At 35.9% G+C, this 284756-nt stretch overlaps 4 protein-coding genes across 10 annotated transcripts; 3 read left to right on the forward strand and 1 right to left on the reverse strand.

Annotated features, from left to right (window-relative positions):
* The first annotated feature begins 30118 nt into the window (after positions 1–30118).
* On the forward strand, positions 30119–111705 carry drpr (multiple EGF like domains draper). 3 transcript variants are annotated; one of them, XM_081749260.1, is made up of 20 exons: positions 30119–30238; positions 44219–44345; positions 48801–48969; positions 51428–51674; positions 56231–56351; positions 57284–57421; positions 61953–62164; positions 63432–63598; positions 66536–66664; positions 72102–72209; positions 76141–76305; positions 78777–78983; positions 86858–87013; positions 90213–90389; positions 92000–92110; positions 92506–92712; positions 93498–93674; positions 96817–96873; positions 104485–104655; positions 108896–111705. In XM_081749260.1, the coding sequence occupies exons 1-20, from the start codon at positions 30147–30149 to the stop codon at positions 109036–109038; spliced, it is 3081 nt and encodes a 1026-aa protein (XP_081605386.1). In that variant the 5' UTR covers positions 30119–30146; the 3' UTR covers positions 109039–111705. The 3 variants fall into 3 exon arrangements, with proteins under 3 accessions (XP_081605386.1, XP_081605387.1, XP_081605388.1); XM_081749261.1 differs by lacking the exon at positions 96817–96873; XM_081749262.1 differs by lacking the exon at positions 78777–78983.
* A 5588-nt stretch (positions 111706–117293) lies between these two features.
* On the reverse strand, positions 117294–185065 carry TBC1D5 (TBC1 domain family member 5). 4 transcript variants are annotated; one of them, XM_081749263.1, is made up of 17 exons: positions 184948–185065; positions 173846–173952; positions 170358–170475; positions 165568–165829; positions 161125–161295; positions 156939–157027; positions 153722–153772; positions 148703–148811; positions 145722–145855; positions 144103–144245; positions 142845–142951; positions 136943–137074; positions 133370–133445; positions 130836–130932; positions 128168–128255; positions 125536–125685; positions 117294–118171 (listed from the first exon to the last, which is right to left on the reverse strand). In XM_081749263.1, exons 2-17 carry the CDS (start codon positions 173895–173897, stop codon positions 117902–117904), a joined length of 2049 nt encoding a protein of 682 aa, XP_081605389.1. In that variant the 5' UTR covers positions 173898–173952; positions 184948–185065; the 3' UTR covers positions 117294–117901. The 4 variants fall into 4 exon arrangements, 3 of the variants coding, with proteins under 3 accessions (XP_081605389.1, XP_081605390.1, XP_081605391.1); XM_081749264.1 differs by having other exon boundaries at positions 184912–185023; XM_081749265.1 differs by lacking the exon at positions 125536–125685.
* Positions 185066–185951: 886 nt separating this feature from the next.
* On the forward strand, positions 185952–220263 carry LOC145678770 (uncharacterized). 2 transcript variants are annotated; one of them, XM_081749268.1, is made up of 4 exons: positions 185952–186088; positions 196778–196967; positions 200021–200163; positions 214545–220263. In XM_081749268.1, the coding sequence occupies exons 2-4, from the start codon at positions 196781–196783 to the stop codon at positions 215070–215072; spliced, it is 858 nt and encodes a 285-aa protein (XP_081605394.1). In that variant the 5' UTR covers positions 185952–186088; positions 196778–196780; the 3' UTR covers positions 215073–220263. The 2 variants fall into 2 exon arrangements, with proteins under 2 accessions (XP_081605394.1, XP_081605392.1); XM_081749266.1 differs by lacking the exon at positions 185952–186088 and adding an exon at positions 186116–186270.
* Positions 220264–225166: 4903 nt separating this feature from the next.
* On the forward strand, positions 225167–225721 carry LOC145679580 (uncharacterized). The gene has a single exon (XM_081750157.1). The coding sequence runs from the start codon at positions 225167–225169 to the stop codon at positions 225719–225721; it is 555 nt and encodes a 184-aa protein (XP_081606283.1).
* Positions 225722–284756: the final 59035 nt, after the last annotated feature.

The following is a 284756-nucleotide window of genomic DNA, read 5'->3' on the forward strand; positions in this document are numbered from 1 at the left end:
GAGCCTGTCAAGTGCTTATTTGATATCGCTGCACAAATAATCACATGCAGAGGAAGGAAGTGTGCTCTAGTTCTTCGTAATAGTGGAGATTTTCTGTCTCCAGACGTAAATATTCCTGGCCCGTTCAGTCCGGTAAATTACACATATATCGGAGAAAAAAAAATCCACGTTGTTGGATTCTCTGAAACACATCAAGCAAGAAGCAGCCACCATTTTTCATGTCATTATTACTTAGCCCTTACAAATATTGGCTTAAACGATTTCAATTAAACAAACCTTGTCATGTGTTTTTGGAAATCATAGTTCAGAAGACAGTTTTCGAGATGGTTTCTTCGGTGATCGTAGCACTGATGCCTCCCCTTTCACACACACGCCCGTTCGCGTTTAAGTTCGTCCTATCGTTGATTTGTTCTTTATTGATCCTGTCAGAAACAGTTCGTTCTTATGGCAGTAATTTCCTCTTTGGAAGTTCTAGTTTACCTTATCGTGCAGTAAAATAATGTCGCATATTCTCTAGGCTTTTGCCAGACTGCACACGTTCGTGTGTCCATACACTTGCAATCGGCATCTCTTGTAAACTGTATTAGCTCATGACAGCTATCAAATAGAAAGAGGGTATTCTTTGAAACAGCATGGCTGCTACAATTTCTATAATTTTGAGTTCTTAACGTAAATTTTCAACACTTTTATAGAGATGACATTTGTACTACTCTGTAACATGTGAACAATATGGATGTTGGCCAGTGTTGACTTCACGGCTAGCGCTGGAGGAATCCGGCTTGAATGGAAATAATCACTGATGTTGACTCAGGCCTGTAGCCTGAACGATAGACGAGGGAAGAGGAGAGAATTAGAGTGTTCACCTTAGACTCGTGTCCAAGAGGTGTCTAGGGGGGGCCGGTCCCCCCTAAATTTTTGCCGGTTCCCCATAAGTTTTCACGTTAGGCTTGCAAATGAACTATAATATGGTTGGATCGGCCACCCCTAACTTCTACCGCCCCCCCTACATTTTTGGGCTGGCTATCGGCCTGGTTCACTTTATATTACATTCATAGTTTCATAAATTATGAAAGTTTTCCTTAATGATTTACGAAAAAAAAAAAAAGAGAGAGAGAGAGAGAGAGAAACATTTTAAAATACACTGAGCAGTCTGTGATCTCAGCAGCTCTAAAATTCCTTCCTAGAAAACTCTTGAATTTCTGAAATAAGAAAAAAAAAAAAAAGACTAAATCCATTTCTACGTACACTATGCAAGGGATCGTTGTCAAGTCAACAAAGGTAGAAACCTTTCGAATAACAGAGACGCCCACATCGCAATCGGAACTTTGTTTTGAACATATGTTTATTATTGCAGGGGAGTGTTCACATGATGTAGGTAAACAGCTGAAAATTTCAGGAGGGCGCAAGGGCTCAGCTCCTTTAAGGGCACATACACGGGCGTCTACCGGTTCCCGACTTCTCAAATTTCGTAACTTGACTGACATTCAAGGGCGCCGATCCTGCCCCCCTTCCCGAAGCTCATGTGGGCCCCCTATTATATTTATGAATATACAATATTTGGCATAATTTGAGTGCAATTTGTCTTAAAATCTTCATACATACATACATACATACATACATACATACATATATACCCACCTTCTGCATCTGAATGGGCCCACCAAATTTACAGAGAAATCGGCGCCCTTGCTGACATTTGTAAGCTTTCTTAACAGAACTATGCTTGGTTAACAGAGAAAAGATTGATGTAGGTCAAATATTTGATTTTACGCTTCATCTGTACTCTTTTCTTATAAAAATAATCTAGTTCTACCATTTTTTTTTTCAAAAAAAATATAGGTCGCTGTAATTAACATTTACTTATCGTCTTTTTGGGTACAGAATAAAACTGGTTCAATATTACATAGGCGTATTGGACGCTTCCAAAACTACTTCGGACCCCTCACAGCAAATATTTCTGGGTGCGCGCCTGGCTCTTGTACACTCATGTCCAAAATTATTGTCGCATGCCTTTAAATATGTTGTTGCGAGAATATAATTTGATAACTAATTCGTCCGGTATTTCTTATAATGTAAGTATGTATATAATCGGCAAGGACATGTATGTGGTAGATTTCATGTCAAAAGAGCAGTAAATAAAAACAATAAAACGAAAATAAAACTTTCTCTGCCCATTTAGGAACATTGTGTTTTACTCATTCAAATTTTCTTATTTATAATTCTTTTTCTATGAAATTTACCACAAATATACATTTCCCTATTATACACATAGTATCAGTATTAAAAGTGCCCTGCAAAATCATTATCAAACTACATTCTTACAAGAGGACAGTTATAGATATGCGACAATCATTTTGGACATGAGTGTATCTACGGACCTATGTTGATTGAATTTGAAAAGGGTATAATCTTGTTGAAGTCCCCGATTTCTAAAAATAAATTTACCGGATACTTTATTAAAGTTTTTTAAGAGTAACAGTGAGATAAAAGAGCTGGAAAAGAAGCAAGCAATTGCTACCCAGTCATGAGATTGTAATTCTAGACTTCCAGAATACGAAATGTTAACTTTTTTTTTTTTTTTTTTAACTCGCGTAATTCTCTTTCAAATATAAAAGTACACCACGCATCTGTAAATATGGCATAAGATGTCACTAATTTCACTTTCTCCTTCCGTTCATCAAAGACCTATACAATCTTCGGTAAACAAAACACATTTGAACAATATTAGCATAGTTTTGAATTACATAATGAGGATAGTTTCATAATATATGTTGACGTGGGAGGTTAAAAGGTCATGTAGTGAAAAAGCGAGCGACGGAGTGTTTCTGCATTTTCTTTTCTTTTTGTTTTGAAGGCGTTCCTTGTTATTCATCATTTTATTGCAATACTAGATGTTTCGCCCTAGCCTTCAGCCCGCTGTGCACTATAGATTAAAAGCATGCTTGATTAAAAACTCTATTATTGTTATTAAGTTTGTTCAACAATCGACATGCAGTTACAGAAATACTAAAGCTCAAGCTAGGGCGGATCCGAGGGGGGGGGGCGATCGGGGTGATCGCCCCACCCCCAGAACAGGAAACTTTCTAATATATATATATATATATATATATATATATATATATATATAATCCATTATGGAGTTTGGAGCCCTTAAAAGTTGTATTATGACAACCCACCGCCCCCCCCAGAAGTCGGTCCTGGATCCGCCCCTGGCTCAAACCCAAACACTGTTATACGGCCCTTGTCCTAATAATAAACACCAAAGCACGTACATGTTCAGCTTCATCACTGCCCATTATCAAATCAGGCCCGTATCCACGGGGGGCAAGGGGGGCTGGTCCCTCCCTAAACTTTGGTTGGCCCCCATAAAATTTCACGGTAGGCTTGCAAAGGAACTATAATATGGTGGTGAAGTATAATATGATTGGGTCGGGCCCCCCTAACTTCTACCGCCCCCCCTAAATTTTTGGGTTGGCAACGGGTCTGTGTCAAATAGTAGTTAAGTTTAGGCAATACAGTTTCAATTGCAATTAAATCGTCACAATATATAACTGTAACAATACACAAATACTAATGCTCAAATCTACATATGATTATGGTCCTTTATCTTACTTTGAAATAAATTGCAGTCTGTGGCGGATGTACCTCAGGGCCGGAGGGCATAGGACCCAGTTTTTTGAATAACAAAAATAATTTAAGCTATTATTTATATATATATTTTTTGAAAGTTTATAGTAAACTCATGATAAGCCTATACCTTTTACAGCTTGGGTTCTGGCTGTACGCCACTGGTTACAGTAACTCTACATCAGGGATGCAAATAAGCAACAAAATTTTATTAGCCGAAGAGAAAACCTACTACCCGACATCCCACAATACATATAATGTATTTACCTTCGATATTTTAATATTGATATTAATAACTCCCCTGCACCAATGAACCGGGGCGAGTGGTTACTAGCACAGTATTAGTGTCGGATAGGCAAATGATAGCGCACATTCCGACGTCTCTTTGACGTCATCATTATTCTTAGGAATTAGCATGAGGCGTTTGGTGCTTCTAAATAGGATGAAATGCTATATTATTAAAAGCAGTTATAAAAGTGTTCGTATCTAGGCCTATATGCAAATCGGCGAAGCAGTTAGAATCTCGTCGCTTCTTAACAGGTCTAAACGTGTAGGTCCCATATTATCCTTTAAAAGCCAGCCAGGGATTTTAACAAAATCGTAGACTCTCACGTTGGGGGCTCTGGTAACCCCCCCCCCTAGTTATCAAAGATTCATGATTCATACACCGTTAGAAAGGTAATAAATGGACCACAGATTCCGACGAGGTAATATTCCTAGAATTCTCGCCATATTCGTAGAAGAAGAAACACAAAATCATAAATATGAAAAAAAAATAGACTTTGCGGGGCCTTGACAAGGCAGTTAGCGTACGCGCCTTTTGCTGCGGGAGACTCGGGTTCGATTCCCAGCGGGAACTCAAGTGGTTCGGAGTCCACGTTAATCAGTAGGTCCACGTCTCATATATCCTCTCTGCTGAACGGGACTTTAAACTCAAAATCAACTAAACTCAACTCAACCTTGCAGTTACCCTACGCTGCAACGGCGCCGACTTCCCAAAATTTTTGTGGGTGCATATCAATGGCGGAAATTGTTATATCTTTTCAGGGGAGTCTTGATATTCTTTGATTTCCTTATAGTTTTAAAATATTTTATAAACACTGTCATAAAGAATCTGTTCACAATACAGTTCCATTTTTTTTTTATTGTAGGGACTGTCTTTAACTAGGCCAGAGACAAACAGGGAAGGGGGGAGTGTGTTGTTTCGTTGCCTGTGCACAAACACGTTTGAAACAAACAATTATGTTTTAGAAGTTAGGAATTTTAATTTCCATCTTAATGTTTTAATTACTTATTATTTTTTGATAATGGTAAGTCAGAAATATTTATTTTATTTTGTTTTTATCAAACTCAAAATCTTGTGGGTGCTGGAGTCCCGGAGCACCCGCGTAGTCGGCGCCTATGCTACGCTGACAAAAAGGTTTTAGTGTATAGGCCACATACTTGCGATAATAATATTAAAAAATAGTTGCTTCTGCTGCAGTACAAAACATTAAAAATTTCATAACGAAATTCCTATAAAAACGTCCTGTGGATCATGAAAAAATAAACTAACTTTACCCTCCCCTCAGCCGTAGTATCTCCCACATACATAAAATGACAGATGTCATATGTGATTTCGAGTGTCACGTGTAAAACTGCTTGGGATTGGAGCGTGCGATGTACTGGTTTCGATTCCCAGTAGACTCAACGTTGTGATATAATCACATGGCTGCTTAAATTAAGAAATAGTTAACCATGGGTAATAATTGTCCTTACAAAGTAAGGAGTTGGGCAAGAATACCAATGTGTCGAAAATTTCGATAACGTAAGAGGTACTTTTCAATGTATTAATTTTAAATATTTTCTACATAATTGCAATTCTCATTTTAATGAAGAGCTGTAAGACAAAGGTGTTAATTAAAAAAAAAAAAATCCAAGTACAAGTGTCTAATTCAAAATGGCTAGAAGGACCTTACTGATATTGTGAATTGCACTGCACCAGCGGAAGTGATTGATTATAAGTACGTGTGTATAGCAAAACGTGGACCGCAAGTGTGAAGGGAGAGAGAAAACTCAATATAGAATGTCTCATAGATGAATCATAATTATTATGACAGAATTACTGTGTATTTTTCTTTTTACAAATGTCTGTCACGAAGTTTTTGTTTGCGATGGAACTCAGCGTCACATGCAGGAATGCACATTTTAAAGGCATAAACAAGCAGTATGTGTACTTTAACAGCTGCACTTATGCTATCCGGCAGCGCAATCATGTGTCGTGACTTTAAAATGCAAGTTCTTTTTTTAATTTATAAAGCTACTATGTCGCCTACCAGCATCACCATAGAGCAGAAGTTTTCTTTATTACGTTTGTTCAGAAATGTAGAGATGGATGCATGGTCTGCATGCTTTGAAGAGCATTAATTTAGCGAGATGGATTGGGACATTTTCTGAGTGCGTAGCGGAAGTAATTCGAGATAAAAGTTCTTTCACTTTTAATAATATAGCTTATATTCGATACAGCTTCACTACTTTATGAATTCATGGACCTATGAAGGTCTCGTTAAATTCAATGAATCATTGCATTAGATCGGGATCAGTAAAGGCTCTCAGCGCCCGCCCGATGTCTGCAATGAACAGTGTTTCTTTCCTCTGAAGCAGGGTTTCTCAACCTGGTGGTCGCGACCCCTAGGGGAGTCTCTAGTGCATTGATGGAAATAACTACTCGCCCGGGGCTAGTGGTTTATCGATGCGGGCGACTATTTAATATCATACCGAAGGTAAGTAAATGATTTCTATTGTGAGATGTGGGTTAGTAGCATTTTTTTTTGGGGGGGGGGGGCTAGTAAAATGTTGTTGCTTATTTGCATCCCTGCTCTAGAGGGTTTCATGGGGGTCCGCGAAGATAAGCGGAAGAGATAGATATAATTAGAATCTAATACCGGAAAATATTGTAAATATTGTTTTGAATTTTGTTCTGTTACACATTTTTATTTTTATACACCACTGTTAACAACAGAAAAATAGGTTTGTTAAACATTTTCAGCACGTGCAGAGTTGTTTAAAAATCAACTTAAATGTAAGAGGTACGACATGAAACTAATGAGAACTGCATATTGAAATACCAGAAAAGTACAGATGGAGCAAAACCTGCATATTGAAATACAATTAAAATTAAAAGCTAATGAGATACCTGAACATGGTGTGATTTCACTAGTGTGGCAATGTCCGGTCCAACCTTCGTGCCGCACATTATTCAGTCATTTAAAATACCCAATAACTTTTTAAATAATTGTCCAAGTTTTTAAAACCAAAATTAGAAATCAATCTTTTTTTTTTCTATCATACGACTCAAAATTAAGGGAGTTATGAAGTTTTAAAATTTTCGAGCGGTTTCCATTTTGAAACAGTATGACGGATCGGATTCGATATTTGTAATATGAACGAACTGACCAAATTTGATTTTAATACATTCGCTTTTAGGAAAGTTACTTATCCACTATATACAAGAAACTGATTCTACTATTATAGAAATAGATTGATATCGTGAGGTCTCCGCAATAGGTATATTAAAAATCTCACACAAGCTTATTACAAACCAGAAATTATAAAGGGGTCGCTGGCAACAGGATGTGATAAAATGGGGTCGTGGTAGGAATTAGGTTGAGAACCACTGCTCTAATAGGGCCGCGGTGGCTCAGTGGTAGAGCGTTCACCTCTGGTGCTCGGGGTCCCGGGTTCGATCCCAGCCCCCGCCAAGTGAACTTTGTGATGGACAAACACCGTGTGCGTGGGTTTTCTCGGGGTTCTCCCGTTTCCTCCCACTTTCTTCATTCCACCATTTCACTCATTACTCATCATCACCGTCTCCTTTAGCCTAACCGGCATAGTCGTGGGACTTAAAACTCAAAGATTTCATTCCATTTCCAAAGATTATGTTGAAGAAATAGAAATTGAAGAGGGTTGAAAGCAGTGTCATTTCTGACTTGTCTGTTTTTAAAATAAAAAAAATGGTTTCGATTTTAAATCGTATTGGAAAAGAAATGTTTTATTATCTTTTAGTGTTAGTGTGTTTGTCTTTTTGAAAAATTCTTCTTTTCTTGGAACAGCTATAAGGGGGGAGGGCATATGACTCATCGGTAAAGTGCATACTTTTGGTGCGAGGTTTCTTGAATTCGATCCCTGGCCACACGAGTTTCTGGTGGTCAAAATCGTGTTCGTGGGGGAACGTAAAACTAGAAATTTCATTTCACTTAATTTCATTTTGGTCCGCCAATTCTCAATTGCTTTGACGTACTTAGCTTTATAAACTTCTCTATTCTGAACCAAACTTTTAAAATTTTGATGTAGTTTTTCTTTTCTACATCTTGTATTATTTCGCTCGTATATTTCAATCTCAGTCTTACTGTGGACATTTTTCCTTCTTTCATACCTTTCATAGGCAATAGCATGATTTTTCCATGTCGCATAGGGTAACCGATCATTCTCTTTCTTTTCTTTCTCTCTCTCTCTCTCTCTCTCTCTCTCTCTGGCCCCCCTTTTTTTTTCGAATGCATCCTCTTGACCGAGTAGACAACACTTTATCTGGTCCCGCCTTTGATGCGAAACCAAGTAGTGGGTTGGACTCCACTAAAACAACACGTCCTGTCTTATTATGATTATCACACATCCTCTTTTTTTTCGAGCTTTAAAAATGGTCCGGCTAAGCTTTACGGAAAATGGAAATAATGTCCTCTTTGCTGGCAGTACGATCAACTGCTTTAACTTCAAGATTCGTATATGTATTACTTCATTCGTCGTTACTTGTGGCCTGGTCCAACTCACTTGTTTACCCTCGCTGACCTGGAAGCACGTGTAGTTAATGCTGTGTTGCAATTTAACGAACTCTCCAATAAGTTACGATTGTACGGCTTTGGCTTATTGGCGCAATGTAGCAACAACTGAAGGATTTCAAGAACATCGAGTAATCAACAGCCAACAACAAACGCGCCGTCTAGCGTTTGTCTTCAGCTTGAGACAGTAGTATCATGTGATTGTAGGACGGTTTATATAGCAACAAGACTATATCTGTAAGTAATTGTTAAACCCATCTCACTATAAGTGCGAAGGAAAAAAATATTTCTGTAATTCGTATTGTAAAATTTTAGTTGTGTACGTTACATGTCACTAAAGACAATGAGAGTAATAAAAATCTTTCGTGAAATGTAAAAAACGTCCTTTTCTTAATATGTCGTATTATAACCCTACATCTTATAGTCTTGGTTCTGAAATAATATTTTAAAGGCCAATCAAACTAAATTAGTCTTCTTTAGAAGTGCTCTTAAGCAGTAGTGACTTAAAACTTCCTCTGGGGAAGGGGTATTTTCAGCACTCGGGATGAAAAGTAGTAGTATAAAATACAGGTAAAGCACATTGAGCTCGATTCAAGATATGGCTTGGGAGCGCGGTGGCTCAGTGGTAGAGCGTTCACCTCCGGTCCCTGGTTCGATCCCAGCTCGCACCGTGTGGTCTTTGTGGTGGACAAACATCATGCTCGTGGGTTTTCTCGGGGTTCTCCCATTTCCTCCCACTTTTTCATTCCACTATTTCATTTCTCGTAATCTCCTTTACCCTAGCCGGTATAACCGTGGGACGTAAAACTTAAAGATTTCATTTTTGCAAGATATGGCTTAAGGGGAATTTTCTCCGTGACCTCTCATGAAATCATTTCTGCTGTTGAGTGTACTCCTTTCTACAATTTCCATCACATTTTCATTGGGTACTCGGTCCACCCATTTTCAATATACTTCTACAGCAACACAGTTCAAAGGCCTCTATTAGTTGTACTACATCTAAAGCCAGTCAGTGCTTCATATCAATATAACGTCACATTCCAAACTTTCGGTCAGTGTGGATGTTTCTCGTCAGAAACTTTTGTTCTTCTTCAAGTGCCATATCTGGAAATAAAACTGACCTAAATTGGAAACTTGAAAGAAGCCCTCACAGATTTCAGTCTATTCTGTTCTTTTCACCTGTATTATTCCTCAAATCTCCCTCCAGCATATTATTCACACAAAAAGCACCGGTGCATGTAATGACGTCAGTTGTGATGAGATTTAAATGAGTGGTTAGATAAGCAATAAGATGAGTAATACAGATTTGGTTTTTGCTAGTTTCCGTATCTTATCACTGAGTATCGCTTTGTGTCTCACATAGATCTTCTAAGCACAACTAATTGGCAGACTTCCGTCTTGAAGGTTGTATTATCTGTTAGCAACCTCTGAGTCCAGAAATTCCGTTCATAGTAATGAGCAGATTTGGCTTTTGTTTAGGATGACCTAACGTCTGACGAAAATACGAGGATGATTCAGAAAATAATGCCTCCAAGCTAATATCTTTATTTCTATTTGAAAGAGCAGCGATACAGGTATCAGTAGAAAGCCTGCAAGATCAGCTACAAATGGTGGCATCATTTTTCAACATAGTCCCCATTTACGGGCAACACACTTGCACCAACTCGGAACAAAGTTTTTCATGCCGTCGAAGAATAATTGTGGTGGCTACTGACAACACCATTGCAGAACTGCTGGTTCCATCTCCGCGTCACAAGTGTAGCGTTGGCCCTTAAGAGGCCTCATCCCGGCGAAATTAAAATACCGCTAATTTTACGGTAATCATGTGATATCTTCAAATAGATAAAATATAATTGAAATATGGAACAAGAGCGCCCTAGACAATATTATTTTGCATGAGGTACCGTTATCACAAGTCACCTAGTGGCTTTCCGTTTACAGCCATTTAGAAACGCGAAAATAAATGCCGATTTTCAAAATGGCTCAAAATCGAAAGCAGATAAGTGAATCGTGATAACGGTATTTCATGTAAAATGATATTGTCTAGGACGCTCTTGTTCCACATTTCGATTATCTTTTATCTGTTTGAAGATATCACATGATTACCGTAAAATTAGCGGTTTTTTAATTTCGCCGGGATGAGGCCTATTAAGGCTATCTTTGGGGAAGAGCCAAAAGTCGCAGGCGCAAAATCCGGACTATAGGAGGATGAGGCAGAATGTCAACACTTCACCAGCAGATGGGACATTTTGAATTCTTTGGCGGAGGAGAGGATGTATGGCTCCCATCGACTGACGCTTCGTTTCCGGGTCCTGGTCCTAATAGTGTATCTACGATTCGTTGCTGGCGATGAATGTTCTGAGCGCACTATCTGTCGTAGTCAGAAATTCAGTGACAGCCCGCTGTTTCAACCGGACGTCATCACTGGATTCCATAGATTACTCCATTACTCTGGAACAAGAAGAGAGAGGAAAGTGAAACAAGTGACATCCTACAGCTTAAATATCAGTGGATTAATGATAACATATCAGAATGTTAGCGGTACTATTGGCCAAGTAGTGGACTTGGAGGCATTACTTTCCGAACCACTCTCGTACATGGCCCTAGATTTTTGAATATTGTGAATAAAGTTTAAGATAAGTCTAACTAGGATCCTGATAAAGAAATAGTCTTCAACAGGCATTGCTTGAACAATAGAATTCACATTAGTTTATCACAAAGTGATTGGTAAAAATAGGACAGGATCTTCTTATAGTACTATGATGTCATTGTCGTTTAGCCAACCACATTTTGCATTCAAAGTCTTAAACTGTATAGTTGCTGAAACTGTATAAAATTCAATAGTTCTTTTGATTTGTTCAAGTTTAGCATCCCTCTTCGGCACCGACACTGTACGCACTGGCGCAAGTTCTGGGGGATGGGGTCATGTCCCTCTAATCTTGAAACTGGGGGACTGTCCCCCCAATATTCCGATTTGATTTTTTTTGAGGAGGACGTGTCCGACTGTCACAAAGGAAAGGGAGATGAAATTGATGACCCTTGGCTTGCTCTCCTGACACCTCCACAGCATTGTTCTAAAGTCCATAAATATTTTGGACATTGCTTAAAAAGAAAACAGATTATTATAACTGTCTCCCTCCCCCTTCCCCAATGTTGAAGACAGATTTGCACCGATGAGTACGATACATGCAATTATACAGTTTCAGGTGGAGTCCTAACCTTCGTAATGCGCTCAAATTTCAAGGCGCTCCAACTAGGAATCGAACCCGTGACCCCATGCACGAAAGATGCGCACGCGCTAGCCAGCTTGAATTGAGTTTTAATTACCATACCTAAAGCGTGGACAGTTTTAACATGGATTCCGCAGATGATGAAATTTAGAAACATAAGCACCTCATGTAGAACATGTGAAAATCTGATGATGTAAAAAAATATTCGTGGTTTGAAGTCTCCACAGTTATGTAAATTAACAACATATTTACTACTATTGTCTAATTGTAAAACGTATTAGAAAAATAATTCAAGGCATCAGCGTATGTTGTGCTTGTATAAGCAATATATTTAGCAATTTTTGTCTAGTTAATTTTTAAGACGTCAAGTGCAACTACAGTACATTTAAATCCTTTCGAAATTGTTTTCAATGACGCTGTAATGGATACTGTATTTTTGTCTTCCTAAGCAGCCTGGTCTTTTTTTTTTTTCACTTTATTTACTTATTTATTTACGTAGCAGCATAACCATTTATGCAAGAAGTTCCAAAATTCAATACATGGTGGTAAATCTACACGTGGAAATGGAATCAGGGGTTTCAGTGCAGCGTTCACAAAAACTCTCCATTGACTTTTATCTTTAGCCAACTGGATCCAGGTTATTATTTCTACAAGATCCATCTTAATGTTGTCCTCCCATCTGTGCCTAGGTCTTCCTAATGGTCGTTTTCCCGATTGGACTTCCAGTTAAAACTTTGAAAACGACCCTACTTTCTTCCATTCTGACTACATGACCTGCCCACCTGAGTCTCTTATATTTGATGATCCTAACAATGTTTGGTAAACCATATAAATTATGTAGTTCGTCGTGATGAAGTTTGTCATTCCCCATTCCCGTTTCTCTTGAGTCCGAATATTCGTCTCAGGATCTTGTTCTCAAGTACTTTGTCTATGTTCTACCCTCAGAGTATGCGACCATGTTTCGCAACCATACAGAAGAACAGGCATGAGTATTGTTTCATATTTTAATCTCTAAATTTCTCGATAGAACTTGTGACGACAAAAGATTTTAAACTAAATAACAAGAATTCCCTGCATTCAGTTGACATTTAATTTCTTCGTGGTGGAAATAATTTTTTAGAAAAATGCAAAAAGAAAATAATGGAACAATTGACAAGCAGAAAATAATGTATTACCATTAACCATATTTTTTGGTTTAAATCGTGCCAAACCGAACATATTCTCTAATACTGTATAATATTTTGATGGTGATTTTGTAATGAGATTTTATTAATATGTTTGATTTGGCATGTCCTGAAAACAAAATGGTAATAAATTACTTTGTTTTTAAGCGCTTATTATGCTTTTTAATGTTTTTTAAAAGTTGTTCATATAATTTTTTTTATTTTCTGGTTTTTTAGTGCGTTTTGAAGTACGTTTAACGTTTTCACTTTCGATGTTCAAGACTCTTCTTACAGTGGGCGACCAAACCTAAAAAGTTGGTAATATTCTGGCAAAAGTCAAACAAGACCGATGTGTAAGCAGTCATGTCTCGCCAATGACCTAACAGTGTTAAAGTATTTGAAGAACGCTGACTACGACGATGTTCCTAATAACTTGTTTGTATGCAACCCGTCTTACGTTATTGGTTATGTGGTTGCTGCATACTCTAGGATATATTTTTTTTTTAAATACGCGTTGCCGGAATCATACTTGGTTTTTAAATTGATTACCAAAATGAATTTTCCGGGCCCTTTCATGTTATTCATGTTTTTGTCGATATTTTTTCCTACCTCACCATACCTTTGTTTGACGAGCCCCGTTTGATATTGCTGTTGACTGCAAACCATATATCACTACCGTTTCTAATTTCTTCGATATTTCAGGTGGTACTTTTAGTTACCTCACCCTGTATATGTGTGTTGTGTTATCAGCTCCGCATAGGAAGGAGTCTGCTAGAGCCACCAAATTTTCTACGCAGATAATCTTCACCAAATCTAATCGCTTATGAAAGTTTTTTTTTTTCGATTTTCGACTCGGACAGGGGGTTCAAAATGTATAAAAGTTTATTGCGGTTTCTATGAAAGCTTTACCTGTATGCAACCAACATTAAATCTTGAATATGCAGGCTTACATAACATGCAAGGATAAATACCCGAACAATGGAATAATGACATTTCTCCTTTTTATCCAAGTTCTGAAATGGCCTGACAATAACTAGTCCTTACAGCTAGTTTATATAAGTCTATTGCACGTGAGCCGGTTCGATTCCCAGTGGTAGCGTACTGAAATTTCAACGCATTACAATCTTTAGGACTCTACCCTAAATTGAGGTCCACGTCTCATAGCGTCGGTGCTGAAAGGGGAATCTAAAATTTAATAATTAGCAAAGACCAATAGGCAGGGGCGCCCGAAGAAAATTTTCTAGGGGGGCAACTCCATGTGGTTGCTATATTACGTCTGGTATTTAATATACCGTACGTGGTTTGCCATATTACGGTATGTATACTTTCTCGTGAGGCAGGGGGGGGGGGATCGGGCCTTCCTGGCCCCCTTTCGGGCTCCCATGCCAATAGGGACTATTGTCTGTCATTATTGAAACTAAATCATGCATAAAAAAACAGATACAATTTAATGTCACATACAAAAATGTATCTGTACTGTATGCTGAATTCACTAATAGTTTCCATTTCTAATTATGCACTGCTAACCGAAGTAAGTCCATTTCGAAGAGCCGCAGCCGGCTGATTTTATACTTACGAAAATGACCCCTTTCACAAATTGCGAAACATAGTAAGATGCAATTTCGTTTTCTCCTAGGCTACTTGCGTACATTTTTCGTTTCTGCTAATAAATTTATTTATATCAATTTTATCAGAGATTCTCCCACGCAATTTGACCAGAATAGCTAATTAGAAACAAAATTAGGTTGAACTTGTTTGTCAACAAAATTGCTCAAATGTTGTAAGAAATTTTATTGTGATATTTATATCATTCCAAGATGCTTTATGTTAATGTTATGTTATGTAAGATTCACTATCATTTACTATCTGCAATACTTTTATTAAAATAATAAAAAGAAATCAGACTGTCTTTGAAGTAAATATGCATATTTTTATGGTTCCCACAGTTTATAGCGTTGCATTGAGTTTCAAATTGGAATTGGGAAAGTTTTCAATGTTGCCTCACGCATAATATAAATTAAGCGTACGGAAAAGTGTTGTTGTTGTTTCTGTATTTCTCAAATATTTGTTGCATTGCAATTTCGTGCGCGGTTTGTAGTATAATGAACCCCGTATTTCCAGTTTACAGTTTATCAACAATAATTTCTTAACTTGTATTCCGAAAGAACTAAATAGAGTTTTATTCTACTCAGAATAATTTATATTGAGCTAATCGAGGTTATGAAAGATACTTTCAAATTTACTACTAACGCAAGCAAAATTATTCTTAAAATTATGCAATCTACGTAATTTTACACGCACTAAAACGACTTGAAACATAGTAACATATAAAGATAAGACTTCGAAATTGCCAAAAACCAAGTCCGGGACCTTATCTTGCGTGAATGAACAATTTTGTATGTAAAAAAAAAAAAAAAAAAAAATGTTTGTACTTATTAGATAAAATAGTTATCTGGTTCATGTTAGCTGTGCTTTAGTTATCCAAAATGGAAATAATACGCAGCGTCGAAGCAAAGCACTTTTAAAAAAATATATATCGACGTGTAACAGTTCGCCGCGAAACTGTTACACATCGATATTTTAATAAATATTATTTGCTTTAATAAATATTGTTTTTATATTTTGAATTACTAAATACAATATTTGAACATCTGTGACAAATGGCCAGCCACATTTCCTGTTACGCATGGAGTTTTGAAGAAAGAAAGGAACCAAGAAAGAAAAAAAAAGGAACAAATTACTCATTTTTATTCATAGATGTCCACTTTTCTATCCGAACACGCAAACTATGATAGTGTTATTGCTCTGGTGGATGCCCATCGTGAATAAGGTTTTCCCAAAATTTTCCTTAAATTTTGGCAGACAAATGCTGTGGTAGTATCTTCAAATGTATAGCCTGTCCAACTATAGGGGACGCAGTGGCTCAGTGGTAGAGCGTTCACCTCCGGTGCTTTTGAGGTCCCTGCTCGCGCCGTGTGGACTTTGTAGTGGACAAATACAGTGCTCGGGATTCTCCCATTCCCTCCCACTTTCTTCATTCCACCATTTCACTCATCTCTCATCACCGTCTCCTTTAGCCTAATCGGCATAACCGTGGTACGTAAAACTTAACTTCATTTTCCTGTCCAACTATAGCGTCGTGTCCATTTTTGTTGCTGCTAAGTATTCCAAAGTTGCTGTATCTGAAATACGGATGGTAGCGAGAGCAGCCTCGTCTCGAAGCAGCAAGACGAGACAGACTAAACCTATAAAGACTTAGCAGAGACGAGACCAAAAAAGACACTTGTGTTTCGAGATTGTACCAACACGAGACCAAACCCGATGTCGAAAGTCTCGTTCTTGTCTAGAATATTAACAGAAATTACTGAAACTACTTAAAATTAATTGCAAGTTATGTTACATGTAATGTCATGGAATGATTGCCCTTGGATGGTCACTGTCATAGGCGTACGTATACACATGAAAAAGACGGACAAGTTCCACCTTGATCTCTTAGTATCTAGGAATCCCGAAAACTTTTTAAACAACACATGATTTTGAGTTCGGCTATTTCATTGTTTTCAATCATTTAAATGACTCAATGTTGAAAAAAAAAGTTCCGAAATTTAATTTTGTAAATGCTTTGTAAATTTTGTAATAATGCTTTATTCTACCCAATGTTATTTTTCCACACAGTTTACGAGTTTTCCTAGGTAAGACAACGTTTAAAATGTTTTGTTGCTTTACTGCAATTACTCGTGTAAATACGTAATAGTACATACAAACTTTGTTCTGAAAGTGAGGATGCTATTGCAAGGCTGAGAACTATTCGAGGATAGGGTAGAAAAAGATAATGGAAAGAGGAAAAGCATAAGATTAAACCAGAGAATTAGCCAGAACTATCAAGATGCAAAGTAGTGTAAAATTCGTTGCTTAGTTCGATTGAAATGTAGCGTCCCTTTCGTGGCTATAAGAGTCGTGGACGTATAGTTTTAAGGTGAAATCTGAACCACCTTATGCGTTGTTCAATGCACTCTCATCGGAAATAGAAGACGGCTGAGGATTTACGTACTTAGCCATATTTTTTTTATTCAGTTCGATAAGGTCTATCGATTTGTGGATATTTCATCTTCAGACTTTCTTTTTCCCCCCATTAAATGCTAATAAGATTGTAGTTTTTTTTTTATAGTAGTTGGCGGAAAATGCAAATATTGGCTTGGTAGACCGAAAAAAGCGAATGTCTTAGCCACATCAGAATACCGCTTCTTGTGAGATCAGCCGAGTTTTGGTCAGAGGAAAGATGGGCTCGTAAAACTCACCAGATGGTATTGTCACTGCGGGGTCCACCCACCGTCTAGAGGCCAGAGGAAAGATGAGTTCGTACAACTCACTAGACGGTATTGTCAATGCGGCGTCCACCCAGCGTGGTGTGTCGAAAGGAAACATAGGTTGGTAAGACTCACCAGATACGTGCGGCAACCACATAGTGTCGTGTGGCCAGAGGAAACATGGGTTGGTAAGGCTCACCAGATACATTGCGGCAACCACCTAGTGTCGTGTGGCCAGAGGAAACATGGGTTGGTAAGACTCACCAGATAGCATGCGGCAACCACCTAGCGTCGTGTGGCCAGGGGAAACATGGGTTGGTAAGACTCACCAGATACATTGCGGCAACCACCTAGTGTCGTGTGGCCAGAGGAAACATGGGTTGGTAAGACTCACCAGATAGCATTGCGGCAACCACCTAGCGTCGTGTGGCCAGAGGAAACATGGGTTGGTAAGACTCACCAGATAGCATTGCGGCAACCACATAGTGTCGTGTGGCCAGAGGAAACATGGGTTGGTAAGACTCACCAGATACATTGCGGCAACCACCTAGTGTCGTGTGGCCAGAGGAAACATGGGTTGGTAAGACTCACCAGATAGCATTGCGGCAACCACCTAGCGTCGTGTGGCCAGAGGAAACATGGGTTGGTAAGACTCACCAGATAGCATTGCGGCAACCACCTAGCGTCGTGTGGCCAGAGGAAACATGGGTTGGTAAGACTCACCAGATAGCATTGTGGCCACCACCTAGCGTCGTGAGCTCAATTTGGAAACTACTTGAAACAGAGAAGTTTTCACATTCATGTCTAGAAAAGCCAGCAGTAACGGCGAGGTGAGCCAATATGCTGACCACACATCAATCCAAAGGTGTGAGTGGCACTAGCCGGCAATGGGTCCCAACCGATGTGTTGCGACACACAGTCCCATATAGTGTATCGTAAACATTTTTCATTTTAAAAGTTGTCGGCTTCTGCAGCAGCAACAATGTTCAATACTACATAATCACTATTTTATAGAAAATGATAGTTTTATATTATTACAATTTATATTAAATCCCTATAATATAAAATCAAGCAAGTATATCTTGATGCTGTGGCAGTTCACTTAACTGTTGTCAGTAAAAAGAAGGTTGAGAACCACTGTTGTAAGGGCTATTCCATCATTTGTGTGTGTGTGTGTGTGTGTGTGTCATGCAATTTGCTTGCAACCAAACGTAAAGAAAAGTAAAAAAAACTGTAGGATTTACCTTAAGAGCCTTCATCCCGGCGAAATTAAAATACCGGTAATTTTACAGTAATTATGTGATATCTTCAAATAGATAAAAGATAATTGAAATATGGAACAAGAGCGCCCTAGACAATATTTTGCGTGAGGTATCGTTATCACAAGTCACCTAGTGGCTTTCCGTTTTCAGGTGTTTAGAAACGCGAAAATAAATTGCCGATTTTCAAAATGGCTCGAAATCGAAAGCAGATAAGTGAGTCGTGATAACGGTTTTTCATGTAAAATGATATTGTCTAGGGCGCTCTTGTTCCACATTTTGATTGTCTTTTATCTATTTCAAGATATCACATAATTACTGTAAAATTAGCGGTATTTTAATTTCGCCGGGATGAAGACTTTTAATACTTTTGATAGAATGTACGACACTTGATGAGTAAGAAAAGGAATGACGAAATGAGAAGTAAACGAGAAACACTTTAAGTAGTTCTGATAAATGTAATGATGCTATTAACGCATTCGCCTTGTCATGAGATGTTAGTGAAGATGAGACTGTTTCCTTTTCTTTTCTTTTTTTTTTTTTAGCTACTGTCATGAGTGGGACTGACCTTCCACTTGGCATATTGACCTTATCTTTACAAACATTCAAATAACTAACTATACATTTCACGTCAATCACGTCCTCTCCTGTTTAGTAAGAGAGGACGAAAAATAAGATAGTATTCTTTTTATCAAATCCGTGGGGCAACAGCAATTAAGATCTATAGCCGGCCAGATAGTGCAAATTAATCAGCTGTGTAATGTGTGATTAGTACAACCTATTTCAACGTTATTTGCTTCTGGCTTTTCAAACCGGATACGACTACCTTGTAATTCCCGTAGCTTCTAGACAGTGATGATTTCATCGGGTAGTATATCGTTCCTTTAATAGGAAAGGGATATAACTCAAGAATAATTTTTATTCGCATATGGCAGGGGTGGCCAAAGCGTTGACCGGGAAGTCGTGAAAGGTAGGCTACGAATTTGTGTAGTACTGTTTGAATCAATTATTATTACTCTGATACCTTTTAGCGGGCTATTGAACGGGTAAGTACCAAATGAAAAGTAGTTCTCAAGCAAAATAGTAATAATAATAATAATAATAATAATATAATAATAATAATAATAATAATAATAATAATAATAATAATAATAATAATATAATAATAATAATAATAATAATAATAATAATAATAATAATAAATAAATAAATAAATAAATAAATAAATAAAAAGTAAAATAAATAAAAAAATAAAAAAAAGGTTGCCCACTCCTGAGCTACGGTATTGAAAATGACTGTAAAGGCTAGGAGAGTTTTGTGTAAAAACATTAAGATCAGTGATAGACAAACTTTTTAGGAGGGGAAAGGACAAGGAATAAGAAGGAAACTTTAGACGGAGCAATGTAGTTGGTTTAAAATATCATCACATTTTACAAATATATTGTAATACTAAGCGCTATTAACAATGAAAAAATTATGAATGAAAATGTGATAAATGAAATTGTGAGTCATTTCTAAAAGTTTGTCATAATGGTTGGAACTGGGATACCCTAAAACTCTGTCCCGGGTGGGTTAAGAACCTTTCAGGGGCCCGGATGTGGTTCGCAAGCCTGTCCTAGGTGAAGGTACACAATCTCCCTTAAGAGGCCTCATCCGGCGAAATTAAAATACCGCTAATTTTACAGTAATTATGTGATATCTTGAAATAGATAAAAGATAATTGAAATATGGAACAAGAGCGCCCTAGACAATATTATTTTGCGTGAGGTACCGTTAACACAAGTCACCTAGTGGCTTTATGTTTTCAGCTGTTTAGAAACGCGAAAATAAATGCCGATTTTCAAAATGGCTCGAAATCGAAAGCAGATAAGTCGTGATAACGGTATCTCATGTAAAATGAAATTGTCTAGGGCGCTCTTGTTTCCCATTTCGATTATCTTTGATCTATTTAAAGATACCACGTAATTATTGTAAAATTAGTGGTATTTTAATTTCGCCGGGATGAGGCCTCTTAAGGAATCAGTTGCCCTTTCTCCGCTCATATTAATCTGCAGAAATGCCAATCTTAACTCCGTCACCTAAAAAAAGTTGATTTTTGATTTAAACTACTCGCTGGGCAAAACAATACGTGTATTATAACAATTAACGTGTAATAGTTTCGCCAACTATCCACTTGGGTTCATCTGATCATTAGTGTCTGATGAAGCCAAGTGATAGTTGGCGAAACTACTAGATCTTAATTTTTACAATGAACGTTTTGTTTTGCTCAACAAGTAGTTTAAACTAAATTTAAGTCAATAAAAGACAAAAGCAGTGTAAAAGGTTGATGGTTTTGAATTGTCTTTTTACTATTAAAGATATATCTCCGATCTTGCTCAGCATGAGTTACCAGTAATTTCACAGTTGAAAGCTCCTCTTCCCCGGAAAAAAATAAACAGCACTTCCAGTTGCCACACGATATTAGGTTAACACACACAAAAAAATATGCCTCCGCCAAGGATTCCACTTGATCATTTCCAAATGCTCATACACTAACTATTCATTCTGCTTTCTCGCCCCCCCCCCTTTTTTTTAAAAAAAATAAAATTAGGAATACAGGAGTAGAGTAAACCACTCTACTGTATTATAAGAATTAACAGCCAAAATTATATATATAACTTTCTTGTGCTTTACGTATAGTTGTCTCACCTACGTAACAAGATTGTCGTTACTGTATTACATTACATCTTACTGCGTCAGTGTAGGCATATTTTCCATTTGTTAATTCTTCGTTGTAACCTTCACGAGGAAAAAGGGCATTTGACCGGATACGTGATACACAAGTGGCGAGTTAGATTCTGCTTATTCTGCCTAATGACATCAAAGTTACCGGATGCTACTGTAGTGCAAAAGACGTATGGAGCCGAGAGTTGATTTCACAAACAAACGCATCCTTTTATTTCAGTGCTTAGTATAGCAATGTTTGGAGAGGCATTTTCCTGATAGGTTTGGTATGCAAATATACGTGATAATTAATCTTTATGGAGTAACTGTTATGTTTAGTAACTACTGTATTTTTTCTATTGTTGCAATTGTAGTAGTGTACTGACTTTGGCAATGGTTTGTTTTAAGAGTCTTCATCCCGGCGAAATTAAAATACCGCTAATTTTACATTAATTATGTGATATCTTCAAATAAATAAAAGATAATCGAAGTGTGGAGCAAGAGCGCCCTAGACAATATCATTTTACATGAGAAACCGTTATCACGACTCAGTTATCTGCTTTTGATTTCGAGCCATTTTGAAAATCGGAATTTATTTTCGCGTTTCTAAACAGCTGAAAACATAAAGCCACTAGGTGACTTGTGATAACGGTGCCTCACGCAAAACAATATTGTCTAGGGCGCTCTTGTTCCATATTGCAATTATATTTTATCTATTTGAAGATATCACATAATTACTGTAAAATTAGCGGTATTTTAATTTCGCCGGGATGAAGACTCTTAAGCAAAAGTGACGAGCTTAATGGTATTGTATTGTATTGTAACGTATTATATAGTAGTGTAGGTAATTTTATGAGGCATTAGCGTAACTAGGATATTTGCAATTGAGGCATGGCCTTTACGCATGCGAGATCAGTTTCAGCTTGTAGTCAAAGGGTATTCAAGGGGGAGGGGCAACAGTGTTCTAGTAAGTTTGGCTCTTTCTAGTTTGTACCTAAGGTAGGAAGATTACCTTGTCGAAGTTGAATTCTGCTTTCAAATCACATTTTCGTGCTTTAATACTGAGGTAAAGGGGGAACATGGCAAGTCAGTTGTAAAGGTTCACTTTGTGTAAGAGGTCTGTGATTCGATCTCACTCTGTGTTGTGGTGGACAACATAGTCTCCTTGGGATTTCTCGTGGTAGGACGAGACCTACGGTTTAAAGTGTGTGTGGTGTTCTTCCAACGAGAATCGAACTCCAGAACTCGTGGACCTAAGATATTGAGCTACCCACTAGGCAAACGAGGAAGGCAATTTAATTAGCTTTTAATGATTGAAAATCATTTTTCCTATATCTCTCTACTTTTTGATCCACAGAAAAGAAAGCTGACCTCCAATACCTCTGGCCACTACTTTAGGTGCCAAAAAGTCTAGAACCCATCTTTGAGCATAATACTTACAAAAACAAATACGTATTTAACTTGACCCAGAGTATTTGTGGATTATAGAGTTGTTTTTGTTTATTTGGTTTCAAACCCAGGAAATAAGATGTAAAGTTAACGCTCTGTTGCGCGGTTCTGAAGTAAATAAGGCTCGTACACTTAATTAACAAATTCGTTTGCATGAGTGTGTTAATAACGGCATTTGTGAGTGTTTTCAGCTGAAACAAACTTGCACGCTAACGTTATATTTAGTGTTCGAAAAAAAAAAAAAAACTGGAGGTGTAGGGCTACGCTAAAGAAACATAACATAGAGAAAAATACATTAAGATTTATCTGGGAGTGAAAACTGAACTAACTTGTTGATAAACAGTGAACTTGATGCAGAGGCGGATCCAGGGGGCGGCAATTGCCCCTCCCAGAAGAGGAAACTTTCTTATTTTATATATAAATAAACCCATGCATAAAAAGTTTGGAGCTCTTAAAAGTTGCTCTAAGTAGCAGTATTACTACCGATCGCCCCCCCCTTAAAGTCCGTTCTGGATCCGCCCCTGACTTGATGTAAAAATTTCCTGTGGAAGCTTACCTAGGTATAAAATTCTGACGTGAATCAGGGACGGTAATTTTCTCTGAACCACACTTAGCCTTAATTAAGAGAACTTGATATCACGTTGGTCCTTATCGTCAACCTCCATAGTAACATGGTTAGCATACATGTCTTTGGGACTCGATACTCGGGTTCGATCCCCAGTTGGGGCTCATCAAGTCTGGATTCGATGTTAAACTGTAGATCGTATAGTTCCATATCCCTTGGCACTGAAAAGGTACGCTAAATTCAAACAAACCAGATAACCAATTCAGGTAATTCGGATAGGTTTTATTAGAAGTGAGTAGGATTCACGTATCAGGGGCGGATCCAGGACGGACTCCCGCGGGGGGGGGGCGGAGGGGTTGTAATACTGCAACTTAGAGCTAGTTTTAAGAGCTCCAAGCTCTGGGATGGGTTTTACTTATACAGTATATAAAATAAGAAAGTTTCCTCATCTAGGGGGGGGGGGGCGAGTGCCCCCTCTGAAACCGCTCCTGTCATGTATATACAAGAGACGTCATCGGTTCTCAGATTCATTTAACTATCATTCACTCCTAGTTATCTTCAGTTCCTTTCAGTATCCAAAGTTATATTGTTACAATTTGAGTGCGTCAGAACACTCACTTCTTGTTCGAGAGACCTTGGTTCGACTGCAAACCATATGAGCTTGTGGTGGGCACCATGTATCCGTGGGTTTTCTTCCTGTTTCTTCCCCCTTTCTTAATTCTACCGTCTACTTTATCCTACACGGCATAAACGTGGGACGTAAAACTGAAAGATTTCATTTTTTTCGAATAATTTGAAAATTCCTACCGCATGTGATTTTAAATATTTGAACAACTTACTATTTATGTATACGGATAATCTCTTTATTGAGTAGCTGTTTGGTGTATGTTGACCCGGGTTCGATCCCCATGGAGATGTTAGTCTGAAATAAAACACCGACGGCCTCATCAGTTATGGTTTGCTTCAACGCAACACGAGATTTTCATTTAAGTTAGCGATAATTGGCATAGGAATTATAATTGCTTACATTGCGTTGAGATCCGCAAATTTTTCGAAGATCGTTACGGAATGAGATCTCGAGTAGTTCGGTTCCTACTGGAAATATTACCCCTGTCTCATATAGCCTTGATTCTGAAAAGGGACATTAAAAACTGCACTCAGCCAATCGATCATATATTCTTTGAACATTCAATCTATTTTTTTTAAAATAATAATTGGATAAGGTACAGGTTCAATACTCGAACGCTAGTATTGAATATTCAATCAATCTGCTTCATGAGTACTCCTTGACGATGTGTTTTCTGTGGACATGGTCCCGACTTGGATTATCATTGCGGATACTTGGCTGTTACTCATAAAATATATTTCGGTGCTTAAAATGAGTGTTAAACAACAATCAAACAATAAAAGTATATATATTATTTGAATATTCAAGCGCTGTACTTTGTGAATATTCGAAAATAATGTACTTTGCGAATATTCTGAGAAATGTACTTTGTAAATATTCTAACAATATACGGTACTTCGTGTGGGGCCAGCAGTAGCAGTAGTGGTAAAGCTCTCCCCTCTGTTGGCTGGGGTCCTTGGTTCAATTGCACTCGTGCCAAATGGTCTTTGTGGTGGTAAAGAGGCTGTGTCGATTTTCTTGTGCTTCTCCCGTTTCCTCCCACTTTTTCATTTCATTCATTATCATCATAGCCTCTCAGACTCGGTGTACAATTGGGCGAACTAATTTCAGTTTGCGTTATGAACAATCGAATAATGTATTTCGTGAATATTCGAACATAGTACTGTGTGAATATTCGTACCTCTTTTGTTATAGTACAAATGTAAGTTCATTCCTATTAGGTACTGCTGGGTGAACATAACTTTACTAATATAGTATTTTCTTCAAGTAATAAAAAAAATACATATAATAAAAATGTTACTATTAGTAATGGAATTCCGAAGTAATTCGGAATTTAGGAAAAAACTGGATAAGTAATTGTATACGCAATAAACTTGGTAGTGCGATACCCATTGAAACAGTTACATTTTAGCTACTGCATGCTAGTTTCTCTCTACCAACATCCGTATCGATTGGGAAGTTCCTATGGACCAGTGATCTTTCTCTCTGCTTCTGTCGCGCGCCCCGAGGATTCCAAACATTATTTCATTCCCCAAAAACCAAGCCACGTCATAATCATGACGTCAACGGAAACCACGATTGTGATAGGAAAGCGAGTAGTGTATCTGTGTTCGAATAATACAACTCTCATTTCATTCCACTTCACTCCAGTTCAGTTGCACTCTTCCCCTTGAAGTGCTCGCTTGAGTTTTGCTTCGTTCTTGTGTGAAGTAATTGGATAGATCCGTTCAGAGAAGCACTCGAGCGTTTTGGTCTCTGTAGTGAAAGACAAAAAAAGTGTGCGTGGAAGTGTAGTTTTATGTCAGTGTAATAATGTTTTAAATGGAAACAGTGCGATAATGGATAAAAGTTTCTTTGAAGTGTTGTAGTGGAAGTGCGAGAACAAAATACTTTCACCTACCGCACAAAGGGTAATTATGCATATTTCCCGTTTTTTATAATATTTAGACTAACTGCACTAATTTAATATTCTTTTTCCTTATTTGGTGTGAATACATTACTAGTAGTATTTTTCTTTCTTTCTCTCTCTCTCTCTTTATTATTATTATTCCTACTTCTTGAATTAGCAACCAAAGATTTGACTTGTTAAAATTTAGGAAGTTCCCAGTTAGAAGGCAATGACATAATGTCACGAGTTGATAGTACTTAATTCAAGAGATGATCAAAAGATAAGCGTAATGATTGATCTTGTTTGGTTTTAAAATGTAGTAGGTAGTTGATATTCATTCAGTTTTAAATACCATTTGGTTGATATTCCTTCAGTTCAAAAGCGCAATGGTTGATTTGTTTGATTTAAAAAGTATTGGTCGGTATTATTTGTTTTTAAAGCGCAGTGGTTGCTATTGTTTGACTTTGAAGTGCGGGGTTAATGTCGTTTGGTTACAAAACGTAGTGGTCAATACTTGTTCTGTTTTAAAGCGTTCATATTGTTCAGGCCAGAAACTAGAAAAAATGAAATGAAATCTTTCAGTCTAACGTCGCACGATTACGCTCTTTTGGTTAATGAAGGCGATAATAAAACTTGTGAATGATGATTAAAGAACTGGTGGAATGAGAAAATGGGAGGAAACTGCCCGAGAAAACCCACGGACACGATGTTGTCCACCATAAATTAACTTGTACGGGGATCGAACCAGGGATCCCACACACCAGAGGTAAGCGCTCTGCCACCGAAGCACCGTGCTGCCCCTCTATTCAGAACCTAGGGATGAATGATTGTACTTTTTTTTTTTAATTCATGGCTATTTGATGTTGGTCGATTATAAACGATAGCCTGTTACCCTGTTGTTCCATAAAACATAGTCTGTAAAGCAGAACAGGAAAAGAGAGCATTAATTTTGATTTTCATACAGCATTTACTATCATATGGTGTAGAATAATGAAGCTTGTGCCCTCAAAGAAATCGAACGCAGGACCTCATGCACCAAAGACGAACTCAGTCGGTTAATTTTTAATGAAAGGCAATGTCCTAGTGTTCCTCTTGTTACTGAGAGCTATTCTGAGAAACGTACTAGCTGACAATATGTGCTTTGTGTTCTGTAATCTAGGGTTTAATCATTATTTAGAGATAGAATTAACGTATTATTTTATTCAATATGAAGACAAGAGTTACTAGATGTCCATTCGTTAAACATAGCCATGGTCTTTTTATGTTCGCAGTTATTATTGGAGAGTACTGGTAATTTCCACTTCTCTGATTTATTTTGTTTACGAAACCTTAAAACCAGGCGTTCTCACAGTATTTCCCGATGAGTGCTTTGTATAATCTGTCCGTGAGAGAATCTTCACAATCTTTCACAAATGGGTGAACGCGTGGGTGGATTTCGTCTTTTAGCTCTCATGGTAGTACACTGCAACGAAGTCCACTCTCCTGCTGGTACCAGATGCGGAAGAAAACGATAACATTTTCGGAATTAATTTTTACGCTTCTTGCGCAAGAGTTAAGAGGAAGCTTTTATGTAAAGATGTTAGGATTTCTTGTTTCCGTAAAACATTTTCCACATAACTGCATTTACTACTTTATTGTATTAGGGCGAAATCACTCAGGACAAAGGGAGTTATGTCCATCTCGTTTATAGGTCGGTGAAAATTTTTCTCACTATAGTTTAATGGTAGTTCAGAAGGATTTTGTAATTTTAATTCCAACCAACTAATAGTGGGATAAGATGGGTCAACCACCCCTTTCTAGAATTCTTCTTGGCTCGATATTATCTTCCAGATTAATAGTATTTCTATATTACTATACAAATTGATAGAATTGGTATATACAGTAATATAATGATTATTAGTGGCCTGAGATCGTATAAACGAGAAAAAGTTACAAATGTAAAAGATTTAGGGGTGACATTTGACGAAAACTTAACTATTGAATGAGCATGTAAAGGTAAGATTCCACGAAATTTTAAAACATTTTATTAACTAATTTATTGATAATGACGCATATATTTCACTGTATAAGATTTTTTAAGTAAGAACAAAATTATAAAAAAATGAAATGAAATCTTTGAGTTTTACGTCCCACAGTTATGCCGGTTAGGGTAAAGGAGACTATGATGATGAGAAATGAATGAAATGGTGGAATGAAGAAAGTGGGAGGAAACGGGAGAACCCCGAGAAAACCCACGAGCACAGTGTTTGTCCACCACAAAGTTCACACGGCGCGAGCTGGGATCGAACCAGGGACCCCAAGCACCGGAGGTGAACGCTCTACCACTGAGCCACCGCGTCTCCCAGAAGAAAATTAGAGTATGGATGTCTAGTATAGAACTCCGTAGCTAAAGTTCATTCTTAGGAACTAGAACGAATACGAAAGAGACCTATGAAATCCTTGTTTTAAAACCAAATATGGTTTTATTGCTTAGTTAAAAATAATTAAGGGAAAATACGAGGGCGAGTCAAAAATTATCTACACTTTTCATTCTACACTTTATATGAAGCTAGGGTTATACTATGCACATCATTTTTCTACGTAATCTCCCTCCTTATCAATACACTTGGTCCAACGGTCAACGAGCTTACGTATTCCTTCCAAATAAAAGGTTTTCGTTTGGTCGTGAAGCCACTTTTGCACCACATTTTGCAGTCTAAATCTGACTTTACGAGTATGAAAACCGAGCTCGTCGTGGATGATTTGATTGGCAGAGCCATGACTGATGTTCAAAGCAGCTGCTACCTCATCGATAGTGATTCACCAGAACAATCTCCCGCGCTTGCTGAATGTTGTAATCTGTAGTGGAGGTTGATGGCCGTCCTGCTCCCTCTTCATGCGCTACACTTGTTCGACCACTTTTAAAACTTCTCGAGCCACAAAAACACAGTTCTCTCGTATTGCGATGAATGTCTGACCCTTTGACACCCTGCGACCAGAGGAATCGGATCACTGCTCGTTGTTCCTCTTTGGTGCAAACTTCTAATGGAACAGCCATGATACATCTGCAACAGAAGGAAGAAAAATGGAGGAATTAGGATCACACTTTCACAGCATTACCACAACAGTATAACAATAAAATATGCGAGGACAGAAGACAAAGTGTGTAATGTAAAAGTTATGACAAAAGTGTAGATAATTTTTGACTTGCCCTCGTATTTTAAATTGACTTATCGAAAAAAATAGAGGTACGTTACATAATCAGACACTAGTACAAAGCTATAATAATAATAATAATAATAATAATAATACAGTAATAATTTATTTAGCATTTACTTTAAAATATTTTTATTGAAAGTTTCTAATGTTAGGACTGGACACGGTATGACATTTGTTAATAGGTATGATAGGTCTATTTTTGGTAGTTTACTAAGAAAATATACTTAAAAAAAATAAAAATAAAATTACAAGATAATACAATTGTTTGCTTAAGTTTTAAATAAAACAATATGGTGTGATTTAATACGAAAAGTCAAGGTGTAAATTTGATTCAAAATTGTGGTAAGTAAACACACGTATTTATTGATTTGTTTTGAATCATTTGTTCTTCTGAATTACTGATTTCTGAATTCAACGGTGCGGATTTGGCTGATCACTCTTTCTAGCACTACTAATGAACCTATTATTATTATTATTTCATGCAAGACTGTGGCCCAAATTAATACAAATGAAACTTACTCCAGTCCAGAGCCGTGCCGTGGAAAATCAGCGCCCGCGGCGAAAGTATACGACGGCGCACCCATACATATATTCCAAGCAATTTTCCTATCTTTTTTTTCCTTTTTTCTATCGAATTTTTCGCCCCCTTACTTCGGCGCCCGGGGCCATCGCCCCCCTCGCTCCCCCCACGACACGGCCCTGCTCCTGTCCATTTGGAGTCTCGAAATCTAAAGTTCAAACAGTTTTGTTCGAACAAATAAGCGAGTTTTTCAAAATAATTTTAACTACACCCAGAGAACATTTGAAACTTAAATATCACAATACTGTATTAATCAACTTTTTCTATACATATACATACATGTATTTGTTCTTTAGAACCATACTTAAATACAGGGATGTAATGGGGCGTATACCCACCTAAAATTTTTGTAGCCCAGCGTATACTAACCTTAAATTTACAAAAGAAGGAGAGTATATTGGGGTGCGTATATGCCAACTAATCTTGCGTATACGTATACGCTATATTTTTGAAACCGATCGAGCGTATACTTACCAAAAATTCTAGTATTACATCACTGCTTAAATAATATTCGTTGTTTGTATAATTTTCCCCCAGGTGCACTGAGTGCTTCTCTCCAATTTACTGGAATTATGTGGAATACTTGCTTAAAGTTTGTAAAAAAGATCTGAATTATGTATTAAATTTTGATTCTGTTTAATTTTTATGTATACAATGTCTAGAAAATGATTTATTTATATATTTTTATTTTTTGCTTGCAGGTGACATGGTGAGGAGTTGATAGATAGCACAGCCATGACAGTTCTCAGGTGGTGTGTGGTGGTAGTCTTTCTAGGGACGCAAGTCCTCGCTCTTGAAGGTCCTAACATATGCTTAAGACAAGAAACGTAAGTACATTTTTAACTTGTAACAATTAATTTCTGGTAAGTAGTATAGTCTTAAAATAAGGATATTTTTCCTTTAATAAACATATAATAAGGTATTTAATTTTATGCAGAACTTATTGTAGTAACGCTGGTTTAGATTATGTGGAATTTTAAATAAGAATTGTGTTAACATGTTATAGTATATCGATGGTAGATGTCTTCTTAGCTCCCAGCGTAAGCATACGGGAACTTAGTTTTACTACAAGTAGGTGTGTGTGTGTGTGTGTGTGAAAGGAAGGTTCGGGATAAATTTGACACTTTTGGATGATTGGAAAAAACAGGGAATATTATCCTCAAACAAATTGCATTGAACTCATGGAAATCGTACAGTAGAACAAAAGAAAGCAAAATCACTCAAAAACTTATGCGGCTACAACTGCCTCGAGGCGACTCCTGAATCTGGAGCATGCAGCCTTCACAGTCTCCCTAGGGAGAGCTGGAAATGAATGGCACCTGAATCCAGTCGATGAGCTCGGTCTTTGTTGCAGACAGTGTTGTTGGTGTGTTACTCCACCACGTTCCACACATAATAATCCATAGGATTGCAATCAGGGGAGTTAGGGGGCCAGATGTCGGGACTGGTGAAGTCGTACAAATTGTCACGCATCCACTTCAGCGTCTTCCCAGCAGTATAGTAAGGAGCAGAGTCACCGTTGTATTTCTGTGTTTCGCTTCGTATCGCTCTGATTGTTCAAGGAGCACTGAGCAGCTGTCTTGATTGCAGAATTTGGTTGGCCGGCACGAATCATGAAGCTGCAGATAACTCTTTTCCAATGTTCTGGTAGCTTCCACTTGTCCATTACTATTGTTTGACTTCACAGCTGAATCTGAAATCAAAGAGAAGTAATATGTGAGAACACTGGCAATATCTTCTGACAACTCATACCTACATGCAATAAAACCAACCGCCAGATTTACCCCGAACACCCGTAAGTGGTAACCACAAGCCGGATACGAACCAAATTTAGGTGAGTAGCCCATTGCCAAATGAATAAAAAAAGAAGCTATATTTGGTGAACGGACACAGCCAGGAACAGGCTTGCTTAAGGTGGCTCGGATCGTCTCGTCTCGACTCGCCTTCTATGTGGTACTTTATCTCTTGGTAAGTGCCGATCAGGTCTAAAACAAATTTTATAGGAAAATAGCCCATGGTCTAGGGAATAGAAAGTGCGTTCGTTGGTGGCCGGGGCCGGCCAGGGACCGACTCGACAACAACTGAATTATTCCACAGTTTTACACCCCGGGAGTGTTTTAGTTAGGTTCACCTCGGTTTGTTATGAATGGATTGGCATAAAATAGAATGGCTATAGGCTGTTTCATGGCAATTTATTCTTAAAGCAAGTTTTGGAGTAGATTGGTTAATTTCAATATTACCAGTGTCTATAGTAACGAGCAAAGGGACGCATTTATAAAAACAAAAATAAAACTTTCTATAGACATTACAGTTCAAGAAACAGGAGTTAAATCAATATATTATACAGTATATCTCGAGTTTACTTTTTTACGATCACAAGACATTATTCCGTATGGATGATTATGGATTAATATGAGAATAAAAAAAAAAGTTATATAACATGAATTGGTTTGAATACTTTGTAACAGTGTGGTCTCTACGCGTGAATAATGCATAGATTACAAGTAATATGTGTAAAAGAAGCATAGGGTAGGGAAACACAAATAAATTAAAATTTGAGTTAACGATAATTTAAAGCTAGATCTTCGTGACCATATGATGTGTTTCCTCGCTGGTGACATCATCAGGTATACTTCAGCATTAGTTTCATCTCATACAGCGTCCATTTTCAAACACTACGCAAGAATCTTCATACTCAGGGGTGCCCACAAAGGGGGGCTATGACGCCAATTGCGTCATTGAAATATTTGGGGGGGTTAAAATCTATATAAATACCGGTATGTTTGAGGGGGAGGGTAAAAATTAATCGAAAAGATTTTTTCATTGAAGAACAGCTACGGATAGACAATTGGGGGGGTGCGTCATGGACATAAGGGGGGTGGGCACCACTGTCATTCTTGCTACAATTTGGTTCAGTAATAAGAACTATTGATTTGTGTGTGTCCTATCTTCAACCATGTCAATCTTCGGTTAAAAGCTAATATTGTAGAATTTTACGGTCAGAATATTTCTATATCGTCTTTCGAAAGTAAAAGACAAACCCAGTAGCGATTAAGTGCTTAGTAGTTTGCTCTTAATGGAAATAAGCAATAAAAAGTTCGAAGTAACTTTACTTCCCGTTGTTCTGGAAAATAAATAAATTCAAATTGTCCTGAAACAAATTTTTATTGCATGCTTAGATCGATAATGCGATTAAAAATTAATTTTTCGCTATTGTTACTAGATTTATCAATTGAGCAGCATAAAATTAATTTTTAATCGCATTAGTACATGAAGTTGCATATCTAATGAAAATATTTAAGAAACTCTATAACAGTAATAATTAAAATAGTATAATTAGCCCTCATATCTTAATTATGAATGTTAATGCACAAACACAACATTAAAAAAAAAAAAAAGTTTTAAAGCTTATGAGAGCATATGAAAACGAAAATGCATCTATGACATCAGCGTTTTAAACTGTTGGGCAGAGTCCAAATTCTGTATCGACCTTGGCGCTTGTTCCGCAATTTTACAGCATTTCAATTAAAACCTTGGCATCAGTGTGTGTTTAAAGAGTATGTAATGCTAATCTGTAAAGGAAGAGTTTCAACAGGCTAAAAATTAATCGCTTTTGTTATTGCGTGCAAATTGGTAATTTGGACGTTGACGTTTTGGAAGTAGCATGTTAGATGACCGTGTGGAAAGCATAAAACCATTTCATTTTAGTTCCAGTTTTTTGGGTATTATAGGGCATAAAATATTTTTAAAAAAATGTTTATTAGAGTTTGGACAAATAAAGCCCTTATCCAAAATTTTAATAGCTTAGTTCAGGTGTGAATTATTATTTACAGCGATTTCATAGTATTTGGACATGGTCAGCAAATTTGTAAATATGGTATTTAATGTTTGTTACAACAGGGGCGTCATTTCAGACTTCGCTTGAGGGGGGGCAAGACCACCACCGATATAAGACTTTCACGTTTTGTACTAGTATATTAGTAGACACTTTATTAAAGTATATGTATTCCTCAAACTCTTGGGGGGGGCAATTGCCCCCTCCTGCCCCTCCTAAATGACGCCCCTGGTTACAAATATATACTAATTTCAGCTTCACGTATTAAAGAAACTTTATTTACTTCAATAAAATTTTAGAACTGTTTTTAAAGCTAATTTTTTTTTCCGTGGCTATAATCTAAAGGAGACAAGTATTAATCAAAGTGAATGATTATGGAAACATTGGTAGACTGTGTGGAAAGGAAAATCCTGACAAAACTTCACGGACGCTGTTATTCACAATAAATTCATATGGTTTGGGATCGAACGTGGGACAGTTGGCACCTTAGATGAAGGCTTTACCACTGAGCCACCATGCGCCCCAACATACGTTAAATCAGATAGATGATGCTTTTTCAAAGGAAGCCTCATGTAGTTTATCTATTGTCGAATAAGAGCTAGAGTAGGAGTTATCGAAAGAAGTTTTGTAAGAAGAAAAGCCTTATTTTGTGGCTTTTTATTTTATAAAAATAAAGAGTTAAGGGACACTCCTAAATATGGATGACACACAAAAATGCGAAGAAGCGTCTGGACGATTTTCAAATATAGGTGTGGAGAAGAATTGAGTAAATTATCTGAGTCCAACAGAAAAAAACTAATATGTAATGGGAAAGTTTCATGGGTAGTCCGGGAAGAAAGAACCGTTTTAGGTATGTTAGATATAATTTTGGATACAACAAGAGGACGAGAAACTGATTTGGACATGATCTGAGAAGTAACTTAATGATGTAATAGGTACAGGGGAAGGAAAAAGAGGGAGGAGACGAAAGAACTTACAGTTGTAGGACGATGTTAAAACCGGAAATCGTTACGTGAAAACGAAGGTGTTAGCTGAAGATCGCGGTACCTGGAAGTTTCTCGGTTTGATAAATGACTTGTCAGTGATGATAAAGTACTATGACTGTTATGATTACGTTGTTTTGTTTTTAAAATGCTAGATTCAGGGGCGTCATTTTGGGGGAGGACAAGGCGCAGTTGTCCTGAGTTCCAAATGTATATTTTTAAATCAAAGGTACACAGATGTGTAGGTCACATAATCTGCTTCAGTGGATGTTAACAAGTTTGTTTTCTTGGGGGGGGGGTCTCTTTCCTACTTCTATTCTCCATTAATCTCTTAGGATAACTACGAGCAGTCGTTCTTTCAGAAAGTGTTCCGGGGGGGCACTGCTGGTAATATTTTATTTATTATTATATTATAGACTTATTATTTTGGTCTCGTCTGGGGGGACACTCTTAGAGCTCCAGGGGCCATGCCCCTCAAAAAAACATGTCTGGAAGAAACACTGACTACGAGACACGAAGAATTACTGTGGTCAGTTCTTTTCTGTTTGTCTTTATACTAACTTTGATTTCTTTTTTTGTATGTTCGTTATTGTTGCTTAGCAAATTGTTGCAATTAAGGTAATTTGGTCCTTAACATCATATTAAAGTGCTACCTACAGTAGCACAATGATCTGTTCAGTAATACCCATTACATACATAGTCTGTACGTGCGCGTTCCGAACACGTAGCATGTATAAGTTGACATAATCGTGCATACTGGTGGCCCCGCGTAGCGTAGTCGCTAACGCTCTCGCCTCCGGTGCGAGCGGTCCCGGGTTCGATTTCCGGTGGGGGCACTCGGTCGAAAAAGTGTAAAACGCTTTTTCAGGCCAGCCACCCTGAATGAGGTTTTCCTGGGTTTTCCTCATTCACACCAGGCAAATACCGGGGTGGTACCTAACTTATAGGTCCCAGGCCGCTTCCTTCCTTCCCCAATCCTTTCTTCCTTCCCTTTCCCCGGATTGTGTGCTCGCCGAGGGACGTCATCTCTCAAAAACGTGAAGGGCAAAATGGCCTTAGATGCCGAAAGCCCAGAAATCTAAATCCCATCCCCCCAATCGTGCATACTGCTCCTGGTGCACATTATATGATTATCTATGCTTCCGCCACTGTTATTCCCGGCCTGGTTCAACCCACTTGTTTACCTTCGCTGACGTGGGAGCACGTGGAGTTAATGCTGTGTTGCAATTCAGCGTACAATCCTGAACTTCCTTAGCTATGCAGCTTTTGCTTATCGGGATGATGTGGCAACAGCCGAGTGCTTTCAAGGCCACGAAAGCATCAGCTCCCAACGACAAGCGCGCTTACTGATGCTGCCTTAGTGCTACGTGAATTGAGGACTGTTCATACTGCGACATGACTATAGGATTCTTTCTTTTGTGAATCAACATGGACGAGATCGTAACTAGAATAGTAGCTCTTTCTTATCTATAAAAAAGAAAAGTGTTTGGTTCACAGACTCTTATGTTACTATACGTTAGTTTAAAGACAAGTTTTGTTGAACGCTATGTAGGCTTGCGAATGCGAAAATATGAAAAGTGCATTTTTTGTGTTTATTCAATCGTACGATAAATGAATAAATTTTAAAAAATTCAATTCCATCCATTGTAAGACACTCCATATTGTAAAGAACAACTTGCTCTAACCATAATGTATGTTGCGGAGGAACAGTGGCTTAGTAGTAGGACGCGTACCTCTCGTGCGTGAGGTCCCTGGTTCGATCCCCGTCCAAGTAAGTGTGTGTTGGACAACATGGTGTTCGTTGGATTTCTCGGGATACTCCCGTCTCCTCCCAATTTCTCATTCCACCAATTCTTCCATCATTTACTTGCTTTAATCATAGTCTTTCTTACCCTAAAGGCCTTAATCGTGGGACGTTAAACTCAGATTTAACTTTTACTATAATGTGTGTTTAAAAGGGAGTGATTAGTATAGGCGTTGAAACCTACGTATTGTCCAATGGAATTAACTTTAGCTACCTTGGTCTAAGGGCCGCACGTATTGGTTAGTACTTCATACACGCGCACATGCATACGCGAAATTTTCTAAGTTCTCATCAGAGCATGGTAATTATATAGGGACCCAGTATTGCAACTTAAGGATGACTATGCAATGCGTAAGGCGTTCTGTGACCATCCGAGAGGAAACAATTATATAAACGAACGAAATGATAACTCATAGAATAAAGAAAAGACTTGTATAGAGTTGAAACTTCACTCTTCCCCCACAAGAGGACAAATAAAAATTTTGCTGGGTCCTGCGTTCTCAATTTCTCCTGGTGTATGAAGTTAATAATACATATTGTAGCTACTTTCTGTTGTCAAATGTCATCAATGCATGGGATTCTGTGTTGCATGTTTTCCAAGCCCATTTCTTTGGCCAACCCATGCAATACTTTTCTTTCTTTCATTTTTTTCACTAGCTAAGATTGTCGCTGATCTAAACAACTACAGTGAAACCTCTACTAACGGACACCTCTATAAAGCGGACACCTCCCGTAACGGACATATTTTGTGATCCCCAAACACTGTAATAGGATGAAACATATTGGCAAACCTCTCTAAAGCGGACACTCTGTAGTACGGACACGGACAGTCTTTTCTGTCCTTTATAGGTATTATTTACCTCCGTATTACGGACACTTTCTCTATAAATAAGTTGAAAAGTATTGTAAAAATACATTTTTAGTAATTCATTCATGTGTCACCAAGAAAGCATTGTGACATTTTGTCTCCTCAACTGTCTACTCAGCAATCCAGACGAAGAGTCTCTGTTTAACAACACTCTCATGTCCTTTGCTTGCATTCCACTCCCACTCAAGCTGTTTTAGACACAAAAGTGATTGACAGTTGCCCGCCGTTTAGAATAACACGTTATTCTACTGTCCTGCTGGAATCTTTAACCAAACAGAAGACAAGTTCGGTAGTTTTTGCCCGCGGGTACGCATATTGTCACAAAAAAGACACTACTGGACTGCAATTAACCCACAAATTAAAGCGACATACTGAAAACGTAAGTGTAAAGTGCAGAGAACTATAACATCTTATTTCCATCTTGTGCCTCGAACATAGAGTATTGGACAGCAGAGGACAACACAGGTACAGTAACATTTTGGTAATATTCGTGAATACATGATTCATCCATGAGTACATGAATACATGAAAAATATTGTTGCTAATTGCATATTACCTTGTTTATTAATTTACCTAAGAAAATATCAAAACCTCTCTAAGGCGGACACCTCTCTATAGCGGACAATTATTGATTCCCCACGGCTGTCCGCTTTAGAGAGGTTTCACTGTAGTTGTTAATTCATTGACATGTTAGTCACATTCAGAAAACCGGTTGAATGACATCGCTTTGGACAATCCTGCGTGCACATAATGATTTTATCTAGTCCTAAGCCTGTTAATAATCAACGAAAATGTATACTTTATTCACAGAAATAAATGCTATAAAGCACTTTGGAATAAGGAAATTGCACGGAAGTCGTTCTTTTTTTTTTTTTTTTTTAAAAAAAAAATAAACTGTGTAATTAAAGTATGTTTTGCCAGTTGACTTCAGATGCATTTTTGAGTGCAGTCATCAGCAAAAGTGCATATTTTTGTTTTGAAATTATTTTTGTAAAAAATGGCGTAGGGAGAATTCAGTTTTCAAATATGTGAAAGTATAGTTAAATAGTCTGTTCATTCCGAAGTTATTAACAGAGTGTAATGGGTTGTGTTGGAATACAATTTTACAAAAATATATAATTGAGAAAAAAGGTGTTAATTTGTATTTAAATATACAGAATAGGGCCAAATGACCTCTGGTAGATAGGATTACGCGCTAGAAGTTTCAATTTCGTCCGGTAAATGTCAACCGCTGAAGGACATTTGCTGGCATCTAATGGCGAGATGTGTAACTTCTAATTGCAGAAAACACACACACACACACACACACACACACACACAAAAACTCATTCCAGAATTATTCTGTGAAGTAGCGGACCGACGTGTCATCGTTACCCGTTAAAATGGTAACGGATTGGCTCAATTAACGAGTCAGCCGAGATAATCGCTCTAGTTATCTTTTTCTTTCCAGGGTTATTGTGTGAAGTAATTGACCAACGTAAGACACCGTTACCCATTAAGAAGTTAACGGATTGACTCCATTAACAAACTCAGCCGAGATAATCGCTCTAGGTATCTTTTCTTCTAGGGTTATTGTGTGAAGTAATTGACCAACGTAAGACACCGTTACCCATTAAGAAGTTAACGGATTGACTCCATTAACAAACTCAGCCGAGATAATCGCTCTAGGTATCTTTTCTTCTAGGGTTATTGTGTGAAGTAATTGACCAACGTAAGACACAGTTACCCATTAAGATATTAATAGATTGGCTCCATTAACGAGCTCAGCTGAGTCGCTGTAGGCATGTGTTGCAGAAAACACAATTCAAAAATTCGCTTCCGTTCACGAGTTGTTATAAGGAGTAACACACGTACGCCGTCTCTTTTAGCCTAAAAGGCATAGCTGTTAGATATTTCATTTTTATTTCTTTTTGGTCGTTTATGGTTTCTTTTAAATGTAAATTTTGTAAAGAAAATTATATTCAATCCTAATAATGAGTGGAGCACAATCAGTCCTTTAAAACCATTGAAACATTACAATCCAGGGACGTACACAGGGGGTGTGGGTCGTGGGTCTGGACACCTCCCTCCAAAAAAAATCCCTACTTTTCTGTAAATTTAGTTTTAATTATAGTAATTTTAATATAACTTATCCTAATTGAATGTGATATTCCCAAAATCTTTGAACTACTCCCGAAATAAATTCCTACATAGGCTACGTGCCTGACTACTACCTTGAAATCACTAATAACTAACTAACTCTATGGCATATGAAACTCGAAGGTTCAATGCTGCGTTTACAAAATCTCTCCACTGACTTATGTCCGTAGCCAACTGGATCCACTTCCCCTTCTGCCAGATCCATCTTAATATTGTCCTTTCATCTATGCCTAGGTCTTCCTAATGGTCATTTTCTGATTGGATTTACAGTTAAGACTTTGAAAGCATTCCTGCTTTCTTCCATTCTGGCTACATGACCTGCCCACCTGAGTCTAGATTTGATAGTCCTAATAAAAAATGAAATGCAATCTTTGTTTTACATCCCATGATTATGCCGGCTAGGCTAAAGGAGACGGTGATAGTGAGAAATAAAGGAAATGGTGGAATGAATAAAGTGGGAGGAAACGGGAGAACCCGTGAAAACCCACGCACACGGTGGTTGTTCACCACAAAGTTCACGTTGCGCGAGCTGGGATCGAACCAAGGACTTCATGCACCAGAGGCGAACAGTCTACCACTGAGCCTCCGCGGTTCGTCTCTAACAATGTTTGGTGAATTGTTTTTCTTCTATTATTATTATTATTATTATTATTATTATTATTATTATTATTATTATTATTATTATTATTATTATTATTATTATTAACTTATTACGTGTTGCCTTTCGTTACGTCTCTGATTCCCATTTCTTTCCAAACTGTACAAGGACGTTCGTACGTAATACAAAGCGAGTTAACTGTATAATAGCAATTAAAAAATCAGCGAATATAATAGTACTGAATTATATGTGCAATCAAATATAAACAAAAACAACACAATGAGCAAGCCGACCTTTCCTTGAACTTCCGGATGAATCATGGCGTAATTAAATATAAATTATGAATGATAAATTATAGTATACTATATTTAACTTTTAATATAAAAATGATTCAGCAATGTTTTTTCTGAGAGGTTTTTAAATATTAATGTACAGTATTTACGAAGTATTTTGTTTGCGAAGTTGGCAGATCAGATGATGAGTATAGATACAGGCTGCATCGAGAGGAAATTGCTCCTAAGTTTCCCGGTTAAATTGCAGAGTGTCCCAAAAGCTTTGTTTAACTGTACACCTTATTTTGTAGAAAAAAGAAAAGTTTTTCTTTTTTGACTTAGCACGTGAACATCTACATTAATTTCATGAATCTTTTATTTTTTACTTGTAGATTCATCTTTATCGCTTCCAGTATGACTACGACTTAAGAAATAGCTAGACAGTAGTCTCTCAAAGTTTCGTTACTTCCACTCACTCCCAAGCCCTGAGAACGATTGTAAAGCTCCCATTTTTAAGCTGGTTGTTGTAGGTTTTAGACCTAAGTTTCTTTTCAACATAAGGCCTTATTCTGTCCCAGCCTTCGCAAAACTTGCATTGCGTTACGTAACGCAAAATAATGCGAAAATCAATTACAGCTGCTAGGTCAATTATCGGAAACTAAAACTCAGATTTTGCGTTGTGTTGGCGCAGTTACGGAATGAAGGCCACGTAGTGCTGCATTATTCGGAAATGTGTCGCACCTTTAAAATTCATGGACAAATAGGAAACTTAGTTATACACCTGATTCAATCAATTCTTGAGTAAATCTTATGATGGTTATATAGTAGGTCCTAATGGCTTACACGCGCCGGTCTTGGGCGACCCAGCTCCGCTATTTCTTTGGGCAAGGCGGGCCGACATTGCTTTTTTTTTTTTTTTTTTAAGCTCGGGCCGATAAATTATTGAGCTTCATTAAACGATAATTGGAATAAAGCTAAACTTTGTGCACTCAGAGTGAAAGGTTGCGATATGTATAGTTCGTGTTGCTTAGCGGCAGTTTGCTTATCAGGCTAGGCCGAGCTCGGGCTAATAATTTTTGAAACTTTTTCGGACCGGGTCAGGTTCGGGCCAAAATACGTCCAAAACTCTCCGGACCCGGCCTGGACTGGGTCTACATAAATTCGGGCTGTATTGGGCTTGGGCTGGAAAATTCGGCCTGTGCAGGTCTCTTGTAAGAAAGCTATCTATTTTAGATCTTAATGATTCGACAAGATTAATATATATATATATATATATATATATATATATATATATATATATATATATATATATATATATATATATATATATATATATATATATATATACAGTGGAGTCTCGTTAATTCGAACTTGGATAATTCGAAAATTCGAAATATTGGATAATTCGAACAGAAGTCCATTCCCCTTGAAAACTGTATTGAAAACAATAGTAAAAAATCGTGGATAAATCGAACTTTTGAACCTATGTTTTGGATAATTCGAAGTAAATACAGTTCAAAATTTTTAATGTTGGACAGATGTAAATAGAGAAATACAGTTTTAACATGTTTGCAGTTATCCAGATGCAGCCATAGGGAAGAGTAATACAAAAGATAAATAGAAAATCTATGTAATGATAAAGATGAAGATGAGTTGGGGAAGAAGTAAAGATAGAGAACGTGTGCCAATCTCATCTTGTTTCAGAATTGGTTGAAAATTTAAGATGAATTATTGATAAAGTCAACCAAATGTTATCAATATCGTATTCCACGCAATACATGAAATTCAAGATTTATTGACCGTTCAAATCAAATTTAAGCAAATGAGGTTTACGACTTCTTAAAAGTGAGAACAGAATATTCAAATTGTTACTGGTGTTTAATTATTTGGGCTATTCAATGTATGTTGTAGTGTTGTACGTAAATATATTTTCTATTGTACACGTAGTTTGAGTTATGTGGAGTCAATGTCGTTTGTTAGTTTGCGGTATTCGATCACGCAAATAATAAGCTGCTTTAAAGATAAAGTCTACACCATATGAATGTGTTTTAGATGCACAGTACTTTGGTTTGTTTGTTGTTATATATGTGAAAATGAATGTTATTGGATAATTCGAATTTTGGATAATTCGAAGTTTTTTCGTGTCCCCTTGGACTTCGAATTAAACAGAGTCCACTGTATAGTGGAAGGTAATATTTCTCAAGTTTATCGTTAGAGGCTTCATGAAAATCTCAAACGAGCGCCGAATCACCCCCTTCTATTATTTTTCCTGTTAAGTTAACCGAACGCCTAGTAGTCTGCAGCCAACCAAACTTCTGTTCGAGTTGGGTAGTATAAGCATCAGGCGTTCGTTAACTATTCTAAATAATTTTGCAGTAAAATAATAAACGAAGAAAGAAAAATAAGTGAAAATATATAGTCATGGGTTTGAGTATCCACCCGGTCAGAAAAGCTAGTTGGTATGTAATTGCGTGAAATTTAAATTGGAAGAATTTACCCAAACAAAGTGAATAGCAACGTAATGAAAGCATTGTAAAGAGAGAATTCTCTAGTATAAGGACGGCTGCTTCAAAATTTGAGGCAAAAGAAAGATTTTTAGATTTACAAACAAATTACGTAATTTTCTTTCGAAAACTTCGCATGAGGTTGTACTGACCCATATGATTATGTTCGGGGCAACCAGATCGATTGATATGTCTCATTTTCGGACTTTTTTCGTTAAAAACTGAGCTTCTACATCATTAGCTAGAAATAGATTAAGGTTGAAATTAATATTGCACAAAATCATAGTCTCTATGTAAGATCAGGTTTCTCCAAATGTAAGCCTGCTGCACTTATATTCTTTAGTTGTCTAATTCCAAATAAATTAACCATCTTACGCTGAAATAACAGTAGTTCTTAACAAATGTACTGCATGTTGGTGGCGTACGCAAAAGGGGGGTGGGGTGGCTGTTTTCAATCTCTTTTCAACAAAATATCATGAAAAAATTAACGTTTACCATATTAACGTACTGTTAACGGCATTTCCGACATAATGAGCAGAATTCAAACTGAAGAATTCTTGCACGGCTAAACATATTTGATAGATGAGTCTCGAATTTAGTGCGAAGCCCGTACATGAGGTATATTAGTTCTGGTTTAGAGTTCGAAATATACAGTACAATAAGCTTATTGTGACAACGAGTGCTCAGAAATTCAGTATGGAAGACAGAAAATGGCAGTTAACTTATCGTTTACAGTTTTAAATATGTTTTTTTTTTTTTTAGCAACTAATACTGTATGATGCTATACTAAGTATTTTCATAATAATTTCATTTCTTGAGCTGCGAAGGTCGGGAGTTCTGCAATTCTCATTTTAACAAATTTATTCATCAATAGCAGAAGCGGTAATCCACAGTGCATAGTGTATCGCTTTTTACCTACAATATCATAAATTGGTAGTTCACTCATGTTTAAAAAAAAGAAAAAAACTAGAATTTCTTCTGTCCAGGCATGGCATTAGTGATATGCAGTGGCGTATTTAGGGGGGGCTTCCGGGTTTAAGCCCCCCCCCCCGAAATTTTACTTACTACAGTAAAGTATATGAAATATCTTGCAGAATTTTCACATTTTCAAGCAACGCCCCGCCCCCGAAAGTTAGCAAAGCCCTCCCCGAAACAAAATCATAAATACGCTACTGGTGATATGCATACCTTGAGTTAGTTACCTCAAGGGTCGCACCCATGGGGAAGGTCCACCAGGTACGGACAATCCACAAAACTTCGTAACTCAACATAAATTTGTACACTTTCTCAATAAAACAATACGTGTTTAACATTGATGTAGCATGAAACTTCAACCCTGCAATTCATTTGTATTCTTTCTCTTAACAAAAACAATCTAGTTGTATATTTTTTTCTAAAAATAGAGGTGGAAGTATTTTACAATTAGTCAGTCTTTTCGGGTGCAAAATAATACTTACTCAATACTACATAGACGTAGTGGCTTGTAGCATTGCCCCCCCTCTCCATCAAAAATCTCGGGGGCGCGCCTGGCCTGCTCTGACTTATATGAGAAATCTTTTATACATAATCGGTGTTTTCTGAGTAGCAAGGTGAGTAGACATCAATAACGTAAGGAAAGGAAGACTCCTCTAATATCAAAGTTCCAAGTAATTACAAAGAACTTAATCACTGAGGCGTTCATAGTATTTGTCATTTTATAAATTACGCGATCGAAGTTCATTAACATGATACTTTGTAATAGAAACTCTTGTGTTTTTTTTTCTATCATAGTTTATGATATTAATATATTCCCTGTTTTTTTCAGATTTACAACTACAATTAGAGTATCAGAACAAAAACCTTATCAGGTTAGAGAATACACATGGTGCCTAGATATACCACCGCGGTGTTCCAAGTACAAGATAAACTTCAAAACAGTGTACAAAGTACAGGTAAGTAAAGATAATGGTAGTTTGTCAAATGCGTTGCAATAGTTTGTGTTATAATCTTATCTGCAAAATACAAGTCATTCGGTCAATTTTGTGGAATTTTAAGTGTATGAACGTGTTGGGGAATTTCAACTTGCTATTCATTCAATTAATATTTCAACTTGCAAAATATGTCTCGTCTTGTCTTTTTTTTTTTTCCACAGTGCTGAACATATTGCAGTGTACGATAAAAAAAAATAAAAATAAAAAACCTTGAAGCCTGATTTCCATACAATTAGGGAGAATCCTAGGCACAGCGGCCATCTTGTTAACAGTAAATTTGAATTTGGCCAAAGATTATAATTTGAGAGTTGCAATTTTACAAGATTCTGGAAAACTGTTTCCGGTTTCAGTTGGCGGTTAGAATCAAATTCCGCTAGCGCACATAACATGAATATGTTAACGTAGCCCTGCGTAGCGTAGTCGCTAACGCTCTCGCCTTTGGTGCGGGCGGTTTCGGGTTTGATTCCTGGTGAGGATACTCGGTCGAAGAAGTTAAAAGCTTTTTCAGGCCAACCTTCTTCGTTCACACCAGGCAAATGCCGGATGGTACCTAACATATGAACCCAGGCCGTTTCCTTCTTTCCCCATTCCTTTCGTCCTTGCCAATTCCACGGGCAGTGGGACCGCCGAGAGTCTTCATTCTTCATATATGGCGAGATAACATGGCCATAGATGCCGAAATCCCAGAAATCGAATTTCTAATCCTAATCCTGATGAATATGGTAACTTTATAAAACTGAACAAGAATGAACAGAACCAAATCTTCAATTCTGTAACTTTGTCTCATTTTAGTGGAAACGTAATGACACAGTATGCAGTAAAAATCTTCGTTTCGCACACTGAAGGATACGATGGACACTGTATTTGACATGCAATACAGCAGTGTATATATATATATATATATATATATATATATATATATATATATATATATATTGCTTATTTCCTTTAGTTCCGTTGGTTCCTCAAACTAACCCGTAATACTTAAAATTTAGTACCAGAAACAATTTCTCTAAAATAGTTTTTGGAATATGTCGAAAATTATCATGGCTTTCAGCATTATTCTTACAGTACATTTTCGTATAAACTGGTAATTTATCGTAATTCAAACAAGTGATAAATAAAAGTAAATAAAAGTTGTGATAATATAATTTATTTAAGGGGACAGACTACTAAATATTTTTCAAAAGCTAACAATTTTTTTTTGCCTTTTTTTTGTAAGTGAAAAGAGATAATGAAAGGTAACTTACCACAGTAATAGATAATGTTATTCTACACCTGAAAATACGAATCGGAAGAATAATCAATGTTGCCATCCATAGAAAAAACAGTGTGGCCAAAATTTGAATTACCCAAAAATCTTGGTTAAGTCAGAGACTAGAAAAATAAACTTTAGGGTAATTGATGACTTATGATATCTGTGTTCCTTATTAACTACTTTTTAAATAATAATTGTATTCATTTTGTAATAACTTAACATAAGTTTTTACAAAATAAATAAGTTATTACAAAATAAATACAAATAATATTTAAAAAGTAGTTAACAAGAGACACAGATATCATGATAAGTCATCAATTACCGTTGAGTTTATTTTTCTAGTCTCTGACTTAACCAAGATTTTTGGGTAATTTAAATTGTGGCCACACTGTTATTTCTATGGAACAACAACACTGATTATTCTTCCGATTCGTATTTTCAGGTGTAGAATAACATTATCTATTATTGTGGTAAGTTACCTTTCATTATCTCTTTTCACCTACGAAAAACAGGCAAAAGAAAAATTGTCAGCTTTTGAAAAATATTTAGTAGTCGGCCCCCTTAATACCTCTCACCAGTGGCGGCTTTAGCGGGTAAGTCGGGGCCTACCTAAAAAATTTTGAAAAATATATAAACGCGAAAAGATACAATAAAGAGTTAATATATTTTCTACTGTTTATATTAATGGTAGATAATTATTTAACAAATAGCATCAACAACTACAGTAAAATTAATTTTCTACTGTCATTAATCAAATGTGTATAAATTCATAAGCGATGAAGCGGGCCTACCCAAAATTAAAATCCTAAAGCCTCTCTTGCCTCTCGTAGTTGTTGAAATACTGACTTCACTTCAAACAGGGATAGCTTCAAATGTATTGAGAAGTGATTGTAAGATCAACATAAGTCAGTGGCGGCCTCTATATAGAGTTTTCGTACTTTTTACGGAATAAGCACATCATACTGAGTTAAGTGATAGTTTGAGTTTGTCTACACTATATGTAGTTTTCCAGATATATAAGGCGTACAAGAAAATGTTTGATTGAATGAGATGTATTGAATTTTTTCGATCAGGAGCAGCATTTTTTTTTTTTTTTTGAAACAGGCATATCATACTGAATAAATTGTAAGTTTTGGTGTGGCTACACTATATGTAGTACTCGAGATATAAGGCCTACAAGAAAATTTTTGCCTGAAATATATTGGATCTTTAGATCCAAAAATAAATAAATGTCCCTTGATTTGTGAAAACAAAATTATGCGATGTATAATTTTAATACTGTATTTTACCCTAATATAAATATCCCTCGAATAATAATCAACCCCTCCCTCAAAAAAAAAAAAAAAATCCCCTTGAGAATCCCTTTATTATGCGGATACAAACATCTATAAGATCACTACAGAAAAAAAATCACGTAACTACCAAACTCACAGCTCATCGGCTGCGAAACAAATGAGTAGTTAGAGAATGTCTTTTCCAGATAGTTACTGATACTACCTCTATACATTCTGAAATATATCAATACTATGCAGTATTATAAATTGGAAAATAAATCAATTGAACTTTACATTGTCAAAATTCTCAAAGCATTATTATTGTTTACAATATTATAAAAAAAATCAATCAAAATGTATCTACCGGTATCTCTACCACATGTCTAAAAACACAAAATGGGATTACAAGTCCTCCCTCAAGAATTTTAGACATGAGGTGCTTATGTTCGAGTAAATACGGTATTTTAAAATCGAATTTGAGTAATATTAAATTTATGTATGACGTGAATACATTTTGACAAAGCAAAGGACATTTAACTATACTTGAAAAAGAAATCAGCAATATCAGATCATTAAAAATCCCTGTTTGTTTCAAATAAATAATCGGGAAATGCCATTTTTCGGGCGCTAAAAATTATCTGGATAACACACTCATCAAGCAGTAAGCACGAAGGAAAGAAACTTAATATTTACGTTATTATTGTTTCCTCACGAGACCAGAATTGTGGCAATCTCGTCTCTAAAATGTAACTGGTCCTTAATAAGTATTTCTTGAGCCACAATATCTATAACAGAACTTTGAAATGTAAATATCATTTATTTATACCTTCGTTTAATATTCCTATTACAAACCATTAACTTCTTGGATATCAATTCTTCATAAAACTTACTAATCTTTTTACTTAACAACCTCTCTTATTTATATTTCAATTTTGGTAACTAAGGAGCACTAATAATCTTTACAATACCATTTTTCTTCTTCTTTACAAAATATGCTCCGTTGTCGCACCTCTGATCGTCTTTCTAATAGTGGTGCAGGTAAATAATAGTACAACAGTGCAACCCTAGTACAACCCTATACAACATATCGTTGTAAAAAGATGTAAAAGGACTACCTAGTCTCGAAAAGTCAATTGTGAAAGTTGTCTAGTTTCCTCTTGCTTGCAACAGTAATTGTAATCGCTATTGTAAAAGTTTAGGTGTAGAACTTCGCTATGCCATTAAAAGATAATATAATCTTATTGTGTTATTGTGAAATCTAACATTGCCCTCTTTTTAAACGTTCGTTACGTGGTAACTCTAATTTCAAGTCTTTCTGATGGTTCTGATGAAACTGTGTTCTCGTGTTTATTAACAAGAACGATCAACAATGATACTCCTATATCCAAAATCGAAATTACAGAACAGGAGCTTCAACGAACTATTATAATTATTATCAGAAAATAAGTTATTTGACAATGTGATTTTATACTTACCTATGGTTTGGTGGACATAAATAAATAAATAAATAAATAAATATTATTATTGTTGAAAAATGGTTAAGTGTATAAACCAAGGATATTATAAATAGAAGATCTGCCCATATGTATCTCCATCCTATTAAATCGGTGAAGCCAAAAAGCAACAGAGCATCGGCACGTCTAATTGGCTACTCTCGTTTCTGCCATCGTCCGATTGACTACTTTCGTTTCAGCCATGATTGTTGGCTCAAAACATTGCGATCCTATTGGGCGGAGTGGGCAGAGTAGGGGTGGCGAAACTGTGACGTATGGCTTCAAGATTTTGTTGTAAGGGCAGATTCTCTATTTTATGATCCTTGGTATAAACAGCAATTATGTTACTTATTTTTCAATTTGTTAATTTAATTTGTTTTGTGTATTCTAGACGTTAGCGAAAACCCGTCCTGTGGAAGAATGTTGTAAAGGATACGCCGAAGATAAAAATCAAGAGCACTGTGTTCCTATTTGCTCCGATAGCTGTGTTCATGGTACCTGCATTGCGCCTGAAGTTTGCAAATGTGAAAAGGGCTACGGAGGTCCTACGTGTAATGTTTGTAAGTATCTTGTAGTGTATATGACCTTTATGGAGCTTTACTCGTATAATAATAATAATAATAATAATAATAATAATAATAATAATAATAATAATAATAATAATAATAATAATAATAATAATTATTATTATTATTATTATTATTATTATTATTATTATTATTATTATTATACTAGTTCAACAGGAAGAGAGACATTTGTGAAAAAAAATTACATATAGATACCAATGGATTTTAACTGCCGATCCGCGTTAACGGGTGATCAGCTTTGGCCTATTACATGATGCAGTGTCAACCTATCAAATCCAGATTCAAAAATAAGTCACTAAAATCAGTTTTGGTTATCTGTGAGTGAAAAATATTCCAATCTGGGCAGAAAAACTTTGAATTTATTAATGACATCGTAACCTACATATTTATGTAAAACAGTTAATTTTTCAGTCTGTGCAATTAAGACAGAATGCAGGAACCAACTAGACATTGATCCCGTTCTGTGTTTTCACTTTCAATATTAGATCCATGAGCCGAGAAGATCTTTTGGCAAATAAATAAGAGCATATGTCGCATCGAGTCCATAAAAATGACTTAGAAAAAATATATTGCATATAATAGTTGTGTGCTCATAAAATTTCTAGTCTGAAAGTAAAATGCAGTTGTGGCTCAAAAAATTGTATATTTTGTATTAAGTATTAGCTAAAAATTACAAGTAATATTAATAATAAATACTAGAGACGTCTAAGTGTAGTGTAGTGCTTTCTACGTTGTCGATCCCAAACATTTGTCCCTGTCCTTTGTCGGTCCACGGATATCGAAAGGTTGTAAACCACTGGCATAAACAATTTAAAAATTGATGTATTTTCTTAATTTACTGTCTTTATTTATATGTTAGCTGTATGCTTTATGAAGTACTTCATTCGTTTTACCCGTTGCATGTAACTATTTCAGAATTTTTTTCCTTTGAAATTTTCCTCTACTTGGCAAATTCCTTGTTACTCGGGTTTCATAACTTCCTTAACAAATATTATTATTATTATTATTATTATTATTATTATAATAGAAAATATGGCTGTTATTTGTGACTGCTAGTGTTGTGTACGATTCGAGACGAGCGTCTTGTTTTGTACGCGTGCAAAAATTTCGTTTAGAAGTGGTTAGGATCCTTGCACGTCACGAGAGGTCCTGAAAGGTGTGATATAATAACATTTAAATTTATTATTGAAGTATATTTCTAATGACGCCTATTTTTTAACGTTGATAAATATTTTTATTGTGTTCTTATAATCACTTTATAGTTTTTATACTATGAATGAAGTAACACTAAAACAGTATTTGAGATCAAAGACTTGCGTGAAATAGTGTTGTTACCCACAAGAGTCGTTAAATTTCTCACATTACCTGGAAAACTAGACAACAGCTGTCATGTTTCTCATTCTATCTCGAATTTAAAAGGTCACTTCTCGTCTTGACTATAGTCTGGTTTTTGAGACGAGATGAGAAATTTCTCGTCTCCTGGACAACACTAATGACTATAGGAACTTTTCAATGTTTAAAATAATCTGGAAAATAGTAATGTGCTTAAAAACGTTAACGAAGTTTGTCCGTAATGCGTTAGCACATGGGCTCCCGGGTTCGATTTCAGTAGATACGCACACTGTTAATGGTGTAGAATACCAGTGCCATCTTATTTTTTTTTTAGCTCATTGATTTACATGGCAATTTTTTATTTTCTTTGAAATTAAATGTAATTTTAATAATTTGATTTAACGGATTTGTACTGCGTCGTGAAAAGTAAATTTTATGTAAAATTTTATAGTCAAATTTAGTTAATGTGATCTTAAAGTTGTATACAGTGCTAATTCATTTTGAAAACGCAAGGGACAATTTTGACAATTTGCTAGACTTGAAGAAATCAAGTGAAATTACATAATAAAAATCTAGTTAAGAAAAAAAATAATTACCCATGTTAAGTCAGTAGGCTAATGAACAAAGTTAGGTGTACATACTCAAGACCTTGAATCCAGCTTTCTGAGGAAGAGAGAGATTACGATAAATGTCACAGTGAACTTCCAGGAAGTCAAAGTGCCTAGTTTGATATGCCGACTACTCGTTTGATCGGAAATATCGCGCCATGTACTATCAAGAAGCTATGTATCAACAATTGTGAATGTACTGGTTATAGCATTTTCCTTTTATTTCCCTCTCACTTTGAGTTTTCCCTTCAGTCTAGTAAGCTAGTTGTTGCTGTTAAATATTTCAGTGTTATTTTCTTATTTGAGTACATTTTAAAATACTCAAAATGTACAACCAATATGCAATTAGGAGTGTTTTAACAATTTCTTTGGAATTATTCGGCCATTTTATTAGGATAAAGAAAAGTTGCAACATCTAAAATTTCTAGCTTTATTATAGATATTATACATTAAGATTTTTTTTCTAATACCAGGAACTTAAATCTTTTCAGCGTGCGAGGCGGGTCGCTGGGGAAACAGCTGCCAAAACCGATGCCAGTGTGTAAATGGAGCCACGTGTGATCCAGTGACTGGGAAGTGTCACTGCACTCGAGGATGGACTGGAGAGCATTGTAATCTCGAGTGCCCGCCAAATAGCTACGGACAGGATTGCTTGGAAGAATGTCGCTGTAAAAATGGTGGATCTTGTCATCACATATCGGGCGAATGCCATTGTGCGCCTGGATGGACTGGTCCTCTGTAAGTGGAAATTGTATTGTGTGATTTTTTTCCTTTCTTTCGTTAATCTTAAAAGTGGAACAATCTTGTCCTTATTGTGATACTGATTTTGGTTCCAGTAATCAGTAGCTAACCCCTCCTCTTTAATTCCATCATACCTTCTATCAAATTATTTTTCTGGTAGGTAGCTTTCTCAAGTTATTTTTTCTTTGGATTGGTTTTTATCTTTTCAGTTATCCCCAATATTGTCGTTCACCTCCAGTTTATTTCAGTAACCTAAAATTGTCGTTTTTTAACCCTTTTAAATTTTGGCTTTAAGGTAAGTTATAGACTTTCAGTCAAGCAGCTACAGCATCATCCTTATTTATCCTAGGATCATGATTCGTAGCTCATTCTCTTCAGAATAGAATAGCCTTTCAAACGGTACCATTCACATTTCCCTATCATTCCCTAAGGAGGGAAATTTTGAGAAAAATTGAATTTTTCTGATTCTTTTTCAAGTTTTGAGCCTCTCTGGACCCCCTGCCCCCTGTGTTAACGCACAGATCTCAAAATCAACTAAAAAATACTAAGGGGTGTACTAAATGTGTGTTCAAAGTTTCAAGCTTCTGTCTTGAATAGTAAGGAGAGAAAAATATTTACCAATGAGCCCCACAATGCCTCAGATTAGCCCCCCAAAAAAACCCGGATGTAATATAAACATTTCTGAGATATCTATATCTCCTAGGGTTACGATTTGTACCTCATTCTCTTCAGAATAGAATAACCTTTTAAACGGTACAATTCTCATGTCTCCATCTTGTCTCTGAGACGGGAAAACCGCGAAAAAAGGATTTTTTGTTAAATATCTTTCTTTTCTTTAATCTTTTCGCCTCTCTGGACCCTCCCTGTGTTTTCGCGGAGATCTGAAAAAATCTGAAAAATACTAAGGGATACATGAATGTGTGTGCAAAATTTCAATCTTCTAGATGCAAAAGTAACCCCCGCCAAAAAGTAATAAAAATAGGCATAACAATTTTTTTAATTTGACGTCATCATCCTTCATCTCGACGCAGAAAGGCGTGAAACCATACGTACAATATTCTACAATACCAACAGGTTTGAAAATAAAATAAAATAAAATAAAGGAACGAAGTAGAAAGCTTTATTGGTACTTTTTTTTGACCTGAAGACTCTACCCTATCACCTAAAAATAGGTGATAAAATTTGAAAGGATTAAATATCCCCAGTATCGTTGATCTCTCCAGTTTACATTTCATTATTAATTTTTAAGCTTTCAGATACTGTATTACTTAATAGTTGAACGAATACCGGCGGCCAGGTTTGTAAATAAAATGTAAAACAGCAGTTACTAACCCGTTATATTGTAATCAATCTGTCATATTAGATTTGTCATCTTTTTCGTTATAAACTACCTCACACACATGTTCAAGTTGAGACAAAATTTCAAAGGACTCGGATATTATTTTCAGAACATTATAATCATCCTGTCACTTACAAAAAATGTAGGCTCTACACAATTTACACAGACTCTATATTTGTGAGCAACTTCCGAACGAGTCGAGTTGACTTCATTGTTATACAGAGAATCAGATTCTTTGTGACACACAAAACTGGACTAAAATTGGTCGATTCTACTCGTTCCGAAGTTACTGAAAGGATACGTAACGTATGTGTATTCATTTTCCCTGATGACTGCGTAGTATCCTTGGGTCTAAAGAATATACACAGCAGGCACGTAGAGGTGGGTCTGGGGGATCCGGACTCCCCCCTTCGAAACCATAAATGAAAAAAAATTAAGGAGCTTTGTGTGGAGGAAACGGAAGGGGTTCAAGTTTAAAATGGACATTATTGGAACCGAGCATTCCGAATTCCATCTATCTCCATGCTAATCCTATGGACTACAAATGACAATCGATAAACCGGTTTGATCAGATGGACTCTCAGGTAGAACTTAAGAAATACTAACAATCACCAATAATATAAGCCTGGGAACAGATTCCAGTTACATTTGTTAATGATTTCGCGGCAACACTAATCCATTTTATACATACGTTGTCTTTATTGCCGAAGGAGATCTCGTTGCTATCCCTGACGGCATTAAACGAAGATAAAAAGGAAGAAAGAAGAAAAGACAAGACGAACTGAGTTCGAATAACCTCGGAAGACTATATCTTTTTTCAATATTTTTAAAAAAAATATTGTTTTAGTCGAGATTTCTTCATAGTTATTAAAATACTTACTAACATATCTTCATTTTATTGTCCTAATAAACCAATATGGGTATGTTGCCAGTAAAATAGTTTAGATTGATCGAGCCCCGGCTGTGTAACCACAATATTTCATGCCACGACCCCCTCCCCATTACGAAATCATGGCTAAACGAACTAATATATGTTGCCAGTAAAATAGTTTAGAACGATCCAGCCGTTGGTGTTGATAACCACAGTGTTTAGTCACGGACTCCCTTATTACGAAATCCTGGCTACGTGCCTGTACACAGGGACAAGTTAAGACAGACCGAGAAAAATTTTTCATCGGAGAAAATTAATTATAGAATACTTATAGGAAAAATATTTCCTTCCTTTGAAGGATTCAGATTCCGCCACTGAAAATGTCTGAATTCACTACTAAATAGGCATTAACTGCATATGCAAAGCTTCTATAATATAACACATATTTGTCACATAACCCTTAATTCAGTCTAAGCTGCAATTGAACGCACACCAAACTTCCCTAGGAGAAAAATTCGATGAGAAAGCAAGTTAGGAATGAAGGGAGTACAATCGATCTTTTCCTTTCATGGGTCCGTAAAAGTGCATTAATAGGCTACGAGGGGGTGCTGATAAAAGATTGAGCCTTACCAAGAAAAAATTGAGCTGAGAGCTGAAACTGCTACACTATTCCACATATTTTCCTGGTAGGTCAATGCATTTGAGACCTCTGTCCTGCAACTTTTTAAGTTCTTGTAAATAGAAGTCTTTTGTCTGCTACTGTAACCTCTCATCTGTAGCATCAGTTGCAGCTTGAACACTGTGAAAACGGTGATCTTTGAGGTTTATTCTTCTTCTTCTTCTTCTTCTTCTTCTTCTTCTTATTATTATTATTATTATTATTATTATTATTATTATTATTATTATTATTATTATTATTATTATTATTCGGGAACAGATAATCGGATGGAGCTAGGTCAGGCGAATAAGGAGGATGAGACAACACTAAGCCTAGGTGGCCAGTGTGTCCTGTTTCAGATGCCATGTGTGAAGAGGCATTGTTGTGCAAAAGCAGAACATCTTTGGAGATCTTACCACAACGTTTGTCCTTGATGTTTTCGCGCAACTTCAAGAGACCACAGTAATATACTGCATTAATGGTCACACCCACTGGAAGATAGTCCACTAACAGAACTCCGTCCTTGTCCCAAAAGATTGTTGCCATTTGTTTCTGTGCAGACCTATGCATACGGCACATCTCTGGCCGGAGCACACTTCTCTAACTGTGCCTTCATTCCTTAAACTGTTCTTAAGTCTCGGGATCATAACAATAGATCCACGTCTCATCACAGTTATGAGTTTCTAAAAAAAAAAAAAAAAAAAAAAAAAAAAAAAAAACTTCTTGCAAAATGTTCCAAAACTATCCGCAAAATTCTCACTACTTCCTGCTTTTATTCCTTTGGCAGAAGTTTGGGGATCCACTTTGCTGCAACTTTCTTCATATCCATATCATTATGAATAATAGTACCAACTCTTTCACGTGATATGCCCAAACATGTAGCAATTCTTTTGGCTGATATTCGACGATCTTCCATTATGTTCTAGATGGCTTCCATATTTTCGGGAACACACAGAAACAGGCCTGCCACTGGGTTTCGCACTTTCAACATCAAAATGGCCAGTTCTGAAGTTGGCCACCCAGCGTTTGACAGTTGCATATGACAGCCCACGGTCCCGCAAAGTTTCATTTCCGCACCTTTCCCTTGGAGGAAGAGAAATTTCATGATAGTCCTATGCTTCTCTGGGCTGAAGCTTGCCGGAGGTGCCGCCATGTTTACTTCTGAAATGAAAAAGATGTTATAATAGAACATTGCATTTTCCAACATAGTCTATATAGATCCTGCCCTATGTACCATGCTAATTTCATTTTCCTAGCTCATTTTTTTTTTCTTATTAAGGTTCAGTCTTTATCAGCATCTCCTCGTATAACTTACAAGTTTAGCGTAAGCAAATCAGGCTATTTGCAATATTTAAACTGCAATTTTGAAGAAACGTTGAATACACTGAAGCAGTGAGACCCTTCACTTCCTTATACCGCCGCACTCTCCCACTATCTGAGATATACACAACTGTAGAGGACATGGTGTAATGAAAATCGGAAAATCTTCCATTTTCTTATATAATTTGATAAGTTTTTATTACCTTCGATAGTATGCTGACAAAAACTAAAACCCAATTGAGTAATTTTGTTTGATAAATCATCTCATGGCTTAGTAATGAATGTTGGTAATTTAATGGCGTTTTTCAAAATTATCAGCATTGATCAAGTATTGCAAAGCATAATTTTCTGATTTCATTTTTCAGATGTGAAGATCCCTGTCCAGAAGGTACACATGGAGAAGAATGCTCTGCAGAGTGCCGATGTCAGAATGGTGGAACTTGCAATCCATCGACAGGAAAATGTTATTGTCCGCCAGGATGGACGGTAATATATTTTTTCAGTGGATTTGTCTATTTATTCTGATACGAAATCTTTTAGAATTTTCTAGATCTGTCATTATGTTGTAGTTTGACATATTTGACAATCTGAAAACTTTGTAATCTACCTCGTATGTGTATAATATAGTTTCAAGGATAGCCATATTAAAAAGAAAACTTACACTTCCTCCTGTTAGAAGATTGAGTTGAGTGTAAATGAAGCTTCTGTATGGTTACTCTGACATTACTTTGAATCAGTTACCTACAAAAGTAGCTGAAACAACAATTTCCAAATTTCGCGTACTAGTGACGTCACTATAGAAAGAAAGAAAGGGTTGTGATTAAACTTTGGAAGTAAGCTCAAATTTGGGGGAAAACTCAAAGTGGGAGTGATTGTACAATTTTACATGCAAAAACGCGACTTCACTACTTCTTAACTTCCTTGATGAGCAATTTCCGAGAAGCAAGGTGAAGATGGAGAAATGCTCTAGAAGACTAATCTATTCTTCTATCATTTTTGGGCCCTGGAGGCAATTTAACTGTGTGTCAACTTCGAGAACTCATTAACGGGGATCCACTTTTCCTGCGGATGATGTAGAATTAAACATGTTTGATAACTTAAGTAAATTTCACTTCTTAAATGAGTTACCTATTATTGTATACCCTAATTAGCAGGTAGTTAGTTACGTTTATCAATAGGTATTTTCTTTCTTTTTTCTTTTTCTTCTTGCCTTCGCCGAAAGTACATATATGTAAACTGCAATTTACAGTGCATGCCGAATCTTGAAAAGGAATGCAGATGTTTGCTCAAATAGTGAAAAATTTATTTTTGTGACTCCTTTTGTAAACCTGAGATATTTTTTTTATTTTGTTTTGTTTTTATTTCGTAATTTTTGTTTTTTGTTAACAATTTTGTACATTATATGCATGCTTTAACAGGGAGATGTCTGTGGTAACCGATGTCCAACAGGACTTTGGGGAGTCAATTGTAGTAAAGTGTGTGATTGTTACAATGGCGCCAACTGCCATCACATCACTGGCCAGTGTGATTGCACTGAAGGATTTCATGGCGACAGGGTGAGTTTGACAGTCAGGGGAGAAGGAAGGAGAAATTAATTTACTGTATATACCAGAGATGTCTTTTTTGTCAGCAAGATATGCAATAGTTACAAGTAGAATCGACAGTAGGGTTTCCAGATTTCTAAAACTAAATAATAATAAAACACTTCGCTTCTTTGAGGCTAAAATGTTTCGCAGTTCTATATATTTACAGTAACTCTATTCCATTATATATTCTCTTCTTAGAAAGAATAGCAGCTAATATAAAGCGAAATTTATATATATTAATGCTAGATTTTTATATATATTAATGCTAAATTTATAAAATTAAATAAAATGCTAGTTGTTTTGATATCGAATGCAGGGAACACATTAAATCAAATTTTATATTGACTTTGCTAATAAGTGTTGGAAGTGTTTTTTTTTTTTTTCCTTTAAGAATTTCGATACTGTTGCTGACTTCTACTGCAGTAAGGTGAATGTTCTTGTACCTATTTAGTGTGTGCTTGAACGATCCTCTTTATGAACTTTTTATTTATTTATTTGACAAGCTCTTCTTCTGCTAAAGTGTGCTATGATTTGTTCTTAAACTGCAAACTATTTATTATAGTTAGTTTCTCAAATTTATTTGTAAATAGTTAAAAAAAAAAAAAAAAAAAAACCATAGCCAAGTGCCGCCAACTTAAGTTTGAACACGTTTTCTTACAATATTGCCTAATTTAGCTGGGTGCGAAAGAACGAGGTATTTGTAGCTGGATTGGTACAAAGCTGTTTCTTGTTCTAAAAGAAGCAAATTTTTATAGTATTATCTTTGCAATACATATAAATATTTGACTGTTCAAGTTGGAGAAAAGAGGAAACTATTAACCACAGGAAACAATCAACCGTATATCTGCTGCCCGATTGAAGTTTTGCGGTTAGGTAAAGCATCACTGGTATATATAATTACGTTTGACAAGTTGCGGACAAAAGTCGTGATTTATCATTTTCTCATTTTAATCTTTAAGTAAAATAGCTAATACCCAACATTGGTAGTTAAACTTTAAAATCTGAAACAGAACATAGATTCAAAAAATCTTAAACTTAAGACAAATATGTTGACTTCTGTCCACAGCTTAACTAGTTGTTTCCCTGCATAAAATGGAAGTGTATATGTAAAAATTCTAAAACGAACTTTGTCAAAAAGCATGTAGAAAAGGATTTTGAGTCAAAGTGTTTAATCTGTTCTATTTGAGCGTTTCCGAATATAATTACTTATCCCTCAAAAGTAATTATAGTCTTCATATATGGTTAGTCTCATAAATCTAAAATTTACCAAATTAACATGTTCAGGGTGTCTACTAAAATTCCAAAATGAAATTTCGTGCCTTTTTCGTGACCTTTTCTTCACGAAATCATAAAATTTCCTAACATTTTCAAAAGCAAATTTGGGTGCGAATTAGGGTGAATTTTCATCCATGCGATAGAAACGTAGTTTGCTTGCGATTTGGTAGCGTCTAAAGCCAAACATAGACATTTTTGACAGTGAATTTTGACGTTTTATAGAATGAAATTTTCCAATCTGTACTTACATTTGTACAGTTAAAAAAAATCGTGACCCAAAAGCTAAATTTCATGACTTTCATGGCCGTTTTCTGATTTCGTGACTTTTTCGTGACATTCGTGACCGATAGACACCCTGATGTTGTATTAAAAAAAAAAAAAAAATACAAAATATATCGTGAGGGGGGGGGGGGATTTAACAGAGTGAACTCTGGATTGGTGAAACGAATTTCATTTTCTTCTGACACTGATTCTCTATTGTTACATTGTATGAAGAATACTGTCAGCGTTTCTAATAGCTCAGTGCTAGAATATCTACCAGACATTCGAAGAGCGAAATTCGGTCCACAGTCAATTCAACAGTCTTCTTTGTGTATCTTTCATTGTACACGTAGTTTGGTTTGATGTAGTAGCTCCTAAGAATAGGTAACAAAGTAATATTTTAGTGTAATGTCTTTGGATAGCATATTTTTAAAGATTAAGTGTGCAAGAATATTTTTTCTTGTAATTCGTGATGTTTTGTATTTAAATTTAATTAGTTGTAGTGCTTGTAATTTTGTTTTAAATTCGTAGTACAGTATTAGTAATTATTATTATTATTCATCTTTGTGCAAACTTTGCTAGTAACTGTTTGTGCCAGCAACTCAGACTAGAGAAAGGAGAAGAATATTAAGACTTCCCAATGACTTAACTTTTAAAAGAAAATAGATTTATTTGCTGCTGTTGTTAATTAGAGTTTAGCGACCTATTCAGTAGGAGGTTATATTAGACGTAGACCTAAAGTTTAACGTGGGATCCGAACCATACGGATTCCCACCGGGAATCGAACTCGCGTGCGCTATTTCATATAGGAAGAGGAACTTGGAATTTATAGCATTTAACCGTAGAATTAATCTGTTGATGAGTATTCTGCAAATTTTGGAAAACACTGTTTCCATAAAATGTGGTCTTTTTTTTTTTTAATTGCCACTTTTTTTTTTTTTTTTTTAAATAGCCATTTACTCGAACTTACATTTGAAACTAAATCAAATAAATGTTGATAATCTTAGGCTGATTGAGATCTTTATTTAGAGCCAAAGCATGTGAATTCCCTACTTACGACTGCCTTACCTATGACCTCTTGAAGCAAGGTGGATGGTCAAGATTTTGTGTACAAGACTGTACAAAACGAATACAAATCATTGAACAGAGCAAGATTTCTTTAAAAATAATAACTGTGTAACAGTTTCGCTAACTAACACAACATATTGGCTTCATCAGACACTGTAACTTGTAACTTGTTTGTTATTGTAGCAGTTTCGCTAGCCGCTGTAACAGTTTCGCCAACTAACTGAACATACTGGCTTCATCAGATATTGTAACCTAAGCCAATATGTTCAGTTAGTTGGCGAAACTGTTACTACACAATTATTATTTTTTAAATAAACGTTGCTTTGTTCAAGTTATTTAAGATAGAAAAGCTAGTGTGAACCAGTTAGTTGTACAAAAGGGTTTACTTAAGATTTCAGAACTTTCGAGATATGTGTGTAATTAAATTATAATTATGTGATAGGTATATGAAATATATGTACATTTTGTTTAGTAGTTTTCAGTGAAAGTGGTTGAAATTTATGCCAGTAAATAAATTAATAATACAAGGCTGTCTAGTGTCTTGTTGGCTCCTTTAGTTGTATTTGTTGTTCTTCCAGGAATACATAAGACATAAGTTTCCATCAAGAAATTAACAATTTAATGAATATCTAGAAGGGGGGAGATGCGAGGTGATAGGAAAATCTTCTTTACACTTACACAAAAGTAAACAACCTACCAACAAGTAAGAATTATCTGTCCCATCAGCTACTGTCCGGTTATACGATGTTAAACAAAAACACATCACGCACAAAAGCTGTCTCAGAAGGATTGGTATATACTCAACTAATCTAGTTTTAAAATCATTAAAAAAGTCAAAAATCTTTCGAAGGTACTGTGAGGTGCAACACAGTATGTTACAGCTTTCGAGGAAATAAGTAGTAATATATTATCCATTAATGGAAATAGAACTCATCATCTTTCCCCACACTAATAATATACTTTCAAACAAGGGCGCCCATGTTGTGGTTTCCAAGGGGGGGGAGGAGAAAAACAACATTTCAAATATACAGAATGTCCATCGGTCACGAATGTCACGGAATCAGAAAACGGCCATGAAAGTCACGAAATTTAGCTTTTGGGTCCTTTTTTTTTTTTTTTTTTTAACTGTACAAATGTAAGTACAGATTGGAAAATTTTGTTCTATAAAACGTCAAAATTCGCCATCAAAAATGTCTATGGCCGGTTTTAGACGCTACCAAATCGGAAGCAAAGTACGTTTCTATCGCATGGATGAAATTTCGGCCTAATTCACACCCAAATTTGCTCTTGAAAATGTTAGGAAATTTTATGATTTGGTAAAGAAAAGGTCACGAAAAATTCACGGAATTTCATTTTGGAATTTTAGTAGACATTCTGATATAGTTTCAAATTTTGCTGTAACTATTCTAAAAATTCTATTGGGTTTTCGATATTCCGAAATACAATTTCCTCTGGGGGGGGGGGGAGGAGAGCGCCCACCTTGCTTCCCCCCTGATGAGCGCCCTTGCTTTCAAATGGTTTTATCTTATCTATTGGACGTAAGAGTTTTTGGCACTTTTGTTTTCTTAGCTACATGGATAAAATGAACCTTATATATATATATATATATATATATATATATATATATATATATATATATATATATATATATATATATATATATATATATCATTAGTTTTTCTTTTTAGTTTTGAAATTTCTTAACATGTTTGACATATGAAATTTCTTGACAAATTGCTTCAATACATAACCACCTGGCGTGCGGTAATGTGTTCCCTTTTAGTAACTGATATCTTTATTTTATTTTTATTTTATTTTATTTTTATTTTATTTATTTATTTATTTATTTTATTTTATTTTATTTTATTTTATTTTATTTTTTTTTTTTTTGCTGCAGTGTTTGCAAGAATGTCCTCCTGACAAATTTGGAAGGAATTGCTCTCAAAATTGTACATGTGAAAATGGTGCTACTTGCTCTTCAACGGATGGGAAGTGTATTTGTGCGCCAGGATGGAAAGGTTTGACGTGCTCCGAGAGAGTTTGTCCAGATCTTTTCTATGGAGAAAATTGCGAACATCCTTGTGAATGCGAAGAGTCTCATACGGATTTGTAAGTAATAAGTGCTCGTATATGTAATTATTACATGTGCTTCACTCTACTATTATGGATACTTAATGTTCTGTAACGTTACAGTCACTGTAAAAAGGTGTTGAATTATGGTAACTTTTTGTTATTTGGGTATAATTTTTCTTCTCTTTCTTTTTTTTTCTTTTTTTTTTTAAATGAAAATATTCATTATATTTTGTACTTTCTTTTCTTAAAACATTAATAATGAGTAATTAATAATGAGACAGACAGCAAAATTTCCAAATTGAGGCAGATTGTATATACAAAGTACGACGGTAAGTGAAAAAAATATCAGCAATATAGCTATCTTTTCTCACATTGCTCATATTGACCTCTGTCGTCGTTTATTTTATTGTTATGCTGTTGTGGTCATGTTACAAAAGTTTGATCCTAATTCTTCCATTTGTCTTCCTTTTATTGCAGATAATCATGGCCGCTTCATTAGAAGTTTGCACCAAAGAACAACGACGAGCAGGAAGGTGTATCAGAAACCACGACTAATTTCCAGACGATGTGCCACTTCAATAGTCACTCGTCTAACAGAACCATGTAACGTGCACGCTCAATGTTCTCATCATTTGTGTCTGTAGATGGGCGTCCGACCCCGTCCTCGTGCGTAACAACTTGTGCGACCATTTTTGAATTTTTTCAATCCATTCGTAGACACTCCGTTGCGACAAGACACTGTTCCCATTTTGTGCCGAAAGTCTTTGATGGATTAGGGCCCCTGATACATCTTCTGACCACAAAAACAGGATCACTGCTTGTTGTTTCTCTTTGGTGCAAACTTCCAACGGAGCGGCTTTGATCTATCTGCAACAAAAGGAAGACAAATGGTTGAATTAGGATTGTTGTGTGACAAAATTTATTTGTTCGAAAAAAAAAAATGAATATGTATTGTAGAAATAAACTGAAGACTTCTTACGTGTTCTCTTGCTCAAAATTGTTGTATTTGAGGGAGAACTGATTAAATAATCAATAGTTACTCTGTGAACACTACCAAATTCCAAGAAAGTCTACCATATTTATACCAATATTGCCAAATCCTAAATCTATCTAGGTGTTTACTATATGGAGAATTCTCAATTTTGAGTATTGCTCTAAATGCAGACATTTTTGTTAGTTTTTTGCCCAATAATTTATAATACAATCCCATTTTGTCCAGAGATCCTTTTAGTTACTCTGTATGCTAATTCGGTTGCATTGATGTATAACTTCATCTATATTTATTAATTCATTTATTTTGTAGGTGTCACCCATGGACAGGAGAGTGTGTATGTAAAGCTGGTTGGGACGGTAAAATTTGCTCAAGACCATGTCCTATCTACACGTACGGGAAGGGTTGTAAGAATGTGTGTACCTGCGAGAATAATGCTCAATGTTCACCTGAAAATGGAACTTGCTTCTGTCTACCAGGTGAGTTGACTTCTATCCTGATTAAACTGTATTTCGTTAATATGAACATGAAATATTTGATATTTATAAAACAGTCCAGGAAAAATACAAAGTGCTCGTCGCAGCGTTTGATACCATACAGTAAATCACAACATGCATACCTTGTGTAGCCGATAAAATTTGTTCGTGAGGATTGGTTGGAAGCGAGGAAAGTCAACGAAACTAATAGCGAACAGAATAGTGCGCTAACATAATGCTTTGTGAGAAATTTGACAAAAGCTGTGCATTAAACATTTGAAATATTACAAAAAGTATATTGGTAATGCATAGTAAGGCGTAGTTCTGCTGTTTAAGCAGTTGGTGGTTTGAAGTTTAGCGTCCCCTTTCAGTACTGAGACTATATGTGACGTGAACCCACAGTTTAAAGTGGAATCCAAACAGAATCGTAATGGATTCAAATTTCAAATCTCTAAACTAAAGCTGGTATCCTGTGGGTTCCTTTGGTGGACGCTAGCCATTTAACCACCAGGAGGGCTGCTGTCGAATTAGAAAATGAATTTAAGGGAGCTACGGTTCATGCCTTATATTCCTGCTGAGGATTTCACAGACTGCTTCAATAAATTGTGTAGACTTTAGCAGAAAGGTGTTTAAGGGAATTTTTGAAGTTTGTAATCTGCATATGCTTGTATACAAATGCAGTACAGTAACCACGTAATGCAATATAGACCATTATCCATTTAATCTTATATAATGTCATGTTGTAAATGTTATGAATTGACGCATCTTCATATGTCTGTATATCAGTTTTCATTCGTATTTAATTTTCGGTAGCTAGGGCTATTGCTTCTCCAAGCTTATGTTAGGAGACATAAGGATTTTCGTAATTATTTGGTCAGCAAACGAGGAACCTCAAATAATTTATTTGCTGAATATAAAAGTTACTAAACAGCGCAGATACGTGATACTTTCCAAACGACCATTTTTACGTCGGTTACCACGTCGTGGTGGTTTATAATAATGGATTTTAGCTGTTTTTTAAACCAGCATGATCTGACAATAGAGCAACGATGTTAAATAATGATTGGTATGTTTGAAAAGAAGCACGTCATATATGCGCTTTTTCTTCCATTCGTATTCACCGAGAGCGTAGGTTAGTGAGCATCGGGTTCAAATTCAGAGACCGGTAATCCTAACAGAGTTTTCCAGGTAATTTGCTCCATTTCAACAAAAAGGGGCTTCAAATATACGTCTAAATATAACTACCAATTTCTTCAACGTTATTTCATGCTGTTATTCTAGTGTAAGTTATCCACGAAGGTAGGGTTTGCGGTATTTCGATATATCGATCAAGTTTCGATATCTACATCCAGATATTACACAGCTCCTCAGCACATTCTTATCGGGAGTTGTTCAATAAAATAAGTATTCAGATAGATTATTCGAGCTTTTTCTTATTTGTTAAGCTAATTACCTAAATATTCAAACTCTTCTAGCATTAACATGAAGTAGGAACTCTAGCTACCGAAAAATTAAATAACACTGGCAGAGGCACAATTCTTAATATTCAACCAATCAAATGAACTAGTTTACGAACTTGTTGATTGCAGTAGTGTACAGGATATTCATGAAAGAATGTGGTTTTGCAAGTGAATACGAACCTTAAATGGGCTAATCGTTGCGACTAGGAAGAACAAATTAGAGATTGGTTATAAACAGTTACAACCCTTCAACCAAAAGCATTAGTCCAAAGGAATAAAGTTGAATGCCTATCAAAAAGGGAACTCCGGGGAGGGCACCAAGGGATAAAGCAATTCAGAATCCTACAACTATTTTCTAGCAGTTTCTCAGCAAGTGAACAGAAAAAAAGATAATCTGGAAAAGAACATACACCAAAGGTATTTACACACAGGGTGTTCGGAAAAAACGCCAAAATACATTGGGAAATTAATCCTTACACGAAAACATGAAAGAAATTATAGAACGTAGGTGCACAAATGCGTTAGTTTTTAGCTATATTCGGCCAAAAATTGGTCGGAATACTAAAATGAAGGGTTATAATTCTACAACGAAATGTCGGATAAAGGTCGAGTAAAAGAACATAGTATGTATTTCGAGCTAAGAATCCATTAATATATTAATGAATGTAGAACAGAAATAACCACGAAGCACAGAAGAAACATCATGAGGTCTTCCATTAGCGAAAAATGATAGATTAGGAACTTCCATAGCGCTGTTACATTATAGAAATGTGAGGATTCTTTCCCCAAAGTTTTTTTGGTGTTTCCGAACACACTGTGTATTCCGCCCATGATCAACATTCATTCAATACTGTGCTGTGACTGAATGTTTAAGGTGTATAACCCGTATCTAAATAATACTATACACGACAGTACTGTTTTAAAGGATTTTTACTGATATTTATTGACATTATTTATAAAAATTTTATAAAATCGAGTGTGTCATTAACGGTTCTTATAACTTATTCTGGTAAACACAAGTATGTTTCGAATCTTTCTGAGTTCTCTTACTTTAATAAGAAATTGTAACCGAACTGGTTTTAACTTAAAACAAATTAGTTACTAGATGGAAATTCAGTTTGTCAATATATTCTCGAAGAAAAAATAACATACAAAAAAAATCGTGAGACTATATCCATACTTAAAGTGAACAGAAATACAAAATAATGCATACATTTGAGATGGAAAATGTTGATACTTGTGGGGGTACTTAATACGTAACACTGAGCTTAAATAAACAGTGATTGTTATGTGTGACATCATGAAGGAACTCGTGTAAATTATCAGAATCGTTAAAAGGTAAGCAATGCGCACATATACATATATTCAAACAAAAGAAATTTGTTTAAATGTGGTAGTTTGTACTTTTCTAGCTGAATTAGATTTTAGTTTTTAATTCAATCTTTGCTCAAACTTACTTTTTTTTTTTTTTCATTTCAAGGTTATAAGGGTATAAATTGCTCTGAAGAATGTCCTGCTGGAACATTTGGTGAAGATTGTTCCCAAAAGTGCAATTGTAAACATGGTGCTAATTGTTCCATAGATGATGGTCATTGCATATGTGCACCAGGTAAGTCAAATTTATCAGTAATAACGTTCACCAAAAATTCCAGGTACCTCATCCAGTAAGCATCTACGTGTTCGAAAATAGCAGGTTTCCCAAAACTGAAAAATTCGGGAAATTCAGAGCATTCTGATTTTATCAGAAGAAAAAAGTTTGGAAGTCTGAAATATCGGTGAAGTTTATGAAGTTTGAGATTACTTGAGGAAATAAGTGTAGTACGGTGAATATTAAATTTATTCCTGAATTAAAAATATGAAATTGTAGTATGTTATGCATATGGTATCACATTAAAATTGCATGGAAGTCCAAAAATGTGGTAGTCAGAAGGGACTAAATCAGGATTTTACAGAAGATGTTCGAGGGTATTATACAGAGAGTAGTCTTCCACTTTTTTCTTCATTCGTCATACCAGTTCTTCTAGTGGGAAACGTATGACACCACACGTACACTTGTTCTCATGTTAGCACATTTTATCCATAATCTATCAGTTCTTGATGAATTTTTTTGTCCGTTTACTCTACGTGAGAGACACGAATTGAATGACTCTACACACCTCAACTTTGTGTAATGTCCCAGTTGCTGTGTCATGTTTTGATTAGTCTAGTCGCTGGAAGAAACAACGTGCTACTCTCTGGTGATTGTCAGACGTATTACACCTCGACACACACTACATATAAAAATTATAACTAAAGATATGCAAAACACTAAATTGTACATCTAAACTCATCTCCTTTCTGATTAGCCCCTGTAGCTTATATAGCAACAAAATTTATGTAGACTGCTATTCAAATGATGGTCACAAAATATGAATATAGGTTATCATCGCATTGAGGATTATTAATATGTTCGTGTTGTGGTGTTTAATTTTACGCTTAGGTTTTAAGCCCTGACAGGCTTCGTGCGAAAGAAGTATATGCCACAAATTACTGAAAAATCGCATGTATCGTATGTATTATAATTTAAGACAGATAAGAAACTTTTGCAAAGTGCCTCGGAGCTGTTGACGTGATTCTGTAATCCAGCTTTTTGAAGGCGAGATAGTATGGTGGGGAACGGCTTGAGAATTGCTCTTGTATGAGAGTTACGCACCCGCCAACTACATCAAATTCAAACCCCTGTTGTGGTTCTGAGTTCACGTTAATAGCAGGTCCATCTTTCACGACCTCGGTGTATCATCATCATCATAATCATCATCATCATTATCATTATTATCATTATCATTATTATCATTATCATTATTATCATCATCATTATCATCATTATAATCATCATTATCATCATCATTATCATCATCATGGGCGGCGATTAGGGGGGGGCAAAGGGGGGCAGTTGCCCCCCCACTTTTTTGAAGTAACCCATTAATGTATATAGTTTCATTTAGAAATGTACAGTTTTTGTATGTATTACTGGTTCATAGAAAAAATTGTGCCGTATATTTGCCGTTCCGTGAGTAAGTATTGGTTGTCTTCCCGTGAAGTAAAGAAAACTACAGGAATTGTGTTTTAATTGCCACAGAAAATAATCCCAAAATTAACCTATTGGAGCACAACAATTTCAGCATACTTTCACTTCTTACAAGGGCTCAATATATTAGTCAGCCGATTTGAAACTAATTCAGAGAGCATTTCACAAAAGAAAAAGTCTCACAAGTTATTTTTTAATTGCACAAAAATTGACAGTTCCTAAAATGTCTTTTCTTTCTAAAGTAAGGGGGAAAAGCGTAATAAGAAAAAACTTCTACCTTTTCCATTGTTTTGTAGGTAATGTATGAATGAAGTGGTGTGTTAGAGGTGTACGAGTGTATATACAATTAAATTTAGTGAATTCAACATAATCCTAGGTTTTAGTGTTATTTTGTATAATTGGAGTATGGAGTGATTCTAAGTATTGTGTTTTGATGTGCTCCAAGAAAGTGAAAACTGCACCTAATGGCAACGAACATGTTCCGGGAAGTTGCAAAAGCAAATATTTCTTTAAATGTCGTAGCATATGCTTGTAGTATTTACTGTCTTTCATTTTCTAAGAGTAATAATATACATTTAATAGCATGTGTGGAATTAAAAATTAAGTTGTTCATTAATCCCTGTTTTAATATAACTTTTGCAAAACAAACATCATTATTAGAGGCAAGAGTTTTTCGCATTGCGCGACAAAATGAAATGCGTCAGAATTAAGTAATTTTCAGTTTCTTGACGTTTTGCACGAAATTTCTAACAGTTTGCGATATAATGCGAAATTTTAAACATACGTTTTCATTAATTTGGAAACACCAGTTTTCCGCTGTCGGAACGGTAGAACGGCATTTTGGGTAATTCGGATAGAGAACATGTTGCAGGACCTCTTTGGTGGAAAAATGAAAGCACACTTACGTTTGTTACGAAGTGAAAAGGGGCTAGTGTTGAATGTGACTTTTAAAAATGTACATAAAGATCATCCTTGAAGCTTTCTTCGCAAAGAGAAGACTCCAAAACTGAAGAAGTATATGATGCTATATGATATTTGATCCTTCTGTAATTGCATGTGGCAGTGAACCAGACATTGTTAAGTTAAGGAAGTTTTTTTAAAGCTTGGCCTTCATTTAAAAAAAAATGAAAGCATCTGATTATGAAGTACCGCATTTGGAGTTTTACAAAGTACCCTATGAACTCTTCACAAGTGATTCGTCTGAAAAGTACAGTGTAATGAATACTTTGAATGGACAAAAGTTCTGAAGCGATGATTGATTGAAGTTTGTTGCAAACGCACTTACATATGTGTGGCTTCCAACAAGCAATGCCAATTGTGAGTTTTTTTTCCCCCAAGTATGGACTGGTGATAAGTGGCAAACGTACAACAATGAAGGAAAATGTGGAAATGTGTAACATGCTTATGTTTAATGCTTAAATGTAACTTGTCCCTATGTGTTTCATAAGACAGTAAAACTTTCCTACTCATAGTAAGTTTAGTTACTGATTTTCTTTCATTTGATTTAAAAAAATATATAATTTCCTATAAGTGAAATTTACAATGTAAAGTGCAATATTCACTGTATTTTGTTTTTAGGTTATTAAGGGTTTACTTCTGTAGTGATCTATGAATAGAAGGAACAATTATAAAAATGTGGGGGAATATCTTTTTCACAAGAGCTAAAAAATGCAAAGTTATTTGGAAAATGCGACAAAACGCGAAATATGAAAAACGAAACGCAAAATTTCAAATTCTTAGTGCGAAAAACTCGTGCCCCTAATCATTATTTATTACTATGATTAATATTATCCTTTCTATTTATTTGTTTCGCAAATTTGTTATTCAATAATCTAATCACACAGTTTTCCAGACAGAATTTTAAGATGTTCATGAGCAAGGAATCAAATCTCTTCTTACACTTTCGTAAGAGTACAAAGGGCTACTACCTACTGGCGTTGCCCTTATCAATAAAATATGAATACTTAATAAAATATGAAATATTATATACGATATTTTAACTGAAAAAGATAGTATCCTATTAGTTATACAACCTTTCGTCAAACAAAATATTAGAAACAAGCAGGAAAACTAACATTTATATGCAAATATTCAGATCATGTCTTGCCCCCCCCACTTTTAACGTCCAACCGCCGCCACTGATCATCATCATCTCCTGTTGGCAGGTCCTGGACTAATGATTTTTAAGTTTGGACCTGGAAATGTTGCGTAAGAACGCAAAATAAAAGCTAGAACTCAACACTCTAATTGCCTTTAGTACTGGGTTTCTGGCATGTGCTTCTTTATTAGTGGCTACAAATATCAATATCAAGGAAGGCTACTCGTTAAGATGAATTTTTATAAGAAGTTTACTAAAAATTTGGAGGAATCACTTTTAAAGTTTGAGGTCTTCGTGGGGTTCTTACAAATTTGGAAATCATGAAAATCCTAAAAAAAAAGTCGGGGAAAATCAAAAATGATGTGAAAAAGACAAGGAACTGTCAGGGAGAATGGTACTTAACGTGGAAATCAGGGAAAATTGGGGATTTTGCTTACGAAATGATTTTTTTCCTTATTTGTTAAACTAAGCCGATAATTCAAACATGGAAGGACAGTAAAGGATGCAAATGAAGGAAGTTTGAAATAGTCAATCTAAGTACAATACTTGTGTTACTGGTATCATTTAACTTTTTTTGCGTTTTAGTGTTTTGTACGATATAAATTTATAAGAAATTATTATTCTAATTAATTTAAATCGATAAATAGATATAGTTATTGCTGTTATTAGTTTTCATATAGTGCTACTGAGTTATTACCAGTATTGGATATCATAAATCTTTGTCTTTTTAACGTTTTGTATAATATAATTTTTGTACATTTAACATAAATAATAATTGCAAGTAAAAAATAAATAAATAGTTCGAGAATTTGAGCAGCTGTAATGTCCTCTCCCACAAATCTTTGTCATATCTTTAAATTGTTGCATATGCAAAAGAAAAACATTCTTTAAATATTCTATTTTTAATGAATTTGAAGGAAAATTGAAATATCTCATTAAAATAACTATTTTTTTTTTGTTTATTGCATTTTTTAAGCTCAAATAGAAGTTCTTTGGTTAGTATAAGTGTTTGCTTATCCACGATTGTTAGCCAAGCTTTTATTCAGGTCTACATTCTTCTTTTGTGGATTTTTCTTATTAAATGCCACAGGTGAGGGGAAATGGTTGGTTGGACTAGCACCTGTAAATCAGGAGAAAGTTAGGTAAAAAGATTAAAAAGTAAGAACCCTGAAGTTCCAGATTCAGTACTTGATTGCTCCTTTATTTTCATATTTGCGGACATTGCAATTTCAGATACGCAAAAGCAATTACAAGAGCAGAGAAACGATACGAGAAATGTCAATCAAAATAGGAAATTAGTGCAAGAATTAAACGCTTGGAAGGCGCAGTACAGAAATGTATATTGTATGTAAATATATGTAATCTGCGTTAAAGATTTACTTCATTTTATTGTGAGATGTGGTTTCCTAAATTAATTTTCTTCGTGTAGTATTTTATATAGTAATAACTGCGGTGTTTAAAAATTAAAATAGGACCCAAAATTGAGTACTTGCATTAATAACAATTTAAGAAAAAATCAAAGGTATATTCATGTTTATTTGTCAAGAATCAGAGACAGTAACTTCCAATGACGAACGTGAAACTAGAAAGTCGTATTAATACAGTGTTGCCGTACTAAAAACAAACTTTGGAAACCAAGATAAAATAGGATTGGGCTGGCACATTAGTTCAGAAAGGATGACGCCGAAGTTTTTTTAAGAATATAGTACTCTTTTGTTATTAAAAGTATTAATCTTCTGATATTGATCTTTTATTAAAAACAATAAAAAAACAAATAATGGACTTATTCAATTGTGAAAGTGTAAACTATTTTTTTTTCAGTCATGAAAGTATAAACAAATACTTAATTTTATAATTTATTTTGTCTTTCTCTTTTTGTAGGCTGGGATGGAATTCAGTGTGATAGACCATGTCCCCAAGGACTTTATGGGAAGCAGTGCAAAGAGAAATGCGCATGCAATAATAATGCTGCTTGTAGTCCTATAAACGGTAAGTCCTTAACATTAATAACTTTGTACAGATTGCACCGAAAGAAGAGAAATTAATGATGTCAGTTCTTTACAGTGTAAGAAAGGTGTTAACTTGACGTCGGCCAGAGTTCAGAGAAAACAACCAGAATATTGGAGAAGGAAGTGTGTAGTATAAACCCCTTTTCTTTCTCCAATATAGTCATGATTCACTACGTTGGCCTCGTTAACAGGATTGTGTTTATAATAGTAATGGGCAAAAAAATAAGTTTCTCGGGTTTTAGAAAAACCGCAATCGATTTCTAAAAACTTTGAAAAAAGGCTTTTAAAACTGGTTCGGTTTTCTATCAAAAACTGGTTTCAGCTTTATCGAAACCAGTTTGTTTTCTTTTCGGTGGAAAACTGAATTAGTTTTGAAGAAAATCGAAATATCGAGTCTTCGGTTTCTTTACAAACCGGTTTTGTCCATCCTTAGTTTACATCTAGATCAGAACAAAAGCTAGCTGTTGGAATAGAAAGTATATTTTTTTTAATACCTCAAGAAACGAGGAGACTTGAATTTCAATCTCATGAAATGTAAGATTTCAGGACTATGCGATAGTGTTCGAATCGTTTACCTGATTATTAGTTTCATTCTGTGCTTAAATTTTGCACCTAAATTAAACTTTCATAAGAAAATGGCAAACTGAAGACCTAGCTAGTAGATTATTAAAGGTACTACATAAATCTAGACCAATAATTTCTAGTTCACCCATGTAGAGGCAGGAGAGAACGTTTGCCATGTAAGGAAAACAAACACAATGAGGAAAGGAGGGGAAGAGAAAAGTAGGAGATGGAAAGGCTAGTGTTGGCAGTGTACGCGTAATTATGGATCCACGAGTAGAGCCACCAACTACACTATTCATGTTTGTCTGCGCCATCACTGTTAACGACAGATTATCTGTCAGCTACTCCCCTCTCCATGTGGTTTACTGGGAAGAGAAGCGCTAAACTGTGACGTCACAGAACATTCAGTTGGGAATGACTGATCTAGACTGTACTTAAGTGTGTGTAAGCCTGCGTGCGATTGCAATGAGAATTACATTAGCATGACAAAGAAACATAAAAGCTCTTATTGAAAAGTTACTCAAACTGTTAATCCAACACCCTTTCAAGACTGTTTAAACATGTAAAATTGAGTTCAATATCCTATGTCTCCCGAGGTCGCATTGGACAAAGAAGACTTTTCATAACCATCTACTCCTGAAGTTGCAATGAACGAAGGGGTTCCTGTTTTACCTAACACGATTTGTACCTATATCTCTCCGAAGCCACTACTGTGTGCTGAGGATTCTTTAGACTACACACTGAAAAACATTTGCTGTATTACAATGAAATATTGTATATTATAATAATTATAGAAGATTTATTTTTATAATAAACAGGTGATGGGCTTAAATCCCGGACTGTTTCCTTAGACTCTACCGAAAACTGCAATATATAATAGCGTCCATTAATCGTAGTTTTTCAAAAATAGGTCTTGGCATACTGACATTGAGCGCTTTTCAAAAAGATGGGGACTATAATCTTCCGAATATCTCGTTCTTTCCAGCACATATGCTCTCTTCCTTAATTCTTTGTTGTACTTTAGTGTGTTTCGTACTCCCATCGTAACTGATTCCTCAAGATTACCTATTCTACCTCTTTTGACTTCTTTTACTCCTTTTACCCTTGAGTTTTATAACTCATTAATCTGTCAAATTGATTGATGACAGGGGTGTCCATAGATGGGTTCTAGGCGTAGGTTGCATTCACTAGATTATTTGATAAATGGTACAGTACGGTAAATTTGGCAGGGAAATCTGCAAATTTGATGGAAGAAAGGTAAATTTGGCGGGAAAATCGGTAAATTTGAGGGCAGAAAGGTAAATTTGGCAGGAGAATGGTAAATTTTTGGAGAGTTCCTACCAAGTCCTTGAGGGGAATGGGTACTACACCTGATTGACGAGAAACTAATTTTTCATTCAACGGAACCGTAAGTACTATATTTCGACTTTAGTGTATTATGCATCATGTCGAGAATTCAATGCTGAATTTCAACTTTTTGGAATTTTTCTCGTTATTTTATACAACACAATTTAACACTAGTCTTTTTTGGATCTAGGAAGTAGAATTGCGATAAATATAAACATTTATTGTTCATCTTTTTGAAACCTTTCGTACCAGTCTGTATCAAAATATATAAAGTTCAAGTATACGTACAGAGCTTGTATAACAAGATCGCTTTCAGTTTTTCTTTTTACGTAAATAGGAAAAAATAGTTTATCTTCTAAGCAAGATCACTAAAATATTATTTTTACGTATCCTACAAAACTGTTTTCATTTGAAAATTACTTTTATGAACTTCCTTATAGGACATCAGGAAAATATCGTACTGGAATACTTCCCAGTTACAGTTTTGATAAGCAACAACTTCGATTAGGGAAATAAGTGATATGAGGATATCGTACCAAGGTATATCCTTACCAGATCGCGCATATGCCACTGGCATTTAGATTGAAGCGGTTTTACGCAAATTTTTGCTCAAATTGGTATTCACCGGATTTTTGGTCTAAAGTGAAAAATCACTATAATTCTGGAAATTGATCTCTGCCCTCTCCATAACCGAACGTAGAATATTGTGTTATTTAGGTTTTACAGTATGGCAATATTCTCAATTTGCCCCACATAAACCTAAACACAATCCACCTACTCTCAAATACATTACAGCGTGTATCTTTATTTCTTACAATTGTTTTAAGAAACTGATCAAGAGAAGGCATAAACTTTACGATCCGCTCATTTCTGATGAAAGTGGAAATAAAAAAAAAAAATTACCAAAAATTATTGTACCAATTATTTACGTGTTGGAACATTATTTTACCAATCAGAAACATTCCAAAAAGGAATGTGAATGAAATAAAGAAGGTAAAAAGACTATATTTAATCAGAAAATGTTATGAATGCTCATGTGCTTAAAATATGTGGTTTAGTGGAACAAATTACTCACCCATGTAAATGCATATGGTAGTATAATTATACAATATTAGCTTTTTAACAAAGAAAAAAGTCCAAGGATAATGAAACACACATTAATTCACCAATCGATACATCTCATTGAGCTAAACAAAATGATGTGTGGAAATCTTGATGCGTAGATTTCGACAAAATCAGCAAAAAATTTTGTTTTGTAAAATTAAAAATTTCTGCACGATAACTACGCAGCAATGATTGTCATATAGCCAAAATTATTTTTATTTCTTTTAACTATAACATTGTGCAAAGATGACTTCTATAACTCAAGAGATCATACAGAGCTGAAGAAAACCACATGCTTGAGGGTGAATTCTCATGCGTAATTTTTAAGAATATTAAAAAAAAAGTTTGTTGTTCATTCTCATTCTGATGCAGTGGATAGTATTTATTGTTCGAATAATTGTTATATTTATGGACTGTCTGAGAAGTCTACACTGTTAAGCAGCAAATTGTATCTGTGATTCTCATATCCTATTACTGACATAATCCTAGCAATAACACACAGAATATTAAGTGACAAACGGAATATTAGCAGTGACAAATAGAATATTAGCAGTGACAAATAGAATATTAGCAGTGACAAATAGAATAGTAACAGTGACAAATAGAATATTAACAGTGACAAGTAGAATATTAAGAGTGACAAACAGAATATTAAGAGTGACAAACAGACTATTAACAGTGACATACACAGTATTAGCAGTGACACCCAATCTTAAGTGCCGCACATACTGCTTACATTGTACTGTACAATAGTTTCTTTTCAGTTCAGAGTGCACAAATCACTCTGTCACATCTATCACATTGTCGTATGTTTGGATGTAAAATAAGTTCATTTTGACGGTAGATGATTAACTTGAAAAAGGAATTCTAATATTTGAATCATCTTCCTGGTGTAGGTACATGTACGTGTCCACCTGGATATACAGGGTCGACTTGCGATACAAAATGTGAACAAGGACGCTTTGGATTCGGCTGTCACCAAGAATGTGAATGTAAACCAGACAATAGTGTTGGCTGTGACCACGTCACTGGGCGTTGCATTTGTAAGAAAGGCTGGAAGGGTATGTATAACCTGTGCTTTTATCTTGAAACCTTTATGAATATTTTGTGATTTAACTTCAATTACACGAACATTGAGATATTTTCTGTAAAGAGAATTTCGTCACAAAGCACCAAAACTGTGTGCAAATGAATGGCAATTAAAAATTAAGGTATTTGCAGTGATAAAATTAAATGTTTGGATCAATTTTGCTTTTAAACATACAAATTGAATTATTTAAGATAAAAAGAGCATTTGTTAATAATATACTAAATGTGATAACTATTTCTTAATGTTGTAGTTCAGATATACTTTTTGCAAAATAAATCCTTATATGAAATTTAATTACAGGAATTTCAAAAATATTCAGTATGATCAAAGGAAAAACTTGTTACCTTACTTGAGAGAAATGTACCATCATAGTAGATTACTTAAAAAAAAATAGCTTAAATATTGCAAAACATAATTATTAAAATCGTTAATAAAAGTTTATCTACTTGTGATGTATAAAACTTTCTCTAGTTACTTTAATTCCTACCAAGAAAGGATTACCATAACTTGACTCAATAATTTTGTTAATCTTCTAAATACAATTTTACTGCACCAAAAAGTTCGAATCAACATTTGATCCTTTTTAAAATTTACATATGTCTTTGTTAAAGGTATCTAATTGATAATATATAAAAAAAAATATTCTTATTTGCTGTGTATTGTTTTCTTCTATAATTCTTCCCAGATTTTCTTAATAAAATAAAAATATATGCAAAATACTTTCAGATTTTCTCCTCATTAGTTTTTTAAATTAAAAAGTAGTGCAAAGTTACTTGCTTTGAAATTCAGAACTTGAAAGGATGATCTATAAACTGAATATATTTTTAATACATACAAGACCACTATGCACTTAAATTTTTGTTACGTAACAAGTAATAATTTATTTTTGAAGTTAGCTTAATTTTGTAATGACTAGAACAGATTTTGATCTATTCTGTATTCGAGAGAGATGCTAAAATAACCAAGTAGGTAAATCTAATAACACATTGCAACTAAAGGAGAACTAGTGTGGGATTTGTTGTGATTGCACCCTCTGCACTTCCTATGCGTATGCACTATATTTGTTCTCTTTTGTGTAGTGTTCTTTTTTCTCAGTATTAACAGCACTTCAATGTATGAATCTTTGCATTTGAGTATAAACATTGTTGTAGTATTATGCAACTAACAACATGCTTTTCACTGCATCAAATATGTTTTCAGGTTCGTTTTCACAGTTCCTAATTAAGCATGACTAAATTTTCTTGTCATGCGTCAGGATTCAAAACTAATGGAAGCAGCAAATTACACATCACTGCTAATGGGTTATGAATATATAAATGTGTTAAAAATATCTTTAATGTAATTTTTTTTTTCTGTACTGCAGCCTGTAAGCTTAATAACACATTTAACACTTTCAGACTTTATGCGGTGTATTACTTATTCAGTGAATGCCGAAATTTTGTGACAAGATATGGATGACAAGTTCATTTCGAACTTATTAATTACGCACTACTTTGTGTGCAACACTTAATGACAGACAGTAATACAGTAAAACGAAGGACTTCGCGCAGCTCTATTTTGCTCCTATTTTGAACATTTTAATGCTAAATATAATACAATATCAAATTATCGCCATATGAGTATCTGTATGGAAAGGTTCGACCAATAGGATCAACGCAAACTACTTAGATCTGGTAGAACTTTCCTTAATAGTACATATTCGCTCGGTGATTTCTCTAGCAATAACATTCAAATCTCTAAATTTGTAAAGTACATCCTGAGTATTTTGAAGTCACTTTTAAGGTTTTTGAGTTTAAAATCAGGACTTGACTTACACCTGGATGATAAATATAAATCTGGTCTTTTATTTGCTTTGTTATGAGACGCTTTTTTTTTTTTTTTAACTCACGCTGGGATCTCAATAAATTTTCATTTATAAGTGAAAGACTGGAATGTGATCAACAATAAGGTGAAACAGTAAGGTTAAATCACTTAAAACTATTGGATACCAAACTTCAAAATTGTTATCGAATTTGGAAATTAAAGATTGTTTCCTTCTCTCCTCTGGAAATAATGTATGAACTAAATTGGCCAACTTAAGACTTTTTATTGAAAAAAGAAAAATCCAAACCAATTTACACAAGTGGCCAACTTAACGGAGATAATAGCTGCAAAATTTCAGACATACGACCGAATTAAGTAGTTGATCATGTTTTACGGAAATTCTTGACATTTTGACTTTATCCTTACAGAAATTGACTGTATGAGTAAGGAAACTACGCATATACTTCACGATAATGCATAGAGCAATGCAAACTTCTAATTCCACTAACGCGATAAGTAGATTTTTCAACTCTTCTTTTAAAATTCTTTCCGGAATACTTATTCTTTTCCCTAAAGAAAATGAAAAACTAAAATCGATAATGTTCATTTTTGTCTTGATGTCTGTTACTTTACACACAGGAATGAAGTGTGAAAGCCGTTGTCCACTGGGAATGTTCGGCGACAACTGCAGCAATCAATGCAATTGTATGAATAACAGCTCTTGCGATCCACAGACAGGAGAGTGTGTCTGTGAAAGAGGATGGATGGGTATGAACTGTGATCAACCATGCCCTGAGGGCTATTTTGGATTACGGTGCCAGGAGAAATGCCCTAAAAGAGTATACGGTATGGAAATAGCCCATTATTACAAGCGCCAAATAGATTTCAAAAGAACAAAATCAAAACTTTCTATTTTCTTTCTCTAAAACTTGTCAAATGTAGTAGTAGTAATAAATAAATGCTTATGTCTGTCTGTCTTGAAATTGCTTAGTAAAATCGGAATAATTTACATGCATCAATCAACAGTGCTGAAGCAGAGAAATATACCTACATTAAAAAAATAAATAGGTTAAGTAAAATAAGTATTTGCTTTTTTTAAAGTTCTTCCGTAGATTCTGTTTCCATCTAGTTGATTCTAGATGGGAGAGTATTAAAAATTGAATGTTACGGTGGTTCAGATTCCATTTTAAATTGTAGGTTGAAGTCTCGTTATAGCCTTGGTGCTTAAAAAGAACGCTACATTTTTTTACTGTTCTAGCGAGCTCTTCCCATGAAATTGCGAAGACAAATTTACTGGGAGGCAGTTAAAAAGGGGAGAGGGAAATGGTTATTTAATTTTTAAAAATAATCATCAATAATCATAATTTGAATAATCATGTCTGGAAACTTGTTGAGCCATCCATTGAGCAAAATAAAAAGGAACACCCTTTTACATGAAGATCCTATGTAGGTACTGTAGGCCAAACATCTCGCAACGTATTAGATAACGAGCTGGGTTTATTCCACGAATAAGGTCGAGGCGCAGAATCTACAGTTCCGTGTTGTATCATATTGTGACTTTCGAGTGATGAATTTTTGTCAAGGGACCCTCTCGTACCCAACATTGGCAATTGTTGTAATTTACAAATACCCTCTCCAGATGCAGGTTCGTTACTTTAGGATAACTAAATGAGACTAGTCTTGATACTATAACGACTCACCAAGGGTAGTCGTCAACCTGGTTCGATCGATGATATCAAGATCTTGAGTGGTAGTAACTGTTTTCATGTAAAAATATCTTTAATAATTATATATAATATTATTCTCACCTTCTCTATCAGAATTATAAAGTTGATGAACGGTTTTAAATGGTTTATTAGTTGATACACTTTTAATGTATTTTTCATCCACACTGTCGTGCACACATACATGAAGATTAGGTATCCATAAACAATTACATAGCAACGAACTCTATAATACTCTCTATATCTTACAGATATTAAAAAAAACCTTCTTCTTTTGTTATTATTAAATTAACATTCTATAAGGTATAGTGCTTATGTATGAGCACTTTCTACCCAAGGTACAGGTAATTATTAACTTATCCAATATTTCGTTATATAAAAATGTCGCCCGACAATGGGACTGAATATAAAAGTCATAAACGAGCTTGGCTTTTATCTTCAAGAATCACTGGTCCGTTTACAATAGTGATCTTACATTACATATGTCCTTTACATTTTGATCGCCCCTCGTATGTATCTTCATTACATTTCATATATATATATATATACATTTATAACAAATCTTTCATTTCATTAATACTTATCTTTTATTACATTAATTATATTCATTTCATTATCATTTATTACATTATTATATTTTATTATTAAACGTCGTCGCTTATTATATAATTTCTGAAGGGTGCGAAATCAAAATCGTAAGAAACAATTACGTTTTAAGACATGAGTCACCGTGATTCAGGGCGCATTATATATTAATTATATTAGATGATATTTCAAAATAAACATTGGATCTATAAGACATCAGAATAATGAAGAATCTTATTCAAGACAGTCGTTGAATAATTAGCTTAAAAGAATGAATCTTATACTTAACATAATCTTTGACAATTAAGTTTTCAACACAAGTCAATCTAATATAAATAATCTTTGCTTTTAATCAATTATGAACCGAATTATAATTCCTCATATTGTCTGTATATCGAAGTTATAAGAATTGTTTTCATTATTGATATTAACACATAAACTAAAAAAATAAAAATTCACAAGAATATATAACTGATATGGGTTTAACCCTAACTTCAGTAACTAGAATCAGTTTAAATTTGTACTAGCGTATGATTCTAATAAAGTACATTGTACGGCACAATCTTGATTAGGTTCCACAATATGTTGTACATGTATTGCATCGTAATTCTGATTTTGATACGAAGTGCCATCTCTTGAACAGCGATTATGTCTATCCACGTAATTTGTCGTATTCCTGGAATTTCGCCATATCTTTCGATTGTTTTTATGTCTACTTCGATTGGGTGATCTGACATAATTATTGTTGTGATTAGTTAGGTTAGGTTGATTCCCTACATAGCTTTGCCTATTTTGCTCGTTTGGATTGCTAGAATTTACTCGGCTTCGGTTGTATTCCGTATCGTTCACACTACGGATATTTAGATTCCGAACAGGAACATAATGATCTGAATTATTCTTACTTTTACCTACTCCTGCTTGTTGATTCAGAGCATGATATTGAGTTTCATAGCATTGAACGAGCATTAACAAATGATTGAAACTCATACACTGTGTAGAAAACAAGATCTGTTGCAACTTAAATGGGAGCAAATTTCGAATGGATGCTATTATTCTAGATTCTGACTGTAATGGATTTACAACTTTTAATTCGTTGTAGGTATTTACAACAAACTCGACAACAGATTTGTGTAAACGAGGATTGAAATGTTGATTTCTAATCGTGGCATCTCTATTTGCAAGCAAAAAATCATTTTCAAATTTGCGATCAGTGCTGCCTTGAATTCCTCATATGTATTGATGTGATCACGTATTGCCTTAAACCATAAGGAACATGGTGGGAGTAATAAATGAGGGATTAGCTTCATATATTGTGATCTATCTATACACATTATATTGCATTCGTCCTGAAATTTTTCCAGGAAAGAAGTAGCATTCTCATTACATTTACCACTGAATTTACTCATGGCACGTATTTCACTCATCTTAACGCTTAACTTTACCTTATCTTCACCTTTACTTCATCTTTTATCATTCCGTGTACTTACTGGGTGACAATTCCTATCCATGATGTGATGTGACGTTGCACCATCTCTTTTCCGCCCATTAGTACTCTTCGGATGAATTTCTTCCAAAATAATGTCTTCATCAGATGTGGGTGAAGGCGAGGTCATCTCTGGTGAATGGGGGGACTCCAAACGATTACTAACCATATTATTATGGTATGCGTTGTCCTTGACCTGTAACTTCCTCATTTCCTCCTGTAGAGTAGCTATCAGTTGCGTATTTGCACGTATGTTGCTAGAATTATTGTTGACCTGAACCTTTTGTTGACGAACAGAAGATTCCATTACTTCTAAATCCTTTTTTACACCACTGATTTCTTGGATAATGTGGTCGTGATTATCCTGACAATCCTCAGATATTCTTTTCAACTTTTCCTCGAACTGCGAGGTGATGTCATCCATTGCCTGGATAATTGATTGTTTCGTTTCATCTGACTTCTGTTCCATTCGTCTACTTAATTCCTCATATTGCTTGTTAGATTCTTCAGACTTACGCTCTATCGTCTGCTTTAACTCCTCGTATTGCTTATTAGATTCTTCAGACTTCTGTTCTATCGTCTGCTTCAATTCGTTGGACATGTGAACCAAATTTTGTTCCAATCGCTTCATGGCTTCCGAATCGTCTTTACGACATTGTTCTTGCCGCTGTAAGGCTAGCAAGATTCGGTCTTCTAGTGTCATTCCTGGTGCTACACTATGTTCACCGTTGTCACTATCATTGGGTTCATTCTCCATTGTGTTACCGTTCATTTTTCTTATGATTATTCTACCACTTCTCAGTCTTGTAAAATTTGTATTCATTAACTTTATTACAAAAGTAAATTCACCCTTACTTTGCTTCGGGATATGAATTTACAAGAAATCCCGGGTGAGGTAAACCAAAATTTTTATAACGACTCACCAAGGGTAGTCGTCAACCTGGTTCGATCGATGATATCAAGATCTTGAGTGGTAGTAACTGTTTTCATGTAAAAATATCTTTAATAATTATATATAATATTATTCTCACCTTCTCTATCAGAATTATAAAGTTGATGAACGGTTTTAAATGGTTTATTAGTTGATACACTTTTAATGTATTTTTCATCCACACTGTCGTGCACACATACATGAAGATTAGGTATCCATAAACAATTACATAGCAACGAACTCTATAATACTCTCTATATCTTACAGATATTAAAAAAAACCTTCTTCTTTTGTTATTATTAAATTAACATTCTATAAGGTATAGTGCTTATGTATGAGCACTTTCTACCCAAGGTACAGGTAATTATTAACCTATCCAATATTTCGTTATAATACCAACTTAATATCTTCTTTCATATTCCATCCGACAGTAACAATCATCTTGCGAGAGTTCCTAGCTTCTAAAGAAAAGAAAGAAAGAAAAAAAGAAAAGACCAATTCTTCAAAAGATCATGAGTGTGGCAGATTAGATAATTTATACTGGAGGCTTGGAACGTTAACTACGTGGGACTTGTGGCATTTTCTGTATCACTTATCAATAGTTGATTTTTCACTCGGAGGAAAATGTAAAATTTCTGTGAACATTGCCAGAAATGCTGTAATCGTAAACTTAAGAGGTAAGAGGATAGTTCCTGAAAGTCTTTGCATCCATTACACCACGAACATCGCATCACCATCGTTTCGTCCGTGTCACAAATGGAGACTTTATAAGGGCAAATTGGTATATATTGGACTGTTTTTGTCCTATAAGGTACGAAGATTACCCACCACCACCACCAAATCTTCTACCGTAAGGATCGTGACATATTTTAATTTATGTAAAAATAGTATGTAAACAAAATACAAGGAATTTTCAACAAGATGTTGATTTTTAATGCTTAATCTGCACAGTATGCAACAAACATGGAGATATATTTTAAATCACACCTAAAAAAATACAGGCTTATTGTGTTCATTACTCCTTGCTTGTAAAAGAATTTTCGCGAAACTAATTGTTGACTAATTTTCACGCGAAAGAAACTATCAGGTTTTCCAATGCTCCTATATTTCCTATTTTTTCTTATATTTGCGCATCTTCCTATAAACTTCTATATTTCCTATATTTTAACGAAATCTCCTATATTTTTTGTGGCATTGCTACTTCCACTTGTGAAAATAACATAAGGAAATGAGGTGCAGGTGGTTGGAGGGTCTTTTGTCTCCACAGTAGGTTAGTTGAATGGAGATTCTATTGTGTTTCGTCCTTTTCTGCTTATTGTCTAAAGACAATTTCACCAAACAATATACAGTTAGCGCAAAAAGTAATCATATACCTACAAAATGGAACAAAAAGTAAACTAGTTTCGTCATATTCATTAGAAAGTTCTATGGAGTAGTGATTTTAAAGACTTACATATAAATAAATTTATATCAATACTATTTTCACTAACTTATTGTAGAATATGTTAAAATAGTCAAATCTTACCTTAAAAGTGCCAGCTGCAGAATGTCTATTAGATTCTATTTTACATTTCAGATAATTGTTCCAGGATTTTTTTTTATTTTATTTTATTTTTTTTTATTATTCCTATCTATTGGATAATTAAAATGTTCCTTCCAATAGGTAGAAATGTTGTTATGAGTTTCTTTGATCCTTGTTCTTTCAAAATGTTCCAAATACACAAATATTCCTTCAAAATGTTGTAGGAAATAATTGAATTGTTCCTTTTTCACAGATTCAAGAAACCTCATATCGTCGTGATTTCCTCTTATTTTATTTTTTTTTTTTTTTTCATTAGCATTGGAAAGCCTGAACTATCTATCACTAGATACAAAAGATTTATTTGTAAGGTTAAAGGTTAAATAACATACATTTATACACTACCGCTATTAACTGTCTATCGAACCTATTTGAAATCTTAAATTTAGAATGCATCTATACTTGAACTCAAAAGACACTGATAATTTCTTTAAAATATTTGTGATGACGCTTAAGTGTTGTGTTTATTTGTATAGTAAAAGATGTGCTTAACTAGTCATTGCTCTATATCAGGGGTGAGCAATGCGTCGACCGCGATCTACTAATCGACAGACAACTCGGGAGTTTAGCCGCGGTGGTCTATTAACTCTGTATCGATCTCTGTTGTTTTATGATTCCCTCTAGTAGGCTAGTAACCAGATAAGTGGACCACCACTGATTTCTGAAATGAAAAGTAGCCCTCAAAACGAAAAAAAAAAAAAAAAAGGAAAAAGGAAAAATGACTACTCCTGCTCCATGAAGTTAAAATTCAGCTTACACAATTTAGCGTAGTTTGGTTGTAACAGCACTCTTAAAATTTTTCTGCTTCAGCAATGTATTTGTGCTTCTGTTTTCGAAATTTTGATAATTACGTAGGCTGGACAGACATGTAGGTATGCTATTTTTCAATTTTCATATTCTAATTATTAATAAAGCTTAAGTGTAGTTGCTTGGAAAGCTTGCACGATTTTTTCTTTCTTTTTTTTTTAATCAGTAGTGATAGTAATAATAAAATATTTGTAGGTTCGAAAATGTAGCTCGTAATTAGAAATAATTGAGTGTAGACTTAAATCATAGTGTTCTTATCTGCATTTTGTCATAAATGATAAATTAGCAGGTTTTGATTTGAAATCCTGGTTTTAAATATAAAACAGCTTTACGGTTTTTAAATAATCTACTTCTAGTAGACAAATCATCGGTCTAAGTTTAATGTAAAGGGGAGTGATCATGAAGACATACATGAAAATTAAATTATTGTGAATACAACTGGTGCTTATCTGTATGTTGGGTGTATTAGTGTATTTTGGTGTGTCATGAAGTGTAAATAATAATCACATATATGTAAACAGCACCATATATGTCGAATGCACAATTTTTTTGTTGCAATATTTGTTTGTTTACGCATTCCACTTAAATCATTGCATGTTGAAAATATTATTCCTTATATATGCAAGTCTCGCATAGATTCATTCCATCATTGCTATTATTTTCAGCACTTGTGTCTTATGTATACACTCAAGATTTTCTTCCGCCCCAGATTGGGATGGAAATGCCCTAAATGTTAGCTATATCACAATGCTGAAACACGAATTTTATCTCAGTCGGTTTTTTTAAGAAACAAGTACGGTATTGTTTTGTTTCATACAAATTTGATAACTAGCAGCCAAGTTTAGCAAAGTTGAAACTCAAACCTTGGTATATCTACTTTATTTCTGTTGAATGATAGCACGAATTCAAGATATCGGGAGTTTACACAGCTCAGTGTTATAAATCAATTAAAATCTAATGTATGATAAGGGACAAATTAATACTTCTTTCTCAGTAATTCTTCTGTATATGATAATTTAATTATATTAGATCATTTAATTGTACGGTATTAGATACCCGTATAATCTCTAGATGGATACAAGTATTTGTCCTGAAACTGAGAAATATTTAAGATTGATTTATAATGTGTAATTAAAAATCATTAAAATTTTTATTAAAAATCTTAAACTATTTCAGAATTTTCGCTTTAGATATCTGAGAATTAAGAACGCTTGGTTTGTCGGATGTAATGATAACGTCCAAATCGGTTTTACGTTCTGAGACTTTCTTTTCGAGGGTCGAACGTTAAAAGATTTAAAATTATTATACATATTATTTTATGATAATTATATAGATCATCAATGACACAAATTAAATTAGGGTGACATTACACACACACACATTCGTAAATTTTGTTTCCATTTACATGAAACTGATCTTGGGGCATACCCGATATGTTCTAATTTGAAAGATTAAATAACTCGTCACATACATTAAATACCATTTACTTCCTTTTACAGTGTAATAATTATTATGTTAGTTTAAGAGACTTACGTGTTATTAAATGTTACTTGATATTAATGTTGAGAATGCAAAGAACTGTTTATTTAACTTTTGCTTTTATTCTACTAGGAAATGGCACCTGTGATCACATTACAGGCGAGTATAAGTGTCGCCCTGGATACATCGGGTTTACATGTGAACACCCATGTCCAAAGGGCTTTTATGGCCAAGATTGTAAGAAGCCTTGTCGATGCAAGAATGGGGCAGACTGTCATCACGTTACAGGTAACTGTGCAACAAACATAAGCAAACATATAGTCTCTAGTATTTCCTCAATCATGGCATGTTGTAGGAAAGTATTTCGACATTATTATTCAGTATTTGATACAAAGCGCACATGTGCCAGCATTGTTTTCATTACAGTCGTATGGTCTTCCTTTCGTAATTAAGAAAATATTTGAGTTGAGTTGTAGGTTACACAAACCAACCTTTCTCATTCTTGAATAGTTTCAGAATTCACGAATATGTTAGTTTGCAGTTTTTCGGGAATCTCTTCCTCATACAGAAGTGAATTCTCTTGAGAAAGCGAGTGCCTACGTGGACACAAAAAGTAAGAACAAAGGACACTAGATCATACACGGATTATACACTTATCACACGATCATGTTAAATCTTATTGTTAACGCTAATTTGTACAGTCAGTCATTTATCGGATTATATTAGTGTTCTCGCGACAGCCAGTTTTCATCTTGAAAAAGAGTCCAACATGGTAATTATCATTATACAGGTCTGTTCTTAAGGTTCTACCTTACGCTAAGTCACAAATCTCTTACAAATTGACTGAATAGATACCATAAAAGCCTTACTCATTTAACTTCATTCTTTTAATTAATCGCTCAAAAATGCTTTACCACAAATTAAGATAAATCTCGACTTTTTCTTAAGTTCTGAACTACGCACTTTCAATAGAAACATTCAAATTTTAGCATACAACAATATATCAAACGATATTAAAATACTTGTTGGTTGAAACAATTTGGCATGATTCTTCCGAGAAACACGCCAATTAAAAAAAAAAAAAAAAAAATTTGGTTAAGCTACTGAGACATTGATTCTTACATCATATTGACGTAACCAGAAATTCAACTTCTTTTCTAATGCTCTACTTACTCATTTATTCACGTACTCATATATACATTATTTTATCAGTATAGCTTTCACGTGCTCGAGCACAGGGCTGCAAAATTTTGGAATTGTTTTTAAGATTCACAGTAAAGTAATATTTAAAACTAGCAACTCGCAGTCCTGCGCGCGCAAAGGCGGGAAAATATGTTAATGCAGGCACGTAGCCAGGATTTCATAATAGGAAGGGTTCGTGACAAACTACTGTAGTTATCACACCAGGGACTCGATCATTCTAAACTGTTTTACAGGCAACATTTATTGGTTCGTTTAGCCAGGATTTCGTAATGCAGGGGGGAGGGGGTTGACATGAAATACTGTGGTTACACACCAGGAGTTCGATCAATCTAAACTATTTTACTGACAACATACATTGGTTTGTTAGGACAATAAAAAGAGGATATGTTAGTAAGTACTTTAATAACAAACTATAAAGAAATCTCGAATAAAAGAACATAAAGTAGCTGTAGCTTTATATTTTTAACGCTGATTCTTCATTTTCTTGTTTCTTTTTCTTTCATTCTTCCTTAATTTTTTAATTTCTGGTTTCGAAGGGGGGTCCGGACCCACCCCTTAACTACGTGCCTGTGTTAATGTGTTTAATTCTCTCTAATTACAGTAGTTACTAATTAGCTAGTTTATCTGATTATTAAAAAAAAAAGTCATCCTCTCCCATCCTCACCTCAAAGAGGGAGAATGAACTTGAACATCATGAAAACTGATACCGTTAAACTCAGCGCCCTCGAAAACTATGAATTAAACACTAATATTCGTTGGTTTTGATAATTTTAGAAACTCGGCCTCCCTGGGGAGCGAAGTTATAACCTTGAAATTAAATTGGATTAAAACTTCACTATTTATCTCAGCGACCCCAAAAACTATTAATTCAACTCTAATATTGGTCATTTTCGGGGGCGCGGCAAATTATTTAGAGCATAGAGGCGCATAATATATAAATATGGACCGGATATATATATACACACAGTGTGGCACAAAATTCGTTGTACAAAAGCAGAGGAGTGATTGCTGAGAGTAAAACAAACAAAGAAGTTCCAATAAACATAGGGCGAAAACCCCATCGTTTACGTGTTATAGGCTGCCAAAAACAGAAAAAAACTAATTTTAAAGGCCCATAGCTCCAAAACTATAGGACCTACTGTAGTCGGGTCAAGACTTCACTTAGGAACTAGTATGTGCTCTATCCAAAAATACATGTTTTAGAATCCTAAGGTACTCACGCAACAATTTTTTATGGAGGTAGTTGGAGAGTACTTTATATCATAGGCCCGTAGTCAAACTCCCTCAATAAAACTTGTAGTGGAAGCACCTCAGGATTTTGAAACACGCATTTTTTGGATAGAGCACATACTAGTTCCTAAGTGAAGCCTTGACCCAACTACGGTAGGTCCCATACTTTTGGAGCTATGAACCTTTAAAATTCATTTTTTCCTGTTTTTGGCAGCCTATAACATATAAACGAAGGGGTTTTCGCCCTATGTTTATTGGAACTTTTTTGTTAGTTTTACTCTCAGGAATCACTCCTCTGCTTTTGTACAACGAATTTAGCGCCATACTATATATATATATATATATATATATATATATATATATATATATATATATATATATATAATATAAAAAATAATGTAATCTCATAAAATTTATAGAATATGTAGACCCGTATTAGTTTTCAGGAAGCTCCCTTGTGGCTGAATGGTTATCGTTCGCGGTTTTGACTCTCGGCGGGAGTTCATGCGTATTGGATCCCACGTTAAGCTTAGGTCCATGCTTCATATGGTCTTATGGTGATAAGGACTGCTATCCAACCAACCAACATAATTTTAAAATAATTTTTATGCTTTGCTAATTCAATGCCATATAATAATTTAACACCGAAGAAAGAGAGAAAGAAGAAGAAAAAAAAACTGTTTTTGGAATTCATGGGAGGAGTGTGTCTAACTTTACCATTGTGATAATGTTATGGAACATATTGTCTGGAGATACAACAAAGAAATAGTTTAATTCTTTTTGATCTCTTGAAAAAAATAATCGTAACTGAAAACTTAGGCAAATTTCACATTTGTTAGCTACAGTGCTGCTTATTGTTAGAATGAACATTTTCAAAAGCTTGCTTTTTCTCTTTTAATTTTTATTTATAGCGGAGAGAGACTTGTATTGCATGAAAACATCTCAATTTGCAACAATTAAACTCTCATTGACAGACTACTATTTTGTTTAATCTTTTCCCTTTTAGAAAAAAAAAAAAAAAAGAATTTATATATATGTTATTTGTACTTTTCAGGCCAATGCAGATGTTATCCGGGCTGGACAGGTCCGTCGTGTGCAACACCATGTCCTTCAGGGACTTACGGCATTAACTGCACGCAACATTGTAACTGTCTGAATGGTGGGAAGTGCCGTCCCAATGATGGCATGTGCCGGTGTCCTGCTGGCTGGACAGGCCCACAATGTACAGAAAGTAAGTTTTTATCAAAATAGTTTTTGTTTCTTTACAAATAAATAAATAAATAAATAAATAAATAAATAAGAAGAATAACTCTGAACTTTTTAAAGCATTAAATTTCTCTTTTAATGAAATTGCAGAGAAATTTTACTATATTTGTTTATTTCTTAATCGAAACATTCAGAAAGAAAACTTCGATCGTGGTATTTGGTAACTACTAGGACATGGTCAATTCAAACGCCATTAAGTCTACCGTTGCAAACATAGTTGTATATTCTTCGTCCCTTTTGGAGGCTCTAACTACACGTTGTCGGTACAATTGGACACCCTGTGTAACTAATGTAGATTGTGCGATACATAAAATAATTTTAGGTTGATTTTTGAATACAGTGAATGTCCAAATACACTAGCGATTCACTTCTTTTTTATTCCATTTCACGGTTAGTCCATTGGGTTTCGTGGCTAATCAGGGATAACATGTAAGTATAAATTTTGATGAAATTGCGACAAATTACATTTATTTCTAGACACTTTGTAGAGACATGCCTGCTTAGTTTCGCAGTTTAATAACGCACTTTCCCACGGAGTGTGCCTTGAATTGCTGAACATCATTTCAAATGACAGTAGGCTATTCATTTAATATTTAATATAATAATGCCCATTATTGAGTAGGGTTACAGAATTTAAGATAACTTTTCGCATCAATGTAACATTTAATCTAACTTTTACCCTTCTAACCGATCAAATTTAAATTTAATCCTTTGATTAGGGTCGTATTTACGCATTGGTCAACATGACCCGGGCTGGCAAGTTTTGGAGAACGGAATTTTTTTTTCGGACTACGTTTCTTTTACATACTCTAATTCTGGAAATTTCAGAAGATTGTTCTGCATTCGGCATGAATTCAGATAACTCAAATGTGGCAGTGCAATTAAGTGTAGTCTGCGGCGATAATTGTATTTACACAGGTGGGATGGGGACTAATTTTATCACGGGTAAATTTTCCGTTCCAAAATATTAACCTTTTTATTTCAAACTACTACTTCTTCTTCTTCTTTTTTTTCCCAATGCTCTCGAGATACTTTGCAGTCTCAAGTTAAAATAATATATATATCGGCCGGACTAACTTAGAAATTAGAATGATCATTTCCTCGCTCTTATTTAGGTGTTAAATATGATTAATCTACTTTTCATACTAGTATGTTGATTTTAAAGAAGAAGAAGAAAAAAGCCAATACAATGTTAACAAGTATACAGCACGATTCGTAAGTCAAATTTTCTGTCCTGTTTTAGTCATGGAGTTTTATCTGAATAAGAATTCACACAGGGCTAAACTACGAATCCTAAAGTTGAATTTACAGGATCGCTACTGGCGCCTTCCATTTGACTTCAGCCTTGACTTAGGTAAAAACCTAGACATTCATTTATCCAATCTCATTGAGGAAATCCTGCGGGATTGCCTATTCTTTTGCAAATTTTCGTAAACATACTTTCATGCAAAATAATTTATAGAATCGTTTCGGCACGTTCAGTTGCATCATAATGATTTCAGATCCTTCGTTTTTATTGTTAGATAATTAGTGTCTAACAATATCTTAATCTTAATAATAATTCTTTGTTTTCAGTTTGCCCTGAAGGTTACTACGGAGACCATTGTATGAATCCGTGTGAATGCAAAAATGACAACTTCTTGTGCCATCCTATTAATGGCTGTGTCTGTCGACATGGGTATGGAGGTGAGTTTTGAGTATTGAATTAAAACGTTTACAATAATTGAGTAGATAAAAATTTGATTATTTTTTAAAAACATATTTCGTAGAAATTACAATATAGCTTTTTTGGAGGTCAGATAGTGTGTATATAAGCAATTAGAATTAGTATAATATTGATCTTATTAAACTGTATAATCTATTATTTGAATAATGTATACTTATTTGAAATTCTCAGCTATAGTCTCTGATATGCGATTCACGTTAAATTGATTTTTTTTTTTTTTAAACTAATGTTTAATCTAAGAGAACTTCAATTTGAGAAACGCTATCTTAGTGTAAATGCTTTATAAAATCAAAGTAGAGTCTTACAAAATTGTATGTGATCAATAATTAATTACTTCCATTGCATTTTCTTTCAGGAGATAACTGCGATATCCAAATCCTGTTAAAGAATGTCGATGAAAGGGAAGGAAAAAATGTTGGCAGTGTTGCAGCTGGAATAATAGTGGCTTTAATTTTGGTGGCAATCATAGTTGCTCTGTTACTCTATTACAGAAGAAGAGTTGCAAGATTGAAGTGTGAAATCGCGCAAGTGCAATATATAGCTGATCCAAAGACTGCCCCAGGTTAGTACTGGTTTTTATCGTGTGTTTCTCAGCGTTTTCTAGCATTAAATTACTGGATAATAATTAACACAGTCTAAGGTGTGGTTGGTCCGCGTGCGTGCGTATTTTTTTTCTTTTGTTTTGTTTGTATGTTTGTTTTTGGAATCCTAGTTGGATGGTTAATTTCCTTATATGATTTTGACAACCAATCTTGTTGTCACCGACTACCAGACACTAAATGAAGGACTTCCGCTTCACAAATCTGTATTCAAACTAAATTATTTTTTCAAAAACAACCCTACAATCAGCAATAACTTTTGAAATTTTGATCACCTACCAATTTGTGAGTTGGTGTGTGTAGCTGATGATGAACATTTTAAAACGTTATTGCTGATTTTAGTAGGTTTTTTAAGTTCAAATAAACTTTTGTGAAGTCAAAGCTTGCAATTTGTGTCAGGTAGTCGAAGACAACAGGATTGATTGATGAAATCATAACAGGAAATTAATAATCAAATTAAGATTACCAGAGCTCACAAAAGCTTTGGTTGTTAAAATCTTAACAAAATATGCCAGATTGTCTCTCTATTAACGTAAACTCGATTCTAGTTACACTATTGAGTATCTAACGAACTTCCCAATGTAATTCTGGAAGATTTATGCATTTAAGTCATCTTTAGTTATTCACTATTACTATAGTTTGGTCTTTCGCATACATAATTATGGTTCTGCTGAGATAGATGTAACTAAATCAAGCAAGTAATTACATTAATTAATTTTTGATATAAGTCTTAAAATTTACTTTCCAGACCGCCATCACTTCGATAATCCTGTGTATGCCTATCAAGGCACGACCCGATCAGATGACGGTGCTAGTTTGCCTCTGAATAATGTAAAAATTCGAAACGACTTGAGTGGTAAAAACAATACGAATTTAGAGAGGCAAAAATTAGGTACGGGTGATGATGATGATGATAGCATGAAAGGTAAGTTATCTTTCAAAGAGTATTTTTTTATTTTATTTTTTTCAGGGACACTGAAATTACAGGATAGCTGTGTTTTCATATTCGAGTGTGAAAAGTAGAAAGATTCAAAGACATAGTTAAGTACAGATCAAATATGAGTATAGGGCGAAGCCTGTGGTAAGATAAGTTGATGCACAGGGAGCATTTAATAAACAAGTGAAAATTGTGAAAGAAAGAATAAATGACACGTGCAAATTTATGAAGAAAGTACAATAATTGTAGTCAAAAAAAAATTTTTTTTTCTTTTATGGCAATTTCAAAGCAGTAGTAAAATTTGAACCCACGGATGCCAACCGCCCAAATTTTATGTGCTATCAAGGATTCATAAAGTCAATGTGAAGATAGATTTTGAGCGCCATTCAACGTATCGTTTCACTAAGCAGCTTAACACTATTACTTCATCCAATGTTGGCCATCATGTCTGTGTTGGTTATTTTAAAGATTAGAGTTTCATTTGACAACTTGGCATATGAGTTTCGACGTCGTGTTTCGGTATTCATAAATTTCTGTATAAAATATATTAGGTGGAGTTGCTATCATACTACACCATTCCCTTCACACACTTATCGGCATATTCTTATATCTACGTACTTCTTTGTGGAAAACAATACTGTGTACAACAGACGAAGTCGTTGCTGTCGCAACTTCGAGCATAAGGTATTGGACTTTGCAATTCTTCCACCGATCTGGTTTTACAGATACGTCGATGATATATTGGTCATTTGGCCACATGGATGAAAATACTTTTTCAATTACTTCAACAGTTACGATCCCACTATTCAGTTCATTATGGAAATCTAAAACTGACTCAATTTTTTGGGAAAATTAATTAAACTCAAATGACTTGAAACTCGCGTTCACGGGGAAACATTTACGCACATTGACCTGTTCTTTAACACTTGATAGTTTCCATCACAATCTGTCTTCCCGTAATTAGCACGTCAATACAAGAGTACTAGAAATATCAGATAAAGACGGTGACTACTGAACTAAATAGTGAAGAAAGAAAGTTGTCAGGGCTGTCAATAAATTCAACCCCCCCCCCCCAAAAAAAAAAGTCATGACAAACAGGTAACAGGCTGTTGACACGGGTAGTTCTACAGAATGAAACAAGAAGTAGCTGAATTCTGTACAAAAACTGTGAATCAGACAATATCAGAGCAAACTTAAAGGCAATGAGGCGACCTTAAACCAACAACCAGTGAAAAATAGAAAGCGGGCCGTCACTATTTTATCAGACTTAAATAAAACTTCAGAAAACTAAGCAGGAACTACAACCACCTGACCAGCAGTTAGAAATGACCTGAGTCTCAGTTCTAGGCATGTGCAATGTCTCATCTAAATGCAGTAATAGTATCAAACAGATCGTGCAATTGAGCTACATCATACAAAGCACGAAATAAGATAGTCAAAACCGTAAAAATCAGGTCATTAGGGTCGTAAGATTTTATTTGCAAATAATAGCGAAATATTCAGATACTGAGAAAACCTACTAAGAAGTAACCATTTTTAAGAACAATAATTTCATTTAATACAGACAGCTGCTAACTCTTACAAGTGGTTCCTTGTGTTGAACACACTATTAATTAGAACCAAATCTGATGCAAACTAATCAAAACCCCCTCAGTTCCCTATTGTAACATACATATATAATTAAATATTGGGGTCCCAGTTCGTTTAAAATTACTTTAGTATCCACGAAAACTTACCACGATAATTATTTCAATAAATTAAATTATTTTTATTCCTTTTAAACTTAGTATTTCCTGAATATTTATCATTCATTTCACAGAAATTAAAAATACACTTCAATCACTTATGGCTTTCTCACTTATTATATCGTGAACAGCATACGTAAAACAAGTTTAAACAAGTTTGGCCGAGTTTAAACAAGCTTTGTTATCATAAGGTACCGGACTATTGTCCGTATTACCTTATAACTAAATAGACATAAAAGTTATCGTTGCACTATTCTCACGCATTTTGAGTAGTATACATATAATTCATGCTTTTTCTCTCGTGCTCTTTCTGCGTCTAATAGTAAAAACTCGGTTTCCGAAATGCTGGCATTACCATCTTACGTAGCTGGTTATTTAAGAAGAGTTACTTAATATTTAGCGCTAGGAAAGGTTCAGTTCATTAAAAGAAAAAGGAAAGAAATAAAACAGGAAACGTGCATTTCAAAAGGTATTTCTTCTTCCTGTCTTAATCTTTATATTATTTACATAATCAATTCCTAGATACAGCTTGTGAAGCCATATACAATTGAAATAATTACAATAACAATAAATAACTTCATTGTCCTCCTTATTTACCTGTCGAAACTTTATTTACTTATTTTATACATATCGCCTTTTACGCTGAAACTGCGACTGTTAGTAATATGATTATGCAGTCACTAGCAACAATAGATTTAACTCCCCCTCTGTTGTAAATCAATACAACTAATAAAGCAACTTGAGCACAAGAGAATTACTGTATGTTCTCTCACAACCAAATGAACTGGATTCAATTTTTTTTTTTTTTTCTCTCTCGGAAGTTATTGGTAATTGAGCATTAACAGGAACCGGCTTCTAATTTTCTTGAAGACTGTAAAAATTTATTGTAGTTTTAGAAAGTGTCATACAACATCAGTTTTATAAACTAAGCGTCCCGAGAACTATGAGCATGGAATGGGAAGAGAATATCTGTAAATTAAATAGGATACAAATTGGCAAGAAAAGTGTTTAGGCACGAAAGCTTTATATACGATACTTAATTGAAACAATCACATTTATATCATATGATTCAGTGTAAAAACTATGATATACCGTACTTCACAAGTAAAATTGCATGCAATTAAATAATAATGCATGTTAATACAATTACAATGATAATAATGATTATTTTTATATTGAACTATGACTAATAGTACAATTTTTGCAGTTTCTGAAAGATAACATTCTTGTGGTGTAAACATTGTAGATTTAATTAGATGAAGTAAAAATTCTTAGAATATCTTTTTTTCTTTAATGTTAATGGTATCGTAGCATGGTTGAACTATAGGTAAGTTACATTGAATGGAGTGGTTATTTTAGAAGATGCGTATTATTTTTGTTCGTAGGACGCAAGCAATTGCCCACCAAGAAACCACCACCACCAGCAGCGGATTCTGCAACAGGCAAGGGGGATAAATTTATTTGCTAAAAAAAAAAAAAAAAAATCGTTGTGCTGTATACTTACTGTAGGACAGTGATATGCGTATCTTGTGATAGATATTTAAGTGTGGAACACTTTTATTTATTTTTCTTAACCTGTGTTCACTAACGATTTTGTAATGCATGCAAGTCTCGTCCTGTCGATAGCGTTTGTGCCAGTGTTGTGGAAGTGTTAAGTGTTTATTTTTTTAAAAATAATGTTATAAAGATAATAATAAGAAAATGTGTTATGTCCGTTTAATTCTAATAACAAATCCGTAGTTACCCTAGCAGCATTTTCAGTAGGCTCAACAGTTGCAAACGGTAGGCTAACCAACTGCCAACATTGGTTGTACGTTGCAACTGATCGCTTTGCCAACGAACTTAATTGCCAATGTTGGTCGTACGTTGTAATTGGTCGCTTTGACAACCAACTTGCTGACGTTGGTCCTACGTTGTAATTGGTCGCTTTGCCAACCAACTTGTCCGCGGTGGCCCTATATTGTAAATGTTTGCTTTGCCAACGTTGCCCACCAACCAAGTTCATACGAAAGTAGTCTGTACAATTGTGGAACTTCGAAGTCAGGGTGTCTATTGGTCACGAAAATCATGAAAAGTCACAAAATCAGAAAACGGTCATGAAAGTAAAGAAATTTAGCTTTTGGCTCACGATTTTATATATATATATATATATATATAAATCAGTTCAAATATAAGTATAGACTAGAAAATTTTGTTCTATAAAAGGTCAAAATTCACACCAAAAATGTCTATGGTCGGCTTTAGACGCTACCAAATCGCAAGGAAAGCACTCTTCTAATTATGGCATACATGAAAATTCGGCCCAGTTCGCACCTAAATTCACTCTTAAATTTTACTAAATTTTATGTTATGGTTTGGGAAAGAAAAGGTCACGAAAAAGTCACGAAATTTCATTTTGGAATTTTAGTAGACACCCTGGAAGTAGAAACTGTTGGACAAATGACGGCAAATTGTTAGTTGGCTAATATACCTATACCCACGTTGGGCCAACGTACTATTCAATTTCTATTATTCCAGTTCCCAGTAATGTCTGCTAGCCCACGTAGAGCCTACCGAGTGTGTCGCTGGGGTGTTAGTTATTTAGTTATTAAGATGAATATAATGCGTATTTAAGTTGTCTTTGGAAGACAGTTTATCTTCATTGTTAAATTTTCGTGCGCTGGAAAACAAAATAGTCAGAACACAGCCTATTTTCTCCTCAAATGGAACACAGAATAAATTAACTCCTAACAAACTTTTTCAATGATATTCTTGATCTCGTTAACACAAAGATTAATTAGAAAATAAAGCAACATAGGAAGAGAAAATCCGCGTTTATTGTTAAATATATGCAAAAATAATTTCTATTTGTCGTATTTATTATCATACTAAAATCTATGAAAAGTCAGATCCATAACTTACATTTTATTATATATTACGATATTTTGTTTTTCAAAGACAATAAAATATGCATTTTTAAAAAGTGTATATCCCGCCTTCTTTTCAACTCTCTGTACAAGTTCCAGTGGACCGATTCTACTGATAAGATAAGCATGCACGAAGCGTTATATTTGGGCACTGTAACAGTGCCTTCGTCAGAGTAACCTCTTCTTACCGAAAATCTAGAGAAAAGAGGATGACCTGAAAAAGGAACTGGTACAGACTCGAAACGTAATGAGTAGTGATTTTTCTACTGATAGCTTAATTCAGTATAACTTGTACAGAAAAAAAATAGTTACAATATTTAATAAGTTATTTTGAAGTTCATTACCACAAAAATATGGAAAAGAACAGATAATAGATTCGATGTACACAGCATGACAGGTAATAGATCTAGATTTCTAATCGAAATCTGTAAGTTCTTTGTGTGCTGTACTTGATAATGTTATACTTGTTAAAAATGAGAACATCTCGACGTTATTCGATTATGATCACCCGTTGCTCTATTTTATTAAGGCACACATTCTTAGTCTCTAGCAACCGTATGTTGCAATTGGATGTGTCAAAACTTAGTAGAAGAGCTACAAGTGAGGCAGATGGATATTACTGTTTTCTTTTAATAAGATTGTATACTAGGGGCAACCATCTTGGAAGAGTTATCCAGAGCAAACCGTTTTCGGTTTATGAATTTGCTGTGCTCCTTTGCATAATTTGGTAGTTTGACTAATGAAACAAGTTTATATTTACAGAGAAAAGTAAAATCTGGCCAAGAAATTTAAATTGCGTAACTCCAAATTTAATTTTTAATATCTCAGTTATAAATTTTGTAGCTTTCTGTAACGAACAAAAGACCATGAGAATCGAATAATATTAGCGAAATTGAATCCGTGAATATGTAGTTTATACGTTAGCCGTGCCTTTAAAAGAACTTTCAAACTCCGTAATTAGTGGACTCACTTACGAAAGCGTCACGCGAGGGAGCGGGTTTGAAGCGTCTATATACTGCATAAATAGCAAACACGTAGAATACAAAATAAAATAAAGTAAATAATAATAATAATAATAATAATAATAATAATAATAATAATAATAATAAAAAAAACAATCTTTTGGAGTGACCCTCGTAGAATGTCTTCTAATCATACTTTAATGTTAATGAACATTACTTTTATACCTAGTTTTACAGTGACTCTACTCCAGTATGTTAGTCTCCAGTCGAAAATAATATAGCATTAAGTTTATAATTTAACAAATTTAAACGTACTAAACTAGTGTTATGTGAAAGCAGACTTTTTTTTTTTTTTTTTTTTTTTAAATAAAGCTCTCAGGAATGCGGTTAATATTTTACCGAACATACTTTGAGAATTTTTAACTGTTTTGTCGAAATATATTTGTTAGTGTTACATAGCGTATTTCCATTAGAGAAGTTCTGAGTCAAAAACTCAACTGTATAATTTTAGGCAAAGTATTTTACGTATATTACCAGGCAAAAGTATATGTAAACAGCTGGTCTAAAGCAAGATTGGATTATAAATATAGAATAGATTAAAAATATAAATGAAGAAATAATTATAGTAAAAGAATACAAAAAATCAGCAAAGGTTAAACGTAACATAAAATTTGACAAACATAGTAATATATAAATTAAGTTTATATTAGAATGGGATGGGGAAATTACTAATCGTAATTTTACTAATTAAAACGTTAATGAAAAGAAAATGTAGAACTATAAGTGATATTAAAAATAAACAAGAAGCTTCCAGTCAAACCTACATACAAACTGAGTTCCTTTCTTCCTGTTGCATTCTAATGTTGAAGAGGTATTGGAGTATAAGGTAAGAAGTTAACATTGGATTTTGGGTGTACAGACTTCTGGGGAGCTGTTAGATGTGTTTAGAAATGGTGGTCTTGGTTTCAAAGAAAATTTCTCAGAATGGGGCAGAGTTTCAATTCCTGAAAGAGATTAGATAGAAGTAAACTGCATTTAGAGGAAGTTTTTGGTTGGGTGGAGGCGTTTAAGCGGTTTCCTAGAATCAGTTCAGTCTCTCAAGCATAGATTGTATTTATAACCTTGTGTCCATATTAAAACTGGATGTGGTGAAAATACATTAAAATATTTTTCCAGAATATATTAAAAGGGCAAAACTGCTTGATTTCTTCGCTTCGAATTCCATTTCGGGAGGGGGGAGGTCATGCAATATGCGATTTATGCTGTAATAGTTCAAAGTTATTTATTATGATGTAATAATTTTATAACTGGAGAAAATTGTATGTAGTTTTCTGTCACAAAGCATAGTGTAAGAAGGAAATTCCTCTATTTCTTAGATGCCTATTTAATGGATACCTATATATAGATATTATAAAAATGAAAGTGACTTTGTAACTTTTAAACTACCCGAACGATCTCGATCAAATTTTCATCATAGATGAGGTTCGGGCGTGGGATGACTATCATTTCACTTTGATGGTGCAACTTAGGGGAGGAGAGGAAGATTTATAAAAATGATCGAAAATGACCGATATTAGTGTCGAATCCATAGTTTTCGGGATCGCTGAGATGGACAGTGATACTTCCGATGCCCTTTAAATCCAAATTCAGCCTCGCAACTTTTCTTTAATTCAGGCCCAATAATTCTTTACGTAATTAACTTTACTTTCTTTACCTAATTGGCCAACGAGAACACTTGGATATGCAGTTGGTGTATCGTGAAACCTCGGGATAGTATTATGATACCTTGAGATACTGCTGATTCTTTCCCTCAACGCCGAATTCTTCGACGAATAATTACTGTTATATTTTGTAGGCTAAAGATGAGAGTACATGATATACTCGGTAGAAAGGGTATTACGTCAAAAAGAATGCGCGGTTTTGCATGGATACTAACGGCCAATGAAGTAATCAGGAACTAAGGTAGCGAGTCTGTCCTCCAGAGGTTTGCCGTAGATTAAAGAATGTCCTATCAAATAAAGAAGCATTCATTATATTGTAAAATCTAGGGGTAGAATAACCTTATTATGCAAATATAAGATGCGAATCGTAATTGACTTGAAAAATGAGACAACTGAGGATTAAGAAGAGGATACTAGATAACAGAAATACTTAAACAAAAGAAAATCAGGTTAAAGGAAACACGAATAAAATACTTAACACTGAAAAATCATTCAAATAGTAGCATTAAAAAAAATCCAGCAATCTGTTCTATGCAGCTTCCAACTAATTTTCTTTCAGGAATTGGGTGTTTATAGGAAACATTTATTTAAAAGAACATTAAATAAAAATAAATAAATAAATAAAAATGGTGATGGTGACTACCCTTAACTTTTTAGTTCGTTCAATTGTCTTGCTTTCCGTCAAAATATTAGTAAGACTAAAGATGATTCGACAAGTGCTTTAATGGGACTTCTTGTTAATGTACTTCTGGATGTTAATAGTACTTTTTCGAGCATGCTAAACATTAATAAGAATGATTTTGATTTAGTACTTTCCGAAGTTTTAATTACTGAAAAACTGTTGCTACCAAGGAAACAATAAATAATAATTCGGCTTCACAAATAATGACATTTTCGCATAATGTATTGTTAGTATAAAGATGTTTTCTTTGTATTATTGTAGCAGTTGCTTCTAGTAATTGCTACATGAAATTAGAACAATTTGCAGGTCATATCGAAGCTAATTAATTCCGAATTGTGTATACAGGGTGTTTCAAAACAACCGACAACGTTTTGGGAGGTGATTCCTGATACCAAGACAAAGTATAGACCAACCTGCGTGCACAAATGCTTCCTTTCGGAGTTATAGGCTGCCGAAAACACGAAAAAATCAACTTTAAAGGTCCATAGCTCCAAAACTACCTGATCTACTGTAGTCGGGTCAAGACTTCACTTAGGAACTTGTATGTGCCCTATCAAAATATCCAAGTTTCAGAATCCTGTGACTTCTGCAACGATTTTTATAGAGGCATAGTTGGAGAGTACTGTAGTCAAACTTCCTCTATAAAAATTGTTTTGTGAATACCTTAGGATTCTAAAACATTTATTTTTGGATAGCGTACATATTAGTTCCTAAGTAAAGTCTTGACCCGACTACGGTAGGTTCCATAGTTTTGGAGCTATGGACCTTTTAAAATTCATTTTTTCATGTTTTCGGCGGCCTATAACATCAAAAGGAAGCGATTGTGCAGCCGGGTTGGTCTATACTTTTTGTCTTATCTTGGTGTCAGGAATCACCTTCCAAATGTTGTCGGTGTTATTTTGAAACACTCTGTATTTATGCTGAAGGTGTTAACTATTCTACAGTATTACGTATTTTTTCGGAAAAATTTACTTTGAAGATTCACTTCTCTCAAAATGAAGTACAATTATAGGAAAACCATCTCGACTGAACAAATAACGGAGCTGCTATTGTTTGGCTGTTTACAATTGAATATCCTCTTTTCAACACTGAGACTAGTAGTTAACGACTAACGGCATCTATGATACGCTGAACAGAAATACAGAAATAAAGAGTCTTCCTGGTAGTGACGTGTTTACAAATAACATTCGCCAGCTTTTCCGAGAGCAATATATATATAATCATAAAATCTTGGTACTCTTTCGTTTACTGAGCATTGCTTCTAACGGTAGGGTTGTGTAAGTGCTTATTAGGAAAGACACTTGACCATTACATACTTATCTGTATGTACTGTTAAAAATACTAATTAGTTTTCTATAATCTGGTCTGGGTACGACTAAATTTAACTCAGATAAATGGTAATGCTCTACAGTAAGCAAACTTATTGCTCATTCAGAAAAATTCACTACTTTGTTTTCTTTGCGTGATAAAACCTTCACTTTTAACAGTACTGGTAAATCTCTTAAAATTCTTTGTTCTGGCTTCTGAAAAACAAATCAATACTTTATCTGTAAAATCTCAGGTATAAATTAACTTTCTTGCACAGCGAAATTTACAAATTTTCGGAAGGTTAACAAGCTTTTTTATTATTATTATTTTTATAAATAATCTGATTATTGTTTTGTTTTATACCCGACACATATTTTTAGAATATACATTACCATAAAATATCTTCAGTCTTTTCGAAATAGTATTGCATTACAGTCAAATTTGTCTGCAAGTAGTTACATTAGTTCTGTAGATAACAATAGTGTAGCCAAACTTTCTCTGCGTGAATGCAGCACAAGTAGTCAGATAAACTGCTACGTCTTCAAGAGTCAGATTTTATTCTAATAAAATTTCTGAAGCAACTAAAAATAGAAAACACAAATGACACACTAAAACACAGGATTAAAACAGTTATAAGGTTAAGAGCATGAATTTAATCTTGGGTATAATGCTTTCTCCAATTAAGCCAATATATCTGTTTAAATATACTAACGTTTTAATTTGATTACTAACCTTATACAACGTAGAATGTTGTTTCCTTACAGTTTTGAAACTCAAAATTATTTGAAATCTTACCATTCAGAAATATAACCTGAATAAAAATAAAACGTAACCAAAGCAAACTCTTATTACTGTACTATTGTACTACTGGAATATATTTCGGCAATATATTATTGTCTTCTCCAAACATCGTCTGTATGATGAAGACAGTAGTATCTTGCCGAAACTGTAACACAGATTATGATTAAGAATTTTCTTTGGTAACATTCTATTATCACTATTATTTGTTACACGTAGTTCCAAAGCAAGAATGGGAGTATGGAAATATATTGGTACTTTTATTCTATAGTAAAACACCAAACCAAAGACAAAATGTATTACAAACACTGGCATTTTTAAGTCTACTGATTTTACTTCTAAAAATTAAAACGTGTATATATGTGTACATGATATCTGTGTAGATATGTAAATATTAGATGATAGCAAAGTTAATTATTTTGTAAATAGTTAGAATCACTGATAGGAGACTTGCATGTTTATATAAATGGTCTTTTACAGATCAGAAGACCCCAGCTTATGGATTTCGATTTTTTTTGGTGGGATTGCGGAATTAGATTTTTTTTTTCTTTTTTAGCAACTGCTTATGCATTGAATGAAATATATCACCTTTTAAAGGGACTGGTGATGGTGTTTATTCTCTATAAATACAATTAATTCCCTTAAAAAAAAAAAACATATATTTTTGTGCTTCCAGGTGCATACGGATTAGAGTATGAACATCCTGACTTCAAGAATCGAGCAGCAAACGCTGGCAATCCGAATCTGAATGTGTATCATAGCATAGAGGATTTACGAGATCCAAATAAGCTGGATCACGTGTACGATGAAATTAAACAAAAGGAAAGTGGATCATCCAAGGAATTAGGTGAGTATCATATCAAACGCATAACTCCACTTTTGATCTTAATTTATTTGTACTATTGAGGTAATACAAGTTGAATGTTCTCGAGAGAAAAAAATAAAGATATTTTAACATAAATCACATATTCTACTATAAAAATTATTGTGCAGTTGTAAAATCCATGTGTAACTTCCATATTATACTTGACATAAAGAAAAGTGAGATTATTTAATGTTGTGTTTAATTAATCATAAGTTTGTTTAAGCACAACATAAACTTTAATACTTCCATTGGAGACTACTTGTTCTGTCCCTATTCTTGATATATTGTATAGCTAACAGAAAATTCACATGATGGTGTGTAAAAGTACTATATGCTCTACACACTATTGCACATTTACATGACAGTTTGCCTCAGGAATTAGTTCCAAAAACTGAGAGGGAGGGGATAGAAACACGCCTTGAGATGTTAACGCGATTTTTAACGGCGCACAGTATTAATCTGACTATAGTCTTTGGGGATAGCTAGATTTAGAAATCAACTCGAAAGGTATTTATCTTCCTTTCTCTGTATTCTGTTTGTACCTTTTTGAATTTATTGGTAAGATTGCTTTTGAAGCAGTTTACATTACAAATAGATTAAGGAAATTTGCATTTTGTCTGTTTCTTGCTAGTACTTCGTGTTAGAATTATATAGATATGTTTCTACGAGAAAATGTTCTACTTCTTCTGCGTATTCCATAACTATTTTCTTTCTATTTAACGACCCACTGTTATACCCTTTAGGTTAAAGGAGGCGGGTGATTATTGAAAATGAACGATTGGTTGAATTGGTAAAATAAAAATGTGGGAGGGAACTGGAAAACGCCGAGAAAACCCGCGGAAACTGTTATCCACCACGAAGCATAGAAATATACTAATACTACACTGAAACAAATAGATAACAAATCATTACTTGTAATCATTAGGCAACAAAACATTATTATTGGAAACCACCTTACTGAGAAAATCCGGTCTTGTGAATAGTCACACACATTTTGTGACTGAACATGTACTAACGGGAACCATCCAACGTGGAAATAAACTACTTTTATTCAGAATAATGGAAATATTTTCTCCACAATGCAATATATCTAGTTTGTTCATAAACTTGCTGCGTATTTTTGTGGATTTCAAAAAATTGTAGATGATACAAACTTACAATAATGTATAGCCGTATAAGAAGCGAATATCTCGAGTCATACTTCACACAAGCACTAGTCTTGTAATATTATTGAGAACTAATAATTTTCAGTTGCCCACATCATAGAGTTATAGCAAAGATCAATTGAAATACCCCGCCGAACAACGATATATGTTACATTTTAATGATTTTGAAAAGAAAAGAAAGAAAAAAAAAAAACAAAAAAAAAACTTGTATGTCAGCAGTACAATAGGAATAAATAAAACTAGATTCAAGCACATTGTGAATGGTTGAATAATATCTGATCTGATCTGATGAGTGGCTGTGTTCCGTAAAGCATTATTCCACTGATAACTCAAACTAGTCCAAGATGTAACATGTATGATTGTTCGGCGGTGTGCTTCAATTATAGACTACGACACTAAGATTTACAAAGGGATTTTACTACAATAGTGGTGAAGTTCTTCGTTAATATTTTACAACTTGTAAGTTCTATGACATACTTCCTGAATGAAATGCAGTTCTATGAACCATTTAGTGGTACTCCTTTATTCTATTTTTGGCTTAGTGATTCCAATGAAAATACAGAATACTTCTCCGTATTTGCTATTGTTCAAACTTCAAGTTATTTATGCATATTGATTTTGTTTTATCATAATGTTTATAGTCAGAGCCGTAAATTATGGGAGGGAGGGAGAGGGGCAACTGCCCTCCCAGAGAAGCTTCCCGCCGTTCGAGGGGGGCCGATTTTAAGATATTTCTTACTCCATATACGGAATGTGTAATTCTTAAATGAAGTATCAGATTCACTACATTACATAAACAAAACAGCACACAAAAGGTAAATAAAACAAAAATGAGTCGTAGGCCCATTTCAGTAAAAAAAAAAAAAAAAAAAAAAAAAAAAAAGTCTTCTATTAGGGGCTCTAGAAATAATATTTATTCGTATGGCTTTGAGATTTGTCAATATTGTTCTCTTAATTAGTCATATAAGGAAAGGGCCCAGGGGCGTGTAACTAATGGCCCCGCAGACCTTACCATGCGCGAGGGCCAACAGGCTCCGGGCGCCCTATAAACACGCCTTGAAGGAAGAAGGAAAAGGGGACCAAAGAATTAGAAAAATAACTTTTTCTAGGGGGACCAAATACGCATATTAACGCTTGTCCACCCCTGTCCCAGGGGCCCCCGGAGAAATAAGAAATCTAAGTTACGGCGCTGTTTATAGTGTAATATTTCGTGTTAGTGCCCACTATCGGAACTTCGGAAAATAAGTTTAAAGACTTTCATTTCTTATTACGGAAAATATGAACTAAATGTACTACATATAAAGTGTGTGTGTGTGTGTGTGGGGGGGGGGGGAATGGCTAGTTGACTGTTCTGTTCTATAGTTAATTCCCCTTTTCCAATTCTGAATACAGATTTAATCCATAGTAATCGTTTCCAACAACATGAATAAATAAAATAAATACAGCGAATTTTGAAATATATGATTAGACCTAACTCGAGCGAAAATTAATATTACGAAATTAATATTTGCCACATCGTAGTCTTTTATGTAGTTTTCTGAAATATGGAAATGTTTGAATCTCTTTCAAACTAATCATAAAAATTAGTTTTGACCAAAGAGCTGCGGAATATGATTTTCATGAAATAAGACTTTACTGTTGCACATAATTACAAAAATAGACATACTGTATGGCATATATGCAGCAAAGGATTAACTTCAGTTGTATTGTTCAAGTTCAGTATAACATGCATTAAATTAAAACTTGGTTTCATAACAGAATACGTTATCTTGGGATTACATCAAGCATATGTTTCATCTTGTAGAGTAATTAATTTGTATTTGTTCTAGAGCAGCGAATCTATATAGGACCAGATCCAAATTTAAAACTTAAATCTAAATCACTGCAATGTGTTCGAGGCTTTTCCATCGGGAATGAACCCGAGACCTCGTGCTCCGAAGTCACGTGAGCTCACCACTAGACCAGTGAGGGAGGCTTAACCCCTTGTGTACCAGTAACATCCATGTGGATGTCATGAAAATGTGTCCCTGATTAAGGGGCGTATGAATCCGAGAGATGCTGAAATTTGTTAGTGGAAGCAAGGCAAGCCTTAATTCCACTATTTCTCCTTGGGTGAGAACACCTTATTGAAAGAAAAGACGAAAAAAAAAAAAGTTTTGTCTCGGTAGATGGCAGGGTTAAGGGACAATTCAATTACAACACAAGTGTTTTGTTTTGACGATAAACAATTAGCAACTTCGAGATCGGGAAAAAACTTTGTCTTTGATTTCCGGCCAGTGTTGCTAACCTGAAGCAGCATAAAATCCATTCAGAACATCAGAATTTCCCTTTTTCAGTCCAAATGTTTCACAATGCAAATAATTGTTTTTGTCACTAATGTAAATGCTCTCCTCACGCGTGCACAATAACTATGCCCTATATAACGGTCTAGACCGTCTTTTAACAGTAAATGAAACTGGTATTACAGCACGTACATAGGAAAATGACACCTGGAACGCAAAGGGTTAATCTTGTGAATAATGCCACTTGTGTGATCATCGGATTTTCATTCAAATCTGAAAATGAAAAAGGAAATGAAATTTTTGAGTTGTACGTTTCACGGGTATGCCGGTTAGGCTAAAGGAGACGGTAATGATGAGAGATGAATGAAATGGTGGAATGAAGAAAGGGAGGAAACGGGAGAACCCCGAGTAAACCCACGCACACGGTGTTTGTCCACCACAAAGTTCACTTGGCGGGAGCAAGGTTTGAACCCGAGACCCCAAGCACCAGAGGTGAACGCTCTGCCACTGAGCCACCGCGGCCCCTCATTCAAATCTGAGTAAGTTTCATTTGTTAGATAGAAAGAATTATTTTTTTCTCTTTGAAGACGCATCATTAAATTTTTCAGATTTTTTTTTTTTTTAAAAAGCAGAAAACACATGATAAAATGTAATTATTTATTAAAATGGCACGTGACATTATTGGTAACTACCGACGTAAAAGTGTAGCACACACATATTTGCAGATTTATGTATTGCAGTACTTACATCTTGCCGTTATCCTTTTTTTCATAGATCTGGAATACGACCATTTGGATTACAGTCGCCCAGGAAGTTCGTGGAAACCACACTACCAATGCATGGCCAACGGCTTTCCTTCGCTTTCACGAAAAATGGGCTCAAAGGAGAACAATCTGTCCAAGGATGAAGATGTTTAGATTCAATTGATTCTCAATGGATAAAGATACCGGAAATGCAAGTGTTTTATCGTTTCAAGATGTATAAAAAAAGTTCAGCCCAATGTGATGAGTGCATGTGTTAGCAAGAAAAAAGTATTCGTAATTTTTTAAAGGATATTTTTATGAATAATGCTATAGTGAATAGTAACGTTAATTTACGTAATAGTTTAAGTGAATGGTGTGAAAAAAGGATTTTAAAGAAAATACTTGAGTATTACAAAACGAACTTTTGATTTTGTATATGAAGCTGTGATTTTTTTTAAAACTGTCATAGGAGTGTGTGGACACAAACGAATATATTTCGTTTATTAGAATATATATTTATCGGACCTAACCCTTCGTTGCAAGTGTTCAGAACAGTTCATGGAAGACAACATTCCTAATGTTGAAAGCAATAGTGTAAATAATAATCGATTGTGTGGCTGTGTGAATGTTTTTATTCCATTTTTCTTTTTTAAAGAATGAGTTTATTGAAAACAAAGTAAACTTATGTGTATATATGTGGCATGATGATGATGATGATAATGAAATGATTTTTAATAATTATGTATGTTGCTAAGTTTTTAATTATTCTACAATAAATTTTCGCATATATGGTGATTTTACAAAGAAACTGGATTTTACAAGAAATTAGTATAGGATAAGTTCTTTAAAATTTTGAATATTTAGTCTATTTTATTTAATTTAAATAAAATGTATCTTTTTTTAAAAAAAAATATATATATAAATACTTCGTTTTTTTTTTCGAAAAAAAAGTGCAATGCTTCAATATTGTCTTCTGATACTTTAACAAATATATATTTATGTAAATATTTTCAAAACAAAACAAAGTATAAAATTGTTATTTTCATATCCAATTAAATGAAATGTTAAGTAGATATTTAGAAATGTTAACAAATGATTTGAATTTAAGAAACATGAGGCAAGAGATATGGCAAACTATGGTTACTGCTATAATTATACAGCTGTTTTCAATTTATTAGTTCTAACAATAGTAAATGTAAGACCTTCACAAGATAGGCTTGAAATTCTTCAACCTTCATAAAAATGAATTAACAAAATAAAGTTCAGAATATTAACTTTTTCGTGTACTCTATGTCCATTTTCTAAGTTATTTCTGAAAAGAAAGAAAAAAATTGGAACTTATTCAAGGGAGTGTTACATTAAGGGCGTATCGAATGACTGTATATGGGATACCTAAGTTCGCAATGTGAACACAATTGTTTTACGGAAAATAACTCAGCTAGTCCATTGCTTGTGTATTTCATTATATAAATAAATATTTTTATTAGATATTAATCATTTATGCATATAACTAAATTAAATTGTGTTTATGTGAATTTAATTTTTTGAAAAAAAGAAGAAGAAAAAAAAACATTCCACTATCTATAGAACTATATGTGCATTGTTGTTCAAAAATTTTTTTTACTGAATTAATAAGGAATATTTGGGAAGTTATAATGCGAAACCAAAACTGTTTTTACTAGCAATTGGAATGCGTAATAAATTAATGATTTTTTTCTTTTTAAAATGGGAAAACTAGATAATTACGTAAACATTGTGTAATGTTTTGTTTTTTTAAAATGGATAACTACCTAAAAAATTTTACTTTGTCGATCACTTTATATTGGAAATGACAATTTAAGTACATATTTCTGAACTTAACGAGAACATAATGCTCTCCTGAGCACAGGAAACTATATACTCTGGTCGGCTCTAACGTTTCAAAGTTAAGGAAATTGTATATGTGGTTTTACAGACGATTGGCTATCAGATAGTTCTTGAAATTTTGTGATTAACCCCTTGCGTACCAGTAACATCCATGTGGATGTCATGAAAATGTATCCTTCATTAAGGGTGGTATTAATTCTGGAGATGCTGAAATTTGTTAGTGGAATCAAGGCAAGCCTTAATTCCACTATTTCCCCTTAGGTGACAGCACCTTACTGACAGAAAAGACAAAATCAAATGTATCTCAGTAGATGGCAGGCCGAAGGGAGCATTCAATTACTACACACTCATGTTTTGTTTTGACGATAAACAATTAGTAACTTCGAGATCTATTTCGAAATCGGAAAAGAAAAAAACTTTCTCTTTGATTTCCAGTCAGTGTTGCCAACCTGAAGCAGCATAAAATCCCTCCAGAACATCAAAATTTTCCTTTTTCAGTCCAAGTGTACCACAATGCAAATAATTGATTTTTATCACTAATGTGAATGCTCTCCTCACGTGTGCACAATAACTATGCCATATATATAACAGTCTGGACTGTCTTTTAACAGTAAATGAAATAGGTATTACAGCACGCACACATGAAAATGATGTCTGGAACGCAAGGGGTTAATAGTTTCCTAAAAATTAATTTGTTTACCATTTAATAGTTTTCAAAAATCAGTTTGCTTATCAGTAACGATTAGTTTCTATGAAAAAGATATGAATGAATTTTAATAATTTTTCTTGTCAATGTACGATTGATTATTTTTATATATTAACTGTTCTTGTGTTTATTTCCCGTGTCATCCTAAAGTAATTACTGAAATATAACATAGCCACAATACCTACTTTTGTAAACACTCGGAAGGATTTTAACCTATGTTCATATGATTGATCATAATTTATATAATAAAAAAAAATACGTAACTGTTACTTCCTCAGTCGTTTAAAGAGATTGTAATAGAACTGTTCTAGTCTTAAGGATCGTTTCTATCAAAAATTAAATGGCAAATAAAACGGCTGCTAAGGAATTGTTAGTTTTTATTTTGTTTTACATAAAATTAAGAGATACTTAGATAATTCAAGTCTCGAAGGAAAGGGGGGAAAATGAAAGATTCCTCTAGGAATAGATATGTTACCTGTTACTGAACCGAATTGTCTTTTTCATAAAGGAGACGTCACCGATGCAGTTCCTGAACAGCGAACTAATAGTTACTTTCGTTAAGAGTAAACCCAGATCTTATTACTCTACAGCCCTCTTTCATGGCTATGTGCATTATGCGCATTGATTTCTCTGCTGAACTGGCAAACTTTCGAATATCACATTCATTTTTCTTTGTTTAAAAATGTCTTCCCTATTATTCATGCAATATGTTTACTTTTGACCTTATTTTTGAGATTTCGAGAGTCAAAGCTTCAATTAAATATATCTTCTAAGGGTATCCCTTTAATTTTAATTTTTTTTTAGCCCACAAGAGTACCTCTGCAATTATTATTATTATTATTAAAGGGCGGGAACAATCTTGGACATAGGTAACTTCGCTACAGTACAAAAGAAATTCACGGTGGTAAGCAAGAATGCAAGAAATTATTTGAATGCCATTCATTTTAACTTTGGAACTCCTTTGCCTTAATTAAAACTGAAATCTGACTTTTCATAAATATTTAAACAAATAAAAGCGTTTATTTATTAAAAAGTGACTTGCTTTGGGCAGATTTTAGTTTTAATTAAGGCAGAGAAATCATTATTTTACTATTTAAATATTAATCCAGTAACCATAAAAGAAGCTTCGTGAGACATGAGTACTCATAATTTTCGATGTGGCAAATTCCAAATGGCTGCTACATGGATGATGGCCAAAATCCACAGTATTTGCCATCTCTCCATACTGTAATACTTTCTGTAGGGATTTCTTTTTAGATCCTTCATTGTAATACAGTTCTTTACAAAACTAAGCTTAGTCCCTTTCTAGAGGTCTTCTTTCTATCCCGAGCAGCAAGACAGGAGTATATGGAAAGCGTTTGTTTTGGAGAACTTCAGATCCAGGCACTCCTTGAAATTCGTGGATGGGTTAACTCTGACCCAAGCAGTTGACAAGAGCGGGTATTTCTGGTAGGATATTCCGACCAAAGCAGTCGGAATAGGATTTTTCCAACCGAGGTAGTTGGTAAAACATTTAAAATAATATATATTTGAAATTATGTATTTTCCGAAGATTCTACATAACCAAGTTTATATTCGCACAAGCAATAACTGCAGCATAAAAATTAACTTCCAAACTATGTTATGCATAAGTGTTGGAAGTCATAGAACGGATATGTCTGTCAGTCTGGTGACAGATATCACAGCAAAAACGATAGATATCGAGAAGTTACTTTATGAACAGCAAGTTATCGACAAGCAGCTTTTTAGAATCGATTCAACGTTTTAAGAAAAGGTTCCATCTTCTGTATCTCTCTAAGATCTAAAGTGGGAGATATTTACCACTTAAGTTTCATCTCTCACTATCCTTCTATTGCAGCCGGAAGTTATAGATCTGTTTCGATAGTTCGATTCGCGTAGTTTCAAACTCTACCGTAGTTTCACAACTGTGAAACGAAACTAAACTCACTTGTTAGTTTTTGCGTCCTACAAATATGATTTGTAGACTAATGTAGACTGGATTTCATTAGAAAATTGAAATGAAAATCTGTCGATCAGAAACAGCTTGCTTTTTTTAAAATTATTATTTCATCTTGCTTTGAGTAATACGTACTTTCAATGTAACATTTACTTGAGGCAGATTCAATTAATTTTGTATTTCCTACTAGAGGTTAATACAGTAATTCAATATTTTGTGTTTAGATTTAACATTAAATGACCTATAGTGGATGCCAACAGAGGGCTCAAATGAGGTATTATTTCTTGAAATTTGAAATTAAGGAGTTGTTGAGAAATAAATGAATTAAAGTACTCATGTATCTTAATATACGTACATGTGTTTAGTTATAAACAGACATTTTCTAACGCTAGTCGGGTGGTTGCAAAATTCAATCAGGATTTCGAGTAATTTCATTTTAACATGACTATGACCGTAAAGCTTGTTTGTACGCCTTGTTCTCTCTTCTGTCTGGTTAATACGCCATACAAAATACCTATGCGCTTTCGCCTACTGTTAGACCTAATGGGCCTTATGCAGAGTCGTTCTGACGTGTGATTAGTACCATACTAAAGAGTTCGACTAACATGTTTCCTGCAGTAGCTAGGCCTTTAGTATGACGCTAATCTTAAGTCAAAATGACTCTGCATAAGGCACGATAAGAATATTTTCGCTAAATGTACGAACTTAAACTCTATCGCACAGCCGCATTAACTGCTCTACATATGAAGTGGGGTGAAAGACAGTGTGAGAGAATCCACGGTACAACGTTGGTTCTGAAAATTGCATTGTAGGGACTTAAGGTCATAAACTCATCTTGCTGTTAATGGCAACGAACTGAAGATTATCAGCGAAGCAGACCCGTGAAAAGTAAGAGAATGGTTGCAGAGAAACTCAATAGTGATCATTTGACAAGTCGCACGGCGTTTGAAGGAACTAGTAAAGTGAAAGATGGACAAATTGACTACGAACCAAAGAAACCGGAATTTTGAATTTCTCTTGCGCAAATAAAATAAAATAAAATAAAATAAAAAAACTAGATGCTTAAAAAAAAAAAAAAAAAAAAAAAACTTACAGCAACAGGCAATGTTTAAGTAGCACTTCCGCTTTAAAAATCTTCTAACGCGACGTTGTATTCAAAGAAGTTTATGGCCTCTGTGAGGTGATCCACTACAGTTCCTTCAATCAACGCGAATTTATCACAGCCGAGAAGTATTGCCAGGAAATTGACAAAATACATAAAAATTACAATGTTCAACACTGATTAGCAGAAAAGTTCCAATCATGTTACGCAAGACACTAAATAAAGCTGCAGATGTTATATGCATTGCGATTCGATACTATGCCGTAACCACCATGCTTCAACAATCCAGCTGAGAGCCTGATAATTTTCCATGCCTTTTCGGGTCATCATCTCATCACAATTGTGCCGCACGAAATGCGTTACATCAAATCGAATGCTCTAAAGCAAGTAATTCTAGTTTGTTTTAAATTGTAAATGTTATTTATTGCAAACCTTGAAAAATGCTCCAACAACTTTCATGGAATGGGATACATCTACCATTTTCTAATATGGAAAAGTAATCAGACTTTGCCTCGAAGTAAAGCTCGCTGTTACAGTGAAACTTGTCTTGCTATGAATACTCTTACAAAGGAAAAGGTTAAAACTAGCGATATGGTGAAAGATACCGTATATACTCGAATCTAAGAGACTCATTTTTTGCTAAAATTTCAGGTATAAAATAAGGGGTGTGTCTTAGAATTGAATACAAGAAATTGGCACAACTTTTGAGGTTTAGAAATGGGGGTGCTTCTTAGATTCGAGTATATACTGTAATGTAATGTGCATAAAGGATGAGAAGCGTAAATGGTCCGACAACAGTTAGCATCAATCACATTTCAAAACTTTACGCTCAACACGCACATAGGTTCGGAGTTTCGTGCCTCCAGCGCACTCTTCAGAAAAAAAAATGTCGCCAATTAAAAAACTGCCCACAGTTTGTAATCCAAGGGATTAAGGTCAGGGAAGCTACAGGGTCAGTCATTTGTGTATATGAAGTCAGGTACGCTCATGTCCAAAATGATTGTCGCATATCTATATCTGTCTTCTTGTAAGATTATAATTTGATAATGATTTTGTAGGGTACTTTTAATACTGATACTATATGTATAATCGGAAAATGTGTATTTGTGGTGAATTTCATAGGAAAAGAATTATACATACGAAAATTAGAATGAGTAAAACAAAATGTTGCTAAATGGACAAGAAAAGTATCTTACTGCTCTTTTGACATGAAATTTGCCACATACATGTCTTTGCCGATTATACATATACTAACATCATCAGAAATATCGGGTTAAGTCGTTATCAAATTATATTCCTACAACAACATATTTATAGTCATGCGACAATGATTTTGGACATAAGTGTACATTGTACTCCAGCCATTTCTAGGTTGATTTCACCTTCTGAACAAAAGCAAATCTTGTTGGAAAGTCCTCTGCAGACGTCTTGAACAGGGTGGTGGTCAAGTCCTTTACTATCGCTTCTGTGTTTTGGTACATGCGTGCATAGTTTTTCACACCTTTCTCACAAAAATTAAGATGTGTGGTGTCAGCATAGCTCACTTCTCATACCAATATGACTAATGCACATGATGGCTTTTCTTGATTTTCGAAACTCAGAGATGATGAGAGATATACTTTATCATTTTGGCGTTTGTAATTCTCTTCGATGGTGGACAATTTATCATTGGTGAAGTATATCTACGCCCATTGTTCGCGTACCGCTGAAGCAGGTGTTCACATTTATTCTTCCTTTGCCCTTTCATACGATGTCAGAAAGTCCCGTTAACCGTCGGTAAGTTCCAAGATCAGGATCATCCCTGAGTAGCCTGGACATCGTTCGTTTGGAGATGTTCATATCACGGGTCATCACTGTCTGTTTCCATGCGGGATTACTACTCACACGAATCGCCACTACTTTAACAGGGTCCGGAGTCCTTCCCCTTTGTGGAAGGCCTTCTCGCGGATGCTCCTGAACGGACCAAGTAACAAAGAATAGCTTGATTGTGCAATATACAGACAGACAGTTTTTCACTTTTTAAACTAGTTGAAAATTTCATTCACAGGTTTTCTAATCTGCAGGTCATCACTGCTACCCGGCTTTTGTAATCACCCTATCCCCTTCTGCCTGTGTCACATATTTCCCTTTGTACAGCAACACTTACAATGAGCTATTACATATTTTACCAACATATTCATTCATTCTCCTCACAATGGACAGTGGTGTAACATCTGGACTTTTGTGACAATATTTCTGGCCAGATTAGTTATTGGCTCCAGAAATTCAAATTAAAAATGATTACTGAAACAAAGTTTATTATAAATTATGTTATAGATAACTTTAAGAACTATTCCGTACGTATTACTTTGTACTTCGTATGTAATGTATGTAGTGAAAACCACCTTCTGCAATACCTAAAAGTAAATAAGAAATTTATCGAAGAAAGTCGATATTGGACGAGTTCGATTGATAGCAACATCACGCCGTGGTCTCCGGTTCGATTTCCGGTGGGAGAGCGTTAAAATTTGAACGCACTACGGTGGTCCGGATTCCGCTACGTCTTATATAACCTCGGTACCGAAAAAGGACGCTAAAGTTCAACAGGCAAATAAAACCAAACCTGTGTTGAGCAATACCTTGAATTGAGGCAAGGTGAAGTAATGATCTAAGCTTTCATGACAAAGCAAGCTGATGATTAGTGCCTAGAACGGTGAAAGCCTGTATGAGCTTCCTTCCATTGCTTTACACAAACCAATAAATCATCGAAAGCACACAGGTTTTACAAAGACTATCTACTAAATAAATCAAATACTGAATACAATAGAATAAAATATTTTATTTTAAACGCAAAACAATTTCAACATTCAATCGTCGATGTGTACACATCGATTTCATTCTCAGCAAATGGGTGCACAATTTATTTTCTTTTAATTAATAGTAAGTATATAAAAAAAAATGTATTTCCTATAAATACAAGAACAATAGGAACCAAAAGAGACCATTTTCGTATCTGCAACATGTTTAAACATGTTCTTTGGACGTATGCTACAAAACGTGACGAGATCCACTAAATGGAATGAAGCTGTTTCTTTTCTTTTTACTTTACAGGGAATCAAAGTAAATCATAACTGGTAAAAAACAATACAACAAAAACCTTGAAGAATAAAAATACCAACAACATGAATAATAATAATAGCAGACCACAAGATACAGACTTATATTTATTAATTTCACTTACCTTCCTTTCTTGAGTAACACTGAATCGTTCTCAAATACCTCGTACAATCATGACTAGCAAACCTTCACAATATCACTCACCAAAAAGTATGTCTTAAAAAAAAAGGCATCAAAAACATTTTATTATGAACTGTCTTACTACCATTACAAAGCTTTTTTTACTCATTTGTAGCAAATTCTTTCCGAATCACTGACTATTGGCGCTGCCTGGTGAATCATCTAACATAAGAGGGTTTGGCACAGGAGCCCCGAGCACTTCACCTTTACCCTCACTTTCTTTAAAAATTTCCATTGCAACGTCACTGCGTGGTGGAGCCATCACTCGGAAGTTCCGCTTCTCTCTGTCCGAGGACAACGACAACTTACTCGGTGGGATTGCTCTGGTTTTCACTTCGCCCGCCTCAAATGCTGGTTCGACATCGAAATGATTTTGACGGGCTGTCAACAACTGACAAACCTAAAATCAAATGTAGGTTTTTACAATACATATTCCACATAATTTTCACGGATACATCTGTAAATTAATAAATTAAACTTTTGGTTTTATTTATTTTAACCAGGGATGGAAAATGAACCGGTTGTTGTGAAAACGCTCCGGACAGGTTCCTATCTTTAGAATGGGTACTTAAAGCGGGGCAGAACCGGTTCTTTTTTCATCCCTGATTTTAACAGATGTTTCAAAGCCAAGTGACTGCTTTTACCATCATGGTTGTACTACAATCACTGTGGTATATATTTCAATATGTAACAATAACAATCAAATATTGTTATAATTTATAGTTTAATTTAAATTTATAATACTAACTGTTTTTAAATTATTTTCTTTCGCTTCACTTAAAAAATTAAAATAAAAAAATTATAAGACACATGTGGAACACTAAAAGTTTAATATCTTTAGGAATTAACTTTCTTTGTGAAAAGAAATTACATATTCAGTTTAACGTCCTACGATTAAATAAAACCCTGTACGCTAAAGCAAGTGGACGATAAACGCAACGAATTGTGATATATACCAGGTATATCAACACACTGAAAAATGTTAAAGCGCCCTTCCCCATATATTATTGAATTTCGAAAAACTCCGTCTGACCTTTATCCTAAGGTTTGAAGATAATATTTATAGAAAATTTTTATGTTTGTAAGCGTTCGCAACATTCTTCTACATCAAATTGTTGAACATAAGACGAACTGCCGCAAACAGTACGAAAGGCACGCAGCTGGGTCAAAATGGAAGATGCTTGTTTGGATTAAGCCTACATTTGACTCTCATGTACTGGAAATATTCAGACAATTACGCATCGTGACACCTCTGGTAAATGGGATACCTAGTTTTACTGAAAGTCGGAGAAAGTTTCCTGCAGGGAATCATGATCGTCGCCGAATACTGTTACGAGGAGAAATTGGAGGTAGGCAAGATGGACAGAAAGTGAAGGTGAATGCTTTCTATTTCCAGAAATCCATTATAGTAATGCCATCCCTTGTTTGTATGGAACTAACAAGAATAAGGTGCCAACCTACATGGACATAGCGTCCACCTAAATCGTCAAATCATTTCGCAGATTTTATCAAAACGTGGAACAGGGAACGGGAATCTCGTGCATCCCTTTCATAATATTCTCGCAAAAAGCTCAATGGATTTATGCATTTGGACGGTTAAAATGACGTCTACAACATAGCCATTTTCATACACTTAGTGACCTATGGACAACCTAGAGGAAGGAATTGAAGGAAATTTCCATGTCTGTGCTACAACGTGGTTTACTGCAATGGAAACTGCCAAGTCGGGGGATAGTAATTAATGCTGGCAGTTCAATAGAACACAACCGGTGATGGTGGTACGGATTTTTATAGGGTAAGTACACTCTGAAAATTGACCAGATATAACTCGATTAGCCATCTGTGTTCTTTGCAGCTGTAAATTGGCGGGTAGGTGTGTAAAGTGCGTTAAGTTAAAAAAAAAAAAAAAAAAAAAAAAAAAAAAAAAAAAAAAAAAAAAAAGCATCGTATTTGCAAGTTCCGGTATAAATCCAAAATCCGGTTTTCGGATAATGATTAGCTGTTGTAGTTCTTCATGTTAATAGGACTGTTTTTTGGATTTATGTCTGAAACCCAAAACCGGATTTTTGGACTTGTATCTGAACTTTCAAATGCGACTTCTTTAAGAACACTAACTTTTGACTTAACGCACTTTATACACCCACCAGCCAATTAGTAATGTCATCTTGGATTTGTCATGAAATGAAATTAAATCTTTAAATTTTCGTCCTATGATTACGCTTTATACGTTAAATGGGACCAATACTTAATGGAAGTGACTAATTATACAAAGAACTGGTGGAATGATAATGTGCGAGGAAATGAAAATGTTCAGCACAAACTCACGCGGCCCGGTATCAAACCACGGATCAATTGCACCAGAAATAAGCGGTCTACCAAAATTCAACATGTATATACATGTTTTGGATTTTTTAATGGTACAGTCTGAAAAAAAAAAAAAAAAAAAAAAAAAAAAAAAAAAAAAAAAAAAAGCATGTAAGTTTATTGTGAAAAGACGAAGTCTTTTGCTCCAAAATAAGTGTACAGAGGAGGACGCCGAGGTTTCCTCCTAGCGTGATTCGTGACACTTAGACGTTATGTTGATTCCCTGCGCTGTTAGGCATAATTTCACAATAAACTTACATGCTCATGTTGCAATTTTCTTGCTGCGGATTGTACCATTAACTTAAGGAACCTTACCTTACTTCTTCAGTTGAACTTTACGCAACAGTACCGAACTGGAAAGGGACTTACTATTATTTAATCTACATATGCCAATGCTCCTTTGGACGTAAGCTTCTATCAGAACAGAATTGAAGTCAGGTTCCTCCAAAGACAAAAATGTCACATACCAACAAGAAAACATTAATAATTACAGATTAACTTAACGATATGTACATGTTAGTATACATCTACTTGAAAGAAAAAAGGGTATATACAGCAAAGAATGCACAACACATGAAACAGAAAACACACATTACACTCAACAATGTATGTACAACTGTTTAAAAATATTTACAATACAAAACTTACCTTGTCGAATTCACTACAGAGTATACCAACATGAAAGTACCAACCTTTAAATCAGGCCATTCTCAACCTTTAAAGTTTTCATTCTCATACAAGTTTTTCTTTAACAACCGTAAAATGTAATAAAGAAAAGTCAGCGAGTCTAGAAATTATGCCATATACCAGAAATAAACCGAACAATTCTACTGCGAGGGGACAGCAATTACTTTACTGTAAGACATTTCCGTCTTTTCCGCGGATTTCTACAGTAACAACACAGGAATTACATGATGATATCTTGTTTAAGTGATTAAATAAGAAATTATTCCAAAAATAACTGGAAAATGGAAAGCGAGGTTAAAAGCTGAGAAGGTGGTTTAACATTTATGCCAAAAATGGAATATCTCAGTAGCCCTTCAAGTCGGGGAGATGAAACTCGGTATAATCGAATACTCATTAAAAGTATACTGGTAATTAAATATGTATCCGAGTGTTTTCGAAAATCCTACTTCAAAGAGAGGAAAAGCGTGAAATTTCTATGATATTGTTTGATGTTTGTTCCCTATATAGATTAGTGGTGGGCACATAAACCGGTTTTTCGGTTTTTAGAAAAACCGAAACCGGTTTCGGTTTTCTTCAAAATCGGTTCGGTTTTTCACCGAAACCGGTTATCGGTTTTCTCCAAAACCGGTTCGGGTTTTTACCTGGTCCGGTTTCGGTTTTCTTCAAAACCGATTCCGTTTTTTTTTTCCAAAATTTGTTCTATTTCTGACCAGAATGGTGTTTCGTTGTTCTCCGGAAACCGAATCCATTTCCACAGAAATAGTTTTATGTTTTCGAAAAGTTTTCACCGAAACCAGTTTCGGTGAAAACCGAAACCGGTTTTGGTGAAAAACCGAAACCGGTTTCGGTGAAAAACCGAACTGGTTTTGGAGAAAACCGAAATGTCGGTTTTTCGGGTTTCGGTTTTTATAGAAACCGGTTTTCGGTTTTTATAAAAACCGGTTTTGCCCATCACTAATATAGATCTGCATCGTTAAACCATCTGAAATGGACCTCAGCTTGGCCTAGTGGCTAGCACGCTTGCCTTTGGTGTGCGTGGTCTCGGGTTCGATTCCCGATTGGGGTCCTGTTGAACGAAAAAAATGGTTCGGATTCCACTATAATCAGTAGGTCCACGTCTCCCTTAGCCGCCCAGCGTGAGACGTTAAACTCAAACAAACCACACCAAAACCATCTGAAGTGTATTTTGGAACATTGTTAATGCCTACCTCGAACTGGACTTTTATTATGTCACTCTGATTAAACGTGTTTCCTATGGGGTAAACGATCAATATTTCATGCTAAAAATAGAGTATCTCAGGAGATTCTCAAGTTACAGGAATGAAGCTCGATTTATAAACTCTTCATGAAGAGTAACTGGACTTGAGTTCCAACATTTTAGAACGTTTTGCTCCTAAGACAATTTCTATAATATTGTTTGTACGAGTTTTCACTACATAAATCCACACAGTGAGCTCCGTCGTGGCTATATGGTTAGCGTACGAGCCTTTGGCGCGGGAGACCTGGATTCGATGTGAGCTCATATGGTTCGTACCTGACGTTAAACTAAAGGTCCACGTCTCACATAGCTTCCATGCTGAAAGGGACGTTAAATTTCAAATCAACAAATAAACTGCGACAAGTTTGAAATTAATTTTGATTTGATTAAAATGTGTTTCCTAAGGGAGAGGGATTATGATTTTATAATCCCTCAAGAACAGCCAAAACACAGTAACTCACGAGCCCCTTAAATTAGGGAGATGAAACTCGGTACATACACTCCTAATTATAAATGACTGTACACGTGTTCCAGTATTTGCGTCTATAGAGACAAGGGTATGTGAACTGCTATATAAAAGAGCTATAACTTCTTATATTTTATCGGAGCAACGCCAGGCACTTCCTCATCTAGTAGATTATAACACATTTCCCCTACCTTTCCCAAATACTTTACAACAATATTGATAATAATTGACTAACATTCAAGAAATGGATGTTGAAGTCCAAAGTCAGGGTGAATCAGTTGAGGTCTTATGTGGACTTCTTAATTATTTTGTTTCATTAGTTGTTGAGAACATTATGTTATTTCTCAGTAATATGTTCTGTACTTAAATCCTCTCAACAATGATCGAAACTTACATGCATGCACATACATCTATCTATTAAAATGTTACAATAGCAATTAAAAGCACCTGAGCTCCAACTTATAACTTTGGCTTTCAAATGTTTCATTTACGGTTATGTGTGATTTCACGTTTAACAGAGACAAACATTTTAAGTATTTGTACTTTAAATAGTCTAAATCTTTTTCATAAAGTTTATGACATAAAATTATTGTTCAAAGCCTTTGTATTTTAATAAGCCTTCTCTAAAATCAATGCATGTGAATTGTGCTTCCATCTTCCGAGTTCTTTTAAACTATGTTTATATGTTTGTGGTCAATCCTTTCGACAATGAGATCTCGGAAACTACAGGCTCTAGAAAGATGACGTTTTCACTTATCGATTGGAAATTTTGCGTAGATTGACCAGTTCTAATTGAATATTCGGAAAAAAAAGAACATGGCCATTATTTCTTTATTACATTTTTTTAGGGTACACTGGAAACATTGAAATTAAAAAAAGAAACTAAAGCATCATATCCTATACGTTATACATTCCAACACCACAATGTTGTATATTGGGGTTGTATATGTCTCAGGCGTTTGTTCCATGGCCAAATAATAGTGAAAAAGGAAGGATAACCATTTCTCCAGTTTAACCAGTAAGATGAATCTTTATTTTTTGAGTGTTTTGCCCAATGAACACCATATATAACTGACATTATAATTAATTGTATATATAATGTATTTGTTTATTACATACTGCATGCAAGAAGAAAGAAAACACTGGTCATACATGAATTAGAAACTCCAACCGGAAGTAGGCTCAAATCTTGCAAACGGTGCGAGATATTGAGAAAAAATAATCGAAAAAATCTCCCCTTTATGATATCCCTTGCCGATTTTTTTAAAAAAAATCAAGACGTCTTTCACTTGTGTCTGTAAAGGGACATGTATATATGTTGTGAGGAATGAGAAGGAGACTTATGCTCATATGCGAATGATGCGCTGTGTAGAGAGCGCAGGTTCAGCTAGTAATACAATAAAAATAAGAAGGCACAGGGTAGTTTTGAACAAAAATATGAAACCACTAACAAAATTATATTAAAATAACTGATTATATAGACAGAGTTTTCAAGATTGAACCAACACCTCATCATCCGAACAGATAGAGAGAAAGATAGAAATTCGGTCTTGTTAACCATATTGAAAGTAGTGATAGATGAAAGAATGCCAAGTAAAAATCTGATTCAGTTGTCAAGAAAGAGAACAAAACCCTTAAGTGTTTTATTTCCTTCTTTCTTTTGTTGATTATTATTGTACGTACTTATAATTTTCATTTTGGTTTGCTATTCTTGCCCCGAGATTATTTTCACTACTTTTTAATCAACCTATTGTTTTGTGCACACTGGCTGTCCCTTTTGTACTCTTCATTCGTTTGTTAGCTCTCGGCGTAAGGATAGGGAGCTTATAATTCCAGGTGAATGTACGTGTGTTTGTGTGTGTGTGTGGGGGGGGGAGATGAGTACTTTATTTCTCGGTATCTACTGACCATATTTGAACGTAATTTGGTGGAAAAAAATACGAGCTGCAGTCAAAAAAGTTGCCGGAATTTCGTTGTAACTATTTATTACCACAAATAGGTATATAGTCACTTAATCGGCTTCAAAATTGGCTCCTTGAGAACACACACACTTGTCCTCAAGGAGCTAGGCCATGGGGAACACAGTGAAGCCGTCGCGTTGGTTTGGATGTCTTCTACGGTGGCAAAGGGCTCGCAGAAACGAACGTTCTCCTCCTCTACCAGCCTCCCCACTCACCGGATGCAGCACCAGTGGATTTCTTGCTCTTTCCCAAGATCAAAAAGGGTCTCCAAGGTAAGTGCTTGGCACCGTAGAATACATTCAAATCAACGCGACGGCTGAACTTCGGAACATACCAAAACAGGGCTTTCAGCGTTGTTTCCCAGCAATGGTACAAGAGGTGAAACAAGTGTGTGTGTTCTCAATGAGCCTATTTTGAAGGCGATTAATTGAATGTGTACATATATTGTGATAATAAATAGTTATAACGAAATTTCGAAAACTTCTTGACTGCCCCTCGTATTTTAGCTAGTTGCTTAGAAACTAAATATTTCTATATTTGGCGACCAAGCTTGGCCAGGAACAGGCTCCATTTCACAACAGAGACTGTGTTCCACATTTTTTTCAAGGTTCGGTTCACCTCAGCTTGTTTCTGTTGTATTTTGCAGACACTTTTTTACGTGCAGATGCTTTAGTTACACACACTTCAATCTTATTTCTTAAAGCCTTTTCGTAAACTTGAACTGAGAAAGGTGCCTACTTAGTGAGTCGTTTGGAACTAACCAGAAGAGTTTGACATTCACTTGAAATCTACAGGACGGACCATAGCCCTATGCACGAGAGGTATTTTGATTCACAAAAATATTCTACCAACAGGACAGAATTTAGGAAGAAAGAGCTTCGAATAATTGTACGTGTTTAAAGTTTGTATCTTCATTTTTTGCCAAAATTATACTACACATAACAAAATGAACACCACAGCACGATCACAATGCATGTTTCCACAATACCAATCATGCAGTAGAAAAGCTATTTTTTTTTTTTTCTCACCTCATATATACCAGTAAATGCTTGTTGAACTGGTGGTGTCGCTGTAGGAATTGCAGATTGCAATGTGGACAAATGATGGATTAGTTTTTGGCCACACATGTTCATGATATGATACGTATGGTGCAGTTCTGCTCTCAGTATGGCAGGGTCCTGGAAAAGTACGCTAACCTTATCTTTTCTACTAGTATCAATCAATCACAACATAAATCAATGGGAAAAATCCATACAACACCCATCACATGACAGGAAATAAACACAATAATTCTACACACATATTTTTTTTTTTTTTAAAGTAAAAGGGATAGGAAGAACACAAGCTGGCGTGCTTTACACTGAACGCTTTAAATTTATTTATTTATTTCTTTAATTTCGTTAGCAAAAAACTGATCAAATCTTAAAAAGGAACAAGTAAAGTAATCTGCAAAAAATCGAGGCTTTTAAAAAATATACACATTCCTGATCAAAACCTCACTCAAATGTAATTTCCTCATAATTTATTAACCAGTTTGAAATTAGTAATTAACCTATCAGAAAAAAAAAAAAAAAAGATAAAAATAAAAGGAATACGCTAACGAAAGTTGCAAAGCGACTGAAAAGTACATGTCAGAGAAACATTGCCGAAATCGTGAAGATCACAGAAGTGCAGTGTGCAATGTACAACACATATTCATTGGAGTACACAATTACAGTTAATGTGGGAGGATAGCAGCAAAAATATAGTAAGTGTATTAACATGACTGTCTTTACTACACGGATAATAATACAAATTACATTTATGTTTACTTGTATTTTTTTTTTTAAATCAAAAACTGGAGAGCTAAGCCATAGAGAACATCGTAGCCTAGTGGTTAGAGCGTTCGACTCATGTCCGTGTGGTCCCGAGTTCGATTTCCGGCCGGTGTTTCCCAATTTTCGGCGTCCACCCAGCAGCATCGTGAGGCACACTGGGGAGTCACGTGAAAGGTCTAGAAAGCTCGCCGCTACGCTAGACGAGTTCAGTCGCTCGTTAGCAGATGGCGCTGGAACAGGTTTAGGCTCACAAATGGCTGTTACGCCAAGTGGCTCACAAGTGACTTGGGCTGATCTAAGCCTAGGCAACCGAACAGTCTGTTTACATGGCTAACTTCAGAATTGTAGCATAGGAAGGAAATGTCTGTGTTATTCAGACCAGCCATTCTAACGAGTTACCCTGTCATTACCATTCAAGACACTCAATGGTTTATACCTGAATTGTAAACTAATTAAATAAAAGTGTTATATAGGCACTTGCTCTACGTAACATAGCACTACCAATTTTAGTCAATTTCGAAGAAATGGGAAACAAAATAGAAGTGCTGAAATTTACTTATGTATGTCGTTGTACTTTTTTATTATATATATATATATATATATATATATATATATATATATATATATATATATATATATATATATATATATATAAAAGAGAACGTACAAATCCTTTGTTAGCTCATCACGCTAATACGGCTGAACCAATTTCTTTCATTTTTGGGGGGTTATTAAGATTTGGACCCTAGATGGTTTTTATCATATCACTTTAATTTTCAATTACCAGTGTCTTGAGATAATTGACCATTCAAGTGTCCATAACGTACAAATCCTTTGTTAGCTCATCATAGCTAAATCTAACCGTATTTATATGCAACCCACATGACCGTGTCACTCGGCGGGTTAACATAAATGACAGGCGATATAATGTTAACATTTACTCCAATCTTCTATGGTTTTTATCATATCACTTGAAAGCGAAAAAGTAAAAATTATCTAAGTAACAAAGTTTATTGCGTTCCGGGGTGACCCCAGCGAAGCGGGGTGAACGCTGCTAGTATATATATATATATATATATAAAGTAGATTTTACTCAGAACTTTAATGAGTCTCTTTCATGAGAATAACTACTGGTAGGACACATGATCAGTAACTCAAATATGAACAGTCTTACCTTGTATTACAAAGTTTCAGCGTGCACTTGTTTGTATTGCAATTTAATGTTAATAACATCTCTGTCGGAGTGTAAGAGAAATAAAATTTGGGAGCTTTACCTACAGAACGGTACATTTTAAAAGTGTACCTCATAATAACAACAAGATGTTTTTATTACAGTGTTTTCTACTCTGAAAGTCGGCGTTGTGTCGTACGATTCAGCAAAAAAAGTAAAGGCGCTCGTCTCATTAAAAAATCTATTAGTCAATCCCCTCTGAGCAGCACTTACCAGCTGCTTTCTTTATCAACTAAAAACTGTTTCGTGTTGCAGTCCTACTTTTTCATACCTCACAAAGTACTGGGGAATTTGATAAGGACCGTAGTAAAACGGGAATTTACATACTTTAAAACACTACACACAGATGAGGATAGTGTACTTAAAACAAATAAAAGAATCACACTGTTTGCCTAGTTCTATCCCCAGAAAATACAAACCATATACATATACTTCAGAACACTGACATTTGCAGTTCATTCTACGAACGAAAAGATTAAATAAACAAATATTGTGCTTGTAAACACTCATGCTTACACTGAACATATAATGTAAAGAAAAGAAAAGAAATAAAAACTAAACACTTCAAGTTCTTTAGAGATCTAGTTTTAAAAAATGATATAATGATCTTACATCCGGTGCATATCCATCTATAATTCCTGCATCATCTGTCCTTTCTGCTGCTTGGGATCCCCATTTCTTAACTGACAGTTTCTTCAACCTATAATGAAATGGTATTTTAACTACTCTATTTGTTACTTCGAAACAAAAATATATGTACTTATCTTGATATTGCTTATACTTGGTTGATCTAATTTAAGTTTAGCGTCCCTTTCAACAACCAAGTTATACGAAACGTGGACCTGCAGCCTAACATGGGATCCAAACCACATAAACTCCCGCCGGGAATCACCATACCAAACGCGCGTGCGCTGAACATATAGCCATTAGGAAGCTTCACGCTTATATTTAATATTTCATAATTAAAAATAACCTAATGCTCAGCAAAACAAACCAATTTATTATTGTAAAACTAATAGTTTGTGACAGTTTCGCCAACTAACCACTTAACTTCATCAGACACTATGTAATTCTTATGTAAGTCATAGTATCTGACGAAGCCAAGTGCTTATTTGCAGAAACAGTCACAAGCTACTAAGATTTATAATAATAAATTGGTTTTCTTTGTTAAGCATTAGCTTATTTTTAATTATGGTATAAATAGGCAAAGCTGGTATAATGGACAGTATTACAGTTAGTATTTCAGTTTGTAAAGTTTCTTTTCTTTTATATAGAAATAACCGGAAGAAGTCGCTACCAAAATCGAATTATATCTGTTTGTGTCTCCAACTTCCTGATTGCAGCATTTTTAAACTCCTTATTTTGTTACCAATTATCGTGCTTCAAGATGTGTGACCAGGGCCGGATTTCCATGTTTTGTGCCCATGGGCCCTAGCAAAATTGCCACCCTAACCACACCACATCGCATTGCTCTCCAAAACTTCATTCTCCTAGATCAACTTCTTAATATATTGCTTTTATGTTTCTTACTAAATTATAATTATTACTATGACTGGTTATTACTGTTCCTATTTCTTATTACTCATTTTATGTAATCTATTGTAATTCCTATATCTGGCTAACATTTGGAGTAGATTCATTAAAACTTACTTGGCTTCTGCCTAACCTATTCAACATTGCATGGTGTAAAACACGGCAAAATATAAAACAATCTTAAAAAATATAAAGAGTTATATTACTGTACCTAAAAGTTTACAAAATCACGTTTCTGAAACTTTTGTGTATCAAAACTATTTACGTCTTGCTTTGACACTGGAAAATTATTAATAATGTCATCAAAATCAAGCTTAACAGTCAAGTCATTTTCGGTGGCTAAAAAAGCTAGATAAACCAGTCTCTTCTGACAAAGAGTAGATCTCAAATAGTTCTTGACAGTGTGGAAAATGATCTTTCCGCTGCACAGTTGGTTGCTGGTGTACATAAAAATACTTTAAGGAAAATAAATACACGCCAATTTGTGGAAGTACGAGTGTCCAGCCGCCTACTGCTGCCCTTTTCAGCATATCCACCGACAACTAATCAAACCACCATAATAACCAACTGACTTACAGTCTGCCAATATTTGCTACACTAATCTGCTACAATATTATCGTAGTCACGGCCATTAAAAAATAGCTTTCGCTTATTTTATTGAGTCGTTGAAGAAATACGTATTTTCAATAGTTTTATCGTTTCTAAATAATTCTTTTATAAATTGCCGCTCTCAAAATTTGCTGCCCAGGACCCGGGCCCATGTAGCCTATGCCTAAATCCGGCCCTGTGTGTGACTCATTTGTTTGTGCTCTTTGAACGGAGGAAGACACCAGCCACGGTATGTTGGAGGGGAAGGAACAATCTCCGCTGTCATAAATTCACAAGAATGGTTCATTCTTTTGTTCGCCACTGGTTTGTTTAAAGGGTTTTTATTTCGCATAAAATGAACGATTTTAGTTCTGCATTCTGTTCGTACACACAAAATACACATCCTTTACAGAGTCGTGACTAACAGAATTAGCAATTTTTGGCAAAGCTTCTTCTAATCTGGCCTAAATTTGATAACTCAAACCTAAGACGCACCTTGATTTTAGAAAAAAAAAAAGAAAAAAAAAATCGACAAAAGTACACCCTAGAATCGCGTAAATACGATAGTTTTCCCACGGGAGGATATATTGGTAAGTAACCATTTTTTTGTTAATTTGAATTCCTCATGAAGGATTCACACTGAAATTCTGGTATTGATTTCCGACTTTTCCTGAATTTCCATGACTAAATATGTAAACTCCTCCTGACTCGTGACACTATCATGTATGGTTAGGTTTAGGAAAAAAATGTATTTTTAATCGGTATCCGTACCCCCTAAAATATCGTACGTGAACTAAAGATACGAAGTGAGTACAGGCACAAAAATTGGTTCTTTCCATGATTCCATTGATTTAAAAAAAAAAATCTACATTTAAACAATGAAATATTATTGGTGAAATCCACATTAGAACTAGCATGCGTTACAAAATTTAAATAAGTAAAATCTAATACTAATAATAATCAGGAATTAGGGGAAAAAAACTAAACTTCTATACAAATTAACCGCTAATATTCACAAATGACGATAAAAATTTCTTCTATGAGTTATTCCATTTAGGATGCTAAATGCTTTAACTATTTGTGGCAATGTTCCTTATTAACTATTTTATACTATTTTTTAAACTATTTTATACTAATCACACCTACACAAGCTACTCACTTGCCTGTCAAAGTACCAGTCCGAAATTCATCTTGAGCAGATTTGGATTTATGTTTCACGCTTCCCTTTGAGCGATGTAGAAGATTATCACCTGAACCTTCCCGAAAAAAGAGAAAAAACACACATGAAAATAATTAGAAATAAATTTATACTTAAATAAAACAAAACAACACAATAATAATAGTAATATTTAGGGGCTACAGGATTATTTTTCCTTCAAATGGAAGGTAATTTTAAAAATTTCACAGTTCAAAACTAATTAAAACAGCTTTCAAGGTACTGTACTAACATCCTGTCATTTAGTATACAGAATGCAATTCAGATCGCCATTTTTAGAACGATGAAATTTCAAAATAATGGAAGATTCTCACTTTGGGGCTAGTAACCTGACACCATGGATAGAATACTTATGAGGATGATGATGATGAGCTAATCTACAAAATTCGGCAAGGAGAAACCTCTGACACTTCCGCATATCTACAGCACCAGAACCACATCATGCGGCATTGATGTTTCATGCTACTGTCCTGGCTGAATGTCCCGGGTGGACATACCGTATGTAGTCCTCCAGCATTGCCACAATCAAGCACAAGCTACAATTCCAAAACGTGGAGATCATTCTCCTTCTACACATTGCTGTACAATGAACTGTCATATATGACTCAGCTATGATACATGCAGTTTACTTTACTATTCGCTCGGCAGATGACGTCTTTGCAGAGATCATCGTACTAATACACAATAACACTGTAAAAAAAATAACAGTTTCAACACAATAACTGTGTCTTCATCAGACTTCCACTCCTTCTGGCTGCGTTCTTCATTAAAAAGTAACACTTGTGTGGCTTTCACTTTCACTTTTTAGCTACACACGTGTCCAATTAAAAGTTTACTTTTTTTTCGCTGGATACATTCTGTCCTCTAACTATCCTTATTTTTTTTATTAATTTTTTCTTTCTTTCTTCTTCCTTTTCATTTCTTCTTCTTTAAGCAGAATCTTCTCCCACTCTTTATTTATCGAGAATCTGCATTCCAATTCATCATCTTGCCTCCTGCCTTCATAATCTCCCTGGCTTCCTTTCATTTTCTTACCTCTCTCCAAGTTCTGTTCTCTGCTTCTATGACTTCTGCTCCTTCCCACTCTATCCTGTGGTTTGTCTCTTTCTGATGCTTGTATATCGCATTGTTGTCCCTTTTTAATCTTACATCATCCTGGCGCTGTTTTATCCTTTCTTGCATCATCTTTTTTGTTTCTCCTATGTAAATTTGGTTACACTCCGCGCATCCTTCTCTATATATTACTCCCTTTGATCTTTGTCCGCTATTGCTTTTCTCTTGGTTCTTCTGACTAGCTCAATTATTCGTCTTCCTCTTTGAAAACAGCACCAGGGGGATGTAAGATTGAAAAGGGACAACAATGCGATATACACGCATCAGAAAGAGACAAACCACAGGATAGGGTGGGAAGGAGCAGAGGTCATAGAAGCAGAGAATAGAACTTGGAGAGAGGTGAGAAAATGAAAGGAAGCCAGGGAGATTATGAAGGCAGGAGACAAGGTGATGAATTAGAATGCAGGATTCTCGATAAATAAAGAGTAGGAGAAGATTCTGCTTAAAGAAGAAGAAATGAAAAGGAAGAAAAAAAATAATAAGGAAAATAAGGATAATTAGAGGAGAGAATGTATCCAGCGAAAAAAAGTAAACTTTTAATTGGACACGTGGGTAGCTAAAAAGTGAGAGTGAAAGACACACAAGTGTTACTTTTTAATGAAGGGGCGCAGCATAAGTTGATCCCCGGAGAGTATATAAGTGATGACCAACTCCCAAGCAGCCAGAAGGAGTGGAAGTCTGATGAAGACACTGTTATTGTGTTGAAACTGTTCCGTGATAGTTTTTTTTTTTTTTTTAAACATATTATCACATAGCCTTGCTCAGTGTGTTATTGTGTATTAGTACAAAATGGAAACAAGGTCTGATAGAATAGTTATAGATCATCGTAAAAACGACATTACTTATGGAATGAGCTGATAGATATCGCTACCTGCATTACTGCTTGCCTGTAAAATGAAGTCCTTTAATTTGCATACCTATGGTATGGAGTTCAAGGTGGATAGTGCGCAAACTAAAATAAATAAATAAATGAATAATTTGTGAAATAAAATTAAAAAATAAATTTGTGAGTGTAAACAATAAGAGCTTCTAAGTAAGCACAACTTTAATCTACAGTGTATAGTGGGCGGAACAAGTAGCAGTACTATAAGTACATATAAAATTTTCTTTCGAAGAGGACAGGAGTAGGATAGTCTGTAGAACATCCTGACTAATGAAAGTGGTCCTCCACTTGAAAAAGGTTTGAGAAACGCTGGATTAGACCAATCGTCCGTCAAAAAAGGGGGTTAGAGTCTCTTGTTAGTACAGTGCCAAGATTTTTCTGGTACTCCAACGCTGTTCTGTACCTACTAGTACTTAGTGCAAATAGTACTGTGAGATACACAATAAATTAGTTAAATGCATTACAAAACACATGCACTTACCTTCCTCAGAATTGGCAAGTTCAGAATAATTTATGTGGCCACTTGCTTTGGAAATAACCTCATTCCTTTGACCTCCCTATATTAAAGGAAGTATTAATTAGTTAATTACTAGAGTAGCAAACATTGTTTGAGTATCAACTTACAATCTAGCATTACATATAAACCCAAATCATAACACTACTTTTCTTTTTTCATTTTCCTGACGCAGAGATTAAAGACTTATACATTTACTGAGCGCATTAATGGAGAGCGTGTCTTTAGAATATATTGAACAGGGGAGAATGTCTACAGAAGCATTTGATAAAAAAAAAAAATAAAAATATATTTGCCCTCAGTGAGTGCTTTTAGACACAACCTTTTTATTAAGCACGTCTGTAAAAACTTTCCCTCGTCGTCAAGACTGTCTTCCGAGCGCGTCCTTGCTCCTAATTAAAGGAGCTAAATTATTCATGATTAATTAGTGCATTTATTTTGTAAAAGTACGTCACACCACATAAACCACAAACAGAGCACATTTTTATATTTCTCGTTGAAACTCAAGTACAGACAGAACCGGTGCTGTCTTGTAATACATTTTTATCTTGAAGGCGAGATAGTGTGAAGATAAAAGACGTATTCTGCGCGAAAGTAATCTTGCAAGACACTTTCTACCAAGATAGTAGGTCTTGAACTATGCGACGCGACAGATGCACTGAATTTAGATCTCAGTGTGCAGATCAAAACTTTACGTAAATAATCAGCCCCGTCCTTCATTACCTTGATGATATACTGTATATGAGTGTAAACCAAAAATTATCAATCAGTCAATCGAGACTGCAAGAACAACCAATTAGACGGACAGTGTCCTTATTATTCCTCTTGACGCATAAGTTGAGTTGATTTTGAGTTTAACGTCCCTTTCAGCAGCGAAGCTATATGAGAAGGGACCTTCTCATTAACGTGGAATCCAAATGAGCTCCCGCCGGGAATCGAAGCCGGGTCTACCACGCCAAAGGTGCGCTTAGGCACGAAGGAGCTCTCCTCTTGATGTATTAGATAGTAATCTGAACAAACCGTTACCCCATCAGCGTATCGGCTTATATTAAAACTCTAATCTATTCCATACTGCATTGGTGATTTTAGATGATTTCCCCTGGAGAACTTTCAATACATGGGATGTAAACTGCACAAACAGGGTGTCTACTGGAATACCAGAAAGTAAATTCATGACTTTTTCATGACTTTTCATGACCTTTTTGTTCAAATTTTCATGACTATGGCGATAAAAATTTACCATTAGTAATAATAAACCCCTACCATCAGTGGTGCATCGGAACTATGCGGGTTGCTAGTCTTAAATATCACTTATTGTAAATCTTAAAGAAAGAATCTAAAATTCTGCCGCCTTGTGCTCGAGCACAGAATAGCACTTACCTAAATACGGGCCTGCTCTTACCAGTGAATCACTCTATACTGTATTTGAAGTTTTAATTCTGAGTATAATTATCCATCTAGCAGAAATTTGTCTGAAATTAAGCACTCAGAGAACTGCCCAAAGACAAAACAAATTATAAAAAATTCGTTTTAAAAAATAGATCATCAAATTTAAAATCTGCAAACTCAAACGAATATTATTTACATAAGTCTAAAGGCCCAAAAATACACAATTTACATTTCTTAGAAGTAAATAGCAGATCAAAAAGTTGGACAGTAAAAAGTTGTTACTATATTACAGAGACTAGAAGATGAAATGGGGAGCAGCTAGGAAGACAGTAAAGTACCAGTTAGCCAGCACTAACTGGTGGGGAAAATTCTCCAATTACTGACCTGATACAACTGTTTCAGTACATGCAGTATGAGGTATAAAAGTATGAAGTATAAAAATATACTCTGAGATTTCAGATTTTCATGACCAGTTGGGTAAATAAAGGACTTTTTCATGGCTTTCATGACCACTAAGCAAAATATATGACTTCTTCATGACTTTCATGACTTTCATGACCAGTAGACACCCTGACAAATGCTGGTACTTCGGAAATACGCCCCGAGGAAATTTCCCCACAAGCCCTCAAATCATTACTGCAGTGCTGTACAGGGGCATGTAAAAAATATATAAACTATGTACTATCTCACACAAGCGGTGATAATCTATCAAGTTGTCTAAAAGATATTGATCCTCTGGAGATCAAAACTGAGAATCCATTTATTGTCATTTGGAAATAACATTGTGGGACCACATATCTACCATTTTGTTAGATGATCTGCCATTTTTCGGCAACACCATAATGTCATTGCTATAAAACTTTTGTGTTTTCTAGTAAAAGAGACACGTGGTTTTTACACGACTCTTTTTTTTTAAAACTAACTTAACATCATTCAGGGAATTCTGAAGAGATCCAAACTAAGATTCTGCCAAGTCCGGGCTATACGAGGAATGCATTAAAAGTTCCCAGACAAGTTCTTTAATTTTTCACGGGTTCTTAAAGCGATATGCGTTCTAGTGGTATACGACACCTTTTGTGTTGACCAGTTCCAGCTGTTTCTTTTGAGTTACTACGTGCACTCGCACTAATTGTTGACAGTACAGAGCTAAGTGTATCGTCCTGTCCAGCGACAGCAGCTCATAATGCACGATAACCTTCCAATTCCACCAAACGCAGAGCATAACCTTCCTGGGCGTAAATGAGCTTTACCATAGACAGAAGAGCTTCGAACACAATCGCACATTATTGTTGTAGATTTTTTTTTTTTTTTTAAAATCATTTGTCGTCAATAGCTTTAGAAACGGCTCGAATTCGTTACGTTTCAGTAGAGATTCCTAGATAGAAATTCGGTTGATCATTTTACTGCTATTTTAATTTTTATATTTATAGTACCTTTTAATATCTAACAGAAACCAGGATTAAAGTCATTGGTTGTCTTTTGAATTTCATATTTTTCTGGTGACTGAATTTTTTATCGAAGGGATGATCTTTGCTTCAAACAACTGTAGAAGACCATACAAGAAATAACTAGGGTATTACGCAATTACGAGCCAAAAACGGGACATTCTGCGTCCCGTTAGCATTTTCCTCGGGACACCGCAAGGGACAATCCCGATAAAAATGGGAGGTCTGCTCACCCCACTCTAGAATGAGCACAATTTTCTGAGAAAAAGTGTTCTTAAAATCCATCTATTACTCACCGATTATTGTATTTCTTTTTCTTTTGTAAGTATTCTCGTACGCAGTTGCGTCTGGTGCATACATGCTGCAGGACTTGTTATGCATTCCAATAAGATTATTTACACAAACTTCGTAATAGAAACCGCAAAGAGATTTATTTATTCGTAAGTTTGCATTTTTCGCATTTTTAAATGTTTAAAACTAAATTCTCATTAGAACTTACTAGTGCTACAGAATTCATGCACGATTCGCCAGTGTTTTAAAGACATTACAAGCATATTTCTAGATTTTGTCTACAGAAAGTACGTCATGGAGATTTTTTTTCTTTCTTGTTTTGGTTAAATAAATCCACATTAGTTCTTCAAAAGCATGCAACTGAACTAAATTACTTTGTATTTAACTTCTTTTTTTATATACTAGAATTACTTACTGTTTTTTCGTCCACACATGTAGCTTGCTTTGAGCTTGAAATTTGCTGAGGACCACGATGAATATCTACCCTTCCTCCGACAGTTACGATTGGAAGATTTGGAAAAGAAGTCATTGCCGGCTGACAATATTTCTGTGAAATACGAAATAATTTATTAATTTTATTGCTCTTATGCAAAACGATCTTATTTTTACAGAAAATAAATATTATACGATTGACCACTTATTTACCCATATCATTTCTTATGGATTGTATCTATATGAGTGGATGTTACGACACTCGACACGTAATTATAAAATATTATTGATGGACAAGGATGAGATGAAAATATCCTGGATTCAGATCGTTCTCAAGAACCAGCCGTTCTGTTTGGCGATTTATTTAATAACAATGTTCCAAAACAGCTTTCAAGCTATTTTTACATTCGGAATAATAAAAATAATAATAATAATAATAATAAAAGGAGAAGAATTTTCGAAAGAAGGCTGTTTTCTCCTTTTATTATTATTTTTATTATAAGTATTATTTTTTTATTATACTTAAAAGATTTTATCACGGTATTTGTCTGGTCAGACTCTGGAAAAACCCGAAAAATAACCCCTGACAAAACTGTTTAGAGCAGGATTCGAACTCAAGGTCCTCTAGCTGCAAAGCAAGAACGTTCTCTCACGATTGTGCCTTTTGTATTAATATATATAAAACCCTCCAAATATCTTACTTAGAAGATTTGAAAAGCACGATTAACATTTGTTCTTCTTCGCTATTTTACTTAAATATCCAAATCAGTCTTAGATTTCTCTTTCACCGTAACTTAACGAAGAATTTGAAGCTAAATTTAAATAAATATAATTTGGACCAACAGTGGAATTACGTAATTAATAGTTCTATTCGTAAGTATAGATAGTGTAAAACAAGTAGCAGTGTCACATAAACACCATGTAAAGGAGTTTGACTTGTATGATGTGATTATGTTCCCAATCAATATTGAAACCGGAAGTATAGACCTTTAAGACTTCCGGTTTTAGTAGAAAAAAATAGAATGGAGAAGGAATATATTTTTGGGATGCTTAATTGCTTGCAGAAAAAAAGCTTCTATTACCATTTTTATTCTATTGCGATCAACATTAAAACTCGAAGTGGTTGAGGTCTGTCACTTTCGGCTTGAAGAGAAGCTTAAGAGTCTTCATCCCGGCGAAATTAAAATACCGCTAATTTTACATTAATTATGTGATATCTTCAAATAGATAAAAGATAATCGAAATGTGGAACAAGAGCGCCCTAGACAATATTATTTTACATGAGAAACCGTTATCACGACTCACTTATCTGCTTTCGATTTCGAGCCATTTTGAAAATCGGCATTATTTTCGCGTTTCTAAACAGCTGAAAACATAAAGCCACTAGGTGACTTGTGATAACGGTACCTCACGCAAAATAATATTGTCTAGGACGCTCTTGTTCCACATTTCAATTATCTTTTATCTATTTGAAGATATCACATAATTACTGTAAAATTAGCGGTATTTTAATTTCGCCGGGATGAAGACTCTTAAGAGAAAAGATGGTACATATTATGACAACGCTAAAAAAAACAGCTTCTTGCTATCTATCACTTATGCTCAATCCCAATCAGTTTGAAATCGGAAATTGGAGTATATTTCTATCACTTTCAGTTTTAATAGAGAGTAAAGGATGGAGATGAAATTATTCTGGGAACGCTTAATCGATTGCAAGAAAACAGTTTGTTGCTACCTATTAGGTTGATGCATAAGTCCGTAGCGTTTTAAATATAGATTTAAGTTTGTTTGTTTAGTGTTTTATTTATAAAATTCAGTTAAAAACTTGACATATAGTCACCATTTTTCATCACCAGTAACAATATGTGACAGGAACGATTGATGTTGTGCAATGGAAACTCGATGACGAGACAACAAAGCAGCACGAATTGTCAAACGGCCATTTTTGTTTCGTTCATTAAGTACGTGCGGTACCCATGAACCCATCTTCTGGATCATTCCCATGGAATGTAAATGTCGAACTATGGTTCCTTGGTCACATTCCATCACACTAGCCAATTCTCTGGTTGTCTGGCGTGGATTTTCGCGGATCAAGCTGTTTAAACGTTGCTCATCAAAATCGAATGCGTCTTCCATCATGCAAATCAAAGTGATTCGCTTTAAAACGAGAAAACCAGTCCTTGCTGTGTTTTCACCGACGGCATTAGTTCCGTACACTTCACAGATATTCCTAGCTGCATTTGCTGCGCTTGAACCTCGGTTCAACTCGTATAGCAGAATATGTCGGAAATGTTCTTTTTTTCTCGACCTGATACTCCATCTTCAACAGCGAAGAAATAACAATCGTTTGTAACGATCTCGCTGACAATTCGTATTCCACAAGACAACACTCCAAAGTAAACAGTGACAATGTAAAAACGGCAAACAAATGAACAGTAATGCAGTGTTGCCAGGTCAAGTCAGCCCGCTACGAAATTACGCCTCAACCCAATATTACTGTTTTTGCTTAATAGTGATTAACATTAAAACTTTTTTTTTTCTTTCTTCGAAGTGTTGGATTTACGTATTTTCTTAGGAATACAAATTGGTTAATACTAAATTTATAAGATCTTTTTCTAAACACATCATCAGACAGAAAATTCATAAAATATCAGTAAGTGAGAGAGTTTTGTTGGGTGACATGTATCTCCATCTCATTCTTTCCTATCTTCCTCTACTTTACAATTATAATGGTACTGGTCCATCATGTCGTCTCAATAAGTAATGTTAACGAATTATTCAAACTACCGGTCTGAAGACATCTTTTAACCGCATCTATTACAGCAGTGGTTCCCAACCTTTTTTTGACAGACGACATACTTTACTAAATACCCACGACATTGCAACATATTTGCTTGATATTTTATTATTAATAATATAATTCATAGTACTGTAGGACCACCATTTCTATGAAAGTAGTGACTATTTGGTACTGAACAAAACCCCTCTTATCTTGATCACACGAAATCACATACCTTACTTACTTCAACAGCAGCAAAATTTCTTAACGGTTTTCTTTTACTTTCGTTCATTCTATTATATTTATGTTTTTTGGTAATTTTTTTAATTTTTCTATGCCGGCTTTGAGATTTCTTTCTTTCTATTTTAAAATATATGATTACAAAATGAGTAAGTTTTAAAAAAACGATTTTGCAATTTGCTGATGAATGATATCAACATTATTGCCACAAAAACTCGAACTTTTGAATGGTGTGGTAAACAGATACTATTTATACAGTATCATAAAAACTAATTTGATCTATAGCGAAATAAAAAACAGATCTGCTCTGCTTGGGATGCTAAGAAAATACCAAGATAAGCTACATAAACTAACATTAAAAAAAAATAAATAAAAAAAAATAAATAAATAAACGAACAAATAAATGAATAATAGTAATATACAACATTGGTTCAAAGGATTTACAATCTGTCTTTGACAACTTCTTACTTTACAGAAATCTCCACCCATTTTTCCTCACTAACAAAGCTTCAAAGCTGGGTGTTTGCTAAAAATGATCTCATAAAAAATTCATCTATATTCAAAAAATGAAACTGAAATCTCTGAGTTTTACGTCCCACGGTTATGCCGGTTAGGCTAAAGGAGACGGCGATGATGAGAGATGAGTGAAATGGTGGAATGAAGAAAGTGGGAGGAAACGGAAGAACCCCGAGAAAACCCACGAGCACGATGTTTGTCCACCACAAAGTTCACTTGGCGGGGGCTGGGATCGAACCCGGGACCCCAAACACCAGAGGTGAACGCTCTACTACTGAGCCACCGCGCCCCCTTCCATCTATATCCAAGTTCCCACAGATTTTTGTAAACTATTTTCCTGACAAATGTTTACCTATTTCCCTGACAACATTGTTAAATTTTCCACTTTTTCATATCCCCAATAATTTAGTTAGATACCTAACTAAAAGAAGGGCATTGATTTTCTATGAAATGGGTTGGCCTATAAAATATAATCGGTCTACAAGATTCGAAATTATACACGAACATAAACACGTTATTAAGACTACCAGCTGCTGAGAAGTTTCCCGGTCCAACTTCGAAGACTGTCATTCAATTCTGATAAAATTTGTATGGAACCTGCGAGAGAAAGCATACTCTTTGAAGAAAAGATAATCAAAATCAATACATGTGTGTTGAAGTTACGCATAAGCGTGCACACAATGAAGTCCGTTAATTACGATATTACCACTATCAATCGTTGAGAAGTTTCATGTTCTAGCTCCGGTGACTATCGTCAGATTTTAATGAAATTTATATGGAACCACGAAAGCACACTTTTTCGAACAAAAAGTAAATCAACAAAATTTGTGCAAATATGTCGAAATAATGCGTGATCAAACATACAACTAAGGTATGAACACTGTCAGCCATGAAGAACTTTGATGACCTAGCTCAGAAGACTATGGTTAGATCCTCACGAAATTTATGTAGAATAACCGGAAAAGAATACTTTTTCAAAGAAGTCGGTGCACCTGTATCGAAGACTTTTGCTTCAACATATGCACAACACACATATACATATAAATGGGTAGAATTGAGAACCTCGCCTTTTTTTTTGTGTGTGTGTGTGTGTTTGTGTGTGTGTGTGTGTGTGTGAAGCCTGTACCTCAATATGTACCTCAGTTTAGGTCAGAGGCGCCACACTCTGTCTACATTAAGGGATTCAAGATGCTGTACCTTAACTGATTTCAGAGTTAAGAACCTCACCACAAATTATGGTGCAGCACACCTTGATATAACTTTATGCATCTGTAACCAATTATTCTACATTATTGTATTGTATGATCTCTAAATCCCAACTAATCTTATTACTTCAAAGTTGCCTTCACTATTGAGAACGACTACTCTGTTTCCCTGACATTAAATAACTTTTCAATAAATTCCCTGGCATTAAAGAAGTTTTCGAAAATTTCTGTGATTTTCCAGGGTTCCTATTTATCTAGGGAAATCATTTTTCCTGACCATTGGCAGAAAATTCCCTGAATTTCAAGACAGGTGTCGGATGACGTTGACATATAAATAACGAATATATGAGAACATTTATTTTATAGAGACAAATAGTAATCAATTGCTCATACGTACATTCCACTTACCTCCAATAAAAATCGGAGCAACGCCCCATACTGTGATCATTAATATCTACCCAGAAAATAAAAACCAAATAGACATTATAATGGTTGGCTAAGCTGAAACTGGCGTACAATTAATGTTAGAAAAAATATATTTTATAAAATTTCCCTGACTTTCCCTAATTTCCTGTCTTTTCCCCTGTACTCCCCTGACCTGCACCATTTTCCTTGAGTTTTCCATGATCAGTAGGAACCCTGTTTTCCCTGACAAAAATCGAATTCCCTGACATTCTCAGATTTTCCAGGTATGTGGGAAGTTAATTACTTATAGCATTTTCTTTGCGCTACACACAAATATACATGATCTCAAATTTGGTGTAGCTTGGAGGGTCAATTCAACGCAAACCTTCCCAATAATATTATACACTTTATGGAATTTATATTTTCAAAAGATTATACATTTATTTCGTTCTTTACTTGTAGGATTATTACCAGAATCATTTTTTTCAATGGATGAATTTTAAACAATACACTGAAAAATCGACTCAGTTAATAAAAGATTTAATTGGCTATGAGAAGCATGCTCGTTAGTGAGTTGGGGAAAATGATTCGGGCTTTCTATTCTAAAGATACAATATTTAGTTCGTTTAATTGAACTTCAAAAAACTAAAAAGTGTATACGTTATACTGTCTAACCAACATTTAAAAATTGTTCTACACTGAAGAATGAGAAAAGACAAATACACGTATCCAGTACTTACCTGAGGATCCTTCAAATACAGAGCGTTTTCTATAATGTAAGATATATCCACCGCACCAGGATATCTCATTAGATACGTCAAGCAACTAGTGTAGTCTCCATTCAACACTGAAAGGAACAGGAGCTAGATAAAATAAAAAATAAATGAAACATAATTTTATTTAAAATTTGCTAATTAAATATTTACAAGAACCTGTAGAATAATATCGAAATTTGTACATGTTCTTCTCTTGTTACGTGAACGATCATGTCACAGTTGCTAGATTATTATTTGTGAAGGTACAGAAATGTACATGTAGTATTTACGCATATTAATTCGCTCATGAACTGTTTCAGATCCAAGATATGAATGTACTAGGAAAGAAAATATTTATTAACAAATTGGCTTAATTGATGTATTATCAACCACTTCTACAGAAGATAGTATTTTTGTAAGACTACAATGATAAGACCCCATCTACCTGATAATATTGTTATATCAATCTTTTATTGCACTAAACTTTTTACTCTAAAATCATCGCTAGATGTTCCATATACTGTGTGTCCTGCTTTAATCCTATTCACAACACCTGAGCCCTGAAACCAGATCTCTTGAATCAAAACTAACTCTGTTTATAGCTCAAATTCAATTTTGGACTTTTCGTTTCGAAGGCCGTCCTTCTTAATTCACAAAGCTTCACAGATACTGAATCAAAACCACTAATTCTGCGCTCTCAACAAACATCAGACCCGGTTGCATGGACACCAAATGTTCACGAGATAGAAGTACCTAAAAGCTACTATTTCTTATTTAGTTCCTTTAAGATTTCATGTTACCAATATAAATTAACAATCTGATGAGATGGTCATGTAGTCGATATCTGTAAGAAAACTTTCCTGACAGTTACTAAATTTTCAAATAGACAATAAATCTATTTATAAGAAGGAATCTTTAAGTTTCAATGAAAGAGTTCATTGGTTTGGAGTTCAATTCCTTGTCAATGCCTAGGCTACTTGAAATGTAGATTTACACCTTAACGTGGGATTTGAACCTCAGAGTTCCTATTGCGAATTAGGATGGATTAGGAGTTTAGCGGTCTTTTGAGCAGCAGCGAGGTTATACAAGACGTGGACCTACACCTTAACGTGGAATCCGAACCACATGAGCTTCCAATGAGAATCGAACAGAGATCTCCCGCAACGAAGACGCGTACGCTAACCATATAGTCACGAGGGAACTCCCAATAGAAGTCGGTAACAAAGCAAGGAAAAATACTTACACTGTGTTCTTATAGCAATCAGCATTGCTACAACAATGTAATTTACTAATTCGAAATTATCTCCCTCAGCAAAGATCGCATCCCACAGGACTAGGAGATCCTGAAGTGGAAATTCTCGGCCGAATAGCAATCGCAGCCAACGTCTGTAATTAAAAAGGAATAAAATAAGAGAGAGGAATATACGTAAGGAGGCAAATGCAATACATATTCAAGTCTAGTGCTTAACAGTCCTCTTGAATGAAAGAAGAAACGTTCATTCAAATCATTCTGACGGCATTACATGGCCACAATTTCGTTAAGGACACGGAAATGAGACTGACAAGCTACGTTTACTACATCACGAAGAATCAGTTAAGGAGATAACATTTTATAAAACACACTGAATTTCACCACGGTGTTAAGAAAACAGAAAGTAGCAAAGTAAATAAAGGGCGGATTGTTTATCATGGTAAGTTCTTGTAACCTTTTAAACTAATGGAAAATAACCCTGAAATTTTGTACCATGCAAATAATGGAAGGGGGAACATTATTTGACATACTACTCTATGGCACCATTAGCTTAATAAGGTTGCCCAACCTAACACAAAGTTTTTTTTTTTTTTTTTTTTTTTTTTTTTTTTTTTAATGGCATTATGTCAGGTTTATTGTATATTTCAAATCTACATAACAAATGAAAACTTACAATATCATATTTCGACACTACATGATGCTACAATATCACAAACACCCAGATATTGGGTTTCTATACTAGTAACAACGCAAGTGAAACGGACGGAAAAAATGAAATGAAATCTTTGAGTTTTACATTCCCACAGTTATACCGGCTAGGCTAAAGGAGACAGTAATGATGAGAAATGAATGAAATGGTGGAATAAAGAAAGTGTGAGAACTCCGAGAAAACCAACGCAAACGGTGTTTGTCCACCACAAAGCTCACTTGGCGCGAGCTGGGATCGAACCAAGAATCCCATGCACCAGAGGTGAATGCTCTATCACTGAGCCACCGCGGCTCCGTGTGAGACGGAGGAAGCAATGGACATCGAAAGTACTTTAGCATCTAATACTAAGATCATGATATGGTGGATTTCGAATTAATAGGAACAAAGATACAAGGGAGTGAAAATTTGACTTTTTCAAAACCCTTTACTTCGAAAAACTGCTTAGACAAGTACTTCACAACCGATTGTATAGATAGCTCTCAATAAATGCGAAGATGATAATGCCGTTTACAGCAACCTAATATCTCAAACTGTTCTGGAGATATGAAGAATCCTGGTAAAGTTTGCAACATTGCTTAAAATTATTGTGGCAATGTCATAGAAGCAAAGTAAATCAAAAAATGTTAAAAAAAATTACGCCATTTTAAATAATATATTAATTTAACAATTTTTTACACCTCTGGAATCGTTTGAAATATCAAATTACTGTAAACAGCATTATGAGTTTTACGTCTATTGGAAACCACCTACGAATCTGGATGTAATACTTACTTAAACAAGTTTTCGAAATAAAACCATTTAAAAATATATATTAACAAAAGGTCAATATTAATTACATTCTCGTAATCACTGACTGGAAGGTTGCAATAAAGCTAATATTATCAAAAAGTAAATTACTTACATGCCGAATAGTTGAAGGGGTATATCCAACTGTTGTAGATGCTGGTGTAGCTTAGGATCACTCGGTGCAAGAATATTTTCTCTAATAAAGTTTAACTGACATATTACTTCATTCTCTGCAGTCTCCAAACATTCCTAAATAAATAAATAAATGAATAAAATTACTTTTTACATAAAACGTCCAGCCACCAGCTTTTCTGTTATTTTAAGTGTTTACTACCACACTACAGTGAAACTTCCCTTAACTGATACCTACATAATATGGACATTTTTCTGTTCCGGCTAAAATATATCTATTATTACGAGACAGAACCTTCCCTTTCACAGAGATGGGCAGTCTTCTTATTGCTACAACGTTTTCATAACCTCTTCATAAAGGACAGGAATTATTTTCTGTTCATACCTATTTAGCACAAAAAGGTCTTCAATTTGAAAATAAATCTCTGAGTAGAAAACCCCCCTTCTACAAAATGTTTGTCACAAATTAATAAACTAGTGGACCACTATCCAGAAAAGCAGCAAAGCTGAACTCAAATTGTTTTCTTTATTCACAATAAAGTTTCAGTGTTTAATAATAATGTTCTTATTGCGTTGCTTCTACTAGATATTTGTTTTTAAATTCCAGGATTTTTCCAGGTCTATTAAAAAAAAATGTTATTACTGTTAAATTTCATATCAAAGCCCAGTTGAGAAAAATATGCAGTAACTGACAAAAGCAAGCAGAGTTCTCACCTTTAACTAACGAGTGATTCACATTACTTGATAACATTAAATTTTAACATTTTGTTTTTACTACGTGAAGAAGTTATAGAAGTTATTCATTTAAATTCTAGGCACATGCTAATTTAAGATTTCATGTTACTGCACATTCTTCTTGGATGGGGAGCAAAACAGAAATAGAGAAGTTACGAATTGAAAAACATTTTTTTTTTTTTTAAATTTTTTTGTTGAACAACCAGCCTAGGCCTGCTCCAAAGTTACCTTTCGGAAGTCCTTGAACTGAAGGAAGGAATCCTAGCTACCTAGGCTACTTTAGTATTTTGTGCTTGTATATCTGTAACAAAAATGTGTTAAGACTGGAGTTGATTAAATACAACATATTCTAGCTTTGTATTGACTTAAAATTAATTTCCTTCATGCATTTTTTTTTTTTTAATTCACCAAAAGTAGTTACATAAAATTAAAGTAAATTACTTTTAACTTCTGACAACAAAAATAAGCCTGGCTGTAAGTATAAGTACCGAAACCAAGGTGTTCAAATTGATGAGCTGTCGTCGGTCACTATGGAATTGGTCGTGCACATTTGTACGACCTGCTGTGAAAAGTGTGCATCATCTTCTGACTATACCTTCACTCATGACATCTAGTCCACATACTTCACATAACACCCGATTGCTTTCTGAACCCGACAGATTCTTAGCGTGGAAAAAGCTAAATTACCACTCGTACGATGTACTCAGAGGGAGCCTCTATGCTCGCAGCAATGTTTATCGTACCACAGTTCACCCACCACCCACTTCACACAACTGAGCTTGCGCCAGGTTATGACTATGTCTCCCTCCTCCAGTTCTGCGCAGGCATGTCCTGCTCTGACCACTAGTGCCATTTGGGGCACTTTCGGAACTTACTTTCTGGATGTGCCTCACACCATTTCCACTTACGGTACTACAAACATTTCTATCATTGACCTTATTTAATGTCATAATCTCATTGACAACTCTCCACACAAGTACTCTTATATCGCATTATTAACCAGTTTCATTCCCTTTACTATGATAATTTATGATTAACTTCAATTCTTAATCCGAATTAAGATTATAAATCCGAATCCACCATTAAGTCAATAAACAACTTTAATCCTTCCACTATAGCACTACACTAACTATTTGCTAATATTAATTAACACTTTCGTTATAAATTTACCATGAGAGGTTCGGTAAGCAACCGAAATAACATTCAAAATGAAAGTCAGCCGCACATGGCCAGACCTTTCTCTTTAGTACTGCTTTCTTTCTTACCCTTCTTCTTACATTTTGTTTACGAGGAGTAAAACGATAAAGATACATCTGTTTAACTCCTTGCGTACCAGTAACATCCATGTGGATGTCATGAAAATGTATCCTTCATTAAGGGTGGTATTAATTCTGGAGATGCTGAAATTTGTTAGTGGATGCAAGGCAAGACTTAATTCTACTATTTCTCTTTAGGTGACAGCACCTTCTGCCAAAAAAATAAAAATAAAATAAAAAGAATAAAATGTTTCAGTACATGACAGGTCTACGGGAGTATTCAATTACAACACATATGTGTTTGTTTTGACCATACACAATCAGCAACTTCGAAATCTATTTCGAGGTCGGAAAAGGAAAACCTTTGTCTTTGATCTCCGTTCAGTATTGCCAATCTGAAGCAGCATAAAATCCCTTCAGGACATCAGAATTTCCTTTTTTCAGTCCAAATGTTCCACAATGCAAATAATTGTTTTTGTTACTAATGTGAATGCTCTCCTCACGCGTGCACAATGACTACGCACTATATAACGGTTTAGACAGTCTTTTAACAGTAATGAAAGAGGCATTACAGCACGCACATAAGAAAATGACACCCGGAACGCAAGGAGTTAATGTTTGTGTTCTACACGATTATACAAAGTATAGTTTATTTTTGATTTAAGTATATTGATCACCATTTAAGGATCAAAGTGCCTGTTAATGATACATAGTCGGATACCTCTCTCACGTATTCTTTATTTTTTTCCTTTCCTTGTCTCTACGCTCTGTCGTTATGCAATCAGAATTTAAGATCTATTCTATTTAGTATCTTTAGTTTACTTACATATATCATGAACCATCATGTACGCAACTTTTACTATTTTTAAAATACTTATGCTGGAACTCCTTTGTTTAGTTAAATATAAGGAAAACCGTGCAGTTATATACATTTAGACAAAAGATTATACAATTTGTTGTGCAGCCGACTTACCATCGATGGCCTATATGCTTGGGAAGGAAAATATCCTGTCTTATTGGGTGTTATATCATTCACACAATACCATGACTCTACTCCAGACATAATTCGCAGGAACATAGCACTGAAAAAGATGATGCCATACCATAAATATCTTGAAGAGAGAATAAAAAGAAAAAATACACAAAATGTTCTTTACATACGAGCGAGGATCAAATGAAAACCTTAAAAATGCAATCAAATGCCGTTAATTTGGACCATTGCTTCGATACGTGCCACTAATATCCCTTGAGTTGCACTTAATGACCGACAGGTGGCACAGTGTTGCTAGAAGAATGATTACGAAGAAGTATCAAGACGGACGCCCCATTGTCCACATGTACCGCGTTAGAACAGCGTTCGGTGACCCGGTGTTTGTGCAGTGAAGGTGTGGAACCAATTGAAATTCATCGCAGGATGGCAACAAAATATGGTGATTCGTGTTTGTCCCTGCAGCAAGTATGCGAGTGCCGTAGGAAGTTTAAAAGTGGTGTAACATCTGTAGAGGATGATCCTCGACCGGGACAGGCTCATCGTGTAGTGACCGACGAAAATATTGCGTAAGCGAAACAGCTTGTAAAGGAAAACAGGCATATTATGCTGAAAGAAATTGCCACAATTATGAATATTAGCTTTGGTTTAGCTCAACACATTGTGCATAATGTTGTGCACTTCAATAAGATGTCTGCAAGATGGGTCTCAGTCACTTGACTGCTAAATTGAAAGATCATCGCGTCGACGCCTGTGAAGAACTTTTGCGTTGTTTCAACGTCGAGGGTGATGCATTTCTGGACAGGACTGTTGCAGATCTGGGTTCACTATCATAACCAGAAACCAAAAAAGCGAGCAAGGAATGGTGACAGGCGAAGCCAAAAAAATTTCGCACTCAACTATCAGCAGAAAAGATCATACTTACTCTCTGTTGGAATGATAGGAAGTAATTTTAGAACAGTACATGGAAAAAGGAGTGACAGTAACCAGTGCCTCCTATTCAAATCTACTGAAAAATTAACTTCGCCCTGCAATTAGGCGTAAACGATGAGGACTCCTGTCCTCAGATGTCCTCCTACTACATGACAACGCCCGATTGCATACTGACCGTTTGACTGTTGAGACTATCGAGGACATTAAATTTGAGTGCCTCGTTCATGACCCAATTCATCACCAACCTTGCCCCCAGTGACTTTTATATGTTTGAGCCACTCAAAGAAGCGATGAGAGGCAAGCATTACAATAGAATGAAGAGGTGAAAAATGAGATGCACGAGTGGCTACAATCTCGACCAAAAGAATTCTTTCAACGTGGTATCAATGCACTTCCGAAGCAGTGGAATTCTTGCATTCAACGTCAAGGGCGCTGCGTTGTAAAATAAGAGGTAAGATTTCCTTTTCAATGTTACATTCTAAAATGTATTGCACTTTTAAAGTTTTCATTTGATCCTCCCTCGTAATAACAAACAGAGTTATTATTTCGCTTACAATTATTCTTACTTATTAAACAAATATCTATGTTGATATAAAATCTTTGAATAAGACAAAGTTTTATCAAATTTATTTATTTATTTTATATACAATGTGTAACAGAAGACCGTGAACACTTAAAAACCAGACCAAACAAGCTAAAGAAGTAGCATAACAAAGTAAATCATTTTAAAGAGTAAATATGTAAGTTTCTTTTTCAACAGCAGTCACTTTACAAATACTCTATGTGGGAACAATGTATGACACGACAAATGTCAACGGATAATCGAATTCTGGCCACATACGGTCCAACGTGTCTTCCAAGACTGTGACTGCTATTTGTTCAATTCTCCTTTTGAGTACCACAACATACAAGATCCTTCACATAGTCCCTTATTGATATCTGAGTACCCAGAAAGCAATTTTAGCACACGGCTACTTCACCACAACCAATCCAACGATTGGGTAGCTCTGCATTTAGATATGCCTTAACATCACGGTGAAAACGTGGGAAACCCCGTCAAACTGCAAGACAAAGTTCTCTGATTCAGTGTGCTTCAATGGCATTAATCAATTCTGCAATATCCGAAGGAAGGACTCTCCAGTTACAGTTTGTTCTTCAAAAAAGAAATGCCCACAATCTTTGGATAATCTCGCTTGAGTTCAACAAAGTTATGGGTTTTCTGTACTCCAAATTCTACAATTGTGACTGTTTACTTTTCTATTTGATGAAATATTGCCTCGTCCAAAAAAATTATCAAATTCACAAAAGGATCATCTTAGACCTGCAATGCAAGCAAAACTGGAATCGCTGGTATTTGTCTTTAGAATATAACTTTTGCACTAACTGTAGTCTGTACGGTTTCATGTTTTAGTTTTTTTACGCAAAACACGCCACATAGTCATTTCCAAGTCACTGCTAACACTTCCAACTCACGTGATGCTCTGCGTATAGATTTTCTCGGACTCCCTGTGAAAGCTTCTTCAATGTCATTTACACTCACACCGAGCCGATTACTTCTCTTCTTGACACATAAATACCCAGTTTCAACGAACTTTACATGCCAATCATAAATTGCCTTCCTGGTTGGTGCTGCTTTCCTGTATTTTATCTTGAATTTTCGTTACACATCCGTTACACTCTTTGTTTTGTCAAATTCTAGCTCGCAGAAAGCCTTCTCAGCTCCAGAGTGCCATCTTGATTATGACACTACTTAGTAACGATATATGGAACTACACGTAACATGTTGCAATGAGTTGAGTTGATTTTAAGTTTTACGTCCCGTTCAGCAGCGAGGCTATATGAGACGTGGACCTACTGATTAACGTGGAATCCAAACCACATGAGCTCCCACCGGGAATCCAGGTTGCAATGACAAAAAAACTTTACTCTTTAGAATAATGTACTTTGTTATTTTGTAATGGTACTCGTTCAGCTACAAGTGTTCTCAGAGTTTTGTTACACGGTGTACTTCTCAACTGTTTTAATGAAACAAAATGACATTTTACACTGAAACAATTTAATATGAATTTTGAGATGCAAAGGAACGAACACACCTTTAAGAACGAAACTGATTCTTGCTAAAGTGGCCTGAACTGACTGAAGCATTAGGCTGTAGCGTTTTAAACTTTGGCAAAAGGTTTTGTATAGTAAGTATTATAATATCCTATATTGACTATCACTGTTTTCCAAATACGAGGTAGTTTTACGATTCTATGCCTGAAGAAATAAGGCGATTTAGAGTTAAAAGAACCAAGTTAGAGGAGTTTTTCTGTTATCGACTGAGTTTCTTTAAGATTGTTGGATAGAGAGCGAGGAAAATAGAAATTCGAGAGTGCAAGATCAGGAAAATAAAAGGAATGCGGAATATCTTCCCAACTAAGCTCCTGGATAGCAGCTCTTGCCATACTAGCGCAGTGTAGGCACACATTATCGTACTATCCTTGAACTTGTACTATGCATAGCAACACTTCAATCCAATCTTCCAAGTTGTTTTTCTTCACTTGCAGTCGTAAAACGTCTGAGTTTCTGGCATAAATATCAACAACGATGGTAACATTCCTGAGGACCAATTCGTAGTACACGACGCCTTCTTTGCCCCACCAGACTCATAACATCAAGTTCTGTGCATGGACGCCATCTTTTGTATAAGAAGCTGCTTCTGTGTTAGGATTCAGCCATTTGTCTTTTTAATGTTGACTTCTCATCTCTCTCTCTTTTATTTTGACGCTCCTGGAAAGGCTCCGTTGAGCAGTCCAAACAGTTAAATGCGCTTAAGAACAAATCAAACCCATTCAGGCAATTATGACTAACTCATGTTTATGTTTTGTAAGAGAGTTCATTGGTCACTCATTAGAAAAGGAACACAAAACTAGGTCACTTTTACCTTTATAGATTATAGCTATTCACTATGTGAAATTGTAAGAGAGAGTGAATGACGAGGGGATTTTTGTTTGCGAGCAAAGGGAACACTGATACCGGACTAGTGAAAATACATGGAGTGAATAACAGCGCCGAGAATCAGATGGTAAACAGGTGTCACAAAACACTGAAACATTAGCTGAACGATGGGACCCTCTCTTTTTCCACAATAAAAACAAGAGAAGGGCCTTACTGTTGTTTACTCCTACATCGGAGTCTGGGTAGCTTGGAGACGAAACTGGAAATATAACAATTAAGTTCACGTGTCTTCTCATTACAAGCTTCTTAGTTTCTCGTGGAAGGATAAGATTCTAGTTGCCAGAAATGGCCCGTAACAATTCTCGACAAGAATGAACGATATGTTCACGACCTAACCCATGAGAAAAAAACAAAGAAGCCCTGCTTCACTTAGAAGTGTGGTATCTACACACAACTTTTAAACATAGCCCATGAAATGCAGTATCGCCCAATGGTTGATTGGCAAAAGTACATTATTTTGCCAATTCTCGTATTGATTGACCCACAAGTCAATTAAAGTGTTTAAAATATTTGCACCAAAGCCCGATCTCGACTGAACGTAGAAAATCACTCGATCAAAGTTGCCCTTTTCGAAACATTTCCTTTTCAGGCATTCCTCGACGGTATTTTCTTCTATACGACACAAATGTTTCTAGCAGCTCCTACTGCTTTTATTCTTCTGGTAAACCCAAACTGAAAATTATACCAAAATTGTCTCTCTTTTTTCACTTAACACTATGCTTTTTACCCACAAATACCGCTAACTTCCTTGAACTTTGCAAAATTCGAGAAATATTGACAAGGACAGCAATATTTCTACAAATAAGGAAAATTAAACAATATGCTCCTAACATCAAACTGTCACCATACCAAAAGCAAACGTCACGAATCCTTTATCTACCAAATAGGTAACAGATTGAGAAACAACTACTATTTACTACGTAAATGTTAAACTGAAAATTTGTTTTTTTGGTTTTAATTCATATAAATTAAAACGCGTCTCTATCTTATGTGAAATGCAAATAATAATAATAATAATAATAATAATAATGTTAATAATAATATAATAAATAATATCACTAAATAAATACTTACTATCCATCATGCTCTAGATATGATGTATCCAAGATTTCTTGAATTACCTCACTGAAAGTAAAGAAAAGAAAATGTTTGAAAGAAATAAGCTATGCTAGTTAAAAGCAATTGATTTAAAATAATAAAATTAACTTGAATAAAGTTTCTTTTTCATGTGGTTTTTAACTATTTCAAGTGCATCCCATGGATATTCTACATTTGGGTTTAGGCTTAAGACTTTCTTCCCAAATCCTTTCCATTGTTATTGTTGTTGGATATCCAGTATAAAATTGCCTCTGAGCTGTATCTAGTGATTGTTAAATAAATAAATAAATAAAAAATATGCAAGTCCTCACTTTTTTTGTAACAACAGTGGTGTACATATTTATATACACGCAATTTTTTCAATATAGTTAATTTTGTTAGTATATTAACACCTAAATCAAATCTTATTCTATATATTTTTGGAATCTAATTCTGTTATATTCTACGTTGCATATCCTTCAAACACGATGTAGATTCTCTGTAAGTACAATGTTGCCAAATTAAATACTGTTGCCAATTAATGTACAAATATAATCCTTTTTTTTTTTTTTTGGCCTAAAAATTGTATAACATAATATTTCGTTTTAAATATTGTTTTTATTAATGTAGTTGGTAATGATCGTACCTTAGTCCTCATCAAGGTTTCCTTTTCCAGTTTCAAAAGCAGGCGTTTTTCGTTCTTATATAATAAGCTTCAAATATGTTCCTTTCAATATTAGTAGAGGCTCGACGTAACATTCCTATCTTTTGAACTGAGTGTTTTGAAGCCAGGAGACGTTTTCACAATACTGAGACAGCTTCCTTATTCCCGCGGGACTTGCAGCAATTGATTTAGTCGAATTTTTAACCATTATCCACGCATGGGTCGCACATAGGCGCTACAAATCTTCAGCCTTCTTATTCCAATAACTCTAGTGAAATTATACTAAATTTAAAATTATTATTTACATTAATCTCAGTAAGATGCATTAGATTTTACTTATTTATTGGCCTTAAAGAATTTACGCTTTGCTGCAGTACCAAATCGTACAGAAATGTATGAAACATCTCAATAGCTGGTAAACAGGTCCTTAAGGTTGATGCTGGTCCTGTTAGTTAAAAAACAAACTACAATGTATAAAACACTATCTCAGCATTATAAAATTGCGTTACTTTCTATTTAACAATCACTTTATACGTTAAATACGTTAAAGATAAGACGAAAGACACAACTCTTAATAATTTTTCTTAAATATCTTTCTTAAAGGTACAACAATCACCAAGTTGATTTTTTTTTTTTTTTAACTGCTTGACTACCACTACGTACGGTAGAAGAGGAAATACTTTTGTAAGATAATGGTCACGAAAACACAAATGATTCTGGTCGGCGAGGACCGAAATTTACGTGTTGCTGTGACATCATTAGAGCTTGTGACATTTGCAAGCAATGAGCAAAGCACAATCATTATGTCATCTTTTGTAACTTTGTATCACAAAAGCAGTAGAATATGGAGGAAGAAGAGGATTATAGTTCATCATATTATGTTCTAATGAGTCCAACGCTCTTACCACTAAACTACAGGAGATCCAAATGCTAATTACAATAGTTTTAAAACGATTATGGTATTAGCAACCAATGTGGTTGATTTTTTTTTTTTTTTTTTTTTGCCTAATGCTCTCCGCTTAGCATGGTCGTGGAATTTTTCACTCTATCTACAGGGCTGAAATTGAAGGGGTTAAATCGCTGAAGTCATTTAAATGAAGTAACTCAACGCTCTCATATTTAATGTACCTCTATATGACGACCCCTAGGAAGAAATATTCGGTTGGAATTGATATGGTCGACTAACGAGTGTCAGTTTCAAAGCGAAAAAACACCTGGTTAGTCAAAGTATTTCCTTTGCCATCGTTTAGCCGGATTCTATGACAACAGAAGTCGCGAGACTGTGACGCGAAGAAGTCCGTTGAACTACACGCTGCACTGCCCGTCATCATGGAAGTTCTTCCCTGTCAATAACAGATCGGGATGCCGCAAGAGATGGTAGTTGGTGGGAGATGCGGTAGAATACGTTACTTGTTTGATACTGCAACTCATGCAATAGAATACGTTAGTTGTTTTCTACTGCAACTCGTGCTATAGCATACGGTAGTTGCTTTGTCCTGCAACTCATGCAGTAGAAAATACAGTAGTTGGTTTATACTGCAACTGATCGAGAGTCTGCAGCATCCTTTGAGGAATATGTGAGCGTGACTTGTCATACACAATTAACACATTATGTCTTGTGACTATTGCTGGATGTTTGCGGACAAGCTTGCAGTACATTCCGTGTAGTTCAGCACCGTAACGATCTGCAGTAATGCTTTCGCCTCGACGGAGAAAGGTACGATGGATCACTCCATGATAGACAATACTAGCAACATCTTTTGCTGGTACGCTCAGAGAAACGAACATCTCTAGATGGTGATATTTGTAGGCAGAATCAACTCACATGCCAGAATCAACTCACATGGCATCCATAAGTCCAATTTTTTCTCGTTACCGATTTGATGGCGACAGCAGTATGGTGCCTGCAATTGCAAGAACACTTTTCTGAGGGAATGCTTCCACCGTGTTCCTGAAAAGCTTATTAAAATATGGTCTTGAAATGAAATGAAATCTTTCAGTTTAATGTCTCATGCTTATGTCCTTTAAGCTAAGGAAGGCGGATGATTAAGACAAATGAAAGATAATGGATGAATTGGTGAAACGAAAATGTAGAAGGAAACGAGAGTACACCGAGAAAACTCTCAGACACTATGCTGTCCACCACAAACTTCATCAAAACATGGTTGTTGGGGCGCACTTTTCAATGTGTCACTGGTGCACCTGGTGCGTTCATTTACCAATCCAGGCCCAAATGCACTGTTGATTTTTTTTCGTGGCTCGGTGTGACGGAATATCCTAGTTTGAATTCGTAAAGGGAATTCACTATCAATTACGTGTTCTCTATGACGTCATCAGTTTCACATCACTCTGTTCAACAATACACACTGTTTCCGTAACGAATCGGGCACCCCAGCCTCTTTTGTGATCATGTTTGGACTCGAACGTCGTGCGCGAGTCGGTCTATTCATTGATTGTGTTGTAGAGAGTTGCCCGTGGCGTAAAAACACATATTTCAATCGCACCAAACGAATAGTTGCAGACTACCATCTCTACTATATTGGAACTTACCTTACTTCTACTTGTTCCCGTGTGTGTAAAAGAGCTTGGTGATCACAGTGAAGAACGAACAACAATGGTGCTAGAATTTCATGCATACCCTGGAAAGGAGAAAAAAGAAAATAATGCCATTTAAATAACCTTCAGAATATACACATATATTAATTTTATTAAGGTGCTAATTTTCCCCATTTTGCACACAAATTATATCCAAGAATGTCATACTCACAAATATATGCAAAAGACAAAGTTATAATAGACTTAAATGTTTCTAATTTTTTTGAGATGAAAACTTTGTTCCTTAGTCCATTCGGGAAATTTAATCAAATTTCGTTAAAGGATATTATTATTATTTTATAGAGTTTAGGGGAAAATGCCAAAGTCCTCTTCCTTATTTTCTACAAGATTAATATTATTATTATTATTATTATTATTAATAATAATAATAATAATAATAATAATAATAATAATAATAATAATAATAATAATAATAATAATAATAGTAATAATTGTAGACTGAAAATGAAATCCGTTCTAAGTGCTAAAAATGGAAAAGTTCAGTTTAAAGGAACAGTTCGACATAGAAAAGGATTTTTTACAAATTATTTCAATTTGTAGAGTTGAAAATTATAAAAGGAATGGTGTTCGTTTGATCGCGATACGTTCAGTCGTTAGCGAGTAACAGAGAGAAAAATATTTTGCGATGACGTCAGCCGTGGGCAAGCTGCGAGCAGGCTTCCATACACACAGTGCCAAGCATTTCGTTTGTGGGTGGTGCGGTAGCACGTTCTAAAGTGCGATTTCCTTTTACAGAATTGATTGCAAAGACTTAGAAATGTCACCTGCATGTAGAAAATAATAATATCTGAGAGGTTTACACAATGAACTAAAATTTCTAAACTAATACTGTTTAAATAGGTGGCAGACGAAGTGGTTCTCCACGGAACACTCTCGTCACTCACTTTATCATCATTGTCACTTGGTACAGGAAAATTAAACAATGAATCAATGTCCTGAGGAACACTGTCCTTCTACAAGTCGGTATATTTCATTCCCCAATCCACATTGTATAGCAGTTGTATTAACATTTATTTCTAAAACAAGTACCTTCGGAATCATGAGCGACACCTCGCTGTTACTCTCTAATACCTTGTCTTGACTACAACCGTCAACTGCATCTTGTACGCCTTTTTTCACGTTGGTAACAGGATATACCTCGGTCCTTGTTCAATAGCTCGGATCCTAAACCTTTCAATGATATACTTGGAACAGAATTCTTTCCCAGTTTGCGTGTAAATGATTCTCCTGGCATTAGCTTTTCTTCCAGTAAACATCACTTCTCGAAGTTGGACTCTTCAAGATGTTTGGAACAAATACGAGTGTTTTTATTTGGTACAAAATTTTTTTTATTGATTTTCTTGAGCCATAATTTATATCGAGCTGGTGATTTCTCACGAGAATTACAACCGAAAACAGAAAGTGTTAGGCATGTCCTCACTTCACAAGACACATCACGCTCTGTACTAACATGTGTTTTCTACTTCGCACCAGTGTTTCAGAAAAAAAAAAAAATGTTCCCGGGGGCTCACTTAGTATTCGGAGGGGCACATATTTTCACACGGTACTATTCTATTTATTATTATATTACAGACGTATTATTTTGGTCTCCACCGCGGGGGGAGGGGGCACTCTCAGAGCTCTGGGAGACAGTGCCCTACCCAAAAACATGTCTGAAAGAAACACTGATTCGCACAACACTACATAATAACTGCTCTCTCTTTATATATATATATATATATATATATATATATATATATATATATATATATATATACTAAAGCTGTAGGAAAAAAAACTAACAAAAACGTCCCTCAAGAATTCAACACAAAGCAATACTGCTAACGAACCCAAGACAATCTATTAAATCCACTGCACTATTAAAAGTTCATCAGCACTATGCACATGATAGCAGAGTTGTCAAATCGGTCGGATATAAACCAACAACCTTCTGTATATCATAGAATTGATAATGAAATGTTATTCTATAAAAAAATAAACAAAGTCGTTTCGAGACTCCCCCTTTCCTTTATATATATATATATATTTTCAGCGTTTTATTTGTTAAAATTAAAGGTGCCAGTACGCTGAATCTCAGGTTTATAATGGTTAAAAGGTTGCACATCTTTAAGGGAATTTTATTATTATTATTATTATTATTATTATTATTATTATTATTATTATTATTATTAACAATAATAATTATAATGTCCAGTAGCATATCACTGTAGTCTTGTAACTAAAAACTCTTACGTATATATATAAAGATGCTTTTAAAATGTCTGATTCTTACATCTTAGTTTTGTAATACAATACACGTAATGATAATCAATATTTGATAGTGATTTATTTCTCTTTTTGTAAACGGGCGAAAGTATGCTAATATTGTTTGTTTTTAAAAGGCATCAAGAGTTTCACAAATACTGAATTTCAATAAAACAAACATACAGAACATTGTTCACATAATGTTCTTCAGAATAATAATCATGCTACCAAAATGTTCTACAAACCTCTATTAAATTAACGGATAAACTGCGCAAAAAAATCTAGGGAATGTTTTCACTTAATCCTCTTCCTAATAATGAATAAAAACAAATAATTGGATACATTCAAATAGGAACTGAGCAAAGGTTCCTCTATGGAGAAAGTACACAGATGGATTCCCAACAGAATTTTTGCACTCGCTTTCAGTTTAGTCGAACTTCAGCGACAGGCAAATTGGTTGGGATTACTGATATTTCGTTGAGGGAGGTCAGTCTTTTCAGAGAGAAAAAAAAAATCTGGTTAGTTCAGAGCCTTTATGGTTTATATTACCGTACGAAAAAGGAATGAAAAAAAGGAGTGCGAGGACGTGCCATCGAGCGAAATATAGAGAAGGGCCCAAATATTTCTAGTCCCTGAATACAATTAACTGATTTCAAGAAGGAACGAAGATTCGCAACTCTTTCTCTAGAAAGAAAGAAAGAAAAAAAAAAGGGGGGGGAGAAAACAACGAAGACCGATTTTCAATAAAATATATATTTACTATTTGGTACTTTCGAAGTTTCTTGTACCTTTTTCGAAGTTTCGTATTTCCTTTTACGACAGATATATATAAAAATCAAATCACTTTCCAGTAAACCCTCTCATTTTTGGGGTACAGGAAGAATCGAAAAACTTTCCTGAAAAATGTTCTACAAAAATTTAAAATTCAAAACTTGGTCCACGCACGCTAAACAAAAACAGGACATCCGTACCATTGCAAACGTACATTACACAACAAGCTGCAAACCGTACTTTAGAAACTTAATTATATTAACAGTTCCATCTATTTACATATATTAAGAATCCGTTTTCAGTTTAATGCAAAATAAAAATGAGATGAAAAGTCATCACTATAACAGTAAAGATCAAAACAAAAAGTCTTACTTTACTAGATTATCGCCTCTGGTGCTTGGAATCCCGGGTTCGATCCCAGCCCTCGTCAAGTGAACTTTGTGGTGGACAAACACCGTGTACGTGGGTTTTCTCGGGGTTCTCCCGTTTCCCCACTTCCTTCATTTCACCATTTCATTCATTACTCATCATCACCGTCTCCTTTAGCCTAACCGGCATAACTGTGAGACGTAAAACTCGAAAGATTTCATTTCATTTACTAGATTATCACTGGAATAACAGGGCCCCAGACATATGGCAAATAAAATATTCAATGCTTTGTCCACTCATAAAAACGGGATAAAACTTGACTAAATTTAAACAAAACTTAAAAGCATAACTAAAGAGAAAGAATTTTATAGTGTAAAAGAATACCTACAAATAACTGTGTAACAATGTAAAATATTTTCATCATATTTATAATCACATCTGTAAATCATATTATGTTGTTATAATCTTATACAAATACTACGTACATGTGAACTCAACCCTCCAAACACCATGTATTGGTTAGATGGAGTAAATAAATGAAATGAAATGAAATATGGCCTCTAAGCAAGTGCACATATTTCGAAGGAGCACGTATCCACACGTTTACAGAATGTAAAGGCACGGAAACCCATATCTCGAATTCGATTTTGTTCATGATCACGATGCTTTTTTCCTCTTCTATTGTCGTTCAGAAGTCAAAATTATGACTCTGATCTTTAAATAATTGCACACCTACCTGTCTATAACACATTCTCGGATGCTCCCGAGCATAGCAGAAGAGAATATTGACCATAGCATCTTGGATCTCCTTCTTCCGGAAGAAATCTACACTTGGAAATGTCCTGATGACATCTTGTCGAATCACAGCCTTTAATTCCTTATCACAGAAATATTGATGCCAGATGCTCTGAGGAAGAAAAGAATTTGTGAAGTCAACAAAATATACTGCACTCATGAATAGAAACTTTCCTTTAAAAGAATAACCTGTTAGACTATAAAGTGCCAAATCTTTTGCAAAATATTTCAGTTACTCCAGAGAGAGAGGGAAAATCTCGATATAAATTACAGTTCTATAGTCCTCCAGTATTAATGACGAAAATTCTTTCGTATAAATCGCTTTACGTCTTCATTAGGTATGTTACTCAATCTGTTTGGACGATATAACAACTCACCTGAATAATGTTCCTTTTTAGATATTTCCAGTATTTCCCACGGGTACTAATTCGGGCTAAGGCTTAAAATTATCTTCTATGCTGTCTTCACACACACACACCCACCCACATATATATATATATATTTGTAACGTACTGTGTAAAATATATATACACAAACTCTATATATTATAATAGTTAGTGCACTAATCCTAAATCCCACCTAGTCTATATATTTTTAGTGTGTAGTCCTGTAATCTCCTGCATTGCATAGTCTTCTAACGCCATGTAAGTTTATATCCTTGTATGTATAATGTTGCAATTAATGTACAAATTAAACCCTAATTCTGTATATCTTAAAGAACATACTATAAAGCACTTACAGCCTTAATTTTTGTTTTTAATAATTGTATTCGTGTCCCTCTCAAAGTTCCCTTTTTAGCTGTTCAAAAGTTGGTCCTAATATAATTAGTTTCAAATACAGTCCTATCAATGTTATTACTGGCGCGACATAACGAAACCATTACTGAATGTTTTATGGTTTTAAGATCTTTTGATAGGCCTGAAACAGATTTTTCCCTTCAAGAATGGAGAATCTCATGAATTTCTGAGGTTAGAGAGATGAAACTCGGCATATAAATTCTTGATTAAAAATAACTGAAGATATGTTTAAGCATTTTCAAAAATTTCGCTCCTAAAGGGGAAATTTTTTTATAATAGCCAAACTTCCGACCATTCATACAGAAATTACCTAGTATGATGTTTCACTTAAGCTAGAGATAACAGGTATGCTCAAGTAACTGTCAATTAAAAATAACTATTACTAAAGCGCTCCTTGATATTGGTCATTTTCGATTATTTTTATATTTCTTGCCTCTCCTCCTCCACCATGCTGCGTGGATCAATTTGGATTTAAACAGTACTGGAAGTGTTACTGTTCATTTCAGTGACCCTGAAAACTATGGATTCGACCCTAACATTGGTAATTTTTGATCAGTTTTATACATATATCTCCAATTTTCTCCACGTTGCGGGGCTCAATTTGGATGTAAACGGTACAGAAGTTCAACTCAGCGACCCCGAAAACTATGGATTCGACACTAACGTTGGTCATTTTAAATCATTTTTATGTATCTCCCCCTCTCCCAAGTTGCGGGAACTGAATTTGAATTTAAACAGCATCGAAAGTGTCACTGTCCTTATCAGTGATCCCGAAAACTATAGATTGACACTAATATCGGTCATTTTCAACAATTTTTAAATATCTCCCCCTCCTCTAAGTTGCACCATCAAAGTGATATAAAAACCATGCAAGGTCCGAACCTCATCTATGTTGAAAATTCGGTCAGTCGGTTTAAAAGAGATGAAGTCATATTCATTTTTCTTATGTATCTCTTCTCCTGCGTTGCACCGTAAAAGTGAAATAATGAACCTCACCTATTTTGAAAGTTTGATCGAGAACGGCCGGGTGGGTCACGAGATATTAAGTTATATATATATACAGGGTGTTAATGAACTATACCGACAAACTGTAAGAGGTGATTCCTTACATCAAAATAAGAGAAAAAATCCATAGGGACCTATGGCGAAAAGTGCATAATTTCAGAGCTAGGGCTGTCCAAAATCGCTAAAAAGCTAAATTTCAAGAGGTCCTCTTTCGAACTTGAGAAACTGTGGATGGTGGTCCTTATCAGCGTAAAGGAAGTCATACATACGCAGTCTAAAACTACACATTTCATTAATGTTCAGTGGGTGTACAAGTTACTCCCTGCAGGTTGAAATTCCCAGACATGCCATCAACCGAATTTTAAGATATGCTCTCACTTTAAGATTGGTCCAAAGTAGGCAAACGATAAGCCCTGATAGCAGTGAACACGGAATCCTCTGGCGCGATGTTGGAAGTGATAAGGATCGTCAGCAGCACGGTCTCTCGTGCTCGGGAAAACGCATGGTGCGATGTTTTCTTTCACGTCCATAAGTGAAGAAAACGTGAAATATACCGTGACGAAATACATATCATCACACGTTATTCCGAACACAAAAAAGATGGAGCTGCTTATTCCTAACATTTTCGCCTTCCCTCCGAAGCACTGGATGTTCATTGTTGTCAAGGTTTACCTTCTGCCTACTTTGGACCCTTCTTGAAATCAGCGTATATCTGAAAACTCTATTGAAAACATATCTGAGAACTACACCCTGTAGGGAATACCCTCTACACCTATTGACAATTAATAAAATATGTATTTTTGGATTGTGTATACGTGACTTCCTTTACGCTGATAAGAACCACCATCCACAGTTTCTGGAATTCGAAATAGGGCCCATTGAAATTTAGCTTTTTCGCGATTTTGGAGACAATCCTAGCTCTGAAACTATGCATTTTTCGCCATAGGTCGATATGAACTTTTTCTCTTATTTTGATCTGAGGAATCACCTCTTACAGTTTGTCGGTATAGTTCATTAACACCCTGTATATATATATATATATATATATATATATATTTGGTCTAGGAATTAATTCGTGCGGTTGGTACGCACACATTGAAGCTGTAGTACAAACACAAAATACATAAATACCTTAAGAAAAATATTGTCCATCGCTAGCCACCACTTTCGCCCATCTGTCAGGCAATGTACGGATTCCGTGGCGAAAGAAGTCCTCATCCTTGGAAGCGATCCAGTCAGAGACCCATGTTTCGATATCTTCTGAAGAAGTAAACCGCTGTCCAATCAAATCGTTGTTCATGCAATCGAACAAGTAGTAGTCCGAAGGAGCAACGTCTGGTGAATACGGCGGGTGGGGTAAAACTTCCCATCCGACATTTTCTAAATAGGTTTTGACCGGTTTTGCGACATGTGGACGAGCGTTATCATGTTGAACAATAAGTTTATCATGTCTGTTCTCCCATTCTGGTCGTGTTCTGGCCAGAACTTGCTTCAAACGCATTAATTGTCGTCGATAACGTTCTCCATTCATAGTTTCACCCGGTTGCAGCAGCTCATAGTACACCACACCTTTCATATCCCACCATATGCACAGCATAACCTTTGCACAGTGAATATCTCGTTTTGGTTGTGATGGACCTGGTTCACCTGGTTTCACCCAGGCCTTTTTTCGTTTAGGGTTCTCGTAATGGATCCACTTCTCATCACCCGTAATAATTCGATGCAGAAACCCCTTTCTGCTCTGTCGTTGAAGCAGCAATTCGCAAATGGTTTTTCGTCTTTCAACGTCTCTGTCTTTCAATTCATGTGGAACCCAATGTGACATCTTTTGAATCATTCCCATGGCTTTCAAGCGTTTGGAGACTGTTGTTTGATCAACGCCTAATGCTGCTGCAAGTTGTTCCTGCATTTGACACGAATCCTGCTCGAGCAATGCTGTCAATTCTTCGTCTTGAAATTTTTTTGGCTGTCCAGCTCGCTCTTGATCTGCCAAGCCGAAATCACCACTTCTAAACCGTGCAAACCACTTCTGACACGTTCGCTCAGCTAGAGCATGGTCACCATACACTTCCACCAAAATACGATGACTTTCAGTCGCACTTTTCTGCATGTTAAAGTAATGCAGCAGGACACCCCGCAAAAACACTTTATCAGGCACAAATTGCGCCATGTTCACTTAACTACAAACTGGTGTTGTTGACGCTTTAATCCACTGCCCTATACTACGAACGATACGCAATGACAGGGGTTTGCAACACATGTGTGGATACACGGAACTGTGGGACGCTCCGTTCGTTGCGCCATCTCTTGTCCACCCGCACGAATTAATTCCTAGACCAAATATATATATATATATATATTATATATAGTTAGATAGATAGATATCCCTCTCTTTCCCTCCCCTAAGTTCTACTTTTAAAGTGAAAAGATAAAAATACTCCCAGGCCTGAACCTAATCTATGTTGAAAATTTGATGGAGATCGATCGGGTGGTTCAAGAGATTACAAGTCACAAACATAGTCATTTTCAATTTTATAATATAGATTGATTTATTTTTAAGTCTACGAAACAAAGTCACTTACCTCTGCATCCTGCGACAGAGGATTATCTTCCGGTTGTCCTCTTTGCCAAGGATCTACGAACAACTCATCCTGTAGTCGCGAGTAATGTTCCCGGTTCTTTCGTACCTGAAGCAACCATTTACTTGAGTCACCAGATAATGCCCCGAGTAAAATTCTCCAACAAACGCTACGGAAGCGAGAAGCTCTTAAGTTGCCCAAGACCGCTCGGCGACGGAGCTCCCCACTATCATCATCCGGCTTTGTAAGCTGCTGCCATTCATCTCTAAAATTAGAAAAAAAGAGGCTTTCTTAATGAAAAAATATTTACATTCTAATGGCAGAAATTCTCCCTTAGAATAGTGCTTTGCGAAAATGAAATCTTTTAAGTTTTACGACTCACGGTTATGCCGATTAGGCTAAAGGAGACGGTGATTATGAGAAATGAATGAAAATGGTGGAATGAAGAAAGTGTGAGGAAACGGGAGAACACCGAGAAAACCCACGAGCACGGTGTTTGTCCACCACAAAGTCCACACGGTGCGAGCTGGGATCGAACCACGGACCCCAAGCACCGGAGGTGAACGCTCTACCACTGAGCCACCGCGCCTCTTTCCGATAGTGCTTTGCGAAACGATACAAGTAGTTCCATATTTACTACATCAATGTATGTATATGAACGCAATAATTTATGTAAAAGAGCGAATATTATGATTCATCAAATGTTATTTTTCCTACCATATAATTTGCAACTTCACTGTTTATTTATTCGTGTAATCCTTAAAATCTTTTTATGTTGGGTAAAAGTAATAACTAGCACAGATTTTCAATTTTTTTTATAAATGTCAGAAAAAGTTACAGTATCTACTAAATTTCGACAGTATTAAAGTTATTCTTTTTACCTAACACAAGAAGAGAAGAAGACGAAGAAGAAAAATCTTTTAGTTTAACGTCCACGATAATATCCCTTAGGCTAAGGAAGATGGATGATTAAGGCAAGTGAATGATAATGGAAAAATTGGGGGAATACGATTGTGGGAGGAAACTGAAGTATGCGAGAAAACCCACGGAAACTATGCTGTCTACCACAAACATACTTGGTCGAGGATCGAACTAGGGTCCCCACGCACAAGAGGTAAGCGCTCAACCACTGAGACACCGTGCACCCTAATAGAAAGAAAAAATGGATTAAGTCTGCAAAATATATCACAGAAATACAATAATATCGATCTTGGTCGACGAGCACCGTCTCTCGGCGTAGGTTTCCTCGGGTTTCTCCGGTTTCCTTTCACTTCGTTCATTCCACCATTTCGTTTCTTACCATTATCATAGCCTCCCTTAGCCTCGGAGCATAATTGTGGGACGTTGAAAAATAAAACAAACCGATGTTGTGAAACACGTCATCAGTTTTTTGTTTGTTTGTTTGTTTGTAAGATATCGGAATGAGAGCTGTGAATCAACTTGTTACTATTCTGTAGAATTCAAAGTTTTTAAATTATCTGTTCTAGAAGCTAATCATATTTTGTCTTTTAACGTCTGAGAACTTCTATGTATTCTATACTGTTTAAAACAAGAACACGTTACCAACGGAAGTAAACAAGCACGAACATGAAACGTTAAGAATTATCAAAAAACACTTTTTGGATTATTGTACTTAGTTTGCTACTTTGAAGCCTTCGACTTTAAAATCCTTGGTTCCCTTTTTTTAATAAGTTGCACCAGGAACTTTTAACGGGTTAAGATTACAGTGGTGAAGGCAACAAATAAAAAAATAAGTAAATGGGTTACTTAGGTTGAGGGGACAGTGTCTCAGTGGTAAAACGCTCACTATTGGTGATAAGAGTACTTGGTTCGATCCCAGGCCAAGTGAGTTCACGTTGACAACACTGTGTCTGTGGGTTTTTCTCGAGATTTTCCCATTTCCTCCCACTTTTTCAATCCGCCAATTCTTTTATAATCATTCACTTTAACTGACCATCAGTTTTCTTTAACCTAACACTAAATATTCCATTTTTGTTACTTACTCTGGCAAATATTAGTGATAATATGAAGAGTGAACGTGAAATAAAAGCAAGAATAGGAATGGCGAAATAAGACTTTAGGAGGAAGAACATACTATTTTGTGGGACCTTGAACAACAGAGTTGGAAAAAAAAACTCATAGTGCTTCGTGTGGAGTATTGTGCTGTATAGATAAAGACACTACGGAAAAATTATAAAAAACGACTGGAAGCTTTCGAAATGTGAGTGTGGAGAAGAATGGAGAGAAATAGCTGGGTCGAGCAGAAAACGAATGAGAGGGTGTTAGAAATGGTGGGGGAGAAACGAACAATTTTAGATATCATTAAGAAAAGGAAGAGAAACTGGTTGGGACATTGGATAAGAAGGAACTGTATCATGAGGAATGTTTTAGATGGTATGGTGGCAGGAAAGAGACTGAGGGGACGAAGAAGACTACAATTAATGAACGATATCAGAACAGAGAAATCGTACGTGAAGACGAAGAGGTTAGTGGAAGACGGTGGAGCATGGAAGTTTCTAAGTTACAGCACGTGACCTGCCAATAATGGTAGAATGCCTATAATGACCCTGGCAAAATCTTATCCCACCTCCTGGTGGTTACATAAGGGCAACTCTTATAAGAGAGGCTAACACAGCAAGGTTTCTTTATATTTGCCCAAACAACCCTGTAGGGGGCTAATCAATTTGCGAAACCTGAACGAAATTTCGAATCAGTGTGACTTTTAGAAAGGATCTGGCATAACAACGATCCCAGGAACGAGCGAATTCGTTTTTCTAGAGAATCTGGAGTAGAGGAAATTCTGTCGATTTCTCTATTTTTCATATAATATCTCATTCAACAGCCATAGGTGTTTGTTAATAAAAACATTAGGTTGTCCACGGTCAACAGAAGTCGTGGTGCAGTCTAAGTGGTCTGAGGAGCTGACTACAGAACTCAAGACTAGAAATGCATGATTGGACAAAGCAGTGAATTGAGTAGGGTAGTGCTTCGGACACCGGGACAGTAAATTGAAGATATGCGTTGGATTCTGAGCCAAACTGCACTATTCAATGATTAAAATTTTTATTGAATCCGTACCTAGATAAGATAGTATTAAGGAGAAATCACTTTATTTATCTGTTTTTCATATTCTTCGTACGTAGTTAAGAGGTCAACCATATATGTGTTGAAATGATTCTACTAACTCTACTATTTCTTCGTTGTTGTCAGTTATTTACAAGTTTAAATCAATTGTTGCCAGATAATATTTATCAACCACTAGCTAAAACGTCTCTTCCTCGCAAAGGGAGAAGAGATTTATGGAAAGATTTTAAACCCTCCCCCCTTTAGGATATGCATTTCATGATTAAACATGTCTTTATATTGTAGAATTTTACGGACATGGGGAATATCACTATCTCAGAGACCGCAAAAACTATGAACTGGGTACTAATGTCGTCCATTTCTGATTATTGATTACATGTCACCACTCCCTTCCTCTTTGCTCTCTGTGGTGAAAACTGTCAATGTAATACCATAAGAAATGAAATGAAAATCTTTTAGTTTAACGTCCCACGACTATCTGTGGCCCTTTAGGCTAAGAAAAAAAACGAAATGAAATCTTTGAGTTTTACGTCCCACGGTTATGCCGGTTAGGCTAAAGGAGACAGTGATGATGAGTAATGAATGAAAATGGTGGAATGAAGAAAGTGGGAGGAAACGGGAGAACCCCGAGAAAACCCACGCACACGGTGTTCGTCCACCACAAAGTTCACTTGGCGGGGCTGGGATCGAACCCGTGGCCCCAAGCACCAGAGGTGAACGCTCTGCCACCGCGCCCCCTCCCTTTAGGCTAAGAGAAACGATGATTACGGCAAGTGAATGATGGAAGAGTTGGTGGAATGACAATATGGGAGAAAACGGAAGTACCCGGAGAAAACTCATGGATACGATGTTATCCACCACAAACTTGATTGGGAATCGAACCAAGAACCTCATGTACGAGAGGTAAGCGCTCTACCACTGAGTCTTCGTGCCCCTATTGTAATATCATAAGACCCTTGGGAATTCTAAGAGTGATAATCATGTCAATTATAATTTTATTTGATTCAATAATTATTACGTGATGAGGTAACACACACACTCAATTTAATATGTACACAGATGTACTTAAATTGATTAATTTTTCATTAAGTTCATAACACGTATCGTACTAATGAAGTACTTTTTGATTATTATATTTACTGAAAATTTTGTTCATAACTATTATTTTGTTCCATGTCTTCCTCAGATTGCCTGGTTCCCATAATAAACACTCTTTCTATTTGTATGCCTATATTCTGAATATGTAACTGGTACTGAAAACTGAGCGTTAGAAATTTGCGAATTTTATAAATTTCCAAGGCAGAGATTTTTCTGAGTTTTATCCAGGACTGGATGCATGAACTTTCCAGTGACGTCGTTTATTATATTCGATTTCTTTTTCAATCATTTCTTGCCTACTTTTTTCTTCTTCTTTTAAACTAAAACTTAAATAGCGACAAATGCAATCAAAATACTACAATCAACTCCAATCGAAATATCGAGTTTATAAACGTAATGATATAGGGATTGCTTGCGGTACGTTTCTTGTTACGATTTCGCATTTGAAGTGAGATCAGAATTAACAAGCTTATGTTTAAATTATTATTAATGACGATGGCCACTATATAATTGTAGTTATTACTTTAACAAAACAGAAGATACAAAAGAATTATCACTGAAAGTTTGAAAATGTGAATTTGTACAAGTAAAAGTTGTATTTACGATCTTACTCATATTTTTGAATGGATAAACTCTTCTCATAAAATATTCCCGAATCGCTTGGAGCAGATTCACTTCGTTCTTGACTCTCATCGCTATCTTCTTTTATATCCTCTTCCACTGCCTCACCTGAAATCAAGGGAATCAGATAAGACAATTGATATATTAATATAGTCTCTATCAATATATATATATATATACACACACAGGATGTTCATTTATTATGTAGCCAAAATTCACTGGTGAAATCCTGACACCTAAACAATAAAGAGTCCATATGAACATAGGGCGAAAAACGCGTTGTTTCAAAGTTACGGGATGCCGAAATCGAGAAAATTGTACCTTTGAGGCTCCCTAGCTGGAAAACTATGTGAGATATCAAAGGTGGTTAAACAAATATTACAGGAACTAGTACACTGTCTATCTAAATAACCATGTTTCAGAGTTAGGTTGTACCGGCGCATATAATTTTAGAGAGAGGGGAGGAAGAGCGGAACCTATACTGCAGCCTTCTCTATAAAATCCGTTGCACCGATACGTCTCAACTCTGAAATATGGTTATTTAGATATTTAGATAGACAGCGTACTAGTTCCTCTAATAAGTCTTTAACCGCCGTTGATATATCTCATAGTTTTCGAGCTAGGTAGACTCAAAGTTACCATTTTCTCGATTTCGGCATCCCGTAACTTTGAAACAACGCGTTTTTCACTCTATGTTCATATGGACATTTTTTTTATTGTTTAGGTGTGCGGATTTCGGCTACCTAATAAAGGAACACCCTGTATATAAACAATTTAATAGAAGGTCTATGTGTATTCTTTTCGAGGTTCAATTTATTTTATTTTATTTTTTTTAAGTTTAACGTCCGAGATCTGTATCCATAGAGGCTAAAGGGAAGGATGATAAGAAATTAATAACATAGTGGAATGACGGAAACGAAAGAACCCACACAAAACCTACGCGCGCAATCTTTCTCCACCACGAATGACTTGACGCAAGTTGGGGCCGAATTACGGACCACACGCGCCAGAGGTTAGAGCTCTACCTTTGAGCCACTGCAGCCCCAAAACTGATTTTTTTGTTGTTTGAAACGAGTTTAGCGTCTTATTCAGCAGCGAGACTATATGAGGCGTGGACTCACAGCTTAACATGGGATCCGAACCACATGAGCTCCTACCGACAATCGAACCCCAGTCTCTCGCGCCGAAGGCACGTACGCTAACCACATAGCCATGAGGGAGCTAACCCCCTCCCCGAAGTTAAAATGAATTACCTTGCAATGTAGTATGATGTTTTCTGAACAGATGTTACTCTCACAACTATGAGACGTATGGTAGTGAAGGAAAGTGGCCTGTGCACGTTTGACATTTAAGGAACGGAAGTCTATTTTAAAGTGGACTTTCAACTTTGAAAATATTGCTGAAGTCCAATGTCAGTGGAGGTGTAAGTTTGAAACAGAACCTTCCACACGCTTGAGAAATATACGGGTTTGTAACAAATTTGTGATTCAATGCGCCATTTGTAATATGCACAAGGGAAGATTTCGAAAGGCCAAGTTAAGTAATACCCGAATAATTTGAGCTATTATAAATTTCACATAGTTTGTGGTAAATCCAATATGATTTTATTTGTCACCCACAATCGCATGCTCATACCCTTCAGTAAATTGGAACGTAAGTTTGGACGACGACGTTACACTAACTACATATAACGAAGTCATGTATGAATTTGCAAGTGTCTTAGATTTTCAATTCTATACTCCAACATATTTGGAAATGTTACATGCGGATATCTCAGGTAACATATAGTTAATTCAGTTACCGTTGCTAACCTTATTGATTTAATATATTTCTTTAGTTTGGTTAGATTTGAGTTTAGCAACCTTTTCAGCGGTGAGGCATTATAAGACGTGAACCTACAGTATAATGTGGAATTCGAATCACATGATATCCCACCAAGAATCGAAACCCAGTCGCCTGCACCAAACGAGACACTGTACGCTAACTACCTAGCCATGAGCGAGGTCTTTAATAAATTTCCTGTTTGTTACTATTGTCAAATAATCATATTTATGTGTGTGTGTTGGGGGCAGGGGAAGGGTGAAGGAAAGGGAGTTATTGTCTCATTTTAAATTATTGCATCTTAGGACTTCTGTGCCCTGTTTGGAGTTCATTTTATCCCTCCCCTCCGAACATCAACAATATAATTCGCACACTGCTAGAAACTATGTACTTCGTCTCTTCTCGAAGTACATAGTTTCCTTTCGTCTTTATTTTCTTTGAAGAAAGAGGAGATCCGGTTGATCAGCCTTGTTCGGTTTATTCCAGACACATTATGCTTGCGTATTACCTTGGGACAATTTTCAGTTTTGTTCTCTTCTGTAACTGACGAAGGGAACAGAAGAGTTTTGAAATTTTCACAAGATAAATATACAACCATATTAAAATCAGTTTTATTATTAAGGTATTTGTTAGGAGGTAGAAAAGTTTATAAGATTTAACACATGCCTTGTTGTTACATTACAACTGCTATTGGATCATATTTAATTATTTATTTATTATTGTATAATATTTTAAATTAATGGGTGATGGGCTTTTATTTATTGTAAGAAATTTAATAGTAATCCAGATAGGATTTTAAGCAAATGTCTCTTCTTAAACATTTGGAAAATAAAATCAAAAGATGAACGGATTTGCTCAAGTTATTCAACTTACGTAATGCGTAACCTTTTGTGCTACGGTTTTAAGTCTCCTCTTTCTTCTGTATAATTTATGATAATTTCAGCGTAGTTTTAACATTCATTTAGAAGTATTGTTTAATCAGAGCAAATTCGGTGCTTAACTGAGCAAGTCAATCATTCATATTAATAATCTATCCACACTTATGTAATTCGAAGAGCAAAAAATTATTATAGCCTAAATAGTATTTATATCTTAGTTTTCAATAGGTATTTATTAACGGAATTTATTTATTTATTTACTTATTTAAATAACTTACAAACACAGGAGCCAATAACAACTTATTAGCAACATTAATAAAACGACACTTCTAGTTTTTACGTCCTACGATCATGCCCTGTGTGTTAAAGGAGACGGTTGATCTATGAAACTGAATAATAGTAAAATAATTAGCGGAATGAAAATGTGGGAGAACCAAGAAAACTCACAGATAAGATATTGTCCACCACAAATTTACATGGCACGCAATCGAACCAGGAATCCTTCTACAGTGCTCTACAACTGAACCAACATGTCCCCAAACACTAGCAATGAGAAAGGAAGTGGAAGAAAGTTGGTCAGGACCAATATTATAACACAGCATTTCAGCATTCGTCTGATGAAAGTTTGGGAAACTTAGTTACGACAGCCACCAACAGGGGCCTCCTGAGTGCAAAGTAAGGACGTTAACCATTATTTTATGCCTGCTCGGTAAGCTGGTAGGACTGGGCAGGTATATATACATATATATACACAAAGAGAAAGAGAATAAAATACGTACCTTCATCTGGCACTGTCTGCATTTCTTCTGTGGGGTTCCCATAAGAAACCATCCTGTTCGCCTTGCAGGCACTATTTCATAAAATCACCATGCCATAACATAATTAACTGCCGAATAAAAATACTTCATTAGTAAGATTTTATCAATTATTTTCAATTAGAACATAAAAAACAAAGGATAGCCAACTTTACTTTAGGCAATTCATTCATTAATAATTCTATCATTCTATTGTTTGGTTCAACGACTAGGTTTCGGTTCACTGATTCCATCTTTTCAGAACGAATCCACTCGCAAATCACTATAATCGTTGACGATGCATAGAATTGTGGATTTTGTTTTAAGTTAGGTGTTATATTTGACGGGCGACTTAAGATATGTATTTTCTTAGTGGTGGTGTCAGATCTGCGTAATGTTATGGCTAATGTTGGTTTACGTTTCCTATTTAGTGAGGAGGAAATTTGAGAATTTATTTTGTACATCAAGTGTAGTGTGATAAGTTTAGTGTTGGTATATTACAATTAACTAAAAATTGTAGTTCTGTCAAAAAGGTTATAAACTGTTTTTGTCTGGAGTTACTGGGTATGAGACTATCGTTTTCTCCTCTACTGCAAAGTTGAGTTTGAAAACTGTTAGAGTAAATTATAGTAAAGAAGTGCTTGGAAGCTATTATGAGACATTCAGGTGGACCTTACTGGAAGCAAACATTTAACTGTTGAAATAGTTGAGACATTGTTTGGTCGTAGAAAAAAATATTGTGGTAAGAATGAGAAGAAATGCAGTTTGAATTATTGGTGGTGTTTGTCTTCAAAATTTAAACTTAATTTATCCCTCTTAAGTTTTCATGTATAATAGTTGTTTGGGGACAGGTCGGGGGGAGTTAGGAGGCATTGCTTCACCTCAAGTGCATTGTTTAGTATGGGAGTTCCTATTTTCTGTGTTTCTGTACATTAAAGATGTTGTTTCCAATCTATGGTGACGAAATTACACACCGTGTGCAGCACCACCAACCATGAAGAGAAGGAAGCTGCCAGTTGTGTGAACACCTCGGACCATTGACTGTGGATGACAGTATGGTACGTGCATATCGGAAAAATACCGCCGAAAATAAGTGCTTATTCGGAGGGCTACATAACTGTACTTTCCGACGTGAACTACAGTTAAAGCGCTATTATCAAACTGTGAAAGGAGCATGGATTCACTGTGTCCAAAAATGACATATTACGAGTGTTGAAACGGGCAGGCAAGGCGAGGCGTGGGATGATTCCTGTGGGACAGAAACAAGCAAACCCCCGGCCTGCCACTAGCTACACACGAGCTAGAATTTGGGAAGTCGGAGCTCTGGTCACCAGGGAGAATCCACCCACACAGAGGAGTATCGCGAACCGACTACAGACATTACTGACGATAGTGCACACCATCGTTCACCGCGATTTGAGTTTGGTAAAGCGACGGAAAGTGGCGTGTTCGTAAGCTGTACGAGCGGTACCTGGCCGGTGAAAAGTGAAAGTTTGTTGTAACACTGGACAAGGTGTACGTTTATCTGGATGACTGTCGAAAGCAAGTGCAATTTTTTATCGATCGACAGGTACGAGAGACTTTTAAAGATGGTTCGCTCAATGCAAGGAAAGTTTTGACACAGGTTTCATGATCATTGCTGGATGCTCGTACTAGGGCAAGCTGACCATACACCGTGAAGCCAAAAATACGAAGGTGAATTTGGAATACTATCAGGCAACACCCGTTTATCGTCATGACATTCCCCATCTCTACGGGAGGGACAAGAATCGTGTGTGGGTACATCAAGACAAGACGTCAAGTCACACATGTCGCTCAACCCGCCTCTTCCTCAAACAAATGACACCAGAAACAGGAATTCGTGCCATTCCATTTACAGACATTCCAGTGAAGTCCTCTGGTGCGTCACTCATAGATTTTTGCGCCTTCTGCCTTTGAAACGAACCTTGCCTCACAGAAGACCCTGCACCGTTGAAGGGCTATGGAAACCCTGTCAGAAGGAGTGGTTGCAGCTTGACATGAGTACACTGCGTGTCAATCTCCTGCAATGGAAACTTCGCTGTCGGGCAATTGCCCAGATACAAGGCCACCAAATAGATCAGTCTCGATGGTGGCGACATGGTTCCTTTTAAGATAAGTGCAGGTTGAAATCGTCACCATAGATCGGAAACCACTTCTGTATTTCCCTTAGTTCTATTACAAGAGATGTGATACATTTTATGTATAGTTTTTTTTTTTTAAATAAATTTTGTCGTTGAAGCAATCATATGTTTTCTAGAAGTCGTCGAAAAAATATGGTCATCCCTGGTATCATTATTTTTCCTATTTAAAGACTGCATACTTTATTGAGTTTTGATTAATCTATAAACTACGGGATATTTTGTTTTCAAAATACCCTGTTTCTTGTTTTAACTACGGATATTTTGTTTTCGAAATGGTACTACAATAACTTTTGTAACACGTTTTGTTTCATGTGTCTTCGATAAACAGGAGTGAAGAAATGGACTTCTTTGTAAATCCTTAAGAAAACGTTTTAAATGTAGTTTAAAGGTTAAAGGTACATTACCTCCGTAGTTTAAAGGTTAATTTAGAACTACGATAAGAGAGGAATTTGACATGGTCCTTAAGTTTAGAACTTCAAACTAACAAGGTTAAAAATTATTTAGAAAAAACTGCAATAGCAATTACTATGTTTCAAACGAATTTGATCCCTGGTTCTTTGAAATCAATAAAATGTTCCGAGGAATCAGTTCCTTAGAAATCGTTTCACTGAACGAATCAGTGAATGAATTGTCTAACAACTTGCTGATAAGGCTTCTGAATCACCATATTATATCGCTAGTTTTTCGATTAAAAATTCGTAGGTGTGAAAAAAAAAAAAAAAAAAAAAAAGGAACGAAAATAATAAAACCAAGAACACAAGAGTTTTAATCAACATATACTACAACATTCACTCTAGGGTTTATATAGCTTTCTCTTATCACAACAAACTAAAACTCGCACAATCCCAAACACTTTTCTAAGTACAGACTCAGAAGTCGGGAGTAAAAAGTCACCGAAAATCAGGAACTTTGATTCTATATAGTGCACAAGAAAATGAGGCAATAAATCTTAATAGTTAAAACGTGTTCTTTGACCAATATTATAAAATAAACAGATTACGATATCCAGGCTATTATGGCTACAAACAGCCTATTTTGTTGCAAATATGTCTGAAGTTTCTCTTAGCCCCGTTATACTTTTCTCACTTTTTACAGAATACATTAACAGTACTCGGTGCACACATTATGAATATTTCTGTCAATATAGATGGCTACGAATATAGTTCTGTGCAGAAAGAAAGGAAGAAAAGAAGCTACTGAAGACTTTGTAGACTTGAAATTCGTATTCTATTTATGGGTTAAATTCCAAAGTTAGTTGTCCGTTTCTAGCAAAATTTTGAAAATTTACCAGGAAGAATTTGCTCGTTTGTGTGCTTAGTGATATGTAACAAAAGGGAAAATTGTGTTTATTTTTCTTTATAAGCGGTTATAAAATGAAACTATTTGGCAAACGGAGAGGACTACTTCGCGCAAGGTTGTATTTGAATATTTTATAGTTTTTGAATGATTTTTCAGTTCTGTTTTTCCGATGATATTGGAAACCTTATTAAAGCTTGTTATTTGAGTTTTATGACATAAACGTAAACGTGTGTAAAAGTATCGGCCGCAACTGCTCCAAAAACAAAAAAGAAATTAGTGAAAGTAATACTGTAACATAAAACAAGCTTTATATATCAACTCCTGATCTTTAGATGAATGTAAAGAGAAATACCGACAATATTACAATAAGTGTTGTTATGGGTTTGTCGGTTTATACTTAACCCCTTTGTGCTTTGAGCTCCTCTTTTAAAAGAAGCTGAGAAAACTCTATTTTTCAAATGTTCGCCGAAAACCTCACATTTATAGGTCCCAAATTTTTTTTCGAGACGCAAATGTGAATTCCAGTAAGTATACGGCGGACGCGGTGGCTCAGTGGTAGAGCGTTCACCTCCGGTGCTTGGGGTCCCTGGTTCGATCCCAGTTCGCGCCGTGTGGACTTTGTGGTGGACAAACACCGTGCTCGTGGGCTTTCTCGGGGTTCTCCAGTTTCCTCCCACTTTCTTCATTCCACCATTTCATTCATTTCTCATCATCACCATCTCCTTTAGCCTAACCGGCATAACCGTTGGACGTAAAACTTAAAGATTTCATTTTATTTCATTTTTTCAGTAAGCATACGCACGTTCGAAATTAATTTTGACTTTGGCGTTCCTTTTAGCGGCGAGGCTATATGAGACGTGGACCTACTGCTTAACGTGGGATCTGAATCGCATGAACTCCCACCGGAAATCGAACGCACTAACTACTTAGACACAAGGGCGCTCACGTTTGGAAGCAACAAAGTTACGTAGTCAGTGACCACCAAAGAATCTTTAGGACCTTAGTGAAACAGAAAAATGAACAATATGGCCAGAAGAACCGCTCCAAAGACACTGTGAACGAAAAAGAGGAAGGGGTGGATGAAGTAGAAAAGGGACCCACGTGGATGAGGTAGAAAAGGGACCCGGTATATTGAAAACTGAAGCAGTAAAAGTCATTGAAGACATGCGACGGAGGAAGAGCACTGGACACGACGATATATCAGCGGGTTGACTTAAGAGATTAGGAGACAACAATGAAAATATTAAATTAAATTAAATTAAATCTCACGGTTATGCCGGCTAGGCTAAGGAGACGGCGATGATGAGAAAATGAAGGAAATGGTGGAATGAACAAAGTGAAAGGAAAGGGGATAACCCCGAGAAAACCCACGTACGCGGTGTTTCTATACCGCAATGTTTATTGGCGCGAGTGGGAATCGAACCAAGGACTCCATGCACCAGAGATGAACGCTCTACCACTGAGCCAACGCGGCCCATTGAAATTATTCATTTCACTTATTAACAAGATCTACCTGAAAAGAGAATGGTCAAACAATTTTCTAGGTGTAAGATTTGAAGCTTTCCTGGCGGCGTATATGATAAAGTTCTTCTCGGGCAATCAGCCAGGTGAAAACTGGTGGATAGGCCAACGTTTCGAGAACTGTCATCGTTCTCATCATCAGGGCAATTATGTAGAGATCAGCGGATGTAAGTAATATATACTCTATTCTTTTATAGATTCGTAGATGATACGTTTGTCATCTGGCCTCACGGGGAGAAGACACTGCATTTGTTCCTAGAATTTCTTAATAAACAACATAGTAACATCAAGTTCACAATGGAGATTGAAAAGGACGGATGCTTGCCATTCCTGGACATTCTCATCCGCCGGAAGCCCGATGGGAGTCTCGGCCATAGCGTCTACAGGAAACCTACTCACACTGACCTCTATCTCAATGGCAACAGTTTTCATCATAAGTCACAGCGAAACACCGTCATCAGCACACTAGCACATAGAGCGAAAGACATCTCAGACGAAGAATCCCTTCCTCGGGAACTGGATCGTCTCAAGAAGACGCTACTCCAGAATAATTACAAGAAGCGTGATATCAGTTTGGCCCTGAAAAGGACCTTTTCTGAACAGAGGAAATCCAAAGAAGAAACTGAAGAACCATTGAGTATAGCAGTTTTACCATACACTGGACAACTTTCTGGAAAGATCTCCCGGATTCTGAAAAAACACAACATTAAGACCATACACAAGCCGCCACCAAAAATCAGAAACTTACTTCGCCCGATCAAAGATGAATTGGGCTTAAAGACACCAGGCGTGTATCGTATACCCTGTGAATGCGGAAAGGCTTATATAGGACAAACAGGACGCACCATTGAACAACGTTGCAGAGAACATGGAAATTACATTAGATTATTCCATCCAGAAAAATCAGGTTTAGCTGAACACAGTTTAACTGAAGGACATAAAGTTTTATTTAAGGACACATCCATCATTACCAAGAGCACCAATTACTGGACCAGGATAGTAACCAGGGTTGGCTGGTTTAAACCAAGGTTTAAACCAGCTAGTTTTTTCAAAAAAACCAACTGGTTTAAACAAAACAAAACAAAACAAAACAAAAAAAAAAAAAAAAAATGTTCGTAAAAGTGTAAGTGTTTGTAAAATCTTGATGAACACACATTTGTGGGTTATCACGTTTCACTCCCGTATATTATTCGTATTATATTCAGACCTAAATTCCCCATTCATTACTCAAAAAGATTATACTACAAAAGCAACTTTGTTTTTTTTTACAAGTTTATAAATGTTTATTTTGTGATTTTTTTGTAGTTGTTATTATTGTTATGTAATTGCAATCGAAGAAAAATTCTAAATATTGTTTCATTTCAATGTTTACTATTGATAAAATACATCGAAAATGCTGTATTTTTTGCGTGTGTGTGTGTGAGGGGGGGGTCATACAGACCCCACGAGAGGCATTTAGTGAAATAAGTATCTTTGGTATCTATCTATGTATAAATGAGTTTGAGCCAAAGTGGACTCAAATAATTCGTATCTTTATTCACTTTTCTTATTGATATGCAGATTAAGTCGGTGTATTTCTTTAATTTGGACCAATAAAAGTCGTTGTTAACTAACTTGAACTAAATTAGTTCTTCTGTGCTCCGTAGTACTTTGAAATTGTTCATATGTAATTCTGTGTAATGGTTTCACTTGTGCAACTGTTTATCTTTTTGTCCTTCTGAAATGGCTCTTGACAGTTATATTAAGAAGCATGTAAAGATCAGTACAACGTATTTTTTTTTTTATCAGGATTCCTTCGTGAGTGAGTCGGCAGACGTATCGCATTTGTGGCCAATTAGTCCTGGTTCTGAGTTCAAATGGAGGACAATTTCTCTCGGATGTAACTCGAGAAGCCGTTTTTATTCCGCTTTAAGCTTATGTGTCCCCTTCCAGCATAACCCGGTTGTTGTAATAACATCAAGGCGAAACAAACTTATTTCTGTCCATATATGATATGAATATATAGAGCAAATCATTTAAACCATAAAAACCTGGTTTAAACCAAAAAAAACCTGGTTTAAACCAAAAAAACCGTTTTTTTTAATGTTTTTTTAAATAAAAACCATGGTTTTTGCCAACCCTGATAGTAACCGAATCTCTTGCCATAGTTCATGAACCAAACAACGTTAATAGAGACACTGGTTTTCAACTCAGCCCCCTGTGGAACCCGGTCATCAGTACCACAGCAAAGAAAACGACACACAAACATCCAGATAACCCTCAGCCAATCAGTACCACGAACTACGGAACATAGCCAGCCAACCACAGCTCCAGTCTTCAGATGGAATCAGCCAATCAGGAACCAGCATTTTCGCCAGTCCAGAGTATATATTACTTACATCCGCTGATCTACATAATTGCCCTGATGATGAGAACGATGACAGTTCTTGAAACGTTGGCCTATCCACCAGTTTTCACCTGGCTGATTGCCCGAGAAGAACTTTATCAATTTTCTAGGTGTTACAATGTTTGCCCTATCTAAGAAAAAGGAGGCAAGCAATGCAATGATCACAGAACCATTAGCCCTAGTTCCTACACTCGAAAGATTATTGTGTGCATAATGTATAAGCGACTGGAAAGCAAACCAGAGAAGATGTTGGAGGAAGATCAATTTGGGTTTCGGAAAGGAAATGGTACCAGAGATTCCATTGGATTGATGGAAGTTATATGAAGTTTTTGATATAAGGGAAGAGATGTGTTTGTGTTTCAACTAGTGGCAAAAAGCGGGCCCAACTGGAGGGATTATCGACTCATTCGCAATTTGTATATAGGACAAAGAATGGAGTTGCGCTTGAATCAAACAGAAATCAATAGTATGCAGATTGGGAGAGGAGTCAGACATGGATATAATATGTCAGCTAAATTATTCAACGTTTATAATGAATGCTTTAATGGAAGTTAGAGATTTCAAGATTGGGGAGCAAACCATTTACAAAGTCAGATATGCGAATGACATGGTTATTATACCTAGAGCCAAAGGTCTACTGATAATGGATAAAATAGACAATACTGAAAAACAATATGGAATGGAAATCAACATCAAAAAGTCGAAGGTTATGAGAATATCCCATGGAAACACGACCTTATGGGTCAGAGTAGAACAGAGAGAGCTTAAAGCTCATTTCAAATATCTGGGAAGTCTGTTGACGAGGGATGCTTATTGCACGAAAGAGATTAAGTCAAGAATTTCCGCACCGAACGAGGCATTCATCAAGAAAGAATCAATCCTAACTAACAAGTTTAACATTAAACTACGGAAGCTGAATAAGTGCTTTGGACTCTATGGTTCGGAAACTTGGACATTACGGAAGTTAGAGAAGAAATATTGATAGAGAGCTTCGAAATGTGGCGTTGGAGGAAGATGAAGAAGATAAAGTGGACAGAGAGAGAGAAACGAAGGAAGATGGTTGAAAACGAGTAGGAGAGAAGAGGACACTTTTAGCCATCATCCTTCGTAGGAAGGTCAATTGAACTGGACACATCTTGCAAAGAAACTGTCTTCTTTCTAATGTCATAGAGCAAAAAAATCAATAAAAGCGGTGAGTAGCAAGAAGAACACAACTTATCGAAGATTTGAAGAACAGAAGGAAATATTGGCAATTAAAAGAGGAAGCTGAAGATCGACAAACATGTCTAGACTCGAACCAGAGCGAGAAAGAGAAAAAGAGAGAGAGAGAGAGAGAGAGAGAGAAAAAAAAAGAGAGAGAGAGAGAAACTTTCGTCCTAGAACGTCCTAACAGGTATAATAAATATTAGCGATATATAAGCATATTAATACTGTAGTTCTATAGCTTTTTTTAAAAATCAATTTGTTTTCGTTTCTTACTGTCTTACAAAAGCGCTACTTTTGCGACCTTAATACTTTTAGTAGATATGCTTCCTCAAAACAGATCACGAACTAAATCGTCTCGTGCAAGCATCTCAGACAGAGTGAACATCAGTTAAATGAAATTTAGAGATAAACTTCCTACGATCGTATACTTTATGCTACAGGAGACGGATGATTAATGAAGACGAATGACAATGGAATAATTGGTGAAATGAGAATGTGGGAGAACCTGGAGAAACCTCACAGACAGGATGTTGTCCTCTACCACAAACTTCCCTAGCCTAGGATCGAACCAAAGACTCCTAGCACCAAAAATCTATCTTTTACGTCCCACGATTATGTCGGCTAGGCCAAAGGAGACGTTGGTGATGAGGACTGAATGTAATGATGGAATGAAGAAAATAATGGGAAACGGAAGAACTCCGAGAAAACCCACGCACACGGTGTTTGTCCATCACAAAGTTCACTTGACGCGAGCTGGGATCGAACCCGAGACTCATGCACCAGAGGTGAACTCTCTACCACTGAGCAACCGAGGTCCCGCTCCTAGCACCACAGATAAGCACTATAGCACTGAGCTACCATGCCCTCGTAATTAGCAGCTGTTTTGGTACGTAGAAAATACTATACTTGTATCCTTCTAAAATAAATCTATAGCCTACAAAGAATGGATCGACGCATACGTAAAAGACTACTGAAAGACAATAAAACATGCAAAATGTATGTATTGTCTATGAACAACCAAATTCTTAATCTGGTCAAGATTAGTCTATTATTAAGAATAGTCCATTATAAAAATGGTAATTTTACTATTAAGATGACTGAGTGCATATGAAAGAGGATTGTGTAGGATATTAAATTCCATTCTCGGAAGAATTTTTTCACAATTTAGGAAACCAGTACCGATATTTCATGTTTCCAAGTGTAATTACTAGTGTAAAAACTACTACCAGAGCTATACTAAGGTTAAAATGAATGACTGCATATGAAACAGAAGGGAAGGTTCTAGAACACAGGTCCCCCCACATAAGTTGGTTCTTTTCTGTACCAGAGTTTAATATTTAATTCACATAGTATTGCCGAGCGAGAGTTAGCGAGTGAAGGCGGGTTAGAGCTAAGTGGGAAGGGGGATCTGTGTTCTAGAACCTTGCCAAAAGACAACTGTATAACATACTAGTTGCGGGCTATAACACAGAATAGGTCCAGCATGTTAAGGCTTAGGATAGTTCAGTTTTAGTTTCGGTTAGGTTCCATATTCTTGGACCTCATAACCCCGAGTTTCCCCTGGCAAATTTCTGCAGTCTGTATGAAACCTGTGTTTTATGTTGAAAAGTATGGAGTTGCAAGTGTGAATCTACTACAAGTGTTATAATAGGTAATTTTAAGCGATATAAAGCGCTTCCTTACACTATCTTCGTCTATCCTTCTGACTCGACAGCCCCTTGCGCTCCTGATCTGACTCAGTTAGGTATCATTCTCACTTTTGGTGGGCACCTAGCATAAGTTTGTTTGTTCGTGCTCTCTGCAGTCACTTTATGACTTACGTGTCGATGCGTATTTATAAACGTATGGGAAAGTCCTCTAAAGTGAATCCGCACTCATAAATGCAACTCCTACTGTAAGAAAACCATTTCTAGGACACTATGAGTGAATTTCGTGATGAAATAATGATAGCGCGTATTGACGGACTATTCAACATCTGCACCATTTGTCCTAAAGCGTGCAGCGTTACTACATGGATCCATAGTATAAGTAGTAGTAGGAGGAGGAGCGGGCAAGAAGCCCCGCAGGGGTTGGTAAGGTTCTGTTCTCGACATGATATGGGCAAATTAGACTTGCCCAAATTTTTCTGTATATTTTACAATCTATGTATCCGTATAGTATCACTACACTCTACAAACGTTTTAATTTTGTTCAGATATTTTCAATCTGCAGAGAAACATATGTTTTACTCTGCTGACAGCTCGTGAATCTGTTTGTACCCACTGTTCTACGTAGGTCTAAATTATTAAAGCTTTTAATTTGCATGTACTAGCGTTTTTGATTGAAGTTTCTATGAGCAGAACAAAAAATAAAACAAACTCACATTGAAGAGTAAACGTCAACCTAAAATGTTCATATGTTCGTGTACCAGCTACACCGAGATTATACCATCACGACTAAGTTGTGATTTCTTTTTAATCAGTTCTCCTTTTTCTTACCTTGAAATATAATTTACGAATTGAAAATAAACTTACAAGATTACAAAAAGACAGATGCCCTAAGCTTTGTTTGTCCTTTTACACACGCAATATCACAGTAAGTGAATATGCAGTGTATGCACCTCTATATTAATATTAAAATATCTGAAATTATATGAAATACAATATATTTAATAATTAATGCAATCTTGTCTCGCAGTTTCCTTCAAAAGTTCGAGTGTTACATACCTACTAAAATATTTTTTGTAAATAATATATATTTTTTAATGTTCAAGTTCAAAAGTAGGGGTACCCACAGACAAGTTTTAGAGTACGGATGCAAAAGTAAAATTTTGTCGGCACAAAATTTTTGATTGAAAATGGTAGGCCTACAATGAAACTAGAGAATAACTGTGGAGGCAGAGTGGTAAGTGCAATGATTAGACTTCACACTCCGGAGGAACCGCCTTTATGTTTGGGCCAAACTACACGGCATTTTACAGATGCCGAATGGAATGGAATGGAGAGTGGTAAGTTTTACAGATGGACTATTGTAAATTTGAGAGATAGATTGAAAAATTTTGGGGATGGACAGTGGTAAATTCAGGAGGAAAATTGTTCATTTTAGGGTCGACAATGTTAAATTTGGGGTAGAATGGTTGATTTTGAGGTGAACAATGGTAACTTTGAGGATAATATTGGTAAATTTTGGGGTCAACCGTCAACGGTGGTAAATTAGTGGATTTACAGTCAAGCTCTTCAGGGAATGGACACCCCTGTTAGAAAATGTACAATTTTTAACTAGTTCCAATGTAAGTATCAAATAATGCATTTCTTTAGTAAAAGAATAATAAACATAAAACCAAACTATCACTTAAAACTGTCAATGCGTTGATAGTTCGATTCAAAATATGAAGGAAATTTGGGTGTAATGTTTGTACGCATTATGCAATCTAGTTTCTAACATAAATATTTCTATTAAGTACTCAATACAAATAATGCTTGAGATATTCATAAACATGTATTCACCGGACGAAATAGTTCACTCGAAGTTTTCAGACGTACAGTGCATTATCATGTAATTTTATAGTCAAAGAAATAAGTTGGCAATACTGTGAAACTGGGTATGTGCTGTGTTTCGTATTTGTAAGGTTACTTACAGGTCACTTAGCTGACATATTGCTGAGTACGAACCCGAGTAAGTAAGGTTTCTTCTAATATTTTATTTGGCTGTAAGATGTTATGATCGGGAAATTCGAATGTGGGTTTATACGATGTGTATTGGCATGTGGGAATATTTATTGAATAATGCTAATCAAATCTTATGGTGGAAAACAACTCACGTCAAAATAGACTGGAAAATGAGGTTATCATGCACAGGTATTGAATTTTACTTCGTTGAAGTACAAAGTAGGTAATATTATTCAATTTTACACTGCGAATAATGCAGACGAATTTCGATTGACTCTTAAAAGTGAATATACATGCTAGGAAACTCTAGACTGCAAATTCCTAACATCCTTATTAGCTGCCGATACTTTTGTTTTGTTTCTTTCTTTTACTGATCAACTTTTTAAAGAGAAATTGACATAATTTTCAAGACATTTTTGCATTCCTTTGCAAAAGATCAGCACCGGGCGACAAGAGATTATCCCTGTTCAGAATAGGTGAAGTTGAGGGTAACCATCACGAAAATGGGAAAATATTTCATGCACTTTTACTGTACGGATCTATAGTATAAACAGTAGTAGTAGGAACGGGATAGAGGCCCCGCAGGGGTTCGTTGAATTCTGTTCTCGGCAATTAAAGACTTCCCCAAATTTTTCCGTATATTTTACAATCTGTGGATCCGTATGGTAAACCTGCACCAAAATTTATATAATGCTTCACAATATATATCAAATAAGGGACTTAACATATATACTACGCTAAGCACAACATATTTTGCAAATTTACAAGGAAAATTCAATAGTCTGCATGGAAAGACATGTTCATAAGGAGCAAATTTATAAGATGCCCACATCCAATGCACCCAGAAATCCACTGATTTTTAAATGAAACGTGCAGATTACTCTTGGTGCACCATTTGAAATAATTGTTAAAAAAATATAATTCTTTCACTAAGTTCCTTCTTATTGTCCCCGAAGATTTTCAGTGGGTAACATGAAAATGTCTCATTTGGCATAGATAAAATTGAAGGGGGCCACCTGAAGTATTTGTTGAGATTTTTTTTTTTTTTTTTATTACGATTTGCGTATAATTATGGCTTTCGAATGTATGGTATAAAAGCTACACTGCAAAGAACACAAACCAACCTCTGCCAAGTGGCCACTAAAAAGCACAAATACTATCTAACCGAGACAGTGCAATGTCCGCGCGGGGGTACGGCCGAAGAGAGCAGGCGCGATAATGGGTATACGTATTTGCGAGGATAGTTAAAAATGTCTGTTCTGGCAATGATACAAGTTTCAGTAGCACTTGTCATGGTTTCATACTAGTAACGCTTCACATACATTTTCTCATTAGGAGATAAGGGTCATGTAAAATCCTCCATTACTACACGAAATAATATGATCTTAATGACATTATTGATTGATGATAAGAATGCTGATGCTGTATTAGATTCTGCTTCGCAGATATCAATAAATTAGAGAGGATTTAGTTTCACTTAAGGCTAAGATCTGGAATATCGACACATGAATAAAAGGAATCATTCAGAATTCTCTTTTGATAAACAAGATAGCAATTGTACGTTTGGCCTATGTTTAGCAGAAGGAGTCCAGCTCTTTTCTCTAAAAAAATGTTACAATTTTGGTAATTTCTGCTAACATTCGGTTAGTTTGGGGTAGGGTTGGTTAGTTTAAGTTAGGTTAGGCTAGTTTAGGTTACGTTAGGTTAGTTTAGTTTATGTTATATTAGTGTAAGAATCCCGCACAATTTTCTAAAAAATGATATAATTTCGCTTATTTCTACTACTATTACGTTAGTTTAGGTTAGTTCAGGTTAGCTTACGTTAGTTTGTTAGGTTAGGTTAGATTTGGTTACGTTATGTTACGTCTAAGTACTTGTATCACTCATTTCTCCTGTAAATTTTGCGTTTTTTACGTGCTTCTGGACCCCTTGTACTAAACATACCCCGTACGTTTCATCATGCTTTTCGCGTGTTAAGTAATTTTTCCCCAAGACATGTTGTTAGGGAATGGCTTTTTAGTATCTCAGAGTTTCAAATTGATTTGAATAGGAACGTTTTATTGTTGAGGAAATTTGGAAAACCTCGTAGATTTGCTCTAAGTAATGACAGATATCAAAGCAATTGTCACCACAAGCTAATAACAATTTGGTTCGTAGTAGAGGCCCAAAATAGCTCACTCCCTCGCAAAATAAGTATTGTGAATACGCTGGAGGAAGAAGACTTAACTCTAGCAATATTGCGAGCGGGCAAAAAAAGAAATAGTATGGGTCTGATGCCTAAAATATAATAAGTTGATTGCTATATTTTAGTATTGGTGCCTTCCATTTCAACTCAGGCAAAACATATAAAATTGTACCATCACCATCTCAGATATTGTTAAAACTTTTTTTTTTTTTTTATAGCAACTAGACATGTTTTTAAGAGACCCATATTTTTTTGTGCCAAATAATGGGCCATTGAAGACGGGGAATACAATTTATGAACTGTAGAAGACATGGAAAATGGTCAACTTCGGAGCTTCACCATTCGGCTTTGGAGACAGGTAGAGTTATAATTCTTGTTGTGGTATGTACATAGGGATATAAAGAAACTATATTTTATTATAGTTTGGTTTGCGAATGCGTATCTTTTTGTACATATATTAACAAATGAACGTCAATTCATCTGAAAAGTTGAAGTTTGCGAATTTTTTTCGAGCATTTCCGGTTTGAATTTTAAAATTCTGTTTTCACGGTTGGTAAGACCTAGTTACCCGCTTTCCGAAAAAAAAAATTGTATCGCTTCTGTGTGCAACTGTTTTGTCGCAAAAAATTCGAGAAATTGTAAAATACACCAAATACCATTCTCGACCAATGCTTCATGAATTAACTGCAGCCTTTTAAAGTTAGCGAAGTTTCGTTAACTTTGATATTACAGTTAGCAACACTGGGAACAATGAAAGTGCAATGATTTGATGATGTTTGTGGTTCACATTCATTAAATGAAGAATAAAAGGTTTTCTTGACTTTTTTTTTTTTTTTTAATTTTATTTTACATGGACCGACCATTTGCTTGGTGTCTTCTTCGCTAATAGCATGTAACCGTGCAGATGCTCCAATAGGTGTTGGTTCACTCACAACTCCTCCAGAACTGGATCTAGGGGACGATTGCTTCCCCCCTCCCCCAGAAGAAGAAGCTTTCTTATTTTATATATAAATAAAACCCATCCCAGAGTTTGGAGCTCTTAAAAGTAGCTCTAAGTAGCAGTATTACATCCCTGCCCCCCAGAAGTCTGTCCTGGATCCGCCTCTGCGTAGCACATTGTCGACTTCTTTTATGGTCTTCTGGAAACCTGTACCTTGCTGAAGGTCTATATGGAAGCATAAACAGCACCTCAACTTCACGTAATCCATGATTCATTCATAATACTTCTGCTACGTATCACTGGTTATCATACATATATGTATGTAACAAAATTTCCTTTTTGCAGATTTCTTAAATCTACACTTTGAATTGCAGAAGTTCGATTTTGGGGGAAGCATGAAGTTAGTTCATGGTAACCCGTTACTGCCATAAAAACTTCGCCATTTTCCGAAAGCCAAAGACGACTTCGTTGAATACCAGTTACCGGTCGCATACTTTCCCTCTTTTTTCTTCCGGAAGTCGTCGAATTCAGTTCCAGGCGACAAAACGAGAGTAATATCCGGAGTTTGTACTTGCACTATACTCTCGAATTCTTCTGCGGTTTTAGTGGGGGCGCGGTGGCTCAGTAGTAGAGCGTTCACCTCCGGTGTTTGGGGTCCCTGATTCGATCCCGATCGTGCCGTGTGGGCTTTGTGGTGGACAAACACCGTGCTCGTGGGTTTTCTCGGGGTTATCCCGTTTCCTCCCACTTTCTTCATTCCACCATTTCATTCATTTCTCATAATCATCGTCTCCTTTAGCCTAACCGGCATAACCGTGGGACGTAAAACTTAAAGATTTCATTTCATTTTTTTCTTCTGCGGTTTTAATACTGTGTATCTGTTTTTGCTTAAGGTTATGCCGCGTTGCCACATTCTTTGCCCCCCCCCCCCCCCAATACCGTCGCAGAGACCCTTGCATGGCCGGTTTCACTGCAAAACCACTGCTTTATCGCACCTGTCTGCATCTCGAACACCTGAAAGCGATTTTTAAAATGGGATGCAGGACCATCAGAAATCACTGACACGGAAATTGTAGACACTTATTTTCACGTATTCAAACCTTTTTCTACAAAATATATTTTCGCTTTTCTTCGAGTATTTTTAGAATCTTGTCTATGGCTATGAGTACATGAGCCGAATCGTGTGTTTTATCGTCGTTTATTACAACAAAACTGTCAGTTGTTTCATATTCCGGTGATAACTCTGAATTTCACTTTGCAGAATAACAGTCCAGTTTTCAACGAAGTCCACATGAAGTAAAATAGAATTTGTATCTTGAAATTTTATACGATGCTTTTCGGTAGCAATTAATTCTCTTTGGATTTTCTTGATGTAGTCATGAATTACAATTCTTACAATTAAACCAGCAATGTACGATACGAAAACAGAAAGTGGCACAGTTTTTTAACGAGATCATTGTTTTTCCATATGGCATACGTAACACTTTCGTTTTCATCAGGATCAATAACACAAGGCTGCAAATTGAAAAAAAAGTTCATGTTGTTTTTTGATTAATAGGTGAACTTAATTCTTTGTTCCTAGCTGATTACGAATAATGAATTCGTTTTTCCCTGTTACGTAAGGTTTGCTTACAAATCAATGTCAAAATTTGGGCCTTCTTCTGTATTCAATACTGCTTTATTGTACCTTATTTCTTATCTTCTATCAGACTAAAGAGCTTATTATGCTAAATAACTGAACATGTTTTGTTTAATGTGAATGCAGACAGACAAAGAAAGAATATAAGATTCTCTACACATACAGATTACTACATATATACATATAATATAAAAATATATACATAAATATATAGGTCTACGTTGTAAAATGGAAATCAAGTCATATAACATACTTATTTTTCACATCTTTTTATCACGCTTTCTCTTATAAGGTTTCCTAATTTTCTTGTGATTTTCTTCTGAAGTTTCTGTGTGCAATGTGCGACAGTAGTCAGCCATCATGCTAACACTCCAAAGTGCATGATATCTTTTCTCCATATCCTTCATGTCTTAGTGGAACCGTTCGCCTTGTTACTCACTTAATTCTTCGAGATTTGGTGGAAAGTAATCAAGATGAGAATGCAAAAAACTCAACTTGAGATTCATGTTGCAACCCAGTTCTTGAAATTTAACTAACATATTCTCAACAACTTCTCTGTAATCAGCACTTTTGTGGTTCCCCAGGAAGTTCACCACCACGCTTTTAAATGCTATCCAAGCATCCCTTTCAGCATTAGTCATTGTTGCCTCAAAGTTTTTATCCTTCATTAACTTCCTAATGTCTGGGCCAACGAAGACACCTTCTTTCACTTTGGCACATGAAAGTGAAGGAAATTTGTTGCATATGAACTTGAAATATTCGCCTTCCTTGTCGAGTGCCTTAACAAATTGTTTCATCAATTCTAATTTTATGTGAAGGAGAGGAAGTATAACTTTCTCAGGACTGACTAAATTTTGTTGAATGATGTTTTTTGATCCCGCGTTCAGTGTTTTCCGTAATGGCCACTGTTTCCTTCCCCAGCGGTCATTTCGTGCCCTACTATCCCACTCGCAAATGTAACATGGTATTTTTGTATACCCACCTTGTTGCCCAAGTACAATGCTCAAAATCTTCAAATCTCCACACACCATCCAACCATGTACCTCGTATTTAATTTTATTAAGAATAAATTGCACATTGTCGTATGTTTCTTTCAGTGACACAGAATGAGCAATAGGAACTGAGGGGAACTTATTTCCATTATATAACAGAACAAATTTTAAACTTGTTTTATCCGAGTCAATGAATAATCTCCAATCACTAGAAAGGCAAGGGAAATTTAACTTGATCAACAAACCTGACACATCACAAATAAACACGACAGAACCTTTTTTGAGAAATACTGCACAAATTCTTTTTCCCGATATCTGTACCAGGAAAATGTTCCACAGGCCAGCAAGTTATTTTCATTAAGTCTGGAACCAAGAAGTTCAGCAGATTCTTTAGACAGATTTATGTCTCTAACTAGATCATTGAGCTGGCGTTGAGTGAGTGGTATAGGGTCACGAGATCCGCTAGGGAGGTTGTAAACTTCATCTTCTATTTCACTATTTTCCACTGAATCACTGTACGAACTAGGATCACTTACGGACTTAAGACTGGATGGAGGTGTCGGAACAGGCAAGTCTAGGCCGTGCAGCACAGGTCTCATTGCAGAAGGAATATTGGGATACACTATCTTTGTCTTGTTTCGAGTATTGTGTCCTACAATTTCACAGGAACAGAAGTAGCAATCGTCGCTGTGGTTTTTGGGTTCTCTCCACAGCATTTGTACTGCGAATGGCATAGATGATCGCTTTCCAGTGCTCCTCTTTCGCAACGATTCCACACAAGATCTACACAGATTGTGTAGAGTCCACGATTTGTCTTGATCTCCAAGTTCCATACGGAAGTATGTGAAATATGCCCTTCTTACAAAATCTGTAATTTTCTGTTTCTGTTTGTGTGGAACAAATTCACCACAGATGTAACAAAAATAAATCTGGTCTATTCTTACAACCACGAGATACCATGGCAACACAGTATTAGACGAACTACAAATGAAAACTAGCGTAAAGTATTAACGTTTCATACTATTGAAGCACATCTAAGATTTGCGATAATTAAATATGAAATTTATTTGAAATGAGATAACAAGATTTGATATAGAAATGTTTTAAATATTCATGCAGGCAAAATTTTAGTTAATTTCATTAAATTAAACTTCCTTACATTTAAAACAAATTCATTTTTATTACCGCCTGGATAATTTCACCACATACTGTTGACATCTAGCGTCAATCAGTTGAATTACGCTTAAACATGCATACCGCAATCAACATATATAAATCGTGAATTGTAAGAAATTCTTACGTGATATGAGAAAACTAGTGCCAGTTTCGGTTTCAGCATGTTCAAATACATATAAAACACCCAAAATTATAAAAACAACAGAACCTATGCGGCCCTGTGTAATTAAAGACTCCACACTTATTCCTTCTACTCCAGGACATTCACCACATTCTTGAAGAAGACAGCTGTCATTTTATACGGATGATACTACTAAAGGAAATAGGTCACTCATGACAGCTTCAATACAGGCTGCACCTTTGATTTGTATCAACGCAGTAAGATCTAACTTAAATTTCGCACAACACACACTTCCCTCGCAGGTTGCGGACTGACCCACTTTAGTCGAATACTATAAAATTCCGAGGGACCCATTCTTATGCTGGGGTTGTTCTGTTTAAAAAGCCATTCTTTGGAACGCGTAAGAAAACGTTTCGACTTTTTAAAACTTTTTGTCCTTTTTCGATCACTGTAATGACATCGCACTTAATTGAGGCTTTGTCTGGAGCATTCCAAATCATCGCTGAGGTAATAGGTCAGCTTTTTATAGATCATCAGAATTTATTGGATGGCCATTTCAAGTAAACTTAAAATATGTGTGTTTCGTAATCGTAATTTCCACCTCAGATTATTTCGTTTTAAGAAAACGGAGGAGTAGGAAAACGCTCATTTTACTATTTCAAAGAGCCTTTTTGATCAAAATAATAATAATAATAATAATAAAAAAAAACAGTCAAGAAAACCTTTTATTCCTCATTTAATGAATGTGAACCACAAACATCATCAAATCATTGCACTTTCATTGTTCCCAGTGTTGCTAACTGTAATATCAAAGTTAACGAAACTTCGCTACCTTTAAAAGGCTGCAGTTAATTCATGAAGCATTGGTCGAGAATGGTATTTGGTGTGTTTATTATTCATGTAAAGTTGAACCATCTGACAAAATTTCAGAATTTTAAAAGATGGTGTTTTCGAGAAAATGGCGATTTTTGAAAATTTTACAATTTCTCGAATTTTTTGCGACAAAACGGTTGCACACAGAAGCGATACATTTTTTTTTTTTTTTCGGAAAGCGGGTAACTAGGTCTTACCAACTGTGAAAACAGAATTTTAAAATTCAAACCGGAAATGCTCGAAAAAAATTCGCAAACTTCAACTTTTCAGATGAATTGACGTTCATTTGTTAATTTATGTACAAAAAGATACGCATTCGCAAACCAAACTATAATAAAATATAGTTTATTTATATCCCTATGTACATACCACAACAAGAATTATACCTCTACCTGTCTCCATAGCCGAATGGTGAGGCTCCGAAGTTGACCATTTTCCATGTCTTCTACAGTTCATAAATTGTACTCCCCGTCTTTAATGGCCCATTACTTGGCGGGAAAATTTTTTTCGACAAAACAAAAAAAATATGGGTGTATTAAAAACATGTCTAGTTGTTATAAAAAAAGTTTCAACAATATCTGAGATGGTGATGGTACAATTTTATTTTTTTTTTTGCCTGAGTTGAAATGGAAGGCACCTATTAAAGAGAGAGGGACTCAGCGTGGGCTCCATTGGCACCGCCTTTAATCCGCTCCTGCCTGTAATGTGGTGTGATTAGCACGTTGATCGGAATTGACCGGGAGGAAGGGGAAGTTTCCTCTCTGAAAAAAAAAAATGTTCTTAGTACTTTTATCTTCTCTCCAGAGTTAGCAAGCTTATTCTTCCAGAAAAGTTTAGATTATATATAAAAAGTCATTAAATAAAATTCGTAGTTTATGCTCCAGGATTATTCCCTTTAGACCAAAGGAGTCGAGGTGATCAATGAAAGTAAATAGTTATGTAATAACTGGTGGAACGAGAAAGAAGAGAGAATCCACGGACACGATGTTGTGTGGATTATATTTGTTGATTATACTATTTTAAGGAAGACTGAAAATTACATACAGATGGAGAATACAGTTGTACACTATAAATAATACATAGTGGTACATACCTATTAAGGACTATAAGTTATACTATAGTAACCACGAGTAAGGAAGCTGGAATGTAGGAAATTTTGCCAGTAAAATTATTCCTTTACAAAAGAAAGATTTCGAAATTTCTAGCTTTATATCCCATGCTTATGTTCTTTAAGCTAAAAGGGAGAGATGTGCAGTGAAAGTGAATGGTTATGAAATAATAGATGGGAATAACAGAAACAAAAGAACCCCGGACATGATGCTGTCCATCATAAATTCACATTGTCTGGTCGTATATCGAATCAGGGCTTCCTTGCTCCAGAAGTGAGCGCTCTTTCACTGAATTAGCATACCGTCCATGAAAGACTGATATGTAAGAAATTGAGAGGAAGGTTTGGTAAACGCTATCTCGTCTTTTACATAGCGTTCACACTGATCTTGAAAGTCAAGGATGGCAGGGAATGCTTGAAAATATGCCGAGAGTGAGGGAAATCGCTATATTTCACAGAAGAATCAGGGAAAATGCAATCACATATTATGAAAGTATTGAGTGTGTTCCTGTTACTCAAGCGATGTTAACAAGCATTACAGCTGCTCAGAGAGAATATGAAGAACACCTCAAAGAATCAATATAGATTCAAAAAGTTGATGGAAAGGCTGCAAAAAGATACATTTTTTAAAATAACAATGTTTGAGAACCACCAAAATGTAGGTGCTATAGAAGAAAATAACTTAGGTTCGTTGGTTCTAGATAATCAAAGACATAGGCTAAATTATGACATATGTTTACTTGTTTATGTTTATAAGTATTTTCAAAATACCGAGATATTACGTTATTGTATAACTATTGTTTGTATTAACGTCTCATTGTATTCCAAATACAGGGAATATTTACAGGAAGAAAATAAGTTTATACTGTATTAAAGAAACTCGAAGAGCGTTGGACGGCTTTGGGAGTGGTGGAGGCTGAATAGTTTTTTTTTTTTTTCAAAACCTTACCATAAATGATAGCGTCGTGGATCAGAGAAAATTTACTTAGTCATGATGTCAGGGAAAATTTACTTAGACATGATGTCAGGGAAAATTTACTTACGTAGTCATGATGTCAGGGAAAATTTACTTACTTAGTCATAATATCAGGGAAAATTTACTTAGTCATAATGTCAGGGAAAATTTACTTATGTAGTCATGATGTCAGGGAAAATTTACTTACGTAGTCATGATGTCAAGGAAAATTTACTTACGTAGTCATGATGTCAGGGAAAATTTACTTACGTAGTCATGATGTCAAGGAAAATTTACTTACGTAGTCATGATGTCAGGGAAAATTTACTTACTTAGTCATAATGTCAGGGAAAATTTACTTAGTCATGAGAATCAATATCAGTCAGTGAAGGAAATCAACATCAGGATTTTAATATGAAACATGTTACAGTTTACAGATATATGTATATTTTGATCACTTTAGAGTAGAATGTTAAGAATATTTATGTAAATAAAAGAGTAAGTATAAGTAATATTGTATTAACAATAATAAGAGAAGATGTACTACTCTTTCGTTACGTGCACGAATTAAATACCGAATCGGTCCGGTTTTGTATTTTTCACTCTTTGTATACCATTGACTTCGCAGTTATAGAGGAATGGTTGGCATTTAAAATCGGTTATTCATTTGCCACATATAATATGCAATCCTTTGATTTCCTTTTCAGAGAATGCAATTTATGTGCACAGGATGCAGCGCCACGCTAGGAGAGGACTGGGATAACGTAAAACTTCATAAATGCTTTGCAGACAGTACTCAGTTGGAAGTGCATCCTGATGGATCCATTAAGATAATATCTTCAGTTGGGGACAATGGAGAAGATGGTATACAGGAAACGCTACAGTTTAGTGCAGTAGGTATGTCCCTTTACGGTTTCTCTTTGAAATTTTGTGCGTAGACAGTGTTACATTGTTGCATGTTCCTATAATTAGTACGTTATGGTTTCGCAAAGAGTACATATTTATGAGGCTATAAACTTATCTATGTGGTTACCGAAAAAGGACATAGGAAACACTATGGCATTTTTTTGACAATTACTTTTTTGTTCCTTGAAGACACAGTGCATAAACATGTGCAGTCTGGTGCCTGGGATCTCTGGTTCAGTCTCAGTTGCCGCCAAGTGGGCTTTGAGGTGGACAAACACCGTGTACATGGGTTTTCTCGGCGTTTTCCCGTTCCTTACCGCTTTCTTCATTCTATCATTATAATCCATCTCATTATCACAGTCTCCCTCAACCGCGATGCATAATCATGGGACGTCAAACTAAAACTAATAATTTTTCGAAAACTACTGTTTTTCCTTCTTGTAGCAGTAAAAATTGTTACTTTTTCCACATATTTATATTTCCCATATTATTGAGATTCCTTAGATATGTGTGTCTTTAAAATTTACAATTTAAAAGATAAGTGACGTAACTCCGTGTGAACATTAATTTTTTTTTTTTTTTAAAAAAAAGGCCAACAAATCTGATCCGGATTATCCAGAGATCCGGATAAACGAGGTTATACCGTAATGAAACAATTTCCAAGTACGAATTGGGCACTATGCCTTGCTAAGAAGTAAACATATAAATATAAGGCAAGTGTAGATAAATTGAATGATTTCATTGTCAAAAAATGTAAAGTAACGGCAAAAAGCAACAATACTAAAAGCATTTTTTAATTGATGGATTTGTACACAATATTTCTTTAAAAGTATTAACAATGTTGAATGATTCACACGGTTTTTAGTTCATCCAAGTACCTCTAAGAAGAAAAAAAAAGTGTTTAAATGCAAGTAAGTTAATACCATTGAGCACCTGAAACTGAGTCACGTTAATTATCTGACAGAGTATATATATATATATATATATATATATATAGTTTATTTGACTGAAAACAAGTTTAACGTCCCACGTTATGTCGTTTAGGCTAAGCGAGACTATGATTAAAGCAAGTGAATGATGATGGAAGAATTGGTGCAATGAGCATAGATATACTGCCATTATTGAAAGGTCACTTGCCGCAACTGAGAAGTTCAATGCTCCACGGTCTTCCGCTTACCTCTTCGTCTTGACGTACGACTTTTCTGTTTTGATATCGTCCATTAATTGTAGTCTCCTTCGCTCTCTCCCTGTCTTTCCTCTTACCATACCTCTAGCACGTCCCTCATGATACAGTTTTCTCTTAGCCAAATGTATCAACCAGTTTCTATTCCTCTTCTTAATAAGATCTAAAATTGTTCTTTTATTATGGGATACTGACTACCTTCCCATTCGTATTTTCTATTGCCTTCATATCCCTTCGTTTCCTCCGAAGTTCCAAAGACTTCACCTCCTTGTACATTTTCTCATATTTCCCAACTCTTTCTAGTTCTTCTATGTCCTTACATTTTCTTTTGTAAAATTCTTCCCTTCTCTATCTGTTTCCCTTCGCAACTCGTTGTTTAACTTCCTCTACATTTTTCTGTCCTCTTCTTTAGCCTGTTTCAACGTCTTCCTTTCCTTCTGTAACATCGGAATTTTCTGCAGCATCTGTTCTGTAACCCACGGTTTCTTACCCGTTTTGTGTTCGCGGTAACCTACTACTTTTTCTGCAGCCTGCTGTATGCAAAATTTAATATGCTCCCACCGTCTGTTACTACCAGCATTTATCTTTTCCTCGTTTGAGTATTTTTCTTCGAATTTCTCAACTAAAAGTTTCCTTACTTACTTCCTCGCTTTTAAACTTTTCTGTATTCAACCTCTTGTTGTCTGCTTTTCTTCTGTCTATATATTTCAGTTGAATATCCACTTCGGCCACCACAAGATTATGATCAGAGAAAATGTCAGCACCGGGAATGGTCTTCGCATTATTCAAGCTATTCCGATATCTCTCCTGAATCATTTATTTATTTATTTGTTTATTTAACATAGTTTAAATAAATAAATAGTTTATCTGATATCTTCCGCCGTCTATTGGGATTTCCATGTATACCTTCTTTGTGCTGGTTGAACCACGTGTTCCCAATTACTGGTGAATTCAGTCTACAGAAATTGATCAGCCCTTTTCCCTTTCATTTCTTTCGCCTAATTCGTATTTGCCTACGACTCTCCCTTCCTGTTTCTCTCTCACAATTGCATTGAAATCTCCCATTACAATTACACATGCACCCCTCTTCTCCCTGTCTATAATTTCTTCTATTTTCTCATAATTTTCCTCTACTACTTCAATAGTATGCGAAGTCGTCGGTGCATATGTCTGTATCACTACTAGATCCTTCTTTTTCCTTTAAGTCTTATCAACTCTATCATCAACATATTCTACTTTCTCTACCTTCTCCTTTAAGCGTTTATCAAGAATTATTCCTACACCATTAGTGACCGGCCATTTCATTACCTGAGTAAAACATTCTATATCCTTCGCTGTTCAAGGGCCGCGGTGGCTCAGTGGTAGAGCGTTCACCTCTGGTGCTTGGGGTTCCGGGTTCAAACCCTGCTCCCGCCAAGTAAACTTTGTGGTGGACAAACACCATGTGCGTGGGTTTCCTTGGGGTTCTCCCGTTTCCTCCCACTTTCTTCATTCCACCATTTCATTCATTTCTTATAATCACCGTCTCCTTTAGCCTAACCGGCATAACCGTGGGACGTAAAACTCAAAGATTTCATTTAATTTTCCTTCCCTGTTCAACTCCCCATTACCTTCCCATCTAACTTCACAAACTCCTACCAAATCTAGATTGTTTGTTTCATTTCCTCTTTAAGGTTTTCTAATTTTCCTCCCTGTAACATGGTGTATACGTTCCATGTACCTATCCTAAACTTTTTGTTCTTGCATGTCTTTCTTTCCCTATCTGTCTTCTAGTGGTGTATTATTATTATTATTATTATTATTATTATTATTAGTATTAGTATTAGTATTAGTATTATTATAGTTATTATTGCATTTGCAGATACAGCGAAGATCTGGGCATACAACGAAACCATTGCCTTAATCCAGAGCTACAAAAACCATATAAAAGATTTTGATTGTACAAGGAAGAGGAGTAGGGTATGGAGCACTATTGCATTGGAGCTAGCAAGTCAGGGAATTCAGGTAAGATTTAGTAATTTCATTTGTTGATATTCATGAATTGCTCAATATATAAATAATTTATTCATGCTAATTAATGCTGTCACAAGTATTCTGCGAGCAGTGCCTGATTTTCTCTCAAATTTAAGTTTTCCTACATTCCGGTTCTTCGTTTATCTCTTAATTTAGAAGTTTCATTGCGCTCATTATTCTCTCAATTTCGAACGTTTCCTGTACTCATGTTCTTCGTCAATCCATAATTTAAAACTTGTCTTGCAATTCTGTGCTTCATTTATCTCTTAATTTATAAATTTTTGTACAGTCCTGTCCACTATTAGTCTTTTACTTTAGAAGTTCTCCTGCACTCCTGCCCTTTATTAATCGCTTAATGTAGAAGATTTCCTGCTCATATGTCCTCCACTAGTCCCTTTATTTAGAAGCTTTCCTTTATTCTTGTTAACCTAAACTTTTCCGTGCAGATATGTCCTTCATTAATCTCCTAATGTATAAAATTTCATACACTCCTTTCCTTATTAATTTAGAAGTTTCTCTACGTTCCTGTTCCACATCATCTTTTAATTTAGAGGTTTCTCTGCATATTTAACTGGAATATTTACGGGCGGTTATATTGATGACGTCGTAAGTTTTGGTCTATTAGAATGTCACTTTTCCCATCCTAAATTATTAACTAAGTTACCTAAAGACTAAATCTGCAGTGGTGGAACATCTTTAATTCTTATTTAATGATACAAGTATAACACCAGTAGTAGTGGTCCCCGTATATTGAGCCGAGTCAGCAAAAATTTTTGTGACGTCATAGGTCAAAGGTCAATGACCGTGGCCCGGGGTCAATGACCTAGGGGTACCTAGGACCACCCCCTCTAAATTTTGGCAGGGGTACCATGGCCCACCCCCTAAATTTTGGCAGGGGTACCTAGGACCACCCCCCTTAAATTTTGGAAATTGCCAAATCTAAAAATTTGGTATGGTAGCCTAGGACCATAGTATGTACCTCTATTAGTATTGGGTGTCTATGTCGTTCCCTTTCATGGGTAAAAATTTGCCAAAAAGTCAAATTTCGGGGGTTTTTGACCTAATTTATCCCCTTTGATGAGGTATTATTACCATATATAGTTATATGGGCGTATACAGGGGTTCATTACCTTTCATAAGACATGGGTATATTAATGCACCCCTTGAAAAATTTGGGAGGGGTACCTTGGCCCACCCCTTAAATTTTGGAAATTGCCCAATTTCAACATTTGGTATTATAGTACAGGACCCTAATATCTATTATGATAAATTTGGGTGGTCCACCTCATTTCCTTCTAGGGGTACAAAATTGCCAAAAATATAAACGTAAGCAATACGTTATACCACGTGTTTGGTTTTTGGCTCAATTTATCCCCTTTGATGAGGTGTTATTACCCTATATGGTTATATGGGCGTATACAGGGGTCCATTCCCTTTCATAAGATATGGGTATATTAATGCACCCCTTGAAAAATTTGGGAGGGGTACCTTGGCCCACCCCTTAAATTTTGGAAATTGCCAAATCTAAAAATTTGGTATGGTAGCCTAGGACCACAGTATGTACCTCTATCAGTATTGGGGGTCAATGTCGTTCCCTTTCATGGGTAAAAAATTGCCTAAAATTCACATTTCGGAGGTTTTTTGACCTAATTTATCCCCTTGGATGAGGTGTTATTACCCTATATAGTTATATGGGCGTATACAGGGGTTCATTACCTTTCATAAGACATGGGTATATTAATGCACCCATTGAAAAATTTGGGAGGGGTACCTTGGCCCACCCCTTAAATTTTGGAAATTGCCCAATTTAAACATTTGGTATTATAGTATAGGACCCTAATATGTATTATGATAAATTTGGATGGTCCACCTCGTTCCCTTTTAGGGGTACCAAATTGCCAAAATATAAACGTAAGCAATACGTAGTACCACGTGTTTGGTTTTGACCTTATTTATCCCCATTGGATGAGTTCCTATTACCTTATATGTTTATATGAGCGTATACAGGAGTCTATTACCTTTCATAAGACATGGATATATTGGTGCACCCCGGGAGGGGTACCTTGGCCCACCCCTTCAATTTTAGAAATTGCCCAATTTAAACATTTGGTATAATAGTATAGAGCCCTAGTATGTATCACTATAAATTTGGGTGGTCCACCTTGTTCCCTTTCATGGGTACACAATTGCCAAATTTTAGTACAACCACGTGTTTGGTCTTTTGACCTAATTTATCACCTTTGATGAGGTGTTATTATCCTATATCGTTATATGGGCGTATACAGGGGTTCATTACCTTTTATAAGATATGGGTATATTAATGCACCCCCAGGAGGGGTACCTTGGACCACCCTTTAATTTTGGAAATTGCCCAATTTAAACATTCGGTATAATAGTATAGGACCCTAATATATATTAATGTAATTTCGTTCCCTTTTAGGGGTACAAAATTGCCAAAATATAAATGTAAGCAATACGTTGTACCACGTGTTTCGTTTTTTTACCTAATCTATTCCATTGGACGAGGTCCTATTACCTTATACGTTATATGGTCACGTATGGGGATTCATTTCCTATCATAAGACATAGGTACATTTGTGCACCCGGGAGGGGTACTTTGACCCACCCCTTTAATTTTGGAAATTGTCCCTTTTATATGTTTGGTATTATAGTATAGGACCCTAATATAAATTACTATAAATTTGGGTGGTCCACCTCGTTCCCTTTCATGGGTACACAATTGCCAAATTTTAGTACAACCACGTGTTTGGTTTTGGCTCAATTTATCCCCTTGGATGAGGTCCTATTACCTTATATGGTTATATGGTCATGTATATATTGGTCCATTTCCTATTATAAGACATGGGTACATTGATGCACCCTTTAAATTTTTGGAAAGGGGTACCATGGCCAACCCCTTAAATTTTGGAAATTTTCCAATTTGAGCATTCGGTATCATAGTACATGCCTCAACATGTATCATGATAAATTTGGGTGGTCCACATCGTTCTCTTTTAGGGGTACAAAATTGCTAAAATATAAACATAAACAATATGTTGTACCATGTGTTTGGTTTTTGGCCCAATTTCTCCCCTTTGATGAGGTTTTATTACCTTATATGGTTATATGGTCATGTATATAGGTTCATTTCCTATCATAAGATATGGGTACATTGACGCACCCTTTAAAAATTTGGGTGGGGTATCTTGGCTCATCCACTCGGTTTTAGAAATTGTTTAATATAAGCATTTGGTATCATAGTACAGGTCTCCAATATGTACCACTATAAATTTGGATGGTCCACATCGTTCCCTTTTCATAGGTAAAGAACTACCAAAAATCAAATTTCGGAGGTTATTGACCCTTTGATAAGTATTTAGCACGTTATATGGTTTATTACCTTTATATGTTTATGTTCCCTTTTAAATTTGGGAATTATCAAATAACAAAATTTGGTAAACGTTTTCTAGGACCCATTGGTGTTCCTCTTATGGCCAAATATTCAAAATTTAAAGGTTATTGACCTGCTTTATTATTGAATAAGTACAGGATTTATTACTTTTTTCATAAGACACAGGTGTATTTGTGTACCAATCTTAAAATTTGGAAGGGGTACATTTCTTATTGTCGTATCAATAATTGGTAATTGGATAGTATCTCATTCATTGGGTAAATCATTATGATCACGTGATCGGTTATTAACCTATGATGGGATTAGGAGTCCAGGACATTGGTACATTGAAACTTTGTAGGATAATTTGATAATGCGTCATTGGTTTTGATTATTCCCGCCAAATATAAACGTAAGCAAGACGTTGTACCACGTGATTGTCCTTGATGAGGTAGTGTACAGGGATTCATTTCCTTTGTTGTGGTACTTCTTAAGTTTGAGTACACACACACTTCTAGAAAACAGTTGGTTCTACTCAGGTAAACAATTGACGGACATTATTGACCTTATTGAACATATAATGATATGATTAACTCTAAGACTTAGGTATATCAAGAGAAGTATTCTTTAAATTTGGGAATGGTGATAAACAGAATTTTAACATAAGGTGCGAAATTTGAAACAATACATTGAACTTTAGTCACAGCTCATAGTCTAAGATCATTGGTGGTGATTGATTTGAAATCTGATAGCTAACCTTATTGAATCTTATGACTCATAGACGAAAGGCAATACATGCTACAACAGTTTGAAATTTAATCATAAGGTGATGTAATCTGACACTAGCAAAGTTATTGTTAATGCAATTTGATTGGATGATTACTATCTTTCCTGCAATCTGATTGGTTGATCACTATCTTTCGTGCAATCTGATAGGTTGATGAGTTTTAAATCTTTTTCTGCATTCAGTTTTGTTTTAACATTTAAAAAGTTTTTGAATTTTTTTGTTTGAAACTTTGGTTTGACATTTTTTTCGTTTCCAAATTTTTTGTTTAAAATTTTTTGTTTGAAAATTTTCAAAATTTTGTTTGGGATTTTTTCGTTTGAAATTTTTGTTTGAAAATTTTTTCGTTTGAAATTTTTTGTTTGAAAATTTTTGTTCGAAAATTTTGTTTAAAATTTTTTGTTTGAAATTTTTCGTTTCCAAATTTTTTGTTTGAAATTTTTTGTTTCAAAATTTTGTTTGAAATTTTTTTCGCTTCAAAATTTTGTTTGAATTTTTTTCGTTTGAAATTGTTTGTTTGAATTTTTTTCGTTTCAAAATTTTGTTTCAAAGATTTTTTGTTCTAAATTTTTGTTTCAAAGTTTGGTTTGACATTTTTAAAAGTTTGTGCACCCATTAGTAAAGAACCGGAACTGTTTAGAGCAAAAACCTCTGGCAACATTGTGGTGCAATAGTACACGTCAGAACATGATAATGCAACGTCATCAGTTTTTCATCATCGTTCGAGTTAGTATTCATGATAACATCATCATGGCTACTTGTCTGCAGTTTCTAAACACGCGTGATGTGATGAAATCATTTACCAAGATTACTGATTTACAACAGAATGTACCTTATAGAATCTTAGCTAGCCAAATGATCCCTACAAAGTTTGGATTAAGAATCGTAGTGAAGCTTGAAAATGATAAGAATATAATTTTACCAGCAAGATATTTACCCATGGAAGCATCAAAACAAGAAGAACTGTTACGTTTCTTAAATACTGGATCTGTATCTTTATGTTACAAAGGATTCTTGGGTCGAAGTCATCATCTTGAATTTAGTACACAGCCAGATTCGTCAGCAATTGTGATTCAAACGTCAGCACATCAGCCGTAGTTGTATGAATTTGGTTGGTCGGCATGACGTCAGCAACTGTGATGAAATCATGAATTCAAACGTCATCACATTCCTTACCAATGACGTCAGCAATAACTATAAACCAGCAAATACAGTGTCATCTCACGAAATCATTTGAGCAAGTGCTTTTCAGGAGGAAAGATGTGTACTTCTAACGATAAAGAGTTCATCTTCGCAAGCTATTATCCAATAAATATATTTCAAACAAAACATGTGATGATTGGTATCAGTGCTAGAACATTTGAACCTGTGATTCGATTGGGCAAAGCAGAACAATTTGGTGTACAACTGACCTGTGAAGAATGGCACGAATCGACCAAATGAACGATGAGCTAAATGTGACCATAGTCAAATCATTAGGCTCAAATCATGAAGTGGTGCTGCGTACAGTCCTCGAAGAGAAGATGGTGCTGTTACGTAAAAAGAGTACATTTCATGTCCCTCACAACATGGTGTATCTAACACAAACTGAATGGAACAAATTCATCAGCGTATTTCAGTGTGTGAAACATGCAATGGAAGTGTGCAACAAAACTAGTATATTCCTGAAAAAGTACTATTTTGAAAAATGTGTTATGCATATTGTACAACATGTATCTAGATATTGTGATGGTTGTCAACATCGTTCGTGGGTGCATACCTGTATTGATAAACAGTTTATTTGTGATCAAATGGACATTGAGTTTCCACCAATTGATATTGCATTAGACCTTAAAAGACTTCAATTGGAATTAAAATTATATGCTAAAGACAAACTAGTGCAAGAAGTTCAAAATACATTGTATCGACAATATCCAGAACCACAATCTGGTATGGATGTATGTGGAGTGTAATAAAATGATCCATTTCAATGAATTGTGTTTTTTTATTTCAAGTACAACCCCAGGTTCTGACGTGTACTATTACACCACAATGTTGCCAGAGGTTTTTGCTCTAAACAGTTCCGGTTCTTTACTAATGGGTGCACAAACTTTTAAAAATGTCAAACCAAACTTTGAAACAAAAATTTAGAACAAAAAATCTTTGAAACAAAATTTTGAAACGAAAAAAATTCAAACAAACAATTTCAAACGAAAAAAATTCAAACAAAATTTTGAAGCGAAAAAAATTTCAAACAAAATTTTGAAACAAAAAATTTCAAACAAAAAATTTGGAAACGAAAAATTTCAAACAAAAAATTTTAAACAAAATTTTCGAACAAAAATTTTCAAACAAAAAATTTCAAACGAAAAAATTTTCAAACAAAAATTTCAAACGAAAAAATCCCAAACAAAATTTTGAAAATTTTCAAACAAAAAATTTGGAAACGAAAAAAATGTCAAACCAAAGTTTCAAACAAAAAAATTCAAAAACTTTTTAAATGTTAAAACAAAACTGAATGCAGAAAAAGATTTAAAACTCATCAACCTATCAGATTGCACGAAAGATAGTGATCAACCAATCAGATTGCAGGAAAGATAGTAATGATCCAATCAAATTGCATTAACAATAACTTTGCTAGTGTCAGATTACATCACCTTATGATTAAATTTCAAACTGTTGTAGCATGTATTGCCTTTCGTCTATGAGTCATAAGATTCAATAAGGTTAGCTATCAGATTTCAAATCAATCACCACCAATGATCTTAGACTATGAGCTGTGACTAAAGTTCAATGTATTGTTTCAAATTTCGCACCTTATGTTAAAATTCTGTTTATCACCATTCCCAAATTTAAAGAATACTTCTCTTGATATACCTAAGTCTTAGAGTTAATCATATCATTATATGTTCAATAAGGTCAATAATGTCCGTCAATTGTTTACCTGAGTAGAACCAACTGTTTTCTAGAAGTGTGTGTGTACTCAAACTTAAGAAGTACCACAACAAAGGAAATGAATCCCTGTACACTACCTCATCAAGGACAATCACGTGGTACAACGTCTTGCTTACGTTTATATTTGGCGGGAATAATCAAAACCAATGACGCATTATCAAATTATCCTACAAAGTTTCAATGTACCAATGTCCTGGACTCCTAATCCCATCATAGGTTAATAACCGATCACGTGATCATAATGATTTACCCAATGAATGAGATACTATCCAATTACCAATTATTGATACGACAATAAGAAATGTACCCCTTCCAAATTTTAAGATTGGTACACAAATACACCTGTGTCTTATGAAAAAAGTAATAAATCCTGTACTTATTCAATAATAAAGCAGGTCAATAACCTTTAAATTTTGAATATTTGGCCATAAGAGGAACACCAATGGGTCCTAGAAAACGTTTACCAAATTTTGTTATTTGATAATTCCCAAATTTAAAAGGGAACATAAACATATAAAGGTAATAAACCATATAACGTGCTAAATACTTATCAAAGGGTCAATAACCTCCGAAATTTGATTTTTGGTAGTTCTTTACCTATGAAAAGGGAACGATGTGGACCATCCAAATTTATAGTGGTACATATTGGAGACCTGTACTATGATACCAAATGCTTATATTAAACAATTTCTAAAACCGAGTGGATGAGCCAAGATACCCCACCCAAATTTTTAAAGGGTGCGTCAATGTACCCATATCTTATGATAGGAAATGAACCTATATACATGACCATATAACCATATAAGGTAATAAAACCTCATCAAAGGGGAGAAATTGGGCCAAAAACCAAACACATGGTACAACATATTGTTTATGTTTATATTTTAGCAATTTTGTACCCCTAAAAGAGAACGATGTGGACCACCCAAATTTATCATGATACATGTTGAGGCATGTACTATGATACCGAATGCTCAAATTGGAAAATTTCCAAAATTTAAGGGGTTGGCCATGGTACCCCTTTCCAAAAATTTAAAGGGTGCATCAATGTACCCATGTCTTATAATAGGAAATGGACCAATATATACATGACCATATAACCATATAAGGTAATAGGACCTCATCCAAGGGGATAAATTGAGCCAAAACCAAACACGTGGTTGTACTAAAATTTGGCAATTGTGTACCCATGAAAGGGAACGAGGTGGACCACCCAAATTTATAGTAATTTATATTAGGGTCCTATACTATAATACCAAACATATAAAAGGGACAATTTCCAAAATTAAAGGGGTGGGTCAAAGTACCCCTCCCGGGTGCACAAATGTACCTATGTCTTATGATAGGAAATGAATCCCCATACGTGACCATATAACGTATAAGGTAATAGGACCTCGTCCAATGGAATAGATTAGGTAAAAAAACGAAACACGTGGTACAACGTATTGCTTACATTTATATTTTGGCAATTTTGTACCCCTAAAAGGGAACGAAATTACATTAATATATATTAGGGTCCTACACTATTATACCGAATGTTTAAATTGGGCAATTTCCAAAATTAAAGGGTGGTCCAAGGTACCCCTCCTGGGGGTGCATTAATATACCCATATCTTATAAAAGGTAATGAACCCCTGTATACGCCCATATAACGATATAGGATAATAACACCTCATCAAAGGTGATAAATTAGGTCAAAAGACCAAACACGTGGTTGTACTAAAATTTGGCAATTGTGTACCCATGAAAGGGAACAAGGTGGACCACCCAAATTTATAGTGATACATACTAGGGCTCTATACTATTATACCAAATGTTTAAATTGGGCAATTTCTAAAATTGAAGGGGTGGGCCAAGGTACCCCTCCCGGGGTGCACCAATATATCCATGTCTTATGAAAGGTAATAGACTCCTGTATACGCTCATATAAACATATAAGGTAATAGGAACTCATCCAATGGGGATAAATTAGGTCAAAACCAAACACGTGGTACTACGTATTGCTTACGTTTATATTTTGGCAATTTGGTACCCCTAAAAGGGAACGAGGTGGACCATCCAAATTTATCATAATACATATTAGGGTCCTATACTATAATACCAAATGTTTAAATTGGGCAATTTCCAAAATTTAAGGGGTGGGCCAAGGTACCCCTCCCAAATTTTTCAATGGGTGCATTAATATACCCATGTCTTATGAAAGGTAATGGACCCCTGTATACGCCCATATAACTATATAGGGTAATAACACCTCATCCAAGGGGATAAATTAGGTCAAAAACCTCCGAAATGTGAATTTTAGGCAATTTTTTACCCATGAAAGGGAACGACATTGACCCCCAATACTGATAGAGGTACATACTGTGGTCCTAGGCTACCATACCAAATTTTTAGATTTGGCAATTTCCAAAATTTAAGGGGGGTGGTCCTAGGTACCCCTGCCAAAATTTAGGGGGTGGGCCATGGTACCCCTGCCAAAATTTAGAGGGGGTGGTCCTAGGTACCCCTAGGTCATTGACCCCGGGCCACGGTCATTGACCTTTGACCTATGACGTCACAAAAATTTTTGCTGACTCGGCTCAATATACGGGGACCACTACTACTATACCCACAAATTACAGCTACGAAGCCACCATACCATGTCTTATATAAAATCACATAACTGCCTTACACGAAACGATATAGAAAATATATTGGTACCGTTTTATAGACCATAGTAAGATCGATATTTTTGTTACTATAATAGTTTCAGAATTTTTGATAATTATGGATTTATTCAGATTTAAAATTCAAAACATAAATATCATAAATATCTTTTTTTCAAGTTTGCTTCAATATATCTCAAACATGGCATCATAAACAGATACTGCAACTAACTATGTATAATTTGCAGTTAATTTACTTTACTTTGGGACAAAAACGACGGTTTTACCTCTATTCTGTGGGAAATTATACGCGTTTAAAAATTCTATTGAAAATTTCACGAGCGGTCATGTTGATGACTTCATAACTCGATCTACTGGAATGCCAGTTTGATTCCCCCCTCCCCCCTCACTATTGTTTGTGTATATGATCCAATGAATGAATCTGAAATGGTGGCCAAATTTTACACTCACGGTAACAAACTCAATTTAGCATAGGGATTCATACCTACTATAATGGAAAGTCCTTGGTATGTATACCACAAATAACAAACACTAAATTGTTGATCTTGAAGTAACATTCACTTAACGGTCCTGAACTGCGAATCCTCAGCAAACTGATGATGATGTAATGTGCGTCGACATACTTTTTATAAACTTGAAACATTTGCACGCACTCAAGAAATACATTCTTTATAATGAGAGTTGTGAATTAAAACTATGAAGTAACTTGCAACTTGTTACGATTCTGTCGAATAAAACTTTTTCGTTCCAGAATCCATTATATTAATCAGAAGAACAATTGAGGATGAGACTGTGGTAGGCTGCGGCAGGAGTAAATATAACCAAATGTTGCCCCTGAAACCGAACGGAAAATATGTGATCAAACTGACTTCAGTCTTATTTATGAAGAACTAATGATCATGCCTCTATTAAGAAAGTGACGACGTTTGGATAAATTTCTGATTGCGCTTTTTACATTAATTTGAAGATTCTGAATCCAACAAAACTATTTTTAGAATTATCCGTCTATGGGGTCACGAGAAAAACAACCTCAAAGTTGGGATCTTCGAGGTACTACTTGTGCTGATAGTAAAAGTGCCCATACTTCATTTATAATGCTTTTTTTTTGGGGGGGGGGGGGGTACTAATGCTGAATCCAGTGGAAGTATTTTTAAACATGTCCTTCATATAGTTACTACAGGGTATCTGGAAAGTTGCGGAACCTAAAATTTAGAGCATCAGAACTTATGAACCAGGAGTGCACATGAAATGAAACTACCACCTAGGGAAGGCCTATAAGTGTATATATTTTAGAGATAAAAACTATGAGGAGGGGGTTTGACATTAGTCTTCACAAATGCCAGAAACATACGAAGGTGATGAAGTATTATTATTATTATTATTATTATTATTATTATTATTATTATTATTATTATTATTATTATTATTATTATTATTATTATTAGGAAACGTGAAAATCACGAATTGGAGGCAGTTCTGGGATTGTTTGTGAACAAATGGGAATGTTAATGGATAGGCTGTATGGGAATGTAACGCTCTGAAGCAAGAACGACACTTCGGCACCAAGTGCAGACCTCCCACGGCCGTCATAAGAACACACATGTTTTCCGGCATTATGGCGTAATACGGCAACACTGACTGTACCAGACGATGTCAACACATGTGGTTGGCCACCAACTATCCTGCGGATAGACTGTTACTAACGTACGAGGAATTTGGAAATCATTGAGGAAAAGTAATGATCTACCTATCCCTGACAATGACTTCCTAAATGATTTGCAAATTTCTTGTTTGCTCAAGAATTATCGTCTGGAGTAACGGACTTAAATATGCACTAAAATTACAACCTGATAAGCATCCATGTTTTTAACTTGTTCGTATACGTTTCAATGACTTCTTGTCATCATCCTCAGTATATATCCAGTAAGGAATTTTTACCTTGTTTCGTGGGTTCACATTACATGAACATTCCTGTACCTTAGAAAAATAGCAGCCCACTTATAACGAACTCGGAAATAGTGAGTTGTTGGATATTACGAACATAAATGAAATGCCCGTTACACTGCCTATTTAAAATATGGAAAAAATGACCGTATATTACGAAAAATATTTTCCGTAAAGACCGCTTATAGCGAAGATTTTTGAACGGAATCAGTTTTTTTTTTCTTCTTTTGCTTGTGGATAACTCAGGTACCGCAAAACTGGTTTTCATAGCGCTTCTCGCTGTGCAAGCCAGGCATGACTCACTCCTTCCCTTCCCACAAACATCGTGTTCGTGGGTTTCCTCGGAGTTCTCCCGTTTACTCCCACTTTCTTAATTCCAGCATATCATTCGTTTCTCATCATCATCGTCTCCTTTAGCCTAGTCGGCATAACCGTGGGACGTAAAACTCGGAAATTTCATTTCATTTTAATGCCTGCCACTCGGATGACAGCAGAAATCGCCCGGGTGCAGATACTTCCGGCAACTCGCGTCCACCAGAGTTCAAGGTCCAGGTTAAATAAAAATTTGTTGTTTTCACTGGAGCTCATTGTGTTCGATGCGGAAAGTGAGTGAGTTGCATGTATCGGTAGCTGTAAGGTAGTTCAGTTGTGGAAAGCGTAAAGGAGGCTACGAAGGACGATGAAGCAGATTCCGATGTTGAGGGAGAAGTGGAAAATGTGAAATAACGCATGAGTTCCAAAGAAGCGATCCAAAGTTTGGAAAACCTGCAATGCTATCTTTTCGAACACAGCAACATGGTGCTGGTTAATGCATTTCGGGCATTTGAAGAAGCTGAAACTGCAGTGCTACGAACAGCAGAAACAGACATGGTTCAGGAGAAAATTATAGATACAACCCAATAAAAAAGAAGATACAACCCAATTAGTAAAATTATCTTCAGATGTAATGCTATACTGCTGTATATTCTTTTTTGAAACGTATCTGCTTGTTATCTAATTCATTGTTTTTTTCCATAATTCGAAAAAAAAAAAAAAAAATGTTTATGACGAAGTCCGAATATAAAGAACTCATTGTGTTGGTCCCTTGAAATTCGTTATAAGTGGGTTGCACTTTATGCTTCGTTGACACCAACACAACCGTAAATTTACTTTAAAATAAACCTACTGGAAAGATTAGTATTACCTAATTATGACTGCAAATGTGGCCTTCTGTTATACCTGTGGTCTAAACTCGGGAATAAAGAGCAACTGTTTGAATTAGCGTTCTCTCCAGGGTAGAATTTCGGAAGAACAGAATATTATAAAGCACTCCCTGTTGTATATCTCCTGATTCTCAGCAGCGTCTGTAGCTTTTAAAAACAGATTTGTATTTACACAGTCTCCAGTATTAATGATTAAAGATTCACATCTCAAGACGTTGCCTCCTATTTTATATTTAGTTGAAACTCGGATGGGTGCTTAAGTGAATTTTGAGATAAAATTTTATTATATTTTAAGTAAATTGGTTATGTCTAGGGCAATGAACTGAGTATTTTCCTAAAGCTATAAAGGCAGTAGACTCTAATTGTAAGACAGACAACTTTTTAGTTGTGTTCTATAAAATTCACGAACCACTTCCAGTAGATACAGAGAGAGGAGGATACTGTATTTGGGGAAAGAATAGATGAAGTAGAATATTCAAATTTCATTTCGTTAGAGAACGTAATCTTAACCATTATACACTGGACAGGGATTTGAACAAATCGTAGACTCTCACTGGAGGCCCTGGGGACACTCCTAGTTATCACAGAGGAATTGATACCTCGCTGCAAAGCTTATGGAACATTAATTCCAACGAGGTGCACTTGTGCAATTCCCCCTTGTTCGTAGAAGAAGAAAAAAACCTAAAAGATATGAAAAAAAAAAAAAAATAGAATTTGGGGACCTTGGCAACCCTTACAATCACTCTACGCTGTCAAAATGAAGCTAATGTGTATACTTACGACAATAATATTAAAATTGGTAGTCATTGCTGCAATACAAAGTAAGATGAAAATTTAGAACAAAATTCCTATAAAAACGCCCTGTATATCATCTTCAATCGGCTGTTGCAGACCTTCAAGTGGTTGGCCTTGGTGACGTCCCTAATTTTCAGTCATGATTCATACATCGTTGGAAAGCTTATGGATCAGGGATTCCAACGAGGTAACACTTGTGCAATTTCCAAGGTATTCGTAGAAGAAGAAACAATCAATCCTGAAAATGTAAGTGATGCCAAAAAACTGACTAAAAAAATTGGCCAACTTTGCCCCTCCCCCACCCACCTCCATATAAGCAACAACTACTTTTGTAGGGTTGTAGCGTGTAGTGGCTTCACATACCAATTTTTATGACTACCCTCAACGAGAATAATAGCCCCTTCAAAAAAAAAAAAAAAAAAAAAAAAAAAAAAAAAAAAAAAACGAACGTTACCCTCCTCCTCACCACTATAGTACCTATCACATACATAAAATGCATATCAGCGGCAACTTCATCTTTCAGGACACGTTGATATCAAAATTATCTTTCTTGCTTAATTAGAGGTTGAGGTATTAAAGTTTAAAGCCTTGACGCAACAGTTAAGTCCTTCGGCGTTTAAAGGTTAACACAAATAAATCTATTTTCTATTTCTCAGGTAACAACTGTACAATGTCTCAACAAATGGAAGAACCTGCTAAAGTCTTACAGATCAGTGTTAGACAACATGAAACGAGGTGGGAAAGGTGCTGTGAAATTCCAGTTTTTTGACATCTTGTACGAGATCGTTGGTGAAAAAGCACCCGTTACGTCTGCCGTTCCAGAAGCTTCAATTGAACTTTCCGTAAGTGCAAGCAGTAGTTGTACTACCACCACTTCAACCGCCAATTCAGTGATCACGCCATCCCCTTGTACAGCAGGTGAACCCCAGCAGTCGTCAAGTGAAGCTAAAGACCTCATTCAAAAGTTTATTCAAACGTATAACAATCCAAATAAGAAAAAGGGACAGTTGGCAGCATTTGTTTACGATTATTTTACAAGGAAAGAAGAGAGACAACGGCAGTGGGAGGAAGAGCGGGAACAAAGGCATGAAGAAAAAGAAAGGCGAAGAGAAGAGCGACACAAGAAGAAAATGGAGTTAGAGCAGAAAAAGTTACAGTTGTTATCAGAGTTATTAAAGAAATGATAGTTCTTTTAGTTAGTCGTTGACATACAAGATTATTGATATCATCCGTTTGAAAAAGGGACATGTGAGTAAGTTTTCTGTGAGAATAAGGCAGAGGATTTTTGTCTTAAGTATGAGTCAGAAAGAAAAGTTACATAATAAAAGGGCATGAGTCTTCCATAATGCAAGAGTAAGAACTTTAATAGTGGCAATTATTTATGTACAAGTGATATAGAAAGGATACAGCAGTGAAACTTACTATTTTCCAATGTTGCCTTAAGTTTTGTGTGCAAATCACAGTAGATCGGTTTATCTAGCATATCTGTTAATGATTCGAATGGAGCGGCCTATTCCTTGGAAAATCTCTAAAATATTTTGGAAACCCGCAGTTTGGGATAAAGAATGACACAGTAGCTTCTTCCTTCATATTGGAAATGAAATTACAGTCCCAAGGGCTCGAGTTCGGAGAGTATAGTGGATGGTGGAACCCTTCTCGGTTTGGAGCGTAAATCAGCCAAAGAATGTTGCAGTACTTGCCACCGAGCGTTGTCCTGCCAAGTGATGGGAGGATTATGCAGAAAGTGTCGTAACAGTTGTCTCTGATTATATTTAAAAAGTGAACAGTAATTCTTTCGTGGTTACATTCAACCTTTAACATCCTGGTTGTGCATTTTTAGTCCGCCAGCTCACATAAGATACTTTTCTTTTTATCATGGCGCTTGCGCGGGGCGCGTGGGAAATCAGAGATGATTTGCTGTGAGGTAGGTTAGCTAGCGATGTAACAATGAGATATATGCAACATTCACTATTTCCATGTCAAGGCATATGTTGCCACTATTAAAGTTTCAACTTTTATGCAATTTACATACTATAGCATTCAGCATCAGTGCCGCACTATCTTGTCTGGGATAGTTGTTTGACTTTTGCAAGCCGAGAACAACCAGTATTTGAAGTCAGCATTGTTATCGTATGGAAGTATTATTAAATAAAAAATGATCGGATAAACAGTACACGCAATGACGTCATATATTTTAGTAAAGAAGAGAAAAAAAAGTGAAATGAAGATTCTCTTTGAGATAAATACTCCTGCCATCAAAGTTACATCTTCGTTTAAAGTGAAATTTCAACAATTGCTTCCGTCTATTATTTTTTAATATCTTGATTTTAATTTCCATAATATTACGCAGGAACATGATACCAAAGAAACTAGATATTTTGTATAGCATTGGGTAGTGGGCCCAGCAATTGACATGTTAAGGTTTCATATGAATATTTCACTGTATACTTACGTAATGTAGCTTACAACAAACATTGTAAGGGTTGCATTTCCTCGAGAAGACTATGAGTGAATGACACAACATAATATTTTCTCAAATATGTTTGTTTTAGTAAATACAGAAACAATAATCAAATAGTACGTGAGGGTACCAGTAATTGAGAATATACAGTTTTTGTTTACCCCAGTAATTGACAGTGAACCAGTAATTGACAGTTTGTTAAAACAATATTTTACACATAAAAGCAGTAACAACACGAAATCTACAAGTAACACTTTGTAAGGAAGACCCTTGAGTGTATTATTATAACGGATTTTCGTAAAGAAATAATAAATTTTACTACAAGATTGTTGATGTTTTATCACATCATACAGGGTTTACATTCTTGTTTTATGTGTCTGCTACAGCCTACAGTGCAGGACTCCTTTCATACAGTCTATCTCCAATCAATCTTATCTACCTTAGCTTAATTCTATCCTTACTAACTTAGATTTTTTAATTATAGTCAACGATACGCAAGCTTGAGTTTGCAAATTTGATCTGGTTCAACTTGGAATGGACAATTGCCTTTGAGGGAAACAGGGCCGATGAATATGCGAGAAGTAGATCTTTATCTTTAGCCTCCAGAATAAGCCAAACGAAAGAATACCCTGCAGTTTCTTTTAGGAACTTCATGTTTGATTTCTTGCGGTCTGTGGAAAGAACCCGTCCAATAAAATAATACTCCTAGTAAAACACTGCGTAGTAACTTCCAGCGTATGTCCTGCAAGTGTTTAACGTTCGCAAATCTGCTGAACCTATTTTTCGGATTGATCTGAATCAGAAACCACACAATCGTACATTGAGTCTTCACAGAGTTCATCAGTTGACACCCCTAATTCACTTGAAGAATTAATTACGTGTGTGTGTGTGTGTGTGTGTGTGTGTGTGTGTGTGTGTGTGTGTGTGTGTGTGCGGCTTGTTTGTAGGTTTATTAGATTTCTTCTTACCTGACGTTTTTGTTTCTTTTCTTTCTCATTTTCTTCTGGGATTTTAGGACTTAGATTTCTGGGCTTTCGGCATCTGACCATTTAGCCCGTCAGTTTGAGGGATGACGTCCCTCGGCGAGCACACTATCCGGGAAAGGGAAGGAAGGAAGCGGTCTGGAACTTATAAGTAGGTATGGGTTTGCCTGGTGTGAATGAGGAAAACCCGTTTTACACTTTTTCGGCCAAGTGCCCCCACCGGGAATCGAACCCGGGACCTCTCGCACTGAAGGCGAGAGCGCCAGCGACTACGCTGCGCGGGCCCACTCATTTTCTTCTGTTCTTCATTCTTCATTGTTCTTTCTTTGTCTTTTATGTGCTTTCTTTCTCTGAAAGTATTTTTTTCCACCTGGAAGAAGTGACGGCTGCGGGTACATTCCCAGGATTTTTTTTCTGTTGTTTGTGTCTTTGGGTTCTAGCCAAAACAAAGCTTTTAAAGGGAGAACTCACTGAAGAATTTGTGGTTTCTTGTATAACATTTACAGCGACTTGGTTAGGTGACTCAGGCTCAGGTTGTCACCGTGGATGTTAAATTCTCTGCCGAGAATGTTAAATTATCTACCGAGGATGCACAGAACGGTTTTGAATTTTCTCCAGAATAGATAGTTCTGCTGAGTGAAAATATGTTGGCTGCTAAACAGTTATTTTGTTTGTTCCACCATGGATCTCCATTAAACGATGAGATCTGTAGATCGTTCGAGACCTTGCCATTCTAAATCTTCTTTTAATCTCTTAGGAGAAAGATCGAGTTTTTTATATAATCGATAAGAATTTCCAAGTTTTTACGTTTTTGGCCTAACCTTGTGGGGAGCTTCCTTATATGTAATGGAACACTTGGTGTGTAATCAACTTTTTTTTTTTTTTTTTTTTTTTTTTTTTAAATCAAACGGTGAAATACCAGATCGTCTAAACCCAATAATAACAGTTTCTTCAGTCACAAAAAAAGAACGGTCTCGAACAGTGGGGTACAGTTTCCTTTAATTAACAGCTGGTTAGGGTTTTCTAATTTCCATTTATATATAATCATTTTTCAATTGTACTTTATAGGTTTAAGTACACTAACGTCACATGGTGAGTTATATGTGTAGTGTTGGGGGATAACGCTACTAACTTAATGCCATAATCTGAATAAAACTCATTTAGATAAATTGTTAAATGTGATTTGTGTCCATGAATGGAAAGAATAACAGGCAGCCTCACCTTTTTGTTTTACATGCCATAGGTGAAGTACATTGATGATATATTCGTAGAATGTCCGACCACTTTCACTTTTACCAAGTGCCCATGAGTCTGAAGCCTTCTCAGCAGTTTCACTTGGTAGGCGAATATAGTGGAAGACAAGAAATGAAGGAAGTATTTCACTACTAGCTCAGACAGTAATGAGAACTATTAGGGACTCTTTTGTCAAAATCTGCTGACAATTTATACGTTTCCGTCACCTCTTGGGCCCAAGTTTACCAGTATTTGGACTTAACTGAAACGAAGTTTCGCTGGTGTTGAAAATCCAGGATGGATCTTTCAAAGCTTCGATAAGTAATTTCGTTTGTAAATACTCGTAAATTTCAGTAAACCATTGTCGTAATATGTTCACGGATACCACTGCACGGCTTTATGTCAGCGCTTCAGGCGTTCGTGTGGTTATTTCTGGGTGACGCCGAAAAAAAAAAAAAAAAGTTGAAACCAATGTTGTTTTTGAACGGATTCTTCCTGCATGTTGACACCATAATTTTTTGTACAGCAGTAAATAGGTCTCCCTTCACTAAGGGAATCCGTGCTGTACCTATTTCTGTTACCGTTGAACCAAGGTATTTTCTTCTTTACCTGTTAAAACTGGCGAAGGTCCCATGTTTCTCGACGTTCCGGCGTTTCTCCTTTGACGTAGTTCATTAGCGTACTTCGTGGAACACTGTACCGTCTGCTTGGTGCTGCGGAAAATACACTATTTGTTTCCATGTCTTCTATACGCTCTTCATGTTTTCTTCAGAATACTTAAAAAGGAGTTTCTTCCCGTCCAAATGGACGTCACATTTCTTCCCCATTTTGGCTTTTGTCTAATTCTAAAAATATGTAATAAACACATTTAGCAAATCCAATCCCAAATTAACACAAAATTAGTAATTGGCACCTAAGACCCAGAAATTGTCAGCCCATGTCCATTACTGGGAAATCGCAAGGGAATGCAACCCCGACTGTCTACGATAATATGTAGAATGTAATCATGAAGCAAATAACATTGCTCTAATATGAACTCACATAAAAATCTATGCCACCGCTCTCAATTAATAGTTTAGGTTAAAATTTTGCGACCCACTAATTGACACCCACCAGTACGCCACGCTTATGTTTCACGAGGGCATTTTAACCACACAGTTGTGTTTTTACATCCCTAAAAGCATTACATAAATGTTGTAGGGTGTATCACATTAAGAATATATGAAATGTAAATGGATTAATAATTTTCTTATCTCGTCTTTTATTAAGGTTTATGATGTGGCTCGTTGGAAAACAAGGATAACACGTTTTCATATAAAATGACTACGACATCTGCTGGCCGGTAGCAGACAAATGGATAATTACTAAAGTCCTAAAGATGACAATAGATGCGAGCAAAATAGTACTACCTTATTTTAGATTACTATCGCCCGAGTGTTAATCACTGGGTACGTCTCAGTTAGAGAATCTACTACACTAATTGGAGGAAACAAACGATTTTATATCGCACCAGTTCCTCTATAGGTGCGAATTTAATATTATACGAAGATTGAAAAAAAAAAAAACAACAAAAAAAACAAAAAAAAAAAAAAAAAAGAACGACTAGACTGGTAGTCCAGCCAGAATCTCTGGCTTATCGTGCTGATTCGGTAACCCTTATGTTGTCCAGATAATGATTCCTGAGTACCAGTGGTTAAACATCACCTCGAAAGTGATGGAATATATGGATGTTCAGGGAGTGGACGGGGTAGTGCAGCTGTTAATGCATCGGCGCTCACTCTTTCTATGTTTATCATGTCTTTTATTTATTTATTTATTTTGTTTTAGTTCCGTAAATTGCATAGCGCTTATGTTTGGGTGGCCTTATTGGTATGGTTATGCTTAAGGCTTATTCATGAAAATTTATTTGGAATGTGTTGCGAGAGATTTTAGTAACCTAAACATAATCAAACTCTCTACTATACTCCTGATTGTAAATTTTTTATAATATGAATTAAAACATAATAATTCTGGGCATGATCAAAAGGTATAAACTTCAATGTCTGATTAATTTAATGATTCTGATTATTCGTTATGTATGGCGTCTGTGAAGTATTTATGTGTTGAAATGCATGGCAGTTGACAGATCTCAATTAAACACGTATCTGATTATTTCCAAGTGATATGAATGACCTATAACTTGGTCACTTAAGAGCACAATGCTCAGCACAAGTACTTTAAATAATATCTTAGTTGGAATCCTCAGAGATAGCTGCTGTTTGATATTGATTGTCACTCTTTCGAACTTCATAAGATGTTCACGGATAAAGTTAGGTCATTGTCGATGATGTCCGGAGTTTGAAGTTACGATATAATTCCAGTCTTAGAGCAACATAGCGATAACATGCGATATAAAATCCAGTTACACACTATGTCATCCCGAAAGTGTCTTAATATTTTATACTTTTATTTTTGCTGAGGTTCTTATCTCAAGTGCTTGTGGTTATGACGTGGATCCACGTACTCGAATGACTAACCCAGAAATCCCGGTTCATTTACAGATCGGAATTTGATAGAAATCTGTCAATGCAGGCTTTACATAATGAGGAAGTTCATTATGTAAATCAAGTGGTCTTCAGCACATAAAGCAAATTCACAGACGAGATTATATAATAATTCTTAACATTTTAAAATGATTTTTCTAACATGAAATTAATAATTGGCCGGTTATATTGGTAATTATTGTAGAATGTATTTGACAGATAAATTTCTGTTTGTATAGGACCAGGCAGGGAAATTGACGGTCTTTGAAATCAGTACAAGGTTGTAATGTGAAACAAAACAAAATTTATTTTCGTTGCTTACAGTAAATAAAATGGCATATATGAATCATAACAAACAAACAAACAAACAAAAACTTTAAAATGGTGTCATCCAAATAAGAACCATCTTTATAAATATACTCTCGCAGCTTCCCACTAAGATTTTGCACATCATATTGCATTGCCTGGTTGAAAGGTAAGTGCCTGTATCGAAACGCTGACGGTAGTAGTAGTCAGATTTGAGGCTTGCAGGATTTTCACTATAGTCCACGTCACCCGAATTGGCGTGTGGCATGAGCCAATAAGCTCGCTGTGTGCTGTTACTAAACCTTCAGGGAGGAATCTAATCATTCATAATTGATTTTATTCGTATTTGTGGATAGTTAATAATGATTAGATTCTTTCCTGAAGGTTTAGTAACAGCGCACTGCAAGCTTATTGGCTAATCCCACAAGCCAATTCAGGTGACGTGGACTATAGACATGTAATTCCATTTCAGTGGGCATGGAGTTATTGAGTGATGTATAGCGTGTTTTCGATGTGAAAACATTTCTTTAAAAATGTCGAACGTGTATATAATAAATAAAAGCGTTTTTATCGTACGTTTGTGTATTTTTTTCTATTATTTTTGCTTACCTATAATTTCGATCTCCAATAGTGCTGGAATCATCGTCAGGGTTAAATATATTAGAGGAAAATATTAAACTAAAAACTGGATCGTATATCTTAGTGCTAATTTTAGACTACTTTTTGCTAAATCTGTAAGATTTAGGAATTAGACTGAAGAATCGTGTATTTATATATCTGATATGAATACAGAAAAAGCTGTTTCCAGTAATATTAGTGCTGGAGAGTGTGAGTCTCCAATATGGTAAGTGTAATATTCAGTACTAAGCTTCTTCGGTTGTGCCTTGTCCCGCGCGTTATTACTGTTGTAAAAGTCCAAAGTGTGATTGTTTTTCGAAGTTCGTGATACTGTAGCGTCCTTCGTTTGCAATAGTGAATAACAATTGTAGTATTGTAAGTATTCGTCTCACTTGTACAGAGGTGGTTTCCGATCTATGGTAACAAAAGTAATCATGCCTTATCTTTTGGAGTACCACCACCATCGACGATGTTCTATGTGATCGCCGTAAGTTCAGGCTATCACTCTGCAGCGGAGTTTAGGGAGGTGACTGAAGACCTTTTACTTTTGGTGCATGCGTTCCCTGTTTCAATTCCAGTTTGTGGAATTGGTCTTTACGGTGGACAAACATTGTGTGCGTGGGTTTATCTGTTCCCCCCCCCCCACTTTATTCAGTCCACCATTTAATTCATTCTTAACATCACTATCTCTTTTAACCTACATGGCATGGCATATGGCATATTGCAACGGAGTTTCTAATGGAGCAAGCTGATGCTTCTCCCCACTTAAAGGCGACGTCTTGCTTAACCAGATTGGTTAACGGTCGGACAAGTTTACTTAAATTTGGAACGAATTTACGATTTTAGGGAATTAAACCGACAAATAGTTCCATTTCTATTGCTGTAATAGGTTAAGGATACTTTACAAATTTCTCAAGTAAGCTAGGGTCTGGTTCCAAAGCTTCGCTCGTTATTAAGTGCCTTAAGTACGTCACGTGTTTTCGTAAGAATTCACATTGGTCTAGTGTACACACTTAATTACCCTCAGTGTTTCTATACTTGGTACAATTGTACCAAATTCAGCCCTTTTTGTCATTAATAGGCCCGTTGGTACCACGTTGGCATTTTCAGCCGCTTTTATGAAAAAATTGGTACAATTCTATCCAATTCAGCTCCGTTTAAGAAATATTTGTCACATTTTCAAAAGTATCAGTAAGACTTTTCCTACATCTCATGTTACTCATACTGTGTGCTGGACTCGTAAAAAATGCTGTTGAACATTCTTCTGGGACGTTGCACCGCATAACGCTACAAACTTTGTGCGGAAGATTCGTAATTCGAACTATACCTGGAAATAAATGACGCTAGATGGGCGCATCCGCACCGCGCATGAAGAAGACGAGAAATATGGATATAATACTGTTTAGTTTATTGGTCACTTTGAAATAGAGCGCGTTTGGTTTCCGTACAAAACATACCGAAGATAGTAAATGTTTTCCCTTTTAATTTGCGGCCTCTGTTATACTTCTTACATGCGAGAAAAGTTTCATCTACTTCCACGATTTTTCAGAGTTCTCCTATTTGGATGTTTTTAAAAAAATAATTTTTAAAAAGAGCACTTTCTTGATTTGAACTCTTGGAAGAGAAGGAGGGAATGTTCTAGAACTTTACGTCTATTAGTTTCGTGTTATAAAGCCATGTAGGCCTATTACTCTGGTATGAAGTAATGAATTCAGCCCTTTTTTGTTTTAGTTTGGTAAATTTTTCAGCCCACTCCAAAGCTAGGACTGTGGCAACACTGCCAACCCGTAAGTCTAACCGATTCTTATGGCCAGCTTATTTTAGTGAATCAGAGTGAATTAATTGACTAACCGAAATTATTCCCTTTGCCCGTCACTAGGATACCAGTAGCGATGTCGATACCATTACTTCAAGAATGCTAGGAATCGCGAAAGCGACTACAACCAGCACTCTTTCATAAGAAAAATAAATAAATAAAAAAACACGCGTCCGTAACAAGCAATATTTAGAAATATGACGGACAGCCACGGTCAAATTAATATATTCAACTGTTTAGAATTCAGTTTATACAACTTGTCCCTTGTGACAGTTGCTTTCGTCTATTTTTTCCCTTCCTGCACGTGGTCATAACAATCAGCCAAGAAGGACTGTTTCTATGGCAACAGCACGTTCAGCCAATTATAGTGGCTCATTTCTCTCGCTTTGCAGTGGTGAACATTCCACCCTCTCCGCACGTTGCCAGTTTGAATATAAACAAATGCACATTGTTTTAGTCGGATGTCAGCGTGAGTAGTGCACCTGCTGGTTACTGAAAGCATTCGTTTTAGTTCTCTTTTGTGTCATTTAATTTTATAAAACTGAGATTTACTTGCTGTGAATAATTTCGTGTTTCATGTGTACGGTACTTCAGTGTTTAGTGCATTATTTATTTCTGATTCTCTCTCTCTCTCTCTCTCTCTTTTTTTTTTTTGTGTGTGTGTGTGTGTGTGTGTATATGTGTATGTATGTATGTATGTATGTATGTATGTATGTATGTATGTATGTATGTCCCGAAATGGATGAAGTGGGAGAAAGTTCAAATCCTGTTCGTCGAAGAAGGGGGCGACGAAGAATTCACTCGCCTGTAAAGAAATATTCAAAAATTGGACAGGGTGTCGCTTTACGAGGCCAAGCTCGTGAGATGATGTGTTCACTACGCGAATACTTTGGTGGTCCTCTTATCGATGTAAATCGAGTTACAGAAAGGACAGCAGCTGCCCTTAAAATTAGCAGAAAAACAGTGTCGAGAATTGGAAAAAAATAAGGAAAGAGGAGGAACTTGAGGAGAAGGAAGAACAAGGAAAGGACGAGCCTGGACCATCGCAGGTACTGCTTGAAACTCCAGGAAAACATCCATATGAAAAGGTCACAAATCTCGATTCATTCCAGCGGGATGCCCTTCGTCGCTACATTTACCCTTATTATATGCGCAAGGAGCATCCTACATTAAGCAAGTCCAAGCCAGCCTTAAAGAAGCGAACTTGATCCACGGAAGTAAGTTCTCGCTTAGAAGCTGTCTCATAGATCTGGGGTTCGAATTTAACAAATTCTCCAAACGCACAGTGCTGATGGAAAGAAGTGACATCGTGGCTTGGCGTTGTCGGTACCTCAGAGCTATGAAGAAATGTGATTATAATAATGTGGTTTGGTTAGATGAGACATGGGTCAATGCAGGCCACACATTAGAAAAAGGCTGGACCGATCATACTGCTCATAGTACAATGAACACACCAATAGGGAAGGGGGGAAGAATAATTGTTCTTCATGCTGGCACATCTCGTGGTTTTGTCCCAAACCGCCTCCTCATTTTCAGATCTAAAAAAACTGGTGATTATCACGAGGAAATGAACTTCGATGCATTTACGAAGTGGTTCCAAGAATCTCTTTTGAAAAACATATCCCCTAAATCCATCGTTGTTATGGAGAATGCCCCATACCATTCTGTTATGCTCGACAAACCAACAACTCAGTCCCGGAAGTCTGAGGTCTTGGACTGGTTAAAGCGCAATACCAGTGTGCAGTTAGAGCCTGACATGAAGAAGGCAGAGCTTCTAGAACTGGTGACCATATACAAGCCCAAATTCCCTTTGTACAGAATCGACGAATTAGCAAGGGAAAAGGGTCACCAGGTCATAAGACTCCCCCCTACCACGCCCACTTCAACCCTATAGAAAATATTTGGGCGCAAGTAAAAGGATACGTCGCGAGCGAAAATAAAAAAATCACAGTGGCAGAAGTGGAAAGACTTACAAAAGAAGCAATTGATAGTATCACTGCTGAAGACTGGGCTAATGTTGTTCAACATTCGAAGAAGCTCGTAGACGAGCAATGGGATATAGAGGGAATTCTTGAACAGTGTGTGGAGGAAGTGATAATATCTGTTAATTCCAGCTCCGAAAGTGACAGTGATTCTTCACTGGGAGTATCTCCAATCATACAGTAAACGTAAGTACATTTCTCTTTCTTTACTACTATATATATTCATTTTTAAAATTATAGCAATACAAATGTCATGAGTTCAAAATGAAGACTTATTGTTTGCGATATGTGGTATACAAACGTAAGTTCAGTAATTATAAACAAGGTTCAGTATTGATGTTAGTAATTTTGCTACAGCTATATGGAAATTTCTGTTTTCTGCAGTGAAAGTTTCCTATAGAAATAAAGTCAGAGGGAGGAATGGTTGGATTTACCGTACTGTAATATTGTACCAATGAAATTTACAATAATGTTTGTCTCCCTCACAAGTGTGTTTTTAAATAAGCATTCTACATTTAGTAAATGTTGATATGGAAGAAGAAATAATTCACTCGTTCTACTCGTGTAGTTTCAATACCCGACGCAAAAGCTGGCAACGCAGCATCGAGTCCACGTGCTGTCACACGGGACAAGTAGTATCAATTGCACTTTAGTATGGTGTGGGACCTCCTTTTACGTCCAAAACAGCTTGGATCCGACGTGGAATGGACGTATACAGCTCTTGTGTGGAATTTTGTACCATTGTTCCTTCAAAACTGCTCCAGTTCCTTAAGGGATGCTGTTGGAGGGTAATGAGACCGAACACGCCTTTCTAACTCAGACCACAATGGCTCAACGATGTTCAGATCTGGTGATTGTGGGACCCAGAGGAGATGTGATAGTTCCTGGTCATGCTCCTCAAACCGTTTTTGCAGTGTGACAGGGTGCCAAATCATCTTGGTAGATGCCATCACCATCAGGGAACAATATTTGGGCCATGGGTAGAACCCGGTTTCCCAAAATGGCCTCATACGCCTTAGCATTCATCATTCCGTGCAGGGCTATGATAGGACCTGTAGAAAACCACGATATCACTGTCCATGCTGTAACAGAATCACCCGCATGCTTTACAGTTGGGAGCAGACAGTCTGTATCATAGGCCTGTGACGGTGTTCTCCATACGTAAACACGACCGGTTGTTGGAAACAAGGTGAAGGTCGATTCATTGGACCACATTACGTGTTTCCACTGCTCATGAGTCCACGCCTTTGGTCCTTGCACCACTGGATACTCCTCTTCGCATTTACTGCTGTGACCAGGGGTTTGGCGATAGCGGCCCTGCTATGAATTTTCATTTTATGAAGTTCCCGTCGCACTGTTTTTCTATGAAACCGGGTTCTGTAGGCCGGAATTGAGTTCAGACGTAATTTTCATTGCAGTTGTCTTCTTTTTAGCTGCTACAATCCGTTTAATGCCCTCCGGTCCCTATCTGACAGGATTGTCTTTCGACCACTGTTGTGCTTTGCATACGTCGTTTGACAATGAATTGTGCATGCCCTCGTGACATTGGACACAGTGCTTTTCGATACCCCCACAATGTTCGCCACTATTGCCACTAAAGCTCTAACCAGACGGGCACCAACGATCATGCCTCTTTGAAAGTTGTCGGGTCGCCCATTTTACCGCACCACTTTCACACCACGACACTCACATGTGAACTGGTTACTGCTGACGGAAGAGGAAGGTCCACATGACACATTGAAAAAAAAAAAAAAAAAAAAAACGATCGGCAACCGCAACACGTGTTGTACAGTGGAGGGCCAAACACGTGTCCTGTATAAAGGGTTTTTAGATTTTTTGTCTTCACCTGTATATATATTAATTGAAATCTAGAGTTGAAGACGTTACAAGTTTGGGCTGGCAACAGCTGTTGATGATAGTATGTTAGGACAAAGTATATATACGTAAGGAGGAGGAGCACAGCAGTGTACAGTGATCAGACGGTAATAGTGTAAAATTGGCGACATCTCTATTTTCCAAGACCATGTGGTAGACCTAGAAACACATTTATATTTGGATTGGGATCCATGTATTGACCATTCATTAGTCAAGTAAAAGCAATTGGTTGGCCTAAAATGTGCAGTAGAAAACGCGTTGGGATCAATGTGATGTCCGCACGTAACTTAACTAAAACTCCGCACATTCCCTTAGGCGTAGAAATCCAGTAACAATCGCTTTGGGGGTCGATGTGGAGGCCATACATCACTTAACGAAGAACCGTCTGTTATACTTAGAAACACCAGTAACAATTGTATTCGAGTTAGGAATGGTATCGAAACGAGACTTTGTACAATTTCGGTCTCCTCTCGGTTGATAAAAAGCGGTCTCAATCTCGTCTCGAGTCAGAAATCACCGTCTCGGTCAACAGATGCTTGTCTCGGTCTCGGTCTTGAGGACCAAGTCTCGGTCTTGTCTCGAAAGTCTCGAAATAAATAATGTGAAAATAAAATTGTGAAAGTATTATTATCGTACAGTCTGTCGTTTCTAGGGATGCGCACGAGTCGAGACATGTCTCAATCTCCATTCGACTCGACTCGAATTCGAGTGGAGACAAACGTATTGCAGCGATCAGGTTAGGATTGTCTTTCTTTAAGTTTTGGTAAACCTGATCGATGTTTCCCGTAATTAACAGCTGCATTGTGTGCCGTGTATGCAGTTACATTTCTGATATCCAAATTATTGCTTTTTAAAATAGTTCTTATACGATCTGGAATTGCATCGGAAGTTTCATTGCTGTCTTCGTAAAAATCTAGAACTGGGGTACAAATTCCATCCTTAGAATAAAATTGTATACAAAGAGGGAAATCCTTTTGATTCTTTCTGTTAGATGTAACACTTGAAATTGAGAAATAGTTGTGACCCAATTTTTCATGAATGGTTTCCACCAAATGAGGAGCTAAAACATTGTAAATTCTACTCTTGCATTATGTTCGACCACAGGACAATTTGCTAGCAATTTTTGAATCTGGGAAGTATTTCCGAGCAAGTTTAAAGTTACAGTCCATTGAGAGATAAGAGTGATGGTTGCTGAGTATGATGACATACTTTGGCAATTTCAGCTGCAGTCACTTTATTTTCTTCAGTAGGGTTCTTCTCTACAAAGAAATTAGCTAACACTTTCTGTCGCACTCCGTACCTTTATTTTGTTTTTCAGAAAATTCATGCGCTTTCACGGCTTTCAGACCATCCCATTTAATTAGAAATGTACTTAAACATGCCTTGCACTTTGCGTTTACACGATTGTTCGAATAAAGTACAGAGTTCATTAATTTTTCTTTTTCTTTCTTTTTCTTTTTTTTTTAAGGCTAGTGGTATTAAAAATTTCTAAAGCAGGAGAATTATGAAAATATTCGGCAGTGCTTATTTGAATTACTACGCTTACGTATTATGATACAGATAGGAAATGTAGATACAAGAGCGGCGTAAAAAGTTCTTGCCCTGACAATGAAAGACTGCGAATTTCAGTTCAAAAATGATTTTATTTTTTGACATAATCTCCCTTAACTTCAATACATTGGTCCAGAGTTTCTCCAACATCAGTTTTCCTTCACGAAAGTGAGAGTCTGGAATGTTGTGAAAATAGTCATCCATGACCCTCTCAACTTCTTCATTCGATGTGAGGCACTTCCCAGAAAGAAATTTCTTCAAGTTTGGGAACCGATAGAAGTCCGATGGTGCCAAATCAGGAGAATATGGGGGATGGCGAGCAAATCGTACCCCAAATCCCGCAATTTTCCCATCGCCAACGCACTCTTGTGCACAGGTACGTTGTCCAGGTTAAAGATGGTTTTCTTCTTCAAGCCAAGCCTCTTCTCGCGAATTTTGGCATCCAGCTGGTCAAGGAAGTTGTAGTAATATTCGCTTGTAATTGTTCTTCCTTTTCCAAGGTAATCAATTAACAGGATCCCTTTCGCATCCCAAAACACACTGGCCATGACCTTTCCGGCCGATACGATCGTCTTCGCTTTCTTCGGCGCTGCACCACCGGCTTCCACCCACTGCTTGGACTGCTGTTTCATTTCTGGCGTGTAGTGGTGACCCCATGTCTCATACATTGTCACAAATCCCGCACAAAATCGGTCAGATCCCTTTTTAATCTGTCCAAAGATTGCCGCGAAAATCGTTTTCGCATTTGCTTTTGGTCGGCAATCATCAAATGTGTCCTTGCGCAGAGATTTTGCATCCCTAGTTCTTTGTGCAAGATGTTTCGCCTCCGTACTCACCTTCAATCGCTTGTCGTCAAACACGAAATCATGTTCTTTTCTATTGTTTCCGGCGCGGTTGCGGTTTTCGGCCTTCTTTCACATAGGTCATCTTCGAGGGATGTGTGACCACGTTAAATTCAGCTGCCCACTTTTTAACGGTTGACATGGAAGGAGCAGAGTCCCCGTAAACTTCTATCAACTTCGCGTGAATATCCGTAGGGGTTAATCCATCCAAAACGAAAAATTTGATTACCACACGATATTCAAGTTTATCCATTTTTCAAAACTAACACTCAAGACGTCTAACTGCAAGAATGCCTGCACACAAACTACTTGAAAGAACAAGTTGACACTTGTTATACGAAGAACTGAAAAGCACCGCTATGCAAGAACAATAAAATTTTTGGTGATTGGAGTGCCATCTCTGGGTCAGGCCAAGAACTTTTCACCCCGCCCCGTATATAAATTTTCATATTCCCGGACATTTGGCGTCCGGCATAGAGGTTGCTCCGGACGAATTGTTTAATTCCAGCTCTGTACAGTATGAATGCTCTGTAGACCCACTGAAAATTAATGAAATATGCATTTTTGTAAACTTCCTTTACGCTTATAAGGACCACCACCCACAGTTTCTGGAATTCGAAATAGGGCCTGTGGAAGTTTGTCTTTTTCGCGATTTTGGACAACTCTAGCTCTGAAAATTTGCACTTTTCCCCACAGGTCCATATGAACTTTTCTGTTACTTTGATGTAAGGAACCACCTTACAGTTTGTCGGTATAGTTGATTAACACCATATATATATATATTCCTTCTGAGTCCCCCTTTCCCCGCACTCATTATCATCTTTTTAAGTTATGTAGTTCTCGTAACCCGATACTGTCATGTAACAATACAGTGAAAATCTATTACATCAAAAATTTGCTTAAAATTGTATATTTCCTATATTCTGTTGCTACTAAATAACTACCGTACCTCAAATTTACTCTAATTATGAAAACTCAATTTTCTATTATTGTTTTACTCGCGCAATCCTGAGCAAAGCACATTATTCGTAAACGTTAACTATCACGTTCCCAGTTTATTCTTACATCTAAAAGAAACACAAATAAATATTCAAACAATGACGTAATTAATGCACAATTAAAAATCAGAGAATAGCCAATTCAACTATATCAACAATTTCATGCATATTATTCAGGTAAAAGCTAATTTTGTTTTAAAAACTATATTTAAGCAACAAAGAACAACAAGTTAAAAAATTATAACTTTTTAAAAAAACAGTCGCGTGCTAATATTTATTCATTTCTGTTTTTAAACTAAAGTGTAAAATCCTTTCATTATAAGTTTTACAATGAATCGTTGTCGTTTACTAGTGTTGCAGCTTAATTACACAAACCTTTGCGAGGAAAGAAATACAATCAATTTTTATACACAAAACATTTTTAACTAAAAAAGAAAAAAACAATGGTATATAAAACTACCGAATCGGAGAAATATAGTTGGTTAACTTCCTGTACAACTTAAGGTAAGTGCACCAGTAGCTGACACTGCCCCAAAAGCTGACACTTTTATCGTAAATTGTACATAATAAGATTATTTGTGATCATTAACAGATTTATGAACGCACAAACCTTTTTTGGTGATTTGGCAGCATTTTGCTTAATCGTGGTTAATTTGCGCCCCAACTGATAGAAGTATGCCGAAGTTGAATTACGTGTTATCAGGAAATATGCAGAAGTGAGAAGAATTCTTAAGAAATACGGTAAGCCTACTTCCCTTGTTACTCTTATGTTAATTTATGATTTTTTTCTAGTTCAGTAGCATGTTGAACATGTATTCTGTTGGTGAAACAGTGTAGTGAATTACGGGAGGAAAATTTTGTTCAATTTCAAATTCTAAAATTTCAGGAGGGGGGTGTCAGGTATTGGTGTCCTTTTGTGTATGGTTATTCCAGTAGCTGACACTGCATGTCAGGCATTGGTAAACAGCATAACGACATTAATTTATGAATTTCATACATAATTTACACGAGAAAGTAACACTTGTCTTCTGTTATCAATTTCACTAAATTTGGATGTCTCGGTCCAAAAGCTGACAGGGTCTGTCACGTACTGGAGCAACAAAATGTTGTTTTGTACCAAGACCTGACATGAAAAAAATTTCATTGAATTTGAGCAATGCAATGACGCAAACATCGTTATTTTACAGGAAAAAAAGTATTTTGTGGTTGCTCTAAACAAATTTAAGACAAAAATTCATGACATGCTTTTCTTAACTTTTCATTGATTAGAACAGAGATAGATAGTGTTACTTCCTCCTCTTGTTGGAAAATTGGATGACCCGAGGTGTGTGAGCTTGTTGGAACAGCCAACAGTATTTTATCCAGGCACCTTAAGATCCATCCAGAATTCTTAACACAGACGAGACTGCATTCTATGTCCAAAAGGAGATAGTGTTAATTCGTAAGGAAGAAGAAAATGTATACACATGCAAGCAATGATGGAAAGGAATGTATCATAACGCTGGTTATAGCTAGTGCTTCGGGTATTTTGGCTCCCCCCGATGGTTGTACACAGTTACAAACGAATACCAGCTTATGTAGTTAATATAGTGCCTAAGAATTGGATATTGGTAGATCTGAGTCAGGTTGGATGACAGGAGAGAGATTTTTTGAATATATGACTAATGTGTTTCAACCATGGCTTGAAAAATATCAAAACTCCTGTGTTGGTTTGGGTCTAGGTCAAAATCCCCACAGCCAAAATCCCCACACACAAGAAATGTCAAAACGCCCACACGATCGGTCATAACTCCCACACAAATGGACAAATCTCCCAAACGCACGAACGGTCAAAATTCCCACACTCAAGAAATGACAAAACGCCCACACAAATGGACAAAACAGCCACACACAGCAACGGTCATAATCCCCACATAAATGGACAAAGCTCCCACACAAATGGTCAAAATTTCCACATGCAGAAATTGTCACAACTGACACACAAATGGACAAAAACCCCACACAATCGGACAAATCCCCCACACTCTGAAATGATCGTGATTGCACGTCTTTGTTGCGGCTCTTTATGACGCCCACTTTAGTGTTTCTGTCATTAGAAAACAGTGCAAGAAGAATAGTTGCAACATCAGTTTAAGTGGAATAAAAAATGTTATTAAAAAGTACAAGGGCAAGACATGGGAGATTTGTCCGATTGTGTGGGGATTTTGTCCATTTGTGTGGCAGTTGTGACAATTTCTGCATGTGGGAGTTTTGTCCTTTTGTGTGGGGGTTTTGTCCATTTATGTGGGGATTGTGACCGTTGCTATGTGTGGGAGTTTTCTTCATTTGTGTGGGAGTTATGACCGTTGGAGGTTATGACCGATTACCAGTGTGGGGGTTTTGGCTGTGGGAGTTATGACCGTTCGTGCATTTGGGAGATTTGTCCGTTTGTGTGGGAGTTATGACCGATTGTGTGGGCGTTTTGACATTTCTTGAGTGTGGGAGTTTTGGCTGTGGATGTTTTGACCTGTTCCCGTTGGTTTTCCTTGATGGTCATGCATCGCATTTCAGTGAGCCTCTAAGCATTTTTTGTAGTAACAATGGTAACTTGTAGCTTTGTATCTGAATTCCACTCATGTTCTTCAAGCAATTGATGTTTCAGTTTGCCATCCAGTCAAGAGCGCCTTGAAATGTGGTGTGCATCAGTGGAGCATCGAACATGACGGCAGAAAGCTGAGAAATGAAGACCTTGCATCTCTTTTGTAAGAAAAACAATGAAAATGTCAATTACACCAACTACAATACAGAATTTATTCAGAGCATGCGGTCTTAACCCATTCAACGCTGATAATATAGACTATCAAAATTTCATGAAAGGAGAAACAACTCTAGAATCTCTACAAGGAAACTAATCACGGCCAAATAATTGAATTCTTATGTTTCCAAGAACAATGAATTGGTACTGAGAAAGTTAAAAAAATCCCCGATGGTGATGTCACGTGGTTAGGCAACATACAATATAAAAAAAATCCTTCTGTGAAAATCTATAAAGCTGCATGCAGAGAAGTGTGTAACGGATGTGATCCTCCACCCAGAATAGACAACGAATAAGTATAAGTAATATATCCCACGAAGAAATATCTACTCATTAAAATACAGATGAAACTACTAACATCAATTCCAACCATTTCAGACCTTACAGGAACTGACGTTCCTACGCAGGAACAAATTACAGAAGTAATTAAAATTTCTACTCATCAAAAAAGAAGTGAGGACTTCGAACACTACAGAAACTGACGTTTCTACCAAAGAACAGGAAGCAAAGGAAAATACTCTAATTCCCTCACCATTTAAAAGAGCTTTATTTTGGCAGAGTGGAAGAAATATCATGAAAATAAGCGAAAGGAAAAGGAACGTATCCAGGGAGAAAAGGGAGATAAAGAAAGTAACAAGAATTAGCGAAGAAGGTCAAGGGAGAGAAGAAACTAAGTTCGACGGAAGGAGAAAATGTGGCATTTTCTTCGAGGAATCGTCCGACTCTTCCATTGAGCTTTAACTTGAATCTGACGGAAACAGTGGCGATTGGTATCAGGGAAGGTTGTCAACTAGTGGAAGTGAGTCCGAGGGCAATTTTCACGTCAATGATTATGCAATTGTTCAGTACGAAAGTGAATATTTTCCAGGAAAGGCTTTGAAGACCGAGCAAAACGAAGCTTTTGTCAAAGTCATGCTGAAGACTGGATATGGCTGGTATTGGCCGAAATTTGAGGACATGCTATGGTATGGATATGAAGACATTTTTGAAAAAAATCAATACCTAAATATGATTCCCAGATGGGTGCATATCTGATAGAAGTAATTGAGAAATACCATGTTAACGAAAGGTAAGAAATGTCTTGGAATTTAAAATGGATACATTTGAATAACTACCCAAAGAGCAGATTCTACCTATTATAAGTACTGTTACTTCTGTTTAACCTATACTTTGAAAGAATATTTGATGTTATTCTTACTAATAAATTATTTCATTTTACTGTCAGCTTTTGGTACATTACCATGTCAGGTATTGGATCATTGGTATTTTCTGTGTGTCAGCAACTGGTGCAAGGGGGTTATGTTCCATATAAATTTCGGTAACTCATATATGTTTATCTGAAGTTCTTATATCAATTGAAAACCTTTCCTTAAACTTAAAACTTTCAGTTATTAAAGCCATAATCATTCTATGTTATTTTATTTACAAACCAAAGCATTAGATTTAGAAAGGCATCCTTAAAGTGTCAGCTATTGGTGCTGTTACCTTAAATATTAAAAAAAAAATACAATTAGAGAAAAGCAGGTCAACAATACGGGAGAAGAAGACTTGAAGGCGGACTCGAGGAACTCTTTTTCTTATAGGGGCCGCGGTGGCTCAGCGGTAGAGCGTTCACCTCTGGTGCTTGGGGTCCCGGGTTCAAACCCTGCTCCTGCCAAGTGAACTTTGTGGTGGACAAACACCGTGTGCGTGGATTTTCTCGGGGTTCTCCCATTTCCTCCCACTTTCTTCATTCTACCATTTCATTCATCTCTAATTATCACCGTCTCCTTTAGCCTCACCGGCCTAACCGTGGGACGTAAAACTCAAAAATTTAATTTCATTTTTTCGTTTTCCTCTAAAAGATGTTCCCTATTATGTTTTCAATGAAATATTAAATTACACACTTTACAATTTAGAATTTTCGGGAGGACGTATGATAGGCCTAAGTGGCCCTGATGGACAAGCAGATGTGATTGTAAAATTTAAAACAACAAACATTTAATGAAACAAAGATTCAACCTGAATAATTGATTTATGATAATACTTTAAGAGAGAGAAAGAAGAGAGAGATTCCTGAATTGCATATAATCTTCTTAGCGTATAGTTCATGTTACAACGTTAGCTTCAACCATCGAGAAATATGATTACAGCCAGAGGACACCAAGGAAGAGGTTAATCGGACCCGGACCCTAAAAAAAATCTTATTTTTTTAAAAAAATGATTGTGTTTTGTCTGTAACAGAGAGCAATCATGCAAAGTCTATCCGATTTGGACCGCATGAAATCTTAGTAACTTGACAGACATATGTGCACTTCCTTAATAAAACTATACTTGATTTAACAGTGAAATTATTATTGGTCTATTTCTGAAGAACAACGGAAAAATTAAGTATTTATATTGACCAATCAGTAAGCGCGAGAATTTCCCTTGATTTTCACGTTATATCGAAAAATTCCCTTTTTCTCTTTCTGCCAAATTTACCTATGAAATTTCTCTAGAGTAGGGAAATTTCCCTCAAACTACGAACACTGCTTGTTATTGCTGCGATATCCATGTAACTTTTACAACATGAAACTAAAATATCAGACTACCAGGAACATAATTTTTCTTTGGCATAGGACAAATAGGGCCTATACTCCCTTTTCGAAAGCAAAATATAAAAAGTGTTCCTGATGTGCATAACTTCCGCTTCTTGGAAATTATTTATCGTTTCCTCGGATGCAGAGTAACGTCGTGTCTGTCTTGGAATGTAGTAGGGGAGAATGGGGTATTGGCGGTCACTTAAGCGCAATTCGATATACTGGAGAATTGGAAGCAGTTATTCGAACTTTTTAAAATGGAATAATTAAGCTGAAATGTACTCTTTGCAAAACAACAACTCTGAATATTCTGTGAAGCATCATCTATCACATACACCCGAAAAAGTGAAAGAACAGCTTTGACCGGGATTTCCCTCACATGCGGATAATGGCGGTCAGTTCTTACACAATACAATTTTCACATAAAAATAATTTATTTCATAATAATTATGCTACTTAGCTTATGTATAACTGTATGGAAATGAGAGAAAGAACTAATTATGTCCACTGGAACAATATTTATTTTTATACACTTTTCTTACATAGAATTCATAGAGTAGAAAATATTTATATGGTTAAATATTAATAATATCATACACGTTATAACGTAGTTTTCATAATGTAATTTCAAAGTTTAGGTAAAAATGAAAGTCATAAAAGGTCTTTACAATAAGAATCATAAAAACTTAGCTGCTTTTACAGAGGAGTTGCTTCAGTAGGCCTACTTTCAGCGTACTAAACAATTTTAATTATTTAAATGTCTGCCTATCTTTCTTGACCAATCGAATTATTTGTTATATTATTAGTAATAACAATAGAAACCTAACTATAGTATTTATAAACTGCATGGCGGTAGTAATATACAGCATATTAGTACTAATATAGCCTTATAAGGTTTTTCAAAACGAAAAGTACAATTTTAATGAGTTTGAAGTTTCAGATAAAATATAATAAGTCATTTAGATATGTACAAAAACATGAAGTTACTACCTTAAAACAGTTTTCTTTTATCAGACAACCTTTTCAATTGCATCTATCACAAGTATATCCTTCTGCAGTGTCCCAACCACTACACGCTTGATGCACCCACAATCCGCACCCTGTACAGCGAAACCACATCTCACCGTCTTTACCAAACTCTTCACAAATGAGGCAAAGATCTTTGCCTATGTTTGTTGCACAGTCATCATCAGAATCATCGTCACAGATTTGGCTTTCATTAAGCGAACAGCTTTCTGAAGAGCTATCAAAATTCTTCTGTAGGCCTCTATTTAGTAATTTCTTCTGCTTACGTTCATTTTTCTTCTTGCTCTGTACTTCACAGTTCTTGAATATTTCTTCTTCCTTTCTCTCCTTTATCTTACTAGAGCTCTTAAGGCCTTTCTGAAGTTTCTTTGCTTTCTTCTTTTTAAGTCGGCCTTTCATTGGTGTGGATGTTAATATTTCAGAATACGTTCTTTCCCGCTCTTTTCCCCGATAGCCCGTGCTCGTCGATGGGAGATTATATATGTCTTCTATTGGAACTAACATTTCAGGTTCTTTAGAAGATGTAGAACTAGGCTTACTTGGTGAACATCCTTGTTGCACTCGATCTTCAGGTTTGTTGTCTGTTTGTAGACGAGAAGATAACAGCGAACCTGGTTCTGAGTGATCGCCTGCTGGAGATGCATCATCAGTACAAACAGGTGTACTAGAAGAATTCTGTAGTATTGTTTCGCAAAGGAAATCTTCTTCGGTAATGATATTTGGATTAAGTGGTTTGATACCTGTGGCTTGAAACCCAGAAATTGCTTTAGCAATTGTCGCTACGACTGCATATGCCTTATGAAAAAGTTCAGCTACATCATAAGGGGTTATCTTCTGAAAATTCCTGCTTTTCATGAACAAATCACATTCTCTGCGATATGCAGCCTTTAAAGGAGAAAAAAAAGTCACATCTAACGGCTGGAGACGATGGGAAGAGTGAGGTGGTAAGGAAACCATAACGATTCCACGATCTTTACAAAACTCATAAGCTTCTAATGTGCAGTGAGAAGTATGGTTGTCAAGGACTAATAAGACAGGATTGTCTTTCGATACATTGGTGAAGTCCGCGAAATGCCTAAGCCACAACACGAATAGTTCTTCTGTTATCCACCCTGATTTACTGCAGTGATAAATAGAACCGGGTGGGCCGTTCTTTTCCAGCAATGGTGTCATGCGCTGCCGAGGAAATATGAACATTGGTGGCACGAACTGACCTCCGGAACTCATAGCGCAAACAACTGTTATAGTCTTTCCTCTCTCCCAGCTGGTGATTGGGCCAACTCTTTTCTGTCCTTTTACAGCAATCACGACTCCTGGATCTTGGACTGTGGTTATGCCAGTCTCATCCATATTCCATATATTAGTATCTTTAAAATGGTACTTCTCCATTACTTCCTCCAAATTGGTGAAAAACCGGTTAACATCCATCTTATTAAGACCCATAACTCTACCTACACTCACAGCTTCAGGTTTCCGGACGCTAATATCATGCCGTTTAAGGAAACCGCTAAGCCAATCCTTTCCAGCCATCCTGTTTGCTTTATTAAAACGATTTCTTATGTTATTACGTTCGGCATATTCAAAAGCTATGCGTCTCAACTGAATAGGTGACAAACCGTGGAATATTTTGGACAGTAATTTGACGTGATTCGCAAGAGCATGTTCATAATTTGGAGGAAAATAAGTTTTTCTTCCAAACCTTGGAGAGCTAAAAACACCTTTCTTTACTCGCTCTTGTAAGGTACTAAAGGGAATTCCATGCATTTTGGCTGCCTTCCGAATCGATATCCCTCCTCTTATGGTAGCAATAGCATTTTCCAGCGACTGTGTTGACCATTTCCCTTTGTCTGTTTTCCTTGTCCACTTAGAGGGCATCTGAAATGAGACATAAGAATACTATTCAAGACTCAAGAGGGTAATACCGGTCATAATTATCGAGTGACCGCCATTATCCGAAACGTACATTTATTATTCCCTTCAGTGTATAGCACACATATAGCTCAGTTAAGAAAAAATGAATACGTACCTTTAAGAAGACTCTTCAAAGTATTCTATGTACAAGTTGCAGCACTATCGAACAACAACAAATGTTACAACAAGTCTGTAAATGTCATTTATTTTTAGATCAGAAAATGACAAAACACACTTTTCACTACTGTACTCAAACAAAGACTGCGATCTAGGCGGGAATGCTTATCAAGCTTTATTGGGGACTCGGCAGACAGCAGCACCTGTCAAAATTTGTCTGTGACTCACCGTTATATAATGACATCACTGACCGTCATTATCGCCTGACCGCTATTACCCTCTTCTCCCCTACCCCTCCCAACTTTCGACACCGTGCACAAAAATTTCTGAGTAGGAATCGGAGGAGGAAAAGCAACAAATGATATTGAATAGTGACTTCTGAATGGGTATTATATGCATGTAAGTAGAAGATAATTGCTTGAGTTTAGCAGTTCAAGAGTTGGGTTTCTTTTTGTGTGTGTGTGTGTACCTTAATAATATACTCTGAGAATCTTAATTATTCAAATATTACTGTGCTACAAATAAAATAATAACAATAAGACTGCATACTGGTTTATCATACATATGTAAACAAGAAAAAACTACTATGTCAATACAAAAATAATTTACATAATAAAGCTATCAAATTTTAAAAAAACTGCATACATTGCAAATTGAGAGGTCGCTATACTGCCCACTATCATTTTGGTCCAAGAATTTTGTTACATCCAGACAGCAGATCATATTTTTTAAAAAAAATCGATGGTTGGGCGAGTATAGACACTATTAAACATGAATGCAAGCGTCACTAAAATATGTATTCGTAAATTTAGGTAAATTAATACGGTAATATTAATTACGTCCAGTAGAAAATTCTGGGAGGGTGGCACTCCCTGCCTTCCTAGTTCTGCCTATGGTTTGGATACATTGTCAAACTTGTATACAAAAATAATGGGTTCTTACACTTCGAAGCTGTTTTATCAGCGTTGCCAACGTGATCAGAAGATATTATCGTACACAGCACTTAAAATTATCGTTTCTGTCGTAACATTGTTGTATCTTTTGTTTAAGTTTCCACACAAGCTTTATTATTATTATTATTATTATTATTATTATTAACGAGAACATAGGCCTATTGATAACATGAACATTTAGAGATAAAACTATATTTAACAATCTGCACAGAAACGTGATTGAAGCTTAATTCTTTACCAGTGTATCGAAAAAAAAATCTAATTTTCCTTCAACACTTTTTATGTTTACCTGAGAAAACTTATTTACTGTACATTAAGTAGCTAGTAATTACCCCTTTTTGATTGCTTTTCTGTGTACGTGCTAGTGGTACACGATTTGATTACAGAAGAGATCACGGTCCGCTGTAAAGTAGTAGTATTTTGAATCAATTTTACAATATGTTTCATCTTATACAGTCTAAGTAGCTAATAGTGTAACGTAAAAATATTTGTATTATTACCCGATTAAGTTTAACTTACCTACATTATTTATCTCCTTGAGACCTTGGTCGCCTTTTAAATGTTTTGAGTAATTTTGCCATATCTCGTATTCATATTCTTTCTCACGCAATAAATTATCTTTTTTTTCTAAATTTCAAATACCTCCAGAATTATCTTTAGTTCTTACCAGGATCTTTTAAACTATCGTACATTTTTCTATTATCGTACAGCAGCTATCGTACATCGTACAAGGGTCAAAATTATCGTATGATTCAATAATTATCGTACATGTTGGCAACGCTGTATGCATCTGACTTTAGAATCTATATATAGAGTTATCAAGAAGCATTAGGAATCACCGAAATGACTACAACCAATACTTCTCTACAAAAAATTATTAGAAAAAATTGTTAGCTATTCCTATTGTTTAAAAGCATTAGGTTTTTTTTTTTTTTTTTTTTTTTTTGTAAAGGTTACAGGGTTAGGGATTGGTAGTGTAAACTTTATTCATCTATTTTCATTTCAACATTGTATGCTTGTAAAGTGTCCCCTAAACCCTAGCCATTAGAGGGTTACGCCCTCTCTTTGGCACAAGCATTAGGTGAGCTTCCTACATGTTGTGATAGAACGTTAAGCAACTTATCATAAGAGTAGAGATATTTAATACAAAGGATTAACAAGTTTTAAATTAAAACAAATATAACTTATAAATACCGAAAATCTGAGCATTTTCTCTAATTCTGCGTTAAATAATGTTATTACTTTCCTATTGATTAGGAACATTGTACGTGAAATTACGACTGTTACAGTCCTCCCATCTAGCGAGCGGAAGAGAACTAATATATACATTTGAAATCAAAAGAAACAGTTTTGCAGCGAACAAAAGTTTTATTAACATGTCGATGCACTAAATTTCACATTATATCATAACAGAATAAACCCGAATTCAAAAATTAAATTGAAATACCGAACGAATGAATAATTTGAAGTACAGGGTGTCCAATATACAATGCAACCCGCGATAGAGTTTGGGATAGTAGAACTTTTGAACCTCAAGCGAAACACAAATAGTGTTTATACCAAAATAAAGTTTTGTTCACGCATATGTTTTCAAACTAGGAAGTAACGATTGAAGTACACTAGGAATCACAGAGTGTTGCCAGATGTAGCTGAAGGTGTAAATCAATTTTTTTTTTTTTTTTTTTTTTTTGCAAAACATGTAAATTGACTCATAACTGATACATATGGATGTTATGTCGTTAATTTTCAGTTTGTTTAGTTGGAGTAGATTGGAAACTACGGATCAGAAAAAAAAAATCATTTTCATTGATAACTAATCGGGTGAGGCCTCTGCAAAGAGGAACTACGGAAATCGTAGTTTTCATAAATTAACACTCTGAATTGGCAACATTGCTGATGTTTCAGTGCATCAAAAGGTGTGTGGAGAATCTGTCTACGTTATGCAATTCCTGAAAACAATGAAAAAGAAACTTTAAAATTACCATGTTTAAACTTTTATTTACATGCACGCGGCAACACTGCTATTCATTTCTACGGGGCTACTTAAAGCGAAATATATACAAGAACAATTCCCGAATTATACAAGACCGGGAAACGAACATTCGCAGTGCCATTGAGAATATTAACACTTCTACTCTTCGTAAAGTTGTTGGCAATATGGTGAAACGTGTGAACCAGTGCTTGAATCAAAAGAGGGGACACCTCCAGCATTTGGTGTAGAGCTGATAACTCATTGCGTGGCAGTAGCAGTGTTGCATTGTATTTTGGACACCCTGTAATACATGAATATATAGGGTGTTTAATAAGTAATGGTCATAAATTAAACCGTAGATAGTACATGCCAAAACTAACAAAAAAGTCCTAGTAAACATGTGTCCGCAAACGCTTCGTAACGGAGATAGGGGCTGTCGAAAGTGTGGGAAAATGAAGTTTAGAGACGAATATCTCAAAAAGTATGAATCGGACAGAGGGCGGTCCAATGAATGACTATCGAAGTCAGACCTGCCTTATGCAGAAATGCATGGTTGATAACTCTGCAATGCGCGCGCAAGGGATTCCCAAAAAAACGGAGGGATTCCCGGAAAATTGTCTAAGGAAAGGGGGCTCGAGATGAACATCGAGGGCGAGTCTATCCGCCAGTAATTCATACGTCGTGGTGCCAGGTCGAAAGCTCGAAAAGATACAAAATGGCGGACAATGTTTACGTGCCGTGTGTGGTTGCATAACCAACAGGAAATGAGAGAGGCAATCGAAGAAAGGTGGTGGTGCATGTTCTAAACTACTTCAGAGCACATTCCTAAGACGAATGCACATGTACAGAGTAGTCCTTTACTGTACCAATACCAAGGTAAAACAAACGATGCGCGAAAATGAATGGAATGGCCGAAAGGAACACTGTTAGAACATGCAAGCCAGCTGGAAATACTGAATCGGGGTTGCAACAGACGTTGAGCTCACCTTGGGTGCATGATGTTACGGGTTCAAATCCGCTGAAGTGCCCACTGAATGCAGTGGTTCTGATCTCAGATTTTCGAGAATGGGTGGAACAATGGTGCGGACATATTCAACAGGATGCCGACATGTTATCACGAGTACGTGGATCTTTGCGAAAACGAGTACGAGCATGCATTCGCATGAATGGACGACACTTCCAACATTTACTTTAATGATAGAGGTACGTTAATTTCTCATGCATCTCTTCTGTGGTTACACATCTGGGTATTTACTGTTTACCTTATGATTAATGCTGTACACATTACCAACATGACGATTTCTGTTTGTTGATATGGAGAAACACTACATGTCCATCATTTTTTGCTTGTTGTAATACATTTACGCGTTCAACATGCGGAATGTTTCAGATTCGCCTCCCACATACTCGAATGTTGTCATGCTTTTCCCATTGCAATCCAGTTTGCGGATATTCGTTACGTTAACTGCTTAGCACATAATGCTTCATCAGTGCCTTGCATACCGTTTTATTTACCTAAGTGCTGCCACACTTGTACGTATGCATTAGTTGTCGGAATTCTTCCTGGAGCAATTTTGAACGTACATCACCACACTTCGATTACCTCTGTCATTTCCTGCTGGTTATGCAACCACACACGGCACGTAAACATTGTCCGCCATATTGTATCTTTTCGAGCTTTCGACCTGGTACCACGACGTATGAATTACTGGTGGATAGACTCGCCCTCGATGTTCATCTCGAGCCCCCTTTCCTTAGACAATTTTCCGGGATTCCTTCCGTTTCTTTAACGAATCCCTTGCGCGCGCATTGCAGAGTTATCAACCATGCATTTCTGCATAGCGCATGTCTGACTTCGATAGTCATTCATTGGACCGCCCTCTGTCCGATTTCGAGATATTCGTCTCTAAACTTCATTTTCCCAAACTTTTGACAGCCCCTATCTCCGTTACGAAGCGTTTGCGGACACATGTTTACTAAGACTTTTTTGTTAGTTTTGGCATGTACTATCTACGGTTTAATTTATGACCATTACTTATTAAACACCCTGTATATACATACATACATATATATATATATATATATATATATATATATATATATATATATATATATATATATATATATAGAGAGAGAGAGAGAGAGAGAGAGAGAGATATGCAAGGGCTCGGAAAAAACCGGCTTTTTTGAAAAAAAAAACCCTGTTTTTCTGCTTCGCTTTTTTGCTTGGGAAATTTTGGGCTTTTTTCAAAATTCTGCTTTAAATTGATAAAGCATGCTTTGTTTCGCTTCTCTATAATACAAAACGTCATTTAATTAGTGGTTGATGCTGATAATAATAATATATAACATCGAAAATAAGCCATGAATTTCGAAAAAAATATTTCAAACAATTTTACTTCAACATATTTACATTATGAATTCCAATGGATTAACCAATGTGTATAATAAGATTTTTTTAACCTCCTATATACAAAAGTAAGCAGAAATGGCAAGAACCATGGTTGTTTTTGAAAATGCCAAAAACCCGTTTTTGGGAGGGATGTTTAACCAGGCTTTTTTGGTTTAATCCAGGGTTTTTGATTTAAATTTTTTGCTTTATGTATTTATATTACATATTCACAGAAGTAAGTTTGTTTCGCCTTGGTGTTATCATGCAACAGCGGGGTTATGCCGGAAGAACTCCCATAAGCTTAAATTAGTCCGGTCAGTAAATTTCTTAAATTGAGAATCTCCCGCCCTAGCCATCGGGAAAATCCCGTCATTACTTGAAATGTAAGACAATAACGGGAAAATCCTGTCATTGCTTTGCAAGTAAAATTTAAAGGTCAACGAATCATAATCAGTTCGCTAAAACTGAGGTATTAAATTACAAAGTTAGTATGTAGATATCATTGAAAGTCCAATCCAAGCTGATGTTGGAAGGTACGTAGGGAATCGATAAATTTTGCCAATTTCTATCAATATATTTAAGCAATCTTGGCTTCTTTGTAAAACAACAGGCATTTAGGCATGCAGAAATATACTATTTGGTTTCGTTTCGCATGTTTAGGCTTAACATCCTTACGAAATACCGAGGCTATCAAGGAGAAGACTTTCGCTTAAACTGATATCCGAACAGCTACTTGATTTATGCATGAAAGAAGGGTTGTGGTTCGACCGAGAATTGAACATGGGACACCTTGATTAAAAGGTGAAAGGGAAATAAAACTAATACAGGTGGTTTGATATGTGGAAACGTCACCATGAAGTTCACACGATTCGCATTTTTTATTCTTTTTATTTTTTTGGTTTAAACCAGTTTTTTTTTTAAAAAAAAGGTGTAAACCAGCCAACCCTAAAAGTAAACACTTCTTTTAAAAAAAATACACAAATAACTAGTATGTAGTATTTTTACTTCAAAATATTCCATACCCTCTTTTTGAAACAAAATTAAAATAAAACATAAGAGAAATATTTAGATTTATATTATACACTTATAGGCAGCACATCTAAAGCTTTTGGTTCTGTATATTCTTGAAATTCTACAGTTAAGTTTTATATAACCACCATCACGGTTTACCCAATCCTCAAGTTTTCTGAATTTTTAACAAGATGGATTCAACATATCATTACGGAACTTCCTCCCCCCCCATAAAAAAAGGACTACGGAATATATTTAAGTTAAGCTAAATACAACTGCACAACAAACATGATTGAGTGATTAGCTTTTGCGCTTCTATCGGGAAGTCCGGGATTCAACCAGCATTCGACCATTCTGACAAAGCTTTTCTTCATTCCATCTGTGAAGTAGAAATAGTGCGTGTACTGTGAGTTGGCCGACTTCCTTTCTTATTGTTTTTAAATCGTTGTTATTACTAATTACCAGCAGTGACGGTTTTGCGAAGGTTAGGGGGGCGGTCTTTCGGACTGAAGCCCGTTCCCCAAAGTTACGGAATGTCAGCAACAAACGAAATATCTATTAGTTATGCCTTTACTCATAATCTTTAAGCTTCCGTCAAATAAAAATTACGAATGTTTAGAAAAACTAAACATTAGTAAGAAAAACCCTTCCCAAAATACTTTTCTAAATCCCCTACTGATTATTTGTATAAATTGGTATTCAAAGTTGTGTCCGGAAAATTATTGCTAAATCACTTCACAGCTACAGTATAACAGAAATGTGGAAGTACGGCTTAACGGATATATTGAAAAACGTACGCTTTGACGGATAAATAGAAAAACGGGCAAGTTTAACTAGAAGCTAGAGTACTAAAAGCTCTTATAAATGAAACACGGATGACAAACTAAAATGGTCTAGAGAAGAAAAAAGATGTCGATAACTCAAAAGTTAAAATAAAGTAAAATATCCTCTAAAATTTCCCTCAAATACTACATTCTTCATGTTAGCTTTAATTCGCAAAACATGTGCTCCATCCATTTTGATGGTGAATTTCAGAGTGAAATATCGCATTTAGGTCATGGAATTCTTATCTAAATATAGAATATACTATAAGAAAGCTATTTAGATAGAAAAATTATGAAAATGAAAAAAGACAAAATTTCCAAAATTCTCGTTTTTTCCCAAAAAAAGCCGGCTTTTTATGTGAAAAAACCATCGATTCAAAAAAGCCGGCTTTTTTGTATATATATATATATATATATATATATATATATATATATATATATATATATATAGTCAAAATTATTTTAGAGAAAGCATTTACCATCAAACGGAGCAGTGCTGATACAACTGGAATTGCAAAGAAAATTCATTTATGTACATCCTTCCTAGATCTTCAAACTAATACAAAAATGGGATTAGTTAACATATTACAGAAATAATAATAATTAGTAGTCTATCAGCATCACGCCGATCTCGGGGCAATGCTGATAGCACTGGTGGATCCAATGGGGGCGGAGAGAACGACCGCCTCGAAACATTTTATTTATTATTTTTTTTTTTTTTTACTTCTAGCATTTATTATTGGAAAATACAAATATGGTATTTTCCGGACCGATTCAATGTGTGTGACAAGCGTAGCAGAGCCTAATCAAAATGTGTGATACTTAACAGTACTCAATACAGACATACTATTTGAATTGTGAATACTTCTGTCCCTAGTTCCTTGAGGGGGTCAATATAAGCTCCAAAGTAGCAAGAATATGATACATTCGTTGGACGAAAGTAGGAAAAAGTGGATCGATCTGGCTCAACATAGAACAACATTAGCCATAAGAGGCCAACTCACAAGCCCCTGGGAAAATGACCACCGTGCACCGTGAGCCCACGGTCTTTTACGACCTAAAATTTAGGGGTGAATTTAATCCCTTTTATGAGCACTTTTAAGGGGTGTATTCGTTCTCTTTTATGACCACGTTTAAGGGGTGAACTCGTTCCCTTTTACGAGCCCTCCCTGGGAATTGACCACCGTACAACGTGAGCCCATGGTCTTTTACGACCTCCATTTTAGGGGTGAACTCGTTCCCTTTTACGACCTCCATTTTAGGGAGTGTACTCGTTCTCTTTTACGACCTCCATTTTAGAGGGTGTACTCGTTCCCTTTTATGAGCATATTTTTCAACCCTTATTTTAACATAGCAGATAACACATAGAAGAGCAGATAACACATAGCACTATTTTAACATAGCAGATAACATGTAAGGTTACGAACACATATAAGAGCAGAAGACTACATAACATAGCAGGCCTCCATTTTAAGGGTGAACTCGTTCTCTTTTATGAGCATATTTTTCAACCCCTATTTTAACATAACAGAAATGACATAAGAATACGTAACATAGCAGGGTATACTCGTTCTCTTTTATGAGCACTTTTTCAACATAGCAGACAAAGAACATAGCAAAGGGGTACGAACACATAACATAACAAGGGTGTACTCGTTTCCAACCCCTATTTTAAGATAGGAGATAACACATAAGATTACGAACACATAGAAGAGAAGATAACACATAACACTACGTAACACACAGCAGAGCAGATAACACATAAGAGTACCTAACATAACGAGGGTGAATTTATTCCCTTTTATGAGCATATTTTCGAACCGTTATTTTAACATAGCAGAAATTACACTGAGACTATGAACACACAGCACAACAGATAATACATAGCACAGCTAATAAAAGAGCATGGCGTATTTTCCAACCCCTATTTTAACATAGCAGAAATTACGAACACATAGAAGAGCAGATAACACATAACATAGCAGGGTATACTCGTTCTCTTTTATGAGCACTTTTTCAACATAGCAGACAAAGAACATAGCAAAGGGGTACGAACACATAACATAACAAGGGTGTACTCGTTTCCAACCCCTATTTTAAGATAGGAGATAACACATAAGATTACGAACACATAGAAGAGAAGATAACACATAACACTACGTAACACACAGCAGAGCAGATAACACATAAGAGTACCTAACATAACAAGGGTGAATTTATTCCCTTTTATGAGTATATTTTCCAACCGTTATTTTAACATAGCAGAAATTACACTGAGACTATGAACACACAGCACAACAGATAATACATAGCACAGCTAATAAAAGAGCATGGCGTATTTTCCAACCCCTATTTTAACATAGCAGAAATTACGAACACATAGAAGAGCAGATAACACATAACATAGCAAGGGTGTATTCGTTCTCTTTTATGAGCATATTTTACAACCCCTATTTTAACATATCAGATAACACATAAGATTACGAACACATAACATAGCAAGGGTGAACTCGTTCCCTTTTCCAATCCCTATTTTAACATAGCAGAAATGACATAAGAATACATAACTCATTCCAACCCTTATTTTAACATAACGAGCAAAGATTACAATTGAACACCCACGGTCTACAGATAATCATTTTAGAGGGTGTATTCATTCATTCTCTTTGATGACCATTTTTTTCCATCCCTAATGAAATTACATAGGAGAGCAGATAATACATAAGATTCGTTCCCTTTTATGAACACTTTTTAGAGGGGTTAACTCGTTCCCTTTTATGATTACTTTTTCAACCCCTATTTGAACATTTTAACATAGCAGAAATGACATAAGCATGTCCTCAAACTACTGACCATCGTGAACAAAGGTCAAACTAAGAAACGAAACAACATATCGAGGTGTTGTTTCCACATTTAGCAATTGGTCATCAAAAAAGTACTGACCATCAAGGTCAAAAATTAAAACTCGAAAACAGAGCCACATTTAGCAATAGGTCATCAGGTACTACATGTCCCAAAATTAGTGGTCATCGAGGTCAAAGGGCGAAATACTTAAAACCAAATAACTCTTAAATGGATCCACATATTGAGATGCTGTTTCCAAATCTAGTAACTGGTCATCAACTACTACAAGTTCCAAAATAGTGGCCATCGAGGTCAAAGGTCACAGTACTTAAAACCTAATTACTCGAAAATGGATCCACGTATCGAGGTGCTGTTTCCACATTTAGCAATTGGTCATCAGGTACTACAAGTTCCAAAATTAGTGGTCATCGAGGTCAAAGGTCAAAATACTTAAAACCCAATTACTCGTAAACGAAGCAACATATTCAGGTGTTGTTTCCAAATCTAGTAATAGGTCATCAACTAGTACATGTTAAAAAGTACTGATCATCGAGGTCAAAGGTCAACATACTTAAAACCTAATAACACGAAAACTGAGCCACATATTGAGGTGCTGTTTCCACATTTAGTAATCGGCCACCAACTACTACAAGTTCCAAAATAATGATCATCGAGGTCAAAGGTCAACATACTTAAAACCCAATCACTCGTAAACGAAGCAACATATTGAGATGGTGTTTCCACATCTAGTAACTGGTCGTCAACTACCTCAAGTTCCAAAATAATGATCATCGGGGTCAAAGGTCAACATACTTAAAACCTAATAACTCGACAACTGAGCCACATATTGAGATGCTGTTTCCACATTTAGTAATTGGTCATCAACTACTACAAGTTCCAAAATAATGATCGTCGAGGTCAAAGGTCAACATACTTAAAACCTAATAATTCGAAAATGGATCCACATATTGAGGTGCTGTTTCCACATTTAGTAATTGTTCATCAACCACTGCAAGTTTCAAAAATAATGACCATCGAGGTCAAAGGTCAGCATACTTGAAACCTAATAACTCGAAAACGGATCCACATATTGAGATGGTGTTTCCGAATCTAGTAATAGGTCATCAGGTACTACATGTCCCAAAATAATGACCATCGAGGTCAAAGGTCAAAATACTTAAAACCCAATCACTCGTAAACTGAGCCACATATTGATGTGGTGTTTCCACATTTAGCAATTGGTCATCAACTACTACAAGTTCCAAAATTAGTCGCCATCGAGGTCAAAGGTCAAAATACTTAAAACCCAATCACTCGAAAACGGAGTCAAATATCGAAGTGGTGTTTCCAAATCTAGTAATTGGTCATCAGGTACCACAAGTTCCAAAATTAGTGGTCATCGAGGTCAAAGGTCAAAATACTTAAAACCCAATTACTCGTAAACGAAGCAACATATTCAGGTGTTGTTGCCACATTTAGTAATTGGTCATCAGGTACTACAAGTATCAAAATAATGATCATCGAGGTCAAAGGTCAAAATTTAAAACCTAATAAGTCGAAAATGGATCCACATATTGAGGTGCTATTGTCACATTTAGTAATTGGTCATCAACCACTGCAAGTTCCAAAAATAATGAACGCCCAATGAACCAATGAACGCGAATATCTCTTAAACAGAGCAACGTTTTGAGGTGCTGTTTCCAAATCTAGGAATACGTCATCAACTACTACATGTTCTGAAAACACTGACCATGGAGGTTAAAGGTCAAATATTTAAGCTTTAATAACTTTAACCAGAGCCTGTGTGACCTATTCAGTTTTGTACCAAGCAGAGAGAAGTGAAGAATGAAAAAATATGACTGGCTTACTTCGAGAAAGAAAGCAACGATATACATTTTAACTAGCTGCGAATTTTAAATCATTTTGTACTATTTAAATAAACAATCGGATAAATTTAACCGGCTCAGAAGTTCAATACTATTTTGTACTCTTGAGTGAGCTTTCCAATTTTGTAGCAAGAAGGACCATTTTTTAAACTAACTCAGAATTTCATTTCATTTTGTAATACTCAAATTTGGATGAAGTGTTTAGTTTTGTACAAACCAGAAAAAATTGATTGGATTATTTCCTTAGGTACCAACTGCAAAAAGTGAAGGGCCATTATTCAAATAAACGAAGGAGTAGAGTATTTAGTTTTTGTACGAACTAGAAAAAAAGAAGTGAAGTATGAATAAAATTTAGGTGGACTATTTTCTTTTGTACCAACTGGAAAAGAGAAGAAGAGCTACTTTAACTAGCTCATTATGTACTGTTTAAGGAAACGAAAATTGACTATTTAACTAGCTCAGAATTTATGTAAGAATAATTTCGATGTTCTACTTTTTATACCAACGAGAAAAAATGAACTAGCTGAATATTTAAATATACGAAAGAATAAATTTAAGTGACCTATTCAATTTTGTACCAATGAGAAATGGCTCAGCAAAAGGCGAAGAAGGACTATTTTATATAATTTTACTACTCAAATAAACAATGAAGTATTTAGTTTTGCACCATTTTGGAGTATTCAAATAAACAAAGGAATTATAATTTGTGTCAACTCTAAAATCTATTAAACGAAGTAATGCATTTGAGTGAGCTATTTAATTTGAAAAACCGAAGTTGAGTATTTTATACCATTTTGTATTATTTCAACAAACAAAGGAATAAGCAAAACGAAGGCATAAATATGAGTGAGCTATTTAATTTTGTAGCTGAGTATTTTAACGAAAGAACAAAATTGTACTAACCAGAAAAAACCGAAGAAGGCCCATTTTAACTAACTGAGAATTTCTGTACCTTTTTGTACTATTTAAACAAACGATGGAGCAAATTTGAGTGGCCTGTTTTTTGTACTAACCAGAAAAATCGAAGAAGGTACCTTTATACTAGCTCAATGAACGAAAGAACAAATTTGGGTGTTCTACTTTTTTATTTTAACTTGCTGAGTATTTTATACCATTTTGTACTACTCAAATAAACGAAAGAAAAAGCGAAAAAAGACCTTTTTAACTAGCGCAGAATTTCTGTAACGAGAAAGAAAGCAAAGATATGCCATATTAACTATTTAAATAAACGAAGGGATAAATTTAAGTGATCTATTCCATTTTGTACCAAGGAGAAATGTCATTTTTATCTAGCTTAGAATTTCTAGTGCATGTTGTATTATGTAAACAAAACGAAGGGCTAAATTTGAGAAAGCGAACATGAACCATTTTACTCAAATTTGGATGGAGTATTTAGCTTTGTATGAACCAGAAAAAAAGTGAAGAAGGACCATTTTAACTAGTTCAATATTTCTGTATAATTTTGTACTACCCAAATAAACGAAATTTTATTTTCGTACCAATCAGAAGGGTCATTTTAAATAGCCAAGCAGAAAAAAGGAAAGAATTAACACTTTGTACTAATCAAGTAAACGAAGGTATAAATTTATTGAGGTGTCCTATTTCTTTTTTACCAACGAGAACCATTTTTAACTGGCTTAGAATTTTATACCTTTTTGAAAAATTTGTATCAAATCGAAAAAAGCAAGGAAATACCATTTTAAATAGCTCAGCATGTTATAGCTTTTTGTGTTTTTGGTCTACCCAATTTCTTGACCAAGTTGTACTATTTAAACAAACAAAGGAATAAATTTGTGTGACCTATTCACTTTTATAGCAAGCAGAAAAAGCCCCTTTTAGTTTTATACCAACCACGAAGGTACATTATACCATTTTGTATTACAGGTGGTCTATTTCATTTTTGTAACAATCAGAAGAAAAGATTAGAATTTTATACCTTTGTGGTGTTACATTTTGTATATTTTTGTGTCATCCAGAGAACAATTTAAATTGACTCTCCCGTCACTAAGAAAGGCTTATAAAATATTTCAACGTAAGATTTAACAAACCAGAATTGTGTCATAATTGTGTAGAACAGACTCCATAGCAATTTGCGTAACATCATGCATGGCCATTTTTGATCACAACAGAAGAAGAGATCATATCAAAGTAAGAAAAGCAGATATTTAAGCAACGTTACGAATGCGTTACCTAACATTTGTATTGCTAAGGTACTGCCTATTGTTCAACGATTCAATTATTTATAGACTTTCCTTCCTCGTCTAAGTCAAAAATGACAAATATATATTTTTGCATTTATGTATTTTATTATAATGGAATATAAGTTTATGGAGTATATTTGGAAATAATAGAACATACATTATGATGTTGTATTGCCTTGAAACATATTATTAAACACGGAGAATGCATAGAACACCAGAGAAAACTATTTATTTGATTTGTTTTTGCTGAAGAGTAGAAAAATGACTAGCATGGAAATTGCTTATGTTTCACCTAGAGAAAAAGAAATTCAGCGTGAAAACGAAAAACCTATACTGTTAATCCAGCCGTCTGACCCCGATTTGCCAGATGAATTACGTGATAAAGTGAGAATCATATATCCAACACAAGAAATAGAAGAAGTGTATTATTTTAGACGCTATAATAGATATAATGATGAAATACTCCCGGAAAGTGATGATGACAGTGTTTCAAATATTACCTGTTTTGAACTGGAAGCTAATGAGTGCGACTGTACTAGTGAAACTATTAGTGATACATGTGTTATACAATTATTTAATGAGTATACACCAAATTCAGTATTATTATGTGAAGCATGTTCTAAACATAATGAGAATGAAAAAGATCACAACTGTTTGCTGCAGTATGATTACGAATTATTGCAAAAGGTGTGGACGATCTTAATTAAACGTGAAATGAGAGATAAAATCTATAAACTTTATATAGAGAAGCATTTTAAAAGTTGTAATATTAAGAACACTTATACTTTGGAGAAAAATTTAATCTGGTATATGAATACATTACAGAGTGTGATTATTATATCAACAAAATAGTAGAAATGTTTTTAGAGAAAGATAAACAATTATTTAATTCTGTAAATGAACACTGAGCCCACTGTAGCATATGCATTTGATTGTGTAAGAATAGAAGAACTTGAACTGTTAACTGGATCAATTTGTAGTATTGTAGATAACTAACATTGGACTCTGGCAACTGAATTGTCAGGGAGAGTCAATTTAAATTGTTCTCTGGATGACACAAAAATATACAAAATGTAACACCACAAAGGTATAAAATTCTAATCTTTTCTTCTGATTGTTACAAAAATGAAATAGACCACCCGTAATACAAAATGGTATAATGGACCTTCGTGGTTGGTATAAAACTAAAAGGGGCTTTTTCTGCTTGCTATAAAAGTGAATAGGTCACACAAATTTATTCCTTTGTTTGTTTAAATAGTACAACTTGGTCAAGAAATTGGGTAGACCAAAAACACAAAAAGCTATAACATGCTGAGCTATTTAAAATGGTATTTCCTTGCTTTTTTCGATTTGATACAAATTTTTCAAAAAGGTATAAAATTCTAAGCCAGTTAAAAATGGTTCTCGTTGGTAAAAAAGAAATAGGACACCTCAATAAATTTATACTTTCGTTTACTTGATTAGTACAAAGTGTTAATTCTTTCCTTTTTTTCTGCTTGGCTATTTAAAATGACCCTTCTGATTGGTACAAAAATAAAATTTCGTTTATTTGGGTAGTACAAAATTATACAGAAATATTGAACTAGTTAAAATGGTCCTTCTTCACTTTTTTTCTGGTTCATACAAAAAACAGGCCACTCAAATTTGCTCCATCGTTTGTTTAAATAGTACAAAAAGGTACAGAAATTCTCAGTTAGTTAAAATGGGCCTTCTTCGGTTTTTTCTGGTTAGTACAATTTTGTTCTTTCGTTAAAATACTCAGCTACAAAATTAAATAGCTCACTCATATTTATGCCTTCGTTTTGCTTATTCCTTTGTTTGTTGAAATAATACAAAATGGTATAAAATACTCAACTTCGGTTTTTCAAATTAAATAGCTCACTCAAATGCATTACTTCGTTTAATAGATTTTAGAGTTGACACAAATTATAATTCCTTTGTTTATTTGAATACTCCAAAATGGTGCAAAACTAAATACTTCATTGTTTATTTGAGTAGTAAAATTATATAAAATAGTCCTTCTTCGCCTTTTGCTGAGCCATTTCTCATTGGTACAAAATTGAATAGGTCACTTAAATTTATTCTTTCGTATATTTAAATATTCAGCTAGTTCATTTTTTCTCGTTGGTATAAAAAGTAGAACATCGAAATTATTCTTACATAAATTCTGAGCTAGTTAAATAGTCAATTTTCGTTTCCTTAAACAGTACATAATGAGCTAGTTAAAGTAGCTCTTCTTCTCTTTTCCAGTTGGTACAAAAGAAAATAGTCCACCTAAATTTTATTCATACTTCACTTCTTTTTTTCTAGTTCGTACAAAAACTAAATACTCTACTCCTTCGTTTATTTGAATAATGGCCCTTCACTTTTTGCAGTTGGTACCTAAGGAAATAATCCAATCAATTTTTTCTGGTTTGTACAAAACTAAACACTTCATCCAAATTTGAGTATTACAAAATGAAATGAAATTCTGAGTTAGTTTAAAAAATGGTCCTTCTTGCTACAAAATTGGAAAGCTCACTCAAGAGTACAAAATAGTATTGAACTTCTGAGCCGGTTAAATTTATCCGATTGTTTATTTAAATAGTACAAAATGATTTAAAATTCGCAGCTAGTTAAAATGTATATCGTTGCTTTCTTTCTCGAAGTAAGCCAGTCATATTTTTTCATTCTTCACTTCTCTCTGCTTGGTACAAAACTGAATAGGTCACACAGGCTCTGGTTAAAGTTATTAAAGCTTAAATATTTGACCTTTAACCTTCATGGTCAGTGTTTTCAGAACATGTAGTAGTTGATGACGTATTCCTAGATTTGGAAACAGCACCTCAAAACGTTGCTCTGTTTAAGAGTTATTCGCGTTCATTGGTTCATTGGGCGTTCATTATTTTTGGAACTTGCAGTGGTTGATGACCAATTACTAAATGTGACAATAGCACCTCAATATGTGGATCCATTTTCGACTTATTAGGTTTTAAATTTTGACCTTTGACCTCGATGATCATTATTTTGATACTTGTAGTACCTGATGACCAATTACTAAATGTGGCAACAACACCTGAATATGTTGCTTCGTTTACGAGTAATTGGGTTTTAAGTATTTTGACCTTTGACCTCGATGACCACTAATTTTGGAACTTGTGGTACCTGATGACCAATTACTAGATTTGGAAACACCACTTCGATATTTGACTCCGTTTTCGAGTGATTGGGTTTTAAGTATTTTGACCTTTGAACTCCATGGCGACTAATTTTGGAACTTGTAGTAGTTGATGACCAATTGCTAAATGTGGAAATACCACATCAATATGTGGCTCAGTTTACGAGTGATTGGGTTTTAAGTATTTTGACCTTTGACCTCGATGGTCATTATTTTGGGACATGTAGTACCTGATGACCTATTACTAGATTTGGAAACACCATCTCAATATGTGGATCCGTTTTCGAGTTATTAGGTTTTAAGTATGCTGACCTTTGACCTCGATGGTCATTATTTTTGAAACTTGCAGTGGTTGATGAACAATTACTAAATGTGGAAACAGCACCTCAATATGTGGATCCATTTTCGAGTTATTAGGTTTAAAAGTATGTTGACCTTTGACCTCGACGATCATTATTTTGGAACTTGTAGTAGTTGATGACCAATTACTAAATGTGGAAACAGCATCTCAATATGTGGCTCAGTTGTCGAGTTATTAGGTTTTAAGTATGTTGACCTTTGACCCCGATGATCATTATTTTGGAACTTGTAGTAGTTGATGACCAGTTACTAGATGTAGAAACACCATCTCAATATGTTGCTTCGTTTACGAGTGATTGGGTTTTAAGTATGTTGACCTTTGACCTCGATGATCATTATTTTGGAACTTGTAGTAGTTGGTGGCCGATTACTAAATGTGGAAACAGCACCTCAATATGTGGCTCAGTTTTCGTGTTATTAGGTTTTAAGTATGTTGACCTTTGACCTCGATGATCAGTACTTTTTAACATGTACTAGTTGATGACCTATTACTAGATTTGGAAACAACACCTGAATATGTTGCTTCGTTTACGAGTAATTGGGTTTTAAGTATTTTGACCTTTGACCTCGATGACCACTAATTTTGGAACTTGTAGTACCTGATGACCACCCACCCAACACAAGTACATACTGATCATGTGTAAAGAATGTTCCTCGAGGTACATTGGAATGTACATGATAGGTACGTGAATAGAGCAATCATGTGAAATACACATGTAAGGAATAAGGTTACTTCCGCCCAAAAGTACGTGCATGACACATACCGAGGAATGTATCTATTATGTGTATATCACGTACCGTGTATGTACTTGACACATTTACTTGGCATTGGCATGTGCCAGGAATGTACTAGGCATGTCAGTAATGTTCCTTAGGGCAGTGCTATGCAACTGGGGGTACGAGTACTTAAATACTAAAACCTTAACGCTTCATTTTTACGTTCGAATTTAGAAGCTTGTACTTTTAAAAAAAGCCAAGCAACTAACTCTGAAAATATATGCCCTCCTCCTGCATCTGTGTGGCAATTTAATTATCTATTAAGATACTACAGTAACGTTTACGAGCGACCGAGCTCTAACCTATAATCTTAGCATTCAAACCTTTGATTTACGGTTATTTGTGATTTCACGTTTATAACAAAGACAAATATTTTTAAAAGAGTGTAGTTTAAATAAATTACTGAAATAAATATTTTTCACAAAGTTTATCCTTTTAAATTATTGTTCAAAGGCCTTTGCCTTTAGTAAGCCTTCTCCGAAATACATGCAAATGAATTGTGCTGCCATCTTTGGAGCTCTTTTAAAATACACATATATGTTTCTCGACAATGAGATCTCAGAAACTACAGGCTCTAGAAAGATGACGTTTTCACTGATCGATTGCAAATTTCATGTAGATTGTCCAGTTCTAATTGAATATTTAAAAAACATGGGCACTATTTCTTTAGTACATTTTTACGGGTACATTGGAAGTGTTGAAATTTCAAAAAAATAAAATAAAACATCACATCCTAATCATTACACATTCCAACACCACACTGTTGTATATAGCGGTTGTGTATGTCTCCGGCATTTGTTTCATAGCCAAATAATAATGGAAAAGGAAGGATAACCATTTCTCCAGTCTAAGATGAACTTTTTTGGGGAGTGTTTTTCCCAATAAGCATCATATATAGAACTGACAATATATTAATTTTGTATGTAATGTATTTGCTTATTACATACTGCATGCAAGAAGAAAGAAAACACTGGTCGTACATGAATTAGAAACTCCAACCGGAAGTAGGCTCAAATCTTGCAAACGGTGCGAGATATTCAGAAAAATAATCGAAAAATCCCCCTTTATGATACCCCTTGGCTATTTTTAAATCAATACGTCTTTAACTTGTGTCTGTAAAGAGACATGTACAGATGTTGTAAGGAATGATAAGGCGATATATGCTCATATGCGAATAATGCGCTGTGTAGAGAGCGCAGGTTCAGCTAGTTTCTTGCAAAAATTCTTCAATCGAAGATTTATAATCGCCACTGATTTTCAATTTTGTCGATATTATCTTCAAATTCCACAGAAGGTGAAAGAAGAAGCTAAATCAGTAAAAGATGTTTCACCGGTTTCAAGCATATTGCCACTGAAAAGCGACATTTCCTGAAGGATGTCTATATTATCAGGCTGAATTTCTTTAAGGAGTTAGTTTATACTTAAACTTACGTCTTCCCGAAAATTTTATTTAACGTCTAGTTTTAACGTACAGGTTTTGAACTAATTCTCTGCTGTGTAACGTCACAATATAACCATCAATGCTAATTTTATGAGGACAATTCTGACAGTGGGGTTTAGAATGTTACAACCTAGAGAACGCATCAAACGTCAGAAAATTGCAAAATGACACACACAATATATTACAATGTGGCTAAACTCAGAAAGTGGCTATAGAAGTGAAAAACATATGGCTAAAAAGCCACTATTGGCTCTTTGGAAATTATGTGACTAACGACGTTCTCAAAATGGCCAGATCTCGTCACAAAGTGGCTAAATTGGCAACCCTAGTCGCAATACGAAGCAACTTACGCACAACCATGCCATGGTACATGGGATATGTGCCATTCACATTCCTCACATTCCAGTGAAGCATGTAAAAGTACCTTTCAAGTGTCAGAAATTCCTCGAAAGGCACGTACCTAGCGACACGTGCTATGCATATGAAATGTACATTTTTCAAGTACCAGGTACGTAAACGGTACATATGGAACTTAAATGGCACGTTCCTAGAATGTACCTGGTTGGGTGGGCAATTGCTAAATGTGGAAACAGCACCTCGATACGTGGATCCATTTTCGAGTAATTAGGTTTCAAGTACTGTGACCTTTGACCTAGATGGCCACTATTTTGGAACTTGTAGTAGTTGATGACCAGTTACTAGATTTGGAAACAGCATCTCAATATGTGGATCCATTTAAGAGTTATTTGGTTTTAAGTATTTTGCCCTTTGACCTCGATGACCACTAATTTTGGGACATGTAGTACCTGATGACCTATTGCTAAATGTGGCTCTGTTTTCGAGTTTTAATTTTTGACCTTGATGGTCAGTACTTTTTTGATGACCAATTGCTAAATGTGGAAACAGCACCTCGATATGTTGTTTCGTTTCTTAGTTTGACCTTTGTTCACGATGGTTAGTAGTTTGAGGACATGCTTATGTCATTTCTGCTATGTTAAAATGTTCAAATAGGGGTTGAAAAAGTAATCATAAAAGGGAACGAGTTAACCCCTCTAAAAAGTGTTCATAAAAGGGAACGAATCTTATGTATTATCTGCTCTCCTATGTAATTTCATTAGGGATGGAAAAAAATGGTCATCAAAGAGAATGAATGAATACACCCTCTAAAATGATTATCTGTAGACCGTGGGTGTTCAATTGTAATCTTTGCTCGTTATGTTAAAATAAGGGTTGGAATGAGTTATGTATTCTTATGTCATTTCTGCTATGTTAAAATAGGGGTTGGAAAAGGGAACGAGTTCACCCTTGCTATGTTATGTGTTCGTAATCTTATGTGTTATCTCCTATGTTAAAATAGGGGTTGGAAACGAGTACACCCTTGTTATGTTATGTGTTCGTACCCCTTTGCTATGTTCTTTGTCTGCTATGTTGAAAAAGTGCTCATAAAAGAGAACGAGTATACCCTGCTATGTTATGTATTATCTGCTCTTCTATGTGTTCGTAATTTCTGCTATGTTAAAATAGGGGTTGGAAAATACGGCATGCTCTTTTATTAGCTGTGCTATGTATTATCTGTTGTGCTGTGTGTTCATAGTCTCAGTGTAATTTCTGCTATGTTAAAATAACGGTTGGAAAATATGCTCATAAAAGGGAATAAATTCACCCTTGTTATGTTAGGTACTCTTATGTGTTATCTGCTCTGCTGTGTGTTACGTAGTGTTATGTGTTATCTTCTCTTCTATGTGTTCGTAATCTTATGTGTTATCTCCTATGTTAAAATAGGGGTTGGAAACGAGTACACCCTTGTTATGTTATGTGTTCGTACCCCTTTGCTATGTTCTTTGTCTGCTATGTTGAAAAAGTGCTCATAAAAGAGAACGAGTATACCCTGCTATGTTACGTATTCTTATGTCATTTCTGTTATGTTAAAATAGGGGTTGAAAAATATGCTCATAAAAGAGAACGAGTTCACCCTTAAAATGGAGGCCTGCTATGTTATGTAGTCTTCTGCTCTTATATGTGTTCGTAATCTTACATGTTATCTGCTATGTTAAAATAGTGCTATGTGTTATCTGCTCTTCTATGTGTTATCTGCTATGTTAAAATAAGGGTTGAAAAATATGCTCATAAAAGGGAACGAGTACACCCTCTAAAATGGAGGTCGTAAAAGAGAACGAGTACACTCCCTAAAATGGAGGTCATAAAAGGGAACGAGTTCACCCCTAAAATGGAGGTCGTAAAAGACCATGGGCTCACGTTGTACGGTGGTCAATTCCCAGGGAGGGCTCGTAAAAGGGAACGAGTTCACCCCTTAAACGTGGTCATAAAAGATAACGAATACACCCCTTAAAAGTGCTCATAAAAGGGATTAAATTCACCCCTAAATTTTAGGTCGTAAAAGACCGTGGGCTCACGGTGCACGGTGGTCATTTTCCCAGGGGCTTGTGAGTTGGCCTCTTATGGCTAATGTTGTTCTATGTTGAGCCAGATCGATCCACTTTTTCCTACTGACGAACAGCTGTAAAAAGGAGGGTAAGACGGCTCACTCTTTGAACTAAAAGATATATTTTAAGAAAAAGAATATTGGAAATGGAATTCGGGTTTTGAAACTTCAATTACTCTTATCTTGAATAAAGAGAAATATAGAATCTTCAGCGCTCCTTATCGAAATATCTTTGAATCTGAGACTTTTCGCTTGGTTGATTGACTGATAAATATTTACGTCGTTTGTCAAAAGCGATGCTTTACCATACGAGAACTAGTTTAAAGTTGGGCTGAACCACTGTAATGCGTTCGATGCTCACTCACCGGGAATCAAACCACAGATCTCATGCAGCATATATCAAAAGGTACGATGGCTAGGTACTAGATCAACAAAGAGAGCCGTGACTTTTGTGGTTCAACACGGAAACATTAGGAAGGGATCAGGGATTCATTGTGACTTTTATGGTATTTTGTCTTTTCTTGGGAAGTAACACAAGCTGTTGTAATTCATAGACCAATATAAAATACCAAGTTCCGAGTGAATAACTGATCTTTGCACAGCCTACACCGCTTAAGCTAGAATCTTGAAATTCGGACAGTAGATAAGATTTGTGACGTAGGGTATCGCTACGGAAGGATTTCTCATTTAGATTTCCCATTTAAAATAATTTGACAGGTGTTTAACGTTTTTTGATACTTTAGTAAAATGGGGAAAAAGGAGGTGGAAAGAAAAAGGAGCGAAGATTGCAGTTATTATAATAAGATATCAATATCTAAGAATCTTTGAAGGTTAGAAACATGGAATTTGGTATAGGGACTTCTGACTTAAAATAATTCCCTTACGGTTAGAGCAAAGGCGTCATTTAGGGGGGGCAGGAGGGGGCAATTGCCCCCCCCAGAGTTTGAGGAATACATATACTTTAATAGATTGCCTTCTAATATGCTAGTACAAAACGTGAAAGTCCTATGTCGGTAGTGCTTTTGCCCCCCCCAAGCTAAGTCTGAAATGACGCCCCTGGGTTAGAGACATGAAAGTTAGCAGTTGATTTTTCATTTAAAATAATTAAACATGCATTTGAGTATTGTTTACCACTTAACGTAGAAGGAAAGGAAAATAGGTGGGGTGGTTCACTAAAATGCCTTATGAGGTGTTTGAATTTCGTGACAGAGTTTTAGCTCAATCCTATTCTATATAAAAGACACAGAAGGAAGAACGCGACATATTGTGGAGCAGTAGCACGTAGGAGCATTTGCTATATTGTGCAAGGCTGTATGCTGACCAAATTGGGGGGCTGGGGACGAAGCCTCACCTAGATGAAGGCTAGTATAATATAATTTTATTGTTGTTGTAAGCATAGCTATAATTATACTATGTTTCTAAAAGCTGCATTTAAGAAATTACCTAGTAGAGCCAATTTCCAACCCCCCTGTTCCTTGTCTAGTTTAATGCTTTTTTCTTTACATGCTCAATTTCTTTACATGCTCAATTATACCAGTGTAAAAGCGATGTATTCGAACAAAATACCCTATACGGAGCACCAGCCAAAAGAACATTTTCAACACGAAAAAGGTTGAATACATGACTACAATCCTGGATGGGTGCAGATCGACTTAGCGGCGTGCCACTACTATACATATATGCACAGAGACATTGCCAGAAACAAGAAAGGATGTAGACTTGAGTTTGTGTTGTAACTTTCACAGAGATGGACTGCACAGTGACTAACGCCATTGCGTGATTTCCACCCGTCGTGGTTTTTGCCCATAATTATTTTCAACTCGTGGATATTCCCCAAAAGTCATTAGTTTGAGTTTAAAGTCGAATTTCTTGGATGTATCTGAATCGCAAACAAAATCAACAAAGGTGAACGAACCAGAAAAAGTTTTTGAAATTGCTTGTTTTTAAGATCTTTAACTGAAACAAAAGAGCAAAACTATAAGTGTATATATATATATATATATATATATATATATATATATATATATATATATATATATATATATTGTATATTTAATAAACCTTTATATATTGTATACACGACTCCAAAAGTGCATTACCACCTGCAATTCTCATTTTCCTGCAGGCAACGCAAAAAGCTTGGCGGTTGGGTTGGTTGCAAATTCGAAAGGCGTTGGACTGAACCTCAAATTTGTCACAAATATATCAGTGTGGCAAACTGCAAATACGAGAATAAAACAAATTGTTAAGAATGACAATTTTATTATTGTGACGGAGTTGGATGACATCAAAAGATACAAAATGACTTACTTAAGCAGTTCAAACAACATGAATGGTAAGAAACAGATATAAGAGAAAACATTTCTCTCTTTCCCCCCTCCCCACCCAAAAAAACTCATAAAAAGAAAGAGTTATATAATATAAAGGTTTCATATAAAAGCCTAACAGCACAAACACAAATAGTTAAACGAAACGCAAAAGAGACAAACACAGAATAGGGGACACCAGCGGCGTAGCAGACTTGCGGCCCTCCATGCAAGATAAAGAAATGGGACCCTAGTTGTAAACCCCATTGTTATATTATTATTAAAATTTTTATTATTAAGAAGTTGTTTCCTTTTCAAAATCTCTGACTCTGCCTAAGAGCATGAATGCATATAGCGATCATGTGTGCACGTTGTGTCAATGAGTGGTCCCACAGGCCAAAAGAGGTGGAAATCTCCAAGAGAGAAAAATAAAAAACTTTCTTATGGTAAATTCTAGTTCAAAGTTCGAAGCATTTGCTTTTGCACGTGATTTTTTGTTTCTTTTTTTAGGGAACAGAAAAGTTCTGGCGCGTAAGAAATTATACCATATAATATTGCAAATTTGAAAGTGGATGTATTTACATTGCAATTTGTGGTAGTATAGATATTATGATTAGAAAACAATATTGTAAAAAGAGTAATTTCTTCATCCATCGCAAGTCTTAGGGATCCCTCATACCTCGCCGCCCCCCAATATCAATATCGAAATTTTAGAATGATATATTCATGTCCATATATTCGCGATATCGAATGTTGATATATGATAATATAGATATCGACGATAGCGATGTATCGACATATCACAGGCCCAGGTCCGAGAAGTGATGCTTCAAATATACTGGAATCAACAATCAAATTCTAAATAAGTTCTCCATTTCCGTATTAAATGTTGGGGGGAAGGGTGTGAACCCGAATAGAAATTTTAAGAAAAACAAATGTTAAGATAAAAGTAGGTTTTTCGTCTCCGCTTGAATATAAAAATTAACAGAAGACTATTACTGTAATTTACCTTTTACTTCTGTTTCTGATTGTTATCACAAATCAGCGACAGTACACATACTTTACATAGTTTTACCAATACACTCTATATCTTTTCACAACCAAGCAAGCCGGAAAATGAATTTCCTGTAATATTAAAGTGGAATGTTCTACAAAATAGTCATAATTCATTGGCCATATTTCTATCAGTACTTTGGTACGGACTAACAGCTACAAGACTAACAGAACTAGAAATTAGAGATTTCATTCCATTTTTCTCAGTTTAAAAGACTTCTGCATTTTCCTGAGATTTTCATTTTCTTAATATAAGTCCCCTACTCTGGGCTAATTCTGGCTACCGCGGTTTCGAGGTAATCGGTAAACGAAAAAGTAAAGTTTGTCGACTCTCAACTCTCGACAGTTTGTGAGAAGATATTTCATAATTCATGTTGTTATTTCTTCGTTAGAAAATCACTTCTAGTTGACTCTATTCATGGAAAATTACTGAAGTTAAAAACATTCACAATTATTGGAAAATGAATTCTTGTTTTTGAACATAAAAAGTCGTTACAGTTCAGTAGAATGCATTAGTAGATGGAAGTGAATGAAAATATTGTTTATTTGTTGAGATGTGCCAACTGAATGTGAATAATAAGTGTTTCCCATTCTGTTGTCCAGAGGCGGATTTACCATGGACTTCTGGGGGCTCGGTGGTTGATAATACTCCTACTTAGAGCTACTTTTAAGAACTCCAAACTCCGGAATGGGTTTTATTTCTATATAAAATAAGAAAGATTCCCTTTCTGGGGGCCAATCGCCATGATCGCCCCCTGGATCCGCCCCTGCTCTTGTGTAGCAGACTTTGAAGACATTAAGTTCGTGTATGCTCCTGACGATGCTGATTAGGGATGGCCACATCTCGATAATTTTTTATTCTGATATCGGATAGAAACTTAGCCGGATTTTGCAATATCATTTTGATGGAAAACAAAACGGATGACGGATAACGGATAATATCCAGCTGACGGACAATATTCGGATAACGGATAAGATTGGGATAACGGATGATATCCGGATGACGGGTACGGATAATATCTGGATGTCGGGTAATATCCAGATAATGGATTTATCTGGATAATTTATAAAATTAAGATAACGGATAATATCTGGATAATAGAACATTCGGATAACTGATTACATCCGGATGACAAATAAAGGATAATATCCGGATAACGTATATGGTTTTAAAATGACAATAGGAGAGGAACGTACCAGTCTTTTCTGCTCACGGAGTTACTAAAAGACGATCATCGGGCAGTGGTCTTTACCATTGAAAGATATTGCTTCTTAAAATGTTTACTAGTAACTTCCAATTTTCTTATTCTTGTTGTGGGGCGCGTTGGGTCAATGGCAGACCGCTTACTCTGGTGCGTGGGGTCCTTATTGTTTCGATTTCCGGCCAAGTATGTTTGTGTTGGACAAGATCGTATCCGTGGGTTTTCTCAGGGAACTCCCGCTTCTTCCCCTTTTCATTCCACCAAATCCTCTATTATCATTGCCCTGCTTTAATCATTTGGTGCGGTGGCTCAGTGGTAGAAAGCTTCCTCTCGTGAGTGAGGTAATTATTTTCTCGAACCCCAGTGGTGGACAAGATCGTATCCGTGGGTTTTGTCAGAGTAAACCCGCATTTTCCCACTTTTCATTCCACCAATTCCTCTATTACCATGGATTTGCTTTAATCATTGGGCACAGTGGTTCAGTGCTAAAGCGCTTCCCCTGGTGGGCTAATTATGTTCGTGGTTGACAAAATCGTATCCCTGGGTTTTCTCTGGTTGCTCTCTCTTCCTCCCAGATTTCATTCCACCAATTCCTCTACTATCGTTGACTTACTTTAATCATTGAGCGCAATAAATCAGTGGTAGAATGTTTCCTTTGGTTCGCAAAGTATGTTTGTGGTGGACAAAATCATATCCTTGCGTTTACTCAGGGTACTCCCGTTTATTCCCACTTTCATTCCAGTAATTCCTCTATTATCATTGACTTGGTTTAATCATTAAGCGCGGTGGCTCAGTGGTAGAACGCTTTCTCTGGTGGGCCAAGTAAGTTTCGGGTTAACAAGATTGTATCCGTGGGTTTTGCCAGCGTACTCTCGCTTCCTCCCACATTTCATTCCATCAATTCTTCTATTACCATTGACTTACTTTAATCATTGAACGCGGTGGCTCAGTGGTAGAGCGATTCGTCTGCTGTGCCAAGTAAGTTTGTAATGGACAAGATCATATACGTGGGTTTTGTCAGGGTACTCCCGATTATTCCCACTTTTCATTTCACCAATTCCTCTATAATCAGTGACCTACCTTAATCATTGGCTCAGTGGTAGAGCTATTGCGCTGGTGTGCCAAGTAAGTTTGTGGTGGAAAAGATGGTGTCTGTGGGTTTTGTCAGGGTACTCCCGCTTCTTCCCACATTTCATTCCACTAATACCTCTATTATCATTGACTTACTTTAATCATTGGGCGCGGTGGCTAAGTGGTAGAGCGCTTCCTCTTGTGGGCCAAATAAGTTTGTAGTTTACATGATTGTATCCGAGGTTTTTGTCAGGGTACTTCCGCTTTCTTCCACTTCTCATTCCATCAATTCTTCAATTATCATGGACTTGCTTCAATCAACGGCGCAGTGGCTCAGTGGTAGAGCGCTTCCTCTGGCGGGCCAATTAATTTTGGAGTGGACAAGATCGTATCTGTGGGATTTGTCAGGGTACTCCCGCTTCTTCCCACTTTTCACTCCACCAATTCCTCTTTTATCATTTACTTGAATCAATCATTGGTCACGGTGCATCAGTGGTAGAACGCTTCCTCTGGTGGGTGGGGTCCTTACTGTTTCGATCCCCTGCCTCAAAAATTTGTTGTGGACAATATCGTAGCCTTGGATTTTGTCAGGGTACTCCCGCTTCCTCCCACATTTCATTCCACTAATACCTCTATTATCATTAACTTACTTTAATCATTGGGCGCGGTGGCTAAGTGGTAGAGCGCTTCCTCTGGTGGGCCTAGTAAGTTTGTGATGGACAAGATCGTATCCGTGGGTTTTCTGAGGGCAATCCCGCTTCTTACCTGGGGGCTTGGTAGCTCAGTGGTAGAGCGTTCATCTCCGGTGCTTGGGGTCCCTGGTTCGATCCCTGCTCGCGCCTTGTGGGCTTTGTGGTGGACAAACACCGTAATCTTGTGTTTTCTCGGTGTTCTCCCGTTTTTTCCCACTTTTCTCATTCCACCATTTCACTCATCTCATATTATCACCGTCTTCTTTAGCCTAACCAGCATAAACGTGGGACGTTAAACTTTAAGATTTCATTTCATTTTTTCCTGATTCTTACCAACTTTTATTCCACCAATTCCTCTATTATCATTGACTTAGATTAATCATTGGGCGCGATGGCTCAGTGGTAGAGCGCTTCCTCTGGTGTGCCAAGTAAGTTTGTGGTGGACAAGATCGTATAAGTGGGTTTTGTCAGGGTACTCCCGCTTCCTCCCACATTTCATTCCACCAATACCTCTATTATCATTGACTTACTTTAATCATTGGGGGGTTGCTCAGTCGTAGAAGGCTTCATTTGGTGCGTCGGGTTCTTACTGTTTCGATTCCCAGTCAAGTAAGTTTGTCCTGTCAAGATCGTATCCGTGGGTTCCCACATTTCAGTCCACTAATTCTTCTATTGACTTGGTTCAATCATTGGGCGCAGTGGCTCAATGGTAAAGCGCTTCCTCTGGTGGGCCAAGTATGTTTGTGGTGGACAAGATCGTATCCGTGGGTTTTCTCAGGCTGATTCCGCATTTTCCCACATTTCATTCCACCAATTGCTCTACTACGATTGAATTACTTCAATCATTTTGCGCGATGGGTCAGTGGTAGAACGCTTCCTCTGGTGAACCAAGTAAGTTTCAAGTGGACAAGATCGTATAAGTGGGTTTTGTCAGGGTACTCCTGCTTCCTCCCATATTTCCTTCCACCAATACCTCTATTATCATTGACTTACTTTAATAATTGGGCACAGTTTCTCAGTGGTAGCTCGCTTCCTCTTGTGCGTGTGGTCCTTATTGTTTCGGTTCCGGGCGAAGTACGTTTGTGTTGGACAAGATCGTATCCGTGGGTTTTGTCACAGTACCTCGGCTTCTCCCCACATTTCATTCCAGCAATTCTTCTATTATTATTGAATTGCCGCAATCATTGGGCGCGATGGGTAAATGGTAGAGCGCTTCCTCTGGTGGGCCAAGTAAGTTTCTGGTGAACAAAATCGTATCCGTGGGTTTTGTCAAGGTACTCCTGCTTCTTCCCACTTTTCAATCCAGCAACTCCTCCATTATAATTTAATTGGTTTAATCATTGTGCGTGGTGGCTGAGTTGTAGTGGCTTCCTCTGGTGGGCCAAGTAAGATTGAAGTGCACAAGATTGAATACGTGGGTTTTGTCAGGGTACTCCCGCTTCCTCCCACATATCATTCCACCAATTCTTCTATTATCGTTGACTTCCTTCAATCATTGGACGCAGTGGCTCAGTGGTAGAGCGCTCCCTCCGGTGGGCCAGGTAAGTTTGTAATGGACAAGATCGCATACGTGGGTTTTCTGAGGGTACTCCCGCTTCTTTCAACTTTTCATTCCACCAATTCCTCTATTATCATTGATTTACAATAATCATTGGGCGGGGTGGGCTTATCAAGTTTGTTAGTGGACAATTTCGTATTCATGGTTTTTTCAGAGTACTCCCGTTTCTTCCCGCTTTTCATTCCACCGATTCCTCTATTATAATTGTCTTGGTTAATAATTCGGCACGGTAGCTCAGAGGTCGAGCGCTTCCTCTGGTGGTCCAAGTAAGATAGTGGTTTACAAGATTGTATCCGTGGGTTTTGTCAGGGTACTCTCGCTTCCTCCCACATTTCATTCCACCAATTCCCCTATTATTGACCTACCTTAATCATTGGGCGCGGTAGCTCACTGGTAGAGCGCTTCGTGTGGTGGGCCAAGTACGTTTGTGGTGCAAAGGATCGTATCCGTGGGATTTGACAGAGTACTTCCGCTTCTTTCCACTTTTCATTCCACCAAATCCGTTTCCTCTGGTGGGCCAATTAAGTTTTTGGTGGACAAGTTCGTATCCTTGTTTTATCTCAGGGTACTTCCGTTTCTTCCCACTTTTCATTCCAGCAATGAACCTATAATCATTGAATTGGTTTAATCATTGGGCGCATCGGCTCAGTGGTAGAGCGCTTCCTCTGGTGGGCCAAGTAAGTTTGTAATGGGCAAGATAACATTCGTGAGTTCTGTCAGAGTACTCTCGCTCCCTCCCACATTTCATTCACAAATTCTACTATTATCATCGACCTGCTTCAATCATTGAGCGCAGTGACTCAGTGGTACAGCGCTTCCTCTGGTTGGCCAAGTAAGTTTGTGGTGGACAAGATGGTTTCCGTGGGTTTTGTCAGGGCACTTGCGCTTCCTCGCACATTTCATTCCACCAATTCTTCTATTATCATTCAGTCTCTTCAATCATTGGGCGCAGTGGCTCAGTGGTAAAACGCTTCATCTGGTGGGCCAAGTAAGTTTGTGATGGACAAGATCGTATCCGTGGGTATTTTCAGGGTATTTCTGCTTCTTCCCACTTTTCATTCCAGCAACTCCTCTATTATCATTGAATTGGTTTAATCATTGGGCGCGGTGGCTTAGTGGTAGAGCGCTTCCTCTGGTGGGCCAAGTAAGATTGTGGTGGACAAGATCATATCCGTGGGTTTTGTCAGGGTTCTCCAGCTTCCTGCCACATTTCATTCCACCAAATCCTCTATTATCATTGACTTGCTCCAATTATTGTGCGCAGTGGCTCATTGGTAGAGACCATCCTCTGGTGAGCTTATTAATTTTGAGATTAGAAAAGATCTTATCTATGGGTTTACTTAGGGTACTTCCGTTTCTTCCCACTTTTAATTGCACCAATTCCTTTACTATTATTGACTTGCTTCAATCATTGGGCGCGGTGGCTCAGTGTAGAGCGCTTTCTCGTGTGGGCCAAGTAAGTTTGTGGTTTACAAGATCGTATCCGTGAGTTTTATCAGGGTACTCCCGCTTTTTCTTACATTTCATTCCACCAATTCTTCTATTATCATTGACTTGCTTCAATCATTGGGTGCAGTGGCTCAGTGGTAGAGCGCTTCCTCTGGTGGGCCAAGTAAGTTTGTGGTGGACGAGATCGTATCCGTGGGTTTTCTGAGGGTACTCCCGCTTCTTCCCACTTTTCGTTCAATCAATTCTTCTATTATCATTTACTTGCTGTAATCATTGGCCGCGGTGTCTCAGTGGTAGAGCGCTTCGACTTGTGCGTGGTTCCTTATTGTTTCGATCCCCAGCCAAGTAAGTTGTGTGGTGGACAGGATTGTATCCGTGTGTTTTCTCAGCGTACTCCCGCTTCCTCTCCCATTTCGTTCCACCAAACCCTCTATTTTCACTGATTTACTCTAATCATTGGGCACGGTGGCTCAGTGGTAGAGCGCTTTTTCTTGTGCGTGGGGTCTTTATTGTTACGATCCCCAGCCAAGTACGTTTGTGGTGGACAAGATCGTATCCGTGGGTGTTCTCCGGTACTCCCGCTTCTTCCCACGTTTCATTCCACCAATTTCTGTATTTACATTAACTTCTTTTAATCATTGGAGAGGTCTTGGTCCTTTGAGCAATGCAGTGATGTGAGAAATCAGATTCGGTTCCAAGCATTTGGGTTGTGATGTAAACCTTTGCTGTGGTTCAATCTTAGCATTTTATTACGCGAGATAAAACTATCCATACAGCTATAAATGTTGTTCTATCTTGCGCAACCAGGTTTTGAGATTGAGCCATTTCGGAACTTCATTTCTGGCGCTTTGTGGCCAGGAACTGATTTCGGAAATTACGCTCTCCTCAAACGAGTAGGATCTTTCCAATGTTACCATCCGCGTCCAAAAACCCCATGTTTAAAAGGGGAATAGAAAGGACCCGCCTCTAAAACTTCCGGACAGAGTTTCTTGAGGTTCAAGGCTACGGATCGATTTCTGACATCACAATTGTACTTAAGGAATCAAAACCTTTCAGATGCCGAGAACGCCGGCCAACAACTTCATGTTTAATAGGTGATTAAAAGGGAGCCGAACCCATGTCAGGACCCCATTCCTTGAACTTGATGGCCTGGGCCTGATATATGACATTACTACTGCACTCAGGGGCACTGGTAATGTCTGAAATCATTAACCTATGTGGGCGAATGGGTATCCTCCCTGCTGGTCTAGTGGCTTGCACGTGATCCTTTATTGCCCCAGAGTTTTTTAAGGAATGCATTTTTTAATAATTATATTAATTTTTCTTTTAAAAAGATGTAAACAATACGTTTGTTTATTTAATACGTAGTCACTGTTGAACAAAGTTCTCATTTTTATATCTGGCAATAAGATCCCCTCTCTTCTGTCTCTAGACTCAGTCATATTACACTTAATAAATGTCAATTACGATTTTTATCAACAAAGAGAAGCTGGTAAATAATAATAATAATAATAAAGCATCTGAATACATAATCATAATAAAGATATTTTGTCACCCTTCTTTAAAATTTCTGTGGTCTTCTCTGAATTTGGATATGTCGTTTTATAGTGTATAACGCAAAAAGACTTCAAACAGCAATCTGGCAAAAAGTATTTGTGTAAAAGACACAAACGTCTTATCAGTACTTCTTTGTCTACAACTAAACAACTGACCTTGTTTCTGTTTGCCTTTAAACACAATCTTACGATTTACAAGGCACAGACAAAAGTAGAAAGCAACATGATTTTTCGCCTAAGGGCAGGTTCGTTGCTAAACTGAAGACTAGCACTCTGTCAACATATTGCATAGCTATCAATAAGTAACATTCACAGGCTCTTTCCAAACGTTTTGTATAACAGGTTAATCAAACCACGTTGTTGTAGGTAAGGGATGAGACTCTAAAAGACCGATAAGCTTAGAGCTCAGAGCCGTACCTAGAAATTTCGTTGCCCGGGGCGAAGTAGAATTCGGCGTCCCCAGACACTCACCTTACCAAGCGTTGACTTTTCCTTTCTGTGCTTTTATTTTTAACATATAAGAGAAACAAGGGTTTGCCCAAGTGGGCCCAGCCCGAAAAACCCGGTGGGTTTTTTCGGGTTGGACCCACCTGAAAAAACCCACTTTAAAACCCACCTGGGTTTTTGACCTATTTGTTAGTATATTATTGATACAACTACGGTGATTACATTGTAAGTGATTTTTATCAGATTTTACATTTTCCTTGGATGAATTACAGGCTTTCACGTTAAGGTATACAACAACATTCAACATAAGACCTTTGTAAAGTTCTGAATTCACTAAATGAATTAAAAAAAACACCTTAGCTTAAGATAGTTATAGAACAAATTAGTGTATGGATTATGCTTATAGCCTATTTGAAGTAAGATAAGCAATTTTGTACTTTAGAAAATATTTTTCGTGAATAGTATGCTCGTCGACTTGGCGACACCGAGGAACGTTATCACTCATAGCCTACGTTTGACGGGTTTAAGGTCATAGGTGCCGGTACTAATGGTACATATGAAGGGTAAGGGGAAAAACAAGGAATGTTCATGTGTGTGCTTTATCGGTGTTTTGTCCTATCTGTTGGTGACTCTTGGTACTATTTAACTGTATATACCATGCATGCGTAGATGTAGAAATGTTCATGTATAAAGGGCAAAAGATTTGACTAACTCTATTCTTTATTACGCGGTTTTCAATATTAAAACGCCGTTTTCTCGAAAATGAATTATTGTGACATTCCTTCTTTTTTCTCCTTACCCTTCAAAAACTATTAGTATTATTTCTTACCTTTGATGTCAAACACAAGGTTTTTCAACTAAAATTTGGTTTTCCAACAATAACAGTTTAATTCAGTCATTTGTTGCTACTTTTCAAATAAGCATTCTGTGGAATCAACACCAGCAATAGCGTAAAAATTCTTGCCAAATTTAAGAAGCTTAATGCTCGGAGTTCCGAAGACTATGTAACGCTTACTATTTCAAGTGCTGAGTTCAAATTTCCGTACTAGTGGAAGTTTCGATGTACACGCCGTGAAAGAAGTGCTCGGGAAATTCCCAAATTAAACGCAGAAGGATCGGAAATGAATACTTCAACAATAAAACTACTTATTTTACGCTTAAGCCTGCCATACGTCCCGTAAAAAAACGGGAGTGTCCAGTTTTTGGGCCCGAGTGTCCTGCGTCCCCGTAAATTTTGTCGGGACAGGGAATTATCCCGTATTTTAAGTACATTCCATTTCTGCTATCAACATCAGCTTATTCGAAAAGTCTGACATTGGCTGGGAATTTTGTAATTAGTGAATAAACAGTACGCTGTTGCATGTAACAGTTTCGAGGAAGTTATAACACCAGCCTGTTCGACTTCATAGCGAGCGAAATTTGCAATGCTACTTTTCCATTGCACTTGATGGAAACTCGGATCCTCTCCGGAAAATAATAATAACAATAATAATAATAATAAAAGGATTTGAGTTCTGAATGTGCGCTAGAGGTGAACTCTCTACCACTGAGCCACAGTGGCCTATTATACTTTTGTTCATAACCAGACTACAGTTCATATCATTGTGTTGGAAAGTTGAGGAAGGGGGGATCTGAGGTGCCCTGTATTCTCATGGAGAAAATATGTCAGGTTTATTTACGCTGGAAGATGTTAATTTCATATACGACATTTTAAAACGTTTATTTATTTCATACAACATGAATTGTATCTTTATTTCAAATTAATAGACCCCTTTTTGTATTCATATTTGGCGAACGTCAGTCAGGCTTCTGGATGACTTGATCTACATTTGTTCGTTTGTCTGCCGAGCTCCTTCATGGCTATGCGGTTAGTGTACGCGTCTTCGGCGTGGGACCGGGTTTGCCTCCCGGAGGAAGCTCATGTGGTTCGGATTCCACGTTAATCAGTAGGTCCCGTCTCATATAGCCTCGCTGCTGAAAGGGACGTTAAACACAAAATCAACTCAACTCGTTTGTGTGCCTCAACCACAAACACTGCAGGGTACAACTTTAAGTTAAAATTTTTAGAATACAAGCACGAGACACACTAAATTTCCTGTATAGATTTTGGCGGCATACCAACGTAAAATATCAAAATGGCGGCCATTTTTTTCAAAACAGCGAGTATCCACGTACGAAGCGCAATTTTCAATCTTTTAAGTTGAAATTTTGATGGTTGAAGCACGAGATATGCTAAATTTGCTGTATAGATTTTCTCGGCGATCGAATGTAAAATTTCAAAATGGCGGCCATTTTTTCAAAACAGCAGTAAGTAGAAAATCGTTGCAAGTTGTGACAATGACAATTTGAAATATAAATCACAAATATGAATCACATTTTAACACTTTTAGCCCAAAGACATTAAAATATTTCGAAAAAACCCGATTAAACCCGAAAAACCCAATTAAACCCGAAAATACCCGAAAAAACCCATATGGGCCCAGGTGGGTTGGGCTTTTTCAAAAATGCCCGGGTTTTTTCAAACCCTGAGAGAAACACTGTTTTTTGTTGTTATGCTACGCTGATTTTACCAAGCTGTTTGGACAGACCATCGCAACAGCCAAAAGTGATCGTTATGTATTCTTTAACAAATAAGAGCCGCTCTCAAGAAGTATATTTTAGGATTGCTACCTTGTATACAAATCCTATTGCGGAATAATTATGAAAAAAGCATGGAGTCGATTCTCCTACGTCAGGGGGACCACGTTACACATGGAGTTGGTGGACGCGAGTGGTAGCGTTGGAAAGGTCCGGGTCCCCTGAGTGCAGTAGTAATGTCAGAAATCAAGCCCAAGCCACGAAGCTCAAGGAATGGGGTCCTGACGTTATAGGTTCGGGTCCTTCTATTCACCTATTAAACATGAAGTTGTTGGACGGCGTTGGCGGCATTTGAAAGGTTTTGATCCGTTGAGCACAATTGTGATGTCATAAATCGCTTCCTAGCCTTGAACCTCAAGAAACTGAGTCCCGAAGTTTTAGACGCGGGTCCTTTCTATTCCCCTTACAACGAGATACTTTGTATCGTTTAATAATTACCTGTACCTTGGGCAGAAAGTGCTCATACTCAAGCAATATACTTGATATAATGTTAATTTAAAATAACAAAAGAAGAATGTTTTTAATATATGTAAAGAAATATGCATTATTGTATAATTCGTTGCTATGCAGTTGTTTATAGATACCTAGTCAACATGTATGTTTGCAAGACAGTTTGAGTGAAAATACGTTAAAAGAGTATCAACTAATAAACCATTTAATACCGATCATCGACTTGTAATTTCGATAGAAAAGGTGAGAATAATAGTGTATATAATTATTGAAGATATTTTTATGTGTAAACAATTACTACCACTCAAGATTTACTTATATCATTAGCCGAACCAGGTTGACGACTACCTTTGGTGAGTCGTTGTACCCTTTTAAACATGGGGTTGTTGGACGCGGATGGTAATATTGGAAAGATCCTAGTCGTTTGAGGAGCGCCAGAAATGAGTCTCCGAATTGGCTCAATCTCAATACCTGGTTCCAAAAGATAGAACAACATTTATAGCTGTATGGATACTTTTATCTCGCGTAATAAAATACTGAGATTGAACCATAGCAAAGGTATACATCACAACCCAAATGCTTGGAACCGAATCTCATTTCTGATATCACCGCAATGCTCTAGGGTCCAAGACCTCTCCAATGATTAAAGCAAGCCAATGATAATAGAAGAATTGTTAGAATGAAATGCGGGACGCAGCGGGAGTACCCTTACAAAACCCACTGATACGATCTTGTCCACCACAAACTTACTTGGCCCACCAGAGTAAGCGCTCTACCACTGAGCCACTACGCCCAATGATTGAAGAGAGTGAATGATAATAGAAGAATTGGTGGAATGAAATGTGCGAGGAAGCGGGAGTACCCTGAGAAAACCCACGGATACCATCTTGTCTACCACAAACTTAATTGACCCATTAGAGGAAAGGGTTTACCACTGAGCCACTGAGCCCAAGGATTGAAGCAAGTCAATAATAATAGAGGAACTGGTGGAATGAAATGTGGGAGGAAGCAGGAGTACCCTGACAAAACCCACGGATACCATCTTGTCCACCACAAACTTACTTGGCCCACCAGAGGAAAGGCTTTCTCACTGAGCCACTGCGCCCAACCATTAAATCAAGTAAATAATTAGAGAAGAATTGGTGGAATGAAATGCGGGATGAAGCGGGAGTACCCTGAGAAAACTCACGGATACGATCTTGTACACCACAAACTTACTTGGCCCACACGAGGAAGCGCTCTACACTGAGCCACCGCGCCCCATGATTGAAAAGAGTGAATGGTAATAGAAGAATTGGTGGAAATGTGCGAGAAAGCGGAAATGCCATTCAAAATCCACAGATACAATCTCGTCCACCACAAACTTACTTGGTCTAACAGGAAGCGCTGTACCACTGAGCCACTGCGCCCAATGATTGAAGCAAGTCAATGACAATAGTAGAATTGGTGGAATGAAATGTGGGTGCAAGCGGGAGTACTCTGACAAAGGAAACGGATACTATCTTGTACACCACAAACTTACTTGCTCCAACAGAGGAAAGGCTTTAACACTGAGCCACTGCGTCCAACGATTGAATCAAGTCAATAATAATAGAAGAATTGGTGGAATGAAATGTGGGAGGAAGCTGGAATACCCTGAAAAAACCCACGGATACGATCTTGTCCACCACAAACTTACTTGTCCAACCAGAGGAAGCGCTGTACTACTGAGCCACTGCGCCCAATGATTGAAGTAAGTCAATAATAATAGAAGAAGTGGTAAAATGAAAAGTGGGAGAAACGGGAGTACCTTGAGTAAACCCACGGATACGATCTTGTCCACCGCAAACTTACTTGGCCCACAAGAGGAGAGGCTTTACCACTGAGCCACTGCGCCCAAGCATTGAATCAAGTCAATAATTATAGAAGTGGTGGAATGAAATGCGGGATGAAGCGGGAGTATCCTGAGAAAACTCACGGGTACGATCTTGTACACCACAAACTTACTTGGCCCACCAGAAGAATCGCTCTACCACTGAGCCACTGCGCCCAATGATTGAAGAGAGTGAATGATAATAGAAGAATTGGTGGAATGAAAGGTGCGAGGAAGCGGGAGTGCCCTGTCAAAACCCACGGATACTAGCTCGTCCACCACAAACTTACTTGGCCCACCAGAGGAAAGGCTTTACCACTGAGCAACCGTGACCAATGATTAAGGTAAGTCAGTAATAATAGAGGAATTGGTGGAATGAAATGTGGGAAAAAGTGGGAGTACCCTGACAAAACCTATGGATACGATCTCGTCCACCACAATTTTACTTGGCCCACCAGAGGAAAGGATTTACCACTGAGCTACTGCGCCCAAGGATTGAGTCAGGTCAATAATAATAGAATAGGTGGAATGAAATGTGGGACGAAGTGGGAGTACCCTGAAAGAACCCGCGGATATGATCTTGTACACCACAAACTTACTTCGCTCACACGAGGAAGCGCTCTACACTGAGCCACCGCGCCCAGTGATTGAAGAGAGTGAATGATGATAGAAGAATTGGTGGAGTGAAATTTGCGAGGAAGCGAGAGTGCTCTGTTAAAACCCACGGATACGATCTCGTCCACCACAAACTTACTTGGTCTACCAGTGGAAGCGCTGTACCACTGAGCCAATGCGCACAATGATTGAAGCAGGCCAATGATAATAGTAGAATTGGTGGATTAAAATGAGGGAGGAAGCGGGAGTACACTGACAAAACCCACGGATAAGATCTTGCACACCACAAACTTACTTGGCCCACCAGAGGAAAGGCTTTACCACTGAGCCACTGCGCCAAAGGATTGAAGCAAGTCAATAATAATAGAAGAATTGGTGGAATGCAATGTGCGAGGAAGCGGGAGTGCTCTGTCAAAACCCAAGGGTACGATCTCGTCCACCACAAACTTACCTGGCCTACCAGAGGAAAGGCTTTACAACTCAGCAACCGTGCCCAATGATTAAGGTAAGTCAGTAGAAGAATTGGGGGAATGAAATGTGGGAGAAAGCGGGAACAGCCTGTAAAAACCCACGGATACGATCTCGTCCACCACAAACTTACTTGGCCCACCAGATGGAAGGCTTTACCACTGAGGCACTGCGCCCAAATATTGAAGCAAGTCAATAATAATAGAGGAATTGGCGGAATGAAATGGGCGAGGAAGCAAGAGTGCTCTGTCAAAACCCACGGATACGATCTCATCCACCAGAAACTTACTTAGCCCACCAGAAGAAACGCTCTACCACTGAGCCACTGCACCCAATGATTGAAAAGAGTGAATAATAATAGAAGAATTGGTGGAATGAAATGTGGGAGGAAGCGAGAATACCCTGACAAAACCCACGGATACGATCTTGTCCAACACAAATTTTCAGCCAGGGGATCAATACAATAAGGACCCCAGGCACCAGAGTAAGCGGTGTACCATTGAGCCACCGCGCTCCACAACAAGAACAAGTAAATTAGAAGTTACTAGGAAACATTTTGAGAAGCAATATATTTTAATGGTAAAGACCACTGCCCGATGATCGTCTTTTAATAACTCCATGAGCAGAAAATACTGATACGTCCCTCTCTTATTATTTCTTTTTAAAACCATATACGTTCTCCGGATATTACCCTTTATTCGTCATCCGGATATAATCAGCTATCTGAATGTTCTGTTATCCAGATATTACCCGTTATCTTAATTTTATAAATTACCCGGATAAATCCAATATCCGGATATTATCCGTCAGTCAGATAATGTCCGCCATCCGTTATCCGCATATTATTCGTTATCCGTCAGCCATTTTGTTATCCGTCAACCGGATATTACAAATCCGGATAAGTTTCTATCCGATATCAGAATAAAAAATTATTCAGATATTATCCGTTATCTTAATTTTATAAATTATCCAGATAAATCCATTATCCGGATATTACCCGACATCCAGATATTATCCGTACCCGTCATCTGGATATCATCCGTTATCCCAATCTTATCCGTTATCCGAATATTGTCCGTCAGCCGGATATTATCCGTTATCCGTCATCCGTTTTGTTTTCCATCAAAATAATGTTGCAAAATTCGGATAAGTTTCTATCCGATATCAGAATAAAAAATTATCGATATGTGGGCATCTCTAATCAGCATCGTCAGGAGCATACACGAACTTAATGTCTTCAAAGTCTGCTACACAAGAGCAGGGGCGGATCCAGGGGGCGATCATGGCGATTGGCCCCCAGAAAGGGAATCTTTCTTATTTTATATAGAAATAAAACCCATTCCGGAGTTTGGAGTTCTTAAAAGTAGCTCTAAGTAGGAGTATTATCAACCACCGAGCCCCCAGAAGTCCATGGTAAATCCGCCTCTGGACAACAGAATGGGAAACACTTATTATTCACATTCAGTTTGCACATCTCAACAAATAAACAATATTTGCATTCACTTCCATCTACTAATGCATTCTACTGAACTGTAACGACTTTTTATGTTCAAAAATAATAATTCATTTTCCAATAATTGAATGTTTTTAACTTCAGTAATTTTCCATGAATAGAGTCAACTAGAAGTGATTTTCTAACGAAGAAATAACAACATGAGTTATGAAATATCTTCTCACAAACTGTCGAGAGTTGAGAGTCGACAAACTTTACTTTTTCGTTTACCGATTACCTCGAAACCGCGGTAGCCAGAATTAGCCCAGAGTAGGGGACTTATATTAAGAAAATGAAAATCTCAGGAAAATGCAGAAGTCTTTTAAACTGAGAAAAATGGAATGAAATCTCTAATTTCTAGTTCTGTTAGTCTTGTAGCTGTTAGTCCGTACCAAAGTACTGATAGAAATATGGCCAATGAATTATGACTATTTTGTAGAACATTCCACTTTAATATCACAGGAAATTCATTTTCCGGCTTGCTTGGTTGTGAAAAGTTATAGAGTGTATTGGTATACTATGTAAAGTATGTGTACTGGCGCTGATTTGTGATAACAATCAGAAACAGAAGTAAAAGGTAAATTACAGTAATAGTCTTCTGTTAATTTTTGTATTCAAGCGGAGTCGGAAAACCTACTTTTATCTTAACATTTGTTTTACTTAAAATTTCTATTTGGGTTCACACCCTTCCCCCCCAACATTGAATACGGAAATGGAGAACTTATTTAGAATTTGATTGTTGATTCCAGTATATTTGAAGCATCACTTCTCGGACCTGGGCCTGTGATATGTCGATACATCGCTATCGTCGATATCTATATTATCACATATCAACATTCGATATCGCGAATATATGAACATGAATATATCATTCTAAATTTTCGATATTGATATTGGGGGGGCGACGCGGTATAAGGGATCCGTAAGACTTGCGATGGATGAAGAAATTACTCTTTTTACAATATTGTTTTCTAATCATAATATCTATACTACCACAAATTGCAATGTAAATACATCCACTTTCAAATTTGCAATATTATATGGTATAATTTCTTACGCGCCAGAACTTTTCTGTTCCCTAAAAAAAGAAACAAAAAATCACGTGCAAAAGCAAGTGCTTCGAATTTTGAACTAGAATTTTCCCTAAGAAAGTTTTTTTATTTCTCTCTCTTGGAGATTTCCACCCCTTTTGACCTTTGGGACCGCTCATTGACAGAACATGCACACATGATCGCTATATGCATTCATGCTCTTAGGCAGAGTCAGAGATTTTGAAAAGGAAACGACTATTATTATTATTATTATTATTATTATTATTATTATTATTATTATTATTATTATTATTATTATAACAATGGGGTTTACAACTAGGGCCCCATTCCTTTATCTTGGATGGCAGGGCCGCAAGTCTGCTACACCACTGGTGTCCCCTATTCTGTGTTTCTCTTTTTCGTTTCGCTTAGCTATTTGTTTTTGTGCTCTTAGACTTTTATATGAAACCTTTATATTATATAACTTTCTTTTTATGAGTTTCTTTTTGGGGAGGGGGGAGGGGGGAAAGAGAGAAATGCTTTTTTCTTATATCTGTTTCTTATCATTCATCTTGTTTGAACTGCTTAAGTAAGTCATTTTGTAACTTTGATGTCATCCAGTTCCGTCACAATAATAAAATTGTGATTCTTAACAATTTGTTTTATTCTCTTATTTGCAGTTTGCCACACTGATATATTTCTGACTAAATTGAGGTTTATTCAAACACCTTTCGAATTTGCAACCAATCGAACCGCCGAGATTTTTGGGTTGCCTGCTATTGCAGGAAAATGAGAATTGCAGGTGGTAATGCACTTTTGGAGTCGTGTGTACAAGACTCTTGTTCTTTGTCTTGGTCTTGCATGCAAGACTCTTGCAAAAACTGCAAGACCAAGACTCTTGCGCTGATCACTATATACTATTACTTGACTTTTGAGGCCTGAGAGTTTTTAGAGGAGCTAACTATTGAAAAAAAAATAACATTTTTGGATCACTGTAATATATAAATTATTAAATGAATGTAACTATGTGTGCCTGATCATCACGGCCAAATTGCAAAGTCAAATGAAATGACTTTTGGTATATAGTTAGGCCTTAATAAATACTGGGATGTTATATCGCTTTCATTATAATACATATCCTAAGGAGGTAGTGGGGATCCGAATTTTTGAGAAAAAGTTGAGTATCTCGCAAGCCGTTAAACTTACGGAACTGAAATTCTGTGTATTAACTCTTCAATGAAAATAAACAGAATGTGTTTTAGCATTTTTTTACATTCTCTTTTATGGGGGGGGGGGCACTTTCTATGTATGAAAAATTGGTAGTGAGTTGGTTTGTAAAAATGATCGAAAACGATCGATATCAGTTGGGAAAAAATTCTGAAACAAGAAATACAGTGCTTCGCTTCATATATCCATTGCTTGGCACTATAATAAATGCCAAAGCTTATGTTTATTATATGGGACGTTTACAGCACAGGGCAATCAACCCGTAAAATTGTGAGAAAAATAGACAAAATTTGTACTGTAAGCTTAATTACACGGAAATTTTAAGTTTGGATTGTACGCATAATTATATGGAAAATCGTACACTCCCCTCCCCCTTTATGTTGGTCTACTTATCGTGATTTGGGACTTTCAAATTTCATCCTTTTTTCCACTGAAAAGTATTGATAATTCAACAAGGAAATAATTATACTATGATAATTTAATTGAAATTCATCGTAATTTGGCCCATGACAGACAACAATATGATAATTTAAGGTGAAGAAGAGGGGAAATTAACAGGCACCTCTGAACACTTCCTCGGAACCTCGTTCCCTTTTGCTTGCAAGGGGAAGGGACTTGGTAATGACATCAAACCTTCATGTGTGATTACAAAAATTAAATTTATAAACAAATAATAAATCATCAAGCTTTAATTGATCATTTATGCGCAAGATTCCCTATCAAAGGGTGGTAGATGAAGTTTCTGTTCTCCATGAGTCGACATTGCCAACTGACATGGTCGATATGGAAAAGATGTTGTATGGTGATAGAGAGGTGATACTTCTTGCTGAGTATTTCAAAACTGACGGAGAAAAATCATTATCAGGCTTAAGTTTAACAATCAGATTGTCGATGAGGAATTTCTACGTCGGGTAGAAGTATTATCAATTACCACGACAGAATGCGAACGGGGTTTTCCCCTTATGAATTTACAAATGACTGATATTAGAAATAGACTAAGTGCTCAAAGATTGTCTAATTTGTTGATCGTCAATGCTAATGGCCTTATAAAATACAAAGCTTTTTTAATAATTACATTTATACAAGCTGCACTCTCCCACGAAACATACATATTTCAGTATTTTCGTAAACGATAAGTCATATACAAAAGATATGTCTATTAGAGGGACAGTGCCTCCTCCGAGTGTTTGTTCTACCCTGAAACAAACTAGGCCAATCAAACATTAGTATCTCTTCTTTTTATGAATTCCAATAATGTTCTTCTAACTCGAACAATGTAGTGCGATTTTTGTTCGTTGATTCCAGACAATTTTCCTCAGTCAAGTTTTGATAAAATATCCTAGGAATTATTCAGTTTCTTTGAGGGTCACCTTTGCACTGCCCTTGCACCACATCGAAATATGTATTAATGGAATCTATGATTAAAAATAATAGATTTTCTCTTTTACCCGACTTCCATTCGACAGTTTGTTCTCGAGTTCTTCCTCTTGTTTTTTTTTTTTTTTATTATTTATTTTCCTGATAAATTTTCAGCTATAGCGCCGAACGGAAGCGTTTGTGTACACAGGTTGGTCTACATTTTTGTGTTATCTTGGTGTCAGGAATCACCTCCCGAACGTTGTCGGCGTTGTTTTGAAACAACAAGACATACATTGATATATCATATCATTATCATATTATTTACGATATAATATCATCATAACGATATATCATTATATTCATTTGGAAATTGAAAAGCGAGCTCCTTCATGACTAAGCGGTTAGTATACGCGCTTTTTCCGTGGGGAACTTGGGTTCGATTCCCGGTGGGAGCTCATGTGGTTCGGATTCGACGTTAATCAGTACATCCACCTTTCATATAGCCTCGCTGCTGAACGGGACGTTAAACTCAAAAATCAATCAATT

Source organism: Thermobia domestica, chromosome 2, assembly GCF_964235325.1.
Source record: "Thermobia domestica chromosome 2, izTheDome1.hap1.1, whole genome shotgun sequence".
Lineage (NCBI taxonomy): Eukaryota > Metazoa > Arthropoda > Insecta > Zygentoma > Lepismatidae > Thermobia > Thermobia domestica.

Coding starts and splice junctions, on each gene's coding strand:
- LOC145678770 (XM_081749268.1), top strand. CDS start 196,781: ATGCAATTTATGTGCACAGGATGCAGCGCCACGCTAGGAGAGGACTGG. Junction 196,968..200,020: donor GCTACAGTTTAGTGCAGTAG/GTATGTCCCTTT, acceptor TTGCATTTGCAG/ATACAGCGAAGATCTGGGCA. Junction 200,164..214,544: donor TAGCAAGTCAGGGAATTCAG/GTAAGATTTAGT, acceptor TCTATTTCTCAG/GTAACAACTGTACAATGTCT.
- LOC145679580 (XM_081750157.1), top strand. CDS start 225,167: ATGAAGAAATGTGATTATAATAATGTGGTTTGGTTAGATGAGACATGG.
- TBC1D5 (XM_081749263.1), bottom strand. CDS start 173,897: ATGGTTTCTTATGGGAACCCCACAGAAGAAATGCAGACAGTGCCAGAT. Junction 125,686..128,167: donor TAGATGGATATGCACCGGAT/GTAAGATCATTA, acceptor GTACTTTTCCAG/GACCCTGCCATACTGAGAGC. Junction 118,172..125,535: donor CATTTACTGGTATATATGAG/GTGAGAAAAAAA, acceptor ATTTGATTTTAG/GTTTGTCAGTTGTTGACAGC.
- drpr (XM_081749260.1), top strand. CDS start 30,147: ATGACAGTTCTCAGGTGGTGTGTGGTGGTAGTCTTTCTAGGGACGCAA. Junction 48,970..51,427: donor AGGTCCTACGTGTAATGTTT/GTAAGTATCTTG, acceptor AAATCTTTTCAG/CGTGCGAGGCGGGTCGCTGG. Junction 92,111..92,505: donor CTGTCGACATGGGTATGGAG/GTGAGTTTTGAG, acceptor ATTTTCTTTCAG/GAGATAACTGCGATATCCAA.